Source organism: Zootoca vivipara, chromosome 16 (assembly GCF_963506605.1).
Source record: "Zootoca vivipara chromosome 16, rZooViv1.1, whole genome shotgun sequence".
Lineage (NCBI taxonomy): Eukaryota > Metazoa > Chordata > Lepidosauria > Squamata > Lacertidae > Zootoca > Zootoca vivipara.
Genome location: NC_083291.1, coordinates 21881388 through 22128413, shown reverse-complemented (window position 1 = coordinate 22128413; position 247026 = coordinate 21881388). Strand labels below are relative to the sequence as shown.

Sequence of the window (247026 nt, the reverse complement as noted above, 5' to 3'; positions counted from 1 at the left end):
GGAGTTATGGACAGGCTGGACGAAGACTGGAGAGCAAGAGAGGTACAAGTCTTGCTCTGAAGCTGACCAACTGGTAAGAACACATAATCTTTCCTGGGACTTGTAGCTTTGTTAAAGATGCTGGGGGTGAGGTGGGACTACAGCAGGCACCCCCAAACTGCGGCCCTCCAGATGTTTTGGCCTACAACTCCCATGATCCCTAGCTAACAGGACCAGTGGTTGGGGAAGATGGGAATTGTAGTCCAAAACATCTGGAGGGCCGGAGTCTGGGGATGCCTGGACTACAGTTTCCAGCATTATTTTTCATGTGTGTGCATTTGACATATGGTGTATACAGAGTCCTCTCCAGTGAGGAACCCCCAAATCAGTCTGCAGCAGACATGGCTCTCCTCTGCCATTGGAATGTCTTCTTGCTCAGACTTTCAGCCCTGTTTCTGCAAAGTCCTTGCAGTGATGACTCACTGTTACTTCTCTCCAGTGCTGGTTTTTTTTGGGGGGGGGGAGGGTACTCAAGGGTACACAGTACCGACGCTTTTTTCCTAGAAGAAAAGCACTGGTTAAAAGTGCTTGAACCATTCTTCCTCCCAGCACCCCTGCCTCACACTCCCAACTACTGGATGCCATAATATCACTAAAGTTCTAGCTGTCATTGAGGTAATAAACCTGTGGTCTGAGCTGTACCACTTCACTTGCAGGTAGTGAGGACTCTTCAATTCAAAAACATTTCCGTACATAGAATTTTGGAGAGATGGATAAGCTAGAACCTTCCTCCTTAACATTGCTTTTACATGGAGAAAATTATTTGCGTTGAGGAGCATCCAGTTGTTTGAGGCCCCACCTGAAGTGCTACTGCCCAGAGTAGGGCGTGTTGAATTTTCAACTTTCCAATTCCCAAAATGAGGGGTGCCAAAAATTGTAACATTACTTTGTAATTCAAAAGTTTGGTTAAATGAATATAATTTAGGTTTGTAAATGTGTGTAAAATTGCAAAGAAGTCATTAAATATTGCCAAGTACTTGCAGTATTATTTATTTATTATCATTACCTGGCATTTTCAGAAGGTAAAAATAAAATTCTTTGGCTTTCTGAAAGCAGTTTGTGTGGCTTTATCAAACATAGACTTGCCAAGCTGAATGTTGTCCTATAAATAATAAAAATTCAGTTCCTCACACCCAAAAACATATTAAAACCCCTAAAGTGACACACTCTACTGCCCAGAGGATATACTGTGTTTCTCCGAAAATGAGACACCGTCTTATATTTATTTTTCCTCAAAAAACCCCCACGGTGGCTTATTTTCAGGGGATGTCTTATTTTTTTATTACATGTCCAGCCTAGCCTCTTCCTTGGTGCCCTCCAGAACGGCGCTATGTCTTATTTTCGGGGTATGGCTTATATTGCGCAAATGCTTAGAAATCCTGCTACGGCTTATTTTATGGGTATGTCTTATTTTAGGAGAAACAGGGTAGTTCTCAATTGCTTTTGTTACCCAGGAGCATTTCCTAGTTGACAAGATTGAAGGGTAAACTCACCAAATCACCAAACTTGGTAGTTTCTCTGCCAAGCAGTCAAGTTTCCATTTATTGCTTACAACATACAATGATCTTATTGGTTTCTGTGAGTTGGAACTTTTCTCTTGGGACCAGTCCCACTGGTCAGAATGACATCCTTGGGAAGGCACTGTACAACCTGAAGTTAGTTGCAAATGAAGACGCAGAGTGGATTCAAAGACCCAAGGAAAACCCACCTGCAAGTAGTATTTATACTACAGTATATACTTGCTTATGGAATAATCCATAGTTTTGACTATATATTGGTCCACAGCTTTTAATGCCAGTCATTCTTGAAAGAAAGCCTTTTGGGTATGCATTGGTGGGTTTGGAAAGCATACTGACCTTGTCTTACCTTATCCATTTAATTTGCAGTTTGTTTCTGTAGCAGAATTTGGATTCTGTACTTGGGGAGTTTTTTTGTTTCTAAGAACACTTCAGCTCCCTTCCCCTGGCTTATCATGTAGTAGATGCATGATAGAATGAGGCCAAAGGGGGGAAAATATAAGCAGAAGCCAGAATCAGGATAAATGTTTCTTTCCTCATGTTGAAAACAGACTAGTTATTTTCTGAAATCAGATTGTTAGTTATCGAATGTCGATGCTTTCTGTATACCTGTACTGTACTGTTTTTCTCTCCCTGCTGTAATGAGGGGGGTTATGAATACAATGGAAGATGGAAGGCACCACTTTCTCTGAAGTGTTAACTAAACATGTACAGTGGTACCTCTACTTACGAATGATTCGACTTACGAATGTATCTACTTACGAATGGAGCTCCGTTCGCCATCTTGGATGCTGTTTAGATAGGATTTTTTTCTACTTACGAATTTTTAGATAGGGTTGCTTCGACTTACGAATTTTTTCTCCCAATGCATTCCTATGGGATTCTACTTGCAATTTTTTTCGACTTATGAATGTGCGTTCGGAACGCATTAAATTCGTAAGTAGAGGTACCACTGTACATAGTAGTATATGCAAGTCGGCTCAGATCATGTGGTCCGCCATGACTGTACAAAATGTTATGCACACATTCAAAGCATGGAGGTAAGGGGGGAAATCGGCCCACATCACTGAGTCAAGCTGTGATGTGTCAGTCTGTGTGTTTGTGTGTGCACTTTTAATATCAGCCCAGATTGTGGTCTGTCCACCTCCTTTGTTACATGATCAACAACATTTCATGATCAACAGTTCTAGCTGGACTGCAGTTGGGAGATTGTGTGTTTGAAAGTATCCCACATATAAATTCCTGCAAGTTTTAGGTAAAATGGCAGGAGGGTGTATGCATTTCAAGTGAAGGAGGAGCAGGCGAAGTAGAGTGCCAAATGTTTCCATGGCTTTCTGCCATTCTTCTCAGCAACCTCCTCCTGGCGGGTCCTTGTTTCCTAGCCAGGCTTCAAAACTGGAAATAAAGCTCAGCTATGAGAAAAATGATCTGGGAGAAGGAGAGTTGAGGAGAAATAAGGACGGATCTATGTAATAACGGGTGAATGTAATTTCTCCCTACTTCCCCCAGGAGGCTACTATGACATTAATATGAGAAGGAACCAATAACTTTCCCAACCAATATGAATCCCTTTCCATATCCAATCAGTGTAACTTGGGATCACACCACATGAAAGCCACTCCCATGGTGCAGTAGTATTGTTTGAATTAGGCCTGTTACCCATCCTTCCATTTGAGCTGGAGCATTTGACACCACAACTCAAAGGCTACAGATGAGCTACGGCAGGCACCCCCAAACTGCGGCCCTCCAGATGTTTAGGCCTACAACTCCCATGATCCCTAGCTAAGAGGACCAGTGGCCAGGGATGATGGGAATTGTAGTCCAAAACATCTGGAGGGCCAAAATTTGGGGATGCCTGAGGGTTAACTCAAACCTATGAATGTTGCATGAAGCCCTTCATTAATACTAGAATATCAGTCTTGGGAGATTTCTTTTGCTCACCAACAATTAACAATTGTTAACAACAATCTGGTATGACAAACAATTAACAATTATGAGTCTCTAACCCCTTGGGGTCAGTTACGTCCATCTTCTGCTGCAGTTCAGCATTGTTGACTTACATGACATTTACCAGTATGGTTTTGCACCATGAATAACAGGTTCTAATGTGAATGTACTTCTGATTTCCTACTTAAAGGTCACTACTTTAGTTTAGAAGACCAGCTGCACTTTTTCTTCATAAGCCACTAAGCTTCTGAAGAGTGGTGCTTCCAGTTTACTGGGGTATTATCGCTAAAATAAAACATTCTGGCAGCTCCTAGGAATAATCAAATGGATACAAAGAAGCAGGCTTTTAGGCTGTGAGATCATGTCTCTTCTCATGTCTCTTAAGATACACATTTGGGCAAGCATTTGAGCTATATATATACAGTGGTACCTCTACATGTGAATAACTCTACTTATGAATGATTCTACTTACGAATGGAGCTCCGTCCGCCATCTTGGATGTGGTTTAGATAGGATTTTTTCTACTTACGAATTTTTAGATAGGGTTGCTTCGACTTACGAATGTGTGTTCGGAACGCATTAAATTCGTAAGTAGACGTACCACTGTACAGTAAATATCAGGGATATGTATACTTCTACAAATTTCAGTGAAGCTGATATATTCAATATTAGCTTAAAAACAGAATACATGTGTAAGACTACACAAGTAAGCAATTTATTGTAAGACAGAACAAACAGTGGCAAACAACAATATGTAAATTCAGTTGATAATGGGGCAAATAGACCTGTCAAACTGACAAATATATATATCTATATATGAATATTCCTCCAAAAAGCAGCTCTGTATTTTAAAAAAATTATTCTAGCAAAAAAATTTGGAAATCCGGTCTGACAAAGATGTTTGCAAGGAAGAGCAGTGGCAAAGGAGGCATGAAACACTTTGGCTTTTTTTTAAGTGATGAGTTTTCTTCCTTTGGGAGGCACCTCATAAGGAGACATGTATAACTGGACATAATCTTTCATAGAGTCAGGAATGTGTTTTTTTTTTACATATGATGCAGAATGTGGTGCTTTACTTCTGGACGGTACCAGTTGAAGACAACAGGTGGGGAGAAATGTATCTTTGAATGCTCCCCTGTATGAGTAAATTAAAAATATTATTTTTATTTTACAAAGGTAACTTCCTACATGTAGCATGCACATCAGGAAGATACAACATGCCTCTCTCCTTGGCGAGACAAGTTACCAGGGAGGGTTTTTTTTTACATGAGGTAGCATTTTTTTTATAAAAACTTACCTTTTACCACCTGTCTGAAATGGTACAGTGCAGAATTTGGTTTACATTATGGATGGCATATACTACTGTACTTTTAGATGAGTTATAAGTATTTCAGAAGTTAACTTGATGCCCTTATATTTCCACCAGTGTTTGGACATTACTGTACCTCCTCTCTTGCCCGCTCACACAATCTAGGGATATTACTTCTCTGCCTCTTTGCTGAATCCACATCCACAATGCTTCGTGCTGCCTACCCCACCCCGCTTAGTTACACTTGGAAACAAGAGTTAGTTGTACAATAGTATGTCCAACTGATAGTCATTTAAACTTTGAGTCTGGAGTGGGTTAAAATTGGAATTGGGGGCAGGTTTTATTCTACAACCATAAGAGTTGTTTGGTTTTTAATGTGTTGCAATCTCCCTTATACTATTTGAGATAAAATTGAGCAATTCTATTCATTTTATTTAAAAAGTAGTTAGTACACTGGTGGCAGACAAGGAATATTCCCATCTCTTCAAAGTGTAGGTGAATTGTAAAAGAAAAGAACTACAGTATTTTGATTTGCTAGGATTCTAGAAATTGTAGAGCCTATATAATGATCACCAACAGGCCAATTCATGTCATCAGGCAATTCCCATTCTTGTGTGAAATAAGGTCATGTGGGAAACAGAATTATGCTCCCCCCTTAGAGATGTTTGACCACTACAGGTATGTGCAGCTTTTCACATAAATGGATACAAAGCAGCATTAAAGCACTTTGTTTGATGTAAAGATTAAGCTTTGCTCCATTTTGCCTTCATTAGACCTCACTAGAGACATGATTTTATTATTCATTAAACTCTCGACCTCTGAAAACTTTGGTTTGGTTTCTCTTTTATCATCATTCCGCTTCTACTTGCAGGCACATTTTAAGATGTACACTTTATATGTACATCTAAAAATGTTACACGTGATTGCAGCAAATAAACATGTTATACGGGTACACTAGGCAAAGAGCCATGATTGGTTTCAGCTTCCTTTTAAGCGTTTATTCGGTCACATTTGACTATAATGTATGAAACAGCTTTATGGTTCATAATAAGCAGCATGATCAGAAGGTTAGTGTTCTAGAATATATATGATCTGGCCTCAGTATAAGTGTTTTTAAGAAGAAACTGTCTTATTCTTCTGGAATATGATTGTGTGAATAAGAACATCTCATGTGACTTCCCCTGCGTGCCCACCTGAAAATACATAAGCAGGTTGATCCACCAGATTCAAACAGAGATGCAGGGATAAGCAATCAACGTGAAAAGGCTATTGCCTGAGTCAAATACAAATCCATTTATAGGAGAAATGAAAGAGCTGCTTTTTGAAGAATTATCTGAAAACCCAATAAAAAGTACACACATATAAAACACCGGATTGTCAATGGTACTGTGAAACAATTCAAGTTTAAATCATGGTTGTTTTTTACTTTTACGAACAGATGAGACACTTTTCAACTTCAAGCTTTTTTTTCTATCCAGCATGTCAGCAGTTAGCATCCACAAAAGCACCATTAGATATGGAAGAGTTAGCACCACATAGTTTCAGGACCTAACTGCCACATGCATTGCTGACAAACTTGGAACATGGAAATCTGTGTGGTACTTAGTACAGTCTTTTTATAAACAATACAAGGCAATTTATGATTATTCATACAGTACAATACAGTCACTGATCAATGAACCTTTGAGTACAGTACATGACAAGTCACATCTGAACACCCCGTTAATACTAGAGTATGTTGAAGATTTTAGAAGCAAATCTTGAGTGTAACACAGGGAGTTTGCTGATAGGCTTACTTAGTCTGAATTTCTTACTTAGTCTGAATTTCAGGGTCGGGTATTTACATGGCCTCAAAAACCAAACTAATGAAGCATTGTATGGGTAGCTGGAATCAGTGGCAAATGATTCAACTTTTTTAAAAATTCAATAATTGAATAATAGAATAATTGGAGAAATGCCTGGAAGCAGTAATCAGTCTATGAATAAACTTACAGTAGACCACAGGATAATTTAACATTTGGGTGCTACCCTGACAGAGCTAAAAACTGCTAACAGGATGGAAATCTTTAGAATACTCCCCTTTTACAAATCTTCTCCCTGCACATAGCAGTGGCCTTGGATGTAACAAGAGCCATAATGATTCTACCTCACTGACTTTCACCACTAAGCGTCCTAGTTCCATTTTCTCCACACATAGTTTCGACTCCACGCATCTCCCTGCTCCCTTTGATCCCAGGAACACCACCTGTCTTCTGATCTTTGACATTTTTTAAAAAACTCTATGCCTGCCATTGGTTTTGTACATATCTCTGCCATCCATTATGGCCATTTATATCTCATTTGATATGCCTAGTAAACCCTGCCACCACCTAAACACCCTTATCTCCTGTCTTCCTTTTAACATGGATTTTGAAGCCCATCTCCTCTGTAAGATTTAAAGCAACTCTTGATTACTATTTCAATCTTACCTTGCCTTTTTGAATCCCTCTTCCTCTGAAGAGAGCCCCATAGTATCCATGTACATTTGGTTGTGATCTTTGTTTTCTGACTCCTGGCTGCTCAGTTTTGAGCTTGATGCTTTATAGCACATACTGCTCTACAGATAAGCCTTACTCTCCCGCTTCACATCTGATCCTGGTTTACTGACATCTCTCAGCGAAAATTCAGTGTCTTCTCAATCCTAGCCTAGTTAAAAAGCAGAGCTTTTTAATTACTTGAAGAAGCTCATGCATTAATGTTTATCACATTGAATAAAGTGATGACCATATATATGGGTTTGAATAGGCAATCAGAGCTCTCTCATCCTACATAATCCTTCAATGGAGGTGGATCATACATTCAAGCTGTGTGTCATCATGTGCTGACTAGCTGAGAGTTCACCCACATATTCAGAAAATGCATGAGTATAGCTCTGCCAGGACTGTGCTACTTCAGAAGACAAGGAACCACAAGACTGAAAGCTTCGCCGTATTACAAATTTCTGTACAGAAAAATCAGCATATCAGAAAAAGGCTGTGTTAGAACCATTTTTTCCTGTCATGCTAGCTTTCTAGAGCCATGCAGATTTTCTTTAAATGTGAGAGAATATTCAACCCGGCTCTGAAATGTGTCATTCAGTGCATATGTGTGTGTATATCTATCCTAAGGCTTGTTTTGATTGCATCACAGCCAAAATAATTTGTATTCCTTCCTCTTCAAGCATCCTTTCTCTCACTAAGACCCTTTGCCTGTCTGTACTCAACACTTTGCTCTGGGAAAAATATACCCTCCTTCAATAAAAAATGGCTCGTATTCAACATATTCATGTACTTGAATGCCTCCCTTTTCATTACCTCAAGTGACCCCACAGTGCCTCAAGTGAACAGGACCCCGAGTCTTAATTCTTTCACCCAAACAAGAAGCGATAGCAAAATATGGAATTTAATTGTTAGCCTCTGTTACTGTGTCCTGCTTCAGAGATCTCTTCACAAGAGTACATTCTTCCTCATTTTCTGATGTTCTGCAATGCTTGTAATGAAATTAGGCAAATTTACTGTGACACCTATATGTGGTGCTGTCTCAGGATAGATTTGCATATGCCCTTAATACTCAATTCCTTTTATTATTATTTTGCTCCCCACTCCATGCATATAGACATACAAGCAAAGTGGTCATTTCTGGCCATGTAGTTAAGATATTTTCTTGTTGCCATCATCTCGCTCTGGGTTTTGCAGTATACAGTACACCCCTTTCAAATCTGTACTTGCTTGATGGCAAGTGTGGGGATGCCACATTCAAAAACTTTAAATGTTATCCTGTTAAAGGCATATGTGATTACATCCTCAGCTAGGTGTTTAGGAGCTCAAACGAATTATCCCAAGGTCTACTCTTTAATGGCCAACACTTATCTTTTAGAAAAGAGATCATGTAAAGAGACCCTGAACTTAAGTTGCTTTTAAAACATTTCTGGAATTGTGTTAGATAACAGTATAAGTCAATAGATAGAGAGGGTTTTGCACTTAAGATGATGTCTGCAGAGACCAGTCTTGTACATCAAGAAAAGCAAAAACCCTGAAATATACATGCAGGCATGATTACATGTTCCACACCTATGCCATTTTGTACCTCTAGTATAGTGAGAACAGGGCACAGAGGAAAAAAAGTGCTAAGTTACAGTACATTTGCTTTTTAAATATATGTTAACAATAGAACAGCAAAACAGATTGTTTGAAAACAGAGTCGGTATCGTACAGTAAGTTCACATTTAATTCTTTACCATGTCTACAATTGTAACACATGCATTTTATTTCCATTATTTTTATTCCATTAGGACCAACATCCTTCAGAACAGTGATCTACCTTTAAAACAAATTTTCTAAGGAAATATTAAGCATCACATAAATTTAAGAAAATTCTTTTAAATTAGCATTACATGTACTCGTTTACATTTACAATTTTTCATGCCATAACTTTAACACACCTTTTGGTTAAGAATATCCTACTGAAGAATAGTACCATTGGGGAAGAATACACACACAGAGTAAACCGCTACCTGCTATGCACATGATTTTGAGTAACTTGACTGTTGTAATGCCATATTCTGATTATAGGTGCAGCTGCAAAGTTACCATTACACTTATGGAGGAATACTAAAATGATAATTAAAATGACTACACATGCTGTTGAAAATAAAAACAAACCCACCACTGACTAAGGTTAAACACTGCCCGTGTGCCATTACAATGTTTTTATCTTTTTTTTTTAAAAGCAGCTCATTATTCCTTAGAAATATTTTTACATGAACATTTTATCTTCAGGTTAAGAAAAGAACATTGGGAAAATAGATGTCTAGTTGAAGGGGACCACCAAATTTATAGTTTCTTTTCCCCTAAATCTGTATAAGTAAATATATATATATACCTTGCAAACTGTTTAGCCTACTGTAGACATGATCCACAAAACTAGCCTGGCAAATTTGTCTGGATTAAAACTACATTGGATGGGATCCAAAGAGGCCCCTACATGCACCTTTCTAGATGCAACCCCAGGCACAATATTGAGTGCAGCTCTGCATAGGCCCCCAAACTCTGGGAATAGCTTTGTAAGGGAGCTGCAGCAGGATGGCAGGACCAGGGGGTAGGGGAGCAATACCATGCATGGTTCTTCGAATCCTACCCTTTATATCTAATGTTTCAGTTTCAGCTATCTGTGGATCATATTATAATATCTTATTGTATATTAGCTTAGAAAAGGGGACATTGCTAGATTTTTTTAGTACATTTTACACAATTTTCCATTTGACTATAGAAGCTTTTTCACATAATTTTGATCACAACTAGCAAAGGGACTAAATATACTGACTATTCTAGTTAAATATATTTAGGTTAGGTCAGTGTAGAGAGTGCCATTCTTACAATGCTCTGAATTTGGAATAAATCATTACCTTTTAAGAGTTGATTAGACAGAGATCACTGATGTGGCAGAATCAACATGACTGATATAGTCACTATATCATAATAAAATCACTTGGGTTCCTAAAACTCATTCAGGATTATTACTGATATGAAAGGACTGCAAAATTCAATTAATTTATTAGTCAAGACTAGTAACACATCGCAGGGCACTTTCAGACTAAGGTTCCAATCAAGCTCTGTGTGTTCCTAATCAATATGCCTTGTGTTTGAACAAACACATCCTCATCCTTGAACAAACAATGGGTTCTGCTGACACTAATCATTTTATTAGAGCTGCATTTCTGGTTCTTCATGAGGAGAGAGTAGCGGGAACTGTACATGCAGTCTCAACATCTGGACGCCACCATAAATAATGCACTTAACAATTGTTTGTATATAGTTTCTAATCCTCAGAGGCTAGCTTCAGTAATTCCATTGTGCCAGCTGAATGAGGGCACATGAGAACATTAAAGAGTATGAATATTTTGGGCTCTTTAGAAAGAATCTCCTTAGCATTTATTGAGTGATATCTAGAAAACAGTTGTATTCAGAAAAAAAAAATTGTACAAAATGGTTCAATTTTTTGTAAGCTGTCCAGGCTTTAAAAGTTAATTTCTTTCCAAGTTCTTAAGGTATTTAGCAACATGAAGTAAACCTGCAACAGCACATTTAAGGGTTTCATATAATGTAGAGCTAGCAAGTTTGTTGATGGTAAAAATATAAATTAGACAATGCAATTTTTTTAGGTCAGTTTCTTCTATAAGTAGAACAAAGATCCTGATGTTTTTATTTGTAACCAACAGAAATTTAATTATTGGAATTGTGTAGAAACTTCCACCCAACCTTAGTAAACTTTCCGTAAGCTAAGAGTATTCCACAAATGCAATAGCATAACTAGTGACAGTTTCTTCTAATGCATTGTAGTTCTACCTTGCTGGGGAAAAGACTTGTTTTACAGTCGAAAATACAATACAGTATAAGTCAAACTAATTTACAGAAACAGTACATAATTTTTTCCTAACTGCTTAAGCAATGGCCACATTAATGCTTATGCACACAGTGAACTATAGCTGTGAGTGACTCTTGCCTATCCAAGGTAATCCCCCATGCAAAAACCTCCCATTACCAAATGTTATGTCTACAGAACTCTACATCTGAAACCACATTAATTACTTCATACTCTGTCAATATAAAGCAAAGTTTAAAACACAAGCTCTTGTGTTGTTCTTACTTATTTAAAAAGTTTTGCCCTGCGTCTTTGAAAGCCTGTGCTCCTGTGGGTGTACATATGCACATTTTGGGGGTTGGCTTTTAAAATCAGATTTGTCAAGAGGTCAGCAATTTGGGATGGTTTCATTTACAGTTACAATGTATAGTCTGCATCTCCTCCCCCTTTTCAGCAGTTTATAATTTTTTAAAACATAAAACAAAATAAGTTAGGCACCAGGCACCAGAAAAATCTATTTTCATACAGCCATGTTAAACATACACCCTGTAAAGACTACACAAATATGGGGGCAAAAAAGTTTGAAACTCAGTGCTACTAGTATTTATAAAAGTGCGGTGCTCCATATAGTAAGAAGAAAAGTGACTACAAGTACTTAAAGTGCTAGCTTTGATCATGGTTTAGGTTAGTATCCCAAACCTAATTATACTGTCACATTACTTAAGAGAGTAAAGTAAGAGCGGAGAGCACACGTGCTGCACATGCCATGGCAAATGTGCTCTACATTACAATTTGCCATGTTTAAAGAAATATGCAGTGCTATTGTCCAGGTTGCAACTATGTACAAACAACTTACATTGTATAATAGCTTTACATTATAATACAAGTCCATAGACTTAATCGGCAGAAGACAATTTGAAAAGCAAAAGTACCAATACTTCTTACGGGTCTTCCAGAACAAGTATTTCTGAAGTGTCTGCTACCTGAAGCCAGAAGTCTATCTGAAGTGTCCCTGAAGAGCCTGCCAAACATTAGCATGAGGCAAAGCTTGGCTTCATCAATGCTTCCACATGCAAGTTTGCTTTATACAGAACAGACTCACGGCTATACTTACATAATCTCTCTCTACACATCAAGAAGAAAAAAAGAAAGAACACTAATGGATTACTAACCATGTGTACTCAGACATAAGTCCTACTGAATTCAATGGGTCTTACTGCCTGGCAACTGGGGTAAGGATTGCAGCCTTAGGTTAGGAATGCATTGTTAGTGAACTTGATGTTATTTTCATTCATACATTTTCTGTCTCCCATGCCACAAAGGCAAGAGACTCTAAACTGGCAATGCACAGAAAAAAAATCATGAAGTTATTTGAAGGCATTAGGGAGCCAAGCGCTGGCAATGAAATATTCTAAATATATCATGCTCTTATCTTGAAGCTCCATGGTCTTGTTGTTACATCTTTTGGGACACTGAAAACGGCATCCCACTCCACCATGCTACAACAGAGACAGGAGAAGAAAAAGGAGAGCTGCTACTGGATCCAGCACATTGAAACCCACTAGAAACTATTTTCTTGGTGTGCTGAAAACATGCAGAATGGATCAGCCCTGCCCTTGTAGTCCAGGTGAGCGGGGCATCCTTGAGAACCTTTCTAGCATTGCCTGGGATGCTAACTTTATTGTTTTTGTGACTGATGTATAGTATGCCTATTACTCATCTCAGTTATATTACACAAATCAAGCTATATTCAGATCAAAGAGTGAAATGTGTAGTATGCAACATCTTGACTATAAAATGCCCAACCCTGAACATTCAATAAACCAACTCACGAAGAGAAAGTTAATACACCTATATAAGCCTTTAAAAATGAGAAAACTGCATCCTAAAAAGGAACCTCCTGAACTTTAGGGTAAAATGTAGCAATACTCAGCTTTGCATTTTAAAAATGCAGAAACTAACAGTTTTAGCTTAACAATACAGTGGTACCTTGGTTGCAACCGCTTTGGATTACAACCACGTCAAACCCAGAAGTGTCCCTGTTTTTGGATTACGACCCATTATTTTTTTATTACAACCAATTTTGGGGGGGAGGCCCCATTGGCGAAAACGTGCCATGGGTTACAACCTGCTTTGGTTTACAACCGGACCTCTGGAACAGATTATGGTTGTAAACCTTAATAAAGTTGTTGCTTGCACCATCAAACCAACCATAACATCTACCTGAGCCTGAAATTTAATATGATTGCCAAAATGCTTGCTTTACATGCTCTGTCAGATTATGTTGCCACAATGCCAGCAACTTTATCTTTGGCTCAGAATCTGCTTCTAGGAAAAGAAAAGTTACATTATGGGTAGTATCTTACCTTACCTAACCCTGCCCCCCCCCCCAATGATCAAGAGTCTCTCTCCACAAATGCAGCTATCTGCACTTCTGGTGATTGTTAATGCAGAAATAAATATCTTGCCTGTGTATGGTCATCCCATTAATGGGGAGGTTTGCTCATAAGATGATGTGTCATCTGACATATAACATCTTAGATGGAAGTTTTGTATCTCTTCCCATCACTTTAGCAGTGCTTTTTCAATGGCGTTAATTTACATGTTCAGCTGCCAGTCAAAAATAATTTAAATAATGAAGGTGCCTATGTGAACTAGTAGTAGTATAGCCTGAACATGCACCATTGGCTCACTACATCTCCTCTAAAATCTCCCTAAATGTGGAGAGGGCCATAATTCTCCATACAACAGGATTGTAGTTTTGGTACTTCAGAAAAGTACAAAGTGCTAACTTTGGCAGTTGTTGCTCTAACTAACCTGTTTTCTTTTAGAATTAAAAGTTTATATGCATATAGCACCCTGTTCCTTAGCCAGCCAGAGGGCAGACTGTTCCATTTTTTGTCTATCTCTGGGGCTTAAAAAAGGATGAAGGTCAAGCAAATTGGGTTCTCCAATATGGATGAAGGTCAAGCAAATTGGATTCAATGAAAGTAATTCTAAGGCAATACTCACTAGGGCCAAAAACATTCTGTCCACAGACATACTTGATGAGGTCTGAACTGGCAGTACCTAATTGGGGAAGAGACTGTATGATTATGATTGTGAAAAAAGCAAATTAAATTTCAGGGATTAGGAAAAGGAATGAAAATAAAATTGCTGGTATTGTAATACTTTCATACAACTCCATGGTAAAGCCACATTTGGAATCTTGTACAGTTCATTTTGCCTCACCTTAAAATCAATACAGTACCATAAACCTGGGGAACATGTAGAGGCTAAACCATTTGGAGCTTATTATATTTAAAAAATGTAAGCTATGTTTTGCTACAACAAACTGGTTAGCCTTTCAAGGTGTCACGTGTCTGTTGGTTGTGCTGTAGTGCTATCCTAAATATGTCTACTCCTACGTGGAGCTTACCATACTTTCAGGTAAGTGGGGCTAGGAGTGATTGTAGCCCAATGAAGCAACCACTCTGGAACTGTATAATTCTACAATTAGGATAATGTATTTGGTCAAAATAAAATTAGAAATGGCAAAATGTTTGCTTCTGATGTCCATTAGTATATGGGGGGAAACAGAAAGTCCCTTCATCTACTTATACTTTACTATATAAAAACGATAATCTCATGTAAGATCTTCATAAGGAGAGCTATTTGTTCTATTATCTTGTGGGAAAAGAAAACACACAACAAAGTAGGATTAAAAATAAATAAATTGGGAAATATTAAATATTTAGAAATGAGATTAGCTAGTCACCACTTGAAGGGAAATCTTTATTTGGAGGCTATACATTAAGCTTGTTTGAATATCTTAGTAGGATAGCTGGGCTCAGTCACAAATGATTAGGTAGATAATGTTTTCTATTATAGCATAAAAGCTTAATATTTTAAAATGTGTAATGACATTGCCCCATTACCTGCATCATTATTCTTTACTAATTGCCTAACAACTCATCACAGAATTTCACCAATATCAAGGTGCTTTTCAAACACAAAGTGCTGCCATGAAAAGACAATAGGGATATAGGCCAACACTATTTTTTATTAAAAGATTACCGTTTGCTTACTATTCATGTCAACATAAGATATGCAAATCTAGAGTTTAAAAATCTAGAGCTTAAAACAAGCATAGGCAAACTCAGCCCTCCAGATGTTTTGAGACTACAATTCCCATCATCCCTGACCACTGGTCCTGTTAGCTAGGGATGATGGGAGTTATAGCCCAAAAACATCTGGAGGGCCGAGTTTGCCTATGCCTGGCTTAAAACATGAAAATTCTTGACTAAACACACACACACACTTGACTGAAACAAAAACAAAACATACTGCAAATTTTATATTTAACTCCAAGCATATTTCGGGTTTCTTCTGTTATAAAAGCTAGTTGTTATTATAGCCCTATGCCAGGCACCCCCAAACTGCGGCCCTCCAGATGTTTTGGCCTACAACTCCCATGATCCCTAGCTAACAGGACCAGTGGTCAGGGATGATGGGGATGGTAGTCCAAAACATCTGGAGGGCCAAAGTTTGGGGATGCCTGCCCTATGCAGATAAAACCTACCACCTAGGATTAAAGGATGATACTACAGTATCAGCTCTATTTCCTGACTGTCTTATGTGGGAATTACTACCTTATTCTATGCTGGTTCATTTTTGCATCTGATTGTTGCCAATCCTGGTTAATATGAAACTGGGGGTGGTCCTTTTCAGACGATTTCTGGAAAATTGGGAAAACGGTGGATTGCCTAAAAGCCACTTACCTACTAATAGCTGAACTATAGTTTCTAGACCACAGCTAGCAGTCCTGAAACATGGGAGTTCTCTGAAATGGCCCAAGGAAATGAACATTGGGGAAGTCCTGACACACATGTAAATATTAATGGCATTTTAACCTAAGAGCCCAATTGAATTCAAGCACATTTCAAAATATTTTATTGCATTTGGCTCAGTGCTAGATTAATAATATTAGCAACCTTTTCCAGCACCGCAGGAAGAAACAGAAAAAAGAGATCAAGACATAAGCAAGGAGAAAATAACAAATATAGGAGAATTAAAGAATCGGAGATAACGTTCATTGATATTTCACTGCTTTGCCTGGCTGCTTTTTACAGTGGTATAGGGCATCTATGTTCAGGTGCCTCATATCTATTTGTAGTAATAAAGAACAACTCGAGCACATGTATGCACTCCCCATAGGTATGTATTTATAATTGATAGATCAGAAGTAGTTATATGTAATCTTTCTTAGCATTTTTCAGGTAGTTTGTTACTCAGCTAAATTCATTTCAGATATTTGAATGCTTGTTGATGTGTGAATGTATGTTAAAGGTGGTCACTTTCCCCCCCCCCAACAACATACTCAGGGTTAGCACAGAGCTTTAGTCGGCAGAGGAGAACATACAGACTGTGAACTAGAGCATTTGAAAATACTGAAATGCTTATTTGGCTAAATCCAATAATTCATCTGTCACCATTGAGAATAGATACTGTTCATGAATTTTGCTATGTCCAGCAATGACGTTATTTAATAGTACACATACATATGCATGTATACAGCTTGTCCACACACGTTCTATAATAAATTCTTATGTAAAATACAGTAGGGACAACCATGCTTAGTAAAAAATCTGCCAGATGATAGTTGTACAGTTCATATATTTCTACACGAAAGGCTGGTAAATACACCCTTTTTTTGTAAACAAGTTGCCACTGGAAATCCTTTTCTTTCCTTATTCCACAGCTGATTGCTCTGTGCTAAAATGTTAGCCCCCTGTCATGAGACAAATCATGTGCAAATTTTGAGGGAGGTGAAAATGTGCTGTTTTCAGATTTTTTCCCCTAGTAATCAGTGTGCACTGACGTGTATATTAAACTTCAGCTATGTGTTGCAGAAGTATCTTAACGCTTTGAATACACAATACTGAGTGAGCAACCAAAGCTCAAACATCTTTTAATGTAGATGATTTCCATCAATCTAGGTCTAAATTAGAGACCCAAGGCCACAGCTGTGGTCAATCACTCATCAGACTTTTCCTTTAGAAAATCTCCACTTCCTTACGTTCCTGTGCTCCATTCTTGCTTCCATTTCTCTTTTCATAAAGCCATTGCTTCCCCTGTGCTTATAAGAGCCCTCCCTCTTCTTTCCCTACTCCCTGTGTAGAACTCCACCATCCCATTTCTTTTGTCCTGCAGACACCCGCTCCAAATGGTTCTCAATGTGGCACCTTGCTGACATCTTCTCTCCTATTCGCTGCTGCTTTTAATCATTTTTTCATGAAAATAGCCTCTCTCAATATGCCTGCCTTCTTTACCCAGCCTCCTCTTTATCGTTCCCTTCCTTTCTTCAGCAACCCTGACTCAAAAGCTCCCTCTTTCTAAGGCCTCCTCTGCTGCTCAGTTTGCAATATGATCGCTGCTCAGCCTCTGCAGCATCAGCACAGCTCAGCAAATTAGTGCCAGAGGCTTCTTTGCTGCCACAAAAAAACATTAGTACATTATAGTATTGATAGATTTATTCTGACCCAGAACCCTGTCTGCTCTAATGAGCACATGGGAAAAACTGAGGAAGCAGAAACCTGCATTCACTTCACAGCTCTACAGTTTTTTAAACTTTTGAAGCAGAGGGAAAGATGAGCAGAAAACTAATTAAGGGTTAGTATTTTTGCTTCCCAGTAAAGCTTCAGTTATCTTGCAATTGTAAGTTAGTATGAATTTACCATTTAAATATCTTAAGTACATTTATTAAATTTTCAAGTGTTACAATAATAGAACAGTAACTCCCCCCCCCAACTCACATCTGGCAGAGCAGTATCTTAACTCCATATTCCTCTCTTGCTTTCTAAATCAAGAAGGAATCCAGAATCACAGATAACATGTACCACAGAGATGGCACTAAATGCTGTAAAGACCTGTTTGTTGTCCTGCCTTCTCCTATGCAAGTTCTTCCCTCTCCATGATGTGTTAACCACAGTGGTGCTCTGTGAAACCAGGGTTTTGCGAACCTTGTTTTGCAAAGCCGCAGCAAAAACCCACTCACATAAAAATCCTCAATGGTGGTAATGAAATAATTTCAAAAATAGTGAAAGGTCTGCAACTTTCATGTACATACAGTACTGTATTAAGAAAATCTCCTGCACTTCTTTACATGCAGATTTAAATGATAACTTGCGGACATTCACTAAAAAATATCTGTTACCATGTCATCAAACTTTACTACTGAACCACTTGACGATTATCATACTATACGTCAGTGGAAATTCCAAAACTGTTAAACTAGCTTGAATTAGTTTGTATATAATTCTCAGGAAAGGTTTAGCTGTAATAGATCTGTTCTAAATTATGTTTCGGATAACTGGGAATAAGCCCTCTGTTCATGCACTCTCTTATCTTTCTAGTTAAGTCAAGAGTGCAATGAGAAACAACTACGGTACCTGGTTTGGGCAAGCTACATCATTCTGGAGCATCCAAACCAGAGAGCTTTACTATGCACAAACCCAAAATTAATGATAAAACCTCCAACTGAAAACCAGAATTTTACTCTTCAAACTGATCATGAAAAGGGAGGATAGAATGTACAAGCCCAAACCTCTAAAGCAGAGGGGGCTAACCTGTGCTCCCCTCCGAAGTTGTTGGACTCCAACTTCCATCAGCCCCAGGCAGCATGGCCAATAGTTGAGGGTGATGGGAGTTGTAGTCCAACATCTAGAGGGGCAAATATTAAGTATCCCTGCTATGAACCTTTGTTGCTCAGGGATGAAAGGAGTTGTACACCAACAATATGACTCTTTTGGTTTGGGCGACTGGAAACATGACATCTGAGCCAAGCTTATTTGTAACAGCAAAAAGTTGCTTAGAGAGAGGCCTACAGATTCTTGAGCTAGCATAATATCAGACAGGCATTTTTCTAGCTTAAAAAACAGAAAATACCTAGGTATGGCATGTCACATGTTTTCATTCCACTTTAACCAAATAAAATATTTACTCCAGTTCCTTACTATTTCAAAATGTATTTAGGAAATAAAAGTGATTATGAAAACAATGAAATGGAAAAAGCAAATTTCATTTTGGACATTGCAACAAAGAAGATGATGAAAATGTTTTACATGCACATACAAATGAATCTGAACCAGTATGTTGTGATTATAAAGAGCTTAATTTAATCAAACTGCAGCTAATCTACAGCAGAGCTAAATAATAAATTAAATATATTCCTACTACACAAATTGCTATAGTTTTAATTAACATGGTTATCAATAAATGATCATCAGTTCCCCCTGAACCTTGCTGGTTCTCTTCCCTATGGAGTTTTTAAGCCACTTTATTAAACAATTTTAAAATGCAGAAAATTTCACTAACAAGCATATAACGTTAAAAGCTCCTACCAATCTGCATCCCAATAAAATATCATAGGTAAGAACAGGCATCCACTCATGCAGTGGGTTCCCCCCCCTCCATTAGCCCCTCTGTGTGCCCCTAGAACCTGTTCCATATGGTTGAGGGATCCCCTAGAACAGATTTAGGGGGCAGGTTGTGGATGGAGGGGAGAAGAAAAACCGAAAGTCCTTCTGCATGAGCAGCTTTCTTTTGTGAATGGGTGGATATCACTGATGCTGCCCCATGTGGATACAGCATTTTGGATCATTCTTAAATATCAGCACTATTTTGAGACTTGCAGTTCAACTATTACATGAAACACTATGGTATTCTTCCCCAAAGCTTCGCCTACAGCTCCCCATCAGTTCTAACCAGCTAGGCCAGTGGTCAAGGATGACAGAAGCTGTAGTCCAAAAACACCTGGAGGGCATCAGGCTGAGGAAGACTACACTATAGCATCCAATATTACACCTTCCCTCTGCACTTTACAACATTATCTTATATTTTAAGAAGCATTTTTGCTCCTATTTTTCTTTCAACTCTACTGAGAGGCCTGCCTCTCTGTGCTGCATACCAAAATCCAATGTTTTGTTAAAAAATGTTTTATTTTGAAACTATGGGGTAACTCATACGGAGATTTCAGGGACAAAGGATTAATATATAATAATGGGTGATACGCAACCATCGTTCTGAGACCAGACCCACTGAAATCAATAGGTCTACTTTGAGTTTGATTAACATTGGATTTCAGCCAACATGCATATAGTAAAGATATAATCACTGCAAATATCTTATTAGATATATTAAGGGTGATATTCCAATTGTGCCTGACCGCTAGCAGAACAGACTTTCCTTTTCTCTCCTTTACCTGGCAGGCCCCCAGATATCCACCAAATCCGCTTCCAAGGGTTGGGAGAGGCTTTGGAGCAGATCTGAAGAGGGACATGAGGGGGTGCAGTAGGGAGGATAGGGGAAATTCTGCTTGTGCAACACTGGGTACCACCCTAAATCTTAGAACCGATTCACGCTGTCCTTTTTCCCCTTTATGCAAGAGGTTACAAACTGCTCTGGGGTATACACTTATGTGGGGAAATGTGCTGTAAACAAGTATTCCACAGATATAGCCAAGAGTGATTCATGTTGTTGTGTTTGCTGGGGGGCGGGGGGAGAGAGTCTTGTTACCTCCAAAATAACCCAGCCATGTTGGTTTATTATCTGAATGTACATGTTACTTTTCCTCTTGTGAATTTGGCCTGGTAACTAGATGAGGTGCTACTATCATCAGCCTGCTCACAGAAATCTAAACCTAGGTTTAGCAATGTTAAAGAAAAGACTTTGTTCGTTTTGACGTGGACGGGGGTGCTGCTGGAAGATGGAATGTGCTATAATTTGTGTGCAAACGCAAAGCATGCGATTCTCATATTTTAACGATATGGTCCCCTTAAACAGGGCCTTTTTTCAGCCAGAACTCAGTTCTGGCACCTGTTAGGTGGGCTTCATTGCCATTATAAGAGAACAAGGGAAGCGTTCATGGTGAGTTCTGGTACCTTTTTTTCCTAGAAAAATAACACTGCCCATAACATATTAATTGCAAATTTAACTAAATTGAAAACATGTTAAGAAAATTTCCTTGGAATATGATTGGGGAATTACCTTAGTCTATTTACTTTTACTTTTAAGCTACTACAACAGTAACACTACTCATGTGTGAGAGAAATGGACAAGGGAGAACTGGTCTTTAGAAGAGCAGATTCTTAAGAAAAAATAAGTTTTAATATTGAGATACACATACAATGTTACTATGAAATAGTATCTCCATCTCCATTTCTAGTTTTTAAATCTGTCTGGTTTTGACACATTAGATATCTTTTATCCCACTCTTTTAAGTATAGGAATAAGGATGGTTTTTCTGCAATTTTTCTCATCAAACTTACTTGCTTTTCACTTAGTGTAATGTGCTATATATTTTCATAGAATTGGTGCAAAGTACAGTCATTTTAACTGTCCTGCGGAACTCACTTGTACAACTGTTTTGTGATAATAACTTTCTAGGTTTGTACTTCAGCAAAAGAGGCTACATTATATGGGATATAGCCAGCACATGTCACCTACTACCAACCTGGTGTAAACCACATAAAATTTAGTCCCCAAAAGGGACTCTTGATGGAAGGAAGAGGAATTATGGGACAACACTGCAAAACTACAGATAGGACAAAGTTATTTAACCCATATCTGCAGCAGCTGCAGTTATAAATTACTTTAAAATCTATTGAAGTATCTGAGTTTCAGAAATGTTGATTATTCAAATCCAGTGAGAAATGTACTCAATATTTCTGAAAAAAACAGGCCACTAATATTTCAGAATTAATTTCAAAGTGGTGCCTGGTCTACTCAATCATGCCAGTGTAATTTGATCTAATCCATAAAATAGATCACTGACAGACATATATGCAGAAAGCCATTTTTATACTGATTTAGAGTATAATATTGAAACACACTGTACCAGACCTGTAGCAGAAATGTGCTTCTATTATTTATAAAATATAAAGTGCATTATTATCAAAATCACAAAACTGACAGACTTTCTGTCTGGACCATAGTTTTAAAAGAGAGGTCAAGGCTTTACTGTAAAATTCTCTCATGAGAACAGATAATTCAAGAGGTACAAATTGATTTTATCCACCCGGCCCTCCTAGATTTGTTTTTGGCCACGCTTTTTAGTGCAAATAAGCTTGTGTTTTTCTCAAGTTTAAGGGACATGGCATTTTTGGGGTGCAAAGAACAATTCTTTACATTATAACAGACCCTTCTGCAAACACTACTTGTTATTGCCACTCTCCAAAGATGGGGATGTACTGCCAGGTGTAAAAAGAATCTATTTCCCAAATTACCATTTAAGCTTTTAGCTTTGTAAATTGACTATATAACCCTTGGATATGACAATATGAAAGAAGCAGTTGCTTCCAATGGATAAGCCAAAATCACTGTATACTGTATATAGTAGATGGTCATTTATAGCTCATGTGTAGTCAGTCTCAGATGCTCACATGTGCATTTAATCAGTGCTTTTTTCCTTAAAAAATGTTTGGGGTACTCTCATTCTGACTCCAGAAAATCACCATTTTATAGTTTAAATTGGGAAAAATAAATACTGTACAGTAAATGGACGAAAGTACAAAGATTCACAAAATGTTTAGGGTTATGCATCCCCCAAGAAAAAAAGCACTGCATTTGTAATTAAGGGCATAGTTGATCTGAAGAAGACAACAACCTGCACCTGTAAACAGATGAAAACTGAGTCTTGTTTAGTGGAATGGGGATACAGAAATTTGGAGTGAGGGTGAGTACAGAATCCGTGGCAAAATCCAGAAAACAAGACTTAGATACAATGATGCAAAATTGCACATGCCAGTGTACAAACATAAATTCTGACTGAAGTGTAAAGATACCACTTCACAGCTATTTCCTTTTTAAAAACAGGAAAAATGCATTTTTTGACTACTAGTTAGACAATTTGTATACTTTTATCAATTGAAAGTTTATATGAAGAATGCAGGATATTTCAGTGAACCATATTTAACAGGATAGGATAAAGTTCCCATAAAACTCCAATAAAAATGTATTGACTGATATAAGAATTAAACATGTTGCATATTGAGGGGGAAGTTCCTCATAGTGAGACGAGAGTTGTGAGAATGTGAGCATCAGGAGTTTCTACATTCATGGATCCTGTATTTTGGAATCCAACAATATTACCATTACTACAGGCATTGGGACGTGCAGCACCAAATCAGCAATATGGTAATTTAGGCTTAGACAACTCACTATAATTTTAAAACATCACAAACAGTACATAGAACTCTTTCATTCAGATGTCTAATTTCTACCCCCAGAACATCTCTTAGTACACTTTTGTACTAAGATGAATGTATAACCTTTCAATGATATCATGGCCCAGTAGGCCACTACTAATTAAAATAACCAAATTGGAAATCTTAGTTTTAGGTTTGACATTACTCATCAATTGTTATTTCTGAAAATAGACCAAACACTGAATAGGTCCACTTTTTATATATTGTGAAACTCACCTAAAACAGTGAAATTAAAGTCCATACATCTTTCCCCCCTTCTCTGTCACAACTGTAACACACATTTCTAAATAAAAAAATTCCTTCAGTAGCACCTTAAAGACCAACTAAGTTTTTATTTTGGTATGAGCTTTCATGTGCATGCACTCATACCAAAAGAAAAACTTAGTTGGTCTTTAAGGTGCTACTGAAGGAATTTTTTTATTTTGTTTCGACTCAGACCAACACGGCTACCTACCTGTAACTAACACATTTCTAAAGTTCCTTTGGTGATTTTGGTGCAAGTTCACTTTTTTCTTTTCTTTATCAATAATCAACAGACAATTCTCCAGTCATCATCTTGGTATTTTTTAAAAATCTTCTCATGATTGGAACTCTTGTCTCTAGATATCACTCTACAGATCAAGATGTAACTCTACACAGCATTAAGCTGGAGGATCATGGGTTAATGATTTAACAAAAGAAGTGCAGATTGTGGCCTGCAATAATAATATAGATTTGAAATGTAAGATTTAAGGGAAGTGCTGATAGCTGTTATTGAATGCTTCAACTGCACCAGCGTATAACCAGAGATCTGTTTTGTACCAGTTAAGTGATGCACCAAAATCTCTCAAAGCATTTTCTTAAAGTATAAAGATAAAAACAACATTATTCTACTTCTTTTCCACACCACATACTTAATCTCCTTATTTTGAATTTTAATTCCAACCGTAACCACCTACTAAATTCCCACATCACAGCAACTTGCTGGAGCCCCTTAACACCACAAATACAAAAATAGTTTTTGAAATGTTGCAACATTATTTAAATAAAACTCTCCTCACATGATGTAAGCAGTCCATACAAATGGATGATTCATGATAAACATTACTCTCAAACAATCAAACATGTATTTATATTGTTGGGACACTTAAAATTAATGGGTTATCATAAAATTAGGTAACCATGAAATTACTGGCCAATACACTATAGAGGTTTGATCCCCTCTCCCCCACGCTTCCAAGATTTTTACCATAAAGTGACCAGCAGATAGTTATTCAAAGATACCTTTCCCAATACAAGTATTTAAAATTTAAAGATCAGTTTTGGTCATAAATGCTCTATGGTTAGTATTAGAAGACATTAATTTGATCTGCCTTACTTGTATCATGTTACACTGCAACACAAACCTGATACAGATTCTTTAAAAGGTCGTAATAAGAGATTTAGCGCTATTATACATAAGTAGTCTTTGAAGACTATGAAATTATTGGAATTTTCAGAATCATTGGGTGGTTAACTATTCTCAACTATTCTGTTAGAAATCACAGAGATGTTACTGGGTATAATTTAGTATGACAACCAAACCCTTGTAGTATTTTATATATTGGTGTTATCTAACAACAGGGAAGAACTTACAAAAAGAAAGGCATCTTCTTCCAAAAACTACATATCAGTATCTGTAGCCAATTTTCTATTTTGTTTCTTGGCCAGTTGAAACACATTCTAATCAAGACCCTCTTGTTCTTCTCCACTGTCCCCTCTTGTATCCATTCTTTTCTCTTTATGACCATTGTAAATTCTCCTCATCTCCTCTTCATACTTGATAAAGTTTTCCCCAAATCTTGTCCATGCTTTGTATGGGACAGTGATGGTGTTACGGTAGGGAGGCCTCACTTCACTTACCTTCAAAAAAATACCGTACCTGTTGGACCCCACATCAAAGTAGAACCTTTTGTTGTCTACCCTGAAGGAGGTCCCTTCTGGGAGTTCAGGAGGCTCATCACCTCCACTCCTCCTTTCTTCTATGTCTCCTTCACCATACTCTTCAATGAGCTGGACCAAAGCATCCCTGAACTCAATCATCCCCTGGGCTGGAAGAACAATAGTTTGTTCCTGCCCCAAACTGTGACCAAAATATCCTATCATGCCAGGTCCTCTAATCAAGGTCTGTCTAATCCGTAAGAAACGTCCACGTTGGTTCTCCTTCAGGTCTAGGTAATACTTCCTATTGTCTCTTTCAATATACTCAGTTTTTAAGACGCTGTGAAGATGCTCTTCTGAGCCAACTGATGCTGGAGGTGATGGTGGGTGATGGTGTTGCCGTCTTCTTGAATCTTGTTCTTTGCCATTACTGTGATCATTCCGATGACTCTGGCTGCCTTTTAGGCCCAAATGGGCATAGTGCTCTATGAAATCTCCCAGACAATCCTTTAGCTCAGAAGCTACTGACAAGGAGAGAGTCAGCTTGCTTTTCCTGATATTGTCCTGCCTGCCTCTTCCTATCCAGACTTCTGCTATCTTCAGAAAGCGGCCTCGGGAACTCTGTTTCACATCCAAATAAAACCTCTTTTTTTGGATGTCCACTCTTTTGGAGGCCAGCTCCTGGATCTCCATGCAGCCCGCCTGAGAAGAGGAGGCAGGATAATGATACTGCTGCTGGGACTGGGAGTAAATGCTCCTGTGTAGGCCAGAGCCCCCCACACTCCTTCCTCCTCCTCCTCCTCTGCCTCTCTCCATCTTTACCAATCAACTGAAAACAACAAATATATGACAAAGATGCATAACACCATAGACATCCAGCATGCCTATTCTGCTTTCCCGGCAATAGCCTCTCTGTACATAATTAATTTCACTAGAACGTTGCTCCAGTAACCCTCCTCTTGTCTTTTATTCTGACCCACAGTACTGTGGGAGTGAGGGAGAGAGAAACAGAGCACGTTCAACCCATAATAGCTATGGATGTTACAAGGGGCAGGGAGGGATTTGGAGCCTTTTCTGACAGGGATACATTGTGGTAAAAGCTTCACATGCAAAATTTCTGAAGGTTATTAATAATGTTAAAGAGAGAGCATAAATCTTAAAAAGAGAAAAGCGGTGATGTAGGGCTGCCATCCCCCTGCCCACCTTCACTGGCCCTGCTTGTGCCTTAAATAGCTTCCTAGCATATAGAAATTTAGCAGCTGCACCTTTTCCTAGCAAAGGGCCTATTATTTAGAAGACATCTGATAGCAGCCCTGTATTGGGAAGTTTTTAATGTTTGACATTTTACTATGTTTTTACATGTTCTGTAAACCGTCCAAAGTGGCTGGGGGAAACCCAACCAGATGGGTCGGGTATTATTATTATTATTGATAATAATCATAATAATAAATGATAGAAAAGCCTTCATTTGCTGAATTTCAGCATGTCAGGACTGGGATACCTCAGTTGGCACAGGACGAGGGTCTGAATCTCAGGGTCAAGAGTTTCAGGCTGGTGGGTTCGAGCCGCACATTGGGCAAAATATTCCTGCATCGCAGGATGGCGGGACTAGATGATCCTCGTTGTCCCTTCCAGCTCTATGATTCTTGGATACATGATCAGGGCCAGCAAAAAGGAAAGAAAAGGTAACCCTATACCAGCGCCCCTCTTCTGAAATTTCTGCATGTGCTGCTGCCGCCGCCGCCGTTCAAGGCACAAGGGAGGATGCCCTTTATTGGGGATGCAGGATATGGGGAAGGGGAAACCCCTGGAATAAAGGCCTGCAAAAGGCATAAAAATTGCCACCCTTCCCGATTACGGGCCTTCCCGCCACCACAAGCCTCTCTAACTGCTCGGCTGCCCCCCCCCCACTCCGCCCCGTCGCCCTCGGCAACAGCCTCCCAGGGTCAAAGCCAACCCCGTTTTTGCTACCTCCGGGAGCAACCCTCCCCCACCCCTCCGCCTGACACAGCAGGTGACTATTCCCACGGACACCCCCTCATCTCCTCAGGCCGACATACACGGCGCTCTCCGTGCTGGGGGGGGGGGGCTCACCGAGCTCACCCGCCGCCATGACACGCAGGCTAGGCGGGCGAGGCGAGCGTCAGGCAAGGGGATACTTACTCCATCTTTTCAGCCGCCCCTCGCCGACTCGCTTCCTTCCTTCCTTCCTTCCTTCCTTCCTTCCTCCCTTCCTTCCTTCCTCGCTCGCCAGCTAGCCAGTCAGCCGCCGCTGGCCCCCGCAGCGCTCGCCTTCCCCGCGCTGCCGCCCGCAGGGAGCCGGATGGGAGCATCCCCGGACGGGCAGGTCCTACCGCCCGCCCGGCTCCCCTCCCGCCTCCTGCCGCTTCAGGTCCGTTTCCTCCGCCGGGAAGCCGGGACGGAGCCCACTCCGCGCAAGTGGACGAAAGGAGCAGGGCAACGAGCGGGGAGAGGGGCCGGGGGTTCGTTTCCCGTCGCCAAAGCGTACCGGCCTCCTCTCCCGCCTCCCCTCACAGAACCGCAAACTACAAGCCCCAGAATGCCGCGCGGGTGCCAGAGGCCGGCGGGCGTGGAAAGCGCTACGCGCATGCGTCTCACCTCATTTCACCTTCTAGAGTTGACAGCGGCGGAAAAGGGAGGGAGGGCGAAGGGCTGGGCTGGAGAGGCGGCCGTAGCGACGTCATTCTTTTGCGACAGTAGCGTAGGCTGCTCCTGACGGCTTTTAGCGGGTCTGGCGGGAAAGGTTGCTAGGATGAGGGTGAGGTTTGTGCTATGAAGCTGTGCAGTGGGGAGGATCCCAGGGAAGGCTTAGATTAGGTGAGTTTTCCAACGCCGAGCCTTATTCGGACTGGCAGTGTCAATGAATGGGTTGAATAAAGTTGTACGTACATGCAAAAATTGATTGTGTAACTTCTGGGCCCTCTACACTGGTTCCATACTCGTATAGTTACTTAAGTTTGCAATGTTGTTAGGTTGCACATCTATGCACTTACCTGGCAGCAAGTTATATTTTATAAAACGGGAGGAGGGCTTACTTCTGGGGAAACGTGTATAATATTAGGCTGCAAGATTACAATATTCCGAAGCACACTTTCTGTGGAATAAATCCTTTTTACCTATCATAGATCTATATCTGGGTATATGTATCTAATACTGCTCTTCTGCGAGTTGGTTACCTTGTTTATGCATATACAGTATTTAACCATGAAGCTGAATGTGTGAACTGACTTCTTTGGGGGTGGGGAATGTGTTCTGTGTTTGTGATGATAAACATATGCGGGTGATGTGTGAATCCTCAAGGTGTCTAGATCTTTTAAACACCTGCTCTTTTTGAACTGCCAGAGGAGGTGACCGGACATAGGTATGGATCTCTTTAAAATGTAGAAGTACTCTGATTTTAGCATGGTGTAAAGTAGTGTGGGTTTTTTATTATTATTTCCCAATGTGTCCTTTGCAGGAAGTGTGGCTTTTTCCCTGTGGAAACCAAAATATGGCCACAATCTTATAATTGTTTTCCTGAGTGTATGGGTTATTGAGCTCAATGCAACTTACTTCTGCCAAAGGTTGTGAGCAAAAGGGAAGCAAGCTTCACATTGGGGCCTGCTTGAAATGTTTCCTCTGTTAAATTTTTGCAATGTTTCAGTTAGAAATAATGTTAGGCTTCTTACCTGTGCTTACCTGTGCTTCATGAGCTAATAGCGTGAACCTAACCATGTCCACCCAGGAGTAAGTGTTATTAAATTAAATGGGGCTTATTCCCACATAAATAGGATTATGATTGCAATTTAACAGTTCCTCCTTTGAATCTTTTACAGTTAAGCAATATCCTTTCTTTATATTGTTTACTTATGTGGAAAACTTATATTCTGACTTTTCCCCAAATAACTGATTGGAATAGATCGACTTTTGCCACACAAATCATTTCAGATTAGACTGAGCCAAGTTGCATACTTGTTATTTCTTCTATTTCAGTTAACATACAAATCCAAACAAATAAATTTGATAGGAATATGGATTCTTCATCAAATAAACTACCTCAGTGGATGACTGAACAGGCCAAAGGGGACAAAAAGGTAGGGAATGGGAATATGCTTGATTCACACAAGAGAACAAGAATGAAAAAAGCAGTAAAAAGTGGCAGACTCTGAAATGCAGCACTGATTGTACTTCTTTGTCCAGTTTCTAATAGCAAATCACATAGAATTTTTCCATTTCACTATGTCTTTAAAACTACTGCATTTCTTAGATTTATTATGTACCAAATTGTGTTGATGTTAGCTTGATACCATCGCTCATGAGGACTGGTTGTTGTGATTGCATGACCTGAAACAGAACAGTCATCAGTGACTCTCCTTAAGGTTTGCAGGTTGAATAGTGGAGATTGAGTTGATGACATGGCTTGTGGTGACATAGCAAATAATCTCTGTGTTGGAAGATGTATATGTTTTACATATACATGGGGCAAAGCATTTTCTTGGTATGCATTGGATGCATTAACTTCTCTAATTACCTACCAACAGAAATTGTTGGGATGCTTTTGTAACCTGGACAAGAAGGCAAGTGCACTGTGACCTATGCCAGTATGATTGATCTGAAAAACCATTTCTTAAACATCCTTTACAACAAGCTCTCTTTTACATTTTATGAACCAGAATAATCCAGTCCATCGGAGTGTCCTGGAAGACAACCTTCCCTTCTTAGAATTCCATGGTTCCGTTGTTTACAGCTATAATGCAAACGATTGTTCCTTACTCTCAGAGGATATTGTGTAAGAGAATGAAAGTTTAATTTAAACTGCTAACCCTATGGCATCTCATTTTTGTAAGCTAAAAACCCAAAGATGTTATGTTCATTAGGCTGTTATAGACAAATCTGGTCCAAATGTGGGAGCCACCTCCAAAATCTAGGAATAAGGGCCATTAATTGAAAGAGGTATGATGTCTTCAATATTTTCTCTCTCTCTCTCTCTCTCTCTCTCACACACACACACACACACAATCAATAAAAAAAATGAAGGACACCCCCCTGCAAAGATTTATATAGTCTTTCATGTCAAGTTAGTACTAAGGATCCTTGCAAGTACTAGTTCTGGCACAGAACTGATAAAATAGTCATGCAGTATTTATTGAAAAAGAAAAGACACTAACAAATATTACCTGTGCAAACCTATGCCCTCTAGGTTTAGAAAGGCTTGCTTCTGAATAATCCTGCACAGGATTGCACTGTACTAATCTTGTTAATACCTTTTATCTTCTAGTACAACCTTATCTTATGGAGCTGCGTTAGGATTTGACATTGAATGGCCGCCATGCTACACTAAAGGGAAGGAAGGCAAAGTTGCTTTAATCCAACTCTGTGGATCTGAACAAAAGTGCTATTTGTTTCACATCTCTTCTATGTCAAGTCAGTACTGTGCTAGTTAATCTCTCAACAAAATGTGCTTGTTAAGTTGTCCTTTCATCTAAGCTGTAGCTCTGTTTGCTTTGTCGAACACAATTTATTTTGTAAAGTTCACAGGTGTCAGTTTAGCGTAACAATTTAGATCGCTTCATTCTGTTGAGGGAGGAGAGAGTAGGATTCTTAGTGCAGAAGGAAGTACAGTTGGAATGTATCATTTCACAGCATATCTCTGCCTGTACAATGCCACTTCTTTTATTTCCCAGGTCAAAAAGAAGCAATGTCTGGAAATGGGCATTCAGTATTTTTCTGCTGTGTAGGAAAGACATGTTCAGATTTCCTGCTACTGCTTTTCTTGGTTTCCAGGGCTTTCCAGGTCCAAAGTGGTGGTAGAAAGAAAATATTATAGCAGCTACTTGTTGAGAGTGCTTTAAAAATCAATCCCTCTTCCCAGGGACCTCTGGGAATTGTAGCTCTCTGAGGGAAATCCTAACTCCTCTGTGCACTCTGGACAAACTATATTTCCCATGTTTCTTTGGGTGACGCCATGAATGTAGAAAGTGGTATCATAGTGCTTTAAATGTGGGCTGCTGGTGGGACCAAAGACTGTGTGGCTGTTCCTGAACCGGAAAAAATTAGTTTTGACTACAGTTTTCTGTTTCTAGCAAGGGATTTTGGGGGACACCAATTCCTCAGCTGCTGGTGTTTCTTCTCCTCACTTAGGTCAGGTTGTTTGGGGAGGTGACACTGGTTTCTTCATGCTTGTTTCCATTGCTCCCACTGAGTCTGTGAACCAAAGCTCAGTGCTTCAGATTCTACTATCCATTATGTATCAATGCATACAACTTTGTTTCTGGGCTGAACCTAAGTTCTTTTGAATTTGTGAGCAGTAGTATCTCTAGATCAGCTGGTGAATATGGTCAGAATTCTCTTGAATGGAAGGGTGGGGTAAAAAAAAGTAATGAAATATTCTGTTTTTTATCCAGCACTTCTAGCTGAAAATATCTTCTTCTTTTTTTGGTGGGTAGGTAATTTAATGTATAGCTGAGGTGGTGCAGTTGTAATAGAGACCAGAACAACATATAATTTACTTCTTTCTTTCTTTTTAAAAGCATTGTGAGAAGCCTAAGGTTACGTTAAATAGGTAGCATATACATTCCTTAAGTGGTTATTTTAAAAATGTGCATACTTGATCTTTTCAGACTTTCCTTTGGCACTAAAAAAATTGCTTGAAAGTAACACTATTAAAAAAGTTGGGGTTGGCATTGAAGGGGATAAATGGAAGCTGCTGCGTGATTTTGAAATCAAATTGGAGAGCCTTGTGGACCTGGCTGACCTTGCTAATGAAAAGGTAATAACTCACTCTTTGCTATTAGTGTGGATATTCAACAGAGAAGTTATAGAAAATCAGCTATGTAGGTGAGAAAGCCCTATGCTGTGTATTTAGACTAACATTGCTGAATGAATCTCCTGCACCTAGTGATATTTTAAATTTTAAATGTAAAACACGATAAAATGAAAATGGATATCACATGATGAGATCCTTTTAGGATCAATGTTCATATTGTGCCAAATACTTTCTTCTCCTTCGCTTTTGCTTATTGGACTGTATTTCCATTCTGCATTATATGAAACTTTGTGATTTTTAAAATAATAATAATATTGAGGATCTACTATGGTTGCTGGCCTCAGATCAGCCTAGTGCAAAGAATTCATTTCCCAGACTACGAATCTATAGGAATTTAGAGAGACTGAGAATGGAACATCTCAGTAGCTAGACATTTCACTTTCCACAAATCTGGGATGACCCTTCTTGCTTGTCACTTGAGTATTGTTTGGCCAGGGTTCATTGAATTCTCATGTAATGTGTTGGGTTTCTGGAACTCCCAGCTCCAAAGACACAAAACACAGGAACATAGGAAGCTGCCTTATACTGAGTCAGACCAATGGCCCATTTAGCTTAGTATTGTCTTGTCTACATTCGCCGGCAGTAGTTCTCCAGGGTTTCCAGAAGGGATCTCTCCCAGCCCTACCTGGAGATGCCAGGGATTGAACTTGGGGCCTTCTGCCTGCAAGGCAGAGGCTCTATCTCTGAGCTATGGCACACCGAGCCTCATGCAATGAATATTTTCAGCTAATGATACAGAACTTTACTTTTATTCAGCTGATACATCTATTCATTGTGGCACACTGTCTTGCCAAATGCAAGGTGGTTCTTTTAAAAGAGATTCAGAAGCAATACAAAACACAAGTGAGTGAGAAGAAGGTTTTATTCCTAAACAACAAGCAATATATACTGCACATAAACTTCTATCTGCCACTCGGAAGCCCTCAAGATGTGAAGTGACTCCCCCAGGTAGCCTCAGTTTGCACAGCCCTGCAGCCAATCAGTCCGTGCACAAGCTTCTGAAAAACTCTGCCCAAGCCATCCGATTTTATAGATAGCCACCTCCAGTGCCTCACTTTCCCATAACAATTTCCAACATCAAAGAAGGTTCCCAGCACTATTCTCCCAAACTGATTTAAGGCAGCTGTGTGTGGGACTTCACCTCCTCCCAACTGATTAGGACATCAAAAACTGTTCTCACACCATCAAAAACTTAACAGCTGCGAGGGAGGGGTAAGGAACAGAGGCAAGAAGGGTAACCATGCTAGAATCACTAACTCCTCGATATACATTTTGTCTTCTGGATGGATTTCCCATGCACACACTTAATTGCAGCATGGCTCATTTAAAGATAGCTGATTTAAGGTTTCGTATCATGAAATTCTTTCACAGCCTATTGCTCCACTTAACCTCTGTTTTAAAATTCAGTGTGTTCTCCGAACGCATTTTAAACCTGGGATTTAGATTTATTCCATCTCTATCTGAAATATATCACTGTGCACTTATTATCTGATGTAGGCTCAAAAATAGCTCTCACTTAATGTTTGCAACTTATTTTTGTTTAGCTCAAATGTAAAGAGATATGGAGCCTGAACAACCTTCTGAAACATCTGTTCCACAAACAGCTTTTGAAAGACAAATTGGTTCGTTGTGGTAACTGGAAGCAGTTTCCTCTTACAGAGGAGCAAAAGCTGTACGCCGCTACCGATGCTTATGTATGTACTAAGAAGCTTATATTTTTCTGGGTGACGTCTGGCAGTATGCAATTTGCAAGCTTACTATGGCCTTGTTTGGATGATCGGCTTAATAGGCCAAGATGTGGATGAGCCTTGTGTCTGAGTACACAGCCCCTACCCTCTTCCTTTCTCAGCGTCCCATGAATTAACCCAGAACTCTTCTGCCAACCATTGTTTCCTGTTTGATCCTACCAAAGACACTTTCCCTTGGCATTGCTAAAGGGATCTTATGTAGAGAGCAGCATCCTCTCCTGTCTTCTGTAAGCCATATCCCAGAATTGCAAAACCACATGGGGGATATGGGGGCTGAGTGTTGTTCCTTGATATTTGTTGGCACCGTAACATTTTGTTTTCAAAAAGTAGAAGCAACTGATACGGGTGAGAATCAGTGGCTTTGGCCAATGTTACAGGCTCCCTCAATTCTCTGATTAAAAGAAGTGTTAAGCCACACAATCATAGAATCATAGAGTTGGAAGAGACCACAAGGGCCATCTAGTCCAACACCCTGCCAAGCAGGAAACACCATCAAAGCATTCCTGGCATATGGCTGTCAAGCCTCTGCTTAAAGACCTGCTTAAAGAAGGTTGAGAGAGTATTTCTTGGAGGGCATCCCAGCTACATAGGACTGGGCTGCCAAAAGGAAACAGAAATGGCTTCTGATCCAATCTGGAAGCTTCTAGTCATAATTAACTTTCATAAAATAGAATTCTGTATTAACCATGCATCATTAATTTTACATGAAGCTGCCTGCCAGTTAAGGGCATCATTCTCTCTGTATCCTCATTGTCAGAGATCAGGCAGGTGGCATCTGTGGAAGGGGTTTTCTCTATGGTGGTGCCTTGACATTGAATTGATCTCCCCAGGGCTCCTTGCCTAATGCTTAGACGAATGAATTCTAAGTGCCAGGCCAAGACCTTATTTCCATGGGCTTTTAATGACTAGTTAACTTTTTGCTGTCCGCTGAGATTCCCACCCAGTCCCACTTTTTATTTAAACTGTATTAAGCTGTTTCCCTGTTTTATGGTTTTATGATTTTTTAAAAAATTCTTCATTGTTGTTATTTTAAATTGGATGCATCTTTGAAAATTCTTGTTATGAGTTGGAACAGATTTTTTTTAAAAAATAAAATAGTTGAGCACAGTATTAAAAGAATGCTCACTGTTAAGATACTAATAAAAAAAATTGAGAGAGAGAGATGGGTTGTTTTAAATTATATGGACTGAGAAAAAATGCTAAGCATTACCTTTTGCATTAAAAAGTTTTCTTTGCTCTTATATTGTAGGCTAGCCTTCTCATTTACCAAAAACTGGTGAACATGAGTACTTCTAAGCAGATGCAAATTAGTGCAGAAAAAGGTGAGCTTCAACGTAAACCATAATGAGGTTCTACCCATCCCCACTTTCAACTTCTGTTGTCTTTCTTCTTTTCCTAAAATGCATTGGGCAACGTGATAGACACAGTTCATACTGTGTGTATTACCAGAGCTGTGGGGAAATAGAGTGGGTATGGTCATATACTTGAATGAAACTGCAAACTATTTGGTATACATAGCAATACCTTGCACACCTCAAAAGGTGTTCCTTTTAGATTGGAAAGATTGCTAGCATGACTTTCCCGTGACTGTATGTTACAAAAAGCATGGGGGGTGGGGAGTCTTTTAAAAGGCATTGCATTTTTCTATACAATTGGAAGACTAGGGCGTACACTATGGCCCTGTACATGGATGCATTCTACACACGTTTCCTTCAGATACCACAAATTCAGGCCATGGTTAATTTCAGTGCTTTTATTTGGTTCCTCTGCCATGTGGATCCACAGATAATGAGGCAACACTGATCAGAGTTTGCAGCACCACGGATAGCTCCGAGTGAGCAACACTCCATTTTCAACTAGCTTTGGTTAACTAGAAGCAGAAGTGAAAGCTTCTAAGCACCTCCTCATTTGCTCACCTGGAAGGACCCTTGGATTGTCCACACTGCACTAAACCATGACTTATTGTTTCAAACTTGGTTCCCCCAGCTGCTGTTGGACTACAAGTCCCATCATCCCTAGCTAGCAGAGAGGGCTTTTCTAATTAATGCTATAAAACTGGGGTGTCCAACCTGTCAACCACGATCGACCGGTCGACCCCTGGATGATTGTGGTTGATCGTGGGATCCCTATTGATCGGTGGTAGCGATAAGCAATGGAGTGAAAGTGTCCCCCCCCCCGCCGCCGCCGCCATCACTCTTTTCCTCTGTCATGTCAAATGGGTATTTAGCCGACGAGTTAGAAAACGAAAGTAGTCGTTACTGCTGTGTCGTTGTTTTAGGTGAGCGATGGTTCCCTCCCTCAATACACAGCTAAACATGCTTTGCTTCCCTCCCTAAAAAAAGCTAAACAACTTTGCCTTCGCCCCCCCCAGAAAGGTCAACAACTTTGGGTCCCCCCCCAAAGGGGAGAGTAGATCGCAGTCTCTTGGGAGTTGGACGTGCCTGCCATAAAACATGTTGTGCCACCTCCCTCTCCCTGTTAAAACCCCTCTTAAATGTGTGTGTGTGTGTGTGTGAGAAAGAGAGAGAGAGAGAGAGAGAGAGAGAGAGAGAGAGAGAGAGAGAGAGAGAGAGAGAGAGAACCAACTGGTTCATTGGCTGTTCTTTTGGCTGTTATCATATTCTTGTGTTTGTATGTTGCACACCACCTTGTTATATATTCTGGTAAGCGCAGTTTGCAAATATTTAAATAAATAAATAAATATATGAGAATTCAGTTGCAAACTTGTATACTTACCAGGGAATGCACTGCTGAAATCAGCAGAGTTTATTTCTACAAAAATGTACTTAGCCTTCCTCTTCCATCTTTAATGGAAAAAAATTGCAGGGCACCAACACATTGAATTGGGTCCATGAAACAGACTGGCAAGTAATGGACCCGCAACTGCCTGATGGATAAGTTGCAGTTTCTGAGCATTCTTTGGAAGCGGCTACATGTAGGCAACATTGTAGTAACTCAACATAGAGGTTAACACTGCATTATTATTATTATTTATTAGTAATTGGGACTCAAGTGGTAGACTCACTTCATAGCAAGGATATGGTGATTTAAGAATGGCCAGAATGATTTAAGCATGCATATGAATCATGTTAGGAGAATTCTGTGCCTATCTGAAAAAGCCCAGAGTGGAAGCCCATTTAAAAGTAACCATTGCGATATCCCTTATTTTGTGAGCAGGCCTGAAATCTAAAGGGAAGTAAACCGCGGGTGGCGCTGTGGTCTAAACCACTGAGCTTCTTGGGCTTGCCAATCGGAAGGTCGGCAGTTCGAATCCCCGTGACGGGGTGATCTCCTGTTGTTCGGTCCCAGCTCCTGCCAACCTAGCAGTTCGAAAGCATGTCAAAGTGCAAGTAGATAAATAGGTACCGCTCCGGCGGGAAGGTAAATGGCGTTTCCGTGTGCTGCTCTGGTTTCGCCACAAGCGGCTTAGTCAAGTCATGCTGGCCACATAACCCGGAAAAACTCTGCGGACAAACGTCTGCTCCCTCAGCCAGTAAAGCGAGATGAGCGCCGCAACCCCAGAGTCGTCTGCGTCTGGACTTAACTTTCAGGGGTCCCTTTACCTTTACCTTAAACCGCTATTAAAACAATGAATTTTACTTTATTATTTATTTTTTGTATTTCAAATCCAGGTTACTGGAAAAGAGCACATAGTGGTTGGTAAACATAATGTTCACATTAACCTTTTCCCCCCTAAAAAAACAACAAAACAACAGATGCGGCCCTATTGCCAAGTGAAATGAAGAAGGAATTGACATCTTTATCAGAGGAGATGGTGGATTTAGCAAATAATCTTCCTGGCACTTTTGGACAATCGACAAACGTTCAAAGGTTAGGTGTTGTTTGCTTTATCATTACAAATTAATGGTATTTGTGTTCCTTCTCTGAACATTTATGATTCAGTCAGTGCGTTATTTGTATGTTTATGTGATGAGATAAGTTAAGTGGGCTTGATCAGACAAAACCATAGACAGGCTTTCTATACTTGCACCAGGACGTCTGTACTTGCACCGTAGCTTTTTGGTCCTAATTTCTTACCACATTTCCCTTTACTCCTTAAAAAAATCTTTTTAACAATGTCGGGAGACTCTGAGAATGTATTTTATAGAGCAGGGGTCAGCCACCTTTTTCAGCTGTGGGCCAGTCCACTGTCCCTCAGACCATGTGGTGGGCCGAACTATATTCTTTTTTTGGGGGGGGGGGATGAATGAATTCCTATGCCCCACAAATAACCCAGAGATGCATTTTAAATAAAAGGGCACATTCTGCTCATGTAAAAACACGCTGATTCCGCGGGCTGGATTTAGAAGGTGATTGGGCCGGATCCGGCCCCCAGGCTTTAGGTTGTCTACCCCTGTTATAGAGCATCAAGAAATGTTTCATGTGCTGTTGCCTTTTAAGGTGTGCTTGCCTGGAATGCAGGGCAAGTTTTTTTTAAAAAAAATTGTGGTGCCCATATTATAAGAGTTGTATCCCCACCTCTTCTGAACTGTCAAAACATCTTAATATTGTCTGACTTTTAGTCTGAGCTAAATTTCCATTCTCCTTTGCTTGTTGATTATATTTTAGTGATCCCTTTTCCTTCTTGGTTTTAACTGTATCTTTTAATATCTGTTTTTTATGTAATTGAATAACCTTTGTTTTTTAATTGAAAGGTGCTTTGGAATATGTTTTTAAGTGCTAAAATGTGGCCAATAGATAACTGGATAGTACATATGGTTTTCTGGATCCTACCAAGAAGGGGGAGTGTATTTAGATCAGACTGAGAATGCATCCAAGTTTGCTTTAACCTCTTTGGATAAATCCATCAAGCCTGTTTTCAAGCTTGCCCTGCCATTTTGACATTCTTTAATAGAGCTGCAGAAATTTTGGCTGCTGTGTCAGAAAACATCAAGGCTTTAAGAAGAGAGCTGCTTGTTGAGCCTACCTGCCAGATGGAGTTCGGAGATGCTACAGATTCAGAAATGATCTGCGGCAATGAAGAAAAAACTGAAATGTCAGACTTTACTTCCAAGGTCACGCCTGAGTCAGTCAATCGTGTGGGTCACAAACTAGTCCAAAAGGAAGCCCTAATGGAAGGTGAAGCAGAAATTAATAAGAAAAAACAAGTCGATGATGCTTCAGACAGTGGACCTAAAGCTGTGGTGGGACAATGCTTAATGTCGCTAGATATAACTGAATATGAACTTCAAATGTTGGAGCGTCAGGCTGAGGATGAGCTGCTAAATGAAACGGCTTGTATGTCTAAGGTGAGTCTATCTGGATAATGGTCTAAGAAAAGTAATACAGTGGAACCTCGGTTGTTGAACGCTTCAGAAGCCAAACAATTCGGAACCCGAACGTCAACAACCTGGAAGTGAATGCTTCCATTTTTGAACGATTTTCTGAAGTCGAACGGCTTCTGAGGTGCATTTCTCCATTTTTTCCAATGGATTTTGCTGACCGGCAATTGCGGCTCGGTTGTCGAACGTTTTCAGTTGTCGAACATTCTTCCAGCACAGATTACGTTTTACCACCAAGGTTCCACTGTAATGTTTAATTTATTAACAACCAGATATTTCCCCCCGATTTCAGTAGGGCTGCAACAACTGAAGCAGTATTGTATGAGAGATGGGCAGGGTCTGCTTGCTTCTAGAAATCTGAGAAACCTTACAGCGTTGTTCCACATCTGGGGAGACTGATGTTGCTTTGATCTCCCCTTGGGGACGTCCTGTTAGGGCTTTGGATGTTTTCTATCCTTTTCTTCTCTGAATAAGCCTGTTATGTCACTTTTTTTCAGGCTGGGGGCCTGTGTTTTCTCCTGTGACGAAATACCAGACTTTTAAATCCCTCTCCTAACTCAATAATAAGGCTTTGCATAACCCTTCTCGTATTACAAGGATCTCCAACATTTCTGGGAGAAAATGCTGTGAGCATGAGCCACACATGACTACTATGGGGCGTAGTATAGCACAAAGTGGCTGCTTTGGGGGGATGGCATAATGGCCGCCACATCTAAATGAACAAAAAAGGAGAGACAGAAGTACAAAATGGTACAGGCATGCCCCCTTGCCCCCCCCTCAGTTGCCCTATCAATGGGGAGAAAGGCACAAACATCAGCCGCTGTCATGTTCGCTCACAGAGAGAAGCAACAGCAAAAATAGAAACTGCACTCATTTTGAAATGTTCCTTTTTAGGATTTAAGCCATATAGAGGATGGAGATGATTCTCTTTGCACCATTGAAAGTGATGATGAACTCGAAATGGAGATGCTTAAAGTAGGTGTTTGAAAATCTACTTCTCATTTTTTAAAGTGCTTTCAGAAAACATTTGATAATGTTTCTGTTAAATATCAGGTATAAGTACAACGGTACCTTGGAAGTCGAATGGAATCCGTTCCAGAAGTCCATTTGACTCCCGAAACATTCAGAAACCAAGGTACGGTTTCCGATTGGCTGCAGGAAACCTTGGAAGCCGCATCGGACATTCGGGTTCCAAGGAACGGTCGCAAACCGGAAAACTCACTGGCTAGGAACAGTATTTTACTGTGTGCACATTTTTGCTGCTTTTAATAAAGGCCCACGGAGGCAGTGGCATTCTGATTAGTGAGGCGGAAAAGCAGCTATGTCGCCTAAATGAAAGAGAGAACGTAGCATGTTTGGGGAAACGGGCGCTGGAAGTGTGTCAGAGGTCCCTGCATGGGGAACCACTTGTACAACAAGGTCTCGGTTGCTCGTGCTGCGCCCTCCCAGAGAGATTATGGTAATTCAGGGTTTAGACGAACAGTAAAGTACTGTTTATGAACAGTAAAATTCATGGGAAAATACAATGCAAAGGTCCAATCCCACCCTGGTCCTGTTGTTGATGGATAAAGATTGTGAATTTTTTCTAGAGGGTTCTTCTACATTAGTTTTTGTGTGTGGATGGGGTGGGAATTGCATTGCTGGGTTTTAACTTTCTAGCATAAACCACAAAAAATGCAAGCTGCTGAGAAAATTACATACAATGTCTAATTTATCTCCACAATGTAGTAAATAGCAGTGGCACTCAACTGCTCTGTCATGTAGGTCCAAGTGAAGTATTACAACATAAGTAGATGCAAGCAGAACAAGGTTTTCCGGAATAAAAACAACCTGTTTTGCCTTTTGGCTTCTTCAGCCGCTTGAGGCCAACATAAGATTATAACCAGGAATACCACAAGTATTTCTAAGGTTGTAAACCCCTTCACAATTTGGTGATGAACATCCTTTCTTCAACGTAATGAAATCCAACACTGCTTTCTATTCTTATTTTACAATTCTTATTTTACAATGGTATTCCAGGACACTGTACGTGACCTAGGTTCTTTTGGTGTTGGGCTTTAACTTTCTGGCTGCTATCTGCCTCACCTTACAATGCTTGGGATCATTGGATCCCAGTCAAGACTTGATTTTGCTGAGTATCAATTACTGGAGTATCTAGGGGTTCTCCTGATCCTCCCCGAGCCAATTAGTTTCTTTCTGGCTAGTTAGATTTTCATTTTCAATTATTTATTTAAATACTCACCATAGAGAGAAGATTTGAAGCTCGGTTATATTGAGATAAGGAAGCAAGGGTTGGAATGAGTTGTTAAGCATTCCTATCATGTATTTGGGGTTGCTTGTCTGTTATAACAGAGATAATTGTATTGAATGTGGCTGGGAAAAGTTAGAAATCCCAGGTTTGAGGCTTGGGCCTCTTCCATTTTCTCATGACGTTTGTTACAAAATAATGTCTGCTGCCTTTAAAAAAAAAAAAAAAAAAACTTTCAATTGTCTGTTTTTTTCCCTGTGTGTGAGCATGTTTTTTAAATGTGTTGCTTTTTGGAATAAATGAGTTGTTTTTGAGAGAAAAGGTTTTTTAAATAAAGAGACAGGGAGAGAGCGCTAGCTCTTGGTCATGTGCTTTGCCAGGTTGTATTTCCTCCACTGAAGAAGTTTGTATTTGGTATACAGTAGTATGTTTGGAGCCATTGAGAAAATGTTTGACAAGCAAGAATAGAGTTTTAATAACAGTGAACACTGGTGCAGTTTAGTGAAATGAAACGCTGCCTCTTCTCCTGTGCCTTAACAGCAACTTGGTATGAAGAAATCAAGGAACTTTTTCTTGATGGGCAGATAAAGTGATAGAGCTAATTGCAACTTTTCCCACCAGCCAAGTTTCTTTGTAATGGAATGTTATTTTTACAGCCTAGAGTCATTCTGTTGATAGGGTTTATGAGCTCATTAGGTAAACTAAAAAAACAAACAAAACAGGTGCGATCAAATGTAACTTCACTCCAGCATGAAAGCAACCTCTGATTTATTTGCATCTTTTGATCTAAGCGTGTGTTAACTTGTCCAATCTCTTCTCCAGTCTTTAGAAGACATAGACAAGCTCAATATAGATTTCACTGATTCGACCCTGCATAAATCCAAGAGGCAAAATGAGCTAACTGCAGATGATAATGATGAAGATGAAGGCATTGAGGAAGAGGAGGAAAGCTGGGGTAAATATATATATGTATATATATATTAAACACTTTAAAGGTTTATTAAAATATATCCAAAGAACCACCTATCTAGTTCTGCACTTCAAAGGGAACTTGTATTTCTCCAAAGACAAGCTAAGACAAACCTCCAGGTTTCAAGAGCAATTTATAATAAAGCAATGGGGATTAGGGGCGACGAGGAAACCAGAATTCTCACTGAGATTGCCTACAATAGTTAGTTAGACCCCAGTCGCTATAACAAGTTAAAATGGATACCTAGCTACAAGAACTGCTTTTCATGACTTCACTAGATTTTGTACATTCTTTAGCTCTGAATCTTGTGTTTTCTGTGTTTTCAAGATTCCTACTTGCCTAGACCCAACGATAAACAAATTGCTTGCCTAAAGATGTATTTTGGACATGCAAATTTTAAACCGTAAGTTTTGTTGTTTTCCTTTCCTATACACAGCAATAGGAAGGGACCTGTGCATTGCATTTGCCATGTAAACATATATCCCTGTGACAGGTCCCTTGCCCCAGCTGTATTGCTGAATAGGGCTCACCATGTGGGTTGCGACCAGCATGGATAGTGCGGTGGTCTTTAAGCTGTGTTGCTTGGAACATATGGTGGGCTCTGCAATGATGAGATCAGTGCTAGTGGAGTGGGCTCCCTGAAAGTTGTCAACCTCACTCTGCAGTGCACAGGGCCAGGGGAGTGTTGTGTTAGGTGTCTTCTAGGGCAGTGTTTCTCAACCAGTGTGCCTCCAGATGTTTTGGGACTACAACTCCCATCATTCCTGACCACTGGTCTTGCTAGCTAGGGATGATGGGAGTTGTAGTTCCAAAACATCTGGAGGCACACTGGTTGAGAAACACTGTTCTAGGGCACACTCATGGTGCAAACGAGATGATAGTGGCTTGGCCAGTGGAACAGGAACCAATGGGATCATTTGGAGGTGGACATCTGGACTAACAGCATGTATAGGCAGGCAGGGACAGTGAGGAATTGACTTGTTGCAAAGGTGACATGGAGGCTGAATGTTTTTGTGATAGAAGGCAGAGGAAGGGAGACAGCAAGGAGTTCAATCCCTGCAGCTCTGCTCTATTCTGAATTCCTTAGCTGGAATAGCTGAGTTGATAGAGCATAGAGGACTCTGCTTTCTGTCAAAAGAAACCTATATGTTGCACATGAGAGAGTGAATGCTAAAGTTGCTGAATAAGACTCAAATGAGAGTTGAACATTTTGTGTAATGTTTTTCCTTAACTTCAAGGGTCCAGTGGAAAGTGATCTCTTCGGTTTTGCAAGACAGAAGAGACAACCTTGTTGTCATGGCAACTGGTGAGCTGCATATATTTTTTCACAGGATGTCGTATAAGGGATATTTGATAAACCCATGAAGATGACTTCCTGAGAGTGTTATGGTGTAGTGATATGAGCTGTTGTTGCCCCATTGGGGGGTGGGATAAAGTGTCAAGGATATCTTTGGGTTGGGAATCCGTAAGCTTTTTGGATGCAGTGGTTTGGAGTCTTAAGAATTGCAACTTTAAGGAAGCTCATGAACTTTGATGTTCTCTCCTACACCTGTTCCTCACTGCTCCATCTTTGAAAGCTCAGGAAGCCTTTGGTATGGCATGGTGGATGTTCAAAGTACCTGTTTCAGGTCAATTTCCCCTTCTTTCTACAGCAGGCATCCCCAAACTTCGGCCCTCCAGATGTTTTGGACTACAATTCCCATCTTCCCCGACCACTGGTCCTGTTAGCTAGGGCTCATGGGAGTTGTAGGCCAAAACATCTAGAGGTCCGCAGTTTGGGGATGCCTGTTCTACAGCCTTCACATTTTCACCCCCCTTTTTTAGGACAGTATCAGACTTCCAGCATTTAGACCAGAGCTTTCCAAACTGTGCGTTGCAACACCTTAGTGTGTCAGCTGCACTGGGTAGGTGTGTCACACGAACGCTCCCCTTGCTCCTCCCAAGGCTAGAAAGGGGTTAGTTTAACTTCCGGTTTGCTAGTAAAACTGAATTACTGTGTTGCAAAATGATGCATGTCTAAAAAGTGTGTCACCAACATGAAAAGTTTGAAAAGCTCTGATTTAGACAATACTAAGTTATTAGCTAACTAGGCAACATAGTGCCAGAATTGGTGTTAATATGCTCGGACCACTTTGTTCTTATTGGCATTCTTGCTGCCACATTGTGCACCAGCTGTGTGGCCGTATGTACATCTTATTCTATTATTCTGATCTAGAGGTCGCTGGAACAAAGAAAGCTTGTTCATTAAATTCCGTGCCAGTTTTAGCCTTGCTGTGATTTTCTCTACATCTGTAAAATTTTAATTTGAAGTGTTGTAGAACGTCCTTATTAGTACTGACACACACATGAGGATAAACCCACTGATACGCTAATATCATTATATACATCTGTGTCTCTATAAAGACTGATAACAAACTAGGGAGGTTGAGGAAAGGAAATGTTTTCCAGTGAGATTCCCTTATCATTCAAGATGTGTTCATTCAATATATATATATTATTTCAGGATATGGGAAAAGTTTGTGCTTTCAGTTTCCACCTGTTTACACCAGAGGCATCGGAATAGTAATCTCTCCCCTTATTTCTTTGATGGAAGACCAAGTACTACAACTTGAGTAAGTCTAGGCCTGCTGTGAAGAAATGGGCTTGTCTTCATTTTATATATTGTGATTCTGTGTCTATATGATGAAAGCAGCCTTGTGAGGCCTCAGCCCTAAAAGGTGGCCTAAAACATATTTTAAACCAATAAATCGGAAGACCTGTTGTCTTTTCCCAGCCGCATCATACTTTGAGGATATGTTTGTCTCTGGGTTTTTTTAACTGTAATCCACAAAATGTCCAAACCTATCAAATATGAGTAGAAGAAATAAGCACAAGACTAAAGTATATTAATATTGTTGTGTGAACTTCCCCTTGGAAAAAGTGTAGTGTAAAACAAATGCAGCGTCTTTTCTCTCTTAGAGTTGCTGTCTTCTTTCTTTTCTTCATTGCAAAAGAGATGTTCCTGAGTCTATGAAAGTTTTTTTAAAAAGCTTCTTTAAAATCTTGAAGTAGAATTTATATTTCTGTAGAAGTTTTGAAGTGTATATGTGCGGAGAATTTCATTTTCTAAGACATGGGTAGGCAAACTAAAGCCCGGGGGCCGGATCCCGCCCAATCGCCTTCTAAATCCGGCCCGCGGACGGTCCAGGAATCATCCTGTTTTTACATGAGTAGAATGTGTCATTTTATTTAAAATGCATCTCTGGGTTATTTGTGGGGCCTGCCTGGTGTTTTTACATGAGTCGAATGTGTTCTTTTATTTAAATGCATCTCTGGGTTATTTGTGGGGCATAGGAATTCGTTCATTTCCCCCCAAAATATAGTTCCCCCCCCAAGGTTTGAGGGACAGTGGACCGGCCCCCTGCTGAAAAAGTTTGCTGACCCCTATTCTAAGACATACGATGTCCCAACCATGCTTCTGATGTTCCAGAGAAGCATACTCTTAATGTAGTGTTGAACTGGAAATGTTCATGAGGAAATGTGCCGACACTATCTCCCACCCCACTGCACCAAAATCCCTTTTCGGATGCGACGTTGGAAGTTCAATTGTTCCTCTACATATAATGCTACTCTAGAAGGCAAAGTGACAGATGGGAAGTGAAAACGTAAAATGTATCTTATTTTCTATGGTGAATTAGTGAAAGTCCTGCGTAGAGAACAGCCACTGTGCAGTCAGACAGATTTTTACTGTTTGTAGCCAATGGGTATTACAATCTAAATAATAATAAAAACTGTGGTGTTTTCTTGTAGGATGTCAGGAATTCAAGCTTGCCTACTTGGATCAGCACAGTCAAAGAATGTCAGAGGGGAAATCAAAGCGTAAGCCTTGCCTTGCCTCCTTTTTTGGGGTGGTCAGGCAAATAAAGTGCCTCTTCTTAGGTAGTTGCTTTTAAAGAACTTTTTAAAGAACTACAGTAAACATGAAAGAGCAATTTCAAACATACGTAGGCTGAACTTGAGCTCACTGCTGTTTTTCCCTCCTTTTGCTAGGGGCCACTATAGAGTTGTCTACATTACCCCAGAGTTCTGTTCGGGGAACTTGCCATGGCTTGAGGAACTTGACAGAACAATTGGTAAGTGGGAATAGTTGATAGTGTTGAAACACTTCAGAAGAGATTGCTGCTCTTGGAATTGCTAGGGCTTTTATCTATTGGAGTCTGGTTTCTTATAATACACTTCTGAGTTTTCACAGAAACAACAAAAAAAACACGTGGTATCAAAATAATGCTTTTTTGAATACCCATGGGCTCTGTAGACTGAGTGAGTCAATTTTTTTGAAAAGGTGAATTAACAACAACAACAACACCCTGCCCATCTGGCTGGGTTTCCCCAGCCACTCTGGGTGGCTCCCAGCAGAATTGAAGAAGAAGAAGATGATGATGATAAAGTGATAAAACATCAGACATTAAAAACTTCCCTAAACAGGGCTGTTTTCAGATGTCTTCTAAAAGTCAGATAGTTGTTTCTTTCCTTGACATCTGATGGGAGGGCATTCCACAGGGCGGGCGCCACTACTGAGAAGGCCCTCTGCCTGGTTCGCTGTAACCTCACTTCTCGCAGTGAGGGAACCGCCAGAAGGCCCTCGGAGGTGGACCTCAGTGTCTGAGCTGAATGATGGGGGGTGGAGATCCTCCTTCAGGTATACTGGGCCGAAGCCATTTAGGGCTTTAAAGGTCAGCACCAGCACTTTGAATTGTGCTCGGAAACATACTGGGAGCCAATGTAGGTCTTTCAGGACCGGTGTTGTGTGGTCTTGGCCATATAACTAAAATGTCCAAATATGGCTTTATCAGTTATCCAGAGTGAACATCCAAAGAGGTCTTCCAGCCTCCAGCAATCGTCATTCTAGTCCCCACCAAGAGGAAGTTAATTAGTCCCATATGGAGCAGCTTCTTGCCCAGTTGTAAGAATAAGTAGGTTATATATGAAGATTTAGCAACTGGTTGTTTTGTGATTTTGGAGAGGTGGTCAAATACTGGTCCCCAAAAACTTTCAGCGTAAGGACACGGCCACCACACCTGGTGAATAAAGCCTCTAGCACTACAACTTCTCCAGCTCAATGGCATGGTCATGTTCTTGTAGCTCAGCTGAACTGACATTAAGTTCCACCCATGAATGATTTTTGAAGCAGTTGCAAAAACCTAACACTGAGATGGTTTTAAATGGGGGCTGCCTCAGAATCATAGTGCACTAGTCCCCCTATATCCCCCTCCCAGACCTGTTTCAATCCTACCAAATTCCCATAGCATGTCATAGAGCAGTAAATTAATTCCCTGTGGCTGAACCAATGGAAGCATTAGGTTTCAAAGGCTGTTAAAGACCTAGCCACACTTTCCCTTTTCGCAATTGCCCTGGCAAAACTATATAATTGAGCCAAAGATCCCTCTCAGCAGGGAAGGAGGTGGTCAGGTTTTCACACGGCAGTGGTTTCCCATTTTGAAACATGCCTCTTTAGTCTTTTAATGCTCACCCCCTTCCAACTTTAGAAATGAGCATATCTTTCCAGACAAGTGAAGTCTTGACAATTTAGAACTGTATAAAGGGGACAGATGTTTGCAACAAAACATCTCCCAACCCTAAAGGTTGATAAAGGATTTTCCAGGGAGAGGGTACCAAACAGGAGTGCCTGCCATTGAGGAAATTGCTGGCTGTTCTTCAGTGTATCATTTCAGCGTTATTAGCAATTAAGGCACTGGTGTTGCCAGCAAGCCTCCCAGTATGATCTGGGGCTGGGAATCCCCAACCTCTCTACCTTTGATTTACTGTATGTTACTCGCTGCCACCCGCTTCCGTCCCCAGCCGTACTTTCTTATTCCAGTGGCAGACATCTACCAAATATTTCTGCCATTGCCACAGTGAAGAGGAAGCATTGTCCATAGACAAAGTCGTAGCCAAAGACCTTTGGGAGAACCATCACTGTGAAAGCTTAAGAGTTAATCCCTTTCTTCAAGTTCTAAAAAGAGGGTCAAAGTTTCTTCTTCTCAGTTGGGCTAAGTTGTTGATCGTAAGTACTCCAAAATACATTGGAAAGAGAGCAAGGCCTTAGCTGATAAGGATATTTGGTCTTTCCAGCTAATGCTGAGACTCAGTAATTGCGGCTTTGCATAGTTAACTTCATGGCAGCTACTGTATGGAATCTGTGACCTGGCATTCCCGCTTCTGGGTCAGATAAAAAGAGCAATCTGTTAACAGAGAAATGACTTGTGGCATGTTCTTGGTTGCCCACCTGGGCTCCCCCAACATGTTTATATTGGCTCTGATCCAGTCAGCCAAGGTTTCTGTTAATTAAAGTCCCTCTTGTCTGTGCTCTGTACTTCTTTGCTTCTGAGAACTGCCAGAAACTTAGTATGGGAAAAGATGTAGGAGTGCAAGGATAAGATAACTTTTTGTAGACTTTGACTTATGGGAGCATTGAGAAGGTTCAGTGGAGAGCACATTTTCCTTTATCCCTTTCCCTTCTTCAATATAACAACATATGTTTGCAGTTAGGTTGTAGGGCAGGCATCCCCAAACTGCGGCCCTCCAGATGTTTTGGCCTACAACTCCCATGATCCCTAACTAAGAGGACCAGTAGTGAGGGATGATGGGAATTGTAGTCCAAAACATCTGGAGGGCTGAAGTTTGGGGATGCCTGTTGTAGGGTTTTATTTCTGCCAAGTGACAGCTTCTTCTTCTTTAACTTTAGTAAAGAGGTGGCTAACTTGCTGGACTATCTGTTGGGGTCAATAGTAGTTGGAATCTAATGACATCTGGAGGTCCACAGGTTAATTTGAGGTTTCAATCAGAATTAAAGCTTACTAGAATAATTTATGGCAACAGTGTTAACTGAGTTGTCTAATCCAGGATTCAAGTTTGCTCATTAGCAACCCAGTTGCCCTACTGTAGACAAACAAAAATCTAGGCAAGAGTTGGAAGGAGGGCTAATGGCAATTGAAAATGGACTACGTATGCAGAAATGGAAAAACTTGCAGAAAAGCTCAGAGACATTGAGAAATTTTTAAAAGAATGGGAGGCATTTATTGCATATGTACAAAAATATTGTAAAAAAGGAGAAACATTGGCAGGCTTTGACCAAACACTTGCAAGCAGTTAAAATAAGATAAAGTTTATGGAAGGAAATTTGAACTGAAACAATAAAAACTGATGGTATGTAATTAAGATAAAATAACAAGGATAAGAAAAAAGAGGTTTAAGTATAATTATGCAGAAAAGTTATATATTCAGTGAACCAGGAAAGAAAATGGAGGGAAGTCAGGAGGTTAAAGAGAAACTCCAAAAAGATGTTTTTTGTTCTTTATTTTAGTTCTTATATTCCATGTTGGATATTTTGTATTTCTCATTCTCCCCCCTCCCCCTTTTTATGGAAAATAATTGTTGAATTTGAAATTAAAAACCAATAAAATTTTATTTACAAAAAGAAAAGACAAGAAAGGAGGGCTGCTCAAGAGAGAGAACTGTTGGAACTGTAAAAGCCAGTAAAAATAAGGCAGACACAGAGGTTTTATACTAATTCAACCAGATCCATGCCTTTCTGAACATCAGCTGGGCTACAAGTGCAGCATCCTTCTGAGTAGACATCTGGAAGCCTTCTTGCAGCTGGGCAAGCACTCCTCTCCTGGTTCATTGTCTTTCACTGGGTCCACCATTGTCTTAGCTATAGAGATCCAGTAAAGAACCTGATCCACGGTGCATGTAGAGGTTTGCTCTGGGTGAAGTGTCTGTAAGACTGGATTAGTTGGGCTGATTTAATGGGTTCTTTAGGTGTGTCAGGGCTTACTGCAGCACCCTAGGCCTTTTCCTCAGATGAGGTACCCCCAGAGGTCTGGGTCACTCTGGCTTCTGACATCTGCTAATTCAAAGTAGACTACTTGCATAAGTGGTTAAATTTGCAAAACGTATACAGTGGTACCTCGGGTTACGAACGCGATCCGTTCCTGGGTCGCAGTTCGTAACCTGAAAAGTTCGTAACCTGAAAAGGGCCCGAACCGCCGTTTTGCGCATGCGCAAAGTGTTATTTTTGCGCTATGCGCAAAGGCGCGTGGCGAAAATACTTCCGGGTTTGCGAAGTTCGTAACCTGGGTTGTTCGTAACCCGAGGTGTTCGCAACCCAAGGTACGACTGTATATCAATTGGCTCCGAAATCTATACTGTTGTAAATGCTCTGTAACCACATAATTGGGCCTGTCTTAACTCATCTTAGGCATCACCCTGATAGCTGTTGATGAAGCTCACTGTATTTCTGAATGGGGACATGACTTCAGGAATTCTTTCAGGTCTTTGGGGTTGTTGAAGAAAACTCTTCCTAAGGTACAGTATAGCCACTGCAAGAATTTTTTGTGATTTGATTTTTTTTTGAACATAGATCAGCTTTAACGAAACAAATGTTTGATCTCTGTGCGCTGTGCTGATTATTCCTTGTGTTTCTGTTTCGGATGGGCAACTCGCTACATACTCCTCCCTCCGTGATTACACATTAATGTTTATACTAGCATAGGCTCAGTTCAGAAGCATGCCAACCATAAATTATGCTAAAGATGGTTTGAACTTCCAGGCATATTAGCTGTGGTTATATGCTCTTGATTTCCAACTACTCGGCACTCCCAGAGGCCGAAGCACGATAAAAATGGAAGAGCAGCAACAGCCACAATCCCCTTTTGCCAATCTGCACACCACGCTGTACTGTAATAAGCACATGCAAACTGGTTTCAAACCTTGGCTTCTGATTCTGGTGTGCTGCCTGCCTGCAAACCATGGTTTGCCAAAACAGACAACAGACTAAATCATAATTAACCCTGGTTTGGCACCGCTGGTTTGGCAAGATGGCTGAATTGTGCTGTTGAGCTTTGGGGCTACAAGAAAAGATGAATGGTCTGTTGAAAGGGGAGTGTGTGATTCTGCAGCTCACTCCCAGTCTGGAGCATTACATGCACATGGATTCTTAAAGGTTGCCTTGCAACCTTTGGGGGGGAGGAAGGGAAGCAGTGGGAGGAAGGCCAGAGTATGGATCATGATAACCTGTGTGAATGTTCACTGTAACTGCAAATGTTGACATTGAAGCAGAAGGTGATTATGGATATTTCCTAGATTCCTCCCAGAGTTCTTCTGAGAATCTTAATCTGACCCTACTGCTGCCTGATCCTTTCTAGGAGACAATACCATCACATATAATCATTCAGTGAAGTAATCTTAAGAAGCTTTAACTTTTATAATGAAAGCTGAAATTCACAATTTTCAAGGGGCACCCATGTATCATAAGACATATATTAGCCTGCCTCTTATCCAGATAGATGGACAATTATCTAGATCAGTGTTTCTCAACCTTTTTTGGGCCAAGGCACACTTGTTTCATGAAAAAAATCACGAGGCACACTACTATTAAAAAGTTAAAAAAATTAACTCTGTGCCGCCCTATATTGACTATATAATTATGACTGTAAGAAACACTTGCCAATTGCTGTGTTGGTTGCAATCTCCTGTAATAAGGCTTCACAAGCCGCTGATTTCTCTGCCAGCACAATCCTTTGCTCAGCAAGTTTCAGGTTGAGCTCATCCAGCCAGCTTCTTTAAGTTTGTCTAAAACCACCCTCCCGTGGTGGTGGCTGTTGAGAACTGCGCTCGCCCCGCGTCGTGACCCGGCCGGCTTCCTTTCCGGCGGGTGAGTGTCGATCATTGGCGGCCGCCAGGCACGTAACAATGCAAATCGCCCTTCTCGTCGCCGCACGTCGCAGCACACCAGCCAGCGTCTCGCGGCACACTAGTGTGCCGCGGAACAGCGGTTGAGAAACGCTGATCTAGATCTCCTTGAAAACAATATGCTTTATTCATGCATATATTTGCATGTGTGCACTTGCCACACAAATTAGAGTAAATCAATTGAAAGAGTGCCCGCTTATTCTTTATTCCTTAAATTTTGGATTATGGTATAAAAAGAGTTTAATGCTTTGGTTTCTTTTTGTCCATCACCTTTACATTTTCCAGATGTCTGCTTCTTTTTTTCTTTTCAGGTCCCCATTGTTGCATTAACTGCAACAGCAAGCCCTTCTATCAGAGAGGACATCATAAACTGTCTGAACCTTAAGACTCCCCAGGTCACATGTACCAGCTTTGACCGGCCTAATTTATACTTAGAAGTAGTACGGAAAACTGGAAATATCGCCCTGGACATGCAGCAGTTCCTTGTTAAAAAAGACAAGTGAGTGTGTTTTGTCCCTCCTTTGCCTGCAAGTTTTGTGTTCCAAGGTTACCTCTGGAAAGAATCGTTTATAAATATTTATTTAAATCTAAATTATTTTTTAAATAAAGCTCTTCTACTCCAATAACACTTTCCCCCAACTTCTGAAATGTGTTGATAGTCCACAACAGTAGATCAGTATTCCCCCCCCCAAGTTTATTATTAGATTAATAGAGCCAGTATTCAGGGAGAAAATCTACAAGAAAGATTTGTCACAAGGCTAATGTATATTCTTTGTTCGTTCCTTGGATATCCTAATGATCTATGTCACACACAGTTCCTTTCTTCTTCTTTAAATTCTTAGATTTAGTTATGAGTTTGAAGGCCCCACTATTGTTTACTGCCCATCAAGGAAAACAACTGAACAGGTAGCTGCAGAGCTGACAAAATTAAACATTGTTTGTGGAACATACCATGCTGGCATGGGAGTCGCAGCAAGGCGAGACATCCACCACAGATTCATGAGAGATGAAATTCAGGTATGAAGGAAATGCTGTTTGCTTGTCATAAAATGCTATGTGGTTGTATTTTGTGGGATATACAGGGGGGAGCATCATAGCCGCTAAATATGTCCCAAGGTCCCACCTCCCACTTTCCTTCCAAGCTCAGCAGCCACAATCCAGCATAAGTTAGCTCTGGCTGTGTCCCATTGACATCAATAAAATTTAAACTAGTTGCAACTAAGGTACACTTCCATGTACACTTAACCTGGGAGTAAATCCCATTCAAACAATACCTCTGACTATATGTTCATAGGATTTGGCTGCATGGCTTGTTCTATTGCTTTCAACTGGACTTTCAGGTAGTACCTTTTACTGGGCTGTGCCCAATATAGCTCCATTTTGGCTACTTTGATTTCATTGCCTTTAATGAGTGCTTTGCATTCAGCAAACTGGAGACATAGCCATAGTATACTTTATGTAGCTGGACCCATTAAACTGTTGTAAGCACAGTGAACTTTTCCATGCATCAATATTAAAGTGGAGTTAAAAACTGATATGGTGGTTATTTTTCAGTGTATAGTAGCGACTGTAGCTTTTGGAATGGGCATCAATAAAGCAGACATCCGGACAGTTATTCATTATGGAGCGCCAAAGGAAATGGAATCGTACTATCAGGAAATTGGAAGGGCTGGTCGTGATGGGCTTCCTGCCTCTTGCTATGTATTGTGGACTCCAGCCGACATGAGTTTCAACAGGTAACCAATACTACTGCCCTACCATATAGGCACAGTAGCATGGTAAAAGTGAGCTAGAGTGGGTTTGGGGCTCATGCTTTCCTCTCTCCTCATGTGCTTATAAGGAAGAGTTTGCTTCTGATTTCAGAGAACCACATTTTGACTTGTGAGCCCAGTCTTAAACCATGGTTTGTCTTAACAAGCCAGCTTCATAACCCAGTGTTTGAATGTAACCTTTTTCAAACAAACCATAGTTAAGATCAACCACAGTTTGTTGGGTTTGGGCAACACAAAAAACTACTGTTGATCCAAACAATTTTTTATTGTAAAATCACTTTGGGATGCCTCTGAGAGTGTGAAATGATATATAAATATAACAACAACAACAACAACAACAACAACAACAAAAAGGTAAAGTTAAAGGACCCCTGACAGTTAAGTCCAGTCGTAGACAATGGGTTGTGGCGCTCATCTCGCTTTACAGGCCGAGGGAGCCGGCGTTTGTCCGCAGACAGTTTTTCTGGGTCATGTAGCCAGCATGACTAAACCGCTTCTGGAAACCAGAGCAGCGCACGGAAACGGCGTATACCTTCCCGCCGGAGCGGTACCTATTTATCTACTTGCAGTTTTTTAGCATGCTTTTGAACTGCTAGGTTGGCAGGAGCTGGGACCAAGCAACGGGAGCTCACCCCATCGCGGGGATTCGAACTGCCGACCTTCTGATCGGCAAGCCCAAGAGGCTCAGTGGTTTAGACCACAGCAGAAGCTTCTGAACTCCTTCTGATCACAGAAGAACATGGAGAATGCAAGAGCCCAAAGCTCACTGCATCTTGTTCTTGTTACACTAAACTGTGGTTTAGTGTGATGTCTGAACATGACCATTGAGGTAGTCGGTGGAATTCAGTGTAGCATAAAGTGGGATATGCAAACAAGGAATGAGGTTTGCTGATTCCCCCCCCCATGCATCCCTCACGTGTCCCCTAAACCTGTCCTGGGATTCCCCCCCCCCCCGCAACCCCCAGAGCATATTTAGGGAGTGCATGGGATGAGGAGAGAGAGGGAAGTGCTGTTGGGCAAGTGTGCCTAATCCCTCCCGCACAACACATATGTAGTTGAATCCCACCCAGCGTATGTGAAACACTGTATGCTTGAGATGTGTAATAAAATTGTGATATTGTTGTTTTTAATGTTACTTTGCCCAGTCAGATTGCAGTTTCTGTTTATGGTGTCAGTTTTATATACTGTAGATAGAGTATCTGCATATAACTAGAGAAATCATGACAACATGGCAATATATGGACGATGACAATATGAAATTTCAGTGTGCATTGACCAATTTATATTGCATGAAAAGTATGTGTGTGGGATGTTTGTTCAGATTTTATATTTTCTTGGAAGGTGACAGGGAGATAACGAAGGTTCATGTCTAATTTTCCTCTTCTCTCCCCCACTTTCTTTTTAAGACACCTACTCAACGAGATACGTAATGAAAGATTTCGCCTGTACAAACTGAAGATGATGGCAAAGATTGAGAAATACCTGAACTTGAATAGCTGCAGAAGAAAGTACGTGTTATACTGTATATTTTAGCAAGTAGCAATCAGGAGCTGTCAACACAGCTCAATGAACATATTTCAAAGTTTTGAAAAGTGCCACTTGCATTCTGGTACATTTTTGTATTTGCACCTTGAAGCTCATACTTTGAAAAAAAAAATATGCCTGTCTCAGGATGATTCAGGCAAGATAAATTAGCTCCCGGGTGAACCAATTAATGATGGTGATTTCTGCTCATTGTTTTCTTCAATGAATTTAACATGTAAATTCTTGTTCTTTTATTTAATTCCCAATGTTCCCTTGGGTAGAATCATCTTGTCTCATTTCGAAGACAAACAACTCCGAAAGGCCTCATCAGGCATCATGGGAACAGAAAAATGTTGTGATAATTGCAGATCCAGGTAAATGTTCCTCCCGAAAGATTAAAGGTTTGGAACTGTCTTCCCACAGCTTATATGACAAGTGGCAATAAGTCTCTAATGGCTCTCTCTTAATGAAGTTTTCTTCAAATGTTGTTACTTTTAGGGTAAACGGCGCAAGATACTATCCAGCAATTCCCAATCAAAAGCTGACTTGCAGGATTATGGTTTTAGTTTCAATTTTAAAATCCATCCTTAAAAAGTCAAGTCATAAAAATGAAACGTTCTTCTTTAATTTTGTATCAGAGAAGGACTGTGGGCACTGAGCTCAAGTTGTGAAGGCAAATGTTAAATCTTATATCCTAAATTCATTGACCTAACCAGGGCCTCTTCCATAGTTTCTGGTTGACCAGCTTGCAATGGCAAAGGCCACACCTGGACACAAGTCAGGTGGGCCTGCAGGCCTGGTAATGTGACACAAAGTCAGGCCTATACTGCTGCTTGTCCGTCCGTCCCCGGCCTTCTGCAGCACGGCCTTAGACTAGAGAGACAACTGCAGCCAGGGATCTGAGGAGAAGGAGTTCTGTACTGTAGTCTTGTGCACACCCAAGCATCACTACCTCATACTTCGGACTTGATTTATGGCTGATGTGCAATAAAGGTTGGCCTCCCCTGCCATACTTCATGCCTGCGTTTTAATTACTGTTCTTTCCCCACCCTCCCCAGCCATCCATATTTACAAATAAAATTGTGTAGTGGTGGAGAAGCTACATGGAGAGCTGAACCTCTTTGCTTTGCTTGATTTGCTCGGTCATGTAGCTTGAACAGTAGGAATATTATATATTAAGACATAATGCAAATGCTCTAAGGATTCCCATCATGGCAACAGATTGCCCGACCGTATGATATTCTGTATCATACCTTTTCTCACAAAAGATCCGGTTCTTGCATGCCCCGTTTGGGCAAGCACTTTCCCCGTCCCTAGAAATCTATGGACTCTACCCTCACCCACCCCTGTTCTGCAGCAGAATCTGAAGCTTGCCTGACCGTGTGGTCCAAGGCGAGTTGTGGAGAGGGGATGGAAGTTCCCTTTGGAGCTATGATGACAATGCCTCTGCTCACGTCTCCGTTGCTGTACCTTGTTGATTCACACCTGAGCCACAGACCTAAGCCCTCATGGTATGAGGGATGTGATGCTGATCATTCCTATGAGGCGATCAGCATTATGATGGGTGGGGGCTTACGTTCCAGGAACACAGCTTTACGTACAGAGGTGCTGCATCCATTTCATTGTGTGCCTGTTAGCAGAGACATGGGGGATTGGGGGAAGCGAGGGCAAACCAGCAGTCAGGGATGATGGGAGTTGTAGTCCAGCAACAGCTGGGCCCCCTAGTTTGAGAAACAACGCCTAGAGCAAGGGTGGCTAACTGGTGACTGGCCCCATATTGCTGGACTACAGTTCCCATCATGCCTCACCATTGGCCGTCCTGGATGTGCTTATGGGAGTTGCAGTCCAGTAACATCTGGAGGGCCACAGGTTCCCCACCAGAATTTGCTCTCTGCGTGGCACGCACACACACTTTTTGACCCCTGTTGTCGTTTTATACATATTACACAAGCCTTATTTTTGTTCCTGTACTTTTAGGAACATTCACTGTACTGCTGCGGTCGATACACAAGACAGGTTGCAGGATTTTGGCCGGCAGGCATACCAGTTGATGTCTGCAGTATGTGCCTTAAATGAGAAGTTTGGCATGGGTGTCCCAGTGCTATTTCTCAGAGGATCTGTAAGTGTTACATCTTATGGGGTGGTTTGATAACAGCTGTTTAATCCTCTTGGCCAGGCCATCCCCAAACTTCGGTCCTCCTGATGTTTTGGACTACAGTTCCCATCTTCCCCGACCACTGGCCCTGTTAGCTAGGAATCATGGGAGTTGTAGGCCAAAAAATCTAGAGGGCTGCCATTTGGGAATGCCTGTTCTTGGCTGTCTGTATGTGTAGGGGGGAAGGGGGGGAGAGGTGTTTTTCCTGTGCCTTTGGTTCTCATTGAAGACTGTCCCAAACTTGAAGAAAATGAAGCTCTATTCTTTTGTACAGAAACTGAGGGGCTATGAATTTGTTTATAAGAGACAATGTGTAGACTTCTAATTGTTTGCTTATTACAGAGGTAGGCAATCTAAGGCCCGTGGGCCCAATCGCCTTCTCAATCCGGCCCACGGACGGTCCGGGAATCAGCGTGTTTTTACATGAGTAGAATGTGTCCTTTTATTTAAAATGCATCTCTGGGTTATTTGTGGGGCCTGCCTGGCATTTTCACATGAGCAGAATGTGTGCTTTTACTTAAAATGCATCTCTGGGTCATTTGTGGGGCATAGGAATTCGTTCATTCCCCCCCCCCAAAAAAAAGTCCGGCCCACCACATGGTAGGAGGGACTTGCAGTTTCCAGTGCTTAACTGACTCTCCTTCTGCCACCTACTCAATCTGGAAGACCAGACTTTCCCTCTGTAGGCTGCTGTTTTAGTTTTCTGTGGACTGCAGAGAGTTCAGCAGCAAAGCAGAAAATGCCTTATGAGGGGCCCTCAAAAGATTATATGCAGTTAACATTTGTACACTGAGTTTAGAATGCATCAGAAAATTCCCCATCACTTGTACTAAGGCTCTTCTTTTATTGACTTCTTGTGACAGGTGTCTGTGTTCTCTAATTGTTCTTGATTATTTTCAGAGCTCGTTGTGAAAGCTGAATGTTAATTCTAATCAAGTTTTGTTCTGGTTGTACAGCTTAATTCAGCAGCTTTCTGGTAATGATTTTTGGGTTTAAAAGTGTTTACAGTTGGAAGTACCTTTTACCAATTGCGCCTTAAGAATATGCATTGTTTACCTTGCACAACATTCACCCATAGTTTATGAAGAGTTGTGTTATCCTCAGTTTTGTTCAGCCTAGTAGACTCTTTTGGTAACAATATGCACAGGTGTGCTCCTAGGCAGGTTTCAGGTGGGTCACAAAGAGATCAGATTTCACCTGTTGTTTGAAATTTGAGTCAGTCTTCCGTGGTGAACAAGTCCTCCTGGGAATCTTCAAATTAAGAAGTTGCCTTGAATGAAATCTTATACTACCCCTGTTAAAACAAAGGAACTTTAAAATATAGTGGCTGATGTTGTTTTGATGCTTGTTAGACTTCAGCAATATTTTTTTCTTGCATTTTAATCTCCAGATTGTTTGTTTATTTAAGGGATCTATGGTTGACCTTTTCAGGGTCTCACAAAGAGGTTAGTTTAAAACATGGTAAAGATTAAAATATGAAATAAGGTCATGGGGAACAGCTTAACAGCTAAAAACCAGATAAAAGTGCACTAAACGCCTAAACAAACACAACAGACTTGAGCCGGTACTTAAAAAGAATCATTGTTGCTATCTCCTAACCAAGGCTGAAAATAAGAGTCTCAGACCCTGTGTTAAACGGCACTGAGCACCAATGTCAATGCAACAACACTGTATTCCTATAATTATGTGTGCAGTGTGGGTGAGATTTCATGCTCCAGAAGTGAGGGGGTGTGGGGAAGCATGTCTAATCCCATGCCAATTTTGCATTTGTACCAGCCTCCCAAACACCATGAGATAATCTCCAGCAAAAGTGCTTTACTGAAAAGTGTGACTTAGGTTTTTCAGAAGAAACCTATACACTTGTATTTGTTGAACATTCATCCTCATTCATTTGCACAAAGGGAGGCTATGCAGCACCCGCTGCTTATTGATCATTGATTCTGATATGCTTACAGGGAGGTTATACAACAAGGTGTTGAGCAATTGTTATCCTGCACTTTCCAGTGCGTTTTCTTATTCTTTTAGTTTCCTTACTGCAAAAAGTTGATTTTTCAAAAGTTACTCTGTTCAACAAGAACATTAAATCCACTTAAATTGCACAATCTGAATTTGTTGGCATGCGATCGAACCTCACCCGCAAGATAGCAACAGTCTGGAAGTGGACATAGTAATCCTATAGTGAATCACCTGTTTTTCAATTAAAAAAATGATATGTGTGGATGGAAATAAGCTTGCAGTCACATACTGTCTGATAAGGTGTTGCTATGTGTTTTTCCCACCCCAATACAATCCCAGTAGAATGGTTTCCTTTTGCACACTGCAGCCATGCCGAAAAGAGCTGACTTTACATAAGTAGAGCTGGGCAATATATCAATATATTGTACAAAACCCGTTTGGAGTCCATAACGTGATGTTGGTTTCATAATTTTTGACCTGGCAATATATTGCAAATCAAGGCGTGTGCATGCACACGTTGTGCAAAAATCACAATGCAGAAGAAACTGTGAAGCAAGCCAACGCTTCTCTCATTTCCTGCAGCCCTTGTTAACTCTGGTGGCTCAGCTTTCTTCTGCCTCCTGCGGGGCAGCAAATCACAAGAACAGGTGCCGGCAAAAGTCACGATACAGGAAAAACCATGAAGCCATCCAATGCTCCATCCTTATTTCAGACATTGTGATATATTGGTATATCACTATGTTTAGCTGGTGACACACCTCAGTGTTGAAAACCAAATATCGCCCAGCCTTTTATGTGAGCATCTCCTACTTGAGAGTGATGTGAAGGTACTTCTGAAGTAGTGGTCCTCTGCAGGAACGGGAAGTTCAGGGAACATCTGAAACGGTTTTTCAGATTTTAGTCATCTTTCTGACTTCTTCCTTTTTTAATTTCAGCATTCTCAACGCCTCCCAGAACGATACCGAAGCCATCCTCTCTTCGGAAGTGGGAAGGACTGGCCAGAGAACTCGTGGAAGGCATTAGGCCGGCAACTGATCTTAGAGGGCTTTCTTAAAGAGGTTTCTGGCCACAGCAAATTTTCAACCACGTGCATGCTGACGCAGACAGTAAGTTTGCAACTAAAGAAGGTGCTCTATTAATGGCTTGTTTTGGCAGCGCCATATTGAGCCGTAATTTGTTTCGTCTGTCTCAGGGTAAAGACTGGGTCTGTAAAGCAAGAAAGGAGTCAGGACAGAAGCTTCTGCTTCAGCCTGATGAGGAACTGCGTTTAAGGAAGTCTCCTTTAAGGTAACCATGGCCTGTCTAAGTACTGAAGTTAACAATGCTTATTTGTGTAAGCGCTTTCAGGCTGCCAGACATTAGGTCTGGATCGTTTTGAAAGCTCACCTGTTGAAATGGAACATTGTTTTGTTTTGGTTTTTTTCATTAAAAAAATTGAATAATGCATAGTTCTCTCTCAAAGGTAGATCTTAACCCGTGTCTCACACAGAAAGGGATGGACCCTCCCAGCTTTCACCTGATGGAACTCTATTGTCGGACAAACGCTATTGCGGCCTTGTGTAGTCTCATGGCCCTAAACTAGCAGGTGCTCTCATGGGTACACACTAGGGTGATGACTTTTTCATTTTTTTCCCTGAAAAATTATTTCCTGTAGCACAAATGGATGAACATTTGCCTATTAATGACTAAAATGAGGTATATTCCATTGAAATATTAAAAAAGGTTACGCACAAACCGTTTTTAATTTTTTTGTACGCCATTTTACCATTTCATAAAATTGTATTAACAATTCTATATATATTTTGTATCAAATTTGGACACAACACCACGTTCCACAATGGGGAGTGTTCTTAGCAACATAGTGTATACAAATGTCACACCTGCGCAAGGTAAAAGCCCCTTTTTGGGACCTCAAAACTCAGCCAGCAGACCCTGCCGGGCATGCTGGGAAAAGAACCTAGAGGAGAGGTAGCAAAACATCGTCCTCTAGCGGCGCCTATACTGTCACTGCAGCTAAAAAAAGCTTCCTTGTGTGTTTGATGACCCTTTATAATGTTCTATATATGTGACTCTAAAGCTTGGGTTCAATTTTATATCTGCTTACAGTGACTTCAAAAATGGTTAAAAAAACTGATAAATAAATTTTTTAAAATCATTTTGTGCGTGAGGGTTTTTTTATCAGATCTCTTTGAAAGTAAGGTTTTATCTAATCTTTAATGAAAGCTCATCAAATTATGATACAGGGAAATGAGGTTGTAAAAAAGTCATCACCCTAGTACACACATACAGTATCCGCAGAGGCCTTTATTGGCAGCCACAGAATTTCTGCACACACACCCCCTCTAAAGTTGAGCTTGAATGAAGTTTTCTGTTGCATCTGGGTAGTAGGTTATGTTGTGTGTTGTACCCATGACAGTTTCTCCGGTTTTCCAATGCCACCACGATTTAAGGTTGCCATCTCCCACCTTAAACCTTTCTGTGGCGATTGTTCAAATTGAGTCCTTATTTGGTATGACATAATAAGGGTATGTGTCATTGTTTGTTTGTTTTGTTTAGGTTTGTATGGCAGGGGAAAGGTATTGCAATTGTCTTTTGGAATGTAAGGATTAACCTTACTATTAGAGCAAAGCGGTGAAGAAAAAATATGGCGGGTTGGTGGCAGACAGGGAAAAGTGGTTAGGTTTCACGGGATATGGTGATATACTACAGGAGTGCCTCAGTTTTTAGAGAGTTGAACTCCACTGCCTTAGAGATTGGCTTGAAAGTAAATAGAAGCTGCACTTTGAAATCTTGAACGTTTGTGACTTTGCATTCTGCAAAAGTAATTTTTGAAGACTTGGCTCCTTTGGCCTGCCTGCTAGCTGCTCATCTTGCTGTTGGAATGGTTTTTGCTATCAGTAAGGCTGAGATCATTTCCCTTCTGTTTCCAGCTGTCAGCCGACCTCTTCAAACACCAGACATTCCTCCTGTAGAACGTTACCTCAGTTGACAACAGAAAAGCAGGTCTGTATGGTAGAAAACAGCACTTTTTCATCTGTTATTGCCTTCTAATCAAAGACCGTGATCTCGCCAGGCTATCTGTCAGGCATGGCCAAACTGTTGCCTTCCAGTTGTTACTGGAATGCAACTCCCATCATTCCTGATTATTGACTATCTTGGCTGTGGCTAATGAGAGCAGGAGTCTAACAACATCTGGAGAACCACAAGTTCAGCACACCTGCTATATTTGATAGGGTAGCAGGATCAAGCCTAGCTGCCCCGTTCCTGGGCATATATTTCCTTGCTCTGGAGTTGCTGTACACGTGATGATTGCACAGAGATGGATGTAAGCTTGGCTAAAAGTGAGCTTGCATACCACTTTCCTGCTGATGTGGAGCCCCATGAAATGTTGGGCATATTCTATGGTGACTTCTCAAGTTAGTGCAGCAGCTGTTGCAGGCATCTCATGCAAAATGAGGACATACCCTTTACCACGCCCCAGAATATTCTACGAAGCATGGTTCTCTGGCAGACAAAGCACAGCTTAGGTAAGTATATGGTTTCGCTTAGCATGTTGTCTGAACCTGGGTGTGTGGTTTAACTCTTTCAGATAAGCCATGAGCTGCCACCAAGGTTTTTCCTTTGGTTTTTTCAGCTTGTGGTTTGTGTGTGAGAGAAATGGGTTCGAATGGCATGCTAAGCTGCTGTGGCCTGTCTGAATGTTTGCACCAAATCATGGTTTGCCTTAGCAATATGCACAAATGAGATCTGTGTCTGCATTCCTTCTCTCATGAAAGGTGTTTCAAAAGGAACTTGGAAATGAAGCCTTAGAATTCTATATTGTTTTAAAGATTTCTTGGATACAGCAAAATTAAAAGATTTATTGATTGAAAGAATAATGTTTATTCCGTTCGTCCATAGACTATAACATAATAAAATAAAATACCAAGACTTTTAATAAAAGTGCAGTAATTACAACTGAAATCAATACATAAGCTATATACATAATAGACCTTAGGCAGGTGATGTCAAGTACTGTACTGTATATTCCTGCGTAAAAGGCTACTTTTTAACCCAGGAAAATCTTCTCAAAAGTCGGGGGTCGTCTTATATGCTGGGTCGTATTTCTTATACAGCGAGTCTATCCCAAACTATATTTTAACTGGAAAAGTTGGGGGTTGTCTTATACCCCCAAGCCACCAGCCAGTGTGGTGTAGTGGTTAAGAGCGGTAGACTTGTAATCTGGGGAACCGGGTTTGAGTCTCCACTCCTCCACATGCAGCTGCTGGGTGACCTTGGGCTAGTCACACTTCTCTGAAGTCTCTCAGCCCCACCCACCTCACAGAGTGTTTGTTGTGGGGGAGGAAGGGAAAGGAGAATGTTAGCCGCTTTGAGACTCCTTCGGGTAGTAATAAAGCGGGATATCAAATCCAAACTCTTCAAATCCAATATACGGTAATCATGTCAGGATACATTTTATACTCTCCTGTCTTCAAATCTCCATGAGAGTACAGGAGTGGAATCTAAAATGTTTTTCTGAAACAAGATGCATTACGTTAACACATTATCAAATTACTGATATTATTTTGAGTGTTTTACTATAAATATTTATTCAAAGCAAATTTTTGCATTTGTATTCATTTTCTTCTATGGGGCTTTTGTATTCCTGAAGATGTCTTTGCATGAAAAGTTTTCGTATCGAGAAGCGAGTAAAGTCTCTAGAGAAAGTACATCCTCAGTTAAAAGGTAATACTTCCAAAGGGTATCTGCCTTCTACCCACCCACTTCCTGTATCTTTTCAGATCTCCTTTTCCCATCTAGTCTTTTTATGGTCTCTTTAGAGAATGTTGGTTGGGACAATACAGTTTAAAAAGCGCCTTTCTTTTTTGCTACAATTAGTAATGTCAACCATTTCGAGAGTTTTTGGTTCTTTAACCATCCGCCCTTTAAATGATTAATTGATGACTAAATTACCACATTAGCCAAAGCACACTACAGATGCATTGGCGAAAGACTGAAGGGGGTGTAAGACAACATGCAGTTGAATAAGCAAAAACCCACTGGTTGTTAGATGGAAAATTAATATTTTTCTAGTTCCTATTACAGCAGCCTAACAGAACCAACTTGGCCTAAAAACTCATCAACATGCAGATCTGCAGTCATCATCACTGATTAAATAACTAAAACTTGATAAAACCTTCAGTTCTAATGAAAATACAGCCTTTTGTGCAATAGTTGTTTTAATCTAAGTGTGGGCACGCTTTATCTTTTTTGTGTGTGTGTTTGTGTGTGTGAACTACAATATCCACCAACTGCAGCCAGGTGCAAAATATGGGTAAAGAGGCCAATTGCATACTGTACCAGATGAACTGGGATGATCTGCATATACAAGATATGGTCTTTTAACCATATCTGAGTTACTGCGGAACAGGGATTCGAACAGACTTTTTGGGGGGTGGGGGCCGGGGAGCCTTTTGGTTGTTACTATTGTTAAATGATTGGGAATCAGAAACATGCAATCCACTGCAATTCATCCGGCGACCTGCCTTTTACCCGCGCTTGCGTGTAGACTGCTGGGGAAATAGACAGCTGCATAACCATGAAAGACATAGATAGGCATGCAGGCCTGAACTGACACCAAAGTCAGGCTTATGAACATTCCTGCTCCTGTCCATATGCTCCACAAACACCCTCTACCTTTGCTGCTAGTGGCAGCTGTGCTGGAGCTTAGTCATCCATGGATGGCACAGTACAGTGGGTTCTGGATTCACTCATTGGTAAAACTTTCCAAGGAAGGCTGGGCAAGATCAACACCACGCTATATCACCAGCTAAACATTGCAACAGATTGATATATCACGATGTGTGAAATAAGGATGGAGCTGTGCAGAGGCATTGGCTGGCTTCACGGTTTTTCCTGCATCGTGATTTTTCACAGCGCCTGCTCTTGTGATTCTCTGCCCCCTGCATCAGGCAGGGGGGGGAGCTGAGCTGGGAGAGTTTAACAGGGGCTGCAGGAATCGAGAGAAGCATTGGCTGGCTTCAGGGTTTCCCCCACATTGTGATTTTTGCATAATACACACACACACACACACACACACACACACACACACACACCCTGATTCACAGTATATTGCCACGTCAGAAGTTATGAAACGGATATCATCGTATGGACTTCAAACCAGTTTGGGACAATATACAGGTGAAACTCGGAAAATTAGAATATCGTCGAAAAGTGCATTTATTTCAGTAATGCAACTTAAAAGGTGAAACCAATATATGAGATAGATGCATGGCATGCAAAGCAAGATATGTCAATCCTTTATTTGTTGTAATTGTAATTATTTGTCATTAGGTGGGTCAATTATAAATGGAATGTAATTAATGAAATGTAACAGCGATGTTTATTTTTGTATGATTGTAACTATTTGTTTTATTACTGTGGAATTTCCAAAAGAAAGCATTTGCAAAAAGTAAAAGAAAAATAAATAATAATAAGTTGCATTACTGAAATAAACGCACTTTTCGACGATATTCTAATTTTCCGAGTTTCACCTGTATCAATATATCGCCTGTCTCCCAGGATATTGCTCTGATATTTCAAGGAAAAGGTGCAGGGCTTTTTGTGTCAGTTGCTGGATATACACCTGAATTGAAGTTAGAACACTTGCCTCCTTTCTTTTGATAGTGCCACAGCGCAGTTGCCACTGCCTCTGACCCCTTCAGAATCTGCTGCATCTCTAAGAGAGAAGGAATTGCAGGTGAGCACGTCAACTGAAGTGATTCCTTATTTGACGTTATGTTTACTGGGGCTGTCGCCTGATTAAAGAAATCTTAGTGGATTAGTTTTGTGAGTTGCAGATAATGATGAAGTTTCCTGGAGTGAAGAATGTCCTCTCCTCTGATGTGCATCTGTCTTCAGCATTATATACATTTTGATGCTGGGTCGAGATGCAGCTTTTTGCACAAGCATTTGGGGGTGGAGAATGAGACCAGAATGCCCTTCCCCATTGTTGTCTTTTCTATTAATGTTTATGTATTACACTGCTAACTTGTACTGAGATATATATATATAACCCAAAGTAATGGTGAAGGGCATTCTATAAATGTCAGTAAATAAATACATCTCAGTATGTTTTGCATATGAGAAAAATTATCAGAAGAACGTGCAATTTCTTCATATTTAGATCAGGCGCAGACCTGTTATGGTACATGCCATCATCAAAGAGACATTTGCTCGTGTGTGAGAAAAAAGGCTCAGTGTTCAATTTTAGATGCTGCCTTGTACCTGTGGATTTTTGAAGTATTTGTATTAAGATACTGAAACATTAAAAAAGAAAGAAAGAAAGAAAGAAAGAAAGAAAGAAAGAAAGAAAGAAAGAAAGAAAGAAAAACATCCTGTTAACAGTTAGGCAAAATGTTGTTAATCAACAATTACTTCAATATCTATCAGTAATCTTTAAATTTATGTCTGCTTCCATGTAAACATGTCTATCAAACGTACTGTCACGAAACTTGTGACAGCAGATTCTTTAAGATTAGAGCGATTTTGAGAAAGACAAAATGGCATGATTTTACCCAAATTATAACCTTTTATTTATGAACAGATGACAATTAATAAGGACTCATTCACTCCTCTCATTCATACCTACAGTGGTGCCTCGCTTAACGAATGCCCTGCTTAACGAAATTTCCGCTTAACGAAAGGATTTTTTGAGCAGAGCTTGCCTCGCTAGACGAATGCGTTTTACGAAAAATTCGTCTAGCGAATTGCGGTTTCCCATAGGAATGCATTGAAATTCAATTAATGTGTTCCTATGGGCAAAAACAAATTCGAAAAAAATTCAATGCATTCCTATGGGATTCACTAGACGAATTTTTTCGCTATAAGAAAAGACCCGTGGAACGAATTAATTTCGTCTAGCGAGGCACCACTGTACTAGATGAGTGGACCCACTAAAATAATTGATCAGGTTCTTTTAAGAGTCTTTGGGTGGCTCCTTCCGCAGCAGGACAACAACGCAACTGTGGCAGGGACTTTCCAGCCTTTATATGGTTTCAGGTTAAATCCCCGCATTGTCTTGTATTGCAGGGGGTTGGACTAGATGACAGCTGTCGTCATGCCGATTCTCCAAATAGTTATGAATAGTTATTTGTCCCAACATGTCTTTTGAGAACAGTGGCTGCGGTCTGCTGGGCCAGGCGCGCACATAAAAAACCCCCACAGCCTCGCTCTTCCTCTGGGTCAACCCAGAGGTGACTTGTCTCAGCATGTCCTTTGCATGTCCTGTAACTCATCCATGTACCTGGCACATCCTGCTTGTCCGTCCTATTTTGTACATTCTATTAGCTAGTTCAACAGTCCATCTTTCCTGTTTTCTTCAGAATCAAACAATCCCTATCTTCCTCATTATTTTTATCTTCAGAGTCACATACTGTTTGGATTTACTGTACTCACTCAGGACATACACATCCCCATTCATACTCTGAGACCCTCATAGGCCTCACAGTACGGCCTTCACATGGAATTTTTAAAGTTGTCTTTTGCCTTTCATAGACAATGCTATATGGCAAGCTAGTGGCAGCCCGTCAGAAACTGGCGAATGAGAAGGACATTCCTCCAGCCATACTAGCAACAAATAAAGTGCTGGTTGATATGACCGTGATAAGGTAAGCCTTGATTTTTGTTTGAATGAAAAGATAAACCTTCTCTGATGACTTAATAATTTATGCCAGCAAGACGAGTCTTTTCCAGGATGATATGATGGGCTGTCATTGCCCAATTTACAGTAGTCAGAGCTGAAGCGCTACAAAAACCAGCAAAATCTATTTGGCCAGAGACCATAATAGGATAGGACACCGGGAGCAGGGAATGTGTGCACAAACCACACCAGCCACACTTAAGATCACCTTATGTAATATATGCAAATAAAGTAGTTACACATTCAGTTGAGAGTTGTAAAGTGTTCCAGAGTCATCAAATGATAAACATGCATGTGCAAATCACAGAATATTGTTCATGAATTAGAAATGGCACTGGTCTAGAAGATTTCGTTATCTGTTTTAAAACCTGTCACCTGCTTATACATTCTTACTCTCTTGAGGAAAACTATCTTCAGAAATTTTTCAGGGTCTCTTACACAGGCTAAATACGCTTTTGTTACCAGCGATGGTAGTAGCTTGTAGGGTTTTATTTGTTAAAATCCGGTCTTACCTGCATGCACCGTATGTATCAAAACTCATGGCATTAAATTACAGAATGTCTCCAATATTTCCTTCAGGCCTACAACTGTGGAAAACATTAAGAGAGTTGATGGCGTTTCTGAAGCGAAATCTACCATGCTGGCTCCTCTCCTGATCACAGTCAAGGAGTTCTGCCAGGCAAATGATTTACAGGTCAGATGTAATTGAATTAATGTACTGTATCTTGTTTCCCTCCCCTGCATTTATTTCCTTAGGGATCAAAAGGGCTCACAATGTACTAAAAAAAGTTTAAGCAAGAGCAGTAATAAATTAAGACCACCGTTACTCTCCCAACCAAAGGCAGATTGAAATAAAAATTGCCTTAGGGCCTATCTGAAAGGTGACGAAGGAAGCCCTTTGTGAAGTACATTACAGCAGTATCCCATCATCTCATGTTTTGGTGTTGGGCCTTCTTCCCAGACTTACCCAATGGGAAGTCACACCCTGTTTTTGCAGTTGAGACTTCCTGTGTATGAAATTGGTCACATAGGGGTCAGGCTTGTTCTGCAACCTGTGACAGGATCTTCAGGCTAAGGGATGACAAATACCACCACCACCCCGGTCTCTATTCCTGTTGGCTGTTCCAGCTGATGTGAGTAGGGAACCTGTCTGTGAAGTTTTAGCATGGCTTTGAGTCCAAGGAGCTCCCTTGCTTTTGTCTCTGACATGACTTTAGTTGACCAGGCATGCAAACATGGAATGGGGCCATGTACCTCCCTCTCCCCACGGTGAGGCTTGAATTTACAACTTCAGAAACCAACACCTGTGCCATATGCAATGGGCTGCTGGAGGTTGCACCTGTGAGATTACCATTGTACTGCCTCTCCTTGCCTTTTCCAGGTTCTCGTTTTCCTGTCTGGCAAAAGACTGTTTTCTCCCCAAAGTGGCTCTCGAACCCTTGTGTCCTCTATACAGGTCTGCACACAAGGGATCTCCTACTTGGGTTTATACTCCTTTTTCTTACTTCTGTTAGTGTTATGCAGTGAAAATGGTGCTTCAGAGCAGTGTGTGTGTGTGTGTGTGTGTGTGTGTGTGTGTGGTAGTGGTATCAGGAGATCCAACCGTCCTAGTACCTGGGGGTGGTATTCAACGCTAGTCCTACTCTTAGAATAGACACATAATGGACATAACTAACTTGTTAGTTGTTGTTGTTGCTGGCATCTGTCTGTCTTGGGAGACAATGGAGGAATGTGGCCTTGGGGGTGAAGTCAAAATGTTGGAGAGTTACAGCGCCTGCTGTGGCTGTAGAGACTGATATGGGAGAGACATGTGTTGTTGCAGCTGGGGCAGATGAAGGTGTTGTGTTGCTGCAGATGCACCATGGCTTTTCTTCGCTTTGCGCTCATTCCAGCAGTCATTCCTCCTCTGGCCACTGCTGTGGATACACAGCACTGTCTCCAGGTGCTGTGGTCATCTGCAAGGGATTCCTACACGGCAGGGGGAATAACTAAGTTACATTTATGACATTAAGTATGACTTAATTGGATCCTTCCTATCTGCACCAAAGTAACCTGTGCAGTGGATGGAGCTGTGGTGGTGCAGTGGCTGAGGTTGTTTGCACTTCCTATTGAGTGAGGAGCTATTGCAAGGAATTATCCCCATTGTAATGAATGGATTTGCGCCTTCCACAGCTGGCTGACATTGGGCTCTCATCACCACACAATCAAGTGATTGGTGGGAGTTGGTGCTGCTGCTGTGGACTTTGGGGGCCTGAGAGTCATCATGGCATTAGTCTCTGCTTTTCAACATAGTGTATTTTCTCCCTTTTGTCCTGTCCCAGATGAGTATGGAATGTAGAACAAGTTTATGCAGGAATTGCAGAGGCAAATAGGTAGCCACCAGCATTGCAGGATTATAGAACTGCTTGGCTCAAGGAGTCTCGAAAGTGACACTAAAAGTACCTTTTTCATTATTATTATTTTTAAAAATGTGAATATAGCCAATGCAGAGTGCAACGTGAAAGATAGCTTCATAAAATTCTTTGAATCCTAGTCACTGTTTTGGGTAATCTGTAAAACCTCAAGGTTTTAGGATTTTTTTAAATAATAAAAGCTTGCTTGTTGTTGTTGTATAGATGGATGTCTTCAAGATTTCTGGATCCAGAGATCAGCCAGAAATAGATCTTCAGAAGGATGGTGGATGCAGCACTCTAACAGAATCAGAGCGCATAACTTACACATTGTTTGAAGAAAAGAGCATGTCATTGGTAAGCTCTTGAACCTCTAGCTGTGTTTCATAGCTGCTTTACTTTAGAGGATTATGATCTACTGTATTTCGGTTAATTTTGTGAAATCGAAAGGTGTAAGACCGGCTGCCGGTGATGCATAGTGCAAGCCACAAGTGAGCCCTGTGGCTTGACGATAACAACACTTATTTGGAACAGAGTGGCAGAATGTTAGGATTCAATAAGGTTTTAATTCTAAGCACTGTTTATCTGGATGTATATAAGGCATCTATATGCATGCCCTTAAACTGGAACTGTTTTCTTGATGGGGTGCCAGCTGTGTGTGAGAAACCCATGCAATCTGCCCCACCAGCCTGGTTGTGATAAGTGCACATGTACTACAGCTACGTAGGATCTAGATACAGTATAGGGAACTGGCTCCCACACATGGAGGGAGGGGCTGTTCCACCGAAGTCAGTGGAACATAACTTTTTTTAAAAAAAAAAACAGGCTTATAATAGGATAGTCCTAGAATCGCCACATTTTTTATGTGGGCAAAATATCTGTGCCCTTCATCACTTCCTAACAGGCAGAAATTAACTAGTGAAGCACTTCTTGACACTAAAACTCCATATGAGGAAAAGCTTCACCAATTAATACTTTTATGCAGAAGTTAAAGGAAGGCACAAGAGCCATAACAAACCCTAGGATGTTTGTTTGCCCATTTAATGTTTGGCAAGTATTGTTCAATGGTTGTAGCAGAAACAATAAAGTAGACTTAAAGAAGGCTAACATATTAATTGTGGCATAAGCTTTTCTGGTTTGCGGCCCACTAATGCAGCCTACAAAGTGGAGCGTGGCCTACGACAGCTCGTTTTATTTATTTCAACAATTTCTATGCTACCTAACTAAAATTGCCTCTAAGGGGTATCAAAATAGATTTGGTGGTATGATACTCTTGTTGTGTTTACTGTTCACTGCTGTTTCTTAAATGGGTTTGAAACCTATATTCTGTTAAAGCCACACCAAATGTTTATCTGCTTTGTTTTTGAAAGGGAGGGAAGCAATTGTTCCCCTAGTCCTACTAAATAATGTTATATTCTCCACTCTCTTTTTCTCATTTTTTTACTGCTCTCTTGTTGTTTTTCTTCTCTACTGGTATTTTGCTGAGAACAATCTTATACATGCAATCCCAGCCAATTGGCAATCCTGCCACGAAGGTGGTGACATAATGCCATGTGGCCATTCAGATTTGGTTATGGGGCAACATTGCTGAGCATAAGTTAGAACATATCTTCTAGGATCAGCACTGTTCTCATTTTAAAAGGGGAGAGCATATTTTCTTCTTTTCAGAGCAACCTCCCTTGCCCCCCCCCAAAAAAAAGTGCAGCTAAAGGGGATGCATTTTTCACCACTGCCGAAAATTGTCATTGAACACGACCTTCTCCCCTTCCCCCAACTTAGTCCTATACCTTATTTTGTTACACTTATTTGTCACACAGTGCTGCTGTGCAATGATGCTGGGGGCTTGCTGCCTGCTCAACTCCCTCCTCCCAGTAGTATTCCTTGTTAGATAGCCAACCAATTTAAAATGCCCAAGGACTAATTAACAAGGAGCAATAATACAATTAGTACTAGGTAATTTGATGCCTTGTATCAAATAACCATTGATTACAGGGTGCACCCTGGTGTCTCCTGTCTGGGAGAAAGTCAGCAAACATAACATACAGCCGTCCTCTTTATGGGAAGAAAATAATTGTCAAAGTGGAGATAGTTGGTGCATAAGGGGCTGCTTTTTATGTTCAGTACTGAAAAGGTTTTTTTTAACCTGAATCTAAATATATTCAATAGTGCTATTACTAGTGTATAGTTTATTTCGCTTATAGCCCAAACAGTTTTTCAACAGGCATCTACCCTCGAGCAGTGATGGCCAAACTTGGCCCTCCAGCTGTTTCAGGACTACAACTCCCATCATCCCTAGCTAACAGGGCCTGTGGTCAGGGATGGTGGGAACTGTAGTCCCAAAACAGCTGGCGGGCCAAGTTTGGCCATCACTGCTCTAGAATCACACAATTAAGTTCAACATTCAGCCTTTTGTTTTAACATTCCAGCATTATTAGGTGCAAGCAACTTGTGATCTGCAACCATCACTGGTAGCTCAGCAAACCTGGGGGTTTTCACATCCTATCCGAGTCTATAAAAACACAAGCACAAAACATATCTGTATGGAGAGCCCTGGGTGTGGTGTGTTTGGCTTGGTGGGTCATTGGCCTGATATATTCAGTAGTGGTTAAAATCGCCATTGCATTTTATAGCCCCCAAGAGTCTCATACACTTTCTCTGTTGCCAGATATTATTAACAGGCTATTTAGGGTGCTAAGATGGCAGCCCTGTGTCGAGTTGTCTTCCCTTTCCTACCCCCAAGCAAAGTATAGTGAAGCAAACCAGAAATTGCCAAAGAACTATTTCTATTGCTAAAGAACTACTTCTCTTTCTGAGGAAATGTATTTTCAGCTATAAAGTTTTGATGGGCCAGGCTTAAAGTAGCTCTTCTGATTGCTGTCTTTCTTGTTTCCTCAGAGAAGTATAAGTGACCGACGGTCTTTGCCTCTTACTGTGGTTGGCACACATTTATCCCAAGCCTTGAAAGCTGGCTACCCAGTCAATTTACAACGTGCCGGTCTCACTCCTGAAATACAACAGAAGATCATGAAAGTCATTCAGAACCCTCCCATCAACTCAGGTGAAAAGTTCAGCCAAGCACTGCAGCCTCTAATAAATGATATTCTTGAGATATGGACAAAATATGAGAGCTTCAGTACCTTTGACAATGGCTTGTTCCTGAGCAAAGATAATTGTGATATGAATGAAGGTAAAGGTAAAGGGGCCCCTGACCATCAGGTCCAGTCGTGTCCGACTCTGGGGTTGCGGTGCTCATCTCGCTCTATAGGCCGAGGGAGCCGGCGTTTGTCCGCAGACAGCTTCCGGGTCATGTGGCCAGCATGACAAAGCCGCTTCTGGCGAACCAGAGCAGCACACGGAAACACCGTTTACCTTCCCGCTGGAGCGGTTCCTATTTATCTACTTGCACTTTGATGTGCTTTCGAACTGCTAGGTTGGCAGGAGCTGGGACCGAGCAACGGGAGCTCACCCTGTTGCAGGGATTCGAACCGCCGACCTTCTGATTAGCAAGCCCTAGACTCTGTGCATTAACCCACAGCGCCACCTGGGGATATGAATAGGGCACCTCATAACAAAACGCCCAGTGTTTTATCAAAACACTTAGAGTTTAAATTGGAAAAAAGAAAATGGCCCCATCTGCACAACTTTGCAAATTCAGAGAGAATTTCTGAGATGAATTTGTCAATGCTTATTAAGATAACCTACATTTATTAGGTTCTGGCTTTACAGAATTGGGGTTGACATGTGCAAAAATGATTGGAAATCCCCATTGTTCTATATTGTTCTATCCAAAGTTCAACTTTCCCTAAACCTTAAAAAAAATTAAGTAATTTTCCTGCTCTGTATATAGAGGTGGTTTTTTTTTGGTTGTAGCCAACTAAATTTTACCATTGACATTGGTGGACCGAAGTTAGTCACGTCCATTAATTTTTATGGGAGGAATGGGACTCGATAGTTGGAACCCACTGATGGGATTCATTCATTGCTTCCCATCCAACAGATCTTTTCTGAGTATGACAGGCTTTGGATGCAAACCTAAATCTGATTTTGTGGAAATTTGAGCAGTTCTTCACGAGTGTTTTTTTTCTTTTCTTACCAAATAATAATTATTGCATTAATATTTTTCCCCTTTCCAAGATGTAACACAAATGAAAGCCATTAGAACACTAGTCCCTGCAGATATTGAACTGTATCTTATAAGAATGACCATTGCACTGCTGGAGAAAGGGTACAGAAGTCGGCAGCTGGAACAGCAGGACGAATCAGAAAAGCAAGGACCAGCTGGAGAGCCTGCAAGTCTACAGATGACGACAGTATCCTCACAGAAGGGTGGGGAGAAAATTCTGTGGATTGAAAAAAAGGTTTGTAAACAAAGTTATACAAAGAATGAAAAAAAGACACTGTCCAACTAATGATGCAAGAAAGAAACAAAAAGTGGTTTTGGGTCAGTAGCTTTCTGATTTATTTCCATTGTCCCTTTGGACCCAGTCGCACTTGCAGTTGTTTCATTGCCTAGCGATGGACAACTCTGTTAATTTCCCTTCTCTCCGTTTCCCCTTATTCCTGCAGCAATTTGGGATGCTGCATCGCCTGGCGGGATGTTGCCCCCGGCTGTGGGGCATCTCCTGATGCTTTGCAGCCTGGCAGGAAGTCGCCCCGGGCATTTCCCAATGCTGCATTGAACAGTATGGCCTTGCGGGTGAATGTCACAGTGGGAGGAGGCCTGGTTGGCCGCTCTCGATGCGACAGTCATGCACGCGATGCATGCGTTGTCACACACACTGCATGGGTTTCGTCAGGCTACCGCCCCCCCCCCCCAATGTCAAGCACAACTCTCTGCCTGTGTCAGTCACAGTGGCCTTTTCAGGGCACAGTAAGCCAAACCATGGCTTACCAAGACCTCGCCCCCCCAAAAAAACTTGTAGTTAGTAGGGAGAGAGTTTAAGCACGAGCCTGGGTTTGGACAACATGTTTAGCCAAACTTCAAACCATGTGCAGCTTTGAAAGCCAAACCAGCTCCTTGAAGCTCCCTTAGTTATTGGATAATATGCTCACAGCAGTCACTCCCTGAAGGAGCGTCTCCACCCCCATCGTTCTGCTCGGACACTGAGGTCCAGTACCGAGGGCCTTCTGGCAGTTCCCTTCACTGCGAGAAGCCAAGTTACAGGGAACCAGGCAGAGGGCCTTCTCGGTAGTGGCACCCGCCCTATGGAACGCCCTCCCACCAGATGTCAAAGAGAAAAACAGCTACCAGACTTTTAGAAGACATCTGAAGGCAGCCCGGTTTAGGGAAGCTTTTGAATGTTTAATAGATTATTGTATTTTAATATTCCTTTGGAAGCTGCCCAGAGTGGCTGGGGAAACCCAGCCAGCTGGGTGGGGTAGAAATAAATATTATTATTATTATTATTATTATTATTATTATTATTATTATTTATCTGGCTCTTGCATGTTGGAGGAAAAGTAGTTTCTGGACACTTCACAGGCAGTCCCATGTACATGCATTGCAAGAGTCTGGATGTAACTAGAAGATGAGGACTTGTATCTAGGTCCAGGGGTGTAGCATGGGGGGGGGCATTAAGGAGGCTGTGGCGCTGGGTGCACAGTTTTGGAAGGGGCACAAACTAGGTGCCTCCATGCAGGTGACCCTAGTATGGTTCGATGCAGTGCTCCTCTGCCTGCCGAGGGCTGTATTGGCCGGCCAGGCTGCCCCTTGCACAGGTGGGCAGTCAGCTCAGCACAGCCCCACATTGCTCTGGCGGGGATGGGGGTCACTGGTGGCATTGGCTGGGCTGGGACCACACACACACACACACCAGGGACACATACAGCACCTCCATCCAGTGCAAACATGCCCATCCGGTGCACGTGTGCCCCGTCCCCGGCATGCGCCCTGGGGCGTCGGCAACTGTCGCTATGTCACTGGCTAGGTCATCTCACTCCAAGACGGGGCATAGAGGCCCCCTGAGCTGAAGCTAGTACAGGCATAGGCAAACTCAGCCCTCCAGATGTTTTGGGAGTACAACTCCCATCATCCCTAGCTAACAGTGGTCAGGGATTATGGGAATTGTAGTCCCAAAACATCTGGAGGGCCGAGTATGCCTATGCCTGAGCATTGTGAGCTACTGATGCCATCAAGCTGTGTGGTGGCCCTGCCACTACCAGGTCTTTAAAGGGGAGCACCGCCTGCTCTGGAAGGACATCCTTGGATTGCCAAACTTGTTCACCAGCAGCTCTGGTGGTTCAGTTTGTTAGCTCTCACCCAAGCCCATCACTGACTTCCAAGTACTTCTTCAGGGTATCCACTGCTTCACAAGAGTCTGAAGTAAAGAGAGAGAGAGAGGACTAATTGCCACCTGAGCTCTTTGAAAGGAAAATGTAATAATACTGTTTTCTTTTAAAAGCATGGCTCCACAGCTGCACCTAGTGGGAGTAAAGGTGAACTCCAGTTACTCCAGCTTCCTTCTCATGGCCAGTAAAATTCTAACTTTGCTGGTATAGCAGTTATGCTTGATTAGTATTAATAACTGTGTAGTGCTAACTACACATGAAAAATCACTCTGATCTTAGTGATTATTACATATGTTATATATTCATATTGCAAATAAAAATCTTTAGTAGCCCCCAGATAACCTCCTAAACTGTTCTGCTTGGATGTTGAAGGGAAGCCCATTCCAATGACTTACATGTGGGGAAGGAGGCAGAGTGCCCCCTTATCTACAAAAATTTTTTAAAAAAGGTTTCCAGCTTCATTATCCACTCTATGAAACTAAGTACCTGCTGGTCTTATAAAAATTAAGGGTCATGGGAAAATCCAATTTCTAAGCTGCTGGCTCTTTATAGCTTGAAAATTAGCATGAAAATCAGAGTGAAGACGAAAGGAGGATACAAAAACGGCTGCAGAATATAAGGGGCTGGTGGCTTCATAATTTAGTGCACTGATTTTACCATCAACCTCCTTGTCCCCCCATCATAGAATCATCTGATTCTATGATGGGGGGACAAGGAAGTTGATGGTAAAATCAGTGCAAAGCAGAGCTGCCAAATAGGATAGAGAAGCAGCTTCGGAAACAAGGTTGGAAAGGTGAAAATAGGGTTGAGACGGTGAATGCATTGCATTGAGGAACCAATTTGGGTCAAAATTATTTTAAGTTTTAAGGATTTCCTCTTCCTTTTGATGGGACACCATTTTGTACTTTTTATCTAGTACATTTCAACAACAGTTATGCCATACCAATGTATTGATACACTTCTTGGTTTTCTTCAAGGAACTTCCAGTAAAGTCAACTGTACAAAAACCTGATTCTGGGTCCAGTGAAAATATTAAGCAAGATACCTCACGTACAGATTCTTCATTTTGGGTAATCACCTCTGACATAATTTTGAATGGGATAGAATTCCAGGAAACCTAAGTATCCATAAAAAAAACCCCTATGTAATAAAATCCTATTATTCTTTATGTGTCTGTTAACTGTTTTGGAATCCAACTGGGGTACAGCACACACACACACCCCGCCCTAGGTTGATTTAATTTTATTTCTGTATTTTCTTTTCTCTCTCTTTTGGTTTCCCCTTTGATTCTTGTGTTCCATTGTTGAATATATTTCCTTGTGTAGAACAGCTTTCCCACAGAATTTGGTTGTCAGCTTTCTTTTCGGCAACTAATTGTTTTAACATAGTTGAAGAAAGCATTGCAGTGTACATGGTGCTCATTGTTTAATGATAAGGTGAAGCACATGTGATGCAGGCTTTTGTTCCTTAAAAGCAATATCCAATATTTCAGTAAACAATGAATGTTTGGTCATTCAAATTGCCAAATGAACAGTAGGAAGTGTTACGTGCACAACATTATACTGTGACTGATTTTCATGTTAAATCATTTTCTATTTTGCAGTGTTTTCGTTCAGTAGACAGTGGAATGTTTGTCATGGTTTCTTTTTCTTTCAAAGGCACAAAGCAATAATGAAGAGCAAATTCTTGGCGCTAAACAGAATGTCCAGAGCTATCAGAGCTCTATCAAATTGGCCTCATGGAATCAGACTTCACTCAGTGCTGAGGAAGAAGATCTCTTTACCGATTCCCAGTCACAGGTAATGTGAGCAATATATCATATTTACATTTGTAACTACTGTGGTAAGAATTTCCTTCTGCACCACACCTTTAAATAAATTACAGAACCAAGAGAGTAACAGCAATCCCAGTGTCCTGTAGAGACCTGGTTTATTAAAACCACACAAGGAATTGCTTGTCATCTCTCCTCCTTCCCTGTGTAGCCCCTGTAGCTTGGCATCTTGTCCCCCCCCCCTGTTGAATGGATTTGTGGGTATGGCATACAGCAATCTAGGAAGGCAGTCTTTCCCAAATTCTCCCTTAGCCAAATTCCTGGCTTTCCCCTGCCCTCAAGAGCTCAGAATTCAAAGTTTCACCATTCCCTCTCGCACAAGGGTGGAAGTGAGGAACCCAAACAAATGCAAATTCCAAACCATGGCTGAAATCATCATCATCTTTATTAATTAAATTGGTATATCACCCTTCACCCAAAGATCCCAGGGCAGTTCACAACAGAAAAATACAAAATGCCAATACAGAATAAATAATAAAACAAAAACAAACCAATGACCCCTCTCCCACAAACACATTTAAAAAGCCATAGAATGTTAATCAGCCGAACACCTGGTTGAAGGGAAACGTTTTCGCCTGGTGCCTAAAGATATGTAATGAAGGCGCCAGGCAAGCCTCCCTGGGGAGAGCATTCCACAAATATGGAGCCACTGCAGAAAAGGCCTGTTCTCGTGTTGCCACCCTCCAGACTTCTCATAGAGGACATACACAAAGAAGGGCCTCAGATGTTGATTGCAGGGTCCTGGTCAGTGCATATGGGGAGATGCAGCACTTAATCATCCATAGTTTTGATTAGGTTTCTGGAGAAAGTAGTGATGTAAAAATTGTGATATTTGATTGAATATGTATGGATTTTGTTCTAACTGTCCCAATATTATTTGCATTTAACCTTTTAGATCAGGGGTCAGCAACCTAAGGCCCATCGGGCACAAGCAGCCCTTGGGGGTCGTTTAACCAGCTCATGGACCCCTGCAGCCCGCTCGGTTGGCTCCTGTGCGCCACGCTAAACTGGCGTGGAGCAGAGCGGGGACCGCCTTCCGTGACGTTGGCCGGTTTCCCATTGGCTGCGTGTGCACACTCCGGCCCACCGCGGTGTCTGCAGGAACGTGAACTGGACCAAGCCACAAAAACTTTGCTGACCCATTTTAGATAGAAAGTATTAGGCTTGGTTTTTGTGTGCCTGCATTTTGTGACTCTCATAGGCTGCATTCCATCTCCTTATCTGACCTCAGAAAGGCACAAATGACATGGCCAGCCAGAATATTTTGCTTTGGCTGTTTTGATTTAGCACTGGGATGTTAATCCAGTATCTGTCCTTGAAGCTTTCTGACATGTTTTGGGAACTGGAAAGTAAGAGTGAAATGTCAACAGCTCCTTGTGAAGGGCTGCCTGTCAAGGTAACAGAGGTTAAAAGTGCAAAACAAAGGTTGTCGGACACTCCAAGGAAGTCGATAGAAGTGTGGAGTGATGTATCTTTATATCCACTTCAACAGGCAGGCTGGTAGGAACACAGGCAGTTGACAGTATGCGTAAATAGTGGTATGCAATAGTGGGGGAAATGTGTTTGATTTCTTCTTTTCTTTTCTAGACATTGTGTCAGCCTTCAAAGAGGAAGTTACCAGGATGGTTTGGGACTTCAGGAGAAACTGTTCCTCGTAATACTTCCAAGAAATCAAAGGCCGGAGGAAGCAAAGGGCTCTTTGGTTGAACATGGAAATACCATAAAACTATGTTTAGATATAAAAACTGGATCAAAGCTTTATACTTCATTCACTTTCTTCATTCAGTCTGACTCAGTGAGGCATTTATGAACATCTCTTTTTCAAAATACAGAACGTTGAGAGGAAAAGCTCTGTTCATTTTTTACTACACAAACTTATGACTGGATGGGCTTAAAATTAGCCCCAATTATTGAGTTGGTTCATATGCCGGGCTTACCAGGTTTTGAACCTTGAGGTGGAGAAGAGGAAGAAAAGAGCAGTGGATTAAATCAGATTATACAGTGTTGCAAGGCTTGCACCTCTTATGTACCACTGAATATTTGGCATGTTGAAGAGTTTCAGTAACTTGGGGGGGGGGGGCACAGAGTACACTTCGAAGAACAGTTGAAGCCTGGGAACAGTGCATGTAGCACCTGTCTTCTGCAGCTGCCCTGTTAATAATATCAGTAGGATTATTGCTGCACAAAATGGGCAATCCCACTTTTTTATTTATTTTTGTGACCATTTCTTTAAGGAAGGCAAAAAAATGTAACCCAACAGCAGGATATTGTGGTGCATAACTAAGTGGTTGTCAGATTTCTTAACCATTATGAATATTGTTAAATTGTTAATAAATTATTTTCTTTAATTTGCACTATTTTTTGGCACTTCCTTATACTGTAAATAAAACTTGTTTTTAATTAAGTTATTTGGTTTTTGCCCAGTTATGAAGGTAGATGGTGAGAAGTAGACAGAAGTTTAAAAATTATTTTTATATCCATGCTGAAGAATTATAGGTATTTTCTAATGAATTGCCACCTAAAATAATTTAACCCTTACTCCTTAAGGACCAAAAACCACCCTCCTTCCTCTATTTACAAACACCAAATTTGACTTTTTATCTCATTATTCTCCAGAATTCATGGATACTTAATGTATTTGAAGTATTTAAATCTTAAGAGCCTACCTACAGAAACAGAATTTCTTTTCATCTGACGCCTAAGTGATAATAAAGGGGTCTCCGAGCAAGACCCTTTGGAGAGGAAGTTCCAAAATTTAGGAGCCACCAAAAGCTATTTCTCCAGTTTATGTGCTTCATCAAATGTAGCCGTCAAAATGTTCTCCAACACAAAAATGATAGCAGATTTGAATTCCTCATGCCCACAAAACGTACTTTTGAAAGACCCCTGCAAAAAAATTAAGTTGCACCCCCCCCCAAGACCCGCCTTAATCCCACCCTCCACCTTGTATGCCAACCAATACGCTTTCTCTACTTGATCACTCAGTAATAGGAGTGGGGAGGAGGAACCCTTTTGCTCCGCGCATGCGCCTTTCAAACGATCGTTCCAACCTCTCCGTTGCCGGAGCAACGTAGGGATGTACTTCCGGGTTCATATTCAAAAAAGCATCGCTGCGGCGACGTCACGTCGCGCCTAGCGAGCAGGATGGGAAATGTCGGTGGAAGACCTGCGCGCTAGGAAGCTGAGCCAATAGCGAAGCAGGAGCCTCAGGGCTCAAGTTGGTTTCCCAACTCCCCCCCCCAACCCCCACACTCTACCCGTCTCCCGCCGTTGTGGTAGTCTCGTGCGCGAGGTGAGTGGTTTGGCGCGCGGGGGCGCGCGCGCTCTGCGGCACCCCCGGGATGGGATTGGCGGATGCTACGGCGGCCACTCTTGTTTGCCTCGTGGGAGGGCTTGAGGTGGGGGGTGGTTGGAATGGGGGGCGGGCTCGGGAGAAGGTGAGGGGGCAGCCCGGCAGTCCACCTCCCCGGGAGGAGTCAGCAGGGCAGCCCCCTTTCCTTCCAACCCACTTGTGGAAGCGGGAGTATTCCGGGCATGGGGAAAGCAGGAAGCAGTTGAAGCAACAACAACAACAACACTGGGGTCTTGTGGTTTTTGAACTGAGGGGCGGTTTTTGAGGAGGGGCGCGCGCAAGGCGGCCGACCGACCTCTTAACGGAGGAAGCTCGGAGCGGCTTCTTCAAACTGCCAGGGAGTTCCTTTGGGGGAAGCCTGGGTAGTCTAACCCGACACACAGTTGCCGTGCGGAAGCTGAGGAAAAGTGAAAAGTGCCCCCCCCCCCGCTTTTGAGGGAAGTTTCTCTCGTGCTACGCTTCAGAGGAACCATCTTCCGCCCGACAGGACTGTCGCTCCCTTCCTCGGGGAACCCTAAAAAATCTTGCTCTGTGGTTGCGCACAGGGGCTCCCTGACGATTTCTGCACCATTTCCAGGGTTCCTCAAGGATAAATACCGCCAGCAGTTCACTCCGTAGAGTAGGTGTGTGACCCATATGTTTTCAAAACTCTTCGCACAAATAGTTGGGTAATGCTTAATACCCCTGTAACGTAGGTGGTGCTATTGCCTCACATTGCAAGAAGTCTCAGGCTTAGAGAATAATGGTTTGCAGGGCCACTACCTCAGTTTCGGGGACGAAATATGCAAATATTCCAGCGTGTTTCACTCGCTCACCTTAACTTTCTTGTGAAGTCCTCTGTATTTCCCAAGTGTAACTGTGGACTCCCGCCAGAGATGCTGCTCTGAATATTTTACCTGGTAACTCGTCTTGGGATGAGGGGAAAGCTGACTTACAACTCTTCAGCTGTCCATTTCCCTTTTGAACATAGAATAAAAAAAGGATGTTGCCTTGGAATTAGCAGTCTTGGAAGGCTCCTAGTCTTGAAGTGGTCCTCCAGGGCTGAGCAAGACATAGTTAATAAATAGTTTTGTGCGTATGAGCACACAATAGCCAGTTACCTGAAACTCTGGAGCCCTTGTGACCAGGAAAGTTAGTGTATTATAGTGTCTAAATATGTGATACAGGAAACCCACAATTCAAATATTGCCTCTGCTGAAAACTTACTAGATGGTCTTGGGCAAGATGCTATCTTCAGCTTTGCATCTGCAGTTTGAAGATAATGCTTATGAGCTTTACGGCATGGATTTAAGCCAAGAAGTAATAAAATAGTGTTTTGAGCAGCTGCTTTGAGCTGCTGAGCATTCACCTTCCTGTGGTTCGTGAGGAAAACATCGTAAGATTTGGCTTCCATTTTCAAGTAATCATGATTACATGCTATGTCTGAACCAATAACTACTGTATTGTTAGGGTTTCCTATGGTTTAGCGGACTGAGCCAGGATCATAAACCTTGGTTCCTAAAACATGCTTAACACAACCACAATTTATCTGTGTTCATACATAATAAGTAACCAAGATTAGTTGAAAATAGGAGCTAAAGCTTTTTGAGGGAGGAGTGAGCACACAGGCTGGAAGTTCACCCAGACATTTCCCTGTAGTGTTGCGCTATAATTTAGTTTTCTTTATTTACAGTACTTATATCCTGCTTTATAACTCATGGAAACTTTCAGAGTGCTTACAAAATATTCCAACAATAAAAATCAAATTCAAGTGTGGTATTAGGAACAGAAATAATGTGACAATCCTGTGGTACTATGATTATTCAGGTGGCATTTTCTACCCTCATTCTTAGGGTGTTGCCCTTCAGCCTCTGCCTACTAGGCGACAGTTCCCACTGATGTCCTCTGAGGGAAATAGAGTAGGACTGGCTAGCTCAGGCATAGGCAAACTCGGTCCTCCAGATGTTTTGGGACTACAATTCCCACCATCCCTGACCACTGGTCCTGTTAGCTAGGGATGATGGGAGTTGTAGTCCCAAAACATCTGGAGGCCTGAGTTTGCCTATGCCTGGGCTAGCTGGATCTTGTTCAACCCATGGTGAAGACAACTCTTCACATGCTAGCAGCTGACAATGTCTGAACACAACCATTATATATGATGTAAAGCTCTGTATAAGTACAACACATTCTCACTAGTATTTCACCTTTTTTGACAGAATTATGGATCCAAGCTTGCTAAGAGAGCGAGAACTTTTCAAAAAACGAGCACTCTGTACTCCGGCTGTAGAAAAACGTCCAGCACCCTCTTCTGATTCCTCATCTTCTAAGAAGAAGAAGACAAAGGTAGAGCAGGGTGGATCATCAAGCTCAAAACAGAATGCAGGTTTGTGGGTTCTGCTTTTGGAGTTTAAGCAGAAGCTTTTTTCTTATGTCCTATCCTTCCAGGTCATTGAGCTTTATGTATACGTAACAATCTGATTAACGTGTCACAATAAACCACAGTTGAAATAAATGTGAACGTGCAGTGTGCTGGTACATGCTACTGAAATCACCGCGACAGGGTGAGCTCCCGTTGCTCGGTCCCTGCTCTTGCCAACCTAGCAGTTTGAAAGCACGTCAAAGTGCAAGTACTGTAGATAAATAGGTACCGCTCCAGCGGGCAGGTAAACGGCGTTTCCATGCGCTGCTTTGGTTTCGCTAGAAGCGACTTAGTTATGCTGGCCACATGACCCAGAAGCTGTACACCGGCTTCCTCGGCCAGTAAAGCGAGATGAGCGCCGCAACCCCGGAGTCGTCCACAACTGGACCTAACAGTTACTGCTGCCACTCTGCCATACCCAGGTTTGTGGCTGATATCTCTCCAAACAAATTGCAAGTGACAAGCCAAGAATAAACCTTGGTTTCCATTGGTTTCTCAATTTTTTGGAGGAAAACAACCCATAAGCCTATATTTGAACAACACAACATGCCAGGCTATGGTTCGATCCTGGCAGTGGGGGAGGAGTGAAATGCCTGCAGTTTTAGTAGTATTCACAAGCTCACTGTTCTTTCAGATTAAACCATATTTTAATTGTGGCTTAATGTTTTTAAGATGTTTTATCACTTTTTTTTGCTGCCCTGGGCTTCATTGGAAGAAAGAACAGGATATGAATTTAATACAGTAAATAAATAAACAGATAATGTGCAAACCAGGGCACCTTGTATGTTTCTTCTAATGGCAGTTCTGCGGTGGGGGGCCGGGAGCAATTTAGATCAGTTAATTACTTGGGGATGGAGAAGTTGGACCATACTCCTTTTCTCAAAAAAAAATACTATAATAATAATTGACATAACAGAAATGGAACTGAGGGACTGTTTTTCTCAGTTTGTGGTGTTTCTTCAAGAGAGAAGTAATATTTTCTGAACTTTCATGCAGCAGAGCTGTGTTGCTAAAGTGGTTCTAGCTCTCATGATAGTATTTTGTTAGGGTTTATAGGGTTTTTTTATACAGGTTCCAGTCACATGAGTGAGGCTACTGTGTATTTCTACTCTTAAAAGAAAAAAAAAATCATCAGTTAAGATTCCAGTATTTCTGGGCCTTTATGCTGTTAATTACTGTATATTATATCTAGAAATGTGAGAGATTGAATTAACCCTGGCTTATATTGAAATTTCTGTTGGAGGTGCAGTTTTTTTGCAGCTGGTGATAGGAGCCCATGCAGGCAAGATAGGAGCAGTGAAGTAAGGGCACTAGCAGTTGGACACTAGCAGTTGGACAAAGGAATAGAGTTGGACAAAGGAATAGAGTAACACTATGCTCTAATAAAGCAAGCCTCATCATTCGGCCAACTCCTGTTGCATGATTGCCGTTCTTTCTTTCCTCCAGACTTCCTTCCTCAAGTCAATGATCATACACTTTCAGGGCTGATACTAAGAATTGCAAAGTTGGTGCTGCTGTTGATGTAGAGTCCTATTAGCCAGCTAAGCAGTTGTAACTTTCAGTGTTGAATATTGCTTAGGATTCACTGAGACTTGCCTGTGGTTAGGAAAAGACTGCTTACCACTCACCCCATGGCAGAATCACTTCAGTCGTTTCCTCCCCCCACCTCATTATACCAGATTGCAGAACTGAATGTTACATGAGCCTGCTGCCAAGAATTACTTGTCCTGTCATCACCATGCTGTGTTCCCGTGCTCTGCATAATTGGATGGCAGCAATGGGACCTCACAGTGTAATGATGTCATGGCATCAAGTTGTACTGTGTGTTGTACAGGTTTTGGTGGAGGTGGGAACCCAACTTAGATTTGGTGCCAGCCTTGCTTTCCTTGTAAGGCTTAAATCCTCTCAAAGTCAAGTGCCGTTTTCATATTAACAGAGTTCCTTCCTTGCCTGACAGTTCCAAATGTAAAACAAAACAGAGCACATACTGTTGGGTTTTTCATGTTTTTAACCAAGTTGTCAGCCCTACTGTGTAGTTGCAGGGTTGACAAATATGCAATACAGTTGATAGTAGCGCTAGTATGCTTTCGAACTCATGTATTGGCATAAGGCTAGCTTTCATAGTATAATGCTTTCATCATATACATGGAATGTCACCCTGGATTGCCAGAATATTATATATATTGTGGTGTCTAAAGAAAAACATGTTAGCAGTGAGGTCAGAGGAGATGGAATACAAAAAATGCCAACAGCAGTAATTAACTGCAGTATTGTTGAAAAATGTCATTGAGTTGGTAAATTACAGGTCGTAATTAATTTACCAATGCAAGAACGACTTCTTGAATGGTCTCTACAATTATTTTACACACAGCTAAAATCTCATGTATTTTTCACTGTCAGTATTTAATGCATTTCATTTTCTTTTGACCTCCCTGCTAACATAATTTTCTCTCTCTGCACCAGGGACAGCTAACCAGAGGCTCTCCAGTTGTTGTTGTGCTCTCAACTCCCATCAGCCCCAGCCAGCAAGGCCGTATAAAATGGTCAGGGATGACATGAGTTGTAGGCCAGCAACATCTGGACTCCCAAATGTTAGCCACTCCTATACTCATTCCCTGATGGAAGGCTTATACCATAATGAATATGCGAAGAACTTGAACTACTTGAAATGTACTACATAAATGATAAAAAATATTGTTGTTTGCTCATCTAATACCTTTAGGTATGCAGAATTCTAAAATGGTTCTGTGTTGCTATACTTCTTAGGGTTTGATAAGCTTTCAGACTATGACAAATACTTAAAAAACAAAATCAGTCTTGCTGCTATGTTTTACTGTCTCTGCTGTTTTTATGCACTTACGGTAGTCTTTTTATATGTTATTACTTGTTGCCTGCCTTGGGAAAGAAAGATTGAATGACAATAATATTTATTTTTAAAATAAATAAATTAAGCAGTAGATATAATTGGTCAGATGAACAAAATTTTACTCCCATCTAGTCAACAGGTTTCCATTGTAAAACAACGAAGAAATCATTTTTACATAAAATCCATTTTCACATAACACTGTGATTGATCATCCAGTATTAAGCATTTTGTAAACTCTTCAAGTTTCTATCCACCAGTGAACAAAAAATGGTGCTAATAATGATATTTAAGGCTAAGCAGAATCTGACTTGCTTGGTCAAAAGTTGCAAGCAGCTTTATTATAATAATATTAAACATAGGTTTTGCTGCAGGTGCTAGCAAAACAGTCCATTGCTACACCACTTCTGTTTCACGTTTCCTGAAGCTGTCCATCATAGATCTAACAGGGTTTGGTTCATTCTCCAAGTCTTTCATAGTTTTGTTTTTCACACAGCAGCAGCAGTCAAGCAGCTCATATAAGAAAGCTAGCACCACCAAACATATTACAGTAAATATAAATATGATCAAAATGACAAAGCAGGCAGTGTTCCAGTTGTCATGGAAAGGGTAAATCTTCTGCACTTGAAAACCAAGATATTGGTAGAGGGATGTAGTTTCATTCCAACGGCTATTGTTGAATGTTGCCATGTTGAGAGAGTCTTCCAAGTTGAGTCTCTGCACCAGCTCTGTGTGTTGAAATATACAAACAGAAAAGATGGTGATTTTCCTTTGTTGTTAAATTTTTATGCTTTTTCTGTCACCAACAAAATAGAACTTTCTATGTAAATAGTTTGAGAAAGGTTGTGTTGTTCAATTGGCTAATTGTCTGTTCATGTTTCTTGCTATAGTTTAATATAACGGTGTTGAGCTGCAGGTACATTATCTTTTCAGTTTTATTTCAAATAAAGCAAAGTTTTGGATCATAGTGCTTACTTTATGTTTCTTACTGTATCGCAAGACTGCATCAGTCATGCATAGGACTAGACATCTGACTGGGCTGATATTGTCAAATAATTGTCATGTATTTTGAAATCAACTTCATTAGAACAAAAAGCAGGTTTGACATTTTGCAAATTGTAAAAACAAGTTAACCTATTTTTCCCCCACCAACCCAATTAACTTACAAAATGGTAATTGTTATCATTTTTAATGTTGGGTAAAGTGTGTATAAATGTGAACAATTTACTGAACAGTTCTCTCAGTTTCATCCAGTAACATGGTCAGCCTACAGGGTTTTTAAAAAGTAAAGTACTGTAAAACAGAAAGATAAACGAAGTAACGGCAACTATTGAAAAACAAAAAAATAGTTTTAAAAAGCACTTGTGCAGGCCAATTCTTAAAGCATAAATTCTCTGGTTCCTTCAGTAAACTAGATGAAGTAATGAGCAGTCCTAGGCAGTGACCTTTGCTACTATTGTAGTTGCCTGTGGATAAGCATCAGTAGAAGTTTTCTCTGTGACTGCTATAGGGCTAGGAAGCAAGCAGATTTCACTCTTGATCTTGCTAATGAATGACACCATTATGAAATAAAAAGGTAAATTGCCAGCTGTACAATGGCTAGTTTATACATAATGCTAAACCATGGTTCATTTAGCCAAAGTGTGGTTTGTTTGAATGTCCAAACCTAGATCAGCAGGCTGACTATTGTTTGTTTTCTCGCAACAAAGTGTGATGTAAAACCATGGTTTATTGTTGGCTTAAGAAGCTTGCCTATTGACTATGCTTGGATGTTATGTCTGAATCCTTGCTTAGCCATAGTTTGTACGACCACCCCACTCACTAAGCTATTGAGGCATGAGACAAGAACAGCTGGAAAACAAACCAATCATTGAAGAAATAAGCCATGTTTGCCCATCTGTGAGACAATTTGTTATTTGTTGGACATACAGTGGCTTAAACAAATCATGAGTTAGCATTACATGCTAACACAGCCAATGACAATCTTCATGGAATATTTTGCCACTGAGAAATGTGTCTAGATTAATGTCTACTCATACAATGGAAATTCCCTTTACTCCCCTCTGCTCCCCGCATCCCTTTCCAAATCTGCACTAATAGTATCTCAGACCTTTGAAGTAGATTTGGGGCTGTATTGGGTAGGGGCGTCACAATGGGGGGCAATGGGGGTGGTCCGCCCCGGGTTCCACTCTGGGGGGGTGCCACTTGGCACCCCCACCCCCGTGGCGCCGAGCGGACTTTTTACCGGGAGGCTGGAGGCTCGGTTTGGGAGACACGGGGGTGGGGGCGCCAAGTGACACCCCCCCCCCCCCCGCCGAGTGGGCTTTTGGAGTTGGAGACGCACAGTTTTGGAGTCGCCGGGGCGGCAGTGATACCCCGCCACGTAACAACGCTTGTGCAGCGTGATGCTGTACATGCATCATAAAGTTGTGGGGTATCGCCACCCCCCCGCCACGTAACGACGCATGCGGCATTACGTAACACGCATGCATCGTTACGTAGCGGCGACGCCCCCCCCCCAGGTGCATGGCAATTTGCCGCCCCAGTTGTCCTGGTGGCTTGCTACGCCACTGGTATTTGGGGGGGGGGGGGGACAAGAAGAAAGAAAATTTTCATGGTGCATACAGAAGTCCATTTTGCTTGCATTTAGGCATTGCTGATTTTAGCCCTCTGATTCCTAGGTTCAGAACAAACCAAGGTGTTAAATCAATTTCTTACCATGACTTGTTTAAAAACTCCAAAACAACAGTTTCTTGGTTTAGAACTATGGTCAATGAGAGACTTCTGGGTTTAATTACTGTGCACTGCACAGAGGGAAAGGGAGGAGCAGCATGTTCAGGGGAAAGGCTAGCACACATTTCAGCCGAATAAGCTAATATCTGATCATTTGAACAAGGCCTGTATGTCCTCTGGGTCATAGTAATCCAAGTAGTACAGATTAATGTTGGTCACTTCATATAACTCTCTGAAATGGCAGCTTTTGCTACAAATAACAGCCAAGCATTAAAATCAGAAGGATATCTTGCTGTTTAAAGGGCTCTGAGCATCATTGAAGACATTGCTTTTGTGAATGTATAACATTTATTGGACGTTTAACAAAAATTGTCATTGCCATGACAGTCATACTCTCCAGGTCAAAACAAATGCTAGAATCCTTTTCCAGCCCATGTTTTTACCTAAAGAGTAATACGTAGACTAGTGCTATTCATCACAGTTCTCTTTTTAAATGAGTTTGATTAACACAATAAGGTCCAAATAACTTTGCATTGTGTGCTATTTGTTTGATACTCTCAGATTTATAATGGTGCCTCTCTCTTTATTTGCTTAGAATGTTGAACTCTTTATGGTCTAAACCAGTGGCTCTCAACTTGAAATACATCTTTTGAAAATGAGATCTCTGTTTTCTCTTGAGATCTCTAGAGAAAAGACAGTAATTGGCACAGGGAAAGTCTCCATTTCTGGGCCTGGGAAGACAGAATTCTGGATTGACTTGGTTGAGGAGAGGCTTCCCCAATCAAATCTCAAGAGAGAGAGAGAAATCCTGTCTCCTTGTCGGAAGCAAACTCCCGTTGGACTCCTCACCTGCAAGCATACACCACCACAACCCAGTGAGAGAGCTCAGAATGGGGGTGGGGAATTGAATAGAGCTGGCAAACCCCAACTCACACTCCTTTGTGACATTCTCCACATGCAACCCACAGCTACTATCGCCAAAAGAGAAGACCTAATAGAGGCCATTGGGGCCGCTGTCTCAATATTAGAACTACTCCCAAAATTGTTCTAGCTCTGCTTTATTATCTGTGCCCCCAACAGGCAGGGAATGCCATGGATCCCAAGCCTCTAAGCTCCTTCTGCTCAACATCAACCAGAAAAGTAATATTGAAATGTCTTGGCCAACATGGTCTCTTCAGCTGCATGACAGCCCCACTCTCCACTCACATAAAGCCTCAGTAGCAAATGCAAGAGAGCTTTGGGCTACACCGCTACAGCTTTGAGCTACCCATCCAGAGCTTGAGGAGCTTGATCATCTTGTTTGGGAGGGGCCTAATGTTCTCCATGCCCTCTTCCTGTTGTAGAATAGGAGAGTATTGATACTGCCTTTGTGTCTTCGATGAAGGCAGTGGTAGACTACAGTTCACCCACTGGTCTACTCATCCATCTGCTGGATTTTTCTGCCTTGCAGGGGGGATTTGGGGAAATTGCCCCATCAGAAAAATCAACATAGAGAAAAGAGCCTACTTGTTAGTGCATGATGGAAGAATGGTCTTGGAAGTAAGAGCCACAGCTAGGCTCATCAGTTTTAGAGGTGGCTAGACCTCACATGGCATCACTGGGCAGCAGGCAGTGTTAGAAACTGGGATAGAAAAGCTAGGAGCCAAATGGCTCCTGGGACGTAGGTTATGGGCTCCAAAACAGAACATCTAGCTGCCACTGCGGGGGTGGGGTGGCAACACTTTTTATTTATTATTTTGATAAGCATGAACATGGAATTCACACAAGTGACACATTGTTAAGATCACATTTTTAGCAGAAATTGTTAATATATGTTTAGATTGGTGTTTACAGTAAAAATATTGGTATAATACTTTCGTTTTCAAAACATTCTACTCTTTATTGTTAAACTCCTTAACATATTGTCTATCCTTTACACATACTTTGAGACTTCAAAGCACATACATTTCAGTAATCCTTGAGTGTCAGCCAGGCGCAAAAAATGTTACCCAGACTTTTTGAGGTGCTCACAAATGGAGAATATTTAGGCACAAAATGCACCTGGCACTCTGCTAATTTCGAACCCTGGCAGCAGGTAAAACTTGTCACAAAAAGATGGCTGGACTTGGCTATGGAGAGCTTCTGTCATTTCTTCCAAAGGCATTTTTAGTGGAGACAAAAAAAACCTTTTGGTAACACACTACACATAGACATAGGCAAGAGTCTTAACTAGTGAGAACAGCTTTCCTTTCCAGCTCTCCACTGGTACATAGACTTCCCAGCTGTGTGTTGAAAATATGAACATGAATAGCTAAAAGTGTTGGGGTTTATTGAATGTTCTGGAAAGAACTGCAATGAGCTTAATTTGATCAATTTAATTTTGAAGCAGGACCTACAATTTGCTCCAAATTATCAAGAGCAGGAGAAAAGAGGAAGCAAAACACCCACAATAAAAATGGCATTTGGATTTCTATTGTACTTTGATCCTGTCAAGATACAGGAAAGAAAACAAGACACCTAATTGCCCACAGTGCCCCAGCAGGTGTTTGTGCCCAATGATGGCAGTAGAGTGCAGTGAAAGAGATTTGGGCCATGTTTTGAAGGTTCCTGTTTAGCCACAACTGACACGTAGCTACATAGGATCCAACATTTTACTGCTGTGAATAGAGGCAACAGAGCTTGGGAAGTATAAAATTATGAGCAAAGTGCATGGCCTAAATTATTAGAAAAACCTGATGAGTCCGTAGGTCATAAAGGTATTGTTGCCTACTGATTGCTTTTCTGTGAAAGGAATCCTATATTATCTGTTTAGCCTAGATATCAGCAACCTGACTTTTGGGGGGGGGGGTGATTAATGTATGAGACTATGTTTCATTTTATTTGAAAAAGCAGAGTGCAGTGGTTAAAAAACCTGATTGCAATCAGATTAATGATTGTTACTGGTGGTATTATGTTGTTAAAAATTTGTACAAATATTAAAAAATAACACATTTCAATAATATTTAGGTGAAGTTCAACTATTTAAGAGAGCTTCGGACATTGCTATCAAGGGAGTAACTGCCTTTTATTTTTAAATATTACTTGTGCCTGGAGGATTAGCCCTGATAGAATGTGCTATAAAGACATGATGGTGCTTAGTAAATCAGTAAATGTATCAGTCCAATACTGATTGTTTTGAGAATGGGCATTTACATGCTGTCAATTATGCTTTGGAAGGGTTCTTTCTTTTACTACCTTGAGATTAAAATTCTGAAGCAAAATGTTTGGTTTTACAGTAAGGTGAATATATATATATGTATGTATGCACTTCATTGTGTGCCCACACAATCAAATGACAGTTAAATATTTTATGATTTTTTTGTATCTACTTTCTGTTTGACTTATTTTTACTTAGCCATATGGAAAGCAGTAAAAGCACATGACTTGCAAAGTAGGTTCTCTAGGTCATTTTAAAGAAGTTCCATAAAGAAACATACGACAAATCACTTTTAAGGACAATCTTCTCTGCAGTCTTATACCCACATATCTGAGAGTAGGACCCATTGAACTCAGTGGGGCTTACATCTGAATAGACATGCATGGAATTGTAATATTAAATGAAATCAGTGCAACATAAAACTTAACAGCTCATGTTTACTCTGAGGTCCCTCTAGTTTCAGCAGGGCTTGTACCCAAATAAGAGGCTATAGGATTGCAGCCCAAAGCAATAATCACTTCACACTTGAACTGGCAGAATCCCATTGAATATGTCAGCGATCCATCTCAGAAGACGTACAATAGCTAAGTGCTAAGGGTTAAGGCTAGTCTAAGATTCCAGCTTAGTGGGTTTGATTAATAGCATTTTTTTGTGCAGTTTAGCAATAGTTTCAATTTGAAGACAAAAGAATCTTACTAGCACAGCCTTATTTAATATTAATTAACAGTAGTTTTTACCAGGCAAAATTAGATTAATTAGTAGGTCACACGACGCCTCAAAGGAATTTTGATCACAGAATATTATCTGGGTGTGTTGGGCTTTCTGTAAGATGGATGGTCATCAATTCTTCATGAATGCACAGATGGTAAGATTCTCTATTAGCACAAGACAAGCGACTCTGCATTTAAGCAGCACATAATCCAGCTTTAGATGCAAGAGAAAGTAAACAATTTGTATTTTTTTAAATAAAATTGTAGATGGGGGTCTTGCAGGCTTTGATTTATTTAAAAAAATCTGTTTTGCCTTCAGATAATAATTGTACAACAGTTTAAAAAAGGTATAAACCTACCTCTTTTTAGAAAGGATGCTGGAACAGTGCTGATCTGCTGTTTAATACAGCCTCTGGTACAGCTAAAATGGAGCTCTGCTGCTATTGGCTGAAGCAGAATGCAGCTGACAACTTCCTTTATGCTCATTTGCATCAGACCCCTACTCGAGGAGGAAATCATTCATAAATCTGAAATGTAGAGGGTATCAGTCTAGATCTTCTTCCCCTGCCTTGCCATTCTCCCCAGAAGCTCCTTTAACCATTAAATATATTTATAAATAATATGGCCTTTTGTGCTTTTGCTTTGATCTGAGCAAGGCACTTATTGTGTTAACGCCTTCAGGTTTCTTTGCTGTTTTAATGACATACCAAGCTGGTGTGAACCATCCATAACTAGTCAGGATCTTAATAGAAGAAAAATTACTGACTGGTCTAATTTTTCATATATTATATGTACATTCACACAGACACACCTTTTGTCTTTTCTGCTTTGTCAACCGTTTGTGGTAAAAGGCATTGAAATATTTGAAACTACAGCAGTAGTTTGTGAATTGCATCTGTATATATTTACCTTTTTCTTTTGTTGTTTTCTGACCCCTTTCTATAGCTGAAGTAGACAGGGAAGACCAAGTGATAGTTATGAGAATTACAATATGTTTTGAATTCTTCAAATAGTGTCCAAATTTGTTATTCTGTCTTTCTTTAAAATATTGTAGGCTGTTTTTCTAGCAGCTTAAGGCAGCTAGCAAAATACCAAAGATGATTATTAACAACAAAAAAGAAATAAGCCAAAAACAGAATAACCTCTGGAAAATTAGAAATTTATGTTTTTGTTTCCCACAAAATATATCTGAAAATAATGCCAATGTTCTGTTTCAGTGGATTCATATTACCATTTAGGGAAGAAAACTGAATTTGTTATCACTTTGACTGCTTGTATAAAAGTGATTTAAAAAAACCATCATGCAAAGTAGCTTTGGGTGTACATTTTCCCTTACCTTTTCAGTAGGAGTACACCAAGGAAGAGAAACTATCAATATTTCATTTTAATATAACTGACCTGAAGAAAGGACTATGAATTGAAAACAGAGACATTGTTAACTATGAAAATCCTTTAATAAAAACCATTTTTTAAATTAAAAGAAGGAGCAAAGCTAGGTCAATCTGAAATAAAGCAAAGCAACAACAACAACAACAGCTTAATGGCTTGGGAATGGGGTTACTAAATTTGCTTTCAACTATACAAATATGTTCAAGAACTCTGTACCATCAGAATTATGGTGAGGGGGCATGAGAAAGTAGAATCTTCTTGGCTGTGGGAAGGGATTATGGAACAGTCTCCTTATGGAGGTACTCCTGACCCAATCACTGATTGCCTTTCCATAAGAACAGAAGACTGTTTCATTGTAGCATTATTTAATTAACTACTGCCTTTGTTATAGTCTGTTTACATTATTTTAATAATTTACTGATGGTTTTGTGTGTAGTTTTGTTTTTATTGTCTTTTTCTATTATGAGATTCCTTGGGTACAGTTTGTAGACAAAATCAGCCTGTGAATACTGCATAATAACTGAGATAAATTTCAAATTTTCATTCATTGCCAGGAGTCTGATTTTTACCCTAAATCAATCTAAAATATATTTATCCAGTTCACTCAGCCACTTTGTTTGATACAATAATTGCAAAGACTTTCCACTGGGTCAGATGTGGTAACATTATTTTTAGTTAATGGTCTTTTCTAACACATTAATCCAGATAAGATTGCCACATGTTCAGAATTTCCTGGATACAGCCGGGATTCGGCCCTCTGTAACAGCGCTTGGGCAGAAATCTCTTGAGTGTCCAGGAAAATCTGGACGTATGCCAACCCATGTCGGAAGTATAGGGTTGGTTTTTTTTTTGCAAATTTCCTTTAAAATAATTCCAAAACTAAATTTTTGTTTTATTTTACTTTTGTGTCCGGATTTTTACTTTTTGAAATATGGCAACCCTAGTTCAGCAAATGGTTTTGCTATTGGAAACCTAGGGCCAATGGGCTTATGGTACTAGAGTGAATGTTAGTGGGGAGGATTTGAGAGAGCTGGCAACTTTTTAGAGCCTAAAGAATTCAGTGGCCTTTTCTTGCATGTGGGATCTAAAATATATGCTTATTTGGCTTGGTTAGTGCTAGAGAAATTGGGAGGCAGTTTAATTTCTATTTACTCTCTGTAAGGCATGGGACAATTAGGGAGATTTTATTTATTACTGTATGTCATCTCATATCCTGCTCTTTCTGGGTCCGGTGGACCCTCAGCTGCCTTATAGACAGATAAAAGGTAAAGGGGCCCCTGACCATCAGGTCCAGTCGTGTCCGACTCTGGGGTTGCAGCGCTCATCTCGCTCTATAGGCCGAGGGAGCCGGCGTTTGTCCGCAGACAGCTTCCGGGTCATGTGGCCAGCATGACAAAGCTGCTTCTGGCGAACCAGAGCAGCACATGGAAACGCCGTTTACCTTCCCGCCGGAGCGGTCCCTATTTATCTACTTGCACTTTGATGTGCTTTCGAACTGCTAGGTTGGCAGGAGCTGGGACCGAGCAACGGGAGCTCACCCCGTTGCAGGGATTCGAACCGCCGACCTTCTGATCAGCAAGCCCTAGACTCTGCGGATTAACCCACAGCGCCACCTGGGTCCCTTATAGACAGATGGTTGTACCTAATAAAGTTGTTTGGTTAGTGTAAGGATTTCTGCCTGCGCAACAGGACTTCCTCTCTCGTCCTCCTGTCTCTCCCACCATCTGATCCAAGGGGTTGGAGAAATAAATTTCCCCTCCAAAAAGATGCAATAAACAATATATGAATCCAATCACATAAGGTACTGTAAAAAAGTAGCAGAAAAATACATTAAAAAGCAGTATCAGAATAAAAACATCAGTATTCAAAAGTTATCCAGAATAGGTTTTCATTGCTTGTGGAGGATATTCATTGGAAGACAATTCCTTAAGTGTGCTGTTGTGCTTCAAAAGGCCTTGTTTCTCATGCTCCCCTGCCTCATTTCTGAAGGCAGGAGGACTCAAGAGGAATTGCCTGGGCAGGCTCATGTGAGATAGGTAATGCTAATGAACACAATCAGATAGTATAGTTTCAGTTATTGTGCCTTTAACTGTTTTTAATTATCTTTCATGTGCTTCACCTAGAGATGGTTGTTTAGAATGCAATCAATAAAATATGGTAATAATAATTTACTAGTTGGTTGAAGCAGTCCCCTTCACATGCAGTCACCATGCCACTGAAGTGTCTGGGGGGAAAAAACATTTGGCCCTACCTGTGTTACTGATTTACCTTACATGCTTTTTATCATTGTGGAATATGTCTTCTGCAGAGCTGCATGTGCAGGGAACCACATTCATGCTGTGTGGAAGGCCTGAGGTTCATTGTTTGTAATCTGTAAATATCGTTAACACCAAGGCTGCCAAGTTTGGCAAAACTCCCAGTGTAACATAATTTGTAAAGAGTTACTCTGCTTTAAAATGTCACAAACAGTTTATTGATAAAGATTACTCCTTTATCAATTACTCCTCTGTCGGAGAAGGGGACGACAGAGGACAAGATGGTTGGACAGTGTTCTCGAAGCTACGAACATGAGTTTGACCAAACTGCGGGAGGCAGTGCAAGACAGGAGTGCCTGGCGTGCTATGGTCCATGGGGTCACGAAGAGTCGGACACGACTAAACGACTAAACAACAACACTCCTATGATAATGAAATGTGCTTTGAAAATCTTTGTTTCTCCAAACATGTAATAAGTGCTGTTTCTGAGAATACTGTACTGTAATGTATATGAAAACTGCTAGGTATTGCTCGTAGCTTTTTCTTTGTGGTTATGGTAACAGAAGGGTATATTTAACCTAAATGAGAACATGTTTTTCCTTTGCAGATCACAGCAATGGATCTTTTAACTTGAAAGCCCTTTCTGGTGGATCTGGCTACAAGTTTGGAGTCCTTGCAAAAATAGTGAATTATATGAAGGTATAATCATCTTGTTTCCGGTTATTTAGAACAATAAATCTCAGCAGCAATATTAATTGTATGTGACAAGGAAAATGGCTAGATGCAAAAAAATGACATATATCTTTCAGGCATAACTCTACTGCTTTTGGGGAGGATACTGTTCTGCCTGCCAACTGAGGTCTATAGTTTCCTGCATAATCCTTAAAAGTGGGAAATGGGAGTAGGGTATAAGCTAAGCTCTGCCTTGAAGGCTTCTGATTCAAGCACAAATATGACCATACCTAGCAGCACACAACAACCACAAGCTGATTGATTTCCTCTGACAGTTGGTATCCTGGAAACCTTGTTCCCTGTGCAGAAATGACTGTAGAAATTGAGAGGTGCAATTTTGTTTATAGGCTTCTCACAGACTATTTAAACCTCGGGTTAAAAGTGCTAGTTTTAATGGTGAATAAGTAGGCATAAAGGAAATGTGAGACACTGAAGTAAGGATTTAGTCTTTTCTTCTTTTGCATAGCAGTACATGACATATCTGTGACTATATTTATGTAACCACAGTAACTATATTTTTATGTAACCACAGACATTAAAATATAAACTCTGATCTCATTGTTTGCAGCAATGAGATAAAAAGTATTATTGTGGCTAACACCTGGCTTGCAATAATAATTTTGTACAGGTTAATTTTCATTGTAGTTACAGTAAGGACATTATTTATCTGAATTAATATATATACCTTAGTTCATACAATAAAAATGGGTGAGAGGCTATAGTCCAATGGCTAATTAGACCTGCTGGACCAGTTGTAATTTTGTGGACAGAGTAAGATTACGTTTATTGCATTTGGATCTGCTGGTCAGACTCTGCAGTTCTGTTCTCATTTGGTAGAAGGTCTAACTACATTGTGCAGTATGGTGCTATCACAACTTAAATTGATTGGAGCTTCTTATCCCAATGCAAAGCGGGAGAGCTACTTGGTACAGGCTGGTTGGGGTAAGAGCCAAGCTGCAGGTCAATGTGCCCTGGATCTTGAGATTTCACCCACCTGTTTACCTGTTTTCCTTCCTATGAGCATAGGTACCATTTCAAATTTTAGAAGGGCTATCAATAAAGATCCAAAACCTAGCAGCTGAATTCCTGTAATAGAAATGCAGTGTTGCTGAAATGCTGTTGTAACACATTTGTAATTCAACACTGGCCTATTTGTTGGTACACAGCATCCTGAGCATTTATATGTTGATATTTTAAAAAATTAATAGATTTGATTGTAACACATGCAGAATAAGAATAAATACAGAGAGGTAAATTACTGGAGCTGAATCTGTGAATAGTGTCTCAGTTTTTTTAACTAAAAGAAATTGCATTTTATTGCTACCCAACTTCAGCACATAGTTTATGTACTCTTAATGTTTTACTTAAAAAAATTAATAGCAACTCAAAGCAGTTATGATTTCTTTCCCTAGACACGGCACCAGCGTGGTGATACACACCCATTAACTTTGGAAGAAATCTTGGATGAAACACAGCACCTAGATATTGGACTGAAGCAGAAACAATGGTTAATGAGTGAGGTAAGGAAAGCAACTATTCAGACTTCTAAGATAAGGCCAGTTCAAATAAGCATTTTTATCAAATGTTAACTCATATTGTTCAGTGATCGTATGGCTGTAAGAAGCTGTCATACAGAGCTTTAATGAGCTATCAAAAGAGACAAACTTACCAAGTTGTTAAATTACTATTTGGTAAATACTGGTCCAAGTTATTGTGATTCTATTTTCTGTAATGTTTAATATTACATTTCCCCTAAAAACTTGATGTCTAATTGTGGAATAGTTTTAATGTTGAGTGCTTTATATTAACAAAAGCTTAAAAGATCTGCATATATTTAAATGTGGATTCTGAAATGTTGCAATTGCAGACATATTTTACTTTCACATACTCTAAAAATATTTCTCTTTGGCTGAAAGAGTGAAAGATGCCATCACTTTTAAACAGTAATTAAATGTTTAGCAAAGTCTAAATATAATCTGTTCTTGAGAAAAAGAGCACCCTGAAGCCCCCTGCCTTCATGGAATCAATGACTAGACATGTGCTAGCAAAATAAAACTCTGGCTTATTGCCATATAACACACCCACCTACTCAGAAACACCTGCCTTGCCCTATTGGTTGCAACAGAGTTTGTAAGCTGTTCAGCTTCATGCTCTTCTTCCAGCAGGGACATTCTGAGTGAACCAGGGTCTTCAGGTCACCATCAGCACCATTCAGTAGCAACTTGACTTGGCCAGAGTGGGCCTTGCTTTGGGCAGGGAAAATAGCTGGTGCTTGGAGGGGAGCTCCCACAGTCGGGCAAGAGAGGTCAATGTCTCCTGGGACAATCACTGAGCATCTTCACCCCCAGGCTTTTGAACACTTCAGCCATCCCTACCTGTGAGTGAGTTGCCAAGATGCAGTTTTCTGACTCAACCATTTCAGCTTGACATATGAAACAACCTCCCCCCCCCCCTGCGAGCTGTTCTGGGGGTTCTCCCAACCCCCCCTAGCCACTTTCATGGGGGTAGTGGTGAGAGGAGGAGGAAGCCCTGTGTACATGCTGAAGCCCTCACCCTGTGTGTGTTTTCCCAGTATATTTTAGAGTTTACAAGCAGACACAGTCCTCCAAATTCATATTGCACAACACCCATGCTGAGAAGCAGAGATACTGCAGAATAACTTTCCTCCAAGAAGTCCTGGAAAGAGGCAGGGCCAGAGTGATGGCTCATTCAGAGACACACCAGGCAGCCTCCTGGACAGACACATAATTCTGCTTGATCTCTGCACCGACAGTGACTGAATAGTCCAGTTGCTCATGATGCTAAGACATCATGCAATTTACATAATCATTGGGTGAAAAGAGGCGGATCAGGTGAGTAATACAGGCATGCAACATGCAGTTCCTACTTTGGGCCTTTAATTTATTGTGGCTCTTCAATATGCAGTTTTCTTGTGGTAGGCAGTATTTTCTGGCACACAATTTAAGAATTACTGTTTTAACAAAATGTACACAAAGCAAAAACATGGCATTTTCTGTGAGCTGAAAAAATGTATTTATGTTACAGGCCCTTGTCAACAATCCCAAAATAGATGTTATAGATGGGAAATATGCTTTCAAGCCTAAGTACAATTTGAAAGATAAAAAGGCCCTGCTACGGCTCTTGGATAAACATGATCAGCGAGGGCTAGGAGGAATACTTCTAGAAGATATTGAAGAAGGACTGCCTAATGCACAGAAAGCCATAAAGGTAAGCAACACTCCCTAGTTTCATGTTAGGAATTTGTTTTTGTTTTTCAGCAAAAGCAAACTTGTTAATTGCTTTTACTTTTCAATAATATGCTGCAGTTCAGAACAACTTGTGTGCACCATCTGGACAAGGATCTATTTTTTCCTGAGAGATGCTCAGATGCTGCCTCGACAATCCCCTCCCCTCAAAGTTCTTTCAGCTCTCCTGAGTTCTTACAAACACTGCTAAAAGGACAAGATGGAAGAATGTAGTGTACACAGCATCATTTTTTCTTTTTAAAAGAACTGGTGCAAAACATCCACCCTTCTTTTTGAACTGCAGAGTTCAAAGAGCAGTTTGGCAATTCAATGTGGACAGCTTCTGGTAGAATTTAAAATAAAAATAAAAATCAGGGGTCAACCCTCTGAATCATGCCATTGTCTTACTCATGCTAGCAAATCAGTATAAAAGGGCCTTTGCAGTATTGATTTGGGGGGTGGGGAGTTCAATAAGACTTACTCCCAGGTAAGTCTGTATAGGATTCCAACCTAAACGTAACAGTTTTACAAATGAGGAACTAATGCTGACAGAGAGTGAGTTCCTTAGGCTCCTCATCAGTTCAACTTGTGGTTGAGGATGCTTTTGAATTCTGGACTTCCTTTTTAAGTACCATGTTAGTACTTTTAATGCCAAGCCAAAAGCATACACACTCTTTTATTCACAAAACCACATTAAGTAACTGAATCACGGCAAAAGATTTTGGTATTTGTTTAGATCACTGATTTAGACCATCTGCCATCTTAAAGACCCTGAACATCTTACAACACAGCACATAGAGGACCACCTAATAAATCACTTTTTCTGAAAATTCCATTAATATTAAGACATTTAATTATTATTATTAAATTTGTATACCACCCTTTCTCCGAAGATCACAGGGCGGTTCGCAGCATAAAAATACAACATGAGAACACAAAATACATTAAAAACAAACAAACCAATAACTGTCTCCCCCAACACATTTAAAAGGTCATAGATCCACCAGAGGCCTGTTCATTGAGAAATATTTTCACCTGGCTCCTGAAGATATGCAATAAAGGTGCCAAGTGAGCCTTCTTGGGGAGAGCATCCCACAAACGGGGAGCCACTGCAGAAAAGGCCCATTCTTGTGTTTCCACCCTCTGGGTGGAGGGAGCATACCTTCAAACAGCTCTTACCCAATGACAGGTGTTTTGAGAGCTGCCTGCAGTTGTTATGTGTGCTCATGTGATCATTGGTGCTAGATTTTTACCTCTGAACAGTGACATTCAGAGTGAAAAGCTGGCTTCCAGCAGCTTTCCAGAAAATATGTAGGCTGTGTGTATTAATATATATGATAGAGATGGGCTAACTCCCCCTCATAATTCATTGAATTAGTGACTAGACTTAGAGTGTTCTTCCTCTTGCTTCTACAACCATAAGTCAACAAATCAGACACATTAGAATTCAGGATTATTCACCTTTCCCTTGTTTATAAAAGTGAACATTGTGTGGATAAATAATTTGTATCTTTCAAAAAATTGTTGTTATGTGAGTTACAAGATGTTTTGCCCTTTCACAAAATGCTTGCAAATTTGGGTAGTTGTTTATGTCATAGGCAAAATTAATGCAAGGATCTGTCTCATATTTATTCTAAATGAGTTCCAATGTTGAGCATCCACCCATATCTCTAACAGATTCAGTTGTTGAGGATCTCAAAAGTACTGGAATTATCAGTGCTTAAGTACACTTATGTTTCTGTGTTTATATTTGAGGCTTTAGGGGACCAGATCATCTTTGTTACACGTCCTGATAAGAAGAAAATTCTTTTCTACAATGATAAGAGCTGTCAGTTTACAGTGGATGAAGGTTGGTTTTCTAATTACAGCTGTAAATATATTTATGTCTAGGGAAAGCATATTCTAGATATGGGTTTAGAATAGTTTATTACTGGGCTGTGAGACATTTGGTCAGGCAGATGTTGCTAGACTACAACTTTCATTATCACGGACAAGTGGCCATGTTGTCTGGGGCCGATGAGAGCTGGAGTTCACCATGCCACACTCATGGTGTCAAATGTTAAAATGTCACTCGCGTGTCTCACTTTATCTGATGTTGTACAACTTGAACCTGAATGCTAATGCATCTAATATTTAAATTCCAGAGCCTAAAATACTGAGCACACTTATCTTAGCAGTGCACTGGATGTTGGAGACACTTGAAAGCAGGTATCATGGTCTAGGGCAGGGTTTCCCAACCTTGGGTCTCCAGCTGTTTCTGGACTACAATTCCCATCATCCATGATCACTGATCCTGCTAGTTAGGGATGATCAGAGTTGTAGTCCAAAAACAGCTGGAGAGCCAAGGTTTGGAAACACTGCTCTATGGCCTTTTAGGCTCCCTTGCATACAGCCACATAGTCCCCCTGTCCTCTTATGAAAGGCTAACATGCAGGCAGAGATTCAGCTGGTACATGTAGTTTATTCATAGGAAATCATGAATTGAGAGGAGGCAAGTATGAGCCATTACTTAAAAACTCTATATCCCAGAAACAAACAACCATAATCAAGAGATTCGAGCACCTTCTATGAGGAAAGCTAAAAGTGGTTGGGATTTTTTGTTAAGACAATCTTAAGGGAGGAATATGGGAACAGGATTGCGCAGCCAGTGTAGAATTAAACCCTGTCGTCCTGTCCATCAGCTGACATCACCAGTGTCGCCACCTGGTGTGTGTGTGGTTTGGGGGAAATGGCCTTGCAGGCCAAATTGGACCTGCTGGGAGAGGGGCAGGTTTTCAGATAACTGCTGGGAATATGCAGATGATAAGGGTGTTCCCTAAATATAGGAGTTATTGGTAGGCTTTTCATAAAGCCTCTTTGTCTCCTTCAAAATTTTATTTTAGAAGAATATGAGAGAAAATAATTTTAAATAAGCCCAGGCTATGAATAAAGTGGGATTGCTCTGTTTTCTGAATGCTTTAGAGAAAGCATAGAAGCCATACGGCATATGTAGTAATGTACTATTTTATGTACTGTTTGATGATGATGTCATTTTTGTCCATTATGTGCTGTGCTGTCATCACCATTATCATTTTTTATTTATGAATTTTCTAAATATAGTCGGTGTTGCACTTCTACCTGATGTTCAGTCTATTTAATCCCAATTCCTTTGCAATATGGGGTGTCAGTAATTTGAAACATGGTTGATTTTGAAGGCTTTATGTTTTTTTTCAGATAACAAAATTGTAATTATTAGCTTAATGTTTAAATTTAATATCACATGGTAGGATGAATGTATAGCTGTGTAAAATGTTTGTGAAAGGTTAGAGTCTTCATAATTCATAATTTGATCTGTAGATGGCAGCATAATCTCACATTTGTAGTTTGGTTGCTCTGTTACGGAACTAGGTAAAGGTACCCCTGACCGTTAGATCCAGTCATGGACGACTCTGGGGTTGCGGCACTTATCTCGCTCTATAAGCCGAGGGAGCCGGCGTTTGTCCACAGACAGCTTCCAGGTCATGTGGCCAGCATGACTAAGCCACTTCTAGCGAACCAGAGCAGCGCACGAAAATGCTGTTTACCTTCCCGCCGGAGCGCTACCTATTTATCTACTTGCACTTTGACGTGCTTTCGAACTGCTGAGTGGGCAGGAGTTGGGACCATACAACGTGGGGGCTCACCCTGTTGCGGGGATTTGAACGGCCGATGTTCTGATTGGCTTAGACCACAGCACCACCTGCATCCCTATGGAATTATTTTGGGAATAATTGTGTATAAATTTTATTTTGGAATCTGTCATGGTACATTAATAGTGTGTTTTTGTGACCTGTGATTTTATCATTTATCTGATTTTTTTAAAGCTTAAACTCTGCTAAAAAGATATTTACTTCTTTCAGATATGAATAGTCAGCAATGGCTATTATAGGATAACTTATTACAGGCTTTATTTTAGACCAGTGGTTCCCAATTAGCTCAGTACTGTGGACCCCGTTTTTCAAAAGCCAAGCCATGAACCCCCTACTTTCGAAAATATTTATATTTGTATATTAGTTTTTGTTATGTGAATGATGTTGCGAACCCCCTGGGTGGGTTACGCAGATCCCTTGGGATTCATGGACCACAATTGGGAACCACTGTTTTAGACCATTACAAAATATAAATCTAGTTGGCTTTCCCAATTCTTAAATATTAGAGCTTCCTTGATATAATGCCACTTGTGAATGATAACTGTTTGTAGTGAGCTATTCTCCCCTTGTAGATAGGAGGGCATACGGTTCTGGGAATCAGAAAATCGGGGCTAATAAGCATTTTCTGAACAGCTGGGACCATTCTCTAGATCTGCATGCATCTTCCTGTCTTTTTTAGGGAATGCAGGGCTTTCTCAGAATTCCTTTTTTTATTATTTCTGTTATTATTAGGGTTTTCATGTTACTACAATAAAGCAGAACAGTCCCATATCCCTGCCCCCTATACCCCCAGTTCTCCTCTGTTCCTCCCTCTGCTCTTGTACTTTTTCAGTTACAACATTTCCATTTCTGATGTTCAGTTGTTTGGTGTGTTACACACATTGTTCAGGTTTACATGTTCAGATAAGGATATGGGCCAATAAATGTCAGTGATGTTTGGGGTCCCAGATTAACAGTTGTTCAGTTAGAGAAGTTTCCATCCCTATGCTGTGCTCCCACTTCTTCAGGTTGTGAGTATTTTTCTGTGAAAGGTTCCAAAGCTGTGCTCCCAATTCTCTTGGAAACTAGACTTTTTATGTAATTTATAGAGCAGCATTTTCTCATGGGCAGCTAGCTGTAGGAGAGGATGTCTTATATTCAGTTTTCCATGTTTGGTGCGATCCAGCCTTTCCAGTGTTGGAGGGTTATGCCTTTTGCTGCCTGTGTGACTTGGTGGAACCATCTTTTCTGTACTGTATTTTCAATAATCTCTAGGTATGTAGCTGATTAGGTTGTTGATACCTCCTATTATCAGGAATTTCTCCAGAACCAAATTTATTTCATTCCTAGAAGGGTTTGATTATTGGGTAGCTCCATAGTTGGTGGGTTAGGTGGGCTGCTTACTTCTCCAGCAGTCATCCATGGGTGTAATGCCCATGCGTTTAAGGCATGCCAGTGTCCAGTAGGCCTGGAGGAGTGTTTTTTGTGTGTTGGATTAATCTCAGTCCAATGTCATGGGTGACTAGTTTAATGCTGTTGTACATAGGACTTTTTCCCACTGTGCAGGTGTTAGGTGGGCTTCTATTTCTTTGTTCCGCTTGTGTCTAATTGGGTTTAGTTTGAGGCTTAATGCGTTATATATTAATGTGTATAGGCACTTAATTGAGTTTTCTCAAATGTGAAGGTATGGTGTTTGCAGAAGATATGGTTGCACTCTGTGCATCTGGGCCAGATTTTACTTGAATTCTCAGATTTGCCAGGCGGCTGCAGGGGGAAGGTCAGATTTTTGCAGAAGTGTCCCAAAGGTTTTAAATTCATTATTCCATGTTATGATCTGTGATCTGTTCTCTCCCAGATCAAGTTCATATGTTTTATGGAAGTGCTTCTTCTTTTTAGGCAAAGTTATTCAAGTGTTTTCAACAATGCTGAATTTCTGAGTTGTAAGAGTTCTGTCTTCTGGCAGGCTTGTTCCCTGTTTCTTTTTCAATGCCAAAAATACCAGTATTTCACTTCCTATATTCATGTCCTATAAACACAAGAATTGCATTTATTGTCTTAGCAGCTGTGAGACGTTATACAGTGCACTGTTGAATTTCATTTTCATTTTGTTTTTGTTTATTCATAAGGTCGTCTCATCCCACATACTGCCCATCTTCATGTTTACAAAATCTCTGCAACTGTTTGGGTGTGCAAAACCTACCACACTCCTCTCAGCCCAGGATTGCTGATATAAATATAAATAATATAAAACAAGTGAAGAACTGCAAAAACATGAAAATGTATTCATTTCAAATACTTTATCTTCTACCTTTACCTTATTCAGTTCAATACACTCTGTAAACTACTTGCATACTCCGTTCACATGTCTCGTGTTCACTTCAGTTACATAAACATTCACATGCTGATTGGCTGATTTACCAGGCAGATTTGCTGAGCTTGTGGCTTCTCCCCTTAGCTACTAACTTGATCATTAAGGGGGAGTGTAGCCCCATCAAATACAGGTTGTGCAGCTGAACCAAGATCAACAGAAACCTTAAGCAGTAGTACTGCTCAGTGGTTGAGCATGCTCCCAGTGCATCCGGGTCAGATACATGTGCCCTCACCAGGGGGCCAGGCACAGAAGGCAAAGGAGCCTGCTGCGCCTGGCCAGCCCTCACCACTGAAGTGACATCAGCCACCAGAGTGACACCAGCACAGGGTTTATCGGGGAGGGCGGTGTCAGCAGCACCCCCCCAATGCGCCCAGGGTAATTGCCCCGGAAGACCCTCTGTCCCCACCCCCGCTACACTGCTGAGTACTGCTGCCTTTTCTCAATTGAGCCTCAGTTTGTTAATCTCCAACCAGTTCCATTACTTTCATGTTAAATCCAAAGGAGGAAAAGTCCAAAGGATTTCCTTGGTTAGCATCATATCAAAAATGTGAATGCTTGGTATATGTGGGAATACCTGAAATGGTTTCTGACTTGTGTTTTAGGGTTTTATTTATGGGTTGTGCACTGGGTCTATTGACAGGCACTATTGAAGTTAATTACCATGGAATGAAGGGAAGTGGAATTGTACCAGTCACTGCCTTGATAAAGGCATTCCAGAAAAGCACTTAAAACGATATATGGAGGCAGGTTGCATGCAGGTTATCAGACCATTGCTGCTCTTTGAAGCTTTGGGCCTCTTCTTCATTTTCTGTGACCCATAGGCCAAGATAGCTTTTTAGTTTTAAAAGTGTGTTAAAAAAACAACAACACTAATGAGACTTGGATAAAAGCATGATGTATCTTTTGGTTTGTTAATCATTTCCTTTAGGCTCAAACTACCATAGTTGTTATAGGAAACGTGTGTCTGCTGCCAATCCATCTCTCCCCAGCTGTACCTACGGAAGGAAAACACATGAGAACAGTGCGCTCTGCCTCCACTCCACCTCATTGTGGGAGATGTGGAGACAACAAATGCAGTGACTTCACATCACTTATTTTTCACTTGAAGTTACTGAGAAGTCAGTGGGAGGAGATGCTGGTGCAGCAGCTGTCTAGTTTTAAGGCCACGTACATTAAAATAAAACATATGCTACCAATCATTAGAATGTACTGAACTGATACTCACTAAGCATAAGTGCATATGCATTTCTTATAAGGAAAAATAAATCCTGAAAAGGTTGGGAGACTTTTCTGAAAGCAGTTGTGCTGAAGTGACCCTCTAACCAGCTTCCAGGAGTGTTCATCATTGACCTTTCAATTCACTACTGTAATCTGAAACCTTATGGTTTGTCTGCCATGTCATTGACAATCTGCTTAAAACTCTGCAAGTTTTGCATTGTGAATGCAATGAGAAACATTTCCTGTTTGTTTATCCAGTGCCATGTGTAATTAAGTATTCTTATTTTGGCATTTTAGAATTTCAGAAACTCTGGAGGAGTGTTCCTGTGGATTCCATGGATGAAGAGAAGATAGAAGAGTATCTGAAACGCCAGGGAATTTCTTCCATGCAGGAGGCTGGACCAAAGAAAATAGTAAGAAAATTGCCAGTGTTCCATGTTTTGTTCTAGTGTTGAGTCAGTTAAGGAGAACTTAATCTGGACAGAATTAATGGTTTGTCGTTACCCTTAAAATAATCAGGTTACAGGGCAACTATCAGTATTTGTCTTCCAACAAATAAATGAGGTAGTTGTCTTCCTCCTCTTCTCCCCAGGTCTCTCTGCCCTCCTACCATTAGGAATGCTTGCCTGAGATTTGACAAATGGTTACAGCAATTTGATCCCTTTATGGACTCAGTAAAATTCATTCTTTTTGCATGGTGCCATGACATTAGGTTTAGACTTGATTATAAGATTAGTGCTGGGAACCTTTCAAGGCTGTTCCTTATTTCACTATACGAGGGTCAAAAATGTAGCATTTCTTTCATCCATGTACAGAGAGTCCTCATTTTGTTCAAAATCATTGATTATGACTATGTTACTATGTACTGTACATACATGGAGATTTAAAGGAGAAATAATGGAGTGTGTTCAAAAACTGTGAGCAAGGCACACACTTGTACCACCCATCAGCACACCTTCATGCATCCCTCCCCTTCACACTTTTCCTTCAAATCATGGAGGTCTGAAGAAGTGTGGGGAATTTGAAGGCATGGTCCCACCCGCCCACCAGCTGATGTATGGCATCAGGGGTGGTGTGGGTGTGACTCCCCCAAAATGGCCTCCTCAGCCAAGTGGGGGCTAGCCTGGAGGGCCATGATTGGTCTGCAGTCCAGAAGTTCCCCACTCCTGCACTAAGTCATGATTTAGTGTTGGTGTGTTTCTCAGGCAATCAAATTCATGTAGAATTGATATTTCAACTTCTGTTAGCCATGAAAGAAAATGTCATGTTCAGTGATATTGCATTTCTGGTTATCGGAAGCCAGGGCAGCCATCAGAGATATGTATTACTGTCATGCCCTGTTTGTGAGCTACTTAGAGGTCACCATCTGGCCACTGCTGGCAAGAGAGGATGGTGGGGTAGATGGGCGTTTGGTCTGATCCTACAAGACAGTTTGCAGAAAATGTTTTATTTTTAAAGAATGAACAGGATTATGATTATTCCTTATTTTTTCCTTTTAGGCTCCAATTCAAAGGAGAAAGAAACCTGCTTCTCAGAAGAAACGGAGGTTCAAGACTCACAATGACCATTTGGCTGGAGTTTTGAAGGATTACTCTGATGTGGTTCCGGGCAAGTAGAGGACCTTCTGGAAGGAACTGTTGTGAGCTTTGATGCAGATGCTCAGTAGCTCTGAGGGACGAGTGTCCTGTGTATAATGTTAAGTGGTTCTACCCCCTCCCAGTCCTGCAGCAGCCGAGAAGAACCAGCTCTTGAGATAAAGGATGAACTGTTCATCTATATTTATCTTATTGGCTAATATGAACTTGGATCAGAGCTGTTCACTGTCTGTAGAACTCTGGTATTGGAGTTAAATATATTCAGCATGTAATGCCAAGGTTCGTATTCACCATTTAAGTCTTTGAATATTTTTGGGGGGTTCTGTGGGTATTTTCTTTTATTCATCGGGGTTGACTTAAGAGATAAAATGGAGTGTTTGTTTTATCTCTCAAGGAAACATGTTTATAATAAAATACTAGAAAGACAAGGCATTTCTTTTAGGGTATATTTCCTTGCCTGATGTTTTCTATATTGTGGAAATAACAATGAGTGGGGGTGGAAGTGTTAGGATACAATTCAAAATGGTCCTCCATGTTCACAATATATTTCTTTCATGGGTCATTCTCCTTATATATTTCACAAAGACCCTGGAAACCTCCATTCATTTTTAGTACACAGTTTCAATTGGTCACCTGTGCCAACAGCTCCACTCCGATTATGGAGGCTAAGCAGTTTACTGGATTGAGTCATTTATACAGTTCAGCCTGTGTTTGAAAGCTGCACCTCATATGCCAGGCAAAACCAATCCCCAAAATCATTTTGTCTAGAGCTTTTCCTGGTATATCCATGCTAATAATAGGTTTTTGCATATTTAAATTTGTTTCCTACATTTATATCTTACATTTCCTCCAGGGAGCTCAGGGTGATGAATTATGGTTCTCCTTATCCTCATTTTATCCTCATCACAACCCTGCAAGGTAGGCTAGGCTAAGAGACAGTGACTGGACCAAAATCACCTGGAGAGCTTCATGGCTCAAGCTCCAGCCTCCTCCTTCCATCTTAACTGCACCGCGAAAATAATGGGACAAGGTGGCATTTTCTTTTTCTAAAAAATTCATTGACCCACCTCAGGACTCAAATAAAAACTTTCTGTACGGAAGGTTGGGAATCAGGTGTTCTTGCCTTCTCTAGCAATTTTATACACTCTTCAGAAAGCAGGCATTCTCCTATTTTGAGAACCAAGATACTAATTTAACGAAAGTCTGTTCCTTCACTCTGTATTATTTGCAGTTTAAAACTGAATTATTTCACCGTAGTATTTTAAGATTTAGGATATTGTGTGTGACTTTCTCAGAAGAGCTTGGTCTCTTCTCCACCTAATAATCTGACCTACAGCAGTTATGGAGTGATCAGGAACATCTTGCCTGTTCTGCCTGTCGGCTGTGTGGGAAACAGAAATATATGAAGGTAGGAGTATTTTGCTTAATCCTCCGCCCTAAGTTTAATAATTAAAATGAATAAAGAGTGTGTTTCTCAATCTAGAAAACCTGTAAGACAGTGAGGCAAAGCCTGTCCGTTCTTGCAATGGTGTTTGCAGTTGAGATTGAGGGTAGTGCCACTGCCAATTCTGACCTTAGATAAGGAATTGACATGTGCAGTAATGCCTCTTCAAATGAACTTGCAGTAAAGGAGAGGCTTGTATCGGGCATGTATTCTTTGAGGTACAAAGGACCCAACCCATTTAGCTTTGAATGTTAAAAACTGGGCCTAGAGGTCTACAACCAACAAAGCTGTTAAATCATAGATTCAACTTGCTGTCTGTCCCTAGCCACCCTTAAAAGCTTGGGCATCACAAATTGAGAGTGTAATTTTGGAAGTTTATTGGGTCGGCAATACAAATACAGATCTGTTTGATGCTGCTGTACAAATTGGTGTAACAGAAGGGTAATTTTATTTCCTCCCCTGATATTTATAACTATAGGCAAGGGAGGGGGGGAAGGGAAAGCAGAATAAAAAGGAAGTAGCAGCAGGATTTTGCATGGTTGCCTGAGAGAACTGACATGAAGTAGTTTGTAATGCATTTGATCTATAATTCATCACAATCCTTCCAGGCTTTTAGAGAACGGAGGAGAAAAAGGCAAGTGAGCTTAGACAAATTGTGTAAAGAATGCCCATTTGGCTTTCCCTGTCACTTTCTATAAGTGCAGGCAGATGGTGGTATGACACAGGGGAGTGGCAAGCTCTTGTTGCTTGCTGATGGAAAGGGATTCGAGGTTAGGGATAACCATGGAGATAGTGATGGCAGTGACATCCAATTACTTACAGTTGAATGGCTCACACGGAGGTAGCTGCTAATATGCTGGATCGGATTCCTTGGTGTGCTGCTGTTGCCTAGAGACTAGCAGCAGGCATATCCTTGGCTTGATTAAAAATAGGTGTTTTTCACCAACAGATGCCTCCAGTCAAGTTAGAATTCTTCTTTCTACTATTAGCAGTGCCTGGTACAACAGGTTACCTCTTGGTTTCAGAAGCTATAAATTGGAAGTTTCATTAACAGTAACTATTATTAAGATGGGAAGAGAAAATTCACACCTGAGAAGGAAGTAACATATGTGTAAGGAATGCTCATTCCTCAGCTAGCTTCCAGCCTCTTAAACTGCTTTAGGAGGGGAGCATATGTATCATCTGTAACACATCAAGGGAGTGAAATAGGTGTGTTGGGAGGTGGGAGATGAAGTGGTTGACTTCAGCTATGCCAGCACTGCACTGCTATTGACTTGTTCCAAGTTCCATTAGGCTGGCTTCCTGTATTTGTGACCCACCAAACTAAATGTGGCCGCCGTTAAGTCTCACGGTTGAGAGATGTAAAATCAGACAAGTTCATGAGAGATTCAGGCACTGATTCCTATTGATGATTCTGCAGTATAGTTTGACAATGATACCTAGGCAGAAAGCTGTCGAGAATGTTGAGTTGATAAGATCATGCTGGTGCCCACCATGAATGAAAGGGGGTCAAAGGAAATTGTAGAGGTGAGCAATAATGGAGACTCAAGCATTGCACATGTGCATTGCAGCTCATTGCCCTGTGACAATTCCTGCTTATTTAGCAGGTTTTGTGTGGCTTCACATATCTATTAGATGCCTATTCTGCACCCATTTGTTTCCATGAGCACCAGTTATCAGTAGGATTTTCCATTTAAGTTATTCATTTCCCCCCTGTACTATGAGCCATGCTCACTTCCCCCTTGTTTGCGGTGAACATTTCACCAATTTATTAACATGCAATGCAGTCCTGACATTTTTTCTGGAAATAATGTTTTATCCATTTGTGGATGGGCAGATGTTTTAACATTGTGGCATTCTAAGGATGCTGTTCTCATGATCTTGGGTCCTTCATTCTTAGTTGGAATTTTCAGTGGGCCTGAGATCTATTTGCCTTTACTTGGCTTCACCAAATAGCCCTTGCCATGACCAGCAAGCCTTAAAAGGATCACCCAAATACCTCTGAGTAGACATAGGTACTCCTAGGTAAGTAAATACAGGATTGCAGCCTTAGTTTACAACATGGGTGACCAGGGAGCATATGGGGATGGGGAGATAAAACAGCCGAATATTTGCTTGGGTTGTTTGCTGAGCACTCAAAGCAGGTTGTATAGCCCTAGTTTTTGTAGCGCACTGTTGCCAAGAGATATTGAAGCAGATGATTATTTCTTACGCAACAAAAAAACCGGCCATCAACGTATATAAATCTGGATAGAGTTTGGGATAGTGGTAAGACCAACCAATAACCTATAGCAGGGGTCCCCAGACTTACCGCGCGGCGGGCCGGAGGGCGGGGGAGCGCGTGCGCGTGCGCACACGGGCGGGGGGAAATCGCCGAAAATCGCTTGTGCGCATGCGTATGGGCCTCCCCCGACCCGGAAGTGCATCGGAAATGACCTCTTCCGGGTCGGGAGAGGCCCATACGCATGCGCACAAAGGATTTTCGGCGATTTTTTGCCAATTTTTAAGATCGTCGCTGCGCCGCACGCCGTAAGAGCGGGCGGCGGGGGTCGTCGTGGGCCGGATTGGGAGGCCGATTGGGCCGCATCCGGCCCGGGGGCCGTAGTTTGGGGACCCCTGACCTATAGCTTTCTCTTCAGTTCCATTGATTTAAAGAGCTCCTTTATAAAGATCTTAACAATACGAGCCTTAGTGACTTAATCAGACCTATCTGAATGAATAAACAACATACTGTTTTTTCATGGCAGGAGTCTGAAAAGTAGTTACCCTGTTCTCAATATCTTGGCCCATTCCCCAATCTGTGCTCATGCTAACTGGATTTCCAGCTACCTTTGCATGCCCAAGATGGACCATGTTTAACATAAGCAGTTACCAAGAAGAACCTGAGGTGAGACAAGAATTGTTAATTATCCAGGATTCTAAGCTTGCTTCAAATTCAGATATATTCCTCAAGCAGGTAACTTTGAAGCTGGGCAAGAGATTATTTCAGGCAGAGGGCTGAAGACAACTTTTAGAAGACATCTGAAGGCAGCCCTGTGTCAGGAAGTTTTTATTATGTATTTACCGCATGTGGCCTGGAAGCTGGGCAACCCAGCCAGATGGGTGAAGTATAAATAATAAGATTATTATTATTATTATTATTATTATTATTATTATTATTATTCACAGACTAATCACCGCAGACCTGAGAATTAGGTTTATTCTTACCTGGTGTCTGCTTAAATAATTAGTTTTTAAAATAGTTTACTCAACACTGCAGCATGTGGGAACTACCAAGCAAAGGGATGGCAATGTATTACAGATGCCTGCATGATCCAGGCAGAGATGCGGATTTTTGTTAGTGTTTTAAATCCTGTTTCCTTGATACTATGAGAGGTTACACACCCTGACCTCACACAGAGATCACTAGCAGGATCAACACACCTAGAAAGCTATTATCATAGACAACTTGTATTTCCTCAAACAGAGGTAATCAGATAAGCAGACACTGTAACAGAGGCCACTGTTGTTTAGGCATAAGTTATAATCATTGTTTCTTTATTTTTAGAAAATTACAATAGAAAAGTACCTTTAACAACATTTTTTTAAAAAAACAAAACCATAAAATGGAAGCATCTTCTGTTTCTGCTATTGCCAATAGGAGGAGATAAGGAAAAATCAAATTTTTGCTGACAAAGTCCAACACAATTCTGTTCTTCAGCCACCTGCTGTCACATTTTAATTCTGTTCTCAAGTCTTCCATTTAGTTTTAAGAATAGGTTTTTACCTACCCACTTTTCCCTGCAATTTTAAAGCCTGACTGCTTGATATTTGTCACTTGTATTCTCTGCAAAATACTGCACTCTATTTAAGACAATGAAGTCATTTGTTCTCAGGAGAATTAACAATACTTGGGGAAGCCCATTTGGAAAGATTTAACCATATTAAAACAGTTTCCTTGTTTAGTCAGAACTACCATTATTGTTATGGAAGTGATCCTATAGCTGTATCACGACTAGATGCAAAGGAGGATAGGAAGCAAGAATCTGGCACATGGAGCATATCATTCAGGAAAGAGGGAAGCTCATCTGTTGGAAGTTTTGTCTTCTACACCAATAAATGACCCAGGAGCCTTCTCTCCACATTGGTACTCAGAGGGACTGGTTCACATAATCATCTTTTGACAAGGTCAATTCTAATTTTTAAATTTCTTTACTTCTCTGCCTTTTGTGAAGCAACTGTCTTTGTTACATCACTATAGACAGATATCATGATTGACTGATTTACAGGCAGGTTGTCCAATGGTGCCTAAATCATGTAACCAACTTCATTAGCAGGTCAGAGCACAGCATACAAGCTGCATTCACTCAACCCACATTTCACACCTGAAAATGGTGGCATGAATCAGGCTTGAGAAGGCAGATGACTAATTGACTCCATTGTGTCCAGGCCCCAGTCAACTGCACAAGCAATCCAAGCACAGTCATACCTCTGGTTGCGTCCGCTTCAGGTTGCGTATTTTCAGCTCAAGTACGCAGCGGACCTGGAAGTGTTTACTTCTGGGTTCCGCCGCGCACGCATGCGCAGAAGCGCCACTCCGGATACATACTTTTCAGGGTGAGAACGGCACCCCAGAACGGATCAGGTATGTATCCAGAGGTACCACTGTAGTTGTTCAGTAAGAGAGAAGATCATATGCAAAATCAAGCTGGTACTCTCTCCCAATACCTTAAGGGATCCTGGCATTTATCTTGGCACTGGTGGAGCAACACTTTATACAAAAGGAGGTATACACAGGGGCCTGCTGCATTCCTATATCCCAGAAATGTCTGTGTATAGACAGAGGGCAGACATCAAACTAATAGAACAATGGTGCTGAGTCGGTTCTCTTTATGTGAGTTTCACAGAGACTGGCAAACTTGCACACACATGGAGAACGTTAGTGGCGACAATGGAAGGTCAACTGTTGTATCCAAGTTTGGCACTTCCTAGAAAATTTGTACAGAAGAAGAGCCTTAGATCTGGATCCAGTGAAAGAAGGCCTTTTGTTTTCTGCATGCATATGAGATAGTGGCATGAAATGAACTTATTTTTTTTTTTTTTTTTTAAACATAATTTTTATTGGTTTTTACAAATTACAAAAGATGGTACATACATAAACACCTTTTCCACCTTCTTCCCACCCCCCTCCATGGGTCCTCCCCTGCCACAGAAGTATCCCACGCAGGTGATCAGTCAGAAGTGGTCCATTTTATGATTGGGTTTCTGTCCTCCTCCCCCTCCCCTGCCCCCCAAGCCCCCCCCTGCCACCAGGGAGCTCCAGTGAACCAGGGCAGTACGCAGGAGTTCATCCATCCAACCATCTATTGTCATACCAAAAAAAAAAAGAAAATACAAAAAGAGAAAAAGAGAAAAAAGAGAAGAGGAAAAAAAAAGACAAAAAGGAAAAAAGACAAAAAAAAAAATTCATCATAATTGTTAAATTCATAATTGTTAAACCATATTTTGTGGGCTTCCCCACCCTCCCACCCTTCCCCGGTTTTCCTCCCTTATTTATCATCTTCAACAGTTTCATAGTTCATATTTTATAACATACACCTTTATATCTTATACCACTTTTAAACTATTATCATTTTCGCCTATTGTCCAATCACTGAGAAATCAAACTCCCATTTTTTCTTCCCGTGCCTAATTTTTACCCCTCTATAGGCCTCCATATTTTCACCTTTTTCCAGAATCAATTCACTTTTTAAACCTATAACTATTCCCAAACTAACCTTACTCCCCCCGAGTACCTGCTCCACCCCTCCAATCCAGCAAGTTCCATAGTCAGCAGTCCAGTTATAGTCCTATTAACCCATCCTTACAATCACCACTTCACTTTCCCTTCACCCCACCCCCTGTTTGCAGTCTTTTGCCATCCAGGCCTCCATATCAGACCCCTGAGCTTCTTCTCTTCTCTGCTTAATTTTTCCTTCTTCCCTGTGGTCATTCTGGAGTTCCAGTAAATCCAGTCGTGCCCCCCTCGAAGGGGAGGCACTCCATCCAACTTTTTGTAGAGTAAAATCATCATTTTTTTCGTGATGGGCTTCATTTTGTGTTAAATCATCACAGTCGTCATCATTGTCATTCTCACATTCATCTTCTTCAGTTTCAAAAGCTTCATCTTCTAGGAAATCATATTCTGTCATCACAATCTGGAATTGTTGCTGTAACACTAGCCGTTGTGTCTCCTCTTGACATAGTTCTATTCTTGTTTCCCACATTAAGGTCAAAACAGTCCGCTGAAACTCAGGCGGGTACCTTTTTGTTGACATAGTTCAGTCCTGTCAAGGTCAAAACTTGTCACATGGGGTGGAATATGATCGCAGTCTATTTTCTCGACTCCATTTTAACAAGCTGGCTGCATTCTTAAAAATAAAATTCGAACTCACATTTCAAAAGCATATAAACCAAAAAAAAATTCCCAAAAAGTCCAGAGATAAAGATAGAAATAAAATTTAACTATAAATCCTGGTCAGCTCACTGGGTTTTCTGGGCTGCCGGCTCCCGAGAAAAAGAAAGGTCTTTCTTAGTCTTAACTTCATTCTGCAGGGCAATCACAACAGTCTCTCTCCCCTTTTACCCTGCATTTAGGGGAGATTCTCTTTGATGCCTTTGAGGAATCCTTTTAAGTTAAAATCTTCTGTTTACGGCTTCGGGTTTCTGTTTACTGTCACTTATGTTACCGTGGGGGGGGGTGGCTTCCTCTTTTCCCCTCTCTCCCAGGTCCAAATTGTTGCCTTAATTTACATTCCAAAGAATCCAAATTACTCACAGTCTATTCATTTGCTGAATGTTCTTTGAAGAATTGGCCACCTCCACTTCCCAGACTCGCAGCTTCGCACTCTCAGAGCAGCAATGTCAGCCTGTCCGCCGCGGTTCACCTCCTCGCTCTCGGGGGCTTAAACAAAGCCGATCCGGGGAGGAGAGAGCCCGCTTTTGGCGCCGCCAGGCAAAATCTGTCCCCAAAAAGCACGATTTGGGGCTTTTAAGGAGGTTTCGTTTCGCTGGAACGATTCCCTCCACCTCTGAAGCGCCGAGGTCCGCTCCGCTGTGCGGACCCCCGTCTGAGCAAGATGGCGTGGTCAACCGGAAGAAGAGCCTTAGATCTGGATCCAGTGAAAGAAGGCCTTTTGTTTTCTGCATGCATATGAGATAGTGGCATGAAATGAACTTAAGCTTTATTGCTCAATGTTTCGGTCAGCTTCACATACAGCAGCATTACCTGCTAACAACCACCACCACCTTAGCAGAACCAATCCTTCCTGTACATGGAGCAAAGGCATGCAAATGTACTCTCATTTCTTTTAAAACAAGTAGACTAGGGATGCTATGAACCTACTTTACAGAAGAATTCAAGACTGGTTCCCATAGCCAAACTAGATGCTTTTCCTTCTCTCTCTCTTTTACCAAGGAATCCTACTGGTTACACAACTGCATGTTGGGAACTAAGTGTCTGAATGAATACAGTATGCAGAGGTAGCTGCAGTCATTTTATTATGATGACTGCACTTTTTCTAGCTGTTATAATTATGAAAATGGTCTTAGTGCACAGTAGAAAGCCATAGAAAAAGCACATCTCCCCCTTATAGTTTTATATCAAAATATGTGACCACAGATAAAATACAGCATAAACCAGCTGTCAGAACTGCCAGTATACTGTTCAGCACACGGTAATATATCTCAAAGTTACAAACACATTTGCATATCTGATTGTCTTGCTTGATATAATTTGGCACAACTGGGAGAAGCACGTACCACAGGAATACTTCATATGTTCAACACACATCCTCTCAAGCTCCCCATCAGGATAGCCAAAGAGTCTATACAATTTAACAATACACTTTTTAAAAATTTGAACAAGATTTAAAAACATGCCTTGAACATGCAGCTTAAAAGGACAGGGAAAGAGAAATTTCAATTACACGCATTCAAAAAGTCAAGAACGTAATCAGTGATCCAACCCAGCGTAAGATCTTTCTGCTTAAAATGTTTAGTATAAAAATACTTGGTTCTCTTTGTTGCGTTGTTTGAAAATAACTTTTTCAAACCAGATGTTCACCCATGCTTTTTAGAATTCGCACTCTTCCTTACAATTTTATACAGCATAGAAGAGGAAAACATTATTATTACTCAGTATTTTTACTTTACTTCTAAAAGAGCAGATGTGTGATAGAGGCTGTGGCAAAGTCTTGAAGGAATCCAACCTTGTGTGAGGTTTTTTTCAAGCCTGTAAGAAAGGCGAGATGCATCAATTAGAAAAAGGCAATCACAATCTTGGAACGAAGAGAAAGTGGAATAGTCTCTGGGTGCTCACGTACAGTGAGGGGGCGGGGAAGTATTTGATCCCCTGCTAAATTTGCCCTGTTATTATTCTGTCTCTCACAGCTACAATAAACCTACCATTAAAATTATGGACTGGTCATTTCTTCATCAGGGCAAACAGGCAAATTTAGCAAGGGATCAAATACTTTCCTCCCTCACTATACATATGGACACTTAGACCTCTAGGGCAGGGGATTTCAGGCACAAGGCACAGGGCCCCTCAATAAAAACACAGGAAACACCTTGCTGAAACAGATGCAGGGCTGACAAGTAGGATACCCCTCCCCTTTGGAATCTGCTAGTGGAGAAATTGACAATTCTGCTCAAGACCTTCTCTAAGAGCAGAGCAGAACCTTTAGCACACAAAGAATATTGTCACAGGGCACAACAGAATAGAAAAAAGGTGAGAGGGTAGATTATATTATGTACAGGAATTCTTAAAACTTTATTGTGTTGTAAGACCCTCTGTTTGGATTGGCACACTGATTTCACTGCCAGAAAAAAACCACTGTATACATGGGCTTTTGGGGTGCCTCTTCCTGCGAATGCATTTCTCACTCCTTGGCAGTGAGAGAGGCATGCTTCTGACCGATTCCAAAAGGAAAAGCAACACCAAGTGTTACTGCTGAGCTCAAGCCAATTGAATTAGCAAGCTGCTATCTCAAAGAAAGCTTCAGTGCAGCCAAACACAAAACAGAGCTCTTGTATGAACACAAGGCTTGCCTTCTGAAGCCATGCTATATATCAGGGGTTGGCAAAGTTTTTGTGGCTTGGGCCAGTTCACGGTCCCGCAGACACTGTGGTGGGCTGGAGTGTGCACGCAAACGCTATTTCCGGCGTTCCTTCCGGCGCGGAAGAGGCGTGCGCAGCTTCCCATTGGCTGCTCCGTGGCAGTTTAGCGTGGCACATGGGAGCTGACCAAGCAGGTGGCGGGGGTCCATTGGCTGCTTAAACGACCCCTATGGGTCGCTTGTGGCCCATGGGCCTTAGGTTGCCGACCCCTGCTATATATTGATCACCCAGCAGCAGCCAACTGGTGGTTTTTTAGTGCAAGGTTATTTTCAGCTAGCATTGCCAGTTTGATTATAGGCCAGGGAAGATGCATATAGACAGCATTTATTCAGCAGAGTCTCTTGGCTCAAAGTCAAGATGATCCAAGATGAAATGGAGGGTCTAAGGCAGGCATAGGCAACCTTGGCTCTCCAGATGTTTTGGAACTACAACTCCCATGATCCCTAGTTAACAGGGCCAGTGGTCAGGATTCATGGGAGTTGTAGTTCCAAAATATCTGGAGAGCCAAGGTTGCCTATTCCTGGTCTAATCCAGGCATCCCCAAACTGCGGCCCTCCAGATGTTTTGGACTACAATTCCCATCTTCCCCAACCACTGGTCCTGTTAGCTAGGGATCGTGGGAGTTGTAGGCCAAAACATCCGGAGGGCCGCAGTTTGGGGATGCCTGCTCTAATCAAAGCATATTTTCACAGCCAGGTCTTCACTTACCCACCACACTGCAAATTTGAAGATGGAGGTAAGATACCAGTAGCGACTTAGGAAGAACACATTAATACCCACAAGACAGATTGTAGCCGCCATCACACACCTGGTACCTGCACAACAAAAAGGTACATGCACTGTACTTCTTTAGAATGAAATGGGTAATATAACAAGGACAATCTCTAAAAATGTTAAAAGGAGATATGAAATCATGTCTTCAAATTGCAAAGAGTTACATTAGCAGAAATACTGCCACAATCATTCATCTTAAATCTTTAGCATTGTATTCATCTGTGGGACAGTTGGTATTATTCCCCATAATGGATACAAAGATTCTTAATATGAATATCTCCTTATTGAAAAAAGTTGGTACATTATAGGATTGTTTATTTATTTATTAAACTTAATAGCTGCTTGTTACCCAAAGCTCTCCAAGTGATTTGCAATAAAGAAAAATATACAATACATAGCCAGGGCTTTTTTTTTCAGGGGGAACTCACCAGAAATCAGTTCTGGCACCCCTCAGGTGGGCACCATTGCCATTCTAAGAGAATGAGGAAGGTGTTTATGGTGAGTTCCAGCACCTCGTTTTCTAGAAAAATAGCACTACATAGGCTCTTAGATATAATTATATACAATACATAGGGCCTTCTTTCCCAGTGAGTACACTGACTGGACAACTGACGGAAATTGGGCACCTTAACTTCTGTGTTTAACAGTGAAATCTGAAGATTGCCTCCATCTAGGGAAATCCCAGCACAACCTCAACATACAAATCTCCTAGACCACAACAGCTGTAGCCGAACTAATTAGACACCAATAATATAAGCAACGGTTTGCCCTGGATCCGCCCTGCTATGTGCACGAGGAATTATAATTTCAGGGTGAAAACCTACTGAGCTTTTACTCTTGATGACTTTGAAACAAGGCTGACTATACGCTAACAATACCACATTTGTCCCTTTGCTTCTCTTTCCTCCCTTGTTTTTCTCCCTATGACAAGAGTGTCATAGAACACTCAGAAGTGTTCAAATTTTTTTCTAGCCTGAAAAGCCCCACTTTTGCAAATGACACAATAACAGCAGTCCAGCTTAGGGACAGGGCTAGAATGCTCCTATGTAGCCTAAGCCATAAGCTGGACCCCCATCAAATCCTTCCTCCATCCGGTGTTCCCAGTTGCACAGTAGCTTTATTAACGACGTTTTCTTTTTGCTGAAGTCAAACTTGACCTGTTTTTCAAAGGCCGTGAGAAGCCCCCCTTCACCCAATCTGACCAGCATCCCAGCTCCAACACCCATAACATTCTTTTAAATAAAAAGGGCAGCTCAATACTTCTGAGAAGGTCATAAGCAGCACACCATGGCTATTCCTCCTTTCTTCCCTCAGCATCTGAATTTTGGAAGTCTACCTCTGCACATCAAGGGCCGGTCATTATATTTGGCTAGTATAGCCAATAAATTAACCAAGGGATAGGCCGCTCAATGGCTACTCTTTCCCCTGAATGCCTTTTGGGTGAGGTTATGGTGATTTATTTATTTGCCAGTCACCTTTTGCATCTGTCTAAAGGCAATTTACAAACATGCCGTAAAACAAGACTAAAAATCGTTTTAACAACAGTACAAAAACAGCTAAAGGCAGATGTCCATTTTGCATGGTTTTTAAATCTAAAGCAGAGACCTTTTCATCCAAATGGATAAGCTTGCCAAAACAAAACCAAGTCTTCTACTGTTTCTATAAAGTACGGGTTAAGTGTGCTCCTGTCACAAAACAAGGGCAGCCCCACTGAAAGCCTTCCTTTCAGTTACTGTGCAGAAAGTTTCTGATATTTGGGGGACTTTGAGGAAAAACTCCCCCGCGGAACACAGTGACCTACTTGGTATGTAAGAGAAAAGGTGGTCTCGATCTTGAACTTGGTTCAGTAGCAGGATTGGCAGCCATTGCCAATTCTGCAAACAGGGTGTGAAATGCTGGCAGTAGGTTTGCTCCCATAAGCAGCCTGGGTAGCCCCCCGCCCCCCGAGAGCACTGCAGTAATCCAACTTTGAGGTTTCCAATAACAGACAACTGTGGTCCAGCTGTCCTTCTCCAGGAATGGCTGTATCTGTCTTACCAGGTGAAGCTAGTAAAAGACACTCCTAGCTGCTGAGGACACCTGCGTCTCTAGTGTACTAATGCTACATGCCAGTGAGCAAATTCCTATGGCCAGTGCATCATGTATACATGTTGCAACGTGTTAATAATGCTTAGAGAGGCAGGTGCTTGACGTGTTACATCAGTCTCAGCACTTCTTAAAATTTTTGTTTTCTCTTATTGTTCACGTAACATGCAAAATAATCGGAGGTGGACTGTTTCTTTCTTTCTTTCTTCACTGAGGCTTTCCTATTGCAGCAGCCAGCTTGCCGCTGAGGGAACTGTTCCCAAATATGGCTGTCAGTGCATCTGGAAGGGGGAGAACAATCCACAAGGACTCAAGCCTCATTTTTGCATGCATCTCTTGCTCACTCTGATACGCTGGTATGAAAACAACTCATTGGCTCCTTCTCTCTAGGGGGGGAAAACAACCACCACAATCCAATAATCCTAGATAAATTTGGGCTTTGGAAGATAAAATCACTATATTAGGGAAAGGCCATTTGCCGAGTTTATTCTTAAAGGAAAACAACAGCACATTGTACTGCTAACCACACACAATGAGGTTTGGGTTTTCGGATTTCAGAAGATTAAATAGATTTGCGAGTGCACATGAGAGACGAAATTCTGAAATTGTTCAGCATCACAAGATAATAGGTGGTATCTATGTTAAAGACCCAAAGACCTATGTTAGGGACCCAGGTGGCGCTGTGGTTACACCACTGAGCTTAGGGCTTCCTGATCAGAAGGTCGGCGGTTCGAATGCCTGTGACGGGGTGAGCTCCCGTTGCTTGGTCCCAGCTCCTGCCCACCTAGCAGTTCGAAAGCACGTCAAAATGCAAGTAGATAAATAGGAACCGCTACAGCGGGAAGGTAAACAGCGTTTCCATGTGCTGCTCTGGTTTGCCAGAAGCGGCTTTGTCATGCTGGCCACATGACCTGGAAGCTATACGCCGGCTCCCTCGGCCAATAATGCGAGATGAGCACGCAACCCCAGAGTCGGTCACGACTGGACCTAATGGCCTGGGGTCCCTTTACCTTTATGTTAAAGCAGGCACCTATTGTCCTGTGATGCTGAACAATTTCAAAAGTTTCTGGGGTGGCAGTTAGGTATGTATTTATTGAGCTAATAAATCAGAATATAAGACAACAAGTTTCACTGAACACTGCTTGCCCTTCGCTGCTCATATTCCACTGAATGAAAAGATAACGAGTGTGTTGGGAGAGATCTCATGTATATTCTGCTGACACAGTGTGAAAATGAAGCCCAATAGGTAGAACTCTGGATGAATGGACGGTGTACTTAGGACATGCCCCAGAGTCCTCTGCAACACACAGCGAGACCCAGCTGATGTGGAAAGTGTTCTCTGCCAATAGAAGGTTTGAAGAACACTGTTCTAGAGCAACCAGAACTTTGGGGTATGAAGTGCTTCCTGTGATTCTGGGACCAGCATTCTGTAAGGGAACGAATTCTGAAGTTCTCTCCCATCAGTTCAACTTCACTACTTTCTGTCCTTGTTGGTATAGTTTTTAAGTCATTCCAACTTATTTGCAGTGTGCAGCTCCCCACGCATCTTTCACCCTCAAAACTCATGTCCTTTAATAACCCCACTGATTTACAGCTCTCCAACTTTGATGTGCAGCCAGTGAAGTTTTCATTAATTTTTAAGAACAGCAGATTTGTTTTCTTTGGCTGAAATGGGATGAAAAACAGGGAGGGAAGATTATTGGTCTATTGCTCTCTGCTGCTTTACAGAAAAGCAGGAGGAGACAGAGAGACTGCATGTTGGTTGCTTTTATCTTCAGAGGGTCAAAGGAGTTTTTTGTGTTTTGGACACAAACCCCATGCAGTGTATTTTTACCACTCACTCAGCTATCCAATCAGACTCTGGGGTCAGTCCCAGACTCTTGAGGATCCCTCCCACATATCACAGGAGGAAAGTAACAAATAAATGCAGTCAGTGTGGTATAGTGGTTAAGAGTGGTAGTCTCATAATCTGGTGAACCGGGTTCATGTCTCTGCTCCTCCACATGCTGGGTGACCTTGGGCTAGTCACACTTCTTTGAAGTCTCTCAGCCTCACTCACCTCACATTGTTTGTTGTGGGGGAGGAAGGGAAAGGAGAATGTTAGCCGCTTTGAAACTCCTTAAAGGTAAGGTTAAGGTACCCCTGACCATTAGGTTCAGCCGCGGACAACTCTGGGGTTGCGGTGCTCATCTTGTTCTATAGGCCGAGGGAGCTGGCGTTTGTCCACAGACAGCTTCCAGGTCATGTGGCCAGCATGATTAAGCCGCTTCTGGCAAACCAGAGCAACGCACGGAAACAGCATTTACCTTCTCGCCGGAGCGGTACCTATTTATCTACTTGCACTTTGACGTGCTTTCGAACTGCTAGGTGGGCAGGAGCTGGGACTGAGCAACGGGAGCTCACCCCGTCGTGGGGATTCGAACCGCCGACCTTCTGATCAGCAAGCCCAAGAGGGCTTAGACCAGGCATCCCCAAACTGCGGCCCTCCAGATTTTTTGGAACTACAACTCCCATGACCCCTAGCTAACAGTACCAGTGGTCGGGGAAGATGGGAACTGTAGTCCAAAACATCTGGAGGGCCGAAGTTTGGGGGTGCCTGATTTAGACCACAGCGCCACCTGCGTCCCTTTGAGACACCTGTAACCTTTGAGACTCCTTAGGGTAGTGATAAAACGGGGTATCAAATCCAAACTCTTCTTCATCTACACTTAAGGTATTATTTATGCCCCTGAAAGAAATGGTAGGTGGGTGATGTGTGACTATGCAGACACTAATCGCTGCCACTCAAGGCAAGGGGAACATTGATTCAAAGTGCTGGATTTGACGTAGAACACCTTAAATGGCTCAGGACCACAATACGCCAAGGACCGCCTCTCTCCATGTGAACCTACCCAGCCCCTGATAACATCTTCTGAGGCCCTTCTTTGTGCGCCTCCTCCGCAAGTGGTCTGGAGGGTGGCAACACAAGAAGGGGCCTTCTCTGCAGTGGCTCCCTGTTTGTGGAATGCTCTCCTCAGGGAGGTTCAGCTGGTACCTTCATTATACACCTTTAGGAGCCAGGCAAAAATGTTCCTCTTCAACCAGGCCTTGGGCTGGCTGACATCCTATACTCTTTTAAATGTGTTTGTGGGAGAAAGGGGTACAGAAAATGATAAAAAGAGTTTGGTGAACAGCATGAACCAGCTCCCTTTCGTTCTAAAAAGGTTGAATATTTTTCTCAGGAGATTGCAGGGAGTTAGGGGGGTGGCGGCATGGAGAGAGACTGTCTGCAACCAGTACAGAAGGACCAGTTTCAGACCCAAGACTGCATGGCAAGCAGAGAATGAAAGTAGCCACAACCCTCCCACCAATCCATAGGAGACGGAGGAAGTGAAGAAAACAAAAACAACAGGGCACTCGTGCTCCCCCTTGTGTTAATCTGGAGCATTTTCACAGGGTCTTTCTCATCCACTTACACAGTATTCAGCAGAACTGACGGGACTTCCAGCCCTGAGAAGTAGCCTCTGAGGGAGGGAGCCAGCGCATCTGGAGAGAGACAAAAAAATCAAAACAAAAGTGAGGGACAAGACTTGGAAGGCACCACAGCCATTTAGAAGAGCGGCCCTCAGCCTTCTCGGATGCAGGACTCACCTTTGAATCTCAAGCAACTTCATCTAAATTAATTTGAAATTTACATCCCACCTTCTTGCAGATGCCCCAAGGCAGCTAAACAAAGCAGGAAGATTAACAACAGAATACCATAACAACAAAAGAACGTTAACAAAATGTATCACATTGGCCTTATGAATAAACTGACAGACCTAGTAAGGAGGAGGGAAGGATGAAGGAGCAGACTTGAGCAAGTAGAGAGATGGAATTGTTTTATTAACTACTGATGTGAGATTAGAAAGGCACCTGTTCATACAGAATACATGAATTCTGTAAGTTTTACACTTGTCTCTAGAGCAGGCATCCCCAAACTGTGGCCCTCCAGATGTTTTGGCCTACAACTCCCATGATCCCTAGCTAACAGGACCAGTGGTCAGGGATGATGGGAATTGTAGTCCAAAACATCTGGAGGGCCGAAGTTTGGGGATGCCTGCTCTAGAGCATCAGGGGGCATCGTAAATCTGGAGACGGAAGAAGCATTGCACACGGCTATTCTGTAATATTTAATTCTTTTTTCCCACCCTTGCAATTATGTAAAGTCTTTTTTTTATCATTTATCCTTTTTTTAGCATTCATTTCGTCTGCAATTTTTGGTGTTATTCGATCATGTCCCAGTGTCCTGAGGACGACTTTATAAGTTCATTTTGATGTCTCCATTGTTTGCTTTTGGCACTGTTACTTTGTGTGTGTGTGTGTGTGGTGTGTGTGTTTTCTCAGCACACACACACACACACACACACACACACACACACACACACACACACCATTGTAGCTTTAAAACTGAACAGATGAAATCCAGAGCAAACCAATACCATTAGAAGCTCAAGGGAAATAAATGGCAGGTGTCTGTCCTGACATGACCCACTTTCGTACTGTGCCTCTTACCTTGAGCAGCTTCCCCACAACCTGTTGCCCTCCAATGTTGTTGGGCAACAGCTCCCAACATTCCGGGCCATTGGCCATGCTGGCTGAGGCTGATGGGAGTTGGAGTCCAGCAACAAATGGAGGACACCAGGTTGGGGAATTCTGCTCTAGTGGGAGCAGATGGAAGATCACTGGGCGCACATAAGAACATGCCCCCTTGACATTTTCGGGAATAGAGACGAAGATCACAGGTCCCAAAGTGCTACAGGAGAGTTCCTAATAAGTTTTTAAATCAAGATAGGGCACAACAGGCACCCACGGTTCCACACATACAGCAAAACAGTTTTAAATTATTATAGGAGAATTTTTTCCACATTTTATATACAAAACCCCCAAAAGAAAGATACAAAATTAGTATAAATTGGAAAAAAGACGACGCCAACTCTATTTCTGAGCCACACCACCTGTGGGAAGTTGTCCGGTTTTGCAGCAAAACACCTCTAGTCTCTGGGTCTCTATCAGGAAATCAGAGTGGATTTGAGAGCGGAACTAGAACCAAACATTCTTCAGATGCTATACCCAGCCCATCCAGACCCTAACAAAACTTAGGAATTTAGACATTTCCCGGCAATTGACACCAGCCATCCCATCAAAACAGATGCAAGTGTTGCAGCCAAACTGACCCAAAGCCTTCAAGTTACTGCTGGTGGTGTGAGTAGGGCTATGCTAATTTCAAAGTGTGATATACAGTACATATATTTTTCTCTCTCTTGCATGTATACACACAAACATTAATGAAACAAATGCTCATTATAAAATTTATGGGCATGCAATAGGCTTTGCCTCCTGATTTAAAGAAAACAGGCATGTTCATTTTTATTTGTACGAGTCCATTTACTGAAAGTTTCACTGACATCATATGTGGAAGGGCTGCCAAACTGGCCCACGGACCACCAGTTGTCCACAAGAATCATTCAGGCGCTCCACAGCAGGTCTATGGATTTGTGGCTGAAGGCAGGAGACGGCACATCTACTATCATACTAATTCGCATTGGTTTTTCATTGTATTTTACCACTTGTCTCTTGTTTTATTACACTTGGGAAGCTATGGGATTCAAATTGCAATGCAGTAAGATACAAAATATAAGAAGCAATAGAAATAAAATTAAAAACCATCCAGCATCCAGCATAGTGTACTGCAATTGCTACAAAAGGAAGTGATCCAGCAAAACCCTTAGCAATTCTCATGTGTACTTTTTTTGGGGGGGGGGAGAATGATAGCAGCTACATATACTTAAACATCCAGTCTGACTACCACTAACTTTTCAACAGTATACTCTGAAGATTCTCAACTACCAGACAAAAAGGTTGGTGGCGAAAGAAGAGCCATAAGGACTTTGGGAAAGGGGGTATATTACCGGAAGCATCCCTACAAGACCCTACAAGACCCCAAAACAGGACCTGCCAGCAGCAGACCAAGAAAGAGCTCCTGCCCTACAAGTCAATGCCTAGATGACAAGTCCAATTACCTCCTTGCACCATCTTTTTCCAAGCTGCACAAAGCCTGCCCTCCCATTTAGAGCATCTGGCTTCTTCTGAGTACAGTCCGCAAATGAGTGGGGCTTAAGTCAGGCAAGAGGGCAGGGGCAAAGCAAAGCCAGAGACTGCTGCTCAGATTATAATCAGATTATAGTTATAAGATAATTATCTTTTATCACATAGCAATTAGAAGTGTGGGGGGAACATACAGCCAAGTTCCAAAGAGCCAAGTTCAGTTGGTTTGGGAAAGAGCGCTATAATCCCAAACCTTCATCACTATGGCTGCAGAATCATTCAGGGGGCAGAATTCAGTTCACCACAAGAGGGAGCTCTCTCAGCCATACCCCTCCACCCGTTTCTCCTTGCTCTGAAACGGCAGCAAAAGACATTAATGAATTATTCACCAGGCAATGGCGTTTCAATCTGCCCTGCTCCACACTCCAGCCCTGGAAGCCTTTCCCAGACCATGAGTTTGAGAACAGCAGCAGCAGCTGGGAGGAGAGGAGTTCAGGTATAGTTTTTTTTAAAAAAAGTTTAATAAGTTGTGTGTCCTTGTCACTCAATTTTACCCTTTTACATGGTTTTGTATGTTTTGTGGTTTTTTATGCATTGCGGTTTCTGTTATTTTTATTGACTATAGATTGGCAATTCTCTGTTGTGGTTGATAAGTGTAAACTGATTATTATGTGCTGATGTTTAACTTGACGGTTTTACTATTAGATTCTGGTGGATTGTTGAATGTTGCTTTGTTTGATATAAGCTGTTTAAAGGTATTGTGACTTTTTATATTGGATTAGATTTTTACTATTAATGTTTGGCGTTTTATTATGTTTTTATATGTGTTGGAAGCCACCCAGAGTGGCTGGGGCAACCCAGCCAGATGGGCAAGGTATAAATTTAAAAAATCAAAATTAAAAATCAAAATTAAAATATTATTATTAATGAATTCAAAGCCATACTATGTTTTGGGTGCCGAATTCCAAAACACATTCACAGTGAAATCTTAGGTGCTTCTTCTATTCAGATGAATGTCCCACTGGCTTCAACACTGGAATTCAATCTCAGGGGAGTGTAGGATTGCAACCTAAGACTTGTGCAGATGGTCCTTTTCTTAAAGATATGGGTCATCATGTACAAATGCAGTGGTGAAAGACAAGGGAACATTTAAACTATTTCTGTCTCTCATTGCAAACAAACAAATGACTTCTGGGCCAAAAGCGTTACTTAATTAACAGCAACAAAGCAATGTAACAAGCAAATGGAGCGGTCCCTAGTCCCCCAAAATAGCAAAAGTCCACAAGGATCTTAAATGCTGTCAAAAATTCACATGACAAAGAGGGATTCACCTGAGCCCTATAAATTGTAATGACAGTGTCATGCAAACATGCCTAGGGAAAGAGTTCTGAGGATGCGTCTCCACCATCATCCACATCCCCATCATTCAGCCCCGACATTGAGGTCCAGCTCCAAGGGCCTTCTGGCGGTTCCCTCACTGCGAGAAGCGAAGTTACAGGGAACCAGGCAGAGGGCCTTCTCGGTAGTTGTGCCCGCCCTGTGGAATGCCCTCCCATCAGATGCCAAAGAAATAAACAACTACGGTATCTCACGTTTAGAAGACATCTGAAGGCAGCCCTGTTTAGGGAAGTTTTTAATGACTAATGTCTTAATGTATTTTTAATCTTTTGTTGGAAGCCGCCCAGAGTGGCTAGGGAAACCCAGCCAGATGGGCGGGGCATAAATAGTATATTATTATTATTATTATTATTATTATTATTATTATTATTATTATTATTATTATTATTACGTACCCCTTCTGTGCTGATCCCACCCCACATGCTTCTTCCTCTGGCAGCTACACCCCAGAGAAAGAACACAATGTGAGTTCCACCACCTACATGCCTCTCTCACACACCTTTGTAATTACCACGAGTAAGTTCCATTATTTTTCTGCTTAGCATGACAAGGCAAGCGGCAGGGTAGTTTAGAAGAACGCCACCTATTCAACTGAACAGTGGTGTTGGCATGGGAGGTCATGTACGCAAATGAAATGGCGGGAAAGGGGGGCTTCTTTACACCTCGATGCAAACTGTATCCCTGAAGTTTCTGGCCAAGAGGATGTACAGAACCCAACTTACTCCCATAATTCACTGGGGCTATTCCCCACTACACCCAGGAACAGACCCACATGTACATTTGACAGGGAAGTGAGCGAATTCTGTGTGACACACAAGTCTTTTCAAAACATTTGCTTGTCTTAAAGGATATGCTTAATGGTGCAGCGTGCAAAACAGTCCTGGCAGAAATTGCTACAGTGTCCTGAACCACCAGCTGACCCTTTTCCAACTCAGTTTCACTTAAGAAATGCAAAGGGAGAAAAAAAAACCATTATGAGGCACATAGCCTTTACTTACAGAGTTTTCTGGGTCTGTTGGGTCTGTTGGGCCAGGTGAGACTGTCGATTCTGTACATCTCAGAGGGCTGTCACTAACTTAGATGGATCCAATGAGAATTAAATATGCCCACATGAGCATAGGAATAAAAATAATTTTGAGGAGCAATGCATGCTTTTAGACGACCATCCTTAATTCATCAAAGAGGCCTCTCCTCATGTGCGCAAGAAAACGATGAACAACTTTCCTAAAATGGTGTGTGGCTTTTTAAAAAAAATTAAATACACTTACATTTGCCTAGTTAATCAAGGAACCTTGTTACTTGATCAAAAGTTTTAAAAATAGATTAATCTGCCTGATTAACAATATTACAAACCCAATACTTGAGAGGCAGGGAGAGAGGGGAGGAAAGGAGACAGAAGATATGGATCAAGTGTGAATTCGAATGCTCACCTGTCCTTAAACGGCACCGTTTGAATCCTACTCCAACCCTGCAGTACAACCGGGGGGGGGGGGAGCATCCCGCTCCCTGACTTCTAAGGAGTTCCTAATATTCAAGCCAAATTCACAACCTTCCAAGTTTGTTCTTTAGTCGTTTAGTCGTGTCCGACTCTTCGTGACCCCAGGCACTCTTGTCTTCCACTGCCTCCCGCAGTTTGGTCAAACTCATGTTCGTAGCTTCGAGAACACTGTCCAACCATCTCGTCCTCTGTCGTCCCCTTCTCCTAGTGCCCTCAATCTTTCCCAACATCAGGGTCTTTTCCAAGGATTCTTCTCTTCTCATGAGGTGGCCAAAGTATTGGAGCCTCAGCTTCACGATCTGTCCTTCCAGGGAGCACTCAGGGCTGATTTCCTTAAGAATGGATAGGTTTGATCTTCTAGCAGTCCATGGGACTCTCAAGAGTCTCCTCCAGCACCATAATTCAAAAGCATCAATTCTTCGGCGATCAGCTTTCTTTATGGTCCAGCTCTCACTTCCATACATCACTACTGGGAAAACCATAGCTTTAACTATACGGACCTTTGTCGGCAAGGTGACGTCTCTGCTTTTTTAAGATGCTGTCTAGGTTTGTCATTGCTTTTCTCCCAAGAAGCAGGCGTCTTTTAATTTCGTGACTGCTGTCACCATCTGCAGTGATCATGGAACCCAAGAAAGTAAAATCTCTCACTGCCTCCATTTCTTCCCCTTCTATTTGCCAGGAGGTGATGGAACCAGTGGCCATGATCTTAGTTTTTTTTATGTTGAGCTTCAGACCATATTTTGCGCTCTCCTCTTTCACCAAGTTAAGCAACATAAAATCTAGTCTTGAATGAGTCTTTGCTTTCTTCTATATGTAAGAGCCATTCAAGTATTTTGAAGAGTGCTATGACATCTCTCCTCAAGGCTTCTCTCATTCAATCTTTCTGCACAGGATTGCTTTTCCACCAGCCATCTTCATTTCCCCCTTTGAAATAATTCCAGTTTGTCTCCCAAGTTTGGTGCCAAGAACTGGATGCAGCAGTCCAGATAAGATTTGACTAGCGCACAGTCAAATTGAACTATTACCTCTCATCGCAGGGGTAGGGAAGCTTTTGTCTTTATCCCTCCCTCCCTCCCCCTTGAGCAAACTTTGACAAGAGGGCAGAACCACTCACCAGTCAATCATCTGACATCATAATGACATCAGGTGAATTGGGGGGGGGGAGTGAGTGGTACCATCCATCCGTCAGTGCTGGCCCATAGGAGTGGGATAATGGCAGACAGCGACTAAGCAGGATTCAGCTCCTCACACACTAGTTGATTTGCAGGGTGTTCAATCCTGTTTCTTGCAGCATTTGGGTACACGGGGAAACCTCTTGCATGTGCAAACTGAGGAGGATTGAACTCCCCACACATAAAAACTGGCAGTTTACCATTCTATCAAGGCCATTTTGAACTTTATTTTGGTTTTCTGACGTCCACCTCTCAAAGTTAGCTGTTCGCATGCTTCTGTAATGGAAGATAACGGAGCACGCCTCTAGGGGAGGGAGTTAAACTACTGGAAAATCTGAGAGCCCGCTGTGGATGCAAAGACCAGGAACTTGTAATTGCTGCCTCCCACCTTGCTTTTGTCATGTTAGCAGCCCCAAAGGAGGTCCTGGGCTGCCTAGACAACAAGGAAACAGACAGCGACCTTTTTACACGCATCTGATTGATGCATGGTCATCACCGTGGACCTGGGGGCAGCCCAAAAATGGGCCAGGAAGGGGCAGGAAGGGGTGGGGACTTACGCACAGTCCGCCAATGCATGGGATGGTATCAAATGCAACCCCCGCGCAAACGGCGAGCTGCCTGTAGATTTGCTCGAATATTATAGCGCCAAAGGCCTGTCTTCCAAGAAAGACCTACATGACACTGTGCATGCATGCCCCTACTCCCCTCTCGATTCCACACACCCATCAATGCTACAGCCTGGCCCTGGCAGTTTGTAGTGAGCTATTCTTGTTCATATTCCACCACTCACCACAGTAATAACTAGCTGTGACATCACTTGGTTTGTCAACAGATTCTATGGCAGAGGACTACATGGGTTTTGGGGGTTACCTGGTGCTCTGGTTGTGGGCTGCCAGTGCCTGCAACATTCAGGATACCAACCACTGCTAATCCAGGCACATTGGAAGGATCGTCACAACCCACGCAGCCCAAATTTCTCAATAGAAAGCACATCTTCTTTGAGTTTGTTGCTTCCATCTTACGCCAGATGTGCTTTCAAAGTGCTAAAGCAGATTAAGACGTAGTGGCTTGCAGTGCCAGGAGGCAAGCACAAAATACCTTTCTGGCACTTGGACTAACAACAGCACATGGCCTGCCCAATCTAACACCTACAAGCCATCTATCACAGCCCAATTGCTCTTGAATGGAAACTTTGATGCTCCTTGGGGTCCCTTCCAACACTACAATTTATGAATTGCATGACGCTCAGGGAGTCATTTTGGACAGAAGAGCCGAATATCCACATGTGATGACTATGTATCAAATGGCAACTGAAATGACATCATGGGAAATGAGGTAGGTAGGGCTAAAAACAGGAAGAAAACAAAGCAGGAACATATGCTTTGAGTTACAAACGCTTCAGGTTACAAACTCCGCTAACCTGGAAGAGTTACCTCGAGTTGAGAACTTTGAGAGTTTACCTCGAGTTGAGATGAGAATGGAAATCAAGTGCCAGCGACGCAGCGGCAGCAAGAGGCCCCATTAGAGAAAGCACACCTCTAGTTAAGAACAGTTTCAGGTTAAAAACCTCCGGAACGAATTAAGTTTGTAACTAGAGGTACCACTGCACTTTAGATAGTACTATTCCAGTTTTACATCTATGAAGAAATCTCAGCAACTCCACAATAGGTACATTTAGATCTCTGTACTTGCGACAAAAAGTCGTTAGAATCCCTCCACCATATAATGTTTAAATGCCCTCTGTGCAGCGCGGCTCGGGTAAACATCCTGAACCCAATAATCAGGAAATGGCACACAAACCTGCAGAATCACACCTTGCAATTGCCTTACAAGACAATGACCCAGACAGAACCCTACAGGTAGCGAGGTTTTAACCTCAGTTCTCTCATACAAGAGACGAACTGGTATATTGTATGACTAGTGAATTTTTACAAAAAAATATATTCAATTCCTTCTATGGCACAGATAATTTTCCTTTTACTTTTGCCTTGTGTTTTATTGTACTTTTAATGTTTTTTGGTTATAATTATGTGCCGGTCCGATGATGTTTTTTGCAGTGTGGGCTTATAGCCGCAATAAAGAATTTTGGTTTGGTACATTTGGACTTCACTGTGGATTCAATTTCATATCCAGGCCAGGTCTGAGCACTAAGGCAGCACAGGCTGTCAATACATCTCGTACTTGATGCATTAACAGCCCACCTTGGGCGGAAGACTGACAGCTGTGATGCTAAGCCTCACCATTGCTACAGGGTAAAGGTAAAATGTAAACGACATGCAGATACCTGCAAAAATCCCAAGTGCTGGGGAAAGTGCATTAGGTGCTAAAAGTGCTGTCTGCCCAGGAAGTCAGAAGTGTTCTCTTCCCAAGCAATCCCAAACTCCCATTCTCAGCACAGGCAAGAAACCACCCAGCTAGAATCTTTGTCGTCAGTGTTGCCCTGAGGTGGAGGGAAATCAGAATTCAAAGTACTGTACCCTAATATGGCCTGGTGTGTGGCAATCAGAAGCACTACAAACCGCACACCTCATCACCTGAATGTTCAGAGCTCTTAGAAAGTGAAAGTTACAGTTTAGTTTGTTTTGCTGCCTAGAGCAGCTCAACAGTTGTGCATTTAGAGATGGTGTGGGGTAGAGGAAGTTCAGGCATGTAAAAAATAAAATAAAGTGTGGAGTGGAGTGGAGAAGGCGGAAGGGGAAGAGTAAAAAAGAGAGATTGGAAAGTGGTGGGCTTGAGAAGAGACAAATCCTTCAGTAATGGAATACTTCCTGGAGGAGGAAGAACAAACCAAACCAGATAAAGACAAGAAAGCGGGAGTTTGCAGCAAGGCAATCCACAATAAACACACACACACCCAGCTTTGCAATGCATGTTGACTCTGCAGCCCTTACAATGCAATGCAAGGGTTCCGCAACACCTTCCAGAAAGCCTTTTGTTTTGTGCAAAGATGATGCCAAGGAGGACCTGCCCTTTTAAATTCCTCCCTGGCAGCCATTCCATCACTCCTCGGCTTGTGCCACAGGTCTCCCATTGTGTCCGTCTGAAAGTCTTGCGCCCTCGCGCATCCCCTACTAGCGCAGCTGCCCCTCCCCGAAGATTTAATGGGCAAATCTTCCCGGGAAGCTCACCGCAGGTTTCTTCTAAACTTGCAGGATGTGCTGAGCTGCATGGGAGCGCTCAAGCGTGCAGCAGTTTGGGCCAGACATGCTCCTCAGCGATTACCGCCATCCATATTTAATTACTTTTCCCTCCCTTTGTTTGTTAATTTTTAACTAGAGTGCGCCAGCTCTCAGGGGCCATTAGGAGTCCCAGGCAGCAAGGTTCAGTGAGCAGAAAAAGTCCTTGTGACAGAACATACATTACTTGGCATTCTTGCCTCCCACTTTGCCAGAGAGGTGTGGAGCTTAGGGGGGTTATTTTCAGCCATGCACTCACAGTCCGCCCCACTGCAGGTCGTGAATAAAAGATAGTGTTCCATTTGAAGCTTATTTTCCTTTCCCTTCATGTCAGAAATTGTTTTCCTCAAGCTCTGGTTACGTTCTCATTTATTCTTTCCCCAAGTTTTCAGGCTGTAACTTTTATTCCCTTTTAAGAGGAGGAAGGCTGTGGCTTGGGCAAAGGTTTCATTTGCTCCAAAATGCCATCATACTCCCGTCTTCATGTTCATTTTTGTATATTACATTAGCACAACCCGGCTGGAAAATTGCAGAGGAGAATACACACCATCCCCGCCTCCGCAAAGCTGGGGCCATCCCTGAAAAATGAGGGTTGCGAGACTTGCCCAACGTTGCGACTTCCAGCCCAGCCAGCTTACATGAGAACCTCACCTATCTAATGTGCCAGAAAAGAGTAAGATATCTGCTTCTTGGTGTGTATATTGCAGGTTAGGGACCTGCCCTTTTGCACTCTTGTAGGATGAACTGGTTTAGCCACAGACCGTGGGCCAAGGACTACTCAGAGAACCCTAATGGCCTCCTAGGTGGTGGCCTCTCCAGCAACGAAAGTGCCTCTCAAAAAATAAAAAGGGTGCTTGCTACTTTTAACCAAGAAGAGAGAATCAGGCTTCAGAGTGGGGAAATTTTAGGAAAGGGACCTTTTCAAGGATCTTGTCCTCCACGAGATTTTCAATCAAGGTTAAGAAAATGTAGTGTTCTATGACAGGGATGTCCAACAGGTCGATCGCGATCTACTGGTTAAAAAAGCTCAACAACTTTGACCTGAACCCCAAAAAGGGGGAAGATCACTGCCAGTTTCTAATTCTGTGAGTAGATCTCAGTTTCTTGGGAGTTGACCACCCCTGTTCTAGGAGAAACAAGCAAAGCAGAATGGTGGTGCCTAACTTCAAATAAGTTTGACTACTGCTGTAAGATTCTTCTTTTTTAACCACGCACACACAACTGGTTAGCAATAGCTTAATGTGCCTAAGTCCTTGCCTAAATGCCCTAGTTCAGGCCTACTGTTCCAGAGAAAACTTCAGAAAACCCCTGGTCCCCACATGCCACTGCAACTAAGACCAAGCCTTCGCCATTGGAATAAGACACACTCTTCCCCTTGTTAACTCCTGCCTCCACTTTCCTCCCCTTCCTCTGTGGTTTCCTCGTGACAAATTACAGATTGTAAACTATCTGGGTAGGGACCTGCCCTTTTGCACTCATGTAGGATGAACTGGTTTAGCCACAGACAATACTCATGGGAGACAAAAAAAAAAACTGCCAGAAGGCATTCCATTCGAAAGATTTAAAGTTATATATCTCCTCATGATCTTTACAGGTATGGGCAGAAATTATGCACATTGCAACATCAGTCAATCAATCATGTGGTTCCTTGGCATAAGATAGCCTGGCCAAACCTTTATTCCTGTCTTTTAATAATGCACACTGCATACTTCTTTTCAAGAGCACGGAGAAGCTTGCGTTGGCCTCCCAAGTCAGGTCACTTAAGTTTCAACAATGCTATATAGCACTGGGTACATTCAGCTGATTACCAGGGATGGACTTTAAGAAGAGATATGGCCTGGATTAAAGAACCATCAGATGATATTATCATTATTGTGGGGCTAATACCCCAGAGGACAGGATCACACTTCAAAATGACCTTAACAGATTAGGCAACTGGGCCAAAGCAAACAAGATGAATTTTAACAGGGAGAAATGTAAAGTACTACACTTGGGCAAAAAAATGAAAGGCACAAATACAGGATGGGTGACACCTGGCTTGAGAGCAGTACATGTGAAAAGGATCTAGGAGTCTTGGTAGACCACAAACTTGACATGAGTCAACAGTGTGATGCAGCAGCTAAGAAAGCCAATGCAATTCTGGGCTGCATCATTGGAGAATAGCATCTAGATCAAGGAAAGTAATAGTACCACTGTATTCCGCTCTCGTCAGACCTCAACTGGAGTACTGTGTCCAGTTCTGGGCACCACAGTTCAAGAAGGATACTGACAAGCTGGAACGTGTCCAGAGGAGGGCAACCAAAATGGTCAAAGGCCTGGAAACGATGCCTTATGAGGAATGGCTTAGGGAGCTGGGCATGTTTAGCCTGGAGAAGAGAAGGTTAAGGGGTGATATGATAGCCATGTTCAAATATATTAAAGGATGCCATATAGAGGAGAGAGAAAGGTTGTTTTCTGCTGCTCCAGAGAAGCGGACTCGGAGCAATGGATTCAAAGAAAGAAGATTCCACCTAAACATTAGGAAGAACTTCCTGACAGAAAGAGCTGTTGGACAGTGGAATTTTCTGCCAAGGGGTGTGGTGGAGTCTCCTTCTTTGGAGGTCTTTAAGCGGAGGCTTGACAGCCATCTGTCAGGAATGCTTTGATGGTGTTTCCTGCTTGGCAGGGGGTTGGACTGGATGGCCCTTGTGGTCTCTTCCAACTCTATGATTCTATGATCATGCTTCACCATACAGAATGAGGTCAGGCTATCTTAACTATGGTCCATGTGGCCACAGAATTTACCAAGGTCCATGAATCCAGGCACTTAAGAAGATAGAGCTCTCATCAAGCTGTAAACATTAGGAATTGATCATAATTCCTGAGGCTGGAATAAACACAACACCTCGCCTGGACTTGGGGGGGATGAGATATTACTTGAGGTTTTCTAAAGTTCTCTGTTTTAGAACCGTATTTCATCTCTATGTGAAAACCTGCTCCCTGCCCGCCCCGCCCCCAAACCTAACCTAATGGTTATGTTGTGTTCAGTCCTCACTAAACTGTCCTAACATCCTTCTACTGTACTAGAATTTAAAACTACAATCGTACCTTGGTTGTTGAACGCCTTGCAACTCAAACGTTTTGGCTCCCAAATGCCACAAACCAGGAAATTAGTGTTCCGGTTTGCAAACGTTCTTTGGAACCCGAATGTTCGGCGCTGCTTCTGCAGCTTCCAATTGAGTGCAGGAAGCTCCTGCAGCCAATCAGAAGCCACGCCTCGGTTTTGGAATGTTTTCGGAAGTCGAATAGACTTCCAGAACAGATTCCAAGAACCAAGGCGGTACTCAGTTGCAGGCAGGAAAATGGACAATTTTCCTCCTTACCGACAAATGTTCAATTGACCCATATACCGACTCTAAAATATGTCTGATCCTTGTGTCAATGCATCATGTGTTACATTATCCCACAGTCAGGTAGGTAGCCGTGTTGGTCTGACGCAGTCGAAATAAATTAAAAAATTGCCCAGTAGCACCTTAGAGACCAACTAAGTTTGTTCTGGGTATAAGCTTTCGTGTGCATGCACACCTCTTCAGAATTTTCAGTTTACTTCTTAACATTATCCCACAGGTCTGCAAATGTGTGGCCGATTTCAGCATTTGCCAAAGGGAGAGGGGGGGGGGTTATGAGCTGCCCCACAATAGCTGGAAAGCCATTCACCAGGTGGGAATTTAACAAAGCGTGTATAAGATCCCTCAAAAGAATGTTACAAAGCCCAGCTTGCCAAGAGGCAAGGGGTTTTTTCCTTCCTAGATTTCTGACTGGGTGAAACCATGCAATAAAATTTCAAAGCTCTTGGCACAGAGATATATTTAAAAATGTATACTCTGCTTAATCAGCCCTGTCGGCCTCTTGAAGTGGCAATGAAATCACCACTTCAATGAACACAGAACACCACATAGCAACAACAGAGCCTGAAACCAACCAAGCAGAACAGCAGAGAAACAAAAGCAACTTCTTCCTCCAACTCCAGAGAACCAAAAAGGGCCACCCAAACAGGAAGACCTTAACATGTTTCCTAAAAGCTGGGAAAGGGCAGTGTCAGTCGCGCAGGCCTCCCAAGGTAGACTCTCAATCTCACTGCCATCGCCCACACCTCTACTAACAAAGCAGTATCTCACTTGCCCGTCTGTATGTTTCCCCATCATGTCTTAAGATATGCAGACTGTGCAAACCTCTGAATATCCTGGACCCAGGCTCTTTAAGGCTTTAGAAGGTCAGTACTCTGAAATGGGCCACATACCGAGAACCAAAGCAGCTCTTTAATGGGTGTAATAAGCTCCACTCCTGGACAAGACCCAATTTGCTGCAGCTGTAACTTTCAGACATTTATCAAAAGCCATAGAGCATACCGCAATATCCAAGCCTGCAAGAACACCCTGTGTCCTATTTCTTTAGCCACTAGAAAAGAGAACAGCTAGCCAACATGGAGCTGGGAAAAGGGCACTCCTCGCTGCCCATGACCTCTGAGTATCAAGTAACAAAAGCAGGATCAAAGGGAATAAACCTATAAACCTGCTTTTCCTGCAGGAGTGTGACCCTCACCTAAAAACAGCCTGAAAGCTCCTTTCCCAGCTCAACAGGCCTGTTGTCAGCATCTCATATTATCTGGGTTAAGTGCTGGTTCATTAGCTCTTCTGTAGCCCAGCATCATGTCCAAGCAACAATTCAGGATTTTCTCTGACTCGCTGGGAACGAAGAACAATTCAGGCAACTGTATGACAAGGGGGCATTTGCACATCGCAGCCAAGTTTTCACTCGGTAACTTCGTTTTACTACAGTTCAGAACGTGTATGAAGTAACTGCTCACAATGCAAATTCCCCCCACGTGTGTGTCCTCGGACAGACTTTTGTTCCGTCTACCTCCCTTTTCTCTGGCTTTAGAAACACACATGTACATAAACACGCTCTTGCACACCTTCCCCTTATCCGTTTTAAAGACAACTTAACCTTGGAGCTTTGAAGCAAAACTGTGGCAAAGGCAAGCCTGGGAAGCAGAGTCCATATATACAAGGGGAGTATATATGTGTGCAAAGACCCAGCAGGTATTTCTCGCTGCCTCGTGTGAACGGAAGTGAAATTACTCGAGGAGAGATAGGTGTTCACGGTTCTACCAGGCAGTGTGGGGTGCTGTCAATTTTTCCCAGTAAGTCCCAAGGAGAACGTGTCAGCTTGATCGAGGTGTGATCATTAATACCTCTCTGGGGTGCCTGTTAGCCAGACAGGGGTTAGTCGTACGGGGTGCACTGGAGAGGATCAGGTGGTATAACGTGGGTGAAGGTGTGACTGATTGGTATAAATTACCTGGGCATGCAGTGAAGCAGGGTAGGTGAAAGCAGGCGGAGGTAGAGCAGGTGCTAACTCCGCTGGGTAGAGAGGGTACGGCGCCCACACTTCAGGGCTACTGGGGTAAAGTGCAGGCACTGTGAGCTCATCTGCAAGAGAAGAATAAGGAGAGTTCATGGTTATACAAACAGCAAATGCAGGAAAGAAAACTGCAAACACACAAGAGGGAGCGTCTTCAAAGCCGAGCTCAAGGAGGCCCCTCCGCCTCCCTCTGCCTTCTCCTTAGGAAATGGAATCAGAAGAGCAGGCACAAAAAAATCTGCTCTGAGTTAGGGTGCAAAAGTTTGCAACTTGCGATAAGGAACAGGGTTATTCTCCGAAAGGAAACTGGATGTTTTGTCGGCTGGAGAGGGAAGTGCAAAGCAGTCTACAGCTGTTGTTAAGAGGTGGGAAGTGAGCCACTCAAAAGTATTCTGATGAAAGAATACAGATTCTGGGTGAATGAACTCTTATGGCTGTGACACTTTGCATCCTGATCTATATGCACATCATAGTAAGCCATAGTTAACTGTTTTACCATGGTTGCCCTAGTGCAGGCACCCCCAAACTCCGGCCCTCCAGATGTTTTGGACTACAATTCCCATCCTCCCCGATCACTGGTCCTGTTAGCTAGGGATCATGGGAGTTGTAGGCCAAAACATCTGGAGGGCCGCAGTTTGGGGATGCCTGCCCCAGTGGCTCCCACTTAACTCTTCCCCTGGTGTGAGCACAGGCAACAAACCACAGTAGCCTGTTTAAGCGTTACATCTAAACCAGGGATCATAGCTTGCTTCAAACCGCAATGTGAAGCCAAGGTCGTTCTTGGCCTGCCAATCATAGTCAAGATTTGAACTAAGGACCCCCCAATTCAGAGGTTAGTCTCAGCTACCCCACTACATTGGTCTCCCCAATTAAAAACAATCCAGTCATCTTAAGAATGTGAGGGAGAGGGGGCACACAGAATACCATTCTGCACAGATCAAAATAAAGAGTCTATATGACACTGAAGGTTATCTTCTACCCTTTCACAGCAGTACAACAACATATCAGTGGTTCAGGTACCTTATGGAAGTTACAATACCAGCACATTCCTTCTCCTTCCTTTGCCACCACTCATTAAGGCCTCCTACCCAGTGCTTCTCCCTACCTCCACTAGTCACCCATCCCTGAGGAGTTTAGACAAACCCAGGGCAGCCAGGATAGCTACTCATAATTTCAGCTCGATCCTTGCCTTGCAAAAAGGAAGGTGCAATTATCGATTGACAGTTTGGGTTGCCATTTCCTGTGCCTTTTCCAGATCACCTTTCGAGATAGGTCACCCAAAAAGTACACATTTCAAATGCAATCCTACCAAATGGCAATGATCATACAGGCAGTTTTTATTTTCAGTCTTTTCCCTAACAATACCTTGCGCCAAACTAGCATTTTTCATAAGCACCACCATGCCAGAGCTGAAATAGCCATTGAGCCAACTACCGGGCCTCCTGGTTGCCAGCATAGACTTGAAACATCCAAGAACCAATCGTTTCCATAACAGCAGAATCCACTTGCCAGGCTGGGGTGCATGAGTGCAGCTCCCTGTCTTCTCTGAGAACTTGTAAACAAGCTACCCCTTTTCTCAATCTAGTGGGTAGTGAGGAAAGATGCACCTCAATCTTAACTGGCTTCATTTCAAAACGATTTATGTGTGCCCCCTCTATGAGAGGTCTGGAGGGCGGCAACACGAGAAAGGGCCTTTTCTGCAGTGGCTCCCCGTTTGTGGAATGCTCTCCCCAGAGAGGCTCGCCTGGTGCCTTCATTATGCACCTTTAGGCACCAGGCAAAAACATTTCTCTTCTCCCAGGCCTTTGTTTAATTAAACAATCTATGGCCTGGGTGTGTGGGTGTGTGTGGGTGTGTTATTGTTTCCATTTGTTATTGTGGTATGCTTTTTATGTTTTTATATTGTAAACCATCCTGTGATCTTTGGATGTCGGGTGGCATGGAAATTTAATAAAAGTGGCTTGATCCATACAGTTGAACTGGTCTTCGTTACAAGCCCAGCATCAACTCAACCACTCTTTTTATGCCCCCCTCCCACCACCAAACAAAGCCCCCTAAAACCAACTCCTGGTGCCACACCGGTCAGGGAGAAGTGGGTAGATTATTGTCCCCTCGCTCCCAGTCAGGGACAGAATAAGAGGATGTGAACCTCTGCTAGAACAGCTCCCCTCCCCAGCTGCTTTGACAGCAGCAACCCGAGGGTAGAGTTGGCAACGATCAACCTGTTACTTCTCCTCCTGTCACAATTTGCTTTGCCCAAGTACCCCTGAGCTTCCTTGCTGTCGCAGCTTAGCACTTGCTGATGGGTGAATAAGCCCCAGGGATGAGGGGAGGTGGGCAATGCCACCAGGGAAGGTTGGAATCTCACTGAGGGCATTTTGAGCCATCTGCACTTCCCTCAGATTTAAAGAAATCCTCTTCTTCCACCTTTCCACACCCGCAAGGCACCATGGCAGACAACATTCAAGCAAAGCCCCAGCAGTGGAGCGGACAGGGATGCACTTTAATTACAGCAGAGATTAAGTGTTTGTCCTGTTGGTTTTAAAAGCAAGATAAACAGTGAAAAGTTGGCAAGGGCTAATGCTAACAACGTTCCCTTCCGCCATTCATTCCTAAGGCTTGCAGTCATTCTCGAGCTCAGAGAGCAACAAGCCTATAAATACACACAAGAGCTCCCGAACCTTCCCTGAAATATGTGAGCCAGGAGGAGTTTAGCAAGAATGCAACATGAAGGGGCTTTGCCATCTAACCTGGGCCCCTCTCTTTGGAAGCTGCTCTGCTGGAACTTGCAGAAAGGCCACTTGCAGTCACACATATCCTTCAGCTCCCTTTGGGCCTCTGGCATTTCACCCTCTCCCTGTTCTCTCCTCTCTGTTGACATTTCGGTTGCAAGCTCCTTGAGGTCAGGGACTATGAAGTGTCACATGTTCAGATGGAATGCTATCATCGTTGGGCGTCCCAGGGGCCATTTCCCAACATGTGAAGTGTATAATGGGAAACAAAGGGTTGAGCCAGGCAAAACAACAAGCTTACTCTGGAAAAGTCGCTCTGTGTGTGTGTGTGTGTGTGTGTGTGTGCTTCATCCTACAATTGTCTCTAGTAAGACTGATTTTGCAGGTTCTTGAAGTATTAAAATGTACTGCAAACCTTTGTTGAACCAGGAACAATACTGGAGCCAAAAATGAACAAGCCTCCAAGCACACACAACATAAGCCAAAGTGTTACAGCGATGACCATTTGCTCAGTCTTTGAGATATACAGGAGCGATCTACATATCACATCAAACCGTAGCCTAAAACAAACCAAGGTTTAATGTAACCAAGCAGCCTCCCGCTGCGTGCTCCACACAGTGCGCGAAACAAGCCCGTCTGGAAGACATGTTGTCTAAGCCTGGGCTCATAGTTTACTTCCTCGAAACATACCAAAAGCAGTAACCAGTTTGCTTTGGGTTGTTCACATAATGCTCGATCACATTAAACAATGGTTTGCTGTAAACTACAGTTTAATGTGACATATGAAGTGGACCGTTCTCTTCCAAAATTGGGAATCCCAAATGTGTTCCATTTCCTATGCTTATTCAAGCTACTTTTTCATTATTCTAGCAAGAGTATAGAATAAACAAAATACAGAACTATGTTACACATTTATGTTGCTTTTCTCTCTCAGGAAGTTTTACCTTGTGCTCTCGAAAATGAGATCAGGTCTGTCACGGAGTCATGACAGCAAAGAGCAAGCCAAAGCACAAATGGGATGACACATGTGATACGCAACCATGAGTTTATCTAATAGCAAATTTGGCAACCCCTACCTACCAGAGCAGCAGCAAATCAGGGCCACCTCCAGGAAGTTAGATGTTTCTGAATAGATGGAGTGCTCCCAAGATATTCAGGAAATGACTCATGTGTAAATAAAGAAAAACAGCAGAATAGCCCGAACCTTTTCCCGCAAAATGGCTCAATGGGAACAACAGTATTCCATTCTCCTGGGGCCATTTTGTGGAAAAGGGGAATGACGCTGGCCTGCACTGAATGCAATTCTGCTGGTGGTTGAAGTGGAAAAGTAGAAATAATGCGTTTCTGACAGGAAAGTTGCTTTGTTTTTTGCAATATGCACCACTTACTACTTTCACAAAATTCTCATTTGCCATTTGGTTGCCCATTCACCCAATTTTAAGACACACTCAGGCTTTGCCAGATGTTCAATAATTTGGTGTCCATCTGCCAACTTCACTGCTGCCCCAACTTCAGATCGTTCATGAACAAGTTAAAAAGTGCCAGTTCACATGCTTTTTTTGGGGGGGGGGATCTCACTGCTTATTTCCTCCTCCACTAAGACAACTGTACATAAAATTCTGCCCACTGCTTTCTATTATCCGTGACTTTGCCTTATGTGGACCCGCTCTCTTATTCCATGACTGCCAGGTGTCTTCAGGAGCCCATGGCAAGGCACTTTTATCAAAAGCGTTTTGGAAGTTCAAATATGTTCCACCTTCCAGATCATCCCTCTGGAGTCCTGATGCTGAGCCTTCGGGTCTGGCTAGGGGGGAAGCAACTTGGGAGAAGGGGAGGGGGAGCATTCTTTGGGGAGAAGGGGCTCAAAACTCACACACCTGCCCACTCCTTTTGCTTTGCTTGAAATTTCCCCTGTCTCCACTTTTATAGCTGCTTGGTGCAACCAATGTTCTAAGACAGAGACTGTTGCCACAGCACCGTAAAAAAATGCTCCCCAAGTATTGTAGATAAAGTTGCCAAAAATTCAGAGAAGTGCAGGGCCAGCGCAGCCATTAGGCAGGGTGAGGCTCTTGCCTTGGGCGGAGGAAGTCCCCAAGAGTACCCTGCCTGCCTTGCTGCTAGCATCGGCACCAATTTTGGGCAGGATCTCACAGATCTTGCGGAGTGTGCAGGATCTCACTCAAAATTGATTCCAATACCAGAGGTGGACGGCACAGGCATTTCTTGTTTCGCCCCAGGTGAAAACTGCAAAATTTAAAGAACTGCTACGCTCCAATCCACACATTCGTCCAGGAGGTGGAGATCAGGACAGGTCATATAGGAATTTGCAGACGAGTCGAGCATTCCTGTCCAAGGCACATACCACTGCTTGCTCTTTTATGCTGAAGCACAGACACACGCACTCACATACTTACACGGCTCCCTGGTAATGAACTGAGGTAAAGTGTTGGGGGTGGCAGGAGTGCTTGGATTTGGTGTCCCCACTAATTTGCTCTTGGCCATCTTCGTGTTGGCCTTGGCGAACTCGAGCCGGAGCGTCTGGGGAATTTCTGGGTCAAAGCGGATTCCCTTTTGCGGAAAGAGAAAGAACGAGAGTTAGTTCTTTCTGCAGCGACATCACGGTGGGCAAGTTGCACTGAAAGTAAAGGACAAGACTTAATTGTAATAGATAAAAGACATAATGTGGTAGAAAAGGTGTGAGTAAAAACACTGTAGAGTGGAGGGAAGGAAGTCAGCTTATGAAACAATGTAATTACCACGTTTCTCCGTCTAGAAGACGCCCCTGTGTATAAGACGCCCCCTATTTTGGGGGACACCGAATTAAGAAAATGGGGGGGAGAGATGGCCCCCGTGTATATAAGACATCCCCAAATTTTGGACATTATTTTTTAGGGGGGGAACCTAGTCTTATACACGGGAAAATGCGGTATTTGATTTGAAGATTATTGTGAAAATGTTGAATAAAATACTATACGCAAAAAAAGTAACAGACAAGAAGAAGAAGAGGAGAATAGTTTGGATTTGATATCCCGCTTTATCACTACCCGAAGGAGTCTCAAAGCGGCTAACATTCTCCTTTCCCTTCCTCCCCCACAACAAACACTCTGTGAGGTGAGGGGGGCTGAGAGACTTCAGAGAAGTGTGACTAGCCCAAGGTCACCCAGCAGCTGCATGTGGAGGAGCGGAGACGCGAACCCGGTTCCCCAGATTACGAGTCTACCGCTCTTAACCACTACACCACACTGGCACAAGGCTGCCTGCGGCATGAGAATACAATAGGAGCAGCATTATACAAAGCAAATAAATCCAGAAAGAGGGGCATGGCATCAGGTCTGAGATCAGTACCAGGCATGACATAGCAGGACCCAGAAGTATTCCGGGAAAGTGGAAACGGTGGGCAGCTTCAGCCAGTACGTCACTTCACAGTCTGCCCTAGTAAAAGAAGCTTTTTATATATAAAAAAGAACAAAATGTTCCTGGCCCACCACACTGATAAGTTTTACTGGGGGAGAGATGTACCAGGGCACTTTTCCCAGGGCACCCTCAAACATGATGCCAAGGGTGCATAACATCCTCCTGAGAAATACAAACCCAAAGCCACTGCCTTAAATAGGCATACAACAGAATGGGGTGGGAGAATACATTCAAAAGGCTCCGTAAGAAAAACTTCACCAGCAAAAATGGTTCGGTTAAGAAGCAGCATTTCTTCAGTTTAAGGCAGGGGTCCCAAGACTACGGCCCAGGGGCCACATACGGCCCCCGAGGCTCTTTTATGCGGCCCCCAGGGACCCCCACTGCCCGCTGCCACCGCTCGCTTTTACCGGAACAGTGCAGCGCGGCTGCCGACTTCCGACCCGGAAAAGCGACGGAAATAGCTTGTGCGCACATGCAAGCGTCATTTCCAGTGTACTTCCGGGTCGGGGGAGGCTTCTGCACATGTGCACAGGCTATTTCCGGCGCTTTCCAGGTCGGGAGTGTGCCAGAAATAGCGTTTGCGCATGCGCATGGGCGCACAAAGCCCCGCGCGCTCCCCCATCCTCCGGCCCACCACGCAATTGGTGTGGCGGGCATCCGGCCCAAAGCCGGGTAAGTTTGGGGACCCCTGGTTTAAGGGGCCCCTGACCATTAGGTCCAGTAGTGACCGATTCTGGGGTTGCGGCGCTCATCTTGCGTTATTGGCCGAGGGAGCCGGCGTACAGCTTCCAGGTCATGTGGCCAGCATGACAAAGCCGCTTCTGGCGAACCAGAGCAGCACATGGAAACGCCGTTTACCTTCCCGCTCTAGCGGTACCTATTTATCTACTTGCACTTTGACGTGCTTTCAAACTGCTAGGTTGGCAGGAGCTGGGACTGAGCAACGGGAGCTCACCCCGTTGCAGGGATTCGAACTGCCGACCTTCTGTTTGGCAAGCCCTAGGCTCTGTGGTTTAACCCACAGCGCCACCCGCGTTCTTCAGTTTAACCCTCCACAATTCCAAGGAGGATTGTGACAAACTGATTGACGAGTAATTTATAGGCGTAGATGGCCTATAAAGGAAACAAATCCGTTACAAAAAGGCTGAAGAAATTAAGACGTGTTAGCCTATCAGAGATCAAGACCAACTTTTCTCCCTGTCTAAAATGGTATACAAATGCAGAGAGACAATCATTTATGTTACCCATCAGGAAAATATATAAAGATCCATAATGAAGATGTACAATCTTTTCCTTTGGAGCCTTTCAATAAAATATTGGGGAAAGACACTTCTAGTCTTCTGAGGAAGTAGGTTTCAACAGGATAATGATAATGATAATATTTATGCCCCATTCAGCTGGCTGAGTTTCCCCAGCCACTCTGAGTGGGGGATAACAACAATAATTCAGATACGTTATTTCATAAGTCTGTCCAACATTGAGAACCAGTGTGGTATAGTGGTTAAGAGCGGTAGGCTCGTAATCTGGGGAACCAGGTTCGTGTCTCCGCTCTTCCACATGCAGCTGCTGGGTGACCTTGGGTAGTCACACTTCTCTGAAGTCTCTCAGCCCCACTCACCTCACAGAGTATTTGTTGTGGGGGAGGAAGGGAAAGGAGAATGTTAGCCGCTTTGAGACTCCTTCAGCTAGTGATAAAGCGGGATATCAAATCCAAACTCTTCTTCTCTTCTTCCTATAAGCATTGCTATCCTATACAGGCAACTCCCCATTTGGTGTGTTAAAGGCATGCATGTCCATTGATGCACGCACCATTTCTTGCTACGGAAGGGTGCAGGGCAGAACGGGGCATGCTTATGCATGTCCCACCGACATGCACAGTACATAGCTGTAAAGTTCTCCCTTTTTTAAGGGAAATTCCCTTATGCTGAATGCGAGAAAAGGGAAAACTTGACAGCTATGGCACAGTAGTGCCTCGGAGTTGCCTGCACTGCAGTTGTCAAAAACAAGAGTTCGTGATCAGTGTGATTTGAACCAGGGAGTTATAAGCTCAGGTGCTTATAATCCTAGCCAAACTTCAATCATGGCTTTAACTGTTAAGGCTTCCTCCCATTAAGTAAACTGGAATTTACAGTCCACCTCACAAAACTAGGTTCTAGGAAATCGACAGAACCTCTCTCAGCAATGCACTTTTGAGTTCTAAGGTGCCACTCCTTAAATTCTTTACTTGTTCTTTAGTGTCAATTTCCCATATGGAAAACACATCTGCATATGCATGGAGACTCATGTGAACATTCCATGGCAAGTCCAATTAAAATCTTAAACTCTGAATGTTTATTAAAACTGGAGATGAACTAATAGTTTGTTTAGTGCGTCGACAAACATAATAATAAGTGCATCTCCATATGTTGTGCTGTCCGGGATGGACTCAAGAGCTGCAAGCTGTTCTCTGTATGACTGCCCCAAACATAAGACTCAGGAGGAAATGCCAAATTTTATTTTTGTTGGTCCTAGAAACAGGACACTACTGTTTGGACCTAATTTTTCTATGCATCACTACAACATTGCCAACAGAATGCTGCAACTTGAAGTGGGTGGATAAGACTGATGTCATGAATTCAATTAAGAACAAGAGAAGTGGGAGAAGATAAACAAGGCCTATGAAAATGTGAATCTTTAGGGAGACGGACTCTGGGAAATTAAATATTGAGAGAAAACCTGTGGGATGAGGCAATAAATAAAGCTTGACGTCTTCACTCTCATTTTTAATTAAAAGCACACACAATTATGTCAGCTGGGCTTGCAAATTCTTGAAATGAGCTACAGACAGTCCATTATGGTTGTGAAAAAACAAGCAGCTGTAAACTTTGGTGTTCCATTACGCTGAACGGAGGAAAAGAGGCAGGAACAGTTCAGCCACCGAAGCTTAGTTTGGAAATCCCATGTATCTGTACCCCAGATTCTGGAAACCTCTAAACCCAGTCTGCCCATTGTCGTAATAGATGGTGAAGGGTCCCAGATGAATAAATCATATCTACAACAGTGAGACAGACATTTCGTGTGATTTAAAATACAACCCCACACCCAACTCCCACCAAAGGCAATTTTTTAATAGCGTACAGAATTCAATCATGTGATTCCCCCTCTTCCAGGTATACAGGTCAGATACAGGTCTACCCACCTGAGAGAGAAATAGACCTACGATAATAGATTTGCAGAGCTGCCTGCCCCTGCAAGAGGTGCTTCCAAAGTATTGTGCTAAGGAAGGCAACATAGGGAAGGGCTATATCTCCATGGTAAAGCAATGCTTTGCATGCCAAGTTTGCAGGTCCATTCCCGGGCATCTCCAAGAACTCTACCACAGATAGATGCTCCCAGTCAGGAGTAAGCAATGCTTGGGACTATATGGGCAAACAGTGACTCATTTCTGGGATTATGGCTGCATACTAGCAAACAATGCATATGAGGACCATGGGATGTGTAAGTCCAAGGACATAGCTTCTCCTTGCATGTGTACTGCTAAACGAGATTTCACGTTGGGTCTAAAACCCAATAATCCATCACCCATTAAAACAACTACAGTGGTACCTCGGTTTAAGTAAGTACACAATTGGTTCCGGAAGTCCGTACTTAACCTGAAGCATACTTAACCTGAAGCAAACTTTCCCATTGAAAGTAATGGAAAGTGGATTAATCCATTCCAGACGGGTCCGCAGAGTACTCAACCTGAAGCGTACTTAACCCGAAGTATGAGTGTAATTGGTTCTGGAAGTCCGTACTTAACCTGAAGCGTACTTAACCAGAAGCGAACTTTCCCATTGAAAGTAATTGAAAGTGGATTAATCCGTACCAGATGGGTCCACGGAGTACTTAAACTGAAAGCACTCAAACCGAAGCGTACTTAAACCGAGGTATGACTGTACTCTGTTGGAACCCTCTAATTAGCTATAATGAGGCAAAATCCAGCAACATATTGCTCAACTCTCTCTTGGCATTCAGCAGGCAGGGGCAAAACCAGGCTTTATTTCACCTGGGTCAAAGACCCAGTTTGGCACCCACCCACCCAAGTGCAGACATAGGCTGGGAGCCTCAATAGCGCCCCTCTGGAGACCTCACCCAGGGCAAAAAACCCGGCTAGGCCCACCCCCACCCCCTAGCTACAACTGTGCAAGAGGGTCTGCATTAAAATGACAAATGAGGTGCCCTAGCTAAATTAATTCTACAATACAGATTAACATCAGTTTCAGCCTTTAAAAGTATTGAAAAGCAACATCAGGAGGGCAGAAATTGAAGATGAGAGAAGGCAACACCACTTTCCCTCTGGAACTGCCTCCCCACAGCCGCTTCCTCTCCTGCGGACAGAGTTCCAGACAATGTTTACAACATAAACATGGGCTTGAAATGTGTCCCATGTGGCAGCTTGGGATTAAAAAGTGGTCCTATTGTGCTCTGTTTAAGGAGGATCCTGGGTCCTGCTTCTGAAAAGGTTCAAGGTGACAGATGCCGCAAAAAGAAGACGGCAACAAGTACAATCAAATTACATTAACACATGGAATGGTCACTAATGGAGATCTGGAGGGAGGAGCCCTTGGGCAATAGATCCCAAACCAGGCTGGTGAAGTGGACGTCACTGTCTCATCCAGGGGTCAGCAAACTTTTTCAGCAGGGGGCCGGTCCACTGTCCCTCAGACCTTGTGGGGGGCCGGACTATATTTTGAAAAAAAAAATTGAACGAATTCCTATGCCCCACAAATAACCCAGAGATGCATTTTAAATAAAAGGACGCATTCTACCCATGTAAAAACATCAGGCAGGCCCCACAAATAACCCAGAGATGCATCTTAAATAAAAGGACACATTCTACTCATGTAAAAACATGCTGATTCCCGGACCTTCCGTGGGCCGGATTTAGAAGGCAATTGGGCCGCATCCGGCCCCCAGGCCTTAGTTTGGGGGACCACTGGGACTCTCATCTCTCAATCCAGTGGCTATCAGCCCAGAGAGATGTGCTGATTTTCTAGAGAGCTCGCCACCACCACAAGGAAGCATTCATACATAACAGCATGAAATGGTACAGTCCAAGGGAAAGCGTGGTTACTTCTTGATTTGGCTGAATGTGGCAAGCCTTCAATCATGGACAAAGATGCCTGAGCCAACTGTGATGGAAGATTAACTTTTCACAGCACAACTTCACCTCACCTCGAGGTGCATTGTTCATGCGCAGTGAAGCTGTGAGGCTCACGTGTGTTGTATTCTAGGACCAGTATTATTTTAATGCAAACTGAAGTACGTATATGATCTTTAGCAGGCCTTAAAGTTCACTTTAAACCAGGGGGTGGGGGGAAACAATGCACCCAGAAACCAGCAAGTAAGAGTCAAGAAGCCTGGAAAAAAATTACAAACCTAAACTCCCTGGGAGTCTGAGCCATTCAACACAAAAAAACCACACATCAGTTTCTTGTTCCAAATTAAAGTTCCAACGTCCTTTTAAAACCTCAGAAGTTTAAATGACCTAATTTGTTTGGCAGCAAAAACTGGGGCCATAGGCTTTAGAGCAAGTCACATTCCTAAAACATCTTTAGTATCAGCACCATATAAGGCAGTCTGTATCCTGCTCTGCTTCGCTGTTATCCCTGGAGATTAGCAGAGCCAAGAAGACATTGTACATAAAAAATGAAGACAGAAAAACAGACTAGGGAACCAGAGTACTTGCTGCATGCTTTTTTATCCTAGTCTGAAAAATTGTTCCCTGCACTCAAGATATTTTTGCTCTTGAGGGTCATCAATAATGAGGTTAACTCTGTACACACAGAATATAACTATATTTTCTGGCAACTAACTCCCCTCCCACCCACACAAGACAAAAAAAAACCCACAGTACTTTAAAAACAAACAAGATCAGTGTTAGAGCTAAGGCATTCTGCTCTTCAGAAATGCTTCTCCCCAGTTCCAAGGTGCTGCTGGGGGTGATCAGTTTTGAGGGAAACTCATTCCTCATATGCTTGGAGACACACTTCTTTATTACTGCTTTCCTGAGTACTGGGTACAACTTAAAGGATTGCCAATATGTAGAGAGAACTCACATATGAGTTGTCATCACTTGACAGCAACGGCACCAAGAGATCATCTTCACATCATGGGTGGGTTCCCCCCCCCCCGCCGCCGCCGCCGCCGCCAAGCACAGGGCAGCTACATTTTAGATATCTGTCTGCATTCATCCATAACCTGATGTTGACAAGATCAATGAGCTGCATTGTTTCAACTCCATTATCAGGCAAAATTCCTACAAGGTAGCCTACGCAGGAACATTTGAAAGAATGGCTTGGAGCAGTTTCACAAAGCTAAAGCCATTTGCGCTTCTCATTCAGTGACCCTGAGCCACAGAAAGCTTAGCCATGTATAAGATTTACTAAAATCAATGGGTCTGAAGTCAGTCACGTAGCAAAGACATTCCCCATCTTCTACTGAATGTATTTATTTATACTAGCATTGGCATCTCATCCTCCTAGTCCTTTGCCCTCACGAGAGGCAGTGATGGCCACCAACTTGGAAGGCTTAAAGGAGGATTATACAAGTTCATGAAGGTTAGGGCCAACAATGGCTACAAACCCCAATGGCTATATTCAACCTCCACTGAGCTACCAAGTCTCCCATTTTTCGCGGGAAACCCCTGGAATTTAATCCGTTTCCCGCTGTTATCCCGAATAGAAAAAAATCCCAGAAATCCCCTGGATTTCCTACCTGCCAGGGAGACTCCATTTCGGGTGCCGCTCTGCCCATGTCGGGGCACCGGAAATCGGGCAGAGCGGCACCAGAAGTCGCTTCTGACATGCGTAGAAGCAACTTCCGGTGCTGCGCTGCTGCTGATCCCGCATTTTCCAGCGGGAGACTTGGCAGCTATGAACCTCCACCAGTTACAAGAGAGTGCAGGAAGGGGGAGTGCTGCTGCATTTGGGTCCTGCTTGCAATTTCCCATGGGCATCTGGCTGGCCCCTGGTTGCTGACTAAATGGGGCCACTGGCCTGATCCAGCAGGCTTTCCTTATAATCTCAGCGCTCATGGCACTACTCAAGGCAACTAACAACAATTAAATCCAGCTATAAAACAATATAATATGCTTAAGACAGAGACGGGTACGTCAGTTAAACAAAAGCAACAAATAAAAATCTGACCTATCAGAAAAAAGCTAGCCTAAACAAGCACAAAAATAACAGAATGCCTGACAAACCGCACCAAGCAGAATTCCACAATTTAGGTGTGGACACAGAGCAAGTTCCTTTCTCTCAATGCTTTTTTTTCTGGGGGTACTCAAGAATACACAGTACCAGGACCTTTTTTCCCAGAACAAAAGAACAGCTTTCTCCAGTCTCCATCAACTGAGCCTCCACTACAGTTGGGACGCTGAGAAGGGCTCCTCTATCAAACTCAAGAGCATGGGCAAGCTAGTAATATACTTGCGTTGGTGAGTCCTCACCAGTGCTATTTTCCCAGGAAAAGAGGTGCCAGAATGCCTCCCTTGTTCTCTTATAATGGCAATGGTGCCACCTGAGAGGTGCCGGAACAGAGTTCCTGTGAGTTCCAGCTGAAAAAAAGCCCTGGTCGTCACCATGAATAGCCTGAGTGTCAGCCTGGGAGGAGGTGAGGTAGAACAGAGAGAGAGAGGAAAGAGTGCATTGGATGAAGGGCCAGAGAGACAGACATGGAGAGCCAGCATCAGAGGGAGTTAGTTGTACTAAAGAAAACAAGGCTCTCTCCTGTCACATTTTATCCTCACAAAACCCTGTGAGTTAGGTGACAGCCCAAGGTCACCTAGTGAGCTTCATGGCTGAGCAGGAAACTGAACCCATGTCTAGGACCCAGGTCCTACCGGTAGTCCAACACTCTTAACCGCTATAGCACACTTGCAATGGAGATGGGCTTGGGGGGGGGGTTCTTTTGCCTTGCAGAATGGTTTGCAACTACTGTATTCCATGAGTAGCAGAGATAGAATTACATAAAATAAAAGGAAATGCATGGAAGCTTACTTAGTCTGCATGACGAATGCAGACCGAAAAGTCAGTGTTACTTTTGCACGCTTTTTGTTTCTGTTCAATGCCCGAGGCATGCACCTTTAGTTATGCAAACCTGCAGACAGACAGATTAATTCAGAGCCATCTGAAAGCAAGATCGACATATCCCTGCCTGCTTACTCGGGTGGGGAATTCACTTTACAGGATTGCATGTTCAGTCAAAAGACTGTAAATTTCAGGCAGAATACCTCCAGGCAGTGTTTTTTTTTCAGGGGGTACTCAAGGGTACACCTTTTTTGTTGTTGTTGTTGTTAAAAAGTGTGACACTTACTGTGATTAACCTCATGGTGAATAAAAGGTAAAGGTAAAGGGGCCCCTGACCATCAGGTCCAGTCACGTCCGACTCTGGGGTTGCAGCGCTCATCTCGCTCTATAGGCCGAGGGAGCCGGCGTTTGTCCGCAGACAGCTTCCGGGTCGTGTGGCAGGCATGACAAAGCTGCTTCTGGCGAACCAGAACAGCACACGGAAATGCCGTTTACCTTCCCGCCGGAGTGGTCCCTATTTATCTACTTGCACTTTGATGTGCTTTTGAACTGCTAGGTTGGCAGGAGCTGGGACCGAGCAACAGGAGCTCACCCCGTTGCAGGGATTCGAACCGCCGACCTTCTGATCAGCAAGCCCTAAACTCTGTGGTTTAACCCACAGCGCCACCTGGGTCCCACCTATTTTTCTAGGGGGGAAAGCACTGCCACCAGGGATTAGAGGTATGCTTTAGCATTTTGCATATGGACTGGCAAACAGAACCCCAAAATTGTTCATTACGATTCTGTACTTAAGGTGTGAGCGTAATATATCCAGTCAAATCTCTTATAAAGAGAGATAACTCCTCGCTACAGATATAACAAATTGGGTTCTTAAGCTATGTTAGTCCTCTTCTGAACTAATATCCATCCTCCTGCACCGAGAACTTTAAAAAACCCTTGTCTTTCCAACACGTTTCAAAGGTACATTAAACTTGGCTGAACTTTGCTTGCACTCAACAATATCTGAGCAATCTCACTGGCAGAACACAAAAGGGAACATCTGCTCTACCTAATGCCACCTGAAGGAAGACTAAGTGTAATATTCCTGCTCCTCAGCCCTAGCATAGAAGGGGTATTTTCTGCCCTGTATAACCCATGACTAATAGGAAAATGCCCGTCACTATGATGGATAGAGGATGGTAGCACAGAATGCAGGAACCTTTTTACTTTCTTGCAAAATCCCTCTCACTGGGATTAAGCTATTAAGTGAAAATACTAATGCAATATTCTATTTCTCCCCATCTACACAGGTGAAAGTAAAACACACACACACTCAGGTTTTTGGCAACGTAGTGTCTGAGGTGACGTTTCATCCCTTCTCAACTGTGCCTCACACTTGCAGCCTGTTTGCTTCATTCCACACAACGCAATGAGGCCTCTGAAAACTGAGGTGACCCCTGTATGTACAGCACTTCCTCATTCTCTTGACCCTTTCCGCTTAAGACCTGGTTTCAGCACTAAGACAGCTTTGGTCCTGTTGGTGGGTGGTTCTCAGTTATGGGAACCGGGCATTCAGGCTGTCCTTGATGGAGCAGCACTCTCCCTGGAAGAGCAGGTATGTAGGGGCCAGGTGGCATCAATGGCGAGGGTTGTCTATTTCCAGCTACAGACAATTCCCCAGCTACAGCCAACTCTGCCATCTCAGCTAAGTCCAATCATTTTAACAACCGTTCCTCCATGGTACAGATGTCCACATCCGTGATGGGCTTCCATCACCTAATTAAAACACATCCCTGTTCTCCCGGTATTTGGAAGTCTTGGGTTAAGCTTGCTCTGGGTTTCAGGATTGCCTGCACTATAGTTGCTGCTGTTGTTAATTTTGGACGATTCCAGTTTTAAAATGTGGTGCGATTTTATTATGTCGGGGACTGCTTTGTAACAATACTCTGCACGGCTGTGCCTCGCGTTCTGTTTGTCCCCACCCCATTCTCAACTTCCTATGCTTTGAGAGTTCTTCATATGAATGAGCATTTAGGGATCCCCATCCCTGGAAAAGACCCTGATGTTGGGAAAGATGGAGGGCACAAGGAGAAGGGGACGACAGAGGACGAGATGGTTGGACAGTGTTCTTGAAGCTACCAACATGAGTTTGACCAAACTGCGGGAGGCAGTGCAAGACAGGAGTGCCTGGCATGCTATGGTCCATGGGGTCATGAAGAGTCGGACATGACTAAATGACTAAACAACAACAACAACAACAACAACAACAAAATCTGCAGTCTCAAGGGCTACACGGCCAGTAGAAGTTGCACCACATTGTTCTGCTGTAACACAACCCAGTAGCTTCTCATATGGCACCAATACTCACGTTCAAAGCATTCTTAGCAGCTTCTGCTTCTGAGCGACTGTCGAAACTAACAAACCCCACAGGCTGGAAGAAAAAGAGAAAATAAAAGGTTGGGGTGGGGAATTGTTGTTGAAGGGTGAATAAAGAACCCAGGGAAAGGAATATTCACACTTCAGTGATAAAAAAGTTACTAGAAAAATTAACCAATAAGTTGAAACTGACATGGGGACAAATAGAAGACAGCTTCACCCTGGTATGGTTCCCCTTTATCACATATACAGCCCAACAAGACAATGACAAAAATCCACCAACAGCATACGAATCAATATGGTTAACCTGACCCAAAACACCCACCCACCCCACTCACACACAAAACAAAGACTACCACAGCTAACCACAAAGGAACAACTATATCCTAGGCCAACCCCAACATCTCTCACCATCAAAGGAACACAAGTCAACAGCAGAGAACCTACACAAGGGATGCTGACAAACCCCCCCCCACACACACACTTATTAAGCAAAATAGAAACATCGTCACCCGACCCCACCACCCCCACACCCTCCCCCCATCTACTTTCCTTCCCCTCTCCTCACCAATGTCTCAACAAATGAAACTGATTTGTAAAAATGCTAAGAGAGACATTGCATATATCTTTGTAAACCAAGAAAACCCTTAATAAAAAAAAGCTACATACTGCTGCAGCTACTGTAATCATAGGTGCCAACTCCCAGATTGAAAAATCCGGGATCGGCACCGGAAGTCGTGCTGCGGCCATTTTGGAACTGGGCAGAGCAACACCGGAAGTCACTTCTACGCATGCTCTGCCCATTTCCAAAATGGCTGCGGCACCAGAAATCGCTTCTGTGCATGTCCAGAGACTCCAGACATGCGCAGAAGGAGCCTCCCCGGGCCGGTAAGAATCCGGAGGTTTTTTTAATCCGGGCTGCCAGCGGGAAACGGCTGGAAAAACAGGGGTTTCCCAGGGAATACGGGAGACTTGGCAGCTATGACTGTAATCCACTGAATTAAAAGATTAATCAAACAGAACGTTGGTGATTATCAGTTTTAAGTGGTGTGCTTGGAAGTACGAGGTATAATTGCTTATTTTTTATGGCTGTTTTGTGCTAAAAGGCAATGGACACATTAAGGCTTGGTTTTCCTTCGTTTAAAAGGCAGATACTTTATTAACTTTAACCTGTTGGTAGTTCTTTAACGTTACTGTATGATGCTTTTGGAAATCTTTGCTGAATTCCACATAATGTTTAATAACCCACAAGAAAGCCAAGGTGAATCTAGACTGAATACAATCAGGAGTTTTCTGGTGTTTGAAACTTTGTGCCAAAATTTCATGCCATCTCCTTAGTTTGGAATTTCTCACGTTAACCATACACTGCTGACATTTATGTTAACGATTTCACTGTGTATTAGGCTTACCTGCTTAGATGTGAGTTTAATAAGGGAGCCTTCATAACCCTGCAGGAAGAAATAAAAATTACAGTCTGGCCAAGAGAAAATTTAAGATCAATGCTAGATAAATATATGTGAATATATAAAAACAGGATACAGTACAGTACATTTTCCCCTGAGTGACTTGTTATTTGGCTATACTTAGAAACAGCAAACTTTAAAAGGAAGGTTTGTGGGAAAGATACAAGATATTTCATTTGGCTCCAAGACAGAAGTCTTATTATTAACAGTAGGAGCTGAACTCTTCTTCTCTATCCCAACTCCTAAAGGTGGGCTTAACAGCATGGTTTAGGGGTACTTATTCTTGCTGGAAATACATGTTGCCTACTGTTCTTGTTTGAGAGAGAAGCACTAAACAAAGATAGCAAGCCTGAAAACCTTTGCACACTTGCTTAGAAGTAAGCCCTTTTGAGAGATTGTCTTGGCTGTAAGTCCTGGAAGACCTGCTCCTTGCCTTGCAGGCATTTTTTCACCTGGTCTGTGAGGGCAGGGCCCGGACTGACTCCAGCTACAAAAGCTGAGGCTGCTGAACAGACGCTTTGGGGTCTATTTGGAGTTTTTTGCTGTTGTTGATATTAATTTTTGTATCTTTATTTTTAGATCTTGTTACAAGTTATGTGGAAATTGTTCAATTTGGTTGTGTACTTTTTGATGTTTTATTGTTTATGACTACTTTGGTTATGTTTGTAGTTATGTAACTTTTTATGTCGTAAGCTGTCTCAAGCATGGTTTTAACTTTGGAAAGGGAGCATGCAAATAAAATGATTGATCAATTCTGAGCACAGTAGGGCTTGCTTCTGGGTAAACATGTGAAGGTTTGCATTGTAAAACCCATCCAAACTGTGAATTATTAGAATATCCAGAATTTTACAGTAGTACTCCAGTACGGCTGTGGTTTTGTTGCCTGGGTACAAGCTTTTCCACCAGGATCATCGCACATTTGAATGTCCCCCTTCTCATATAAACACAGTGACGAACCAAATGCCTCAGGGAACAAATGAATATGGCAAATCTGCACACAAGGCAGAAGACGAGAGTCTAGAACACTTTGCCCTGCAATCACATGTGCAAGGAGGGTGGTTTAAAAATATATACACATACAGTTGGTGGAACATTCAAACGTAACATATATGTAACATATCTGCATTCTTAAATCCAGGCTTACTATATGACTACACTGGATGTTTAGAGAAGTTCTTTGATTATTATTATTATTATTTTAAAAACTCCTTAAAAGAGAATCAACAATTCAAGGCTAGTGTCTACTTACAGATGTAAATAAAGGGTGATACAGATTCTGGAATGGTATAAAACAGGGGTGATCAAATAGGGGGTTTGTGCGTTGTGGGTGTAAGAGGCAGAGAGAAGGCCAAAAAAGGTTAGCTACCCCAGGTCTAAGAGAACAGGGTGTCCACTCTGTCCAATTAAATATGGGTGTCAGAGGATTTAATGTAAAAGATGAGGAAAATTTAAATCCCTGCTCTGCTAGCAATAAAAGGAATATAGCTGATAATTTGCAAAAGCAGGTCAAAGGGAATGCACGTGGAAGAGAATCTTCAGATAGCTTTACTAGGAAAGCTAATGATGCGATTTTAAGCAAATAGTGAGATGCACACCAAAGAGTGTGTGTGTGTGAAGTAACCATGAGGATAGGCAGAAGCTGAGAAAGGTGGGCCAACTTCCTGTCCCAGTTTCCCTATCCAGGTGGTTTTGTTCTTCTTCTGGGGCTCTACTTCCTCTCTTGCCCTTGGGATGCCTTTCCCTCTTGTCTCTGCTTCCAAAAATCCCATGCTGCCTCTCCGTTTTCAATTTCAGACACTAGTTATGGTAGTTCCTGCTCAAATTCATTCTTGACCTGTTCGCTTCCAGGCCAGGCCTGCTGAGCATGGCAGGCTCTTCCCCTTTTCTAAATGTGAGGTGTGCTTCTTAGGCATGTAAACAGGTCTGGCAGAAGGGTGGAGATAAGAGTAATATGTCACAAAGCCACTGGTGGTTTTCTTAAAAGCAGCGGGAATCAGTGCTATCCTTGTATGCAAATTCTGCAGTGATGGGACATTTGCGGTGCCCTCTGGAAGCAAAAATAATACTTATGGGATGTTAAAATCATTACAAATATGTCTGTAAGACCCAGAAACTGAAATTTAGTGAATCTATAGTCTAAGTCTGTAAGGGTCTGAAAATGGGAAACGTGCACATCTTGCCTTTGAGACAGAGGGAAACAGAAAAGTAGTTGTACCCCAAGACACACCAACTGCTGGGAAGTATGAAAGGGGAACATTTCTCTTCCTCTAGCAGAAGCAGGAACATGAAGGTAGTCAAGGCACTTCAGCATTAGCGAGCCAGATTCAGTTTGCTGCATGGGCGTACCCAGTGAGGGTCAGGGGGGCAGCTGCCCCCCCCAGAAGCAAAAAAAAAAAATTACCGTATTTTACGGACCATAACCCACACTTTTTCCCTCCGAAAACTGAAGGGGAAAAGTCACTGCGGGTTATGGAAATTGGGCTGTTTCCACCCCCTCCGCGGCTGCAGCCAGCGACAGGAATGTGGGGAGGGCGAGAAGCAGCTTGAAATCGGGCTGTTTTTGCCCCCTCCGCGGCTGCAGCCAGCGACAGGAACGTGGGAGGGGTGTTGAGCAGCCTGAGCTGGGGGGGGGCGGGGCGGACAGGAACTCCATCCTTCCTTCCCCCCCTCTTTCTTCCTTCCTTATTCTCGCTCCCTCCCTCCCTTCTCTCTCTCTCTCACCCCTTCTTTCATTCCTTCCTTCCTTCTTTCTTTCCTTCCTTCTCTCTCTCTCTCTCTCTCACACACCGATCCCTTCCTTCCTTCCTTCTCTCTCTTCCCTCCCTCCCTCCTTCCATCCCTCTCTCTTCCCCACTCTTGCCCCCCCCCAGTTTTGATCCTGGGTACGCCCCTGGTTTGCTACATACATAATGCCAAGACACGTGTACTAAGGAAGTCTGGAGTTGGGACATTTTTACATCTAGTAGTTAAAACTTGGAAGATGGGGTTTATTTCCTAAGAGAAACCAGCACTGCAGCAGAAAATAAACCAGGCTGGACTGCGGGAATTCTGTTGCCTGGCCTGGGAGCTGGGGGACTTCCAAGGAGCAACCAGGAATATGCATGTATGCTTGCAGGAAGCATACATAAGTGTGTTCATATTTTTACATGTCGCTCAGCCTTCTTACGAATCCTTACTCCAAATCCCTATCATCATTGGAGGTTAGCATTCACAACTTTAAACCCTGATCACACCAGTATGCTATTTATAATTACTCTATTCATGGGCTCTTGGCCAACTTTCACTTCATGGGAAAGTCATTGCAGCCAAGTTTTTATCTGAAATAAGATATCATGATAGACTGCATCCCAACATTTTCCAAAATCCAGATACTGAGGAGCATCGTCTGAATTTCTGTCTGCTACTCCGGAAGAGGCAATTACATATTATTTATATCATTTATAACAAACAGTAAACGAACCACAAGTATTTACGCAAATAAGGACACTGGCACTTCAGTTTCAAGTTCAATAGCAGGGTACCTTGAATGGTCTGAACAACAAATAGAGTTCCCGGGGCTTGATGTCCAGAGGCAGGCCACTGACAAATAGCGTTCGTACCTTTAACAAAAACAAAAGCGAAAAGGGCACATGTCAAGAATATTAAGGCAGTTGAACCTTCATTTAAAAAAGAAAAAGTTCCAAATAGTACTGGTGATTTCTTCAACTTTTAAAGTCTGTTCACAGAAATTACTAGCCTACCTGCCCAAACATATCTTGTTAGCTGTATATGACAAATCAACAGGAAGTGTGTGGAGAGTGACCTAAACTCTTAGTTTACAAAAGCTTTCCATCTCTGAGCACAAGGGATTCTTACTTATTGCAGGTAACCTGGAAGGTCTAAGCATCCTTATAAACACAAATATGAAAATGGCTTCAAAGTCATCAGATGGCAATGTTTCCTTTCCCCAGCCCCGTTTGTTAATTTCAAATAATAACTCCTGCACATCCCACAACATTAAAAAACAACAACAACCCAACAGTATTACACTGATACTAAAGCAGTTTCTTCTGCACTGGAAAGAGAGTGCTGGTGGATCACAGCCATATTTCGCTGCAGTCATGACTTCAAGCTTCTCTCAACAATTATTTAGCCAGAAATAAATAAATGTTTACCCATTAAAGGAGCATTAACCCCCACCCCCACCCAGCTTTGAGCAGATGACTTAAAAACTATCACCAAGTGTTGGCTTCCTTGCAGATGCGTATCAAGTAACGCAGACTTCAGCAAATCCAGAAAATTTATACCCATAGTGTGAGGGACAAGGGATACAGGGAAGTCCCTCCCATCTTAAGTTCCAGCCCATCACCAAGCGCTGGAGAGAGTAAGGAGAGCTCTGCCTCCAGCGGAGAGTCAGGAAGTGGTGTCCGAGGCTCAGGCAGGGTTGTGGAGCCCATGCCTCAGGTGGGACAGGAAGTTGGACGCACGGGGGGGAGGCCAATCCCCCCAACTCCCGAATTGCGACGCAAACGTAGGGGGAAGAGGTTGGGTCTGCCAAAGTTGTGGTGCTGGAAGAAAACGCGCCAATCGCCATTCGGGAGTTCTGACACCTCACCTTAAGGATGCATTTTCATTGCTCTGAACACTGTAAATAATCAGCACTTAATAAAAGCCTTAAAAGACCATGCTGGAGTCGTTACTCTAGAGTAGCCACACCAAGCCCTCTGACAGCAACTCCCGAATCTTTTTTTGGCTACTTTGGAGTGCAGCGATGAGCGCTCAAGAGGCTGAGCATTGGAGGCTGGAGGCCGAAGCAGCGAAGCAGGAGCTACAGAACCTCACAGCGCACGCACAGCAGCAATTGCATGCCGCTCAGGAGGAAGCGCGAGGGGCGCAGGAGGAGCTGAACAAGCTGGTGGACCAGGTGAGGACAAAAGAGGAGACTGAGAAACAGCTAAGGGTGATGGTATTAGACCTGCAGAAAAAGTTGGAAGAGGAGAAAGCCGCTAGAGGTGGGGGGGCACCCCAGCCGCAGCTAGTCCAAGTGAGAAGGGGACAGAGCCTAGTCACCAAGTTCAGCGGAGACCCGAGGGAGTACCTCGGATTCGAGACAGAAATAAATTATGCGCTGGAATTGCATGCAGCAGAATTCCCAGATGACGCGCACAGAGTCTACTTTATCATAGAGCATTTGACGGGGGCCGCCCGAGAATGGGTAAGACCGCTCATCGCGCAAAAAAATCCTTGCATGAAGAACGCAACTTTATTTCTAGAAGCTTTAAAATTAATGTACGCTAGCGACAGTGAAATGGAGGCCACTAAACAGGAGCTTCATGACTTAACCCAAGGAAAATCGACAGTTAGGGACTACTGGGCGAAATTCACCATGCTGGTGCACAAACTGGGGTGGGATCTGAACAGTGAGCCAGTGAAATCAGCCTTCTACCTGGGTTTGCATGCAGACGTTAAGGATGAGCTGGCAAGAGGTCCTAGACCGCAGACTATGGATCAGCTCAGCAAAGCGGCGCTAGCGGTGGGGGTGAGACAGGAATCCAGATGGTATGACAAACAAGCGACGCGCGCAGCAAAACCTTGGTTCCCACGCTCTCAGGACAGACCACATCACCAAACCCCACCCCAGGGACCGCCCCCAGACCCGCCCAGACCAAGCCCAGAGCCGGAACCGATGGAGATTGGGGGAGCGCGCGCGCGGGCTTTTCAAACCCCGGCGGCGCCAAGACGCAAGGAGGGAAGAGGCGGGAATTGCTTTCTCTGCAACTCCCCCCGGCATCGCGTCAGAGACTGCCCTCATCGCAGAGAGTGGCAAGGAAAGGCGGGAACGGTTGTACCTTCCCCCACTGACGTAGCACCACAGCAGGGAAACGAGACAGCCTGGCTGCAGGAGACAAGGGGCAGCAGCCAGGCACAGTCAGCAGTGAACAGCCCCAGCCCGCCCACCCGCACAGAGAGGAGCAGAGCCAGCCCACCCCTCCCAGAGCAGGAGTGGTTCTAGAAGTCACACTGACGCTCCCAAATGGCTATCCCCTGACAGTCCTCGCCTTAATTGACAGTGGTGCCTCAGCCAACTTCTTCTCGAGAAACTTTGCAGAAGAGCACCAGATCCAACTTCTGCAGCTGGATTTTCCCCTGCATGTGGCCACCATTGATGGCAGAGAGTTGCTGGGAGGGGCCATCACTCATCAAACCCCCCCCATGAGAATGACAGTGGGAAGGCACTCAGAGACACTGGCTTTCAACGTCACGACCATCTCAGACCCCCCCATCGTTTTGGGAATGAGCTGGCTGGCGCGCCACGACCCCTCCATAAGTTGGCACCAGAGATGCATCACGTTTGGGTCGGACTTTTGTCTGGAACATTGCATGCAGCACCAACCAGGGGAGGGGCCTCCGATAGCCACGGTGGCCACCATGCACGTCAAAGGGGGTGAGGCGATACCCAAGCCGTACTGGGACCTGCAGGAGGTCTTCAGCGAAGCGGAGTCCGACCACCTACCTCCACACAGGCCTTTTGACTGCCAGATCAACCTGGTGCCTGGGGCAACGATACCCCCAGCCAAGCTGTACGCCATGTCAGACCAGGAACTGGAGGATCTGCGCGCTTTCATCGACAAGAACCTCAAGCGGGGGTTCATCAGAGAAAGCAAGGCAGCAGGGGGCAGCCCGGTCTTCTGGGTGGACAAGAAAGACACGCAACAGCGCCGTCTGGTGGTGGATTTTAGACGGCTGAATTCAGTGACAGAGCCAGTGGCTTTCCCCATGCCCAGAGTGGATGATCTTCTGACAGCGGCACGCAGGGGCAAGATTTTCACCAAGCTAGACCTAAGAGGGGCGTACAACTTGATCAGGATCCGGGAGGGCGATGAATGGAAAACCACGATGTTCACGCCTCTGGGCTCTTTTGAATATCTGGTGGTGCCCTTTGGGTTGCAAGGGGGCTCAGCCTGCTTCCAGGCCTTCATGCACCACGTCCTGGGGTCCCTCCTCTTCAAGAACTGCTTGGTCTTTCTGGATGACATCCTTATCTATTCCAATGACCCAGTGCAGCATGTGAAGGATGTCAGGGAGGTGTTGCAGCGCCTGAAGGACAACCACCTGTATGTGAAGCTGGAGAAGTGCAAGTTTCACACCAAGGAGGTGGACTTCCTGGGCTACAAGCTGTCAGACAAGGGGCTGGCGATGGACAAGGACAAGGTGCAGACCATCCTGGACTGGCACAGCCCCAGGACGCGCAAAGATGCCCAACGCCTACTAGGCTTCGCTAACTTCTACAGGAAGTTCATCAAGAACTTCTCTCGTGTCACGGCTCCCATCACCGACTGCCTGAGAGGCAAGCAGAAGTTCAGGTGGACACCAGAGGCACAAGCAGCGTTCGAAAGCCTCAAGAGAGTATTCGCTTCAGACCAGCACCTGTTCCACGTGGTGCAGGATGCGCCCCTACGCCTGGAGACAGATGCTTCTGATAAAGCTGTGGGAGCGATTCTGTTGCAACTGGACACCAACAGAGAGTGGAGACCCTGTGCCTTCTTCTCCAGGAAGCTGACCCAGCCTGAACGCAACTACACAGTGTTTGATAGGGAACTTCTCGCGATCCACGCTGCGTTCCAGCACTGGCGACACTTCCTGGTGGGCGCCAAGCACCCCATCCAGGTGTGCACAGACCACAAGAACCTGGAGTTCTGGAGAACGGCCAGGGTGCTCAACCAGCGGCAGATACGGTGGGCAGAGTTCTTCTCGAACTTCAACTTCTCCATCCACTACATCCCGGGGGAGCAGAACGTCAGGGCGGATGCCCTCTCCCGCAAGCCAGAGTACATGGAGGAGGAGTTGCCACCAGCACCCAGGCACGTTTTCCCCCCATCTGCATGGTCATGCGGTGCAGCAGTGGTGAGCGAGGCAGAACTCACAGCACTGACGGCAGCGGATGAATTTGCCACCCGCATCCTCAGAGACCTGAGAGGGGGGAGGGAGCAGGCCAAAGATTTTGAGGAAAGGAGGGGTTTGCTTTTTTACAGGGGAGCCCTGTACCTCCCAACCAAACAGCTGAGAGGTAAGGTTCTCAAGCAGATGCACGACAACCCAACGGCGGGTCATTTCGGAAGGGACAAAACCACTCACCTAGTCATGAGACACTTCTGGTGGCCAGGGGTGCGGGAGGAGGTTCGGGATTATGTCAGGGGATGTGACACCTGCCAGCGAGCAAAGGTGGTCAGAGCGCCACCAGCAGGTTTGCTGGAGCCATTAGCCACACCGCACAGGCCGTGGGAAGTAGTGTCCATGGACTTCATCACAGACCTGCCGTCGTCCAGGGGCAAGACCGCAGTGTTGGTGGTGGTGGACCTCATGTCCAAAATGTGCCACTTTATACCGTGTGCCAGGGCGGTCTCGGCAGAAGAGACGGCCAAACTGTTTGTGGACCACGTATTCCGACTGCATGGATTGCCTTTAAGAGTTATTTCGGATCGTGGCCGCCAATTTGTTTCCAGGTTCTGGCGACGGCTAATGAACCTCCTGCAGGTGGAGGTCAGCTTGTCGACGGCTCGGCACCCGCAGACCAATGGACAGGCGGAGCGGGTCAACGCCATTCTGCAGCAGTACCTGAGATGTTACGTCAGCCAGAGGCAAACGGACTGGGTGGATCGCCTGCCACTAGCAGAAGTTGCCTACAACAATGCGGTGCACGTCTCCACAGGGGTGTCGCCCTTTAAGGCCAACTACGGGCGCGACCTCAGATCTTTCCCGGAGAGGGAGGGGGAGGAGGAGGAAGAGGGCCCACAGGCAGAGGATTGGGCAGAGGACCTGGAGACGGTGCACCAGCAGCTCAGAGAACACTTGGAGAGGGCCAAGGAAGCGTACAAGAAGGGGGCAGATCGCCACAGGCGGCCGGGAGAGGTCATCAGGGTGGGGGACAAGGTTTGGTTATCCTCGGAAGGTCTTCCCACCAGGGGGCGATGCAAAAAGTTAGCACCCAGGAGGCTGGGCCCCTTCACGGTCACGCAACAGGTCAACCCGGTAGCCTTCAGGCTAGCACTGCCGGAGGACATGAGAGTGCACCCAGTGTTTCATAGATCACTGCTGTCGCCGTACAGGGAAAGTACCAGGTTCAGGGACAGCGATCAACCTCCAGAGGGAGGGGGGGAGACGGGAAACGCCCGACAGCTCAATGAGGCAACTGAGATTTTAGACTCAAGGAGAGGGGTGAGAGGGCTGGAGTACCTGATAGCATGGGAGGACACTCCGCCATCCCACAATGAGTGGATACCGGCCACGGAAGTACCTGAGGAATTTTTAGTGGAAGAGTTCCACGCCCTGTTCCCCCACAGGCCCAAGCCCTGGCACATGGAAAGGGAGGGAGAGGGGGAAGAGCAGGAGGAAGGGATAGCAGGTAGCAGCTCCCCATGGAGATGGGAAGCGGAATTTGAGGACACGGAAGAAGAGGTGTGGGTTTCACCGAGGTCGACGACGTCAGAGGCAGGAGAGGACTGGCAGAACATTTTTACTCCCACCAGCTCTGATGCCACTGACTTCTTGGGGTTTCCGTCTTCTCAGGGGGAAGGAGAGAGATCGCAGGATTGGGGGGAAATTTTCACACCCACAGGCTCGGATGCCACGGACTTCTTGGGATTTCACTCGTCCCCAGCAAGCAGAGAGCCACTAGGGAGGGGGAGAGAGGAGCCTGGGAGGGGGGTGGATGTGAGGGACAAGGGATACAGGGAAGTCCCTCCCATCTTAAGTTCCAGCCCATCACCAAGCGCTGGAGAGAGTAAGGAGAGCTCTGCCTCCAGCGGAGAGTCAGGAAGTGGTGTCCGAGGCTCAGGCAGGGTTGTGGAGCCCATGCCTCAGGTGGGACAGGAAGTTGGACGCACGGGGGGGAGGCCAATCCCCCCAACTCCCGAATTGCGACGCAAACGTAGGGGGAAGAGGTTGGGTCTGCCAAAGTTGTGGTGCTGGAAGAAAACGCGCCAATCGCCATTCGGGAGTTCTGACACCTCACCTTAAGGATGCATTTTTATTGCTCTGAACACTGTAAATAATCAGCACTTAATAAAAGCCTTAAAAGACCATGCTGGAGTCGTTACTCTAGAGTAGCCACACCAAGCCCTCTGACACATAGCAATGTAAAATGTTCCACCAGTGTCTATATCCTCGTGCAAAGTTACTTAATAATGCTGTGCAAGAAGAAAATGTATGCTGCAATCATGTACTGTGTTTCAGAAACGGCCTTAGGTCAAGAGTATCTTTGAGAACATCTCCCACAGAAACCTCCCTCTAGCCAGAGAACATCTGGGAGACCCTGTTCTGCATACAGCTCCTTATGATGTCAGTTTATGGGCTCCTGAGAAAGGACTCTTATTTGTGGTGCCAAGAACTGCTTCATGTCCTCTCCAGGGAGGCTTGCCAGGTTATCCTTCTTAGCACTCAGAGAGCTGGTGAAAATCTACCTATTCTATCAGGCTTTGAACATCTAAGTAACTTCAGGTCCATAAGCTTGTTAAATAATACATAAGCTGCTCCTTTCAAAATACATTTTTCAGGCACAACTGAGCCAGAGTCTCTTCGTTCATGCCGGGCCCTAACAAACAGATTCCCATGCACCCCTGAGGTCTCGCATTTTCTTTTCTCTCTCTCCCCACCCCCACCCCATCTAACCTTGTTGAGTTCTTTTGGACTTATTTGCACTGGAGATTGGAGCAGGTGGTGCTGTGGGTTAAACCACAGAGCCTAGGGCTTGTTGATCAGAAGGTCGGCAGTTCGAATCCCTGCAACGGGGTGAGCTCCCGTTGCTCGGTCCCAGTTCCTGCCAACCTAGCAGTTTGAAAGCACGTCAAAGTGCAAGTAGATAAATACTTGCAGCGGGAAGGTAAACGGCATTTCCATGCACTGCTCTGGTTTGCCAGAAGCAGCTTTGTCATGCTGGCCACATGACCTGGAAGCTGTACGCCGGCTCCCTCGGCCAATAAAGCGAGATGAGCGCCGCAACCCCAGAGTCGGTCACGACTGGACTTAATGGTCAGGGATCCCTTTACCTTTACCTTGCATTGGAGTTACTACATTTCCTCTGGCTTTGGAAATATCAAGAAAGCATTTTAAACTAGAATTTAATACAGTGTTCCTTTTTTGGCTACACACAGGGGCGGGCTTTTTTTCAGCTGGAGCTCACCAGAGCTCAGCTTCGGCACCTCTCAAGTAGATGCCATTCTAAGAGAACAAGGGAGAAGTACGTGGTGAGCTCCAGCACCTCTTTTCCTAGAAAAATAGCACTGGCTGCAAATCACCTTGAGCTCTACTTTTCACCACAAAGGACTCACACGTTTTATAGATAAATAATGAAAACTTCCTATGCCAAGTCACAGCGTTTTGCAATGTTTCTACCCTATCACTCGCACAAAGGACCGCTGTTGTTTAAGAAAGAAGCCGGCTGTCAAACGAGTCCTCTGTTTAGGGCTCTGTCGCCAAAAAGTACTCCCAGCCTGTTTCCTGGTGTTATAATTTCCACGGGTTGCAACCAGTGTTTGGAATCTACTGTACAATCTCCCTTAAGTTAGGAATGCAAGTTTATTCCAGACTCATAAAGGGCTGCTCATATCTGACTATGCTAGATAAAAGTGCCCAACTGTTGTTTGTCCACCCCTATGCTTCACCAAACCAAACATTAATTTTCTGAGGCATGGCAGAGGTCCTGAAGGATTAGGAAGCCACTGATCGGCACATTAGGCAGAATGTTTCAGCCTGGTTGGTGCTGTTTCCCATTAAAAGATATGTGCTTGCTTCAGCTTCATGAGGAAATCAGTACCAGTTCGCCCCAGAGCAATGTGCTGCTTTTGATTCAGCAAATATGAAATGAGTACCCACTCCATAGCCTTCCACCCTATTTTTTCACATCTCATAGAAGGAAGAGGAGGTTAAAAGCTACTCTTTTTCTAATATGTTCCGGGGCAGAAAGAGACTCTACCGTCTACTCCAACCAATCAAACATTGGCCAGAGAAAGTTTCCTGACCAGGATAAGGTAAAGGTAAAGGACCCCCGGACGGTTAAGTGAAAGGTGACTATGGGGTGTGGTGCTCATCTCGCTTTCAGGCCGAGGGAGCCGGCGTTTGTCCACAGACATCTTTCTAGGTCATAAGGCCAGCATAACTAAACCGCTTCTGGTGCAATGAGACATCATGACAAGTGCCAGAGCGCATGGGAACAGTTTCTCTTCCTGCCACAGCGGTATCTATTTATCTACTTGCACTGGTATGCTTTCGAACTGCTAGGTTGGCAGGAGCTGGGACAGAGCAATGGGAGCACATCCCATCGCACTGATTCGAACCACCAACCTTCTAATCAGCAAGCCCAAGACGCTCAGTGGTTTAGACCACACAGCCCCCCATGTCCCTCTGACCAGGATAACATAGACTCTGACCCCAACATATCTCTCTCTCTCTCTCTCTCTCTCTCTCTCTCTCTCTCTCTCTCTCTCTCTCTCTCTCTCTCTCTCTCTCTAACATACTGGTACATTTACTTCTCTAAATAGACACCACCAGCTGTCCTGAGACTCTGCCTTTTGCCGACTATAAAGATAATCATTGAGGACTCAGTAGGACATAAAAGAGACCTCACAGAAAGGCACTTTGATGGCTAGAGGCAAAGGATTTTGTCATCCCTGACGTCTGAAGGCAGTTCGATAGAGAGAATGCTGCTTGTGGTGTGTATACTGTTACAAACGAGTGGTGGCAAGTGTCCAGGCACTCACCCAGGGGCTGTGTCCCTTTGCAGAAATTGAGACATGGCAGAGACTGTTGTAGCTTTAAGAAATATGGTTTGTTCGCCTATTTACACCTTCAGTCTGCATGAAGGGAGTGCAGGTCTTACAGCATTTCAAGAAGGGATTGTACCCCACAGCACTGCAGCCACAGAGTCCAATGTAGGCATCCCCAAACTGCAGCCCTCCAGATGTTTTGGCTTACAACTCCCATGATCCCTAGCTAACAGGACCAGTGGTCGGGGAAAATGGGAATTGTAGTCCAAAACATCTGGAGGGCTTTTGGGGATGCCTGGTCCAATGCATCTCTCCCAGTCAGCTTTCAGCCAGCCTGCCAAAGATGGATCTAAGTCCTCCTTCTCCCCCCTTCTTATTCCCAGAACACCTTGCTAAAAAAAACTTCTCTTTTCCTGTCACCTCACATCCAGTTACCTGAAGAAGTGTATCTGAAGAAGTGTGCATGCACACAAAAGCTCATACCCATGACAAACTTAAGTTGGTCTCTAAGGTGCTACTGGAAGGATTTTTTTTATTTTGTTTCTACTACTACTGCAGACCAACAGGACTACCTACGTACCTGTATCCAGTTACCATGGCAACCTTCCCACCCACCCCCCAGCCTCTGTTCACACTTCAGGGCAAAGGGGGACACACAGTTCTCTTGCAATGCCAATGGCCCTTTATTGCTTCTTAATGGCCCTAGCTTGGCCAGGTCTTTTTGGCTAGCTCAGGAATTCCTCTGCAGCTTTTATTTCTCCCTTCACATCCCAAATAATAATAATAATAATAATAATAATAATAATAATAATAATAATAATAATAATTTATTATTTATACCCCGCCCAACTGGCCGGGTCTCCCCAGCCACTCTGGGCGACTTCCAACAGAAGAATAAAACACAACAATCTATTAAACATTAAAAGCCTCCCTGAACAGGGCTGCCTTCAGATGTCTTCTAAAAGTCTGGTAGTTGTTTTCCTTTTTGACATCTGTTGGGAGGGCGTTCCACAGGGCAGGCGCCACCACCGAGAAGGCCCTCTGCCTAGTTCCCTGCAACTTGGCTTCTCGCAACGAGGGAACCGCCAGAAGGCCCTCGGTGCTGGACCTCAGTGTCTGGGCAGAATGATGGAGGTGGAGACGCTCCTTCAGGTATACTGGACCGAGGCCGTTTAGGGCTTTAAAGGTCAGCACCAACACTTTGAACTGTGCTCGGAAACGTACTGGGAGATCTTTCAAGACCGGTGTTATGTGGTCTTGGCGGCCGTTCCCAGTCACCAGTCTAGCTGCTGCATTCTGGATTAGTTGTAGTTTCCGAGTCACCTTCAAAGGTAGCCCCACGTAGAGCGCATTGCAGTAGTCCAAGCGGGAGATAACTAGATAATAAAAATCCTGCCTAATTTATGATTTAGAGGGGCCCCCCAATATATAACAATACCGTTTCCACTTTTGCCTCTGTTAAGGTAGGTTTGTTAAGTACTAATACATTCAGCCCTCCCCCCTTTAACACCTTGTTTGACCACCAGCAAGGGAAGACTGTCCCCCATCTCCTGCCTTATGCAATTTAGCACAATTCCTTCATCAGGGTAATATGCAAACAACAGATCAAAACAGGTTTGCTCAAAAGAGAGGAGGCTCCCAACAGAAGGTGAGGACTTTTGTTTTCAGTTGGGTGCCTTTGTCTTCTCTCTTTTCTGTGCTAGTTAAGCAGGGTATTTACATTTAACTCGAGCCTACAGTTTCAGTCAGCGAAGATACAGAGCACTTAAAACTGAGCAACAAAGGGTCTCTCCTGGCTTGATGTAATCACGATCCAAATAATAAGTGACCCAAGTTCTCTTCTCTGTAAATAAATTATACAGTGCAAAGGTGAAATTCAAGCTCCATTGCTCTTTAGAAGCAAAAAGTCTAGCGGCGTGTTCAATGGAAGAACACCAAAGAGAGATGAGATCAGCAATTAATAGCCTTTTATTCAGCGGTGGGGTGGGGTGCACTCCCCCACACCCACTTGTGTAAGCATTCTTATATGCAGTAAGGATCCAGCCCTCCATCACCAACAACAGCCACCCAGGTGCTTTTGCAAAGTTTAAAATTAGGGCCCTCCATTACTGGCTCCCAGAACCTGGTCTTCAGGACTATGCTATCTCCCTACACTGAGGCTCCATTAGTTATCATGGAGGATAATTTTCATTGACAGAACTTTCCTCCACGAATTTGCCTTAAAATTACCCACCACTAAGCCCATCTCAAGGGACGGGGGTGACGCTGTGGTCTAAACCACAGAGCCTAGGGCTGGCCAATCAGAAGGTCGGCGGTTCAAATCCCCACGACGGGGTGAGCTCCCGTTGCTCGGTCCCAGCTCCTGCCCACCTAGCAGTTCGAAAGCACGTCAAAGTGCAAGTAGATAAATAGGTACCACTGCAGCGGGAAGGTAAACAGTGTTTCCGTGTACTGTTCTAGTTTGCCAGAAGCAGCTTAGTCATGTTGGCCACATGACCCAGAAGCTGTCTGCGGACAAACACCAGCTCCCTCGGCCAGTAAAACAGGATGAGCGCCACAACCCGAGTTGTCCGCGACCGGACTTAACGGTCAGGGGTCCCTTTACCGTCCTAAGCCCAGCTCAGACTGTGGTTATCATTTCTGTAAGTTACCAGTAATTACCCATCGTGTGAAGGAGCGCGCATCACAGATAGGGCTATGCGATATATTGTCCAAAACCAGTCCAAAGTCCATATCACGATATCTATCAGTTTCATAATTTTTGACCTGGCAATATACTGTGAATCATGATGTGTAGGTGTGTGCTATTCAAAATCACGATGCGGTAAAAGCCATGAAGCCAGCCAATGCCTCTACATAGCTCCACCTTTATATATCGTGATGTTTAGCTGGTGATATACCACAGTGCTGAAAACCAGGTATCACCCAGTCCTAGTCACAGGTATGGTTCTGCACCAAGATACATGGTTCAGAAGTCTCCTTCTACATCTTAAGTGTCCCTCGCTTGAATTGGCCTGTTTTCGCTGCCCCAGAAACACACATTTCAAACTGCAGCCAGAGGCAGGCCAACAACTGAAACCCACGACATAAACTGTTTCCCCATTTCCCCAATTCATTCCTGAGTGTTAAACACAGCAACGTTCCAGTGCTTGAGCCTGTCAGGATCCCTCAATTTTGTGAAGGAGTACACAAGGAATTTCAAAGCCTTCTAAAAATAATACATTTTTTTTCCTGCGAGTGCATTTTTTCGTTCTTCACCCTCGACCCTCCCTCATCTCTTATTATTCTTTCTGGTATTAATGAGGTATTCTGGCCAAGGGCAAAGCTGCCCCCTAAATCTAGCTTTTCCAGGCATGTGTTATTTTCTAGAAAGCAAAGTATAAGGTTCCCTTGTCCTTAGACATCTGCCAAAAGTACAACAGAGACAGAAACAAAGACTTCAAATGCCTTTGGCTGTTTGCAATGACTTTTTTGTTATTACTATTTTTAAATGAAAAGAAGAGTTCTTGTTTTCCAATAGATTTTCACTGAGAAACCAAGAATTTGCCTTTTGTCTGGCCTATTTTGTATAAAGTATGAGTTCAGATGTTGCTTAGGACCTTGTTCAATACAGCATCAAGTGGCCTCATATTCCACCTATTCAACTTTTTGACTCGACCAAATGTACCGGGAATGTATTATACCAAAGAATAAAATTAAAATGAAGAACACATACAGCTTGGAAGAGTAAGTTAATATTAGTAAACAACATTGGTTTGGGAGGTTTATTAGAGCTTCTCTTCGGTTCAATGATTTACTCCAATTCAAAACAAGGCAGCTAATCTCTAAGCCCTTGTCAATAATTAACAGCTGTCAGCAAGTCTAAATAACCCTACATGACCAAAAGGCTCAATGGCTTCCTCTTTGTTTGGTCCTCTTCAGAGGTATCTGATATACCCTTATCTCAATGGAGTCAAACATCTTAAGAGGTTATGTTATGCTGAAGTTCACACAAGAGCCAAATGAAAGCCAGCAAGTAGCTAGTTCCAATAATATGATAACTTTCCACATGCACAAACCCCAGTACAGTGGTACCTTGGTTGTCAAACGGCTTGACTCCTGAACAATTGGCTCCCGAACGCCACAACTCCAGAAGTAAGTGTTCCGGTTTGCAAACGTTTTTCAGAAGCCGAACATCCGATGCGGCTTCCGTAGCTTCCGATTGAGTGCAGAAAGCTTCTGCAGCCAATCGGAAGCCGCACCTTGGTTTTCGAACGGTTCTGGGAGTCGAACAGACTCCTGGAACGGATTAAGTTCGACAACCAAGGGTACCACTGTACTAGTAAATGGGCTCTCTCAAGACCAACAGACATTTTCACCCGTAAGTCAGGGATATGTAACGGAGGCAGCCATATACGTCATGCCAGTAGGGTACGGTCACCTGCAGATCCAATGGCACCTCCAGGCAAGGGCTCCAGACCATGAGCTTTCAATCAATTATTATTATTATGGGAACAATGTATTGCACATATCTAAGCAACTGGATTCTATCTCCACCAAGCTCTTTGAGCAAGAATGGAAATTCTCCTTTGTGCACGTTTGTTGCAACTGAGCCCAACATGAAAAGGTCACATTTCATCCAGCAACCGATGCCTGATTCAACTGGCATCTCTCCTTGCAGGGGCTGCTAGAATCCTTTCGACAGGGCAAAAAAGAATAATGATAGCTATCTGCAAGATCCCGGTTGTAATGATACCAAGGTCATGTGTGACTGCATTAAAAGGGAGCTCAAAGTGGCTTGAGAGCAGTTGCATCCCAACACACTTTGTGACCCCAACTCCATTTACCATAGTGAAACATGGGGTGACCTCATAAGCAACTATCCTTCTTTGCAACGGCCTTAAAAGCTGGAGCAGGAACCATACACCATCCTCAGGGTTCAAAATTAGCAGGGTGCCAGGCAAATTTTGCGCCTAAAGGTTCTCCATTTGCGAGCACCTCAAAAAGTCTGGATGCCATTTTTTGTGCCTGGCTGACACTCAAGGATTACTGAAATGTGTGTGCTTTGAAGCCTCAAAGTATATCATAAGGATAGACAATAAGTTAAGGAGTTTAACAATAAAGAGGAGAGTGCTTTGAAAACTGAAGTATGGTGCCAATATTTTTATAGTCAACACCAAATTAAACATATATTAACTATTTCTGTTAAAAATGTGATATTAACAATGTGTCACTTATGTGAATTGCGTATTAGTTCATATGTATCAAAATAATAAATAAAAAGTGTTGCTGGCCAACACTCTCCCCCCCCCCCCAGGCGACTAGACATTCTGTTTTGGCACCCAAACCCCAAGTCCCAGGAGCCATTTGGCTCCTAGCTTTTGTATCCCAGTTTCTAACACTGACCATCTGCCCTGCAAACAGTTATAAAAGTGTGTGCTTTGAATGTTCTGAAGTGCTATGTAGGTACAAAATATTATTATATAGAACCAACGTATTTGTAGTCTAGAAATGTGTTACATTTTTTAGCTTTTCCAGAATTACTGGGTACTGTTCTCTTCGTAAAGTCTAGTCAAAGGCTATAAGCTACAAAACTGCTTGCACCAGCTCCAGTGCAATATTGGATGGCAACTACAACAGGGTCCCATACACAGAAGACTTTGTATTTGTGGTCAAGCTCAGGTGAACACATCACTCTAATTAGTCTGCCCCTTATATAGAGCAGTGTTTCTCAACCAGTGTGCCTCCATATGTTTTGGGACTACAACTCCCATCATCCCTAGCTAGCAAGACCAGTGGTCAGGAATGATGGGAGTTGTAGTCCCAAAACATATGCAGGCACACTGGTTGAGAAACACTGATATAGAGACTCAAGAGATTGCTTTCTGCAATCTTCGTTCACACAAGCAAGCAGGCACTAAGCTTGTCATGGCCTTTGGCTAGAAAAATAAACTTATGAACAAAAAGTGGGAAAGGGCCTAAGAAAACTTGCACTAGCACATGGCAGAATCTGTACCGCGCAATGCCTGAATGAGCTGGTTGCAAAGATCTCCATTAAAGTTCACCAGGGGACAGTGGAAACAAACCCCTAGCATAGAGATTCCTGGGACTAAGAGAAGCTGGAGCCATGTAATCTCTTATAATTTCTTTGGCCAGGGACCAGAACTTTAGGACAAGATGTCAAAATCCCCATAAATGGAGAAAGGAGTCGATGCCAGCGCATCTGTATATCAGCACTAATCTGAGATGTTGAGTTTCCAAGGTTTATGAGCACAGGGCCAAGTCATTTTAACCTGCATTCCAAATCCACATCAGATACCCGACACTGTGACATGCAATGCCTGGGGCCTCTGTTTATTTGCAATATTTAGATGTGGCTTCTATTTCCACTGGTGCTCTATGGACATGAAAAGTTTTGTTTGCAAACAATTCCCTTAATGGCCGCTGCACAGTATTTGACAGAAAGCTTTGCGCTGCGAACTTCCCAAACTGAAAACCAGCCAACTTTCCTTATAAAAATAGAGAAATAGCCTACTATGGACTCGGCATACTAGACACAGTTTGACACACCTGAAATCAGTGTGCAAGCAAAACATATTAACCCTCCCTTCTGTTTAATGAATGTTTGCAGGACCGCCCTAAAAAGGGAAGACCACAAAAATATTTCGTAGCCTGGCTGCCTATACATACCCATTTGTGACTCAAAAGTTATCTTTTCCCAGTTGCCTGCAGGAAATGTGCTAACACTCACATCACAGATAAACTGCTCAAGTGACTACTGTATTCACAAGCCATTTTTAAGAGGCTGTTTGCCACTCTGCAAACATGCTCAAGCCATATGGCAGGGACAACTGCCATATATCTGTAGACTCAGTGGCGGAGCTTCATACTCCGGCACCGGGGGCGGGGCAGGTGCCCATTCTGGGGGCAGGGCGCCCCTCCCGGAGGGGAGGGGCACGTGTTCCGGGGACGGGGCGCACCTCCCAGAGGGCGTGACAGGCGTTCCGGGGGTGGGGGGGCGCATTTTGGGGCACGGTGGGCGCCCGCGATGGCGACCCTTGGAGCCCGCCGCTCGGAGCGGCCCGTCCCCACCGCCCCTATCTTCCTACACCCCTGTGTAGACTAAAACTTCTATCATTCTTGACCACCGGCCATGAAGGCAGGGGCTGATGGGAGTTGCGTTCCAACAACACCCTGAAGGCACTGTGTTGGGTACCTCAGGAACACAGCGACTCCAATGGTTGCTCTGACTAGGCACTTGAAACACGGGCAAATACATCTGCAAAAGAAAGGGAATGGAGGTTAAGCCAGAGGTCTCACTCTGCCCATTTAAACCTCTACAGAACATGTTTGGGTGGAATGGGGCAGAGTAAACGACTTACAACAGCCCTATAAAGTGTGCCAGGACTATCATACAAAAGTGCAACACAGTGACCCTAAAGGACCAGCTGCACAGCCTTGGAGTCCTTTTGGATTCATAGCTGTCCGTGAAGGCACAGGTCAACTCTGTGTCCAGGGTGGCTGTCTACCAGCTCCATCTGATTCATCGGCTGAGACCTTACCTGCCTGCAACCTGTCTTGCCAGAGTGGTACTTGCTCTAGTTATCTCCTGTGGGAATAAAAGGCAGAAGAGAAGAGGCATATACACCACTTCGAGCGCCTTGGACGAAAGGGTGGCATGTAGATGTAAGAAAGAAAGTGTTCATTGAACCAAGTGAGGCTGTGAATGCGGCGAACTGGTATCTGAATCAGAAATGGACCAATAAGGAATGGAATGGAAATGCAAATCCAGACAAGGCAGATAAAAGTGCTGTTAGATGATTTAGTGGACTGGAAAGGTGGCATTCAACCTGTTCCGAACAGGCTTACACTCCCTCTAAAAGAATCAGGTTCTCAACTTGGATACCAAACAAGCATCAATGGCACAAAGATCCTTCCACCAAGTGAGGTGCCCTCCAGGTGGGTGTTGGATTACAATATGCACCCCCTCTGGCCATTGATCATGCTGTTTGCGGGTCCAGCAACACCTGGAGGACACGGCTACTCCTGACCTCCCCAGCATTTATGCTCTGGAAAAATCCATACTGGACATACTGTTATAACGTGTCCTCTTTTTACAACTGTGTTTTCTTTTCTTGCAGCTCTCCCCTGAACCCCTTTAGACATGCTCAAATGCTCTCCTTTATATTAAAAGAACTCTGCACAGAGAGACCTGCAGCTAAACTACATCAGTTGCAATTGCATGGCAAATCTTTTAAAAAATCAGGAGCAGACTATGGAGAGCCTGATCGGAACCGTGGGTGTGACGAGAGTGGGATTAAGTTTTATTCTCAGGCCATAGTGCAAGGGGGGGGGGAATATCAAACACACACTCAAGTTGCTATTAGCCCTGAAAGGGAAAGTGCCACTGGGATGATTGAGAACTTTCCTGACAGGTTTCTCCCCTACACACGCACACACACACACACACACACACACAGTCTTGGTTAGGCCCTCCAGTGGCTGCTATTTACAGTTTTAAAAATAGAGTCACACAACTGACCCATTTAATGTCATATGCAGTTTGGCCCCTAGACTGCTGGCAGGAAGGTGTTAGGAGGAAGAAGCACTGCTGCTGTGAATGTGTTAAGTCTTTGCAGGAAGCCATGCAAGAAATAAATCAGGTCAGGGTGGAAGTCATGCCTCTCCTCACAGGGTGCAGAGATAAAACAGAACTGCTGAGGCAAGGGCTTGAGGAGGAATCAGAAAGAGGAAAGCTGAGAGAAGCAGGAGGGGAATCATTCAATATGCATTCCACCCCATGCTCAGAGTGAGGAGTTCAAGGGAAAAACAGAGGTAAGAGGCTAGAGCCCGCTAAAAACAGTGTCCAAAGAAAGGTCAGAGGTGAAAAAGGATGCAGAATGGAGCCTTCACACTCTGAGCAACAAGAAACACAGGTATTGGAGTCAGAGTCCTACTGGCAGGTCTCTAAGAAGAAACTGGTGTAAGCTAGGGCTGGGCGATATCTGGTTTTCAACAACACGATATATCACCAGCTAAATATCACGGTATCTTGTTATATCATGAAATACATATGCGGCGGTGGAGGGCCTTGCTTGGCACCCCCTGCGGCGGAAGAGGATCCCGCCAGACCTCCCCGCAGCGGCAGATGGACACCGCACTTCCCCACAGGAGCAGAGGGCCTTGACAAGGCTCCTTGCAACAGCAGAGGGCCTTAAAATGTAATGAAATACAGTGGTACCTCGGTTTCAGTACACAATTGGTTCCGGTAGTCTGTACTTAACCTGAAGCGTACTTAACCTGAAGCGAACTTTCCCATTGAAAGTAATGGAAAGTGGATTAATCCGTTCCAGGTGGGTCAGCAGAGTACTTAAACTGAAAGTACTCAAATTGAAGCGTACTTAAACCAAGGTATGACTGTAGTACAGGGGTCTGCAACCTGCGGCTCCGGAGCCGCATGTGGCTCTTTTACACCTTTGCTGCGGCTCCGGAGCAGATACGAGGGGAGGAGGCGTCCAAGCCATGTGCCGCCTGAGCCATGCGGCGGCGCCCGCCACGCCCGCCAGACACTCGCGCGGTGCCCACCGCCGCCGGAGCACACAGCTGCAGCGGCGCGCTGTGCGCCTGCGCCCCGCACGGCGCCCGCCGGAGTCCACAACTCCGTTGTGCGCTGTGCAAAAAGGACGCAAGGTGATGTTAGCAGCCCCCTCCCTGCATCAGCCCCTCCCCGCTGCATTTCTGCAGCCAATAGGCTCACGGGGGGCGGGGGCGGAGTTTTTTTTTTAAAAAAACGGGCGCACTTCTTCCCGCCCAGCAGCAGAAAAGGCTTGCGGGCTCGGAGCGCGTGTTTGCTGCTGCTGCTCCTGCCTGCGGCCTGCCTGTGGCCTCCTGCCGGCCTGGTCAGGAGATTGAGGTAGATGTATTAATCAATGGGTTGATTCAATATGAGGAAATTTTATAAGTTCACTTGATGGGAGCAACACACATGAAACCATACAGGTGTCCTAATAAGGGAGTCAGAGTTTTGCCCATTCCCAGTAATCAAGGCAGCCCAAACTCAAAGTTATTTTTATAATGACGAGGATGACATTGGGCCCTCATTATTAATTATTATTTACATCAGGCACTGATTATGATTTATGGTACACTGGGGCCCTGATTAATTTTCTATGGCATTTTGGGGCATTGATTATTGGGCATAGCAAATTTTGCTATGGGGCCCTCTGATTTCTAATTACATCCCTGTTTTGCGGCTCCCAGTTTATTTTTTTCCTTCGGAAACGGGTCCAAGTGGCTCTTTTTGTCTTAAAGGTTGCAGACCCCTGCTGTAGTAGATAAATATTAAAGAAACTTCCATGCAATATATTTAGTAGATTTTCAACTAATTTAAGGGTAGTTTAACTTTCAAGTTGCATCTGCTTCCTCACTCAGAGATCTAATTGGAATCCATGCATGCATAAACCTCACTGAGTTCAACTAAACTAACTTCTACTTTCCTGGGAGTAATTCTCCTCGAATTCAGTAGGGCTTGCTTGTGAGTAGACATGCATTTGCTTGCACTGCTTACTGTTGCATCATTCTCACATAGTACCCAACCTCCCATTTCAGCATAAGGCAAGCTAAATCTTCTCCCCTCCACCCCCCAGGACCCCCTTAAAAGCCCTCATCCCACCAATCTCTCCCTTTTTATCAACTGGAGGGAGGGAGGGCAAGCAAGCAAAAAGATAGGTAAAGTTAAGGGTAAAGGGGACCCCTGACCGTTAGATCCAGTCGTGGATGACTTTGGGGTTGCGGCGCTCATCTCGCTTTACTGGCCGAGGGAGCCGGCATACAGAGCAGCGCACGGAAACACCATTTACCTTCCCACCAGAGCGGTACCTATTTATCTACTTGCACTTTGTGCTTTTGAACTGCTAGGTTGGCAGGAGCAGGGTCCGAGCAACAGGAGCTCACCCCGTTGCAGGGAATTGAACCGCCAACCTTCTGATGGGCAAGCCCTAGGCTCTGTGGTTTAACCCACAGCGCCACCTGCATCCCTAAGCAAAAAGATGAAAGTAAAGGGGCCCCTGACCATAAGGTCCAGTCGTGTCCGACTCTGGGGTTACAGCACTCATCTCGCTCTATAGGCCGAGGGAGCTGTCTGCAGACAGCTTCCGGGTCATGTGGCCAGCACGACAAAGCTGCTTCTGGCGAACCAGAGCAGCTAGTCTCCAATAAATAAATAAATAAATCCTTCCTTTTTAATATGGAGGAAAGCTATTTAGGGGGAACCAACAACATAAACACCATCAGAAAATAAAACAAAAACTCTTCCCCCTCTTTTTTTCACTGGTGGAGGTGAGTTTACTGGTTTGTGTGAGGGCTTATCCTCATTTCTTACTTCCCTGGGAAGCTGTCAAGTCTCCACCTTTTGTTCACAGGTATATTGCCTTGTTAAAACACTTATCAAAATATGGCGATTTATTGCACAGCCCTAGTGGAAGCCCAGCGGAAGGGTCCAGTGATGGAAAGGGGCTCTGAGACCTTGTAGCAATAGCTCCGCCCAGTATACAGTGGTACCTTGGTTTAAGTACACAATTGGTTCCAGAAGTCCGGACTTAACCTGAAGCGTACTTAACCTGAAGCGAACTTTCCCATTGAAAGTAATGGAAAGCGGATTAATCTGTTCCAGACGGGTCCGCGGAGTATTTAAACTGAAAGTACTCAAACCAAAGCATACTTAAACCGAGGTATGACTGTACTTTGAAATATCTATCGCTGCTCTGAGAAGCCTCTGGGTGGTGAGGGGCGATGGATAAATATAGAGTGAATATAACAGGAGGACTCCAAGCTTAGCCTTCTGCCTGACATGCTAGTTCTCCATGAGTAGGAAGATGTGTTTGGAGGCAGAAGTCCTTCAGACAAACAAATTGTGTGCTGCCTGCAGTCTGAAGCGATGAACCACACAATTCTGCAGCTCGGCTCTAGAACATCTGTACCCTATTTCCAAACTGCAAAACATTGTCATGGTTTTCGATTAAAATTTCCAAGTGTCAAGACGAAAAGCCCTACAAGTGTATACTTTATTATGAAACTCAATAACCAAATTTAAATAATACCAATTAATAATGGAGGGGGAGAGGGGGGGGTGGGGAGAGGGAGAGGGAGAGAGATGAGCATGTTTGACCGTGAGATCACAGGTACCGAACGTAAGTGCTCTGAGAAGTGAGCTGAAAGCAAGCCTCAAAGAGAACTGTCATCTCCTTAGCAATTATTCTTGTTTTCTTAAAAGTTGAATCTCAGGTCAGCCAACTTTCAAACCGTAAAACATTATTGCTCTTTTCGTCAAGTCAATGGTGAGCTGGGGAGGGGGGCATCCTTCTCTTTTCTTCCCCCAAGGATCCTCTTATTTGGCTTCTATGTTGAAAGAAAAGTTCTATTTTTAGTTCCCAAGATCAGGAATATTGCACAAAAGGGGATACGAACGAACTATATAACTCCTCGTTTAATAAAGGTCTCAATGCTTATTCTGGCCAAGCCACAGGCTAAAGCGAGCCTGTCTGTATTTTCTGAAGCCCTCAAGATACAGAAACACAACAATGAGAATCGGAAACGTGCAAGGAGCTCTTGCTAGCCATGAACAGATGAACGGTGGCCAACGAGTATTGTTCTATATATTAAAATGAGGAAATACATCACAGTGACCGTGAACCAATAAGCATTTTAAAAGATAATAAAGAGATAAATAAGCATTGTAGGGGCAACTTTTTCTCCAACTCAGATTCTAGCAAACCAGAAGTAAACACAAAAACCACAGCCTCCAGCCTTGAAGCCAGTTTCTGCTTTCCCACACTGGCACAGGGATTCAGCAGGGATTCAGCAGCAGAGAGAACACGGAGCAAAGCTTCACAAGTCTATACCTATGCTTCTACTTTTTCCAAAGAGATGCTGCAGCCATTTTAGGAAGAAACCATGGGGGGAGGGGAAGAGTTCACGGAATAGCAATGTTCCCATAGGAAATAATGGAAATCGTCAACTCGTTATGCAACCGTTTGCCTAATGAACAGTTTCCTGGGATCACATTGTGTTTGGAAAATAGGACATGTGTGTGACTCCATATGTAGGATGTGCATTTGTACACTGAGAATGCAATTACATTATTATTATTATTAAATAATAAAATAATAATAAGCCATTCTTCATCCTAAGATCCCAGGGCGGGTTGCAACACTTAAAACACAACATTAAAAACAGAAACAACTTACAATCACAAAAAACATACACCGTCCTACTCCATAATCAGTCACAAAGATATACAGTGGTACCTCGACTTACGAAGGCGATTCCTTCCGCGGCGCTCTTTGTAAGTTGAAGTCTTCGGTTGTCGAAGCGCCCGTTTTGCGCATGTGCGAAGTGTGGTTTTGCGCTTCTGCGCATGCGTCGACCTGCGAGCGCAGCTTCTGCACAGGCGCAGAATGCACACGCAGCGAAAAGACTTCCGGGTTTGTCGACTTCGCAAGTCGAAACCTTCGGAAGTTGAGTCATTCGGATGTCGAGGTATGACTGTACTTTGCAGGGTATATTTGGCCTCAGTGCCAACGTGAATCATTGGAGCCAGTTCCTAGAAGCCGAGGTCCCTTCGGCCGGTGTCAGAAACTCAGATATATATCACCAAATCGCACCTTGAACCTAGCTTACAGTCTCCACAACGGAATGTCTAGGCACCATTATTATTATTATTATTATTATTTAATAATAATAGAGTGGTTTGCAACACATTGAAACATCACATAAAACAACCCAAAATAAAACATACAAGTTCCCTCACTGACTCCACAGAAGAGCATTCTAGTCTGAGGCAATACAGAAGTTCTACAACAGCTGATTTACACATGAGACTTATCACTTTATGTTGCTATCACCACACAATGAATGTGCAAGCATTAATCATAGTTGCACTGGAACATGAATCAGGAACTGTGATCTATGATCATCAAAGTTCATATCTAGGGTTGCCATTATACAACTTTGCCTTAAAAAGCTCAACAACTTTTCTGTCCCGATTTTCAAAAAAGCGGCAGATTTACACCTCAGGCTTCAGTAAGGTTCTGTGGCAGCAAGCACCCAGTCTCCTTGCTATCAGAGCTTTCCTCAGCACATTCCAAGTCAAAAATAAGCAATTACACTAGTGTCCTTGGCAAACATTTGACACCTGATTGACCCAATGAAAACTCCCTTCTCCCTAGCTACTCTGCAGTTTTCAGAAACCCAAGAGAATACCTCAGTTTTCAGTTTGCTGTTCACATTCTTGCCAAGGATTTGCGAGTTCATCACTTTCAGAAGACTTGCAACACAAAGAGGAAGATATGGTTACTCAACATTCCCTAACAAAACTACTAAACTTAAAACATTTAGACGCACTGTATGAGAGATTACAATTCTTTCACCAAGTGCTTTTTATTAGAAAATAACTCGGGTCCCACACATAAACAGATCTCTTCCTCATACACATGCTCAACAGAGTTTTCTTAATTTTCTATTAGTAAGTTAAAAGGGTGACTGCAAGGTCGCAATAATTTGGGCTCTTGCTTCCTGATCCATAGAAGGGAAACATGGTCTTTTTTTGTATCCACTGCCCAGCAAGGAGATTTTATATGGGAGAAGAGGCAAATAGTTGGTGGTGTGGGAGCAGCTACCACTCTCCTCCAACCTATGGCAGTGACACAGTGTTTCTATAGATGAAACAAGCCTGGTGCCATTTTGAAAGAGGGGCTCTCTTAATGCGTTCCTGCTTCTGTGCCACAGTACACTAGAGGCTTTGGGTTCCGGACACCAGAAGTAAATGCAAGCACTCTAGTGAAAGTATTTGTGGATCTCTGGGGACTTCCATGGCTACAGCCTAAAAATAGTCACCATGTCACATTGGAATAGCGTTTGCAGAACACAGAACTTTAGAAATGGAATTTACTTGGCTTGTCACTTCATCAATATTAACTGTACCTGGTGTTTTTCCTCTAAAGTGAATGATACAAGTTCTCATCTTCAAATGAAACAATGCCTAAACTATGTTTTCTTTCACTTATCCTACATCACCTTTACCTCTCCTCTCCTCTCCCATTCTTTCTCTTCCTTATCTAGCACCAGAGCTTTCCAAGCAAGCATTGCAAAGGCAGTAACCACCTGGGATGCACAAAAAGTGGGCCTGTAGACAAGCCACTAAAACAAACTCATAAACACAAGTAGGAGGAAGTATTATGTCTAGAACATGACATAAAATGTATGCTTGGGGTTGAAGGGAGTGAAAGATAAAAGTCTCCAAAGTTTTAAAAGGAAATGTTGGCAAGCAACATGGGTTTCCAACTGCAGTCTTCCTTCTCCTTGAGGAAAATGCAATTTTACCACAACAGCTAAACAACATACAACATACCAAAACAGCAGAGGCAAATAGCTCTCTGTGTGTCACTGCTTTTTTCAAGTAGGGTACATTCCGTCTCTCTTGGAACAAGTCCACATAAAACCGAACTCCGTTAATGGAGGACTTGTACACCCCCCACTTTTCTTGGTTTAGATTACCAGGCTCTGTTTATGGTTGCTGGAATCCCACAAGCCCACTTGAAGCAAACAAAAACTTGCAGCCAAGGACCTTTAACAGGCCCTCCAACATAATGTCATCATCACAAGCCTAATTTCATCACCAAGGCTACAGATGTCTGGTACCCAAACAATCATCCGAGTTTTAAAAACAATTATTCCCAGTTCCTGCCTTTGTAGGGTTTGGAAAAATTTAAAGGGGGTGGGTAAGAGGAGGAATGTATTCTTGGCTTATTCAAGGACTGGGAAAGGGACAGGAAAAGGAGGTCAAAAATCAGTTTCCATTTCCAACGTATTAATTTCAATTTATAGAATTCAAAGGAGGTATCTTTTTTTTAATGATATGGACATTCTGACATGTATTGATATGATTAGGCTGCTCTGAAGTTGAGTTTTATGGAACTATTTTATTGGAATGAGCTTTAAAATATATTTTTCTTAATTGTTTGTTTAGTAATTATTGGATCCCTCTACAGCACGTGCTGAAACGGTCTTCTTTACCATTTGACCCACTATTGGTCTTCACACACAGGGGAAGTCCCTAACTCATTGAGGGGTTGAGACCCATTGACTACCCTCACCTGGTTTAGCCATTGTCTCTCAAGACAGACAGGTACCAGGAAAAAAGGGGGTGGGACAAAACTCCACAGTCTTGGTAGATTTTTAAGAAGTCATCGTGACACAACTTAAATACTATCACAAGGGGCCATATTTCAGACTACATTTAAGTCTCTTTTTCAATACATGCACATGCCCCTCTACAAATTTAAACAGCCCCCATTCTATTTACAGGTATTTGTCCACAAACCGAGGAGTGGGGGAGAAAGTGATAGATTAATCGCACAGTTCTATGCATGTCTACTTAACAGTCAGTCCCAAGGAGTTCAAAGGGGCCACTCTCCAATGTGGTATAGGTTTATAACTGTCACAGTGGCCGGAGTGGGCTACTTCAGAGTAACGACGCTACGCAGCTCTGCATTTTATTCTTTTATTGGTGCTGCGTATTTACAGTGCTGAAGTCATTGTTATTTACACGGAGTGATGTGGTCAGTCGGTTCCAGAACCTCCGAATGGCTTTTGGCGCGTCTTTCTCCAACACAAAAGCTTTGGCAGACCCATCCTCTTTCCCCTCCTCTTTCTGCGTAATTCCGGAGTTGGGGGGATGGGTCTCCCCCCCTTATTCGCCCCTTCCTGTCCCACCTGGGACCCTGGCTCCTCTACCTTGCCTGAGCCTCGGACACGACTTCCTGCTTCCCCATTGGAATCGGAACTCTCTCTGCTTTCCCCTGTGCTCGGGGATGGGCTTGAACTCAGGAGGGGAGGGACTTCGCGATATCCCCTGTCCCTCACATCCACCCCCCTCCCAAGCTCTCCTTCACCCCTCCCCAGGTCCCCCCCAGGTGTCGGTGACGACTGGAAGCCTAAGAACTCAGTGCTTTCCGAGCCCGTTGGTGTGAACACCTCCCCCCAGTCCTGCGAGCCCCCCCCTTCCGCCTGTGAGGACGGGAATCCCAAAAAGTCCGTGGCGTCAGAGCTGGTAGGGGTAAAAATGTTCTGCCAATCTGCTCCTTCCTCTGACTGGGTGGATCTCGGTGACACCCATACCTCATCCTCTGGTTCCTCAAACTCCGCTTCCCAGCGCCATGGTGAACTGCTCTCCCGTGCTTCCTCCCCCTCCCCCTCCCTTTCCATGTGCCAGGGCTTGGGTCTATGGGGAAAGAGGGCGTGAAATTCTTCTACCAGGAATTCCTCCTGTATCTGAGTGGCTGGGACCCATTCATTCTGGGACGGTGGAGCATCCTCCCATGCCATGAGGTACTCCAGGCCCCCCACCCCCCTCCTTGAGTCCAGGATGGCCGTGGCCTCATTGAGTTGCTCCCTGCCTTCTCTCTCCCCCCCTCCCTCAGGGGTTTGTTCGCTGCCTCGGAGCCTGCTGCTTTCCCTGTACGGCGACAGCAGCGATCTGTGAAACACTGGGTGCACCCTCATGTCCTCTGGCAGTGCCAGCCTGTATGCCACCGGGTTGACCTGTTGCGTGACCGTGAAGGGGCCCAACCTTCTGGGCGCCAGCTTTTTGCACCTCCCTCTGATGGGAAGGCCCTCCGAGGACAACCAAACTTTGTCCCCCACCCTAATGACCTCCCCCGGTCGCCTGTGGCGATCTGCCCCCTTCTTGTACGCTTCCTTGGCCCTCTCCAAGTGTTCTCTAAGCTGCTGGTGCACCGTCTCCAGTTCCTCTGCCCAATCCTCAGCCTGTGGGCCCTCCTCCTCCTCCTCCCCCTCCCTCTCTGGGAAAGATCTGAGGTCGCGCCCGTAATTGGCCTTAAAGGGCGACACCCCTGTGGAGACGTGCACCGCATTGTTGTAGGCAAATTCTGCCAGTGGCAGGCGATCCACCCAGTCCGTTTGCCGCTGGCTGACGTAGCATCTCAGGTACTGCTGCAGAATGGCGTTGACCCTCTCCGCCTGTCCATTGGTCTGCGGGTGTCTAGCCGTCGACAAGCTGACCTCCACCTGCAGGAGGTTCATGAGCCGCCGCCAGAACCTGGAAACAAATTGGCGGCCACGATCCGAAATAACCCTTTAAGGTAATCCATGCAGTCTGAATACGTGATCCACAAACAGTTTGGCTGTCTCCTCTGCAGAGACCGCCCTGGCACACGGTATAAAGTGGCACATTTTGGACATGAGGTCCACCACCACCAACACTGCGGTCTTGCCCCTGGAAGAAGGCAGATCTGTGATGAAGTCCATGGACACCACTTCCCACGGCCTGTGTGGTGTGGCTAAGGGCTCCAGCAATCCTGCTGGCGGTGCTCTGACCACCTTTGCCCGCTGGCAGGTGTCACAGCCCCGTACATAGTCCCGAACATCTTCCCGCACCCCTGGCCACCAGAAGTGTCTCATGACTAGGTGAGCGGTTTTGTCCCTCCCAAAATGACCCGCCGTTGGGTTGTCGTGCATCTGCTTGAGGACCGTACGTCTAAGCTGGGTGGTGGGCAGGTACAGTGCACCCTTGTAGAAAAGCAGCCCCCTGCTTTCTGCAAAGTCTTTTGCCTGCTCCCCCCCCCTCTCAGTTCTCCGAAGATGCGGTTGGCAAATTCATCCGCTGCCGTCAGTGCTGTGAGTTCCGCCTCGCTCACCACTGCTGCTCCGCAGGACCATGCTGACGGAGGGAAGATGTGTCTGGGTGCCGGTGGCGCCTCCTCCTCCATGTACTCTGGCTTGCGGGAGAGGGCATCCGCCCTGACATTCTGCTCTCCCGGGATGTAGTGTATGGAGAAGTTGAAGTTCGAGAAGAACTCTGCCCACCGTATCTGCCACTGGTTGAGCACCCTGGCAGTTCTCCAGAACTCCAGGTTCTTGTGGTCTGTGCACACCTGGATGGGGTGCTTGGCGCCCACCAGGAAGTGTCTCCAGTGCTGGAACGCAGCGTGGATCGCAAGAAGTTCCCGATCAAACACCGTGTAGTTTCGCTCTGGCTGGGTCAACTTCCTGGAGAAGAAGGCACAGGGTCTCCACTCTCTGTTGGCGTCCAGTTGCAACAAAATGGCGCCCACAGCTTTATCAGAAGCATCTGTCTCCACGCGTAGGGGCGCGTCCTGAACCACGTGGAACAGGTTCTGGTCTGAGGCGAACACCCTCTTGAGGCTTTCGAACGCTGCTTGCGCCTCTGGTGTCCACCTGAACTTCTGCTTGCCTCTCAGGCAGTCAGTGATGGGGGCCGTAACGCGAGAGAAGTTCTTGATGAACTTCCTGTAGAAGTTGGCGAAGCCTAGTAGGCGTTGGGCATCTTTGCGCGTCCTGGGGCTGTGCCAGTCCAGGATGGCCTGCACCTTGTCCTTGTCCATCGCCAGCCCCTTGTCTGACAGCTTGTAGCCCAGGAAGTCCACCTCCTTGGTGTGAAACTTGCACTTCTCCAGCTTCACATACAGGTGGTTCTCCTTCAGGCGCTGCAACACCTCCCTGACATCTTTCACATGCTGCACTGGGTCATCGGAATAGATAAGGATGTCATCCAGGAAGACCAAGCATTTCCTGAAGAGGAGGGACCCCAGGACGTGGTGCATGAAGGCCTGGAAGCATGCTGAGCCCCCTTGCAACCCGAAGGGCATCACCAGATATTCAAAAGAGCCCAGAGGCGTGAACATCGTGGTTTTCCATTCATCGCCTTCCCGGATCCTGATTAAGTTGTACGCCCCCCTCAGGTCTAGCTTGGTGAAAATCTTGCCCCTGCGCGCTGCTGTCAACAGATCGTCCACTCTGGGCATGGGGAAAGCCACTGGCTCTGTCACTGAATTCAGCCGTCTAAAATCCACCACCAGACGGCGCTGTTGCGTGTCTTTCTTGTCCACCCAGAAGACTGGGCTGCCCCCTGCTGCCTTGCTTTCTCTGATGAACCCCCGCTTGAGGTTCTTGTCGATGAAAGCGCGCAGATCCTCCAGTTCCTGGTCTGACATGGCGTACAGCTTGGCTGGGGGTATAGTTGCCCCTGGCACCAGGTTGATCTGGCAGTCAAAAGGCCTGTGCGGGGGTAGGTGGTCGGACTCCGCTTCGCTGAAGACCTCCTGCAGGTCCCAGTACGGCTTGGGTATCGCCTCACCCCCTTTGACGTGCATGGTGGCCACCGTGGCTATCGGAGGCCCCTCCCCTGGTTGGTGCTGCATGCAATGTTCCAGGCAAAAGTCCGATCCAAAAGTGGTGCATCTCTGGTGCCAACTGATGGAGGGGTCGTGGCGCGCCAGCCAGCTCATGCCCAAGACGATGGGGGGGTCTGAGATGGTGGTGACGTTGAATGCCAGTGTCTCTGAGTGCCTTCCCACCGTCATTTTCATGGGGGGGGTTTGATGAGTGATGGCCCCTCCCAGCAGCTCTCTGCCGTCAATGGTCGCCACGTGCAGAGGAAAATCCAGCTGCAGAAGCTGGATCTGGTGCTCTTCTGCAAAGTTTCTCGAGAAGAAGTTAGCTGACGCCCCACTGTCAATTAGGGCGAGGACCGTCAGGGGATAGCCATTTGGGAGCGTGAGCGTCACTTCTAGAACCACTCCTGCTCTGGGAGGGGTGGGCTGGCTCTGCTCCTCTCTGTGCGGGTGGGTGGGCTGGGGCTGTTGTCTGCTGACTGTGCCTGGCTGCTGCCCCTTGTCTCCTGCAGCCAGGCTTTCCCGTTTCCCTGCTGTGGTGCTGCGTCAGTGGGGGAGGGCACAACCGTTCCCGCCTTTCCTTGCCACTCCCTGCGATGTGGGCAGTCTCTGACGAGATGCTGGGGGGAGTTGCAGAGAAAGCAATTCCCACCCCTTCCCTCCTTGCGTCTTGGCGCCGCTGGGGTTTGAAAAGCCCGCGCGCGCGCGCTATCAATCTGCATGGGTTCCTGGTCCTGGCTGGCCCCAGGCGTGGCTTGAAAGGGTTGTTGGGGGAGTGGCTTCTCCTGCGACCGTGGGAACCAAGCCCGCTTTGCGCGCGTTGCTTGCTTGTCGCTCCACCGGGATTCCTGTCTCACCCCCACCGCCAGAGCCGCTTTGCTCAGCTGATCCATATTACTGGGCTTTGGACCTCTCGAGAGCTCATCTTTCACCTCCTCATGCAACCCCAAGTAGAACGCCGCTTGCATTGGGGGTGACTCCAGTTCCCACCCCAATCTGTGCACCAGCATGGTGAATTTCGCCCAATACGCGCGAACTGTCATATTTCCTTGGCGTAAATTATGAAGTTCCTCCTTAGTCTGGTCCATATGACTATCGGACGAATACATCGTTTTCAAACCTTCTAGAAATAGTTTGACATTCTTCATGCAAGGATTCTTTGTTGCGATTAACGGTCTTAGCCACTCCCTGGCTGCCCCGGTAAGGTGCTCCACAATAAACGCTACCCTGTGCTCATCATCAGGGAACTCATCGTGGTGCAGCTCAAGAGCATACACAATCTCAGTCTCAAAGCCATGATATTCCCTCGGGTCTCCATTGAACTTGCTTACTAGGGTCCCGGCTCTCCTTCCTGGCAGCACTTGGACTTGGGGTGCCCCTCCCGCCTTGTTTTTCTCTGCATCCAGCTTGTTTTGGAGGTCTACCGCCACCGCCCTTAATTCCTGCTCTCTTTCCTGTAGCGCTCTCACCTGTTCCGCAAGTTGTAGCCGGTCGTCCTGGACCTTCTTAGTCTCTTCTTTAGCTGCCTTCAATTCCCCCTGCGCCTGCAGCGACAGCTGCTGCAGTTCTTGCTGGGCTTGCTCCGCGATCTGCCGCCATCTCTCCGCCTCTGACACGCTCATCCCGGCAACTCCAAAGTAGCCCAAAAAAGGATTCGGAGGTTGCTGTCACAGTGGCCGGAGTGGGCTACTTCAGAGTAACGACGCTACGCAGCTCTGCATTTTATTCTTTTATTGGTGCTGCGTATTTACAGTGCTGAAGTCATTGTTATTTACACGGAGTGATGTGGTCAGTCGGTTCCAGAACCTCCGAATGGCTTTTGGCGCGTCTTTCTCCAACACAAAAGCTTTGGCAGACCCATCCTCTTTCCCCTCCTCTTTCTGCGTAATTCCGGAGTTGGGGGGATGGGTCTCCCCCCCTTATTCGCCCCTTCCTGTCCCACCTGGGACCCTGGCTCCTCTACCTTGCCTGAGCCTCGGACACGACTTCCTGCTTCCCCATTGGAATCGGAACTCTCTCTGCTTTCCCCTGTGCTCGGGGATGGGCTTGAACTCAGGAGGGGAGGGACTTCGCGATATCCCCTGTCCCTCACAATAACCTTCCCCACTTGCCATCCTATTTATCTATGATCATTTAAGCCAAAAGAAAGGCACTGGAAGGGCACTGCATGTCAGGAGCTAAATCCCAGGGTGATAATCTTGGGTTTTTCCAGTTCTGGTCTAGCAGTGAAGCCTTGAGTGGCTGCATTAACAACAGCCAGAAACCAAGGCACATGCCTATCCAGAAATAAGCACCACTATACTCAGGATTGCACAGGGGCTGTATTAAAAACAAATTAAGAGAGGAAATATCCAAAAAGCAATGAAGAAGGCAAGGGTTTTTACCTGCTGTACTCTGAGTTTTGCAGTTGCTTCTCCAGAATATTTTCAGAATTTCCAGATTTTTTTTCCTGTTCACTTTCTGTTTTTCTGTTCACTCTAAACAGCTTCAAGATATTTGGGGGGCGGGGGGGGTTAATCTCCCATCTTCTGAACTTCCCCCTTCATGTTTTCCCTCTTGTTTTTGCTGTGGATTAGCATACCTTCTTAGAATGTAGGACAAGCCCTTGGAAACTTGGAGCTGTTTCAAGTGATAGATTTACTTTATAAACAAGAGATAAACCTATGTTACAAATACTTTTCCTAGCTGCTTTTATTTTAAAAATTACAATACACGGAGCGAATGAACTTCCACTTAGGGAACACACAGCCACCTCTATTTTATTCATGGTGGTGGAGCGACATGGGATAAAATCCTATACGTATCTGCTCAGAAGTAAGCTCCGTTGAGTTCATTGCCCCGCTGATATACATGGGACTTACTCACAGGAAAGTGTAGGATTGCAACCAAAGGGTGCGAGTCAGAAATCCTCCAGTTCAAATCTCACCTCAGCCATATCTCACCAGGCACTCTTAAGATGCAAAAAGGTAAAGGTCCATTTGCGGATGACTCTGGGGTTGCAGCGCTCATCTTACTCTATGGGCCGAGGGAGCTGGCGTTTTTCTGCAGATAGCTTCCGGGTCATGTGGCCAGCATGACTAAGCCACTTCTGGCAAACCAGAGCAGTGCACGGAAACAGCATTTACCTTCCCGCCGGAGCGGTACCTATTTATCTACTTGCACTTTGACATGCTTTCGAACTGCTAGGTTGGCAGGAGCAGGGACTGAGCAACGGGAGCTCACCCCATCGAGGGGATTTGAACTGCCGACTTTCTGATTGGCAAAGCCCAAGAGGCTCTGTGGTTGAGACCACAGCGCCACCCATGTCCCATCTTAAGATGCAAGCTACAGTTCATTTAGGCTCAGCTCCTCTTTCTCCAATACGTACAGAGATTATACTCATTTTATACAGCATCATAACATACAGTATTTATATCTATCACTAACCCAAAAGTTAAATGCTCAATGGCGAAACAGCCTTGTTTTAGAGCAGAAAGAGGACGAGGAGGTATGACAGATCTCCTACTGGTCACCTTCCATTATGAACATCCTGTGGGAGTCTATTTCATATACAGCAGGCATGTCCAACAGGTAGCTCGTGATCTACCAGTAGATCACTAGACGCCTGCAGTATTTCACTGGTAGATCACTGGCTCCCCCCAAAGAAGCTGAACAACTGCGGCTCCCCTTTAAAAAGCTCAACATTTTACCTCCTCCCTGAAAAAACTCAACAACTTTGACCTGAACCCCAAAAAAGAGAGTATATCATTGCCAGTTTTTAACTCTGTGAGTAGATCGCAGACTCTTGGGAGTTGGCCACCCCTGATATACAGCATTACCATTGAAATAGTTATGGATCTTTTAACTGGTTTTTCAAAACAAAATAAAAAAATTCCTTCCAGTTTTTGTTTCGGCTACATCACACCAACACAGCTACCTACCTGTAACTATAACTGGTTTTTGTCTATCAAAGAGACTGGGTAGAATGAAACTGATTCAGATTAGATTATTTCTACAATGGAGTTTTCTTTTACTCTGTTTTGTAACTCTGAATACTACTGTGTGGCAAAAAAAGAAACAAGTCCTTGCTAAAGCACTATCTGCTCTTCTGCAGCTCGAAAATGTCCCCTGTAAACCATTAAATGTTTCTGATTTGGGATTCCTGGCCAATGGCTGTTTCCTCTACAACCATCCAAAGTAAACATGGCAAGTGCAAAGCAAACTTTCAGATTTCTTTGGGTTCTGAGGGGAAGCTTACGTCTTATCTCTGGAATTTTGTTAACCTGCAGCAGCATTAGCTTATCATTCAGCAGCAATACATACCAACCACAGAAGTAATCTAATGCCACCTAGAGCCCAGATTACTGCCAACCAAGCCAGTCCATTTTTTTAATGAACTGAACTCCTTCCATCTATAGGTTTGACCAAGAAAAGCATCTACTCTTTGGAACATGGATGGAGAAGAAACACACACATGTGGAATCGTGTTTCCATAGCTCTCCATAAGGTTTAAATGTAAAGTGCATGGCCCATCAAGGTAATTTTAAGGCATTAAAACAATTACAAACTTAATACAGTGGTACCTCGACTTACGAACGACTCAACAACCGAATTTTTTGACTTACGAATGGGGGTAATGGCCACGCGCTTATGAATGTCTCAACATCCAGGGGAAAAACCACGATGGTTTTAGAAAGGAATTTTTCATCTTACGAATTTTTCCGTTTCCAATGCATTCCTATGGGAAATCGCGTTTCCAATGGCGTTTTTCGACTTACGAATTTTTCGACTTACGAAGGTGCCTTCGGAATGGATTAAATTCATAAGTCAAGGCACCACTGTAAATATGTTTTTCCCAATAGTTAGCTAGGTATAAGGTTACACAAAAATGAAAGCATACAGTTCCCCAACTACACAGAAATTATCTCTTAAAGACCTGGAATTCACCGATTTGTCTAGGGTTGCCATATTTCAAAAAGTGAAAATCCAGACATTGTTCCTTATGGCCAAATCCCAGCTACGTCCAGGAAATTCCGGACGCATGGCAACCCTAGATCTGTCATTAAAAATCTAGTCACAGGATTAACACATTACCATTGCAATAAAACACACGTTTCTTTATGATTTATTGGTTCCACAAGTGGAAGATTCTTACGGAGTTTTAAGTCACTGACATGCTTCTATTACTTCCTAGCTTTGAACATTCAGATCTGTAGCTCTGCCAAAACCAAAAAGTCATTAAGAACCATATTTTAAAATTATAGCTCTATTATGTAATAAAAAATAAAGCAGTCTGTTGGGTCTTTTAAGTTTGAGCTTTCAGCACTGCATCTACACTTGCAGCTAATAGCATTCCTGCTAGATTTTGAGCTGCTCCCATTCATTTCAATGCGCCTTGAGGAGCATCTCTCACGAGACAGGTGTGTCAATTTCCCACCCTGTCTTCTGTAACAGTATCCAAGACCTGAAACCCAAGGCAGCCACTTCACTTTACGTGGAGGTACAATGACACTCCTCATAGCCAATTCGAATGTACATATGAAGCTACCTCGTTCACACGTCACAGCAGCCTCTCTTAACCATGGTGCCATCATGAAGATGCCTCTCTCCTGCTCCCTGCACAGCTCAGACAAGCCGTTCTGTAGTTTGTCATATTGTCACTTCCTCGGGATTAAAAGTCCACTGAACTCAGTGGGGCTTGCTTCCCAACAAACACATACACAATCATGTAAACATCACTAAAGTGAAGCATTTGGGGCCTGAAAGTCGTAACTCAAAATATCTTCATGCTAATTTCCTTACCAAATAGCTGGTTCAACCAATATTTATCGCAGCCAAAGGTCTTACAAAAAATAATAACACTACTAACCTCCAGAAGTGCTACTGCGTTGGACACACACACATACACACACACACACACACACACACACACACACTAAAATCCACAATGCCAGCGACCATGCTTAAATGAACAAGTATATGGAGTAGGAATGCAATTTCTCCTCCTTTTTACTATCCTTGTGCTCTATAATCCATATCTGGAACATATTTCAGATTGGTGCAGCACTGGGGGGGGGCAGCATACAGTATTTCTATGCTTTGAAAAAAAGAAAACAGTTCCCCAAATTGCCCACGCCCGATCTATGTTGGCAATTTTTGGCATGTTATTTGATGGGGTAGGGAGGGCTAATACTTGTCCGACTTATCAAACTTTCTCCCATTCAGAGAAGCTTGTAACTTGCCAGAGGCACGCAGCAATTTTACAGGCCTGTTCTGAAGTTATAAGAGCAAGGCGAGGTGGTTGTTGTTTTCAGTGTTCAAACTCAGATGGATGAATTTCGATACATAATTTCTCAGCTTCGAGAATACAGGAATCATGCTGGTCATGTTTACGCATAACCACCATTCAAGAAATGAACTTATTTATATACGCGCCCATAACAGTTTCAAAATTGTACAGGCACCAAAACACAAACATATACCTCAGTTAAACAGATGACCAGTACATTGATATAATGTTGCCTGCTCCCTTCATCTTTGTAACACCCCCTGCAACAGAACATAACTCAACCCATCCCCCTGCTTTGCATGCTATTATTATTATTATTATTATTATTATTATTATTATTATTATTATTATTTTATTTTAAAAATTCTTAGACTCTTAATTCTCAAACCCAGCAGTCATTCCGATGAATTATAACATCTAATTTCAATGTCCCAAAGCCAGAGCAGGTAAGATTCTGAGATGACTGGGTTTTTTACTTAAAATATCACCTATTTAGCACTCAACAGCAGAGCCTTCAATGGAGCAGAAACCGTTACCTGGTTTCGGAGATGTTCCATTTTGTTTCCAAGTTGATAGGCACTGTTATAGGGAATGATGGCATCTGAAGGGAATGTATTCCGCAGGGCGGGCACAACTACCAAGAAGGCCCTTTGCCTGGTTCTCTGTAACTTTATTTCTCAGAGTGAGCAAACCGCCAGAAGACCCTCAGAACTGGACCTCTGTGTCTGGGCTGAACAATGTGGGTGGGGACACTCCTTCAGGTACACAGGGCCTCAGCTGATGTGAAGGGAAAGTGAATTTGCTTGGTCCAGGTGAATGTGAGAGTTCTCTCGTACAACCAAACCCAACACTAAGCAGAATCACCCCTCCACACACAGACTTGTCAAATTTGGCCCACAAGGCAGATCCTGATAAGAATTTGGCCTACAGAGTCAAAAAGGTCCCCTACTCCTGCTATAACAGTATCCTAGAAATTGAACATTAAGAGTCAGGAGAATGATGTGCACCAAAATAAAAAACCCTCCTCTCTTCCCCATACTATACTTCTCCTGCTACTGCAGTGGGACTTTTCCTTCCATGGACCACATGAAAATTGATGGCAGTCTCTTAGCAGACCACTTCATTATTCTTGAGCCTGCTGCAGCAATTGTAATGTGCTGTGCTAGAAGCTGTGTGACTTTCAATCATATTTTTATTGCTTCCTTGATTTCTTGCATTGTATGCATTTTATTGTACTGCAGTTTGAATTCCACAGAATTCAAATGGTAAGTGTTCTTCACAGACATGCTGCAAACCACCTGCGTGAAGCAGTGATCCTTAAGACCACAATAAAGCGCTCGGATTCAGGGGCTGTGAGCCAGCACCAACCCTGAGCTGTTTAGCACCAAACAGCACAGTTGTGGAAGATTTCAGGAGAGTAGGAAAGGGGGGAAAGGTGTCCCTTGGCAGAAGCAAGGCTTCTGGAGCCTTGAACAAGACAACTAATGATGCAGATGAAACCTAACTCTACTTCCATCTGTCAACTTAGTCAAGTGAAGCTATGCGGTTCCTGAACTAAGGATTGTACTTGGTGATGGGCTGGATGAAAGCCAATAAACTGACGATGAATCATGAGAAGGAGTAAGTGGTTCTCATGTCTAGGGAATCAGGCAGGCAGCTTTTTCCAGATAGGGTTGCACTCACCTTAAAGGAAAAGGTACGCCGTGTGCAGGTATTCCTGGATCCAGCATTGTCACTATTAACACAGGTGGCCTCAGTGACACAGAGTGCTTTTTTCCCCAGAGTTGGCTGCTTGGCCAGCTGCAGCTGCTCCTTGACAGCGAACAGTTTGGTCACAGTGACCCACATTCTAGCAACCTCCCAAGGGAATTGCAGCAATGCACTGTTCATGGGGCTGCCACTGAAGACCACCTGGAATTGTTGAAATGGTGCAGCTGGGTGGAATCTTATCACACCGATTCTATTCTCTTCCAAATCCAATTCAAAGTGCTGGCACAGGCATCTAAAGCCCTAAAAGGCTTGGGATGAAAATACCTGAAAGAACACCTTTCCCTTATGCTAAGCTGCCTGTACACTGTGATGTCTTAAAACCTAGAGCTAGCTAAATTAACAGACTTGATACGTAACAAACCTAAAAATAAAACCAAGATCCAGTGGGAATGTCTAAACGAATATTTAAGGAAATTAGGAGTGGGAAAGGAAACATGGTTGTGTTTAGAATAATTATGCAGGGAAAATGTATAAAAGGATGTTTAAAATGTTTTGTTTTGTAGCATATGTAAAGGTGATTGTTATTTAGAGGACAACTGTGTAAAAGTTTTGAAAGGTTTATTTCTGTGTTCAGTGCGGTGGAAGTACTATAAGATGTAATAAATGTAGATAAGAGATGACTGTTGATACAGTCTTTCTTCTCTCTTTTTTTCCTTTCTTCTCCCTTCTTTTCTTCTTCTTTTCTAATTTCTTTTCTCTTTTCTTTTTCTTTTTTTTAAACTCTCCACTTCTTTTTCTCTCCTTATTGCATATTAGTCTTTTTGAGATTTTAAATGTATGTAAATGTTATGAAAATTGAATCTATATACTGTATATACATATATGTATTGTTCTTTTTGCAATAAAAAATCATAATCATAATAAAAAAGCCTTTTCTCTGCATTTGACTGCTGCGGGAAGCCCATTGCGAGGAATACAGCCTTCTTGGTGGTGGCACCGGGAATGTGGAATGCCCTTCACTCACAGGTGCAATTAGTGCTGACTTCGTTATCATTCCGGTGCCAGGCTTAAACTCAATTATTTGCCCAGGCATTTTAATGGCTGTTTAGCCTGATCTGTTGCTTTTAACTGCTTTTGTGTATTTTGTGTATTTTAAATGGTGGGTTTTTATTGTTGTGTGTTTTTTTAATTTATGTTTTGTATCCCATCAGGTATTTGAATAGATCAGGCATCCCCAAACTGCGGCCCTCCAGAATACAACTCCCATGATCCCTAGCTAGCAGGACCAGTGGTCGGGGAAGATGGGAATTGTAGTCCAAAACATCTAGAGGGCCGAAGTTTGGGGATGCCTGGAATAGATGAATGGGAGACTGTAAATATTTTTTTTAATACTTACAATGGTTAAATAAATACCAAAATGTATGTTCATGAAGATACTGTTGAAAAGAAGAAAAAGGCATCTAAAAGGGGAGGAAGAGTCTGAGAACAAGCTCTCATGAACAGAGTTCATTTCATCCGATGCATTAAAGAGAATCCTCCTATGGCCCAGGGGAGAGCGGGTATGCACACATGCGTATATTACAGAGGTATAAACAGAAAAACAGGGAAGCCAAATGGCTATGAAATGTGAATAGTACAGCTTGCAATAATTCTATGTAATATACAGTACTGTATATACAGAAGGTAAATGCCATGACCTTTCACAACAGCATTAATTGGTGATAAACACAAATCACCCAGAACTCATCAGGAAGTTTGATTCTTTTTGTTTAAGCTTGATTCAAGACAATGGTTTCACGTCCCATGGGCAGGTGTCAATTAACACAGCAGAGATAGGATGATTGCATTATCATCTCCATTTTAGATTGCTGTCAAATCCACATATGGAACTCTGTAGGTCAGTGGTCCCCAAACTAAGGCCCGGGGGCCGGATGCGGCCCAATCGCCTTCTAAATCCAGCCCGTGGATTGTCCGGGAATCAGCATGTTTTTATATGGGTAGAAGGTGTCTTTTTATTTAAAATGCATCTCTGGGTTATTTTGGGGGCATAGGAATTCATTCATTATTTTTTTTTTTCAAAATATAGTCCGCCGTCCGCCCCAAGGTCTGACCCTGCTGTAGGTCTTGTTGACTTTTTTAAAAAAGTAGATTGCCTACATTTTAAAAAAAAGTCAACAAGACCTACAGAGAATGTGAAGATCCTGAATGCAAATCCTACATTGACCTAGACTAGCTGTCTGAAATGTGCACCCATTTCATGCCAAAGCCAAGAAGATATGCATATGGATCTCCATAGCTAGGTTCCTTACCGCACTATTTAATCATACATTACAGTGGTACCTTGGTTCTCGAACTTAATCCATTCCGGGAGTCCGTTTGACTCCTGAAACTGTTCGAAAACCAAGGCACAGCTTCCGAATGGCTGCAGGAGCTTCCTCCACTTAATCGGAAGCCGTGGAAGCCGCGTCGGACGTTCGGCTTCCGAACAACGTTCGCAAACTGGAACACCCACTCCCGGGTTTGTGACGTTTGGGAGCCGATTTGTTTGGGAGCCAAGCTGTTCGAGTACCAAGGTACCACAGTACAGTATTCACAATTCGGATTCAATTAGATTGCTCACGCCCATGTGTAAACTAGCTCCATAGCAGAGTTTTTCAAATCCAAATCAAAAACTGAAAACTACCACTGTTTATGAAAGACTATAAATAGTAAGATGAAATATGAACACACAATATATTTAAAGCACATCAAATGCACATTTAAGGCACACAACTCCCCCCCCAAAAAGAATCCTGGGAATTGTAGTTTCCCACACATACACACAGATCTAAAATTCTGAGCACTCTTAACAAGCTACAAAATGTGTGCTGGATGCGCTTACAATGCACAGTAAAGATCTGTCCTGTGTCACTCATAGCTACACTTGCTAAAATTACAACTTCAGACACATCGAGACTGTGCTATCTTGGGGGAGGGGGACTTAAGCACAGGCACCCACACACAAAAAACTCCTACATTGCAACTCAGAAAGGTAAAGTCACTTCAAACGGCAACAGAACTTGAAATAACAAAAAACTGATATGCCACCAAGAAGATTAGCAATACCTGAAGAAGAATATACAGGTGAAACTCGGAAAATTAGAATATCGTCGAAAAGTGCATTTATTTCAGTAATGCAACTTATTATTTTTTATTTTTATTTTAGTTTTTACAAATGCAATGGCCAGAGGATTGGAGAAGATCAGTCTACATCCCAATTCCAAAGAAGGGCAGTGCCAAAGAATGCTCCAACTACCGCACAATTGCGCTCATTTCTCACGCTAGCAAGGTTATGCTTAAAATTCTACAAGGCAGGCTTAGGCAGTATGTGGACCGAGAACTCCCAGAAGTGCAAGCTGGATTTCGAAAGGGCAGAGGAACCAGAGACCAAATAGCAAACATGCGCTGGATTATGGAGAAAGCTAGAGAGTTCCAGAAAAACGTCTACTTCTGCTTCATTGACTATGCAAAAGCCTTTGACTGTGTCGACCACAGCAAACTATGGCAAGTTCTTAAAGAAATGGGAGTGCCTGATCACCTCATCTGTCTCCTGAGAAATCTCTATGTGGGACAAGAAGCTACAGTTAGAACTGGATATGGAACAACTGATTGGTTCAAAATTGGGAAAGGAGTACGACAAGGTTGTATATTGTCTCCCTGCTTATTTAACTTATATGCAGAATTCATCATGCGAAAGGCTGGACTAGATGAATCCCAAGCCGGAATTAAGATTGCCGGAAGAAATATCAACAACCTCAGATATGCAGATGACACAACCTTGATGGCAGAAAGCAAGGAGGAATTAAAGAACCTTTTAATGAGGGTGAAAGAGGAGAGCGCAAAATATGGTCTGAAGCTCAACATCAAAAAAACCAAGATCATGGCCACTGGTCCCATCACCTCCTGGCAAATAGAAGGGGAAGAAATGGAGGCAGTGAGAGATTTTACTTTCTTGGGCTCCTTGATCACTGCAGATGGTGACAGCAGTCACGAAATTAAAAGACGCCTGCTTCTTGGGAGAAAAGCAATGACAAACCTAGACAGCATCTTAAAAAGCAGAGACATCACCTTGCCGACAAAGGTCCGTATAGTTAAAGCTATGGTTTTCCCAGTAGTGATGTATGGAAGTGAGAGCTGGACCATCAAGAAGGCTGATAGCCGAAGAATTGATGCTTTTGAATTATGGTGCTGGAGGAGACTCTTGAGAGTCCCATGGACTGCAAGAAGATCAAACCTATCCATTCTGAAGGAAATCAGCCCTGAGTGCTCCCTGGAAGGACAGATCGTGAAGCTGAGGCTCCAATACTTTGGCCACCTCATGAGAAGAGAAGAATCCTTGGAAAAGACCCTGATGCTGGGAAAGATTGAGGGCACTAGGAGAAGGGGACGACAGAGGACAAGATGGTTGGACAGTGTTCTCGAAGCTACGAACATGAGTTTGACCAAACTGCGGGAGGCAGTGCAAGACAGGAGTGCCTGGCGTGCTATGGTCCATGGGGTCACGAAGAGTCAGACACGACTAAACGACTAAACAACAACAACGACAAATAATGACAATTACAACAAATAAAGGCTTGACATATCTTGCTTTGCATGTCATGCATCTATCTCATATATTGGTTTCACCTTTTAAGTTGCGTTACTGAAATAAATGCACTTTTCGATGATATTCTAATTTCCCCGAGTTTCACCTGTACTTGAACATTTGCCACCCAGCTCAGGGGAACGCAACTGTCATTTTTGCTCTACATCCAGCAACAACCAAGTCACCATGTAGAGAGCCTTACCATCTGGCAGACAACCGTAGAGCAGTAAAAACGTATACCAGTAATTCAGATGGTAGCGCGTTTTTAATAAACAAAAAGACCATACTACGTGGGAAATTACTATTGTATTGACTCAGCATGTTGTTTTAGCTGTCATCACAACAAGACCTGGTCCTTCCATCAGAAGGGAGTTCAGTTTGCAATGACGTGAAAAACAGTCCTTAACAGTGATGTTTCAGGCACCAACTATATACAGTACTACACGTTGGTAAGAAAACATCATTTCAGGCAATTTCTCCATTTCTTAGCACAGTTATTAGAAATGACTAGTCTCTTTTTCAGCTGCTAGAATAACTACAGGTCTGAGCCTTCTGCTCTATTTTAAATCGTAAGGTTTGATGAAAGGTTCTTACGGCGCCAATCACCTATTCTCCCCTCAATATGCACTGTTCTGGCTGCACGTCTATTCTGGCAACTCTACACACAGTTTATCAGCCCAACTGCAAGACATGACCAAGACAGGTGCCAAAAACAGCCCTGAAGGTTCCTCAGTTTGTTAAGTGATGCTGGAGGTTATGACTCTGAGGGACATTTGGCTTGGCAAAGAAGAGGTAGGATCTGGAGTTGGGAACCTGGACTCACATCTTAGCCATGAACTTACTGAGTTGTCCTTGTAAAAAGTAAAAATAAATGCACCTCAGAGCCAAAGTAGAAGAGATGAGGAAGATTTGCTATACTTTTCGTTTAATTCAAAGCAGACGCTCCTTATTGGAGAGGGTTCTTCATTTGATCAGGGCAATAGCTCCAGGGCCGTGGTTTCCGATCACAGGGGTGCAATTTGATTTTTAAGGGAGGGATTCGGAAGCTTGTTTAGACCAAATTAATGGCCTTTTTGGCTTCCTCCACGTGAATAGGAGTTCACTTTTTGAGTAAAAAGAATTATATGTCACGGGGGGGGGGGTCATCAGGATTTTAGAGATGCTTAGGTGGGGCATAGCCAAAAAAAAAAGGTTGGGAACCACTAGGGAAGGTGTGTTTAACCCTTCAATTTAACCACACAGAGATGCTATTACGCTATTGGGGGGGGAACAGGCAGTCACAAGAGGTCTTCCCCCACAATTTGGCTAATAGTTTGAGCGATAGGGTTTACATTGACAAAATGGTACTGGGGAAGGGTTAAATGCTACCAGCACCATTTCCCGGATTACACTAGGAACACACGCACCCTGGAAGTTTTGAAGTAAATAAAAATATAATGGGATATCCGATCATAGACCTCCCATGTTACATGTACTTTCCTCCTCCACTTCCATTCCCTGTATTTAGTGGAAGCAGCAATCCACCTCGCAGACTTTTACATTTCCCTAGCCCAAGGACATAAACTAATTAAACTATGCATAAAATATAGATCAATAAATTAATGGTAGCAAATCTGTGCACCTTATTGCGCGCAGGAACAGTGGGATAATGGAAGAATGCAAATATATGAATGAAACAAGCTGTGTGTACAAGCGAAAGTTGAGATAATTAATGGCAATATTGTCCTTCATCAGCGCCACGTCCAATTTTCGCTTTCACAGACTTCCATTTTTCCACACTGCCCATTTACCATAGTCTGACATCAGAAAGCCATTTCTCTACATACAAAGTTAAGTATGGGTGAATTCAAAACACCAAAGTATAAAATCCACGACTGATACAGTACACTGCACATTCAGAAGCACTGCTAAACCTGCTGCACAGTTGCCATCAAACTTTAGGCTGAAAGCTCTTTGAGACAGGGACTTGTTCTTTGAGGCTTCCGCTGTAAAGAGTTGCTGATGTCAGCCCTACCTCCAAATGGTTTATCTATGGTAGCACAGATCTCTAAGAGATGTGAGGTTGCCAAGATTTAAGTCACGCATATAAACGAACCATGAACAGTAAGGTTGGAATAGGGTCTGAAATTAATGTAATCCTCTGCCAACACTATTAAAAGGTCCTTAGAAAACTAATACCAGCAAACAAATGGCAAACAGGTGGTAGGTAAAAGCAACAGAAGTGCCTGTGGACTCCCATTTTCTCCTTCCGTCCTTAGCTTCCCATTCATTACTTATTTGCTGACAATGGTGAAATGATAGGGAGCAGGAAAATACTTAGGTACTGCAGCACCAATAACTTTTTTGTCCCCAAACCCACTAAAAATGTTCTCCATTGGGAATTCAAGAGCCAAGCACATCCCAAGACTGACACCAGAAGCAAAAAGGACACACAAAGCATCAAAGCCGTGTTGTTACAATACCTCGTTGCACATCATCACTGGACAACAGGTTGCACCATCAATATTTTCCAAGCCGCCACCAGATCTCACCGCTAACAAGATTATTAAATCATTAAAAATTCTTCCTTCAACTAAGGGGATAGGCAATGAAGAGTCTCAATCACCAAACCCGTTAACAAACATCACGGCTGCTATACAAGGCAAGCTTATGCCGAGTTTTAAGCACACTGTAGGAGTTCCGAGAAGGGAACTTCTACTAATACACAATTTTCAAAGTTTGTCCAAACCATGCCTAAAATTAATTAATCAATATAGTAAATAATGTTCATACATATACTACATATTTCATAGTGGTTTATGTTGCAGATCGTAAGCGCGATCTGGCTAGTCCTTGGCAGCAACCCGAAAAACAATGCAAATATTAGGATTTTCATTCTTACCTATAGGGGCAAGTTATCATAACAAACTGAACTGATGCTTGGAAGCCTATTTATTGTAATAGATGAAGAAACCTACATATTCGTTTTTCTATAAATATCATTCCCACAGGTAGGCAGAATGAATACATGATATAAGGAAATGTTTTTCTTTTAATAAAATACGTTTTGTTCCGTGCAACCACCATTCATCCTTCAAGGACAGGGGTCAGCAAACTTTTTCAGCAGGGGGCCAGTCCACTGTCCCTCAGACCTTGTGGGGGGCCGGATTATATCTTGGGGGGGGGGTTGAACGAATTCCTATGCCCCACAAATAACCCAGAGATGCATTTTAAATAAAAGGGCACATTCTACCCATGTAAAAACACGCTGATTCCCGGACAGTCCACAGGTGGATTTAGAAGGTGTTTGGGCTGGATCCGGCCCCCAGGCCTTAGTTTGCCTACCCATGCACTAGGATCTGTAAATCAGCAGCACTTCATAATAGGCTTTAAGTGTTAATTTGAGTAGTTTACTGCCTTACCAGTAATCATTTCCCAAACAGGTTCCCAGCCTCAAGAGTAACCATCTTTCTTTTTCCAGAGCTGTGTAGCTAAACAACAACAGCACCGAAGCACTTTATAGCACCTTAAAGACTAACATTATTATTCTGGCACTAAGGTTTTGTGGACTAGTCTACTTCAAGGAAAAGCAAAGTTTCCTCCAACAAAATGCCTAAGGCCCTACTACACTGTTTTGGCTGTTTATCACACTGCAAAAAAGATGGTAAAAATAAATGCTGGAGGCCTCATAAATTCACAGGCTACCTATAAGGTTGTAATATTCAAAACACACGCAGGGAGGTTTTTAATTGAGTAGACAGTCTACAAGTGGAATGTGGTGGTTAAGACATAAAGTATGGCTTAGTATCTCAAACTTACAAGAACTCAAAAGTAGCCTACTGTATTTCAAGGAAATTGCTTATGAGATATACAACCTACCTAGGAGTGTTTTCCACTGAACAGTATGGGCTTGCTTCTGAGTAAGCATATAAGGTTGAACTATAAATGGGCAACACAGTACAACAATCTCGAACACTGGAAATTACTCGCACTGCTCTCTTATTGAATTAAACCATTACTGTACCGATATTGCCAAACCGCATCGCCAACTTACTAATTTGCATGTTTTGCCATGCTTTGGTTTTTTGACTATGACCTTTCCCCACGGTGGCTCTGAATTAAGATTTGCCCAAGTACAAGTTCTCTGCATCTTAACTCATCGGGAAAGAATGCGCTCGATACGTTATCTATTAATCAGAGCGCCTGGCCTTTTTTTTTTAAGGAGTACTCTGCTTTTAATGCGCGGTTTCACTGTGGGGAGTCGGGGGGCAACTAGGTTACGGGGAGCAAGCGCACGACCACAAGAGAGAAAAGGAAGGAGAAAAAACAGTGTTTGCCTCCCATGTTTCCCCCCACCAACCATCCCACTTTCACCGTTCAAACTAAGGTCAAACTTAGTCGCTTCGGGAAACCTTCGGCGCGCCTTTCGTTTCCCAAGCGTTGCGCAACCTCTCCAGCCCCCAAAGCGGACGGAGCGAACAGCTTCGGTGTCAATGCGTTTTAAGGGACGGGCTGGTGGGTGGGTGGCAGGGAGGGGGTGTCCCAAAAGCTCTACGGCTGCCCTGCTTGGAAGCGCTCCCCCCGTCCCCAAAAACTTTCTCCAGACCAGGGCTCCCCGGAGAAGCCCATGACGCACGCCGCCCCTGCGCTCCGAAGGGAAAGCCCGGGAGGCAGCGCCTTTCGCCCGTCCGCCTCCCCTTCAGCAGGTACCTCTTCCTCCTGCAGGCTCGGCTCGGCGGGGCTGTGCTCCTGCTCGCCTTTGGCGCTGTTCATGGTTCCCTCCACCGGTCCGGAGCGCCCTCGCCCGCCGCCCCCTCCTCGCCTCGCCTCTCCCGTCTGCGGCGCGTCTGGGCTGAGGTGCTGCTGCTGCTGCTGGGCAGGCGTGCGCGCCGAGGCAAGGCGAAGAAGCAGCGGGGCTCTCGCCCTGGCCACCAGCAGCGGCAGCTGCTTCAGCAGCATGCAGGGCTTTCCTGGCGGCGCGAGAGACTCCGAGCAAGCCGCGTGAGGGGCGGGAAAGAGGCGGCGGCGCGCGGCGGCTTCTTTTCCGTGGAAGGAAGTCGTGAGGGGAAGAGCCGCGAGCTCTTCTCCTGCGCGCCTGGCTCTGGTTGGCGGGGAAGGTGGCTCGCGCGCCTGGCGCCCACTCCCTGGGACGACGTGGGAGGGAGCGGAGGAGGAGGAGGAGGGGGGTGTTCGGGGTGTCGACTAATCGCGAGGGAGAGGAAATGAACCCCCCCCCCAGCAACCCTCCGGCCCGAGCACGTGAAGAGAGGCGGGTCAGAAAGCAAGGCGTCGAGGCTTGGGGAAGGAAGGAAGGAAGGAAGGAGGAGCTTCCCGGGTGGTGACTCCAAAACCCAACGGCAAAGGACAAGTGGTGGTGGTGTTCACTTGCTTCGCCGTAGACTTGAAAGGGACCCACGAGGGGCATCTAGTCCAGCCCCCTGCGACGAAGGAATCTTTCGCCCCACGTGCCCAACTGGGGCTCGAACCCAGAATGTTGGCGTCCATCTGTCTCTGGCGACAATGGAAAAGTGTGTGCGCCTTTGGGGGTGAAGTCAGACTGTTGGAAGGAGCGAACTCCTTGGGGTCGAGATCCCTTCCAAAAAAAACACACCAATAAAATGTTTGAGGGGGCCACAGTTGGGATACTGAATACACAGTTCTGGTTGCCTCACCTCAAAAAGGGTATTTGTACACTTGGGAAAGGTTCAGAAAAGGGCAGCCAAAATGGATCAATGGAGTGGAGCAACTCCCCTATGAGAAAAGATGGCAGCCTTTGGGACTTCTTGGTTTATAGAAAAAGTTAAAAGCAAGTGAGAGGGGACACAATAGAAGTTTATAAAATCATGCATGTGAGGGAGAAGGTGGATAGAAAAGAATGGTTTACACCCTCTCTCAAAACACTATAACTTGTGGAAGGTGGAATTTTGAAAGATTTAGGACAGATAAAACAAAGTACTTCACGCAGCAGCACATGGTTAAAACTATGGAACTTTCTCCCACAGGAGGCAGTGATGGGTGACTTTTAAAAGTATTAGACGAATTCATAGAGGAAAAAAGCTATTGGTGGCTACCAGCCACTTGGATGGCTGTGTTCTGCCTCCACTGAATATCAGTCCCTGGAAACTGCTGGAGGGGAGAGGGCTCTTGTGCCTGGGACTCCTGCTTGGATATTTCCCATGGGCATCTGGGTGGCCACTGAGAACAGGATGCTGGACTAGATGGGCCACTGGCCTGAGACAGCAGCAGGTTCTTCTTACGCAGATGATTTTCCATATTAATTATCATCATCATTTCTACAAGCACAGATAAATAAATCAGCCCACCAGTTTGCATCAAATCCAAAAGTCATTAGATCTAGGAAGGCTTCACGCTGAGGCTGATCAACATGATACCTGCCTCATGTCACTAAATATAAGTCTGAAGATCAGAAAGGATTTATAATGGTTCTAACATTTCTAAAGGCACAGCTCGCTGCTGACAGTGCAGCACAGCACACAAGTGGCTCCTTTGAAGCCGTTTCAATCTGTTGATTCAGTGTGTGAAGGAGGCTGCGTCTTCATATTCTTTGACTTTGACTTTTATTTTTATGACAGTAGTTAAAAGACCCACATCCCAGAAAAGCTCTAGAATATCTATGTTAATTTCAAACACACATACATGCCCCACAATATTTTGACATTGTGGACCCAAAAGAGGGCTAAAATCATATATTTTAGGGTCAAACTAGAAGTGATATGCAGTATGAGAGCTCTGTAGAAGGCACAGTATTTCCAATGTCTTTTGCACAACGCAGCCGAGGGGAAGGGCACAATCCAGACCTAGGCTTCTGCAATGAGGATAGTTCTTAACCTTTCCTTCCATACTGTTTTCCCACTGAAATGCCCGCCAAGCTGTTCTTTTTTTCCCTTATTTCAAAAATAAATAAATATATATGGGCAACACAAGTTTTATCAGTAAGGGCAAAACAGCACTGTGTAGGGTTTGGGGGTGGGGAGAGATGCAAGAAAATTATGCAGAGGGGGGAATCTTACATGCCTGCCCTCCTGTGCTTTGTACATATTTCAGATAAGGGTCCTTCATAGCAGACTTTTCAGAAAGGAAAAACAATGTGGGCATTCCAATCACAGAACTTTTGCATCACATCCAGCTTGATGTTTAGACTCTGTTTCAGAGGGGGGTGGCTTCCTAGTTGTGGTATTGTAAGATAGCAGGAACAGGGAGACACACTAAGCAAATAACACACCACAGACTGTCTGCTAGGCATTAGGAGGCTGACCAAGTAAGAAGACAGTATCATGTCTCTTTTTACAAATGAGTGGCTCTTGGGTACTAGAGGTAACACACTACCTATCAGCACTATGCTTTATTTTCTAGTGCTATCAATGAGGAATATTTGGTACCTTAGACCCAGGATGTGCAGCTTTTACTCTGCCAATGGCCACAGTGAAAGGAGGGCATCAAAGAGACGCCGTCTTCCCCTTTTTGCTTTCTGCCACTCTCTTTTCTCTCTCCTTCTGCAACCCCCCTTCAGCTCTTGCCCATCAGACTGCCAGGGGAGGGACAGATTGCCAGAGGTCTTAACTAAACAGCCTGCAAAAAGGGTTTGTTTGTTTTTTTTACATTAGGCTGAAAGCCTCATGCAGCCTAGTGCCACAGGTTATCCACCTCTGTCCTATACGGTGTGGTTTTCAATCTGTGTTCCAGTGAACCCTGTGTTTCTTTAGAGAACTTAACCATGTCTTTGTCACTTAGGCCACTTCCGGCAGATGAATTTCGCTGAAAGACGGCTTGCCCACCACCCATCTTTCCCTGGTTTGTTTTTCTTTCTTAAAAAAACTTAGGTCCCACTTTTTCCCCCTGGAGAAGAAAAGATCAAAACAGCTTACATCAATCAACTTGTACATGCAACAAAACCAAATCCACAAAGATACATTAAGCCGCCGAGAAATGGCAACAACATAAAAACCAACGTATTTCCAAATCAACAGAAACAGCAACTCATCAAACCCCCCAAACAAAGTGAAGATGCAGAAAGAAAGGAAAAGAAGCAGCTAAAAAAGCCAATGCAATTCTGGGCTGCATCAATAGGAGTACTGTACCGGTAATAGTACCACTGTATTCTGCTCTGGTCAGACCTCACCTGGAATACTGTGTCCAGTTCTGGGCACCACAGTTCAAGAAGGATACTGACAAGCTGGAACGTGTCCAGAGGAGGGCAACCAAAATGGTCAAAGGCCTGGAAAAGATGCCTTATGAGGAACGGCTTAGGGAGCTGGGTATGTTTAGCCTGGAGAAGAGAAGGTTAAGGGGTGATATGATAGCCATGTTCAAATATATAAAAGGATGTCATATAGAGGAGGGAGAAAGGTTGTTTCCTGCTGCTCCAGAGAAGCGGACACAGAGCAATGGATTCAAGCTACAAGAAAGAAGATTCCACCTAAACATTAGGAAGAACTTCCTGACAGTAAGAGTTGTTCGGCAGTGGAATTTGCTACCAAGGAGTGTGGTGGAGTCTCCTTCTTTGGAGGTCTTTAAGCAGAGGCTTGACAGGCATATGTCAAGAATGCTTTGATGGTGTTTCCTGCTTGGCAGGGGGTTGGACTGGATGGCCCTTGTGGTCTCTTCCAACTCTATGATTCTATGATTCTAATTAGAAGAGGACAGCAATCTTTGAACATGAGATTATTAGGAGGAGCCTTTTACCTCAATATCACTGTCAGTGCACAACACATGGGGACAGTGATTTTTTCCAGAGTAAGGTGGAAGTGGGCGGTGGTTGTTTGTTCCCTGTCACCTGAAACACTAAGATTGAAGGAGTCATCTGTCTAGCAGCAGTTTGTGCCTGATGGTTTTATGGGCCTCTTGTTCCTCCTTTTCTGGCTATCCTTGGAGCACAGTGCATAAAGGACAAGGTGCCAGACAGCATGAAGGGGGGGGGGAGAGGCATCTGATTGTACCTTTCTTTAGGAGAGAGACCCCTGTCAACCTGAACATAACTTTTCTCTTCAGGGATGAGATGTGCCACACTGCAAAGCATTACAGAAATGTCATGGAATAATAGCCCATATAAGGCAATCAAGAACAAGAAAATGACTGGAGTTTTCCTTTGCAGGGTCTCTTTTTAGCTTTGCTTGACTTTTGCCAGTATTTATATAATTGCCAAACATTTGTCCAGTAAGTTATGATATTTACCTTATAAGAGCTGGGATCCTTCCCAGGCTCTGACAGAACAAATCTCCTTGCAATCTACTTTCCTTCTCTCTCCCAGATAGCTGCTTGTGTAGGTGCGCCATCCAGGTCTCCCAGAAATCACAGCTGTACAGAGAGCAACATACTGTTATTAAGGTTGAAACTTAGAAAATATGTGAAACCACAAATACAGTGGTACCTCGGGTTAAGTATTTAATTGGTTCCGGGGTGCCATTTGCACCCTGAGAAGTATTTAATCCGAGCGGCGATAGCGTGCGTGCATGAAGTGCCGATAGAGTGCTTCTGAACATGCGCAAATCGCGCAGATTGCTTCTGCGCATGCACGCATGGCGGAACACTTCCGGGTCCGTGGAGTACTTAAACTGAAAGTACTCAAACTGAAGTGTACTTAACTCGAGGTATGGCTGCATTTTAAAAGAAAATTCAATAGAAGTTGACAGCATGGTGGAACTTCATATTTTTATGCGTTTATGGGGGGAGGGTGTTGAGATCCTTCTAACCCCTGCTTCCAGCAAATGTTAAAATATACTAAGCTGGGCTAGCTCCCCAATGAGGTGATCGTCTGGGTGATAGGTCATTAAGAGAACAAATGAAAGGGATCTCTGTGCCAGATAGAAAATGTGTGGGGGCACCTCTCTGAATTCAGAGATTTTTAGAAGGAAAGAACCTGAGTTGGGAGCTGAGTTGCAGTGATGTGGGCCAGAAGCAAAACAGCAAGCGGGAAGTGAGCCATGCAGGATCTCTGCTTGACTCCAAGGCTGTGGCTATGGGAGAAACAAGAGCCTTTTGGGGTGTTAATGCTACACAGTTGGTATAACTATAGTTGGCCTCCCAAGACATATGAAAATGTACTTTGGAACTCTCTTCTTAGGAAAGCTAGACTGATTCCCTCCTTGTTGTCCTTCCACTGGCAGGTGAAGGAAGACATTTTTATTCCTGCAGGTCTTTAGGAGCTGACTGTTTTTAAGGAAAGGGCTGGTGCTGTGATATTTTTGCTGTTGCTGCTGTCTGTATTTTTAATAGAATTATAGATACATAGTTCAGTTCCTGCCAACCTAGCAGTTCGAAAGCACGTCAAAATGCAAGTAGATAAATAGGAACCGCTACAGCGGGAAGGTAAACGGCGTTTCCGTGTGCTGCTCTGGTTTGCCAGAAGCGGCTTTGTCATGCTGGCCACATGACCTGGAAGCTATACGCCGGCTCCCTCGGCCAATAATGCGAGATGAGCGCGCAACCCCAGAGTCGGTCACGACTGGACCTAATGGTCAGGGGTCCCTTTACCTTTATCCTTTACCTAGTTTTAATGCTAATAGAATTAAAACTAGCAAACGTAAAAAAATATTTAAAGAAATTCATTTTAAAAGATAATATTTTCTATGTTTTTAGCTTTTACTACTTTTATCTGTGTCTTTGTATTTTTATCTATAGTCTGCCTTGTGAGTCCCAGTCCGGGGGGAAAGTGGGATATTAAAAAAATATAGCAGCAGCAGCAGCAGCAGCAGCAGCAACAACAACAACAACAACAACAACAACAATTTCTGTGAGTCAGCCTCTTCTGGCAATGTCTCTCTGTTGCAGTAAGGTGGTTTTTTGTGGGGGGTTTTTGTGTGAAGGATTATCACTTGAAAGGGAATCTTCAGTCTTCTTATGTGTCTATGAATTGGTGATGACGGATGGGCTCTTGAACAAGCAGTCTGATTTTAGGTTTCTAGCTACTTTAAGCTGTCTAGCAAGTACATTCAGGCAGGTTGTGATGGAGAAGATAGAAAGGCTGCTGTCTAAATTTGTAACGGTTGTTTGTTTTTTTAGCAGTGGAGGCTGGTGCAAACAGGGCACTTGCCCCACCACCTTCAGCCTGCCCTAGACAGCCCCTACCTGCCTGCCTTATGATTTACAGCCACTCAGGGTATGATTCTGCCTCTGCCTCTGGTTCTGCCTGTTACAGGTCTCCTTGCCTTCTGCCGTATGTGTCCCATTGGACACCACGGTTTGTTGGTTTGTTTTAATAAATATTCAGACTTGGGATGGAGGAGGGAGGGGATGTGGAGTTAAACATAAAGCAGGCCAAACTTCTGTTCAGTATGATTATATTGCTGAAGCGCTCCGGAGATCCTATCCTACATAACATGAAACATTTGCAGAGTGGTGGCATTTCCCCCCTCCAGGATCAAATTGCACAAAATGAATTCTGCAAGTTTGTAACTAATGGTGGCTCTGAGCAGCACAGATTGGCCAGCACCCATGTCACTATAAATATACCTATCACCTGCTAGCAAAACTTAAAAATGATGTTCCCATCACTTTTTATTTGCATGTTGTTGCTTTTGTTTATTAATTTTAATATGGGAGAATTAACATACTGTATAATTGTGTGATTGCCTTCCCAAATACATGCCCACTCAACTGCTTTGATCTGCAGAACCGGCAGTGTAGCAGGTGCCACAAAACACTTATTCCACAGTTGCGAGGAATCAACCTTTTAGTGTGGCAGCACCTATACTTTGGAATTTCCTGCCTATTAACATCATGCAGACATCTCTGCACTCTTCTCATCTTCACATTTCTGTGAAGGCAAGCCTGTCTAGACAGATAGATGTTGATGACTTCTTTTATGCTTAATTTTAATTATTTTAGAATATTTTAACATTGTTTTAAAATATCTTTACTTACATTTTTAATACTTATTGAAAATTGCTTGGAGGTTTTATTTCAATCAAGAGGTATATTGGTTTCGATAATAAAATAAAATAAAATACTGTATAAGCAAGTTATCCTGGAAGTGCAGGAGACAACAACTCTTCCCCCTTCATCAGTGGCAGGAACAAGGGCCACAAAGAGCAGAACAACCTAGCTTTAACTGTTGGATAGATAAAGAACTGCCACTACCCCAAACTTTGCTAGAAATCATTCCTGCCCCAACTAACAGTTGCTCTGGGATTGGTGCTGTTGCCATCTGTCCATCTCAAAAGGAAACGGAGTGTGACTCTGGAGGTGAAGACAAACTGCTGGAGAATCACAGCGCCTGCTGTGGCTGCAGATACCAGTACAGTAACTCCAAACTGCTACCTCCTGCATTGTTTTTGCTGCATTAGCAGCAACAAAGTGACCTCTCCAGGGCACAAGTCTGGGCAGTGTGTATGGAGGTCCTGGACTGCTCAGATGTCAAGACCCTGGGCTGCCTTGAATGATAGCCAGGAGTGCTGCAGGCAACACTGGCCTCTGTCCCTTTTTCCTTCCCTCTGCCTCCCAAAGGCTCGCACAGCTGTTCGTTGCGGCAGCCCTGGCTACAGGTTCCGCAGGAGAATGGTGCCTCTGGGAGGGACCTATTTTGGGGGTGGGGTGGGCAGCTCAGAGACCAGGGATGGCAGCAGTTGCTGACCAAAGGACTCCCAAGGGGAGGGGAGAGGAGGCTGAGGGAACACTCCACAAGATAGGGTGCTCAAAAAAGGGGCAAGGGGTGACATAACTGGGCTCCTGAGCCCCACAGGGGTGCCACAGAAAGAATGTAGTTGGTTAAGGGAGACGTGGACTCAGAAAGGTTGAAAACCTCTGGTCTTAGGGACTCCGTTCCATATTTGTGTAGGTTTTACTCCTTAGCCTGATCTTCTTCCGAAGATGTCCCACAAGGCCATGGGTACAGATTTCCCCCTAGGGTTTACTCCCAACTTAGCCTGGAATAGTGTACACACTTACTTAACGGTGGTACAGTCAAACCTCGGTTGTTGAACGTAATCTGTTCTGGAAGCCCATTTGGCTTCCTGCACTCAAGCCGAAGCCACGCCGGATGTTCGGCTTCCAAAAAAGGCGAGCCAGAGCATTTACTTCCAGGTTTTCAGGGTCCGGGAGCTGAAACGTTCAAAAACGGAGGCGTTCTGGAGCCGAGGTTTGACTGTATAGGAATACATATATTCTATAACAGTGTTTCTCAACCTTTTTTGGGCCAAGGCACACTTGTTCCATGAAAAAAATCACGAGGCACACCACCATTAAAAAAGTTTAAAAATTTAACTCTGTGCCTATATTGACTACATATATATATATATATATATATATAGAGAAAGAGAGAGAGAGAGAGAGAGACCAGTTTAGTTTGTGGGGTAAGTCCTAAATCTCAGTGAATTATGACTGTAAGAAACACTTGCCAATTGCTGTGTTGGTTGCAATCTCCTGTAATAAGGCTTCACAAGCCGCTGATTTCTCTGCTAGCACATGCTCCTCGCCGAAGAGGCCGCTCACTCCCTCGTAGACGCTGCTGGCTGCCCTCCGGAGGCTGTTCTGCTTGTTGGCCCGCGGCCTCGCGCCGACCAAGCCCCGGGTGCCGCCAGCAAGAGCAGCGAGAGCGAGACAAACAGCAGCAGCAGCACCCGCCGGCCGCCTCTCACGTCCGAGGCCGTGGTGGTGGCTGTTGAGAGCTGCGCTCGCCCCGCGTCGTGACCCGGCCGGCTTCCTTTCCGGCGGGTAAGTGTGGTTTATTGGCGGCCGCCAGGCATGTGTCAATGCAAATCGCCCTTCTCGTCGCCGCACCTCGCGGCACACCAGCCAGCGTCTCGCGGCACACTAGTGTGCCGCGGAACAGCGGTTGAGAAACGCTGTTCTATAATATGTATTCCAAATCAGTGCAGTACAGATGTTTGAAGAGGAAACTAAGATGTTGAAGAGGAAACTAAGTTGTTTGAAGAGGAACATCATAATAGCCTGCTGGATCAGGCCAACATCCCATTGGTCCAGCATCTTGTTCTCACAGTAGCCAACCAGATGACTGTGGGAAACCACGCAAGCAGAACATGAGTCCAAGAGCACACCCCTCCCCCCACTCCCATGGTTTGCAGCAACTGGTGTTTGGAAGGAAAAGTCCAGCAAGATGAACATGTCTGTGTCAGGGAGATGCATGAGTTTCCCCAGGTTGTGGTCCTGCATTGGAAAATAGGTGTTTAATAATAATAAGACCCAGGTGGCGCTGTGGGTTAAACCACTGAGCCTAGGGCTTGCCGATCAGAAGGTTGGCGGTTCGAATCCCCGCGACGGGGTGAGCTCCCGTTGCTCGGTCCCAGCTCCTGCCAACCTAGCAGTTCGAAAGCACATCAAAGTGCAAGTAGATAAATAGGGACCACTCCGGCGGGAAGGTAAACGGTGTTTCCGTGTGCTGCTCTGGTTTGCCAGAAGCGGCTTTGTCATGCTGGCCCCATGACCTGGAAGCTATACGCCGGCTCCCTCGGCCAATAATGCGAGATGAGCGCGCAACCCCAGAGTCGGTCACGACTGGACCTAATGGTCAGGGGTCCCTTTACCTTACTTTACCTTACCTAAGTGCCCAAGAATGTATCTACTTCCATCTTCTAAACGCTTGAGAGTCTGCATTAATCCAACCACACAAAAGCCAGGAAGTAAGTATTACTTGTTCCCTGTGTGCGTCAAGCTGTCCCTACCCCGGCCCCCAAACCTTGGATAGTTGTTTTTCATTGTATTGTGACTGTGTGTGTGTGTGTGTGCATGCATAGGAACTTGGATTGCGACATCCAGAAACCTGAACTATTGCACCCCCCCCCCACAACAACACTGTGTAGAAAAAAACATTAATTTGGCAGAACGGTCCATTTCCTTGAGAGAACAGCCACTGCCCCGACAGCAATTTCCCCCCCTCTCTTGTTATTCTAGCTACTGTAGTACTGTTCTCTTTCCAGTGGAGAATGGGCCTCCCGCTGGTATGTATAGAAGATAAACAATTGAGAAATTGAGCAGTTAATCAAAGCAGTTCTGAGACACAGAGACCTTGGGGTGAGAACTTGGAGTATTGGAATCTGAAGAGCAAAGCTTCAGAGAACGGGGGAGGGTGGGGAGCAGGGATTTGAGGATTTGCTCAGATTCTGAACCATGGGGGTAGAATGCTGGTTTAGGGGTGGAGCCAGAACAGAACCAAGACAGATATGGGCTGAATCTGGCAGAATTTGCCTGTCATAATGGATGGGCGTAGCCAGAGGGTGAAGCTTCCCCACCCCTATAAATCAAGTAAATGAATAAAAATGCTTAAGTATCTGACCAATTGCATCACAGATAACTCGGTTCTGACCCTCCCTAACATAAAGCCCCCCCCCCCACAAAAAAATTAATCCTGGCTACTACGCCCATGGAGCCTGGCAGAATCTGAAGTTTATTATCTTTTCAGAGACCTATATTGGCTTACTGTACAAGGAATCACTTTGGGCCCTCTGCAAGGGGAGAGAGACACACACATGTCTTAAAAAAAACCACAGAGAGATTTGGAGTGAAATAGGAGAGAGAAAAAAACCGGGGATGGGGGTTTGATAAAGATGCAATCCTGCAAACTCCTCCCACATTTCATCCTGGCTATAGTCACCATTGTATCTAGCTCCACCCACTCTAACACTACACCACAATGACTCTAAGCGTGAAACCAGGTAAATAAATGCACTATCAAATTACATACGGTAGTCATCAAGGCATAAATACAAATGCAATGATAAAATAAATAAAGTAACATTCTCCGTTATCCTTGTAACCCTTCACTGTGTTGGTTTCCATATAAAACGGATGTTGTTTTGTCACTGCAAAAGCAAATGAAGTCCTTTCCCCCCTGTTGTTGTTTTCCTATTACTAATGCCAAGTAAAATCTTCATTTCCTGACTTGAGTGCTTAAGTCCAGTTACCGGTAACTAGTGAGCCTTGATATACAGTAAGCTTGCAGCTTACGTGGGGAGTTACCTTCCAGGGATCACTCCTAAAGCAAATATCGCCTATAGGCAAAACACATTGGGTTCAATGGTGCGTGGGGTTGTGAAAGTCGTTTTTCCTGGAACACTGCCCCTTTATTTATGTATTTATTTATTTGTCATATGTGTAAAAGCTGAATGTGCACATGTTAAACGAGCACAAGTTGTGACCTTACTGAATTGCAATGAAATAATAATAATTATGAATGAATGAATCAATTTTTTTTGTCACTGACCAAAGTGATAATAACAATTATAATGATATAACTATCCAGTTTCAGCTCACCACATCTTTAATAATAATAATAATAATAATAATAATAATAATGTAGCTAGAAGAAGTTTAGCAACAGTCAGCTGAAATTATGACATGGTTGGGACATCCCGCAAAAGAATATTCATCCTATCAATGTTTCATTGTATTTTAATAGTTGCTTTTTCTATGTTTTGAGCGGTTCTTCTTTTTATCTGTAAGCCACCTTAGGTTCTATCAGCGTAAAAGGTGGGAGTTTAGTTAGTTAGTTAAAGTCTTTGGAATCTTTTGGAGTAGGAAAACATGCTAATATTTGTGGACATGATAGAACTTTATTAAACTATGGCTAGTATGGGGAACGTAGACAATGTCTCTCCAATTCTACTAGAACTAAATAAGATTAGCAGTACATTTGACTTGACATGAGAAAATATGTCTTTGCACAACCCATATTTCACTTAATAAACACACACACACACACACAGACACACACAGACACACAGACACACACACACACACACACACACACAGGAAGTTGTGTCATTCCATAAGGAGAAAAAGCCAAAATCTGTGGTTAGGCAATAACTTTAAGACAAATCAAAATGTGACAAAATAATGAGCAAGCTTTCTCCAACAATGCTGTGAAACACTGCAGTTACTAAATAAATAACTTAATACCTTTTTTACTTTGTTTTTTAAATTTTATGTGGGCAGGGAAAGAGCACTGGGGCTCTGCAAGCTATCCCAGCGACCTGCCGCTCGTAACAGAACACCAGACAAGATGGTTTTTCTAATGTTATTAACCTGTATCTTATATGACACATCAGAAACGGTGCCTCAAAAATCCCCCGATGCTCTCTAACAAAAAAAGATAAACAGGTTTCTCTTCCTCTGTGGTTGGAGAACAGTCCCTCTATTGTTTTAGGATTCCTGAGGAGTTTTGATGCTTCTGCCGAACACATTCCTTTCTCTAAAGTGAGGGCCCCTGGGGACTCCTCTGTTTAAGGCCAAAGGGGCACCCTTAAAAAGTGCTCCAACTAGCAGAAACTGCGTTGAGGCTCAAGGTGTCATTTTTCTCTGGCCCCTGGGACTTTTGTCTCTACAGGCATCTTGTTCAAGAGCAACCCTTCTCCTTTTGAATGGCCCTGCTCTCTTGGCTGTCCTCACGCTCCCTGGATTTAAGCCCAGTGTTGCCTTAATCCACAATTTCACAAATTGGCAGGCATAAGCAAACATATTCACTTCTGTTGACTGAAGCATTTGCTTCCTCCGCTCCAGCAGACAGTAGCCACTCCACCACAGGCCTTTGGGGACCAGTTTCAATGTAACCTCTGGATTTTCAGGCCCATTTACAACTTAACATTATATATATCCTGGGAATGATATATAAGAGAGAAGCTGAGTATTCTCTGTTTGAGAATACTCCTATTAAACCTGGTTATATTAATAGGGACTCCTATTAAGCCTGGTTATATTTGCAGAGGCATTGATCCCCTTCATGGATCAATGAATCATTGATCCCCTTCATGGATCAATGCCTCCCCTTCATGGATCAATGCCTTGTCGTGGCGAAGGGGCTTGAATAACTCGGAGAAGCTATGAGCTATGCCATGCAGGGCCACCCAAGATGGACAGGTCATAGTGGAGAGTTTTGACTAAACGTGATCCACCTGGAGAAGGAACTGGCAAGCCACTCCAGTATCCCTGCCAAGAAAACTCCATGGACAAAGACAACAGGCATATAAAAGTTATGACGCTGGAAGATGAGCCCCTCAGGTCGGAAGGCGTCCAACATGCTACTGAGGAAGAGCGGAGGACAAGTACAAGTAGATTCAGAGCTGATGAAGCGACTGGGCCAAAGCCGAAAGGATGCTCAGTTGCGGATATGCCTGGAAGCGAAAGGAAAGTCCGATGCTGTAAAGAAAAATATTGCATAGGAACCTGGAATGTAAGAACCATGAGTGGAGGTAAGCTGGATGTGGTCAAAAATGAGATGACAAGAATAAATATCGACATCCTGGGCATCAGTGAACTAAAATGGAAGGGAATGGGCGAATTCAGTTCGGGTGACTATCATATCTACTACTGTGGGCAAGAATCCTGTAGCAGAAATGGAGTGGCCCTCATAGTCAACAAAAGAGTGGCAAAAGCTGTAATGGGATGCAATCTCAAAAATGACAGAATGATCTCGATACGAATCCAAGGCAGACCTTTTAACATCACAGTAATCCAAGTTTATGCACCAACTACCGGTGCTGAAGAAAGTGAAATTGACCAATTCTATGAAGACCTACAACAACTTCTAGAAATGACACCAAAGAAGGATGTTCTTCTCATTACAGGGGATTGGAATGCTAAAGTAGGGAATCAAGAGATAAAAGGAACAACTGGCAAGTTTGGCCTTGGAGTTCAAAATGAAGCAGGGCAAAGGCTAATAGAGTTCTGTCAAGAGAACAAGCTGGTCATCACAAACACTCTCTTCCAACAACACAAGAGACGACTCTACACATGGATATCACCAAATGGGCAGCATCGAAATCAGATTGATTATATTCTCTGCAGCCAAAGATGGAGAAGCTCTATACAGTCAGCAAAAACAAGACCTGGAGCTGACTGTAACTCAGATCATCAGCTTCTTATAGCAAAATTCCAGCTTAAACTGAAGAAAGTAGGAAAAACCACTGGGCCAGTAAGATACAATCTGAATCAAATCCCTTATGAATACACAGTGGAAGTGAGGAACAGGTTTAAGGATTTAGATTTGGTGGACAGAGTGCCTGAAGAACTATGGATGGAGGCTCGTAACATTATACAGGAGGCAGCAACGAAAACCATCCCAAGGAAAAGGAAATGCAAGAAAGCAAAATGGCTATCCAACGAGGCCTTACAAATAGCGGAGGAGAGGAGGCAAGCAAAATGCAAGGGAGATAGGGAAAGATACAGGAAACTGAATGCAGATTTCCAAAAAACAGCAAGGAGAGACAAGAGGGTCTTCTTAAATGAGCAATGCAAAGAAATAGAGGAAAACAATAGAATGGGGAAAACCAGAGATCTGTTCAAGAAAATTGGAGATATGAAAGGAACATTTCGTACAAAGATTACCATAATCAAGGACAAAAGTGGTAAGGACCTAACAGAAGCAGAAGACATCAAGAAGAGGTGGCAGGAATACACAGAGGAATTATACCAGAAAGACATGGAGGTCTCGTACACCCCAGGTAGTGTGGTTGCTGACCTTGAGCCAGACATCTTGGAGAGTGAAGTCAAATGGGCCTTAGAAAGCACTGCTAATAACAAGGCCAGTGGAAGTGATGATATTCCAGCTGAACTATTTAAAATTTTAAAAGATGATGCTGTTAAGGTGCTACACCCAATATGCCAGCAAGTTTGGAAAACTCAGCAATGGCCAGAGGATTGGAGAAGATCAGTCTACATCCCAATTCCAAAGAAGGGCAGTGCCAAAGAATGCTCCAACTACCGCACAATTGCGCTCATTTCACACGCTAGCAAGGATATGCTTAAAATTCTACAAGGCAGGCTTAGGCAGTATGTGGACCGAGAACTCCCAGAAGTGCAAGCTGGATTTCGAAAGGGCAGAGGAACCAGAGACCAAATAGCAAACATGCGCTGGATTATGGAGAAAGCTAGAGAGTTCCAGAAAAACGTCTACTTCTGCTTCATTGACTATGCAAAAGCCTTCGACTGTGTCGACCACAGCAAACTATGGCAAGTTCTTAAAGAAATGGGAGTGCCTGATCACCTCATCTGTCTCCTGAGAAATCTCTATGTGGGACAAGAAGCTACAGTTAGAACTGGATATGGAACAACTGATTGGTTCAAAATTGGGAAAGGAGTACGACAAGGTTGTATATTGTCTCCCTGCTTATTTAACTTATATGCAGAATTCATCATGCGAAAGGCTGGACTAGATGAATCCCAAGACGGAATTAAGATTGCCGGAAGAAATATCAACAACCTCAGATATGCAGATGACACAACCTTGATGGCAGAAAGCGAGGAGGAATTAAAGAACCTTTTAATGAGGGTGAAAGAGGAGAGCGCAAAATATGGTCTGAAGCTCAACATCAAAAAAACCAAGATCATGGCCACTGGTCCCATCACCTCCTGGCAAATAGAAGGGGAAGAAATGGAGGCAGTGAGAGATTTTACTTTCTTGGGCTCCTTGATCACTGCAGATGGTGACAGCAGTCACGAAATTAAAAGACGCCTGCTTCTTGGGAGAAAAGCAATGACAAACCTAGACAGCATCTTAAAAAGCAGAGACATCACTTTGCCGACAAAGGTCCGTATAGTTAAAGCTATGGTTTTCCCAGTAGTGATGTATGGAAGTGAGAGCTGGACCATAAAGAAGGCTGATCGTCGAAGAATTGATGCTTTTGAATTATGGTGCTGGAGGAGACTCTTGAGAGTCCCATGGACTGCTAGAAGATCAAACCTATCCATTCTTAAGGAAATCAGCCCTGAGTGCTCCCTGGAAGGACAGATCGTGAAGCTGAGGCTCCAATACTTTGGCCACCTCATGAGAAGAGAAGAATCCTTGGAAAAGACCCTGATGTTGGGAAAGATGGAGGGCACTAGGAGAAGGGGACGACAGAGGACGAGATGGTTGGACAGTGTTCTCGAAGCTACGAACATGAGTTTGACCAAACTGCGGGAGGCAGTGCAAGACAGGAGTGCCTGGCGTGCTATGGTCCATGGGGTCACGAAGAGTCGGACACGACTAAACGACTAAACAACAACAACATATTTGCAGAATGTGTATTCCTTTAGCACAGTGATTCCCAACAGGTGGTCCGCGGACCCCCAGGGGTCCGCAAGCTATGCCAGAAGGGTCCGCAAGATGCTATTAGAATAAAAAATATATTAAATATATTTCATATGATAACAGATTTTTTGTTTTGGCCGCTTCCTGCATGAGCAGAGTCTAACTAGAATTAGTAGTTCTGCTGTATGCCGTTAGGTGGCGCTTTACAAACACTACTGTTTTGCAAAGAGGCAGCGCGCGCATTCTACTAACGTTCACCTCCCCAAGATGCTTTGCGCGCGTTGGCTTCATTTGTGCGCTACTGCGCAGGTACCCTGTCTTCTCCATTCCCCTCCCTCCTCCCTGGCGCGCGCTGCCTCTTTGCAAAACAGAAGTGTTTGTAAACAAAGCGTTGTTTTTCGCGGAAGCTACAGTTCGCGTAGTTAAAAATGGACCGTTGGTTAAAAAGTGGTTAATCTCATTAAGAACTGAAAATTAAAACTAACTGTATACTGATGGAGTACTCTGTTGTAACTGTAAAAAACGTATAAATATAAAATATAAAAAGACTCTTAATTTGGCTCTCACTTTTTAATTCTAGGATTAGGAATTAATGGGGGTCCTTGTCACAATAGCGGCTCGATGAGGGGTCCTCGAGAAAAATTTTTTTGGAACCCCTGCTTTAGCACAAGGGTTCTCAAACTTTTTACACACAGGGCTTCCTTGAGATGGCTGAAAATTACTGAGGCTCATCCATCACAAAATGGTGGAGCCAGTTATAAAATGGAGGCAGAGCTTGGCACAATCAGATGGCAATTAACAATATCACTTTCTACCAATATCTATTTTTTATGATAAACTTTTATTAGTTTTACATAAAAGTTATACATCATAAACATAACATTTGCACACATTCTTTTTTAAAGGGTTCTTTCGAACCTTGAGACCTCCTTCCCTCCCTCCATGGGTTCCAATTCTAAATTTTATTCTTGCATCTTTTACTGTAATCTATCTGTTATATAACCATAGTATCCAAAATCCATGTTACATTACAAGTGTCATTGTATTCCTGCCAATGATTTCAATGGTTTACAGTGATCTCTCAAAATACGTTAGAAAGTTATTCCAGTCTTTTAAAAATACTTGGTTTTCCTGATTTCTGATCTTTCCCATCACTTTCTACCAATATCTAATCCATTTTTGAAAATGGCCAGTTCTTTGCCATGGCATTTTTCTTGTGGCAACGGGTTCCATAGCTTCGCTTTGCACAAGCTAAATGCCAGTGTTTGTTTTGTGACTCAGCCTCTCCTAAAGCCGCAGATGCACGGGGGACTGACAAAACCACGTGATCAAAAGGTGTACCAAATAGCAGGTTCACATATGCACATAGTAGAAACATTCATGCCTTGTGTCCAACATACTTTGTAGCATGAATATGAATTGGGACCTGCATATTAAAAAGCCCATGAGAGTAGATCATAGAATCATAGAGTTGGAAGAGACCACAAGGGCCATCTTATTTTATTTTATTTAAACTTTTTTTCTGTTTTTGTACCAGTAATATTCCCCCCAAAGGGAGGTGCACTGTTCCTGGAGGTATCCAGTCCAACCCCCTGCCAAGCAGGAAACACCATCAAAGCATTCTTGACATATGCCTGTCAAGCCTCTGCTTAAAGACCTCCAAAGAACGAGACTCCACCACACCCCTTGGTAGCAAATTCCACTGCCGAACAGCTCTTACTGTCAGGAAGTTCTTCCTAATGTTTAGGTGGAATCTTCTTTCTTGTAGTTTGAATCCATTGCTCCGTGTCCGCTTCTCTGGAGCAGCAGAAAACAATCTTTCTCCCTCCTCCATATGACATCCTTTCATATATTTGAACATGGCTATCATATCACCCCTTAACCTTCTCTTCTCCAGGCTAAACATACCCAGCTCCCTAAGCCGTTCCTCATAAGGCATCGTTTCCAGGCCTTTGACCATTTTGGTTGCCCTCTTCTGGACAGGTCCAGAGGTGCACCCCTGCCCCACCTCCAGAGAAGAAATGAAGTAATTCAATAACCACAAATGACTCTTAAACTGGGTGTTTAACAGCACAACCCTATAAAAGTCTACTTAAAAGTAAAGTCCACTGAATTCAAGGGAGCTTACTCCCGGGAAACTGTGTACACAGGACTGCGGCCTAAATCTGGCAAGTCAGAGGCAGGAACTTCTCAGTGTCTTGCTTGCCTTTTCTTTACTTCTGACTAGACACCAGCAGAAAGGCAGAACTTGGAGGTTGCGCCCCAGGGCACGCTTTACTCAGAAGTAAGCCCCACTTATGTCAATGGCCCTTGCTCTCTGGGGTAAACATGCAGCGGCACTAACCTGCAAACTGGACAAGGCAGGAAAGAAACCAGAGGAAAGCGACTCAGCTGTGCTAAATTAAGAGCTTCGCCTGACAATTCTCAGTGCTGTAACCTGTGCACTGCACTGAAATCAAAAACAAAATGAAGGTCCAACCAGATTGAGACACTCAAGTCCCATTGGGTTCAGCACAAGAGATCTATGCATGTACATTTGGTAGAATCAGAACTGTAGAGTTGCAAGGGACCCTGAGAGTCATCTAGTCCCTGCAGATCATCCATGGCAGATGGCCATCCAAACTCTGCTTAAAAACCTCCAAGGAAGGAGAGTCCACCACCTCCTGAGGGAGTTCATTCCACTGTCGAAAGCTCTTACTGTCAAGAAAGTTCTTCCTGATGTTTAGTCTTCATTCTTGTAAAACTTAAATCCGTTGGTTCAGGTCCTCCCCTCCAGGGCAGGAGAAAGCAAACTTGCTCCATCTTCCATGTGACAGCCTTTGAGATATTTGAAGAGGCTATCATCTCTCCTCTCTGTCTCCTCTTTACCAGGCTAAACATACTCAATTCCCTCATCCGTTCCTCATAAGGCTTGGTTTTCAGATGGTTACGAGTCACACTGTGTTACAGCATGTTCAAATATTAATCTGGCAATATACTCTCAGCGTCTTCGTATCTGAAAAGGATGGCTCTGAAAACACACCCGGGGTACACCTGGTGCTTTTGTTTCCCTAAAATGTATACTAAGGGTTGCGGACCTGCTCGCTTCACTTGAGACCCCTCCTACCCCTTTGCCTTTAGCCCACATCTGACTAACCCCCCCTCCTCTTAATATTCCCCCACCTATTTACCTCTCCCCCCCACCTACCTAAACACACAGCTCATGACACCCTTCTCCTCTTGCCCCACCCCATTTATTTTTTAATTTATGTTTTTATTTACACTTTCAAGTTTATACATTTCATTAGCTTTACAATCAATTTACGGTAACATTTCAAAGTTTGACTTCCTTCCCTCTCTTTATGCATTTCCTTAAACTTTCTTTTTTTAATATCTTCTGCATATCCAAATTCATTTAATTTTTGCTCATTTAATCGCCTACTTTAACTATATACTCTTATGAAACTGCAGGTTATTACGATAAACCCTGCCAATGTTTTTATCTGTTTGCAATTCAGCTGTAAATATTCCATAAACCATTTCCATCCTTTTATATATATATATATATATATATATATATATATATATATATATATATATATATAATTTCTTATTATTCCGGAAAGTTTCGCCATTCCTGCGTATTCCATACGTTTTTGTATCCATTCTTCCTTCCCTGGGACTTCTGCTTCTTTCCCCTTTGGGGCAAGCAGCATTATGCAGTCATAAATAATTTTCTATACAATTTAGGTAGTTCTGGTACTATAATTCCCAAAAGAAAAGCTTCTGGGTGGTTGTTTTTTTACAAAGGTTATTTTGAACATCCTTTTCAATCTGGCCCCACCCCTTTTAAAGGAGAGGGAGGCGCTCCATCCAGCTGTTTGTTAAACAGCTGCGCGAAGCGTCTCCTCGCTCTGCGCCAGTCCGCGCGTTGCTGCAAGCGGCGCATCCAGGCAGCTACGTCGGAAGTGCAAAGCGTGACAGCATTTTGCATTTATCCGAGAAGGAGGGGCTTCCTTCCTTCCTTCCTTCCTAGCCGGCTTGGTCCTCTTTCCGCCATGCCCAAAGTGGTGTCCCGCTCCTTGGCTTGCTCGGATACGCGCGACCGCGAGGAGTACGGCGAGGGCGAGAAGCCCTTGCACGTCTATTACTGCCTGTGCGGGCAGATGGTGCTGGTGTTGGACTGCCCGCTGGAGAAGCTGCCCATGAGGCCCCGGGACCGGGCGCGGGTGATCGACGCCGCCAAGCACGTCTACAAGCTCTGCAACACCGAGGACGAGCGCGAGTGCGCCTATCTCCGCCGGGACGGAGGCGGCGTCGAGCGGCAGTGCAGGAAGAAGTGCGCGCAGTGCGGGCTGCTCCTCTTCTACCGGCACCAGCCCGACGGCGCGCCGGCCACCTTCGTCGCCGACGGCGCCCTGGTCGAGTTCGGGCAGGGTTGGGCCCAGAAGCAACAGCAGCAGCCGCCGCAGCCTCCTCCCGAGAAAGTGATGGTGACCCGCCGGACGAAGGACATGGGCAAGTGCGGCTCGGTCACCGTCTCCACCGTCGACGAGGAGGAGGAGGAGATCCAGGCGAGGGAAGTGGCCGATTCGTACGCGCAGAACGCGCGGGTGATCCAGACGCAGCTGCGGAGGAAGGGCGCTTGCAAGAGGCGGCTGCAGGAACTGGCCGAGCTGGGAGGCAAGAAGGCCAAAGGGAAAGGGACTCTGATCGACAAGCAGTTCAAATAAGAAACGTCCAGAGAGAGTGATGTGTCGTTTCTTAGGGGGAATCATGGACCCCACCGCTGTGTCCTTTTTTATTTGCCCTGTCAAATCCTCTTCTCTTAGGGATGTTGCCTTTCACTCTGGGGAGGGTTGTGTGAGCCATGTGTCTTATGAAAAGTTTTCCAGAACCTTTTTTTTTTTTTTTTTGCATTTCTAGGAAGCACCGCAGCCTTAATTTCCTAGTAAAAGCAAAGCAACCTTCTCCCAAGGGCGAGCAGAGAGGCGTTAGTCTGCCTCTGTTGTGCTGAGTTATGTTTTTGTTTTGTATCTTCACATGTATATAGAAATTGCCATATTACTGGCAATATGTAAAGTTTGTATTGATGAGGTAGAAGCAAAGTGTACAGAAAAATAGATCTTTAATAAGTTGTTTTTATGTGGTCTGTCATTTCCAGCCCATCCCCATCGCCTTTGGCAAGAAGTTAAATTTCTTTGTTACACATGCACCCCATATTTGCTCCGGAAGATCGGAGAGGGTTATTGTGGGGCTCCAAAGCAGTATTCTGTCATCGAGATACTAAAGGCCTAACTACAGGTGACGTTAAATGTGACTCAGCATCTTACATGCAGGTTTTTAAAAAAGCATGGTGAGGGGATCTAACCTTTTCCTCACATGATATTTGCTCGTGAGTTGGGGGGGGAGGCAATGCCTCCTCATCCAAATAAAATAAAAAGTGATTGAAGGAGTAGAATATAAAAGTACACAAATTGCACCCATAACCACCCCAGAGATTTAACAAAGTAAGTTTGGGTGGGTCGTTACAATATCACTTTTACATATTTTAGTGATCTCCCTATATAAGATCTCTAGATGTTGTTCTAGAATTCTGCACTGCTGTGCAATGCTATTTAGGTGCAATTTTTAATGAGCATTCCCTTATACATGTGGATACTAGTTTAATTTTTTAGTGGATACTAGTTTATAAGGTTTAGATAGCCATTAATCATTCTACTTATTTGCATATGTTTTTTCCAGTGACATTTCTGGGAAAGTGCGTGATAATTACGAAACGTTCATGTACGTTGCTGCCACACTGAAAATACATGAATGTTGGAAATTCATAGATTGCTGTAATTTGCCTCCATCATGTAATTGGAAAGGTGGGTTTTCTGATTAAGAAAATAATTCTTTAAAAAAACTATACAGGTTGTAAAGTAAACCCAGTGTAAAATCAGTGTTTGAGCCAATGCATATTGACATCTCAAGCCTATGGATGCACCATGAAGCTTCTGAGTCCCCCCCCCCCTCCGGTCATTAAATGATGAGAGTGGCTACCTTTTTCTCCCTTTAACAGTACATAGAGCTAAAGGAAGAGGTTGGAAGAATGATGTTCTTTCCCTTTTACTTCTGTGTGCTTTCCAAGGCTGAGATTAATACAACTGGATTTTATAGAGATCCTTTGGAAAAAAACCGAAATGTCTGTGCTGTGTTTTTTCTGTCTCTCTTGGGAGGGGTAAGGTAAAGGTAAAGGGATCCCTGACCATTAGGTCCAGTTGTGACCGACTCTGGGGTTGCGGCACTCATCCTGCTTTATTGGCTGAGGGAGCTGGCATACAGCTTCCAGGTCATGCGGCCAGCATGGCTAAGCCGCTTCTGGCGAACCAGAGCAGCACACGGAAACCCCGTTTACCTTCCCACCGGAGCAGTACCTATTTATCTACTTGCACTTTGACAAGCTTTCGAACTGCTAGGTTGGCAGGAGCAGGGACCAAGCAACGGGAGCTCACCCCGTCACGGGGATTTGAACTGCCGACCTTGCGATCGGCAAGCCCTAGGCTCTGTGGTTTAACCCACAGCGCCACCCGCATCCCTTGGGAGGGGAGGGGGGCATCAATGATTAGCGGTGATTACATCCACACAGCACTCTCTTAAAAAACCCAAATGGGTCCACAGGCCTAAAAGGTGAGCAATCCCTGAACTCTGAGTTGGCGGGCTCAAGTTTTCTCTTCCAAATTCTACCTGGTCAAGCAGATTCTGTAGGTCTGAACAGCAGCCATTGGGGTGGGGACAACAATGTGTGCAAGGCAGGCAACCCTGGATTTACCACCGGACCACCTTAAAAGAGTACTGTGTATTCCCAAGCTCAGTGGCTGCCTAAATATTTTGGTTCCCCTTCAAAGAAACATCTCTGGGGTGTTGCCACTGTTCTGTAGCTGTGTCCAGCTGTCTGTTTGCTGATATTACTTGCTGTCCCCCCATCAGTTATCTTGACTTTTACCAGCCCACTGCCAGAGCTCTGGTGTGTTTCGCATCACATGGATGGCTTGTCTGCCTGCCAAGCAGCCTTTTCATCCCTCTGCTTTCTGGTGATTTTAACCCCCCCCCCTTTGCCTCGGCCTGATTTAGGATATCTAGGCAGTCTACTTTATGGGGTTGCTTTCCTGTACAAAAGAAAACTGGGCAGCTTTTGGGATTCCCTGTGCCAGGTGCTACAGAGCAATAATCAGGGAGTGTTTGGGGTCAAATCAGGCCTACTGTAGGTCTCTCCTTCTTAAACTGCTAGATAGAAGAGGAAACTGCCAGCCGTCCAAGCCTGGATACTAAGCTGTGTATACATCGGGTCAGCAAATTTTTTCATCGGGGCTGGTCCACTGTCCCTCAGAACTTGGGGGGGGGACTACATTTTGAAAAATATAAATACCCTGCAAGCCGGTCCCGCAGCTGCTCTGGACCTGGAGGAGGAACGCACTCTGCACGCGCTCAGGAGCACGTCTCGGACGCCGCCCGCTCACTGGTGTTGACGAGGAGCAGCCGTTCCATCAGGCCGTCCCCACGGAGCTCCCAGGTGGCGTGCACCACGCGCTGTGGCCCATCGTCTGAGGCCAGGTTAGCAGGCAGCCGCGCAGGCGGAGCGCAAGGCAGGTGGCGTGCAGCTTGCCCTGCAGCTGCTCCAGTGCTGCCGCCGAGCGCACCAGCAGCAGCAGCGCTGAGCCGGGCGCCAGGCATGGGGACAGCAGGCACACTAAGCTCCGGCTGAAGCCCCGCGATGCGCCCGTCATGATGCCCATGGCGCGGCCGAGACCTGCCGCCTGCTCCCCTCTCTGTGCATGGCCGCGCTGGTGAGAGCCAGTGTGGTGTAGTGGTTAAGAGCAGGAGACTCGTAATCTGGGGAACCGGGTTCGCGTCTCCGCTCCTCCACATGCAGCTACTGGGTGACCTTGGGCTAGTCATACTTCTTTGAAGTCTCTCAGCCCCACTCACCTCAGAGTGTTTGTTGTGGGGGAGGAAGGGAAAGGAGAATGTTAGCCGCTTTGAGACTCCTTAGGGTAGTGATAAAGCGGGATATCAAATCCAAAACTCTTCTCTACTCTTGGGTTTACCTCAGCACACAGGAGGCGAGGCTTCAGATTGGCTGCAGGGCTGAGCGGGCAGCAGGGTCCGCGGGTTGGATTTACAAGCTGCGGGGGCCGCATCTGGCCCCCAGGCCTTAGTTTGCCAATCCCTCGTACAGATGATTTGAAGCACATGTGATGCACATGCTTTCCCTCAATAGGAATTCTGTTAAGGTTTGCTGGAAATTAAACTACCATATCCAGAATTCTTTGAGGGAAAGTGTGTGCTTTGAACTTGAATCGAGTGCCAATCTCATGATCCTGTCTGCTGGTGATAAGACACTTAAGAGAGCTTCAAATCTGGAATAGACAAATAAATGGAGGATAAGTCTCTCAGTGGCTATTTGCCATGAGAGATGAATGGGTCTTCCATGTACAGAGGGAAGTTTGCTCAATGCCGGGGACGAACGAACAGAATACATAGTGTATGCCTCATTTATGAAAACCTTTGGCTTTCCAGATTTTGCTGAACTCCCATCAGACCTAGAAAGCATGGGCAATGACCATGGATTATGGGAGTTGTGGGTCAGCAACTCTGCCCATTTTCTATACACTTTCTCTCACAATGCACATCACACATACACAAAGTATTCCCTTCTCTCTTCACCATATACTGTATATTCCTGCGTATAAGACTACTTTTAAACCCAGGAAAATCTTCTCAAAAGTCGGGGGTCGTCTTATACGCTGGGTCGTATTTCTTATATGGCGAGTATATCCCAAACTCTATATTTCAGGGGTGGCCAACTCCCAAGAGACTGGGATCTACTCACAGAGTTAAAAACTGGCAGTGATCTACTCCCGTTTTTTAGGGGTTCAGGTCAAAGTTGTTGAGCTTATTTTAGGGAGGAGTAAAGCCCCATTTTGGGGAGGTGCAGGGCAAAAAAATGAGCTTTTTTTAGGGGAGCCAAATCTGTTGAGGTTCTTTGGGGGGAGCCAGTGATTTACCAGTGATCTACCACAGACGTCCAGTGATCTACTGGTAGATCACGATCTACCTGTTGGACATGCCTGCTATATTTTAACTGGGAAAGTTGGGGGTCGTCTTATACGCCCAGTAGTCTTATACGCCGGAATATACGGTACCTCACCACTGATGTAAATGCCTTGGGTCTCTTGCAGACACACAAAAGCATTTTAGTCAGGCAGAATTAGAGCAACATGAGAAGAGACTTTTAGTTCCTCTGTACCAGGGGTCAGCAAACTTTTTCAGCAGGGGGCCGGTCCACTGTCTCTAAGACTTTGTGGGGGGGGTCTGTATTTTGAAAAAAGAAGAAGAAAAAAGAGTGAATTCCTATGCCCCACAAATAACTCGGAGATGCATTTTAAATAAAAGGACACATTCTACTCATGTAAAAAGACGCTGATTCCTGGACTGTATGCGGGCCGGATATAGAAGGCGTTTGGGCCGGATCTGGCCCCCAGGCCTTAGTTTGCCTACCCATGCTCTGGATCATTTATACTGTTTGGTTTGACAGGCTTACTCCCTGGCAGTCCAATTTCCTGTGCTTTCCTCAGCATTGTTTAAAATATTTACCCATTTTTTCCTCAACTCTGGGGCCTCTTGTAGGTCAAGCTATTCCAGCTCCCTTATCACAGCAATGTTAACTCATTAGCCTTTCCTCTAATGACTTTTCACCATTGGAATGTGGGGAGGGAGATGTTGCTCTGCGTTCATTTGATATCTTTGAAGCATCGAGCTTTAACATATCTTTAAATCCTCGCGATTAGCAGGCGTGTGTGTTATGAGAAAGATATGGAAACAACATGGGAGGAGGGAATGGCTGGCTATTGCTGTTTTGGTTAGACATATTTTATTATATGTCCTCAAAGTAAGTGACCAGGACACAAAGAACCACACAACTTGTTCTGTACATACAAGCACACAATGGGCATGTGTGTTTGAGATTGTATTGTTCCACCAACAGCCTTTTGCATCACAGAAGAACGCTAGGCGTACTGCTGAATCACATTCACACCAAGGCCTAGGGGCAGCAAGCCCTGTTTTGGGCAGGGATCAAAAGGCAGCCGATCCTACTAGGGATCGAACCTGCAACCTTGGCATTATCAGCACCATGCTCTTACCAATTGAGCCATCCGGGAAGCACTATAAGCTTTTGTTTAAGTTGAAGGAAGCATGAGCTAGTACAGTGATGGCGAACCTATGACACGCGTGTCAGACGCGACACGCAGAGCCCTCACTGCTGGCACATGCCCCATTGGCCCATTCACGCTGTTGTTGTTGTTGTTGTTGTTTTCTCCCCATTTGTTCTCCCGCTCCTCCTACAGCTTGTCTCCGCTACAGCTTGTCTCCGCTACAGCTTGTCTCCACTGTTAAAACCCGGATCCTTTTGTTGTTGTTGTTGTTGTTGTTGCTGGTAGCCAGAGATTGTTTTTTTAACCCTTTCTGTGCTGTTTTCTTTCTGGCGCTTTGGCAGACTATGATTGGGTGTAACAGCATTCATTTTTTAACCCGTTATGTGCTGGTTTTTTGTCGCTTTGGAAGACTATGTCGGTGCTGTGTGTTAGTTCCAGCAAAGGTATTATTTGTCATTTATTTCTGTTCTCTTCCCCCTACCAAAAAAGCACAGCAGCTTTGGGGCATCCCCCCAAAAAACAAAGCAACTTTTGCACCCCCCCAAAAAAACTCCAAAACTTTGGTCAGCAGCTCCCCCCAAAAAGCTCAACAACTCTGGGCAATTTGTGATTAATAAGGGGTTTTTAATAAGGGGACGACAGAGGACGAGATGGTTGAACAGTGTTCTTGAAGCTACGAACATGAGTTTGACCAAACTGCGGGAGACAGTGCAAGACAGGAGTGCCTGGCGTGCTCTGGTCCATGGGGTCACAAAGAGTCGGACACGACTAAACAACAACAACAAGGGGTTTTTGGTTTGGTTAAATAATTAGTTTTTGGTTTATGAAATACAGTTATATATTACAATTATACATTTTTGTTATTTAAACTATAAATATCGCGAAATTATGTTTTTTTTCTCAAAGTGACACACCACCCGAGTTAAGCTCTGTTTTTTGGCGAATTTTGACACACCAGGCTCAAAAGGTTGCTCATCACTGAGCTAGTATGTTGCTTTTTTATGCCGCATCACTGGATGGTTTCTTTGCAGAACCAAAATGATGTCCTCTTGCACCAGCTCCATGGCAGACTTTTATCCTGAAACAATGTTTTTCATTCATGGAACTCAGGTTACAGCACACATGGCATGATCGATCACATCTTCACTGAAGGTCATCTCTGTAGGTTCTCCCATTTATCCTCACAGCAACACTAGGCCGAGACAGAAACTTGCTCAATGTCACCCAGTGAGCATGACAGAACTCTTCATCCCAAATCCATTAAGTCTATCCACTAGGTCACTCTCTCTAGCAATTACCCTTGTGTAAGAATAATATATACTTTTGGAACTCCCCAAGGGCAGAGTGCATATTTTGTATGTTTAAAAGTCCTAACGTTTGTGGAGGGATTTCAAGGTTGTTTCTACCGTAAGGGAGAATTAATCACAGAGGGGCAAGAGAGATTTGGATTAGAAAACAGTAAGGGAAGTCAAGGCTTCAGCCCCTTGTGTATACAGAGAAACATGTTCTCAATTTGCAACTCTATTTAATGAGCCTTAGGGGCAGCATGAGGATGGCAGAAGTTCACACACTTCAAGGTGTTCTTGAGATCTTGGTTCCCAGTCCAGCTCTCTGTGCATGCAACTGCTTGCAGCCCCTAGATGCAGTCGTGTATTGTATCACAGAACTGCCCAAAAGCATATCTAGGGAATTCCATGGAGCCGGGAACAAGCACTCGCACCCACCATTGGAAGCAGGCCTTCACATAGATTGGGACAGCTATGTTTAGAGGATGCTAATGAAGTTATCATCATTCGCAGAATATGTTTGTTCACAAAGCATTTTCAATCTGAGAGCCTATCTACCAGCAAATGGTTCTCCATGAGGAGCTTCCATTCCAGAGGGAGAAACAGCTCAGGAATATCACAGAGATTTCGTTGTTTTGCCATGCCTCATATATGCCTGCGTGCGTGTTTTCCATAATCGGAAAACCCATCTTGCTTCCTGGCACCCTAATTATGACAGAACCTGGCAACTTCTGGATTAGTTTATGTTATGCTGATGGCCTCTGGACTAATAGAGTAGCCCCAGAGAATTGTAAAGTTGGAAGGGATCCCCAAGGGTCATCTAGTCCAACTCCCTGCAATGCAGGAATCACAGCTAAATAATCCCTGACAGGTGGCCATCCAACATCTGTTTAAAAACCTCCAGTGAATACAGAAATTAGGTATTGCTGTTATGGACAACACTCACCCTAGGAAAACAAACCAAAGGGAAGGTAAAATCCAGATAAATTTACTTAAGTACAGTTGAAATCAGAGGGCCTTTCCCATTCACAATTAAGGGCTTAGTTCCTTTACAGGTTTAAAGGATGCTTAACTTTCCCTGGATTGCACATTTTGAGCAACTGGGAAAAAAAGATAACAGATTTATTGGGGGCTATGACTTAAGCTGATTAGGGTCACAGAGCGTACCTGCACAGGTTAGTCATAAGAAAGTCCCACTCTTTTCGAGGAGCCTTACTCCTAAGGGTTTTTAGAATTTCACACTTAGGTATAGGATTGCTCAGTAAGGTACAGATACTTTCTCTCTCACTTTCTAGAGTGCACACAAATGGCCCTGTGGATGGAGTGTGAGAGTGTATTATAAAGCCAAGGGGAGGCGATAACCAGTCACAGCTGGATTACTCAGGGCAGCCTTTGCCAATCTGCTGTCCTTCAGATGTTCTGGATTCCCAACTCCCATTAGTTCCTGCCAGCACAGCACTTAGGGACTCACTCTTGCACCATTTTTGTCTGAAGAGACACACATATAAGAGAAATTATGAGGAGCTCTAATACACTCGAGGTGCAATCCAGGCCAGGAGTGAGGAACCTCTGGCTTCCCTCCAGCCACAGTTGGAACTCCAATTACCATCAGCCGCAGCCAGACTGGCCAATAGTTAGGGATGCTGGGAGTTGAAATCCAGCACATCTGATGAGTGGCAACAGGTTCCCCACCTCTGAGCGGGTAGTTATGAATTTGTAAGTTTCAGTGTGAGCATTAAGCATCTCCCACTGACTGCAGTGGGACTTTTTAAAAAGTGTATCGCTTTGCCTGAATTGTGCCTATGGCATTTAACGTGCCCCAATTCCACTGAAAATTATACCTCCTGTAATGCTAAAACATTTCACTCCTCCACTGAAACGCAAGCTTTTATCAGCTAAGAAGAAGACAACCCACTGAGGGGAATACATCACACACAATGTTTCATTTTTCACCATTTTAATAAATAACATTACGTTGCACAATGGAATGAACGAACATGTAAGTTAAGCAAGTTAGTTCTTGCGGACACAAGAGTCCTGAAAGCGCTGCAGTTCTGGTAAGCATGCTGGGAGAAGGGTGTCGTCTTCAGCTCTTCACAGGAGTAGAAGTTGGTTTCATGGCTTTTTTAAGATGGTGATAGTTTGGCAGGATTTTCATTAGGAAGTCCAGCTGCAATGTTTGTGGCTAAAAAGAACAGCAGTGTGAAAAAATGGGGGGGGAGGTGAGCACCAGATAGGTGATAATACTGACAGTTTGAATTCCTTTGCTTATGTTCTGCTCTACCATGGAAAATAATTCATGGGATAAAGAACCAAAGCATCCTTAAAGACAACATAAAAGGTAAAGGGACCCCTGACCATTAGGTCCAGTCGCGGATGACTCTGGGGTTGCGGCGCTCATCTCGCTTTACTCACCGAGGGAGCCGGCGTACAGGCGGTGGCCAGCATGACTAAGCCGCTTCTGGCGAAACCAGAGCAGCACACGGAAACGCCGTTTACCTTCCCGCCGGAGCGGTACCTATTTATCTACTTGCACTTCGAAGTGCTTTTGAACTGCTAGGTTGGCAGGAGCAGGGACTGAGTAACGGGAGCTCACCCCATCAGGGGGATTTGAACCGCCAACCTTCTGATCGGCAAGCCCTAGGCAACAGGCTTTTTAAACAGAAAGGTTTTAAAAGCCTGTTGCCTAGGGCTTGCCTATCAGTTTGCAATCAGCTAGAAAACCAGAATTGGAAACTGATTGCAAACTGTGGCTTATCAAGGTCCAGGTATCATGGACTCTTACAAGCGACCCACTCAGAGAGGATTAAAGTGTGTTCAGGTTTGCGCCGGGTTTCGTATGACATTCTCATTGACAAACCAGTTGCTCCACCGCCACTGGCCTTTGCACCATAGACGTGGGAGTGCTGAGTTGATGGGAAAGAAAAGGAAACAAGTGGATCTCCGTTCTGATAGACCAGACTGGGTTGGCAAAGTCATGCTGTTGGAAAGGGAGGAACAACTGGTGACATATTATCAAAGGTTGAACTCCTGTCATGCACCTACCTGGGGCCGCTCAGTCTGCACTCGCCGAAGACAATCAGCTCCATAGATGACCGTGTTTTCAGGGATGACTTCGTAGGTGTTGACATTGCAGCAGGCTCCAATGATGCAGCCGCTTGTCAGAATCACGTTCCTACCCACAAATGCTGCAGAGACAAAAAAAATCTCACAGTATGAAATGGAATGAGCAACGTCATGAAGTCTAATCAGTGGTCTGTTCTTTGGCCCAGCATCTCGCCTCTAGAAACAGAGGATATCATCAACATAAGTCTACTCTCTGCTATTCCTCCGTAACGTCCCATGTTTTTTGCCTTGTTTCTAGAACTCAACTTGTTTGAGATATCAGCTGATATCAGATTCCGGCTGCAGTCTCACTTCTGAGTACTATCAGTTCCAATGCTTACTTCCAAGTGTACTCAACCCAGGGACGTGCAACTATACTCTGGTCTTAAATTGCCGCAGTCTGTACCATCTAGCATAGGGATCAGGACCTAGTGACCTTGCAAATGCTGCTGGACTACATCTCCCATCATTCCTGGTCACTGACCATGCTGGCTAGGGCTGATGGGAGTTTTAATCCAGTAACATCTAGAGGGCCTTTGGTTACCCATGACTGCTCTAGGAGAACATGGGGAAACTCATAATTAAGAAAGTTTACAAATGGATGGTGTGTGTGTGTGTGTGTTTCCAAAACTACGGTACTGTCTTGGTCAAACTTTTTTTTAAAAAAAGCAAGGCTGCAATTTTAAGCATGCTGCTATGGACTTAAAATATATTTATCAAAATTGTTTTTTCACATAAACCGTTCCAGTATTGTCAGATGTAGGAGTGATCCTCAGAGAATATGTAATACAATGCAAAAACTGGAAACAAAAAACAACCCCCGTTATTGATTTCCCACTTAATCAACATACTTACCTTTGGACTCAATTACATTGTTGTCTCCTATTTTCATTGCCTGGGAATCTGTAAGTCACAGTTAAGAAGAGTACTTAATTTAGTTTGCATGCTTCCTTATCCTGGATTCCTCCTAACACAGTCCTCTTTGAAGAATCCCCATGTTTGGAGAAGGCGTTCAGGACAAGTATGCTACTACTTTCATAGAACTGGGGAGACATACACAGAAAAGGAAGGCAAGGATAGACAGGAGATTAAACAAAACTCAGCCTGTTGTATTAGAAGGCTGTCAACTAGGTCAGGCATCCCCAAACTGCAGCCCTCCAGATGTTTTGGCCTACAACTCCCATGATCCCTAGCTAACAGGACCAGTGGTCGGGGAAGATGGGAATTGTAGTCCAAAAACATCCGGGGGGGGCAAAGTTTGGGGGTGCCTGAACTAGGTTAAAAACACAGTTAACATGGGGAATATTACAGTAGAACCTCGGTTTATGAACACCTCGGTTTACGAATTTTCGATTTACGAACGCCGCGGACCCATCTGGAACGGATTAATTCACTTTCCATTACTTTCAATGGGAAAGTTCGCTTCAGTTTATGAACAGATTTCCAGAACCAATTGTGTTCATAAACCGAGGTACCACTGTACAGGTAAGGAAAGAACAAGGGAAATTGTAATGATATTAAATATGATGTTTTGCTTTGCTTTGCTAGCCTTGTGGGAGGGTTGTTTTCGTCACCTGGCCCTTTGGATTGCATTTAAGATTGCTAATTTGAGTCTGGAGCACCAGCTGCAATGGTCGATCCCTTTAGACACAATAAAACAGAACTTTGAGGCCTTTTGTCCCAAGGGAGAGGCCACTGCTCACAATGCAGACCCCCCCCCCCACACATTAGGGAAACTAGCATGTGTTTACCATGTTTGTTGTGAATGCTGCAACTAGGGTTGCCAGACTCAATGGTAGACAGGACTTCTGTTCCTTTAATTGCCCTGCTCTCTTTTGAGTCTGGAAACCTTAAAGAGAAACCAGCAGACCCTTTGCTTGGAAATTAATCAAAGGGTCTGCTGGTTTCTCTTTAAGGTTTCCAGACTCAAAGGAGAGCAAGGCAATTAAAGGCACAGAAGTCCTGTCCTCTATTGAGTCTGGCAACCCTAGCTGCAACGTGTTAAGCAGACACATCTATTTTGCCACACATTCCCTGTGAAATGAAAGGCACAGCAAGCTCATGCACCACATTTGTGTGGTGAAATAAATGCATGCAGTTCTTGTATTAAAATATCATTAGGGCAGTGATGGTGAACCTATGACACGCGTGTCAGACGTAACACGCAGAGCCCTCACTGCTGGCACGTACCACATCGGCCCATTCACGCTGTTGTTGTTGTCCACCCCTCCATTTGTTCTCCCGCTCCTCCTACAGCTTGTCTCCACTACAGTGCTGTTAAAACTCAGATCCTTTTTGTTGTGGTTGTTGCTGCTGGTAGCCAGAGATAGGTTTTTAACCCTTTCTGTGCTGTTTTTCTGGCGCTTTGGCAGACTATGATTGGGTGTAACAGCGTTCGTTGTTTAACCCGTTCTGTGCTGGGGTTTTTTGGCACTTTGTTAGACTATGTTGGTGCTGCGTGTTAGTTCCAGCGAAGGTATTATTCATCATTTATTTCTGTTTTCTCCCCCCCCAAAAAAGCAAAGCAACTTTTGCACCCCCCAAAAAGAGCTCAACAACTCTGGGCACTTTGTGATAAATAAGGGATTTTTGGTTTGGTTAAATAATTAGTTTTTGGTTTTATATTACAATTATAAATTTTGTTACCGGTATTTAAACTATAAATATCACGAAATTATGGTTTTTTTCTCAAAGTGACACACCACCCAAGTTATGCCCGATTTTATGGCAAATTTTGACACACCAAGCTCAAAAGGTTGCCCATCACTGCATTAGGGTTTACTACAAACACACCCACAGCCCATCATTATTAGGAAGCTCTTGCCCTGAACATGAACAAAATGCCCATAGGGGGAAGTTGTTGGGAACAAAAGAGATATAAGTGACTAACAACACCTGTGGAATCTAAGATAGGTCATAAAACTCAGACAATTCTCCCTTGTGAAAAGGGGTGTGTGTATGTGTGTGTGTGTGTGTGTGTGTGTGTGTAATAAATCACTCCATCACAGAACTGGTGTTTTCATTGCTAAAGTAGCCTGCAACCTTCACTGTCCTGTGCAAACATACACTTTCTCACTTTAAAAAACACTGCTCTTTTGAAGGATACAACAGCCAACTTCAAAGACGTTGTTGGTGCCAATGATCATTGGTTTGGCTCCCACCTCCTCTGTATCAGGGGTAATGTTTTCAGGGTAGCTGTAAAAGGATTGAACCATGCATTAACATTTGTACATCAGATAAAAAACCATACTCTTTGTTGAAAGATTGAAAACTGACTTTGGTAGCTATAGCGTTTGGACAGTTAAAAGTTTGGCAATGGCATTGAGCTGCTGTTTTTGATTCCCCGTACCCCAAAGGCAAGTCTGTTTCTTCTGGAATACTGGAACAGGTGTGAATTTGAAAGAAGATTGCTGGGCAAAACATCCACCTTTGCATCTACATAGCAATTTAAATATATCAGGTGGAAAAACTAAATTATGAGCAGCCTCCCAAAACATTTAGCTTCGAAACATGGATACAGATGAGGAAAAGTCCTTCAGTATAGAAAGTACCTTGGATTCACCTTTTTCTAGGAGTTAGAAAGCTGATTGTTCAGACTGCAGAGCCAATGAGGACAGCTAACTGTTGGCACAGTAGAGCAATATGTTCTGCCAAGCTAAAGAAGGCACCAGTACTGCTGTGCAACTGGAGAATTTAGGAGATCAAACTATTTCCCATTTAATTTCTCTGCACTAAGAGAACCCCACAAAATGCATATCAAAGTAGTGGAGTGAGGGGGATTTAAAAATCACATAAAATACTGTGTGATCAAATTAAATGTGTACAACAGTGAACTACTGAAGGCATGCAAGGGTTATAGGAAGCTTTGTTCTTTATCTTAGATTTCTCACACATATGCTTTCTTTAGTGGCATATCCCCTCCACAGTGGAACATAAAATAAAGCACAAGGATTCAACATGGAGATTCCCTACCCATCCGCAACAGTGCATCCATGAAGCAGCTTTGCATTTCTTCCCATTTTAACACTGACCTTACACTGTCCCTGCAAAACGGAGCCAATGAGAAGAGGCCATTTAGGAAGATGCCAAGAAAACAAAAGCAAGGAAGGTGGCCTGGGAGATTTAAGTTTTACTGGCTTTGGGTAGTACAAGGCAGCTTCCTATGTTGAATAAGAACAATGGTCCATTTAGCTCAGTGCTATCTGCTCAGTCTGACAGCAGCTTTCCAAGAGCTCAAGCAAGGAGATGCCAAGACCTTTTCACTGGCATAACCAAGGTGGTCCACCACAGAGAAGCTGCAGGGAACAGAAAGCTATGTGGGTGGCATATAAATAATAAAGTAATAAAAATACTATTAGTGTAGGGTAGACTGCATAATATTATGCTTGCATTTACATTTTAAAAATTAAGCTGGCTTTTGGATGCATTCGCTGAGGCATTCCCAAGGTACAACATTTTGGCCCAAGAAAGTTCAACATATCATACTTACCCATTTATGATAATTGCCTGCTCTTCTATAAGGTTACCTTCCCCAATTACTATTGGTCCAGCTTCTGCAATGATCCGTGCTTTGGGGTGAATCACGGTCCTAGGCCCTGTAGGAAATACTCAAAAGTTTACTTCTGGTATAGCGGTAATATATTTCTCTAACTACTTGGACGGTACGGGGCAGCAGTACAGTGGTACCTCGGTTTGTGACCGCAATCTGTTCCGCGGAGCCAATTGCTCCCCGCATCGGCCGCTCGCTGAAGGCACGCTTCTGCGCGTAGCACCAATAGAGCGCTTCTGCGCACGCACACGCTGTGCAGATCGCTTCTGCACATCCGAGTGCCACGGAACCCGGATGTAAACACTTCCGGGTCCGCGGTGGTCGGAAACCGAGGTGGTCGCAAACCGAGGTTTGACTGTATCTATTTGTATCAATACACGGATACCATGGATGTACATGGAACCAATAAGAAATCTCAACCACCAACTATATTCTCAAACAGTGGAATGGACTATTGGAACACCACACACTCTCAGCAAGAACACCACATAAAGGTGGAAGGGGTATTTCAGATGACAAACTATTTGTCCTCATGAGCACCTGTATTTCTGATCGGCCCACTGGTTCTACTCACTGTTCATTGTTGCAAACTATGAGCGGAAAACCTGTGGCCCTCCAGATATTATTTGACTACAACTCCCAGCATCCCTCAAATTTGGCCATGTTGGTTGGGGCTGATGGTAGTTAGGAGTCCAACAATTTCTGGAAAGCAGCAGTTTCCCCACCCACACTGTAAACAAACACTGGATTATCTTCCCCTGCACAATCAAGGGATTGTCTCATACTGAAGGCAATGTTGCTTTACAACATTAAACAATATGTGGGAATTAAGA

At 43.5% G+C, this 247026-nt stretch overlaps 7 protein-coding genes and 1 long non-coding RNA gene across 10 annotated transcripts in view; 3 read left to right on the top strand and 5 right to left on the bottom strand.

The window, feature by feature from the left end:
* Positions 1-4568: 4568 nt before the first annotated feature.
* Positions 4569-27868, bottom strand: PURG (purine rich element binding protein G). 2 transcript variants are annotated; one of them, XM_035140959.2, is made up of 2 exons: positions 27498-27868; positions 4569-26163 (listed from the first exon to the last, which is right to left on the bottom strand). In XM_035140959.2, exon 2 carries the CDS (start codon positions 26148-26150, stop codon positions 25137-25139), a length of 1014 nt encoding a protein of 337 aa, XP_034996850.1. In that variant the 5' UTR covers positions 26151-26163; positions 27498-27868; the 3' UTR covers positions 4569-25136. The 2 variants fall into 2 exon arrangements, with proteins under 2 accessions (XP_034996850.1, XP_034996853.1); XM_035140962.2 differs by having other exon boundaries at positions 4569-26036.
* A 186-nt stretch (positions 27869-28054) lies between these two features.
* On the top strand, positions 28055-81130 carry WRN (WRN RecQ like helicase). Its single transcript, XM_035141053.2, has 36 exons — positions 28055-28172; positions 29328-29428; positions 30008-30123; positions 30613-30758; positions 31955-32103; positions 33705-33854; positions 35158-35230; positions 37625-37739; positions 38764-39157; positions 40085-40165; positions 42261-42393; positions 42736-42811; positions 43647-43714; positions 44912-45020; positions 46198-46266; positions 46438-46520; positions 50648-50754; positions 52452-52639; positions 52983-53157; positions 53695-53876; positions 55319-55420; positions 55718-55810; positions 57414-57555; positions 60483-60653; positions 60740-60834; positions 62478-62550; positions 64199-64272; positions 66214-66286; positions 68083-68195; positions 68807-68921; positions 70843-70974; positions 73513-73675; positions 74752-74975; positions 77883-77975; positions 78564-78704; positions 80324-81130. Exons 2-36 carry the CDS (start codon positions 29366-29368, stop codon positions 80441-80443), a joined length of 4401 nt encoding a protein of 1466 aa, XP_034996944.2. The 5' UTR covers positions 28055-28172; positions 29328-29365; the 3' UTR covers positions 80444-81130.
* A 721-nt stretch (positions 81131-81851) lies between these two features.
* GTF2E2 (general transcription factor IIE subunit 2) lies at positions 81852-110849 on the top strand. The gene is made up of 8 exons (XM_035140922.2): positions 81852-82028; positions 84284-84450; positions 98219-98310; positions 99756-99863; positions 101389-101571; positions 103344-103437; positions 109122-109237; positions 110324-110849. The coding sequence occupies exons 2-8, from the start codon at positions 84288-84290 to the stop codon at positions 110438-110440; spliced, it is 873 nt and encodes a 290-aa protein (XP_034996813.1). The 5' UTR covers positions 81852-82028; positions 84284-84287; the 3' UTR covers positions 110441-110849.
* Positions 87457-89434, bottom strand: SMIM18 (small integral membrane protein 18). Its single transcript, XM_060269201.1, has one exon. The coding sequence runs from the start codon at positions 88037-88039 to the stop codon at positions 87746-87748; it is 294 nt and encodes a 97-aa protein (XP_060125184.1). The 5' UTR covers positions 88040-89434; the 3' UTR covers positions 87457-87745.
* Positions 110850-111455: 606 nt separating the features above from the next.
* LOC132591279 (uncharacterized) lies at positions 111456-117343 on the bottom strand. The gene is made up of 2 exons (XR_009556891.1): positions 114485-117343; positions 111456-114149 (listed from the first exon to the last, which is right to left on the bottom strand). It is a non-coding gene; the product is annotated as an uncharacterized LOC132591279 (long non-coding RNA).
* A 33-nt stretch (positions 117344-117376) lies between these two features.
* On the bottom strand, positions 117377-211280 carry RBPMS (RNA binding protein, mRNA processing factor). Of its 2 annotated transcripts, XM_060269198.1 has the most exons (9): positions 210809-211278; positions 164110-164187; positions 160535-160573; positions 159118-159180; positions 147720-147873; positions 142511-142641; positions 127316-127385; positions 121710-121816; positions 117377-120114 (listed from the first exon to the last, which is right to left on the bottom strand). In XM_060269198.1, the coding sequence occupies exons 1-7, from the start codon at positions 211055-211057 to the stop codon at positions 127323-127325; spliced, it is 777 nt and encodes a 258-aa protein (XP_060125181.1). In that variant the 5' UTR covers positions 211058-211278; the 3' UTR covers positions 117377-120114; positions 121710-121816; positions 127316-127322. The 2 variants fall into 2 exon arrangements, with proteins under 2 accessions (XP_060125181.1, XP_060125182.1); XM_060269199.1 differs by lacking the exon at positions 142511-142641 and having other exon boundaries at positions 210809-211280.
* Positions 211281-230957: 19677 nt separating this feature from the next.
* LOC118097854 (STING ER exit protein-like) lies at positions 230958-233402 on the top strand. The gene has a single exon (XM_035141124.2). The coding sequence runs from the start codon at positions 231113-231115 to the stop codon at positions 231785-231787; it is 675 nt and encodes a 224-aa protein (XP_034997015.1). The 5' UTR covers positions 230958-231112; the 3' UTR covers positions 231788-233402.
* A 7077-nt stretch (positions 233403-240479) lies between these two features.
* DCTN6 (dynactin subunit 6) overlaps positions 240480-247026 on the bottom strand; it is a 7607-nt gene continuing 1060 nt past the window's right edge. The window contains exons 3-7 of the mRNA XM_035097308.2: positions 246134-246239; positions 244751-244839; positions 242500-242547; positions 241585-241727; positions 240480-240724 (exon numbers count right to left, since the gene is read on the bottom strand). Coding sequence (XP_034953199.1) covers positions 240626-240724; positions 241585-241727; positions 242500-242547; positions 244751-244839; positions 246134-246239 — 485 coding nt within the window. The 3' untranslated portion in view covers positions 240480-240625. The remainder of the gene's footprint in view (positions 240725-241584; positions 241728-242499; positions 242548-244750; positions 244840-246133; positions 246240-247026) is intronic.

Coding starts and splice junctions, on each gene's coding strand:
- PURG (XM_035140959.2), bottom strand. CDS start 26,150: ATGGAGAGAGGCAGAGGAGGAGGAGGAGGAAGGAGTGTGGGGGGCTCT.
- WRN (XM_035141053.2), top strand. CDS start 29,366: ATGGATTCTTCATCAAATAAACTACCTCAGTGGATGACTGAACAGGCC. Junction 42,812..43,646: donor GGACATGCAAATTTTAAACC/GTAAGTTTTGTT, acceptor CTTAACTTCAAG/GGTCCAGTGGAAAGTGATCT. Junction 55,811..57,413: donor TGTGATAATTGCAGATCCAG/GTAAATGTTCCT, acceptor CTGTACTTTTAG/GAACATTCACTGTACTGCTG.
- GTF2E2 (XM_035140922.2), top strand. CDS start 84,288: ATGGATCCAAGCTTGCTAAGAGAGCGAGAACTTTTCAAAAAACGAGCA. Junction 84,451..98,218: donor AAGCTCAAAACAGAATGCAG/GTTTGTGGGTTC, acceptor TTTCCTTTGCAG/ATCACAGCAATGGATCTTTT. Junction 109,238..110,323: donor AGGCTGGACCAAAGAAAATA/GTAAGAAAATTG, acceptor TTTTCCTTTTAG/GCTCCAATTCAAAGGAGAAA.
- SMIM18 (XM_060269201.1), bottom strand. CDS start 88,039: ATGGCAACATTCAACAATAGCCGTTGGAATGAAACTACATCCCTCTAC.
- RBPMS (XM_060269198.1), bottom strand. CDS start 211,057: ATGCTGCTGAAGCAGCTGCCGCTGCTGGTGGCCAGGGCGAGAGCCCCG. Junction 160,574..164,109: donor TGTTGTTCAGACCATTCAAG/GTACCCTGCTAT, acceptor TTCTTCCTGCAG/GGTTATGAAGGCTCCCTTAT. Junction 159,181..160,534: donor TTAAACTCACATCTAAGCAG/GTAAGCCTAATA, acceptor TTTTTCTTCCAG/CCTGTGGGGTTTGTTAGTTT.
- LOC118097854 (XM_035141124.2), top strand. CDS start 231,113: ATGCCCAAAGTGGTGTCCCGCTCCTTGGCTTGCTCGGATACGCGCGAC.